This window comes from Mastigoproctus giganteus, chromosome 5 (genome assembly GCF_048544385.1).
Source record: "Mastigoproctus giganteus isolate SK-2022 chromosome 5, ASM4854438v1, whole genome shotgun sequence".
In the NCBI taxonomy this organism is placed as follows: domain Eukaryota; kingdom Metazoa; phylum Arthropoda; class Arachnida; order Uropygi; family Thelyphonidae; genus Mastigoproctus; species Mastigoproctus giganteus.
In genome coordinates, this window is record NC_143579.1 from 236422977 (window position 1) to 236711334 (window position 288358).

Sequence of the window (288358 nt, forward strand, 5' to 3'; positions counted from 1 at the left end):
TAACCCGTCTCATCTAAACCTATATCCAAATTCGGCTGTAAATTCACCGCAATGCTCTCCCCCTTTTTTTCTATAGGTCTTTGCCACTGAAATCTTTGGAAACTAAGGTAGGGCCTGCCAGACTACTTAAAAATATACTGGGTGTCTGACCTGCCTTCTCCTGGTAAAGTGTAGACAACGTTGTGTCTCACTAGGGCCCAACGGCTAAATGGTCAGAAGAACAACAGAATATAACCCAACACGACATTCCACTCTCCACACACACTCTTAAATCTCTGACCTCCACAGAGTAGTGTGATCTATAAACAGAGTATGCAACGCGGAGATGGGGGAAACCCCTGGTGCCGTCAGACAGCTAACATACTATACACTTTACTATCAAACAGCTCTGGCCAGTCTTAGTTCCATCCGAACATAATTTCTGCAAATTTCATCCTTTTGTTTCTGTTATCAGGAAACAATTGCTGAATGTAATGTGGCTTTCATGGTTTGAAGGGCAGTTCTTTCCTGAAGATGATCGCAATTGCATAACGGAAGCGTCTACTCGCATGTGCTCCTTCACGATACGTTTTCTGTGAGCTACTGGTGTACACCTCAGTCCTTGTCGGAATGTTGTCTGGGGTCTGCGAGGTTGATGGTATTTCTGTTCACTTCCTACTGGTAACACAGCTTGTTTTCATTAACTTCTGATAGCAATTTTTTATTTATTTTTGCTTCAAGTTCTGCAGGGATTCCATGCTCGGCCCTCCACTGGCTTTGAACTTTTATAACGGTTCTCCATATCACGTAGGGTATTTCACGTAGGGCTACAGTTTTTCCCCATGCAAACTCAAACTGGAAGCATTATTCACCTGTAAGAGAAGCTAACATTAACTTTGTAAATCTCAAGGAACAATGAATTATTTAACGTAGCGTAATAAAAATTGGTTAAAAGAATAAGGAAGGAGGTACATTAATTTAAAAATAGGAAGTCACTGATCTGACACCTAACAGCTTCTACAAGGTTTTCAACAAAATTCTTAATGTTTCTTTCACCTTACAATGCAGCGTTTCCCAAACTTGTCTACGGACTGGTCTACGAATAATGGGACTGGTCTACGAATAATGGGACTGGTCAAATTATTCGTTCTACGTATAGCAAATTGATGATAAATAAAGTTATTAACTTATTATTATATACAGTACTGTATTTATGTAAAAATAACAATAAAGTTGATTTGATTTCAACATATGTATGAACACTTTCCAGTGTTCATACATATATATACACACACACAGAAACATATACAGAATATATATATACTGTATATATATACAGGGTGTTTCAGTTAAACGTTTCAGAACTTCTAAGAGGGGTAGAGTACATCCTGACAACTCGAAATCATATAGCAATGTGGGGTCGGAAATGCTTTCCTGAAGCGGTGTTGTACACAGAAGCACCATAAAGAAAAGAGACCGTAAGTGAGAAATCGTTTTAATAATACATGAAAAGAAGCAAAAGGTACATGGATTAAAGTAAGTGTTCGAAGTTTCTTCCACGGGCTACAATGCACGCCTCACATCTCCGACGCATGGACATCCGAACATTCTGGAATACTCCAGGCGAATTTCGAATTTCTTCGGCAGCTACTGCGATTCTTGCAACCAGCTCCTCAGCATTGTCAATAAACTAGCGATTTCATATGACCGTGAAAATTCCTTCACAAGGGAAGGAATTTTCAACACGCATAACGACCATATCTGGGCGGTCGAGAACCCGCATGCAATACGACGTCGTGCAGCACAGATTCGATTTTCGGTCAATGTATGGGCCGGTATTATGGGAGATCACCTCATCGGCCCTTACCTGTTACCGTGTCGTCTAACCGGACCTATCTACTTGATCTTTCTGCAGCAAGTATTGCCACAACTTTTGAGAGATGAACAGATTTCTGCATCGACGCAACAGACAATGTGGTTCCAACACGATGGAGCCCCTGCCCATTATAGCGGAGATGTTCGTAACTACCTGGATGTCACATTTGGTCAACAGTGGATCGGACGTGGTGGTCCCGTGCGTTGGCCTGCTCGGTCACCCGACCTATCATGTCTTGATTTTTATTTCTGGGGTCATATGAAATCGCTAGTTTATGACACCCCTGTTGACAATGCTGAGGAGCTGGTTGCAAGAATCGCAGTAGCTGCCGAAGAAATTCGAAATTCGCCTGGAGTATTCCAGAATGTTCGGATGTCCATGCGTCGGAGATGTGAGGCGTGCATTGTAGCCCGTGGAAGAAACTTCGAACACTTACTTTAATCCATGTACCTTTTGCTTCTTTTCATGTATTATTAAAACGATTTCTCACTTACGGTCTCTTTTCTTTATGGTGCTTCTGTGTACAACACCGCTTCAGGAAAGCATTTCCGACCCCACATTGCTATATGATTTCGAGTTGTCAGGATGTACCCTACCCCTCTTAGAAGTTCTGAAACGTTTAACTGAAACACCCTGTATATATTTTGAACGAACAGAGGGGTGAAGTGGTTTTTTTTTTTTTTTGGCTGATGCTGCGTAAGCTTGCTTTCTTGCATCAAATGCCTCTACTAATGCTAATATTCAAGAGGGCGCTGCTTAACTTAGCAACATTGTTCCTTCGTGTTTTGGTAATTTGATTGCTGTTTGGAAATTATATTTTGCGGAATTTAATAACATCTGGTTACGAAAATGAAAATAGAAGAAGTTAAAAGCGTAACGAAGACCCAAAGGATTGCAGCACATAGTCACATTAAAGGACTAGGACTTGATGAAAGTGGAACTGCGTTGTCTGTTGCGGCCGGTCTTGTCGGTCAAGAAATGGCACGTGAGGTGAGAATATAAAAGTGTGAAACTTGAAACTTTACTAGAATAAAATTTAAGATTTTTATTTTCAGGAGGATTCTGATTTATTTTTGACACATAAACTGTCAGGCGTCTCTTAGAAAGTTGAGTTCTTCCGTTGAATTGTTCTATCTTAAGGCGGAGTTTACCTTAGACGCAATCGATACTTGCCGAGTACGGTTCCATGCCGGGAGTTTCAACTTTTCTGGCATCTTAATTCCATTATGGAAATTTTGACAGTCTTTTCGCTCGATTTTCTGTTAGATATCTCAAGGTGAGAAGTAGTAGTAGTGGCATGTGATGCAAGAAAGCAAATGTATGAGCTTATGCAGCATCAGCCAAAAAAAAAAAAAAAAATCACACCATTCCCTCCAGATGCCTATCCAGTTCCTCCTTAAATTTGTTCAACCTATCAACTTCCACAACGTCAGATGGAAGTTTGTTCCAGCAATTAACCACCCGCTGGCTAAAGGCAAATTTCCGCACATCTATTCTACATTCTATTCTATTGCAATGCAGGGCAGGTCATGGGGTTTTGTCAATGATATATAGGAATTTTGCTAGTAGGGAAAAGGAGGTGATTATCCCTCTGTATAAGGCAATGGTCAGGCCACGCCTTGAGTACTGCGTACAGGTCTGGAGGCCTCATTTTAGGAAGGATGTAGATTTACTTGAGCATGTACAGAGAAGGGCAACAAGATTGGTGAGGGGAATGACGGGATCCTCTTACCAGGAGAGGCTTAAGTTCTGCAAATTGCAGTGGCTGGAGACTAGGCACCTGCACGGTGATCTAATTGAGGTATTATAAGGCCTTGAATGGGTCCAGCACGCTGAATTCTGATGGGATCCTTCCACTTGTTCAGATTACGAACCTAAGGGGGCATAAATTCAAATTAAGAAAGGACAGATGTAGAATAGATGTGCGGAAATTTGCCTTTAGCCAGCGGGTGGTTAATTGCTGGAACAAACTTCCATCTGTCGTTGTGGAAGTTGATAGGTTGAATAAATTTAAGGAGGAACTGGACAGGCATTTGGAGGGAATGGTATGATTTTTTTTTTTTTTTTTTTTTGGCTGATGCTGCATAAGCTCATACATTTGCTTTCTTGCATCACATGCTACTACTACTACTACATCTGTCCTTTCTTAATTTGAATGTATGCCCCCTTAGGTTCGTAATCTGAACAAGTGGAAGGATCCCATCAGAATTCATCGTGCTCAACCCATTCAAGTGGGCGTGTTATTTCAGGGGTTACTTCCACAAACACAATTACTCCCAGGTCTTTTTCATTTTCTACCACCTTAAGTGTGGTAGAAAATGAAAAAGACCTGGGAGTAATTGTGCAGTCAGATATGAAGTTTTCTGAGCAATGCAGACAGGCTGCCAGGGCAGGTCATGGGGTTTTGTCGATGATATATAGGAATTTTGCTAGCAGGGAGAAGGTGATTGTCCCTCTGTATAAGGCAATGGTCAGGCCACCCCTTGAGTACTGCGTACAGGTCTGGAGGTCTCATTTTAGGAAGGATGTAGATTTACTTGAGCGTGTACAGAGAAGGGCAACAAGATTGGTGAGGGGAATGAAGGGATCCTCTTACCAAGAGAGGCTTAAGTTCTGCAAATTGCAGTGGCTGGAGACTAGGCACCTGTGTGGTGTATAAGGCCTTGAATGGGTTGAGCACGCCGAATTCTGATGGGATCCTTCCACTTTTTCAGATTACGAACCTAAGGGGGCATAAATTCAAATTAAGAAAGGACAGATGTAGAATAGATGTGCGGGAATTTGCCTTTAGCCAGCAGGTGGTTAACAGCTGGAAAAAACTTCCATCTGTCGTTGTGGAAGTTGATAGGTTGAATAAATTTAAGGAGGAACTGGACAGGCATTTAGAGGGAATGGTGTGATTTTTTTTTTTTTTTTGGCTGATGCTGCATAAGCTCATACACTTGCTATCTTCCATCACATGCCACTACTACTACTACCACAGTACACATCGTTACAGACGTACAAACCCAGGCGCCGAAGGCATTTGGATTATATTTTCCCTTGATTCCTCGGTAGTTTGGAATGGAGTACAGCACACATGCCATCCTTTCTTCTCATGCTCTTGGGTAATATCGTTTCGAGTCTTCAAAATTTTAAACTTTTCCAGTTTGTTCATCATTACATTAATAAAATTATTGCCTTCAATTCCCACAGAGGTAGAATTTGGAATATTGAAGTCTTGATGATAAACAAAGTTATTATTATACATTTATGTAAAAATAAGAATATGCCACTGTACAAATCCCTTCATAATAGAGGTTAATAATAAAAGGTTATATTACCCATGTGGTGCAAGGAAGTCTGAGCCTTTTGCTGCACCAGGCCAAAAAAAAATTTTTTTTCTTCTTAGTAGTAGTAGTAGTAGTGACACATGATGCAAGAAAAAAAAAATATATCACACAACCATTCCCTCAAGGTGAAACAACTACAAGGAGAAATTCTTGCCTCAATTAAGGCTCCTCTTTGTTGATATTTGGGGCATCCTTTCCAGCAAGTGAGAAACTAAATTTTTGAGCTGCCCTGTGAGAGTTTTGCAAGACCCTCGCTGCTCTGATCTTTAATTGTTGCTATGGATAAAGGGATGGTTGAGTGGCAGAAGACATAGAGTGGTAATTAATGGACACTGCTCATCGTGGACTAATGTTATTAGCGGAGTCCCTCAGGGTTCAGTGTTGGGTCCATTGTTGTTTTCTGTATTTATAAATAATAATGATGATGGTATATCAAGCTTAATGTCCAAGTTTCCAGACGATACAAAGGTTGGCGGGGTTGTTAAGGATGCTACTGATGCTATGCTGCTGCAACAGGATCTGGAAAGGTTGAGCAGATGGGCTGAGAGGTGGCAAATGAAGTTTAACATTGACAAATGTAAATACTACATATGGGAAACAGCAACCCCAGAGCAAGAGTATCAACTCTGTGGTACCACACTGACATTGGTAGAGAATGAAAAGGACCTGGAGGTAATTGTGCAGGCAGATATGAAGTTCTCTGAGCAGTGGAGACGGGCTGCAAGGGTGTCTTATCAATGATATACAGGAATTTTTCTAGCAGGGATAGGGAGGTGATTATTCCCTTGTATAAGGCAATGGTCAGGCCGAACCTTGAGTACTGTATACAGGTCTGGAGGCCTCATTTCAAGAAGGATGTAGAGCTGCTGGAACGAGTACAGAGAAGGGCAACTTTAGTGAATGGAACGAAGGGTTGCTCTTACGAAGAAAGGCTTAAGTTTTGCAAATTACAGTGTCTGGAGACTAGGCACCAGCAAGGTGATCTGATAGAGGTGTACAAAGCCTTGAATGGTTTGAGCATGCTCAATGCTAATGGGATACTGCTTCTTGCTCAGAATAATCACCTGAGAGGGCATAAATTCAAATTGAGGAAAGACAGATGTAGGATATATGTGCGGAAATTTGCTTTTAGCTAGCGGGTAGTTGGTTGGTGGAACAGACTTCCATCCCTTGTTGTGGAAGTTGATAGCCTAAATAAATTTAAGGCTGAACTGGACATGTATTTCGAACGAACGGAGGGGTGAAGTGGAAGGGGTTTTTTTTTTTTTTTTTTTTGGCTGATGCTGCATAAGCTTGCTTTCTTGCATCATATGCCTCTACTAATGCTAAAAATCATTCTAAACTAGCTGTTGGACCCCTTAGGTTCTCCTCTGTAATAGCTGGCCCGGTGTGGTAGTTTTGCACCCACTTTACAGGTTCGTGGTCTAGATGATGCGTTGCACCTATGCAATCCCCCTCTTCCCCCAAAGGCTGGCCCTAGCTTCAAGTTCCCACTCTGGACTGGGATGTGGGGGGGAGCATTTTTTGTGCGTTCCATAACATGGTTGCAAATTTATATTGACATGTTCAAGAATAGGAAGAAATATATATAAATAGTCACTTAAAAAGATTGTGGAACTCCAGATCACGGGAACCCCCTCTGTACTTTGAAAAAAAGAAAGGAAGAAGGCAGTGATTGGCAGGTGACACTCACTGCTTTCCCTTCCCCCTGTCCTCCTCACCTGCATGTGACACTGCAAAGTCACTTGACATCAGAATATGTCACAGCCTAAATAAAGAAAAAGAGAAACGGCAATATGGAACCAAAATCAATACAAGTTTCTAAAAACAACTCCATTTTTTCTTGAATCCTTCCCGAAGTCGCATAAAAACCTAACCTTTTGTCACTAAACAACAATGGCAACTTCAATACAAGGGAAACTCACCTCGCGAGTCCTGACTGTGACCAACAACCATTTTTTCTTGACTCCCTCCCGAAATCGCAGCAAAGAAAAACATCCAACAGCAACACAATGGTGATAGTAAACACCACACTAAGCAAAAGAATAATGCCACACGGCAGCACACAAATATCCAACACCACCAGCACAATGGTGATGCCTAACAAGAAGGACACGTGCTAATAATAATTTCGCGTTTTCCCTCCAAATCAGAAGGGAATCTACAAACAATCAGAAAGACAAATTACACATTCATACTAATCACCCAATCACAGACCTCAACAATGCAATCACTCCAGTCTCTTGATAAACACAAGAAAGGCACCTGGGGTGGATAGGATCTATCCAGTTATATTAAAGGAGGCAGCAAAGGAAGTAAGCAAACCCTTAGCCATAATTATGAGAGCTTCCTTGGACTCAGGGGAGGTACCCATGGACTGGAGATGTGCAAATGTGATCCCAATTCACAAAGGAGGATCAAAGGCTGACACAAGTAATTATAGACCTGTGAGTTTAACTTCTGTTCCCGGGAAATCAATGGAGGCACTGGTTAAAGAAGCACTGCAGGATCATCTAGACAAGACTTCAGTTATAGCTCAGACACAGCATGGTTTTGTTAAGGGGAAGTCTTGCCTGACCAATTTGATTTGATACTATGATGCAGTCACAAAAGAACTGGATGCAGGGAATAACTTTGATATTATATACTTGGATCTTAGAAAGGCTTTTGATACTGTTGCACATGGAAGACTGCTGCACAAATCGGAGCAGTTTGGCATTGGAGGCAAATTGCTGCTATGGATAAAGGGATGGTTGAGGGGCGAGACGACAGAGAGTGGTAATCAGTGGACACTGCTCATCGTGGACTAATGTTATTAGTGGAGTCCCTCAGGGTTCAGTATTGGGTCCTTTATTGTTTTCTGTATTTATAAATGATATTGAAGATGGTATATCAAGCTTAATGTCCAATTTTGCAGATGATACGAAGGTTGGCAGGGTTGTCAAGGACACTACTGACACTATGCTGCTGCAACAGGATCTGGAAAGGTTGAGCAGATGGGCTGAGAGGTGGCAAATGAAGTTTAACATTGACAAATGTAAAGTACTACATATGGGAAACAGCAACCCCAGAGCAACGTATCAACTCTGTGGTACTACGCTGACAGTGGTAGAGAATGAAAGGGACCTGTGGTTGTGCAGGCAGATATGAAGTTCTCTGAGCAGTGCAGACGGGCTGCAAGAGTAGCTCATGGTGTATTGTCAATGATATATAGGAATTTTTCTAGCAGGGATAAGGAGGTGATTATTCCCTTGTATAAGGCAATGGTCAGGCCACACCTAGAGTACTGTATACAGGCCTGGAAGCCTCATTTCAAGAAGGATGTAGAGCTGCTGGAACGAGTACAGAGAAGGGCAACAAGATTAGTGAATGGAACAAAGGGGTGCTCTTACGAAGAAAGGCTTAAGTTTTGCGAATTACAGTGTCTGGAGACCAGGCACCAGCGAGGTGATCTGATAGAGGTGTACAAAGCCTTGAATGGTTTGAGCATGCTCAATGCTGATTGGATTCTTCCTCTTGCTCAGAATAATCACCTGAGAGGGCATAAATTCAAATTGAGGAAAGACAGATGTAGCATAGATGTGCGGAAATTTGCCTTTAGCCAGCAGGTGGTTGGTAGGTGGAACAGACTTCCATCCCTTGTCGTGGAAGTTGATAGCCTAAATAAGTTTAAGGCTCAGCTGGACAGGTATTTCGAACGAACAGAGGGGTGAAGTGGAAGTGGTTATTTTTTATTTATTTATTTTACTTTTTTTTTTTTTTTTTTGGCTGATGCTGCATAAGCTTGCTTTCTTGCATCAAATGCCTCTACTAATGCTAATGCAGTCTACTACCACGCCCACAATGCGAAGACAAGGGGTACTCAAATACTGGAGTTCAGTGAAAGATTCTGTTGTGTGAGAAATCTAATAATATTTTAGATGAAAGTTTATCAGATATGTCTGTGTTTGTTATGAGGTGTAGAATGTTTACAGATATAATAAAATGGTATCCTAATATTGTGAGCTTAACATACAGTTTTTGAACTTGCCATATATTCAGCCCTTAGTTATATTATGTCAGGCAATTACTTAAAAAAAAATTATAAATCTAAACTGACATTGAGAGAGTCTGTGGCAGAATCCTCTTTAAATAATGAGCTGCTCACATCCCATTACTTACAAACAAAAAAGTATTTCTCTGCATTAGATGATGCTACATCTGTTAGATCAGTGGAAGATTGTTTCTTTTGCACTAACCAAACATTAGTTAAAATTTTCATAGCTTGCAGCTTTGCTTCAGAGCTACGCTGAATTATAATTTCTTACCTCTTTTAGCATCTTTCAGCTCTTACACTCAGGGTGCCTAAGTTGATAGGTACTCTTACACTCGGGGTGCCTATTCACTTCCTGAGTAGACAATAGTATCCAACACTATCTGGTGGCATTCAACTGAGGATAAATAACAGCATACATAGCTTCTGGAGAGGTTCATGAGTAGGGCAACTCATTGTGAAGGGATTTACAATGTAAGATGTCATATAATGATTCCTTTCTTATTCATACTGTTTGAATACATTTTACTTACATTTTATAGCTGTGTACAGAGTGATACTTTCACACTAATTATATGTTAATTTACTGAGTATTAATTTAAATTTCAAGTTGATTAATAAAGATAAATTCGGATCAGTTTTGAAGACTCTATCAAATCTCTTTTCTAATACCATACCTTCAGTAAACTGTGGAGGCAAGGGCTGCTCACCTTCACCTGACTGAACTGTTTGTATATAAAGTATGTAGTGCCTGGGACCAAAAAAAACTTCCTTGCAGTATTCATTTATTTAACTACTTCCTTCAATTTAATGTGAATTGCCTTGCTTCTATGCTTACCCCCATGACTCCTTTACCATTGATGGAGATTCTTTGTGCTTCATGGATGGCATCTTTAAGAAATGGTTTCTTCGGGGATATACAAGTCAGATTACTCCAGGATCGTGCAACCTCCCTGTTTGCCCAGGAGTTCATCACCTTTATTATTCATTCAAGTTTCATCTCCAGAGTTCTTTCTTTATTACTCATTCAGGTTTTATATTTTACACTGTTTTATTGATGTCAGCTTCCAGCGACTCTAAACCTTTGGCCTCCAACTTATGTCTTGGAAGATGAAGTACATAGTCTTTTCATTAGCCAGGAACAACCTAAAATTGAATATCCTCCTAAATGGAATCCTTCTCACTGTGGTTGATTAAGTTAAGTTTGTAGGAGCAACTCGATTAACATCAGTTTCCAATCCCATATTCTGTCTTCAAGATGGAAGATGCTCCATTGCATTCAGGCTGCTGAAACTGGATCTAACTTGTCTCTGTGATAAAACCATATACCTAAATACTATGAGCTGTACAGTCTGCCCGTTCTCATGTTAACATTTGGTTGGCTACTTCTTAGACTTCTCCGCATCCTGCTGTTTGGTATGGAATACTACTAGATATTGTGGTGGCCCGATGTAAAGTCTTGGTTTTCATTTTCTGCACAGTATCATCATAATCTTTAAATGATTCAGCTGGAGCATCATTGGAGGTATATTCTTCAAACTGAGAATGTCTGACCATATCGTTGTGTGAACACTTGTCTGATGCTACCTAATTTCATTAGGTTGACTCCTCAGCTGGTTTTTTCAACTAAATGGACTCAAGATGACAGGCTTATTATGTTGCAGTGGAAGTTAAATATGCCAATCGGAAGAGTCATAATGAGGATACTTGGACCAGAAATGGAGCATATAGAAAAGCACACAAATTGTACCAGTGACAGAAATCCTGACTCATGCCAGGTATTTGTATACTTATTTCAATTTTGATTTAAACCATCATGCAGAATTCAGTGTTTCCAAAATTGAAGGACAAGTTACTTTAGCAATTACATTTAATTAAACTATATACAAGTGTAAAGGATTTTTCTTGGCTAAATGTCTAAGAGTATGAAGAAGTTTGTTTATGCATAGGTAATGCACAAGCATAAACAAACTTCTTGTATACAAGAGCTTTCAAACAAGAATTCAAAGAAATTATTGCATTTCAAGATGACAATTCTCTGAATTGTTTTGTGGATAGAACTAATATTATTTTTATACAAAAGTACATATGTATTTAAAATGGGTACTTCTGGGTCATTACTAACAGATTAGAAAGAATACTTGATGAGAATCAACCGAAAGAGCAAGCTGGCTTTAGGACAGGATTCTCAACTATGGATCACCTTCACGTAATATCATAGCTAATGGAGAAAGCAAATGAATATAAAACACCATTATGCCTGGCATTTGTGGATTATGAAAAAGCATTTGACTCCATACAGCATAAGGCAATGTTTCGGGCACTGGAAAGACAAGGCATAGGCAGGGTCGTTAAGGACAATACTGACGCTATGCTGCTGCAACAGGATCTGGAAAGGTTGAACAGATGGGCTGAGAGGTGGCAAATGAGGTTTAACATCGACAAATGTAAAGTGCTGCATATGGGAAACAGTAACCCCAGAGCAACGTATCAACTCTGCTGTACTACACTGACAGTGGTGGAGAATGAAAAGGACCTGGGGGTAATTGTGCAGGCAGATATGAAGTTCTCTGAGCAGTGCAGACGAGCTGCAAGAGTAGCTCATGGTGTCTTGTCAATGATATACAGGAATTTTTCTAGCAGGGATAAGGAGGTGATTATTCCCTTGTATAAGGCAATGGTAAGGCCACATCTTGAGTACTGTATACAGGTCTGGAGGCCTCATTTCAAGAAGGATGTAGAGCTGCTGGAACGGGTACAGAGAAGGGCAACAAGATTAGTAAATGGAACAAAGGGTTGCTCTTACGAAGAAAGGCTTAAGTTTTGCAAATTACAGAGTTTGGAGACTAGGCACCGGCGAGGTGATCTGATAGAGGTGTATAAGGCTTTGAATGGTTTGAGCATGCTCAATGCCAATGGGATTCTTCATCTTTCTCAGAATAATCACCTCAGAGGGCATAAATTCAAATTGAGGAAGGACGGATGTCGGATAGATGTGCGGAAATTTGCCTTTGGCCAGCGGGTGGTTGGTTGGTGGAACCGACTTCCATCACTTGTTGAAGTTGATAGCCTAAACAAATTTAAAGCTCAACTGGACAGGTATTTCGAACGAACGGAGGGGTGAAATGGGAGTGGGTTTTTTTTTTTTTTTTTTGGCTGATGCTGAATAAGCTTGCTTTCTTGCATCATATGCCTCTGCTAATGCTAATGCTAATTATGATTTTGAAAAAAATATATGAGAACACTATCTCCTTTATTAGACTAGACGAAGACAGCAGGAAATTTAAAATCAAGAAAGGAGTTCGACAAGGAGACACAATATCTCCGAAGCTGTTTACTGCTGCCCTTGAGGAAGCTTTCAGAAGATTAGACTGGTCGCAGAAAGGAGTCAATGTGAATGGAGAGTACTTAAACCATTTATGATTTGCAGATGACATTGTGGTCATAAGCCACAATCCCAAAGAATTAGAGGAAAATCTTAATAGTTATGCAGAGTTAGTAAGAATTTTGGACTAAAGATGAATATGGCTAAAACAAAAGTAATGATGAACAAGTATGCGACAGAAAGGGACATAATGATTTGAAGGAGCAGTAATTGAAAAGGTGGAGTCATATACGTATCTGGGACAAGTTATTAGCTGTAATAATGATAAATGGCTGGAAGTCAAGAGAAGGATAAATTTTGGATGGATAGCATTCAGGAAATATAGTCACATACTGAAGAGCAATATCCCAGTTTGTCTGAAATGTAAAATAATGAACCAATGTATACTCCCCACCATGACTTATGGAAGTGAAACTTTGGCACTCACCAAAAGAATGGAAGAGAAGCTGAGAACTACACAGCGAAGAATGGAATGAATTATATTGGGAATCAGACTGTTAGATAAGAAGAGAAACACATGGATTAGGCAGCAAACTCAAGTAAAGGACATTCTTATCAAACTGAAGAACTAAAATGGTCTTGGGCAGGACACATAGCTCGAAGACATGATGACAGATGGACTAAGAAAATAACAGAATGGTACCCAAGAGGAACTCGAAGAAAACCTGGAAGACAATGGCAGAGATGGATAGATGAAATTCATGGGTTTGTGGGTAGTAAATGGATGGCCATTGCACAAAACAGAAGGAACTGGATAGTTGCTGGAGAGGCCTTCATCCTGCAGTGGATTGAAAATGGCTGATGATGATGACTTCTGGATTATTAAAGAGATACAGCAATTTTCCATTGAGAGAAATAATAAAGATTAGTATTTAAATGAAACAAAAACAAAGTGATCATTCCTTCCACAGGAGTTTTAACAGATGTTTCTTAAATAATGATGTATAGGCAAATATATTAAAGTGTGCTCTTTCAAGGTATTTAAGGGTCCTTCAGGTTGTCACAGATATTCTCTCAGATATGCCAGACAAGCTGTACCTGCTAATTGGGAGTGTCACCCGATTATCAATTGCTAATTGATATTCGGGTGACACTCAAGTCAAGTGGACCCAATTTTGGCGAAGTCCGGATGGTCAGTGACAGCCAAATCCTCTGCTTGCACCTTCAAGATGGTGGGACTGTTAGTAATCCTGGGTATAACTTCCATGCACAAGCACACGGTGGGTGACCACCCAGGTGTGAACCAACGTAAGCAGGGGTCGAGGTGTGGCACCCACACCACATGGAGCAGTGCCGCCCCTCTATGTTACCGGGCAGTACTAGGGGGTAGATGTCTCTCATCAACCAGTGCAATTTCACCACTTTGCTTATTGGAGGCTTGAAGTGGTGGAACCAAGTTTAGTCTCCAGAGCTAAGTTCCGGTCAACCCTTCCCCCATCTTTTCATCATGCAGTATGATTGATGACTTTTGAGATTGTGATGAACATCGTGGCAGGATCCAATCTTCCTTACATTTCGAGGGTACAGCTCTAAAACGGTGTTCGCAGGCTGGACGCTAGTTAGAACACCGGACCGAACCTATTGGTAACTATGTAGGAGGCTTCCGGATCAGCTAGTGTATAATCTTGCTATCTCTACTCTGCCAGATAGTGACTGGAGGGAGTCCGAGTAGTGTGTATATGGGGGGGGGGGCATTGTCGAGGCCACTTTATGTCAAGGATCTGGGTATATTCTTACCATGTGTACGCCATATCCAAAAATTTCATTATTTCATACAGCATGTCCCACACACTTTTTCTTACTATTGAGTACACCATGAATTGTCAAACTAATAGAGTAAGTTTATCTGCGAAAAGAGTTAAACCTCCCAAACACTTCCTAATTCATTTCACAAATATACGTGGTCTCAATTCTAATCTCAACAATGTCCATTTCCACTTCCAGTCTGCCAAACCACATGCACTTTTTCTGACAGAATCTCAGTTATTGGTTGATTCAACTACTGCTCATCTCAGTTGCCCAAATTATTTGCTGTATGATTCCTTTCTCCTCAAAGGTGGTACTTGTGCATACGTCTGTTGCAATATTCCCTGTCAGAGACTTGGTAATTTGGAATCTCCTCTTTTCGATCTTCTTTGGCTTAAAATCTCTCTACCTCATTGTGTTAAATTCATCTGTTGTCTCTACCTTTCTCCCAACTCCACTAATCACTTGGAGCTCTTTGACTTCCTCTCTTTGCAACTTGATTTTCTCCAGTCCAACTTTCTTAACAGTGAGGTAATTTTCCTTGGTGATTTTAAATGTTTACAACTCCAGCTGGCTTCAATTTTCTAGTCACACCGACCCAGCTGGTTGAGATGCTGAGGCTTTTGCAATTACTAATGATTATTCATTTACCTACAAGAATACCGGACAATCCTAACCATACAGCCAACACACTTTTCTCACAAACAACCCATCTAAGTACACGGTCGAAGTGAAAGGTCCTTTAGGCACCTCAGATCACAACTTGGTGATTGTCTCTTCTCCAGTGGAGCCTTTATCTCATGGCTATTCCCAACCTCGTATTGTTTGGCATTACAAGAATGCAAAATGGGATGACCTGTGAGATTTCTTTTCCGTGGTCTGATTACTGTTTCAAACCTTCTTATGTCGCCGTTTGCTCAGATCATGTCAGTGAAATTATTCCTGCCAGGAATGGAATCCTTTATCCCACACTCCACTTTAAAATCTCGTCCTTCATCAAAACCTTGGTTTTCCAATAAATGTGCTAAGGCTGTTCAAGAGAAGAACGTTGCATATCGTAATTGGCTTGTTTCTAATTCTTCAGTTTCATTTTCTGCCTACACCAAAGCTCGCAACAATTGTAAAGCAGTTATTAACCAGTCCAAACTAGAGTTTGAACTGGCTAAGAGTAGAAAACTTGCTTCTTGCCCTAATGGTAGCCAAGCATTCTGGTCTCTTGCCAAAGCTATTGGCCGCAACTTTTGCCCATCTCTGCTCCCACCTCTGTCCAAACCAGATGGTTCTTTTGTCACTTCAGCCAAGGATAAAGTTGACCTGCTAGCATCCCATTTTTCTTCCAATTCATGTATTAATGATCTTGGTAAAACACCTCCCACCATTCCCAACATGCTCCATTCAATGCCTCCTATGGTCTTCCGGCAAAGGACGTCAGAAAGATTTTGACGAATCTTGATGCTAAGAAAGCTCCAGGTCCCGATGGTATTTCTCCAATTGTTCTCAAAACCTGTGCTCCCCTGTTCTTTGCCGCCTTTTTTCACTTTCTTATTCCAAAGATGTTTTTCCTTCTCTTTGGAAATTTGCTCATATCCAGCCAGTTCCTAAAAAGGGAGACAAATCTTTCCCACCCAATTATCGTCCAATTGCAATTACTTCTCTTCTTTCTAAAGTAATGGAGAGATCAATTAACTGCCAACTCTTAAACTACCTAGAAATCTTCCACCTGATCAACAACCGCCAGTATGGATTCTGTCAGTGTTGATTCACTGGTGATATTCTGGCTTATTCTACCCATTTATGGACTAATTCAATGGAAAAGTTCAGTGAAACACAAGCAGTTGCTCTTGACATCTCAAAGGCTTTCGATCATGTTTAGCATAATGGTCTTCTAAACAAGCTTCCATCTTGTGGTTTGCCAACTGATTTTTGTAATTGGTTGTCCAGTTTTCTCCCTGATCGCTCACTGAGGGTGATGGTAGATGGCTCTCTGTCTTCTAACTTCTCCACTAATGCCGGTGTCCCCCAAGGTTCAGTTCTTTTCCTCTTGTGTATTAATGACCTTCTTCCATTGACTGGAATCCTATCCATAGTTTTGCCGATGATAGCACATTGTATTCCACTTTCCATTTTGAGAAACCTTGTCCTGCTCAATCATTTTCAAATTCTCGAAAATCTGCTACCAATTCTTTAAATGCCGATCTCCAGGTAATTCTCCAGTGGGGCAATGACAACTTAGTTGATTTCAATCCTTCTAAAGCTTAGTCTTGTCTTATAACTCGCAAAAAGGATTGTTCTGCTCCTATGCTTATCTTTGGTGGCACTCCGATTTCTAGGCAAAATGATATATCTCTTTTGGAGATTACCCTGACTTCTAATCTTTCTTTGCACGAGCACATTACAAATATTGCTTCCTCTGCATCTAAAAAACTTTGTTTTCTCTTTCGTTCTCAGTGTTACTTTTCTTCCAAACAGCTGTTCACTCTTTACAAATTGCAAAGCGTCCTACCATGGAATATTTTTCCCACAACTGGTGTAGTGCCCCCAAAACCTCTCTCAGGCTTCATTTAGAAGAGGGCAGTTAGGGTAATTAATGATTCATCTTCGACAGGGTATCTCCACTCGCTGTCTCATAGATGTATTGTTTCTGCTGCATGCCTCTTCTACAGATATTTCCATGGGCACTGTTCTTCTGAATTGGCTTTCATAATTCCCGCTCTCTCTTTCAAAACAGCCCAAACACATGCCGCCACTGGCCAACATCCATTTACTGTCCAACTTCAAACACACAGAACCAACTTTTCATCTTCCTCGTTTATTCATTCAACTGCCGTTTTCTGGAACAACCTTCCTTCATACGTATTTCCTGAAAATTGCAGTCTACAGAAGTTCAAGTCCAATGTCAACAAATATCTTCTTTCGTCTTCTTAACCTCCAACCCAAACACGGTACTAAGTACTACAGGTTCTAATACCTCTCGTATTTGGGGTTTACAAAAAAAAAAAAAAAAAGAGACAGTGCAATTTCAGGAACTTATGTACTTGAATCTTTTAGTTAATCAGCTAAAGTTAATTTTTCCAGTGAAGTGGGTGAGCTCATACTGTTGTTTATATGTTTTTGCCATATTCTTAGACATTTGACTCACATAAAGAATGTCGCTTCCATGTTACGAACTGCTATGGATAAGTCATTAAGGAATGTATATAAAAGATGGCTCAATGGAAAAAAATTGAGATATACTCTTCTCAGGAGAAAAGGGACTGGGGTGACAATCCCTAATAGGAGTGAAACTACAAATTTTACATCATCCTCCCGCATACACCACAACAGCAGACCAAGCAGTAATGGTAGTTTTGCCACTGGTGCCTGAACGAACTATTAACCCAATCAGGAGCATATGGGCTGTCATCTGCTTGTGTTCATTTATAGAAAACCGTTCAGAAATGTTGATTAAGACGTTGGAAGCTATAAATATTTGCTTTCAGCCTCCTCAATTGTCAGCCACCTTTTTATTTTTTACTTTTTTAACATCAGCTGGGTGTGTCCCTGAACCTTGTTAAGGGCACATCTTAGGACTTCATATTGTTTGTGTTTGGTTAATGGTAAACCAGTGGCACAGGGTCAAAAGCTGTTGATAATAAAATAAACAGTGTTAGTGTTGGCTGCTATCATGCAGGTTTTTCCTAACATAGTTGAAGATTACATGGCTGATGGGCCACATAGAAAAACCACAGTATTCATCCACTATTTACTAATTCAAAGGAAACCATTAGTTGATTAAAAACAGTTTAGCAGTTTTAGCCCAGATGTTTATAAGACTGATTAGTCAGTAGGATAACACATTGGATTCTTCCTTGAATATGAGCTCAGCATATGATTTTTTTGAGTTTCTTAAGAGACCAGCATTGTAAGTTGAATGATGTTTGGAGTAAGTACAAGACTTGTATATGTAATGATATGAAGCATTTCTTCAAAAAAAAAAAAAAAAGTGTATTTAACCTAGTGGGGTGCTAGTTGGTCTAAAATAACAATCCAAGCCCATAATAACTATTAATTAATGATTAAAAATCTGAAATTTTTTATACCTTCCTCATATGTGTTTAATGTAAGGCAGCACCAAGAATCAGTTCAGTTCTGTTCCTTCCTCAGTATAGACAAATTTTTACTGCAATAGTTTCCAGAATGATTTTGTGTGGTTTTCACAGAGTAATTGCACATGAAAACCTATCAGCTTCTCTGCCATCTATGCTTTAGCTTTTCAAAACAAAAGTTGGAAGAGTGGTAGAGCACCAGAAAGGTGCCAACACTATGAAGTTTCAAAATTTTTTTGAAAGATTTGTTATTTGAGAATGCAAAATATGCTCCAAAAAGCCTGAGCACAAACTTTAAACATCTTTATTCATTTAAAGTTTACATCATCAAGCTGTTTGCATCCAGCCAATGGTGATCCAACCACAGGATCACCATTAGGTGGATGTTAGTTGATTGTTGGACCAATCTCGACCCACCCAAGACACAGTTTTAGTTGAAACTCCATTTCCAAGATACTGGAGATGACTACCACACCAGGTCAAGTAAATCTTGTGTCTTGACCATTCTTGCAGCGAATTGCACATGTGCATCATCCTGCACGTATGTTCACCCACCTTGGTTCACATGGTATGAACATGATGCTGTTATTGAGGGAACGCTCCATTACGTAAAAACTTTATTAGGTAGATATACCCAATAAAGCGACCACTCTGTGTATATACATGGGGTCCCTGGTATCCGAGTGTTCATTATCCAAGTCCCCACAGTTACGAGAATTTGAAAATTAAAGAATTAAAGGAAGCCTTTGAGAAAATTGACCAAGCACTTGAATATTTTTGTGAGAAAGACCCTCTTCATGATCATGTAGCAAAAGTTAAGCGTGAAGTTAAAGACATAACTAAATGCTACGACACAATTTTATCTGAAAAAAATGGCAAAAAAACACAAACTGTGGATTCATTCTTTATTCGTAAACCTGAAAAATAGTGTAACTTTGATAAATTTTACTTAACCTTACATTGTGCAACATATAATAAAAAATGTCTAATAAAATAGTCTCATTTTTCAGTTCTATGTACATGTAAAAGTATATAATACACATTATGAAAATTTGGTCCACGTTTTAAGTGGAATTTTCTGGAACCAATTATCCTTGGATAACAAGGAATCCCTGTATATTATATATAGAACAAACTGGGTGTGGTTACATATATATTTCTTTGATCTTTCGTCTTTATACCTGCTTAATTATTTACAGTATATCTACTTCAGTTTTACATATATATCTCCCATAAAAGGTTGTAGAAATTATATCACATACAGGCTCTGTATTTTTATATCTCAATTTCAGTGACAGTATTTTGGTTTAATATACATGTTAAGTGATATAGTCCATTCAATTTCATGGTCATACATAATTTTCATTTGTGATAATTGTAATTTCTAGTTTTCATAGGCAACAGTGAAGGTGAAAAATTAAAATATTATGATCATTATTTAAAAAAGAATAATCTATCCTGTTCTTTTTTTATTTTGATGTCAGTTTTTTATATATATATATTTATTTTTTTATTATTTTTTTTTTTCAGATATATTTTTAAATATATATATATATATATATATATTTTATATGTATGAAAGCATGTAGAGCATAAAATGCAGTAGTAATCAGTGCCCACCTATCTGATTTTTCAGTGATCTTCATTCTGTCCTAATACAAATTATAATGCAGATTGAAAACTATACTGAAGAAATAATAAAATTCAATATACTGTTACAGTAATAAAGTTTACTATAATTAAAGTAATAAAGTTTACTGTTGCAATAATAGATTTTTTGTATAAAAGTCATATGGGGAAATGTGGAAGAGAGCAGATGTGTTTTAAACTGGCATTTTTATATATTTTTTTTCAGAAGTAGGCACATCCATATATATGAAAGCAAGTGGAGCAAAAAATGCAGTAATAATCAACGCCTACTTATCTTATTTTTCAGTGGCCTTCATTCTATCGTAATACAAATGATGATGCAGATTGAAAACTAAAACTATACTGGAGAAATAATAAAATTCAACTTACTGTTACAGTAAAAATGCATTTACCCTAATTGAAGTAATAAAGTTTACTGTTGCAGTAATAGATTTTTTGTACGAAAGGCATATGGGAAAATGTGGAAGAGAGCAGACGTTTTCAGTTGGCTCTGGCAACTTAACTGAAGGGAATTAAAATCAGATGTCTGGTAGACAAAATTTTTGTTTAAATTTAATTTTTGCAATTCTGTAAATTTTTCTCATTAATTTTGTGAAATTAATTTTGACAATATTTTGTAAATTTGATTCTTAACTTTTCTAAAAGTATTTCTTCTAAGAATTTATTTTTTGTTACTTTGGTAGCTGAATTTTTACTTCACTAATGGATAAAGTTTTGATAACAGCTTAAATTCTGTAATACATAGTAAATTTAAACTTTGTAATATTTCTAATCTTTCTTAAGTTCAGATTTTAGCAGTGGCAAATGATGATGTGAGAAAGCAAGCTTATACAGCAACAACCAAAAAAAAAATCCCATTTCACTTATCATTGCCTCCAATAGTTTGTCTAGTTCTTCCTTAAATTTATTTAAGCCATCTGCTTCCACAATAACAGATGGAAGTTTGTTTCAGCAATCAAGCACCCACTGGCTAAAGGCAAACTTCAGTATATCTATTCTGCAACCATCCTTTCTCAGTTTGAATTTGTGCCCCCTCATGTCTGAGGTCTGAGCAAGAGGAAGAATCCCATCAGCATTCAGCATGCTCAATCCATTTAAAACCACATCTGGAGACTAGGCACCAGTAAGGTGATCTGATTGAGGTGCCTAGTCTCCAGATGTTGCAGTTTGCAGAACTGAAGCCTTTCTTGGTAAGGGCACCTCTGTTCCCCTCACCAATCTTGTTGCCCTTCTCTGTACTCATTCCAGAAGCTCCACATTTTTTCTAAAATGAGGCCTCCAGACTTGTATGCAGTACTCAAGATGTGTGTGGCGTGACCATTTTACCTAAATAATGGTTGTTACAAGACTGAAAGACTGCTGGAACAAGTTACCTCTGCAGGTGTTTGAGGTTGACAGTTTTAAGATATTGAAAGGTCAACTGAATAGGTACCTATGTGAGGAGTGAGGTGCCTAATTTGTGTTTTATTCCTGTCTCTTTTTTTTTTTTTTCTTTCTGGTGCAATAAAAGCTTCATTGCACTATATGGCAAATACTTAATTTATTATAAAATTCAAGTTAAAATTTAACATGTTAATAGATATTTTAATTTTTAATGCAGTTAGCAATATTACTTAGTTTATAAGAATCATTGACTTCTATAAACACGTATGCGATTTTCATCAGTTTTGGTTTTGAAACACTATGTACAATTACTTATTAAACTTTTACAAATTTAGATGAATTAAATAATATACATTTTGTGTATCAGGTCATTGATATTATCACAATCAATATTAAACTCATAGTATTGTGTATCAAATGCACTGCATAATGAAAGCAGAGGATCTCTTCTGATAGCTGTTTTGTTTTCTTTGTCATCATAATGAATGTTGAGTCTCCTGTTCATTGTAGAGCTGTTATTCTTCATCATAATATTGTGACAGTACCTTCACCTGCATAAGAAATGCTGTAACAGAGTGCTACCAATAGTTTATTTTCTGTAATATTCAACAGTATAATCAACTGACATCAGATAAGGCAATTTGAATTTCAGATGTTTCATGTATGAAGGCAGAAAAACTTGGAGCAATACTGCTGAAAATACTAGGCAGCATTATAAAAATTGAGGCACCATATCAGCCTGATGGTATTTGTTGTTCACTGTTGTTACAATACTTAAATATTTTATAGTGTCTGAGACAAAAAAATAATCCAAAGTAGTTTTTATTATGGAAGAGGGAAAGAGTTTTAGTTTATTAAAATATTTTATATATTTATATGCACATTACATGTTATATATTTTATATGTGCAGTATTATAAAACTAGTGTACCCATGATGAATATTTTGCCAGAACTGTAACAAAACTGATGCTGAACAATTTTGTAATGGAACTGTAAAAAATAATGGAAATTTTGAAAATCGGTCAGAAAATGTTTTGAAAAATTTTACTGCAAATTGGTTGGTTTTTTTTATTAGTTTAATGCTAAATAAAACCTATTGGAATCAGATCAAAAGCTTGGTAAGTCTTTTAGTTATTTATAAAACTAGTGTACCCATGATGAATATTTTGCCAGAACTGTAAGAAAACTGATGCTGAACAGTTTTGTAATGGAACTGTAAAAAATAATGGAAATTTTGAAAATCGGTCAGAAAATGTTTCGAAAAATTTTACTGCAAATTGGTTGGTTTTTTTATTAGTTTAATGCTAAATAAAACCTATTGGAATCAGATCAAAAGCTTGGTAAGTCTTTTAGTTATTTAAGTACCAATGCAAATATTTTGCCAAAACTGTTGCTCAACAGTTCAATTATGGAACTGTTAAAAAATAAAGGAAGTTTTGAAAATTGGTTGGAAAATTTTACTACAAATTTTTTTTTTTTTTTTTTTTTTTTTTTCCTTCCTTCTCAGTCTTCTAAGTAAAACCCATTGCAAAAGGAATCAGATAAAAAGCTTGTTTAGTCTTTGAGCTATTCAAGTTCAAAGAATGTTTCAGACAGAGGAACATAAGCAAATTATCATATAGATGGATATGTTTACATTGGATTATATTTCAAAACAAACATCAGGTTCATCTTACCATTAGTTTCTGGAGAAAACTGGATTATGCAAATTTCAATAGCTTTTAACAGAAAGAAAAATATCAAAACTTTTGTTCTGTTTTGACAATATATTAGTACAGCAGTCAGCAACTTGCAACACTTGCATTGAAGGCCATGTGTGAGACTATTCTGAATGATACCTTAAGACAATTTCATTTAATCATCATAAGGCATTACCATGAAAATTGCTACAATGACAGGCAGGCATGCTTATGTTCCAATAGAAGTTAAAAGTTCAGCATATAAGTGCATTTCAAACACCTCTTATCATGTATTTATTCATTTTTGCAAGATTATTAATATCAGGTGATTTTCCACACACATAGCCCTGTTTATGTGCATTTCCATACACATACGAAAGTCTACATGTATGGAAATCACCCGATGTTAGCAATTTGCTTGAAATTAACAGAGTAAACTCAGCAAACCATCCCTAAATGGTTTCCAACTGTTGTCTATTATGTCATCATCAGTGTTCTACCAAGGGCAGGTCCAGGCATATACGTCAACAACTACTCTGTATCTCCCATGTCCACCATTCCCTGTCATAGTTTTCCCAAGTCTTCCTTTTGGCATCTTGCCATCAACTTTTCCCTTCATCACATCCTTCATTAATCTGTCAATTCACAATGCATATCCAATCCAATTTCTCCTCCCCCACACTATTTCAGTAAAATATATTTTAAAAAAATGTCAACATTCTCTAAAAAATTTCATTTACACTTAAAAGGTGCATACATTTTAAGGCTGTATATCATGTGCTAGTTCCAATAACAAATCAGCAAAAGTAGAATTTCAGAATATTATAAATATTATGAACTTATTCTAAAATTTTCTGAACAAAATGATTTCTTAAGAGTATGGTGACCCCACTCATAAAAGTCATCATAACCTAAAGTATTCTATTACTGTGTTTAAAGTTGAAGCATTTTCATTGTTATCTTTTTAATTCAAAATCAATAATTATCTATTATTAAGTTACAGATCAAAACTATTTTAAAATATTTCTATGGAGACTGTATGTTGTTATAATTCTACCTTGTATATTAAATGCTCTTTAAAGGCTGCTGGCATTATTGTGGAGCTGATTAAAACTAAAAAGATGGCAGGAAGAGCAGTTTTACTTGCTGGACCTCCAGGAACAGGCAAGGTAATATTTCTGTATGCATTAATTACTGTATAACTATCTGCACTAGGTAATATAGAAAGTACACTGGTGTGCAAAAATATGAAGCATTCAGGAACTTTCAGCTTTATCTTAGAAAAATATATTAAAAATTAATTAATCAAATGATTCTTTTATATTTAATTACATGTCTATTTTTTAGATTAATATTACTTCTCTTACTTATAAAAAAATTAACATAAGTTTCAAACCAAAGCATTTTATTGTTAGTGAAGGTTATTCGACTATTTACAGGAATCTTAATAATGACTGTAGTTTTTACCTTTAACACTGATAACACCACAAATTATCTTTTGGCAGAGAATTTAAGTTTTTCAGAAAGATTTATGAATGTTTTCCCATAAAAACTTGATCTTTTCTTATAATCTTTGAACTGAATATACTCTTGATTTCAGCAGCTTATGATCACTGGTTTACCAAAATATTTTTACATATTTTTATGATTTTTAAATGCTAAATAGTGTTTTTTGTTTTGTCATTGTGCCTTTTTCATTACCTTGTTAAAAAAAATAAAAGAAAGGACTATTGCTAAGCATCTTTGTTTTGCAGAAATGAAGGGTGTCAGAATTTTCTTAATCAAATAGTTTTCAATATTTAGGCAGCCTTAGAACATAATTGGTTAATGATTAATAAAAGAGAGACCATTTCAAATTCATGTTATTGCAATTTTGAAAAAGCTTCTAAATAACTCTTCTCTCTGTTAACTTTCTCCAGTGATGGTGACAGTGCTTGGGCACACGTGCTCTTTAGGAACAACTACAACTGTCAACCTAAAGTAGCTAATGTTGTTTTTAATCATCATCATCATCATCAGCCATTTTCAATACACTGCAGGATGAAGGCCTCTCCAGCAACTTTCCAGTTCCTTCTGTTTTGTGCCATGGCCATCCATTTACTACCCAAAAACTCATGAATTTCATCTATTCATCTCCGCCGTTGTCTTCCAGGTTTTCTTCTAGCTCCTCTTGGGTACCATTCTGTTATTTTCTTAGTCCATCTGTCATCATGTCTTCGAGCTATGTGTCCTGCCCAAGGCCATTTTAGTTCTTTAGTTTTGATAAGAATGTCCTTTACTTGAGTTTGCTGCCTAATCCATGTGTTTCTCTTCTTATCTAACAGTCTGATTCCCAATATAATTCGTTCCATTCTTCGCTGTGTAGTTCTCAGCTTCTCTTCCATTCTTTTGATGAGTGCCCAAGTTTAACTTCCATAAGTCATGGTGGGGAGTATACACTGGTTCATTATTTTACATTTCAGACAAACTGGGATATTGCTCTTCAGTATGTGACTATATTTCCTGAATGCTATCCATCCAAAATTTATTCTTCTCTTGACTTCCAGCCATTTGTCATTATTACAGCTAATAACTTGTCCCAGATAAGTATATGACTCACCTTTTCAATTACTGCTCCTTCAATCATTATGTCCCTTTCTGTCGCATACTTGTTCATCATTACTTTTGTTTTAGCCATATTCATCTTTAGTCCAAAATCCTTACTAACTCTGCATAACTGATTAAGATTTTCCTCTAATTCTTTGGGATCATGGCTTATGACCACAATGTCATCTGCAAATCGTAAATGGTTTAGGTACTCTCCATTCACATTGACTCCTTTCTGCGACCAATCTAATCTTCTGAAAGCTTCCTCAAGGGCAGCAGTAAACAGCTTCAGAGATATTGTGTCTCCTTGTCGAACTCCTTTCTCGATTTTAAATTTCCTGCTGTCTTTGTCTAGTCTAATAAAGGAGATAGCGTTCTCATATATTTTCTTAAAAATCATAATATATGGGGTATTTATGCCTTGTCTTTCCAGTGTCCGAAACATTGCCTTATGCTGTATGGAGTCAAATGCCTTTTCATAATCCACAAATGGGTTTTCTGCTCATCTAGGAGACTCTCAATTTCGGTGTACATTTCTTCAACCTCTTCATCATCATTGTGCGATGTTGGTGCATAAATCATTATAACCTTTAGCTTGTACCTCTTAGAAATCTTGAGTATTAGTCTTGACACCCTTGATGTACTTTTGAATTCCAAAATGTTGTTTTTTATATCTTTATGTACCAGAAACCCAACTCCACCTTCGCTCCTTTCACTGTTTCCATTGGTGTACAGCAGATTTCTACTTGATAAACATATAAGTGATTCATTTCTTCTTGTTTCAGCCAAACCGATGATATTCCAATTCACATTTTTCTAATTCCTTTTCCAGCTCTAATATCCTGTCTTCACCGATGAGTGATCTTACGTTGTAACAGACAAAGTTCAGTTTCCATGCCTGACAGCCTGGTTGTACCCAGAGATTTTTAGCACCCTCTGCTTCCACTCTGATCCTCTTGCTGCCTTAAGAGGGGGAGTGAAAGCCGCTGGGGACTGAGGGCCATTTATTTCACCGTGCTGTCATATGCTGGAGGGTTTGGTCTTTTCCTCTTCCCGCTGACCAGGCGTCTTGAAGAGAACCACTCTACACGTTCATTGCCACCTAAGTGACATAACAGGGCTTACCATCGAGAAGGTGTGCATGAGTGGATTTTAGGGAGGCAGGCCAACTGGACTTCTCCTAAATCTTCTGTAATAGAAAGATATTGGATCCATCAGTGTTTTAGACTGAGTGTCTGATAACACAGAATACCTGTTCCCCTCTAAGCCCCATTTTTTAATCAGATAACATTAAAAACTTGAGGAGCTAATATTGGCCTCACACAACTTTTCTATGAGGATTTAACCTCATATAACATAAGTTAAGTTTCCAGTTGGAAGTTTTCTTCCATTCACCACTTGACACAAGGTTGCAAAGAGGTCTATCTGCTGTCTGATGATGAACCATTATGTTATGGAATCAGCCACAGCATTGCCTCCAGTTTTTAATGGATAATGGATTTGTTTAGTGGGTGATGTTATCCAATTAAAAACAATATTAGTTACTTTATGATGGCTACATGGATAGTTGTATTCATTTCTACAGAGCATTTGCCTTTATGCTGTCATCATCAGAGAGACACGGTGTCCCTCGACAGTTGACTGTATAGAGGAATTCTATTTAGCTGTTTTTGGCATAATTGGTTCCTCTGTAAAGCACTCCCATACACAGATTTGAACTATACCACCCTTGAGACAATTTTTGAACTTTATTAATGGTTTCTTGTGCAATTTGCATTGTGCGAACATTCTGCTTTTTTTTTTTTTTTTTTTTTTAATTCAAGGTATGATATATAAACTAAAATTCCAATCGTAATGTTTAATAAAAGTGTTCTGTAGCAGTAATTGGAACTTTATTCCCAATTATTGCTATTCAGCACTGTTTGTTCTTGATTCACTGGCAGTATGTTACAGGGTATATGATTTTTCAGAAAACTGGAAATTGAAAAGCCTTTACCCTCACATTTCCTATGTGGAGTATTGTCTTCAGCTGTTGACGATACTCCACATAAAAATTTTCCCATGCTGTGTTGCACTTCTATCCATTTTTTCTTATTATTTTATATTACTTTATTTTATTTTTAAATTAAATGTATTGAAGTGATTATGTAGAATATACTTTTGGTAACTTCATTGTACCTGAGTTTCTGATTACCAAATTTTGACCAAGAGCCAAAAAAGATGAAAGAATAAATAAGATTTATGGAAAAAAAAGGAAGACACTAAACTGCGTAACAAATACAGCAAATTCTTGCTGCAGTTAAAGTTAAACTTGTCAAGGTGCAATTCTGCTCCTGTGTACCAAGCCACCTGATATTCAGAATAAAATAAAATACCTTCAGTTGTACATTTGCACTGCTGAAAGCAAATGTTGCCTAGTATTTCCTTATTTATATTTTATATTATTTTTATTTAGAATATTAGGCAACTTGGTGCATAAGAGCAGAGCAAAATAATACCTTGCCAAGTTTGACATTAACTGCAGCAGCAGGGATTTATTGTATTTGTTACATGGTTTAGTGTGTTTTAAAGATTTAAAATAAGACACTTATTTTAAATCATTAAAAATCTTTAAAATCTGTATCATACTGATTTCAACATGATAGTTTGGTCTCCCCCTCCCAGTGGTAGAATTTGATCTCTCATGGTCAAGTTTTTAACTCCTCCCAAACTTAAAAATGTAGGAATGAAGATGGATTCCAATATTGAAATCTGAAACTTTGCCAATTTATTTAGTTGTTGGGATTGTTTGGAGTATAGTTGTACCGATTGTCCTTTGCATACCAATAAATTTATTAAAATACTTCATGCGGAGAAGTGTCTTATTTTAAATATTTCTTACTTAATGCCATTACTTATTATTCTTAACTTATCATTACATACATATACAGTGGCGGACAAAAAAACTGCATTACCTTAAGAAAAGTAACATTTGTGAAACGTATAAGATATTGTTTGTTGCAAAGCAAAGGTATTGTGTCAGACAATGCTTCTATTGCATCAGACAGTAATTGCAAGATATTGCATCCGCCGTTTCTATAAATACGGCATTGGAAGGATATACACGCTCATCAGTATCCTGTTTTGCAAAGTGTAAGCATGGCTCCATATGTTCAGTTGACATCAAGAAAAAAAATTATTATGTAGAAAGTATGCACGCATAGAAAGCAAATACACGCTCATCAGTATCCTGTTTTGCAAGGTGTAAGCATGGCTCCATATGTTCAGTTGACACCAAGAAAAAAAAAGTGATTATGTAGAAAGTATGCACGCATAGAAAGCCCCATGCGTGCTAATGCTGATAAAATAGGCTGCTTAACTAAACCCTTTATGGATTATCCCGAGATATCTCGTTTTTAGTTTTAACTACACGGAACTACACGAAATATCTCGGGATACAATAATACCCAAAGCAAACAATAATACCTCCAAATTTACGATTGAAACGTATTTTCTTGGGAATATATTTGGCTAATTTTGCATTAGCCAGATAAATCCCCGAAAACTGGAAATTGAAAAGATAATTTCTCTGGATTTTCTTACAACTGGCAGCAGATGACTGGCTTTCATTTTACTTATATTTACTAATTGTACAGCAATGTCAGAAGAGTAGCACGCATTCCTATGTGCTGCCAGTAAGCAAAATAAAATTTGCCGTCTTAAATGCTGAATACCGAAAAGCAATAACCAATTAGAAAACAATATCGAAAAATATTTCGGCGCCCTCTTGAACTGCCACCAGTTAGCGATGCTTACCTCAACTATCCATTTGCAGCAGCCGTGTGTCAGAATGTAGTTAGTTCACAATTATCGCTTGTGTGTTCCACTTGATTTTTTAAATTTATTTATATAACGAGTAGGGAAGAGTGTTTTTCTGTTCCTTTCTTTTAGTTCAAGCGCTAATTTATTTTAAAAAATCTGTATAATTTGCTTACTTTTTTGGCATACATGAGATTACTTGGGATAGCCAAAATGGGTTAATTACTCCCATATATTTTCTACTAAAAAATTTATAAAAAACCACAAAAAACTATACAATGAGTATTAGCATGACGCATACTTTTAATCTGTAAAATAAAAAAAGTCAATTCGTTATTAGCATTAGCATTAGTAGAGGCATATGATGCAAGAAAGCAAGCTTATTTTACAGATTAAAATATGGGGTTACTGTTTCCCATATGTAGTACTTATATATCAACCAAAAAAAAAAAAAAACCACTCCCATTTCACCCCTCCATTCGTTCGAAATACCTGTCCAGCTGAGCCTTAAATTTATTTAGGCTATCAACTTCCACAACAAGGGATGGAAGCCTGTTCCACCAACCAACTACCCGCTGGCTAAAGCCAAATTTCCGTACACCTATCCTATATCTGTCTTTCCTCAATTTGAATTTATGCCCTCTCAGGTGATTATTCTGAGCAAGAGGAAGAATCCCATCAGCATTGAGCATGCTCAAACCATTCAAGGCTTTATACACCTCTATCAGATCACCTCACCGGTTCCTAGTCTCCAGACACTGTAATTTGCAAAACTTAAGCCTTTCTTCGTAAGAACAACCCTTTGTTCCATTCACTAATCTTGTTGCCCTTCTCTGTACTCGTTCCAGCAGCTCTACATCCTTCTTGAAATGAGGCCTCCAGACCTGTATACAGTACTCAAGGTGTGGCCTGACCATTGCCTTATACAAGGGAATAATCACCTCCTTATTCCTGCTAGAAAAATTCCTGTATATCATTGACAAGACACCATGAGCTACTCTTGCAGCCTGTCTGCACTGCTCAGAGAATTTCATATCTGCCTGCACAATTACCCCCAGGTCCTTTTTATTCTCTACCACTGTCAATGTAGTACCACAGAGTTGATATGTTGCTCTGGGGTTACTGTTTCCCATATGTAGTACTTTACATTTGTCGATGTTAAACTTCATTTGCCACCTCTCAGCCCATCTGCTCAACCTTTCCAGATCCAGTTGCAGCAGCATAGCATCAGTAGTGTCCTTAACAACCCTGCCAACCTTTGTATCGTCTGAAAACTTGGACATTAAGCTTGATATACCATCATCAATATCATTTATAAATACAGAAAACAATAATGGACACTCCACTAATAACGTTAGTCCACAATGAGCAGTGTCCATTGATTACCACTCTGTCTTCTCCCCCTCAACCATCCCTTTATCCATAGCAGCAATTTGCCTCCAATGCCACACTGCTCCAATTTGTGCAGCAGTCTTCCACGTGCAACAGTATCAAAAGCCTTTCTAAGATCCAAATATATAATATCAAAGAAGTTATTCCCTGCATCCAGTTCTTTTGTGATTGCATCATAGTAGCCAATCAAATTGGTCAGGCAAGACTTTCCCTTAACAAAACCATGCTGTGTCCGAGCTGTAACTGAAGTCTTGTCTAGATGATCCTGCAGTGCTTCTTTAACCAGCGCCTCCATTAATTTTCCTGGAACAGAAGTTAAACTAACAGGTCTATAATTACTTGTGTCAGCCTTTGATCCTCCTTTGTGAATTGGGGTCACATTTCCACATCTCCAGTCTATGGGTACCTCCCCTGAGTCCAAAGAAGCTCTCGTAATTATGGCTAAGGGTTTGCTTACTTCCTTTGCTCCCTCCTTTAATATAACTGGATAGATCCCATCCACCCTGAGTGCCTTTTTTATGTTTATCCTCAACAATTTCTCCTCCACTTTCCTCTCAGTTATTACAAAATCATCTAGCTCTCTGCCAGAGTTTACTTCACCTCTGGCATTCCCCTTCCTGAATAACTCTTCATGTGTGAATGTAGATGCAAAATACTCGTTTAGTTTGTTAGCCACCTGAGCAGGATCCTCAACTGTTGAACCATCAATATCCAGTGGACCAATCTGATTTATCCCTTTCCTTCTTGAGTTTAAATAGGTAAAGAACTCTTTCCTGTTTTTCTTTGCATCCTTTGCCAAGGATTTCTCATAATCTGCCTTTGCCTGCCTAATCTCCTTTGTGACTTGGTTACAGACCAGCTTATATCTATCATAGGCTTCCATGTCACCCATTAATTTATATGTATCCCATGCATTTTTCTTCTCTGCCATATGTCTCATTAGTTCATCTGGCATCCATTTAGGCCTAAACCTTGAACAATATTCTTTAGTTAGTATGTAAAGTCTAGTAGCTTCCAAGATAAGTTCTTTGAAAGCTTCCCATTTTGAATTTGCTGTTGGTAACATCATCAGTTGGTCCCACTGTATAGAATTTAAATACTGTCTCAGACCATCGTAGTCGCCTTTACAAAAGTAAAAACCCTTCCCTTTACCCCTGATGGTAGTTACCTCTTTGAGTAAATCCCACTTCAGCACACTGTGATCACTGCCACCTAGTGGTTCCTTTATCTGCAGATTCTTAATGCATGAAGAATCACTACTGATAATCAGATCAAGAGTATTACTCCCTCTAGTTGCCTCCCGAACATCCTGATGTAGAAAACAATCATCCAGTAAATCCACAAAAGCTTTGCTAGTGTGTGAGTGACCAACCCACAAATTCCAGTCAATATCTGGGAAATTAAAATCCCCCATTATAAGACTTTCTGATTTACTGGCCCACTCTATTTCCCTGTACAGTTTCTTATTATATTCATCAGAGTCATTAGGCCTATAGCACACTCGTACTCTCAATTTTGATCTCCCATGCTTATGTCACACCAAAGTGACTTGACACTGCACTGTCCAGCGATGTCAACTGGCTTCACTTCCTTGGATTTTATGTGTTTCTTAACTAATAATGTAACCCCTTCTCCCTTCCTATCCTTTCTGTACACATTGTACTCCCCAAATTCCAGTTCTGCATTTCTTATATCTGTGTGACACCACGTCTCTGATATCCCAACAATATCTGCCTTTGATGTTTTGAGCAATACCTCAAATTCATCAAATTTATTTACCAAACTCCTAGCATTGGTGTACATGCAAGTATACATGCACCTGTTCCTATTCTTAGCTACCCTAGCCGACCGGGCTAGCCGAGTGGGTAAAGTACCTGCCCGGCAACCCAAAGGTCGCGGGTTCGATTCCCGCCTCGGGCTTGGATCAAAGTACTGCAAAAACCTTGGGAGGTGCAATATGGCCACAGAAGCCGATGCGCCAACAACTACCAAATCAAAAAAAAAAAAAAAAAAAATCTTAGCTACCCTAACATTATCCATGTGTTTAGTTGTACCGCAATGACTCCCAGCAGTCTCTGAAATATCCTGCATCTTGTTTTCCAGGCTGCGGCTCATTCCAATAGAAGCAGTGCAAGAGTCACTTTCACCTGGCACATTTTCAGGGAAAAAATGTTCCGGGAAGGGATTAAACCAGTCACCAGTATCCTGGTGCTGAAATTAAAGCATGAAACCGGTGATGTGAAGAGAAGACCTGGATCAGGCCGTAAGAGAGTGACCACGCCTTCCCAAGATCGATATTTGAAACTTCATAATCGCCATGCTAAGGCTCCTGATCTAAAACTGGACTTTGAGATGGCCTCTGGTGTTGAAACAAGTGCACGAACTATCCAAAGATGGCTTTCAGAATGTGGTCTGCATGCCTATCAGCCCAAGAAGAAGAAGCCTTTGTTGACCCAACAAATGAGGAAGAAGCAACTTGCTTGGGCTAAAACATATGTTTCATGGACAAAAGAGCAATGGGACACCGCCATCTTTTCTGACGAATCGAAATTCAACCTGCATGGTTTGGATGGGAAGCAATATGTCAGAAGATAAAAATCAGAGGCATACCATCCTGCCTGCATAACACCAACTGTAAAGTTCCCCGCCGGTCAGATCGTCCGGGGATGCATAACAAGGAAAGAGATCTGGTGAATTAATGTATTAACAGAATGGTGAATGCAGAAATGTACATATACTGCTATCTTGGAGGAGTGCCTGAAACCCATTATTAGGGATCACCACGCAGATGTCCAAAACTGCATTTTTCAACAGGACTCAGCACCTTGCCACACAGTAAAATTGGTAAGTTTTATGATATTTAGATTTAATGATGGGTTTGTCTTCTTGTCTCACAAGGCTTAAAACATACTTACATCAATGTTTTCCCTCGTTTTTCTCCCTTAGTGCAGTCATACCTCAAAAATGCTGGCATTAGTGTTGGACTGGCTCTTCAACAGTCCAGATTTGAACCCTATTGAAAATTGCTGGTACATAATGTCATCTAAAATTGCTCAGAAGAAGCGAACAAGTAAGATTCAGCTGCAGGAAAGCATTGTAAGGGTGTGGTACCACGAAATTGGGCAACCGTATATCCAGAAGTTGATTAACTCTATGCCAGATCGTTGCAAGGCTGTAATTGCAGCTCGAGGAGGAACAACAAAATATTGAGGATTTATTTTGCTGATTTACAGTACGTAATACTATTATGTTAACTCAGAGGTTCCCGAACTTTCTCGGTTCACGGCACTCCTAGGCCAAAAGAAACACCTAACACAGTGGTTTTCGACCTTTTAATATAATACCTATATAATAATTTTATTCTTTATATAGAGGTACTAAATAAAGATCAATTACAGATCACCACAAAATTAAAAAGATACGGTACAATGGATACTGTACACCTTTTTATAATGAACTAAATGTATACATTTCAAAAAATAAATAATAATAATAATAATAACTTTAAGTAACTTAAACCGAAATTACACGGCACCCCAAGAATGTTGTTGCGGCACCCTAGTTGAAAACCACTACGTGAACTTGTAAATGCAATAAAATGTATGTTTGGTTGTTATGATTGCCATTTGCAGATTTCTCATATTTCCATTAATTATGCATTTTACCCTTAGGGAAAATGCATTAATTATGCATTTTACCCTTAGGGAAAATGCATTAATTATGCATTTTCCCTAAGGCAATTAGATATATCAGGTGCAGTCTTTTTATTGGATTTCATATATATATATATATATATATATATATATATCATATCTAACAAATGCATTTCGAACATTTCTGCAACCCACAATGCAGCGCAAAACACATTATTTGCCAAATTCACATGTGATGCAGTTTTTTGTCTGCCGCTGTATATACGGACATTCTAGTGGCCCCATGGTCTGTGAAGCATTATTCATAGTCCGTCTGTGACTCTCTTTTTGCAATGCATTATTTGAGGTACTTGTTGCATTATGTACTATTTATTGTTTTTGTTCTTTGTGATATGACAGAAGTCTTTAAACCTTTGGGCCAGTGTGTGTGTGCATTTTTTTTTTTTGTGTGAGTTCATTATTTAATGGTTGAAGTCAGTAACAGCTTTTACACTCCTGTTAATACCTGGCCTCTTCCATCTAGAGAATAAATAGATATTTATTTTATTATTTATTATTATTGACTGAATTTAAGACATGGATTTTAGCTGTGATTTGTTTTTAGAAAGTTTTATTGTTGAACAGTGATTAACTTTATGGGTGCTGATATTGTATATTCAACTTTATACTTTCAGACAGCTGTTGCATTGGCCATTGCCCAAGAACTTGGTACAAAAGTACCGTTTTGTCCAATGATTGGTAGTGAAGTATATTCTTCTGAGGTGAAAAAGACTGAAGTGTTGATGGAAAATTTTAGACGAGCAATAGGACTTAGAATTAAAGAAAATAAAGAAGTTTATGAAGGAGAAGTTACAGAACTAACACCTTGTGAAACAGAAAATCCAGTGGGAGGTATGATGTTTCTTTTATATTGTTGTTTGGCTTTACAAATGGAGTTTGAAAAATTCATGGCCAGAGTATGAAAGGGAAGAGGCACAGTGTTAATACCTAATGTATAACATTTCAAATAGTAACCCACCAAATTTCATGCAGTTTCAATAATGTACAGTGGATTCTGGTTATTTGGGCCATCGGTTAATCAGAGCAGCTGTTTATTTAGGGAAAATCTTAAAAAACAGAACCCAATAAAGAAAATAGCCAGGGTTTACTTCGCTTAATTGGGACAACATGCCGTTTAATTGGAGCAGGAGACCGCAGCACTGGAGATTACCCTACAATTGTCTCCGACCGTACCACGTGGTTCGGTTGGATTTCTGGAGGTCACAACTATAAAACAATAAAAACAATTAGCAGTCACCTGTTTATTGGGCTTTTCTGTTAGTGTAATCTATCATAAACGGATAGTAAACTCGATCTTATTGAATTTACGATAATACCGGAAACTGCAGTTCTGTAGGTTATTATGGGGAAATGTGTTTACACTTCTACTCCATTCTCACTTGCACGTATAGTGTTACTTGAAATCTTGTGTGTGCTGTGTTCTTTGTTATTGATTGTTTATTTTTTTACTGTTTTAAATTTTAACCCTCACCCACAAATGTCAGTGAACAGAAATGTCAACTAGTTAATATGTACATATTAATTATTCCGATTATCATGTATATTCTTCCGATTTTCACATATCATTTAATTTTTTAATTGGTAAGGTAGTAAAGGGTAAATTTGTGCTTAATATTTCTTTACTTATATAGCCTGTGGGTAATATTCCTCCTATTTTCGCTAATTAGAATTGCTGTTTAATAGAATTAAAATTCAATTCACAAACGTGATTACAATGACCGGCGCTTACTACACATTGTATAGTGAATGGTATTTTACTATGGTGACTCCATCGTAACGTGATTTGATTGTATAGTGAACCAATTGTAAAGTGGGGGTTGTCCGTTGTATTTTTAACTTTTTTATGTGAAACTTCGGATAATTGGAGTAGCCGCTTAATTGGGCCAAAATGCACTAGTCCCGATGTGTTCCAAGTAACCGGAATCAACTGTATTTTTTAATTACAAGTCTTGAAGTCAACAAAGTTGTGTGAATGAGGAAAGATGGACAAAATCAGTTACTGTGCAATCATCCAATATTTGAAGTCAACAAAGTTGTGTGAATGAGGAAAGATGGGCAAAACCAGTTACTGTGCAATCATCCAATATTTGAAGATGAAAGCGACTAATGGCAGAAGCAATTCATGAGGATGTGATTGCAGGAGTAGGAGAGGATGTCCCCTTCCTATTTCATGGTTAGGAGGTGGGCGGCAAAATTTAAACAAGGGAGGGAGATGCTATGAGACCTGCAGCATCCATCACTCCAGAAGTTGTTGACCCTGTTCATGCTCTGGTGGTGAGATTGACAAGTGACAGTTTGGTACATTACCAGTAGCTTGGACATCTCATCTGAATGTGTGTAACATAATAACAGAGGTTCTCGCTATGAAAAAGTCAGCATGATGGGTCCAAAAGTTGTTGACACGAATGTTGTCGGGTCAAGCGAACATTTGCAAGTAGATCTAGCAAATTCCCTTACAATGTTTGTGACCCTGGATGGACGTGGCCCCATCATTTTCAGAAAAACAAAGTAGCAGTCAAATAGTGGAGACACAGCCCTCTCCCCCCTCCCTCCAAAGAAAGCCAAGTTGATTCCTTCTGCTGGCAAGGTGATGGCATCAGTTTTTTGGGATGCTGATGGAGTGTTACTAATGGATTACCTTCAAAAGGGCCAGACAGTCACAGGTGCATATTACATGGACCTTGTGAGGTGTTTTCATAAAAAAATCAAAGACAAATAATGAGGAAAACTGAGCAGAGAAGCTTTGTTCCACCAGAACAATCAGCCTGCTCACAACTCTGTCATTGCCATGGCTGCACTGCATGAGCCAGTCTTGAAATCTTGGACTATTCCCTGTATTCATTAGCTCTAGCATCATCGGACTTTTACCTCTTTCCTAATTGAAAAAAATATCTGGGTGACATTCATTTTCCCACTGGCAATGATGTCATTGCTGCAGTGGTGCACTCCTAGAAGCCCAAAAGAAAATGTCTTCATAACTGGAATCAGTGCATTGTTGGCAGAAGTGTATTGACTTCAAAGGAGACTTTGTTGAAAAGTAACATGTTACCAGACTCCTGAAATAAATCCTTCATACTCAGGCCATGAACTTTTCAAAGTATATGTATCCCTCCTTTTATATATATATATATATATCGAAATGCAGCGATTCTCTGACCATTATTGGCCTTGTGGTCCTCTGTTAAATGGGGAATTAATGGTCAGTCTATTTTGGTTTATTTTTGTTTTATTTTATTGTAATTGGTTTACATTTCTGTTGGTGATATTTCATATAAATTTGGACCTGGTGCCCGTCAGAGGGGGTGCCATTAAATTTCTATTTAATTGGCATTCAAAATTTAATTATTATTTTAATATCTTTGTATTTTAGCATTAGTAGAGACATATGATGCAAGAAAGCAAGCTTATGCAGCATCAGCCAAAAAAAAAAAAAAAAAACCACTCCCATTTCACCCCTCCATTCGTTCAAAATACCTGTCCAGCTGGGCCTTAAATTTATTTAGGCTATCAACTTCCACAACAAGGGATGGAAGTCTGTTCCACCAACCAACTACTTGCTGGCTAAAGGCAAATTTCCGCAAATCTATCCTACGTCTGTCTTTCCTCAATTTGAATTTATGCCCTCTCAGGTGATTATTCTGAGCAAGAGGAAGAATCCCATCGGCATTGAGCATGCTCAAACCATTCAAGGCTTTATACACCTCTATCAGATCACCTCGCCGGTGCCTAGTCTCCAGACACTGTAATTTGCAAAACTTAAGCCTTTCTTTGTAAGAGCAACCCTTCGTTCCATTCATTAATCTTGTTGCCCTTCTCTGAACTTGTTCCAACAGCTCTACATCCTTCTTAAAGTGATTTTGGAGATTTTCTGCTGCAATATTTTTACTCTTGTTTCCCTTCTCTGCCCTCCCTGTTGGTTCGATTGTTATGTTTAATTTTGACTATTTTGACTCTTCTGTCTTGCCATGCTACCGACATTATTTTTTAATCCTCATTCTAATTTATTTTTATATTTCAAGCATCATGTAGAGCAGGGGTGACCAACAAGTCGATCGCGGCTTTAATTTCGGTCGATCACGACGAATTTTAAATATATATATAAAATAGATTAGTCAAATCTAAATGCAAAAAAATAGCAAGGGCTTAATTTTTCAGTACTCACCTTGATCGATCTGCAATTGTTATGGTTTGAATGGCAAGAGGTGACTAGCTTTAAGGTGATTGGTTCTTAAATTAAGGGGTTGGTAAATAGTAATTATGATGGAAACGGGATTAAGATATGCGCAATGAAGTAGAAGTGCACTAACTCCATCCTTGGTTGTCATTAAATTGGGTTAAATTGGGAATCTATAAATTATCCACCATTTAGAGATTCCCAGTTTAACGACAACCAAGGACGGAGTTAGTGCACTTCTACTTCATTGCGCATATCTTAATCCCGTTTCCATCATAATTACTATTTACCCACCCCTTAATTTAAGAACCAATCACCTTAAAGCTAGTCACCTCTTGCCATTCAAACCATAACAATTGCAGATCGATCAAGGTGAGTACAGTCAGTCCTCATATAGCACGATAGTTGTGTTCCTAGAAACCCTTGTGCAATGCAAAATCGTGCAATATAAACAACAGGCCCTATGGGAAAAATGGTGTTAGGTGCTGACCACCCAAGATTGAACACACATTTGTAACCAAAACATTACCAAACACAATAAATAATCGTAATAAAATACTTACGCATTTTATTACGACTATTACGCAATAAAATATTGCTAATGCTTTTGCTTCTATCGTAAGCAAACTTGTTTTTTGTTTGATTTTCTATCAAACAAAAATCAAACAGATGACAGCCGTTCCATCTCTTCCAATTCTTTGTGTCTTAATCTAATGGATTTTAATTACACTGAGTTGTTCCTGCTATGAAAGTTGTTTTTATTTTCTCTGCATTCTTTGTAATTCTCGGCGTTGCCTCATTTAGGCCTGTAGCACGTGCAATATCACATGGTCTTTCATTTCGCTCAAAGCGTTTCACAATTTCATATTTTTTCTCTATCGACAGAGGCGAACTGGCCATAAGCCTTACCGGGGAAACGCCGGTGGGCCAGAGGCCGGAGTGATTTTGGCCATAAACCATAGTATGAGGTCACTATAAATTTTCCCGGGTAAGAATTTTTGACCCAGTCCGCCTCTGTTTATTGATATTGCTTTTCTTTTTCTCTCTGAATCTGCAGTGTCTTCACCAGGATGCTTCCTTTTCACACCTTTTAATTAAGTATTTTACTCATTTTTAGGGAATAAAGCACAATTACAAAACAAGGCGGTAAGCTTGATACACATAAACAAAGCTGCGCATGTGTAGCAACTGAATAAACAACACTGTAAAGGCAGAGATACACTATTAACACCTCACATTTTACTAAAGCACATTTCTAGGGGTTACTACCATAAAACAATAAAAACTATTTCCAGTTGCGTTTCTGCTAGTGGAATCTGTTATAAACTGGTAGTAAACTCGATCTAATTGCATTTGCGATTATACCTATAGCTGGAATTGTGTTGGTTTTTACGTTATTATGGTGAAATGTGTTTCCCCTTCACTGATATAAAAAACAAATACATTTTCAGAATCTTCTCTTCATTCCTATCGTGTTGTATTCGGTTGGGGTGATTCTGCATTCGACTGCCATTTCTTGTAAACACAAAGGCGAATTGTGCATAAGCGAATTCGGTTCGTGTTATATAAGATATCGTTCCCCTATTTATAAATCGCATATGATTGAATTCATGTAAACACGTGTTATACGAGGACTGACTGTACTGAAAAATTAAGCCCTTGCTATTTTTTGAATTTAGTCCAATAAAACAGTACTTTAAGACATACTATAACTTCTAAGTGTCAAATCTAAACGTTATTATTATGTGCCCCACTGCATACACTTATTAAAATCTGTTGAATCATATGGCTATGTTTGTCGTTGCACAGCCGCTAGGCTTGTCTAGTGAAAATTCGCACAGTTACATTGTGGACAGCATAGTGTATGCATCGAATTCTCATTTAGCTTACTTAATATTAATAACTGGACAGTATTTATACGTTAATTTAATACCCTTTGATTTAAAATGAATACTACGAAAAAGAGTAAAAAGCATCATTTTCATCAAAGAGTAAAACGTATCATTTAATGATAAAAGAAACATGTTGTTTGATTTGCAGTGTTTCCGTGGCTATACCCAAAAAAGGAAATTTGGAAAGGCACTTCAACACACTCCATGGTAAACTCCAATCGGATTTTCCGCCTAATAGTGACCTTAGAAATAATAAATTAAAATAACTTAAATCCAGATTATTTGCACAACACAATTTATTAGTGACACCTAATTTACAATCTAAAGCAGTAACTGTAGCATCATTTCAAGTGAGTCATCTTCTTGCAAAAAAAATGCAAACCATTTTCTGATGGTCAGTTCATCAAAGACGCATTTTTAGAAATAACAGATTCCCTTTTCGAAAATTTTAAGAACAAAAATGAAATTAAAAGTGCTCTTCAAGAAATGCAATTATCTAGAAATACTGTGATGCGACACATCGAAAAAATGAGTAAAAATGAGGGCGAACATTTGCTTGCTGATATTGCTAATTGTGTGTCCTTTTATACGTTACAACTGGATGAATGTACAGATGTCAATGATACAGCTCAATTGCTCGTTTTCATTTGTATGGCTTTCGATGATTCTGCCACTAGAGAAGAACTGCTGGGTATGGTTTCGTTAAAAGAAAGAACTAGAGGTCTTGATATATTTAACGAATTCAAAAATTTTATTGAAAAAAATTAAATTACCGCTATTTAAGCTCATATCAATAATAACAGATGGAACTAAAGCAGTGACAGCAGTGACTTAACGGATTCATCACATTGTGCCAAAAGGATGATGAATTCCTAGATTTTTAGAGTTCCCACTGTATCATCTGCCAACAAGTGTTAGCCAGAAAAAGAATGAATATTAAAAGTGTTATAGACATAGCTTTCAAAATCATGAATTCCATCAGAAGACAATCTCTTCAAAGGAGACTTTTCAAAATGCAACTCGATGAAAATGAACCAGATATGATATTACACACAGATGTGAGGTGGCTGAGTTGGAGTAAGTTTCTACAGAGAATTTGAAATTTGCAGAATGAAATTAAAAAATTTGTTGATCAAAGGGGAGATGATTATCAGCAGCTACAAGATACAGAGTGGTTGTGTGATCTGGCTTTTTTGTCAGATTTTACCAGTAAATTAAGTGATCCAAATTTGGAATTACAAGGAAAAAATAAAAATGTGGGTGACATGATTAGTAGTATTTCTAAATATAAATATAAATTTTTGGCAATGGCTAAGGATCTCAAAGAAAAATAATCATATCATTTTGCAAATATGGAAGGTCATTTGCAAAAATATCCTGTTTTTGAATTTAATAGTGAAAAATGTTTCTGAAATTGAGAAAGTTGTGGATGATTTTAAAACCAGATTCAGAAATTTTAAAACAACTGAAGTTCAATATATTTCTTATCCAGAAATTGCAGAAAAAATTGCCGAGATTTTTCACATGGAGAAAATATTGCTTGAAAATGAAATTATTACATTGCGAAACAATATCTTCCTAAAAGCCAGATGCAACTCGATGCATCACACAACCACTCTGTATCTTGTAGCTGCTGATAATCATCTCCCCTTTGATCAACAAATTTTTTAATTTCATTCTGCAAATTTCAAATTCTCTGTAGAAACTTACTCCGACTCGGCCACCTCACATCTGTGTGTAATATCATACCTGGTTCATTTTCATCGAGTTGCATTTTGAACCGATAATCAGAAAAAGACTTTTGGGAATATGTTTGCCGAGAAAAGTACCCAAATGTAAAAAAATGCAGTGAACTTTTAAATTCCTGTTTTGGTTCCACCTATCTATGTGAATCGGCCTTTTCGTATTTGAAACAAACAAAGACGAAGAATCGCTCTACTCTTACAGACTTGCATACGGAAGATTCTTTACAGTTGGCCTTATCACAGTATATCCCCGATTTTGAAAGCTTGACAGATGACATTAAGACACAAACTTCACATAAATTAAAAATTTAAATAGGTATGAATTTAAAACAAGAATTCTGAATTGTATTTAATTTTAAAATTTATAAACAACATTTTTCAATATGTGTTGTTAACTTTTTTAACTATTTGCAATGAAATTCTTGAGATAGTAGATTGCGGCACATTTTGAAGAAAAAAAGTAAATCGCATCACAAATTAAGTTGGCCACCCCTGATGTAGAGGAATATTCTTTTTGCTGCCTCTGATGTTTGCTTTACCCTTTTATTATTTTTTATTATGAAAGATTCAGTTTTCAACTATTTCAAACATTATTCAAATATATGTATAATTATATATATGTATATATTTCATGTTGCATACATTTTAAGACTGTATATTGTGTGCCAGTTCTAATAACAAATCAATGAAAGTAGAATTTCAGAATATTATAATTATAATGAACTTATTCTAAAATTTTCTGAACAGATTTCTTAGAGTAGGAAATCTGTTCTAAATATAAATATTTAGAACAGATTTCTAAATATAAATATAGAGTAAGATTTTTTCGTTGTTTTTTTATGGTGACCCAACTCACAAAAGTCATCACAAACTATTACTGTGTTTAAGTTAAAGCTTTTTCATTGTCATCTTTTATATAACTGAAACAGGAAGTGTGAAACGGAAATGATGCTAGGTGCCTTCTTGCACCTCTTTTATTACTATGAAAAGTGAATTCTGGTAGATATTAACATAGCTCATATTCTTTCATGAGAAATGCAGAATATATTCTAAATTGAATTATGTTGTTTAGCTTGACACTTTAACATTGCTTTTTTATTATCATTGTAACTATATATGTTTAAATTAATATTCTTAATAAAATTAATTCCTAGAGTAAGCAAAACTTTGGGAAAGTTAGGGATAAGTTTATTTCATCTTACATGGGTAATAGACTTTTTATGCAATAGAATATTGAATAGATAGTTGGTCCATTTAAAACTTCATGTTATAACACTGGAGAGCATGAAAAGCTTATCTAGTTTTTCTGTACTAACTAAATAGACATCTGTTCTGTGTTCCTCCTCTCTAACATCAAGCCTTCTGGTAGAATTTTTCTATGTAGATTCCATTACAACCACATCTAATATGAAAGACTCGACCTCTGGGTTTGTTAGAAAATAATATAGGATGCTTTATTATCTGCTTGAAATCGTGAAACTGCTAAAATTGTGGTTATGGTCCCTGACTGACTGTGCTAGATATAACATTTGTCGGGTACCCATTTTTCTTAGCTATTTCTCTGATTTGTAATTCTTTTTGAAGGTTTTCCATGTATGCTCCAAGAATTCTGAGAATAAGTGCTCTTGGCTATTTTTGTAGAAAAAGAATGATGTGATTTAAAGTGGTGAATAACCCAGCACCTGTATGGTTATCTGTAGAATAACAAGTCAATCGAATGAGGTTTCTGGACAAAAAAATATCCAGAAATAGTAGTAATTTGATCAACAACTTTAAGATTGTTGATAGATCAGGAAAATGTTTGGAAGTATCCATTCCATGACTATACTAAGGACATCATCCACATAGTGTCACCAAAATTTAAATAGATCCTCTGTAAATGTGCTTTTCAAATAGGTCAAGAAGATTTCTGCTAGCATGGGGAGGGTTCACTATACTGAACCGAGTTTTGAGCATAGAATTTATCCTTAAATTTAAAATAGAGCTCACCAACGGAAAGTACAATGAAATCCAAGTTGTCTTGGAGGAGAATGGGTCTGGTGTATCCAGTGGGAAGTTGAGAGTCTAACATTTCTCTCAAACTATTTTTGGGCCCATCTTCCACTTATGATAGTTGAGCTGGGAAACCAGGTTTATGAACCTTGACACTGGCAAATATATACAGTAGCTCAGTTGTTGGAGTTCAAAGATTTTAAAAAATCACCTTTATTCTTCTTTTGCTCTAATAAATCCATCAGTTTTAATTTTACCTTTCTGTTTTGGTTGCAGAACAGATTATTTTTCTGGTAATCTTGTGTGTTTAAAATCGCTGTAGGATTCTCCCAATCTACTTTTAAGATATAAATTGTTTTTATCCTTTTCAAGATTCTGAATGGCTGTTCATTCTTCTTTGCTAAGGTTATTACACTTGAATAGATTTTCTTGTAATTACAGTTTCTCAGAGTGGGTTCATGCTTTCTTTAGCTTGCTGGTCTTCATTATTATTCAGGTTGGGATTGAGCACAGATATTGTACTAGGTGTGGGTTAGGAATTTAAACTTTTGCCAACCATGTTAATTTTCTAGTTAGTTTGCTGTTTTTTACTGAGATTGATTACTACTGATGCCAGGTGCTTGTTGTTGTTGTTGTTGGAGTTAATATTGTTCTTAGGTTCTGTATCATTGTATTGGTTGTTATCAGGATTTTCATCATTAATATCTGTAGGGAAAAAGAACTAAATTAGGGTTACAATTATAATTGCAAAAGTTATTGAGGTATGCCCCATTTTATTGGAATAATTCATCTGATGTTGTCTAAAAAAATAGGTAACTAAATTTGCTGTCAGGTGAGCCTTTTTTTTTTTTTACCTTACCGTTGAATAATTTTTGTTGTAAGAAGTTTGTGGCATTTTTTAAAGTCTATTTTTAAAGCCTCTTGCTATATTATTTGCTATATGTCACTCCCATTTAATATACTGTCATATCTGTTATTTGCAATGCTGATGCTAGCCCAGGTCTTCTATAGATGAGTGAAGTAATTTACTTTGTGCTGTGTTTAAGATTTTGCAGGATATTTGAGTGCAAGACTGTTAGGGAAAATATTGTGGTTCCTACACATAATTAAAAATCTTAATCTCAATCTGTGATGATAATTAATATCGTTTCCACTAAGGGAGGCTGTCTTGCCTGTATCTAGGTCTAATATATTGATTAAAGGGCATAAAAATAGAGGACACTGTTTCCCATCAAAAGAAAGTTGTGTTTTTGTGTACAGTTGTCAAGTATACATTCGCTTAATCCTGTCAATCTAATTTCATAACCAGATGAAGCTTTTCACTCTTCTCTTTTACATATTTCATTTTTGACTTGGTGGTGCAAGGAAGTGCATAGCTTTATCTTTAAGTAACTTGTCTTGACATTCTTTTGTGGATATTATGTAATTTTTTATATATGGCACTTTAAAATAAGTTTTGATAGAATATTTTTTCCGAGTATTTCTGCAAATTCTATATCAAAGTTTCATTATTTTAAATTTTTATTTAGAATTGAAGTTATTAATTGTTTATGGATCACTGCATGATCCTGTCATCAGGCCAACTTTGGCCTGCTGATTGGATCATGCAAATGATCCATAAACATAGTCTGTAACATTGGTTTAGTAATTTATTGTGCCAGATATGGGGTATTATATGCTGTGCATTTGAAGAGGTGAGTATTGGATATGTGGTATTGTGTATATACTATGTATTGTAGATGTGGGATATTGTGTACGGTTATCACGGCTGTATACAAATATAAACTGAACTTTATTTTCCACATATAAAAAAAAAGTTCTCATTTTATTTTTGACTTAGTATTGTGAGAAAGTTTTATATTTAAGTTATTAATATTCAATGTAATGCTCTTTATTCAATAAATTAATTATTAATTTGGAGGAAAATTTCCAGAATGCCATTCTGCAGAAAGATAGATCATGTTGTATTTGATATTGCTACATTTTATATTTATAGTATATGAACAAAGGTTCTTCAGATTACTAAATACTGTAATAAATGCAGAATTCGTTTTTATAGACATGTAGTCACACCTGTATTATATTATATAAAATGTATCAATCAAATCAGTTATATCAAATGTTATAATGTGAAATCTTGACTTATTAAAAACTTTTATTTTATGCAGGATATGGGAAGACTGTCAGTCATGTCATTATTGGACTTAAGACTGCAAAAGGTACCAAGCAATTGAAGTTGGACCCTATAATTTATGAGAGTCTACAGAGAGAAAAGGTTGAAGTTGGAGATGTTATATATATTGAAGCAAACAGTGGAGCTGTTAAGGTTATCAAAAAGTTCACATTTGCTCAAATGCTTTTTGTGTAGTTTCTTAAGTAGGGTGATTCAGAAGCAACTCCTGACAAGCTTCAGGAGCATATTGAGGGATCAGCAATAAATAAAAAATTACTTATAATTGTGGGTCCTCTTGCTAAGTTAACCACACTTGATTCCTTCGAGTACTATGTTCACAGCATTTGCACCATTTCAGGAATTACTTATTAATTTATGTAAAGCATGAATTTTGATTGAGCGTGGGCCATATCAAGCACTTGTAAAGGTTTTGATATAAAAAAGAATATTACATTAATGAAAAATTATTTGAGTGCTTTTCATTCAGAAAGCACTCAAATAATTCATCAAAGGACCTTTCTGGATTTATCTTTATAAAAACTTTTTTCTTTATTTTTTTCCCTCCCCAGTATGTTTCTGAAGTTTGGTAGAAGAATTTTAAATCACTCTGTGTTTTGGCTAGAGTATAAAGAAAATTTAACTTGTGAATTATGAGTAGTGATTTTTTAATTTAAATGCATACACAATTTTTGTGACCAACTCCTACATTTGGATGAATAGTTAGGGAGGGGCACATATAATCATTCAAATGCCAGTTAAGACAAAAAGAAGTAATTGCAGACAACAGATTCTAGCACACTTTTCTGCCCCAAATACTTGCAGCAAAAATAAAGATTCAAAATAAACAAAAACTTGTACTCCGACACACTTTTGGTGTCAACCAGAATTAGGTACACTTGCAGCACTGTATTTAAGGGAAGGGGGTATTTAATTGTTTTGTATGAAATTTAGTGGCAGATAGTAAGTAATAATACCAATACTTTAAATTGTGCACTTCAACTTTAATACTCCACATAATATCAAGGGACAAATATAACTCAGAACTTAATGATATGAAATGGGAAAATCACTTCTGATAATGAACTACTTCTCAACAGTGTATGATATTTATAAGTTGGGAAAAATTACTATATGGTTTTTGCTTATTTTAAGTAGTGTTTTGTTATCGAAGTGTCTTATTAAAGAACAACTCGACTGTGAAATTGTATCTGATAATTTTGTTTTTTTTTTACTTTTAGAGACAAGGAAGGTCAGATGTTTATTCAACAGAATTTGATTTAGAGGTAAGCCTCCTTCCTAAATGAATCATTATTAACAACTTATGAAGCCATTATTTTATCATTTTCTCTCACTGTGCAATGCAGAAGTTAGCAAGGCATACATACTTTTCTTTAATTAATAGAGTACCTTTCAGATAAAATTTTGATTTTAGGACATAACGAAGTTATTACACTAAGAACATAATCATTAAGCAAAAGATGGGTCTCGCATGTTTAAATAGTATTTTTAATAGGATAAAGTTTATAATCTCTTACATTACATAATACAAAATGTATATATTTAACTTGATGACAAAGAGTTTTGTACAAATCTTTAAAAGTGATAATTTACTTAATCTGAAGTATATTTTAACAAACTATGCAAAGTATTTAATTCTTGCAGGATCATTAAGAAAGGGTTCAAACAGTTTTGAATACCCATAATTTTTGTTGCATTGTATTGGTACTGATGAGGTTTAGTGTCATTAAAAACATAAGACATGGGAGTTTATTATTCAACAAAAACATGTTCATTGTGTGATCACTGCACATCCAGAACCATTCACAGATGTCGATTTAAGTTTATAACTGCAGCCAGTGTTTCTTTAGAGATGCAATCCACAGCAGCTATGATTTCACCTTTCAGTTCTTCAGTGATATATGGATTATTCCTATAGAGTGTCCTTCAGGAATCCCCACAAGAAATAATCACAGAGATTCAGATCTTGTGAGTATGGTGGCCAGTACCATATCATTCAGAATATCAGAGACAATCCTATTGTTAAAACCTTGCTTCAGGAAATGAAGAACCGTATTTTCCATAGGTGGTCATGCACCATCTTGTTGGAGAAATTTTTCTTCCATGTTCACTCCTAAGCTTCAAAGAGTTGGAACAAAGTAATTTTGAAGGAGTTCCAGGTGACGTTCTTCTTCTTGTTGTACATGTGCATTATTAACCATCATTTGGGAAGAGTGGCTTGAAGATTCTGGCTTATGAACTGTGCTTACCTGAAATTGCATTTTTCAGGATGCAAAAGTGTTCCCATGACTGCTTGCATTTCCACTGCTCACATGCATATTCCGTTTATTGACATACTGACTTAGATGTTCATTATACTTATTGCAATCATTAAGCCTTCAGTTTTGTTTTCCCAGTTCTTATATCACACCAAACTGACTCACCATTGTTGCACTAGACACCCATGTCCACTGGATGCACTGTCTTAGATTTTATGTGCTTCTTAACTACAAGCATAACCCCCTTCCTCCTCCTGCTGTCCTTTCTGTATATATCTAACACACCATATTCGAATTCTGAAATTTATAATATGGTTGGAAATTTTCCTTTTATACTGAAATTATTTCGTTAGGGAGGAGGATCTGCAGTTGTTGGACAACCAAACAGTCAAGACCTGTATAGTAATAAAAAAAAAAAAATCAACTAGTTGAAGCTTGAACTGTGTGAGTTTCCTTCTGAATGATATTCCTTTCAGAGGGAAATTAGATGTGATATGTAGTGAAAACAATATAACATTAAGTGATATCACTTAATGTTATATTGTTTTAATGCTGTGTTACATTAGGTATTTGTCTTGTTTTTTTTTTTTTTTTTTTTTTATGAAAACCCCAAACACGTATTAGAATCTATAGTACTTAGTACCGTACATGGGATGAAGGTTGAGAAGATGAAAGAAGATATTTCTTGACATTAGACTTTTGTCAAGATTGTAATTTTCAAGAAATATGTATGAAGGAAGGTTGTTTCAGAAAACGGCAGTTGAATGAATAAATGAGGAAGAAGAAAAGTTGGTTTTGTGAGATTGAAGTCGGAAAGTAAAAGGATGTTGACTGATTGCGGCACATGTTCGGACTGCTTTGTAAGAGAGAGTGGGAATTATAGAAGGCAATTCAGAAGAACAGTGCCCATGGAAGTATCTATAGAAAATGCATGCAGATCATCTATCAGACAGAGTGGAGAGACTGTTAGAGATCAGTCATTAATTAATCTAACTGCCCTCTTTTAAATGGAATCTGGAAGCCTGAGAGAGGTTTTGGGGGCACTGCCCCAGATGTGGGAACAGTATTCCATGGCAGGATGAATTTGAGATTTGTACAGAGTGAACAGCTGTTTGCAAGAAAAGTAACAGCGATAGTGAAAGAGAAAACCTAGTTTTTTTGATGCAGAGGAAGCAATATTTGTAATGTGCTTATGCCAAGAGAGATTAGAAGGCAGGGTAAACCCCAATAGAGATATATATAAACTTGTCTAGAAATCAGTGTTATTGAAGATAAGCATAGGGGCAGAAGAATTCTTTTTGTGAGGTATAAGACAGGACTGAGTTTTAGAAGGATTGAAATCAACTAAGTTATCTTTGCCCCACTGGCAAAATTACATGGAGATCAGCATTTAAGGAATAAGTAGTGGATATTCAAGAAGTTTAAGCTGTTTTTGCAAGACAAGGTTTCTCAAATTGGATGGTGGAATGCAATGTGCTATCGTCAGCAAAACTATGAATAGGATTTCTGGTCAATGGAAGAAGATCATTAATATACAAGAGGAAAAGAGTGGGAGAAAGTTTCAACTGAACTTTGAGGAACATCAGCATTAGTGGAGAAGTCAGGAGAGAGAGAGAGAGAGAGAGAGAGAGACCGCCCATCTACCATCGCCCACATTGAGTGGGCAGAGAGAAAACTTGATACACAAATACAAAAAAGTTTGCAAACCATAAGATAAGAAGCTTATTTAGAAGACCTATATGCCAAACACAATCAAATGCCTTTGAAACATCAAGAGCAATTGCTCGAGTTTCACTAAACTTTTCCATTGAATTTGTTCATAGACAGGTAACATAAGTCAGAATATCACCAGTGGATCGACACTTATGGAATCCATATTGGCAATCTTTGATCAGATGGAAGGTTCTTAGTAGATAGTTTAACAGTTAGCGGTTAATTGATTTCTCTATTACTTTAGAAAGAGTAGAAGTAAGTGTAATGGGGTGATAATTGGATGGGAGGTATTTGTAACCCTTTTTAGGAACTGGCTGGATATGAGCAATTTCCAAGGGGAAGGAAAAACATCTTTAGAATAAGAAAGTGAAAAAAGGTGACACACAATAGGAGTAAGTTCAGGAGCACAGGTTTGAGAACAAGTGGAGAAATACCATCAGGACCCGGCACTTTCTTAGCATTAAGGTTAATCAAAATCCTTTTGACCGAAGACCACAGGAGGCATCAAATGGAGTGTACTGGGAATAGTGGGAGGCAGTTTACCAAGATCATCAATACACGAGTTGGAATTAAAATGGGATGCTAGCAGATTAGGTTGTGTCAAAAGCATATAAGCTTAAGCAATGAGTTTTCATTGACAGCTGACTCTGTGAAGTAACTTTCTTCCTAGATTTTTTAAAAATTTTGAAAAGTACGAAAACTTCAAAAATATATGCCTTTAAATATTATTTGTTCTTATTTTGACTTGGTTTCACAACATTAGAGTGAAATTATTGTTAAAAATCAAATCAGAATTTTAAAAAATCTCATGTTGCTGTAAACCTCGTGTAAAAAAAAATAAAATTTTAAAAAAATCTCTTTTTTTTTTTTTTTTTTTTTTTGATACAGTTATATCTGTTTTTGTAACACCTGATTCAGTTCGTCAATTTCTGAATCTGAATTACAAACTTTTAATATCACCTTTTTTTAATCCCAGGTTGGCCATCTTAGCCTGACTGTGGTAGCCTACTCATCCTCCTCCAGCTTCCAGTTATTTTGAGTCAGTTATTAAAGACATCTATTATAAACTTTCTATGGTTATTTGGAAATGGATGAGAGATGACAGCACTTATTTCAATACTTCAAAACTATTCATACATTAATGGGCACACTTTCAAGTTTGAAAAATGTGTATACTTAGGTACTTCACAGAACCCACCGGAGAAGCATCTCGGGTGGTCTCTGCTGTATATCCTCGCAGATATGCAAATTGTTAAATATCTTCTTACTTGGCATGCTTTTCTGCTCCATCTTATAAGAGGTATTATTAAGATAGTTTTAGTTAGAGACAAAGAACACAGAGGTATATAGCATGAAAAAGAATCACCACCAGTAGATTTTCTCATCATGGCAAGACTTGCTGATGTGGATATCAACAGTTTTGATCTGTGGTTTCTGTTTCCCCTAAAAAATATTAGTTTTCTTAATATTAATCATGAATAATTGGTGTTATTCATGATTAATATCTACATTTTAAGAAAAAATCTGTGATGATTTTCTGCTGATAAGAAATCTAAACTATATTTTTAATGGAAATTTCAAAAGTTACTTGAAATTTGCTTTGTCATGTCAGATTTTTTACAAATTAATAAAAAAAATAAATATATTGGTGGGGGTGCATTTTGTTTATTTTGTAGTTTTACAGATTTTAAAAATAGGTATATTTTTATATAAAAACACGTAAAAACAAATATCAAAGGCAGCATCCTTCATATCAAACATAATGGCCACAAGCTGGATTTCTTATACACTAGACTGGTTAAACTTGTGTCATTTTGACTTCCTCAGGCAACTACTTTTTTTGTGGCAGTTCCTCTTTTTAGCATCAAGAAGTCATACATCATACTGACATATATTTCCCCCTTGGTGCCCCCTCTTTCCCTACATTTCTTTTTTATCTTGATGGAATCTTTCCCCTCCCTGTTCTTTACTTAAAGTAAAATTTTCTGGGAAATGGTTGAGATGAGAGTGAAAGAAATAGAAGAGTACCTTAACACTCCTGTTTCAACATAGTTTTCTGAACCTGTCCAGTATGCCCCCCATGATTGCCTCATAATTGTTTCCAAAAAAATTGTGAACTACATTTTTAAAGCCAGTCCAAGAGTCCCTTGCAGTTTAGTTCATGGATTCTTCAAATGTAGACTAGCAGTAACTTGTTGATTTGAAGTCCAACAAAAATTCCTGCTTGGATTTTTTTGCATGTGAGCAATGAGAATTTAGTGCAAACTTACTCAGAACAATTTCCTTCTTTATTCAGAGCTTGCACAGACTGTTCCATTAAACGTAGCATTGTATGCATAGGAAGTAACAGTACTTTGTTTCATGCTACTAGTGGCTCATCCTTAATGATCTTTGAACCTGGTGCCAGAGACTGCACTTTCCTTTCCTGATGTTCGCTTCTTGCTCAACTATCCCACTCACCCAGAAAGCAAGACATTTTTCTAACAAAGTTTGTTGGTTGAGTAGCAGTCCAATAACTTTAAAATCTCCACACACTAGCTAACCATGATCCTTGTACTGGAATTTTCCAAAAGAAGCTTAACATTTTTGTAGTTTTCTTTTAAGCATGCTGAATGGGCTACAGGAATGAATGTGTATATGTTTCTTTTATGAAGCAGAGCTCCTTTGAAGCTTCCTTTGATGAGCCAATAAATAGCCCAGAAGAATGGGGATCCAATTCCTTTTCGTGGTGTCTATACTATAAAAAGGACAGCTGATTCTTGAATTTCAGCCTTGACCCTAAAAGCTCTGCAAACCTTTTGGGTAGATTTAAATCTCTCATGAGATTGTTGAGTTCACTGTGTAAGCAGCCTTGAATTTGTTCTCAGTAGTTTATATCATCCTCTAGATCAAAAATGTCAGATTCAGGATCTGATGACATTTGTTCGAGAATGACTGGTAGAGGTGTACTGATAGTTCAGGTCCTTGAAGTATGACCTTAAAGCTGGAGTAATATTTTTGGGGTACACAATGCTCTTCTTATTCTTTACATTATAATATGTTACATTTATGGAACAAAAAATAGCAGTCATCAATATGATCCCAAGGTTTCTTTCACACCATGGGAATGTCAAATGTTATAAATTTTACCCTATTTGCACAATCACAAGCCCTCTACACATGTACAGTGCACTTTATGGAAGCTCAACTTTTATCTTAGTTACCTAATTTAATTCCATAATATGCAGCATATACATTTTTCACAAATGATTTTTATCATGCCTTTATTTCACCACAACATAGTTACTGCAAATGTAACAAAATATATTTGGTTTGTTCACACAATCACAAGTTGCCATTGTCACAGACACAATATGAAAATCTTGTTAGAAGCTAGCAAAAATGTGGAAAAAACACTTCACAGGTTTATATAAGTACTTGACTTGCAGATGTCGATACTGTCAGTTACAAAGGAAGTAGTACACATATACATGGAATGTGTATCTAGGATAATAATTCTTATTGCTTGTAAAAAGCTCTGTGTGATAGGTAAAAACACCCAGAAAGCAAGACATTATCAGTTTGGATTTTTAGAATCAGCACTAAAAGTACACCTCAATACACCGTGAATTTTGGAAACATCAAAATCTATGTAGACCAGTGTGATGATCTATAAGTTTACTTTCTTAATTTTAATAGTCAATGCAAACTTCAGATACCTTTTCTTTTTTCTCTGAAAACTAATAACTAAAATAACATGTAACTGATAATTACTGACTATTACTAATTTTAAAAATGTTTAATATCTGTGCAAAGTGTAAGTTTGATCTAATGACAAATGAATATAATTTTTTCTTGATATAGGAGATAAATGATGCATTTAAATGTACAGCTTCTTCGTTGATGAAAGTTGCACAGATTCTTGTTTAAATTAACAAGGAGTTAGTGGTAGAGAGAATATAGTTTTGCTGTTAGATAATAGATCAGTGATTTATTTAAATGTATAACTTTCTCGGAGTAGTGATAAAAAGCAGATAGTACACATGTGGAACATGTCTCACTATTCTATGCATTGTTAAGTCCAGGATCTGCACGCCCATTAAGGAACACATCCTCCACAAATGTGGGAGGGGATGTGAGAGGAGGGTATTGCATATACTTTTCATATCATTATTATAGCTTGTGATGCTTAAATATGGTATTCAGTTTATTCCCAGGTTTTCTGTGTTAAAAATGAGTTATAAAAAGCTTCTGCTTAATAAATTAACAAATATTCATGGTTCTTTTCCCCCATAATGGATATGTGGATTGAAACTGTTTTCACCCAATTAAACAGTATTTAATTTTTTTTCAATATTTTTAGGCTGAGGAATATGTACCTCTTCAAAAGGTGATGTTCACAAAAAAAAAGAAGTGATCCAAGATGTAACTTTGCATGACCTTGATGTTGCCAATGCTAGGCCCCAAGGAGGTCAGGATATTCTCTCTATGATGGGACAGTTAATGAAACCAAGGAAAACTGAAATTACAGGTAAAAGAATTTTTTTAATAAAAAAAAAAAAAATTGTATAAATTGCATTGTGCAATTTATACAAGTTTTTGATAAATTATCTCATGTTCATAAGGAAGTGGGGATTTTTCACTCCCGTTGACGACAAAATTCATTTCTTTACTGGAAGTCGGTGCAGTTGTTACAGTTCTGCCTTGCTGGAACAGCAAGGCAGAACTATAATGAAATGTTGGGAGAATTCTTTGATAAGTGTTATTCCTAAGGATTTTTGGCCATTGTGTACTAAGACAGTCTTCCCAATCTGTAAAAACTGCAGCAAAATACCTGCCAACTTTTCCAGTTAAGCTGAAAGTTTTCCAATAATTTGGTGTGTCTTCAGGTTTTTCAATAAGTTTTTAATTTTCTTCCAATATTCAGTCAAATTAATTATTTTTTTAAATTATGGATCTACCGAATTTAACTATGCATTTAAAAGCCAAATTAGGTGGCACTGCTCACATTTAGCCTAAATATAGCAGTAATGTGCCAGTATATGTTTACTTATGTTTTGGTTAGTAGTAGTAGTACATAGTGTTTGGGGTAAGATGCCACCAGTGGTTTCCCACATCTGTATAAGTACTCTTGTGAAGAAATACTGTGACACTGTAAAAGCCAGAAAAGATGTTGTATGTGTATAATGTGCTAGATTCTGGCTTTTGGCTGCAGGGGCCCTGGTAGGATCACATTACCTCTACATACTGCTAGGAGATAAGCCAGGCTGCCCGTTATTCCCTGGCTAGTCTCTGCTAGGTTTGCCTGAGCTTCCTGAATGGAGACCAAATTAAAAAAGAGTACACAAGAAGTGGGGGGTGACAGTAAGAATGAAGAGTGTAGATGAAGGCATCCCCACTCCAGTTAACAGTGAAACATAACTGCAGGCAAAAGGGGGGATGACCCCAGGATTGGGAACGAAAAGCCACACAGCAGGGGGTACTGGGTATGGCTGCCTTTAGCGTTGGTGTGGATTTAAACCACAGATCCCAATCCGGGAATTGGGTTAGCAACATCCCACCCTGGGATACAGGATCAGCAGAGTTTGTAGTTATGAATTCCTGGAGTAACACACAAGTCTGGAGATAGGATCGATCCAGTAAGTGTCACATCCAAGTGCGTGGTCAGTCCAGAAGGTGTCTAAGTCCAAAGATAAGTCGATGCAGTGTGCGTCAGGTCCAGGAATAAGGAGAATCCAGTAAGGGTAGATTCAGGTGAGGCAGATCTAGGAACTTGTCGGTAAACCTATGCATCACTGTTGTTTTGGTTTGCTGGGTGAGTGAGTAGGGATTTTCTCTGTTCAAATGGACTTAGTGTAAAATGGGAGAAGTTTTTTTAGCAATGTGCATCATTGACATAAATTTACTTGTGTCTTCGAGGGACATCTTGTATTTCTGTAAAAAGAGGGCATCGGAGATCCTCATAGCTGGGGCAGTCGTAAACGATGTGGTACCAATCTTCAGGCTGGCCATAGTGACACAATTAATCCTGAATGATTCCCATTGATGCTAATTTATCCTTGAGGGAAGCAAGACCAGTTATCAAGAATGTAGGGTGGAGACTGGGAGAGAACCAAGACATAGATTTCGGGAAAACTTGGCTGATGTTTGGAATAAACTTCTTTGTTATTTGGCCTTTCGTTGTTTCTAGCCATCAGATCTGCCGCACACGCTTCTTGATTAGACCAGGGTTCGAGCCCGTGCCCACCAAATGCGGAGGATGCGGAAAGGTCAGGGAATGACCACCGCATATCCCTGGAGCAATATGGCCTTAGTTGCTAATGCTCCTAAAAACCAAACAACAAACATCAGGTCTGTTGGAGGTAGTACAGAGCAAGGTGCTTTTTCTCCACTTTGATGTTGTTGGCATGGTTGAAGGTGAATCCCAGGAAGGCCGTTCAATAGATGACAGTTGAAATTTGTGAGTATTCAGTCTTTTAACAGTATTAGTATTAGCCACATGGCGTAAGGAAGCCTATGGCTTATGCTGCACCAGCCAAAAAATAAAAATAAATAAATAAATAACATTTAATAATAAAATAACAAAAAAAATAAATAAAATAAAATAATAAGAAGAAGAAGAAGGGGGAAAAAAATAATAATAAATAAGAGAAAAGGAAATGGACACAACCTAAGCATTTCCCTCCTCCTGTAGGTAATTATCCAGCTGACCTTTGAATTTCCCCAAACTGTCAGCCTCAACCACCCATGTAGGCAACTTATTCCAATAATTTATAACTCGCTGGCTAAAATAAAACTCCCTGCAATCCAGTCTAAACATCTCCCCCCCGTAACTTGAAATTATGGCCCCTAGTTCTAGATTCATTTATAACCGTGAAAATTTTGTCGTTATTCATTTTGCTTATGCCTCTCAGAGCCTTAAACACATCAGTCAAGTCTCCTCTAAGGTGCCTAGTTTCCAAGCTCTGCAACCCACATGTTCGAAGTCCTTCCTCATATGGATGCCCTTTTGCCAATCTCGCCAGGCGAGTTACCCATCTGTGGACCCTTTCAACAAGCACAATGTCTTTCTTTAGGTGCGGTCTCCTTACCTGAATACAGTATTCCAAGTGTGGTCTAACAATATCCTTATACAATGAGATGTTGTTATGTTGTTGTTATTTGGTTTTTAGGAGCATTAGCAACTAAGGCCATATTGCTCCGGGATATGCGGTGGTCATTCCCTGAATGACCTTTCCGCATCCTCCGTATTTGGTGGTGACAATGAGATTATGGCGTCCTTATCTCTACTAACAATTGTTCGATACATCATCGATAGGACGCCATGGGCCTTCCTTGAAACCTGTATAATATGTGGAAAAAGTATTATTTTTCATTTAAACTGTATAATGCCCTGCCACTCATTCATTGTCTTTAATGTTCATTATTGATACTTTGCTCAGTTATAAAAGAAGTTTGGGGGCTGGCTTTTAATATGAAAAAGTTGTGGTTATTTCAAATACAAACACGAATTTCAGGTGAGAAAAGGAAGTAATATTGTCAAGAATTTATGAACATATATACATGTATTTTCATCTGCATTCTGAAGTCAGAAAAAGGAAATATGTTTTCATTTTGTGCTGATGTGACATTAATATAGTCATGGTAGGAAATGTGAAATCACTTGACATATTAAATGAGTAAAACACATTTGTAACATCATGTCAGTAAGAAAGACACTGTACAGGCAGAGTATCTTTTTCCTTCATTTTAGTAGCACGTAATCTCTAATGAAATGGCGCCTCCGTAGCCAGGTGGGAAGGAGCAGCAGTGCGTAGCACACGCTTCTTGATTAGACCAGGGTTCGAGCCCGTCACCACCAAATACGGAGGATGCGGAAAGGTTAAGGAATGACCACCGCATATCCTGGAGCAATATGGCCTTAGTTGCTAATGCTCCTGAAAACCAAAACAACAACAACATCTCTAATGAAAATGTTTCCCAAATTGTAAATTGCTGAAAAGTATAGTTCAATCAGAATAAAAACAACAGCTGTTTTGGTAATAGATACTACTTATAGTGTAAAATAATTCTCTTTTCCCTTATATGTAACCAATATCCAGACTTGGGTAAGTTATTTATTTTATTATACTGTTTGGATGTTATTTTTACAAGAGTCAAAAACTTTTGTATAACTAAAAAGGCAAAAGTATTGGACATTAATTAATTTATTTAAAGATGAAATTTGTACAGAATGAAGGAAAATGCTGATTTTACAAGAAACTAATCTTGTTGCTAATTCTCTTTTTCTGTCCTTGGTCATTAGCACACAACAACAGTGAGGATGATATCATGATCTGATAGATATGACATGCTGTGTGCCTAGATAATGAAAAGGTTGTTAGATGGGTTTTTTTTTTTTTTTTGGTATTGTTAGAATATTTAAATGTATTAAGCTAAAAATGTAAAAGCATATTACATTAAGAAATCCACTGATATAATTTCAATTATATATATAATTGCAATAACAATAAAATGAGTATCATATACTCATTTTATTGTTAAATCATAATTTAGTGCCAACATTTTTAAGAAGTGAAATAAATGAAGTTTTTCTGAAAGGACATAGTAGTGAGATAAGCAGTAGCTAATTTAGTATTAAGGAACTTTTGCATGTGTTAGACGTAAGTCTAAACTCTGAACATATGTGCTTTAAGGATAAAAGGAATATTGCAAACAAATCTCAAGAATTTCCTTTAGCTAAATGCCTGAAATAGAAATTTGTTAAAAAGAAAGAAAGAAAAAAAAAAGAGTTGAGGTGCAAGGATTAAAAGGACTGTACAAATGACTCAAGGATGCCTCACTTTTTCCTGAGTCATTAGTGTACAATTCCTGATTTGTAACTGGTTAGTTGGAAAAATGGAATTTTGAAACTGAACTTGTCTAAAGGCAGAAACTGTAACTTTAATCATTTGATAATTACAAATTTCCACAATAGAGTAGTGTTCAAAATGGGCCATTTTCATAAAAATTTAGATGCCATTAAATAACAGTATGGCATACTGCAAATAACAAATAGCCCATTAAATAACAGTATAGATGCCAAGGTTTATCCCGTTTTATGATGATGATAAAATGCAGAGAACTGCAGTTACTCCGTTTTCCATACCTACCTCAGAAGGTGATCCTACTGGACAAAATTCATTAATTTGCATGGGAGAGGAAGGAGTCTGGGAAGTCTCTTTGGACAGTGCCAGAACACATTTCCAAAATGTTCTGGCTAAAGTCAGATCTCTTAAAAACTTCTTCCAATCTTTTATTTCTAAATGTTGGCAGGGTAGATTAGTATATTTGTGTGCCTGGCTTCAGATTCTGAAGCAGCTTGCATACTAGGTGCTTTTGGGGACATCACAAGGTCAACATGATGTTCTCAGGAAGAAATTCAACTCAAAATTTCTCTAAATTAGCACTGGTTTTATGGTGAGGTGCTTCATAGACAGGAAACAACAGAATTTTTCTGAATCTTTGCTCCCATTTTTATATATAGGACCTAGACTACCTTCAAAAAATGCTGTATTGTTGTTCATGCCCACTTGTTTCTCATGTACTTGCATGATAAGGTTTGGATATTCTTGAAGAAATAAGGATGCCAACAAGAGAGTATTTTGCAAACTCAGTGATGTCATCTAGTAACACAGTTAACCTTACTTTAATTTATTTGTGTAGTAGGATTCTTCTTAAAAGCAAAAGTTTAGTTAAGGAGTAATAGTAAAATGGCCCACATTTATTATCATTAATTGTCTTTCAATTGATGTTGTGCCATTACGCTTATAAGAATGATTTCCCACTAACAGTGTGTTAGACTTAGTTAAACTCAATGTGTTACATTTTCTGAGCAGCATGCTATGCTGCTGAGAAAATTTTTTATATTGGATTGTATAATTTAAGTCTTTTTTATTGACTGTCATGTGTCGATACTACACAAATGGTACATTACTCTAGGATTACTGCTACTCAGAAGTCTTGTTGGGGTAGCAATTATTATCATTAACTACCCTGCCTTCCTTTGTATCGTCAATAAACATAGATATTAAACTTGAAATACGTACATCAATATTAAATCTAAGTAATGATGTCAAAGTCATCAAGATTACTTTGAGAGGAATGAAATTATGATCTTGTCCTTAACTTAAAAGACTTATTTTCACTAGCACAGAACTCAGACTGACAGGTTTTCCCCATTTTGATATACAACACCTATAGTTGCTTATTTCAACCACATTTGTTAAAGCAGAGAAATGATAATTGGATAGAGCCAAAGTAATATTTACCAAGAGAGATAAATATTACTGCTGCCTTGTTCACTTTTAATTGTAATGACTTTGCTTCCAATCCCTTCTCATTTATTGGAAAATTCAACTCCCAATTAGTATTAGTTCATTTATATCCTCGGCTTTAAAAAGTTCCTCATATATGGATGGTGATGCAAAATATTTATTCAGCTTATTAGAAATCAGCTCGTGATCATTGGTCTGCTTGATTACCACAAGTTTAAGCCTTGGATTTGGAAAGCTCAAGAACCTGTATTTATTTTAATAATATTTTTAGATAATATTATTTTAAATATAGTTATATTAAATACCACTTTAATTTTATGTTTTATGATTATTTTAGTGACATAGTTACGGTGGTATCAACGTATTTGAGAAATTGGTACGATTGATATTCCCATGAAAAAATACCTTTTTTCTGAAAACTGCATGTTTAATAACCATGCTGCATAAGTGGAAACATTTTCTGAAATATACTGTGCATGCAATAACTGCAAATGGCCACAACATTGACAAATGTTGCTATTAGCAACAGAAGAGGTAGCCATCTAGAAAACCATCAAATGATTAATTTTTATGATTAAAAAAATTTCATCTATAAAAATGTGCAATGTGTTTTTCCCTAAATGCTGCTTTTTTTGCATACTGAAAACTGCATGTCAATCAGTGGCATGGTTCACTTACTAAGACAACAGTAATAGCATCAATAATGCTATTACTGTTATACTATTACTGTTAATTTCCTTTTATCTTAAAATTTGCCATGAACCTCCTGAAGCTTAACATAATTGTTTGACTGCTCAATTTTTAAATATGAGAAATTTCAGATGTTATTCATGGACTCCTTGTAGCATCTCTGCAGATCCCCAAGAGTTTGTTGACTGCAGTTTAAGAAGTGCTGATATACATAATACATTGTATCTTCATTAATCGGATATCAGATTATTTGAAATGTGATATACATATTTTGAAGTTGCAACTATTCCCCAATAACATTCTAGAGCTTTACATGCATTAGTTAGTGCCGACCGGGCTAGCCGAGTGGGTAAAGTACCTGCCCGGCAACCCAAAGGTCGCGGGTTCGATTCCCGCCTCGGGCTTGGATCAAAGTACTGCAAAAACCTTGGGAGGTGCAATATGGCCACAGAAGCCGATGCGCCAACAACTATCAAAAAAAAAAAAAAAAAAAAAAACATGCATTAGTACAGATAATTAAAAATATGCATACGATGAAATTCAAAGTCTGAATTTGATCCTGCAACTTGTAAATAACTTGTCTAATTCAGAAAGACTGCTTAAACCAACTACAGAAAGGTTTCACTATAATGAAATTGAGCATAGCTATAATGAAAATTTGCTATTGTACAGTATGTGTCAGCTTTAAATTTTATAATTTGCTCAGTTCCTCCAGAATTGTGTGCAGAGTCACAAAAACTTACCTCTAACTTGCACTAAAGCAAATATGTAATTCATTTTGTTGACATTACTAAAACCAAAATTTACTGCAGTTGCTAACAATACAAAATGCATGATTCCCCAACACAAGTGTTGTTCATCTTTATTTAAGATGCTGCATGCATGCATTTAATATGAGAAGGAATGACAGTGAATGTGTTTTAGAGAAAAAATACTTTTGCAATGAAAGAAAATTAAATTAACTATTAACTAAGCTGTTTTAACAATTTTCCTCTCATTTTCAATGCTTACTGAAGTTAAAAGAGATTAAAATGTATGTTATCACAAACCACTGTGGTCAATTTGGACAATTCCAACATCCTTCAAATCAGTGTATATTATGTTTGTTTGTTTTTTTGTTTTTTTTTAGCTAATTGAAGAAGTTAAAGGACAATTTGGCATATATTTGTGTTTATTGTGTTGTGGCTACTGTTCTTGGTAGGTTACCGAGTATATGTCAATAGATAGCACAGCACAAAATACACTAAGAAGTAAATAATAATTTTTTTAGTGTATGTATACAGGAAAAAGATACAGTTGTATGTTCTGTAGCTTTATTTATACCTCTCTTCTGCCTCACTGCCCTGGCAAATATTGAACAGTTTGTAAAATGTACTTGTTCAGTAATGTCCCAATACTTTTAGTAACAGTGTATGTAGATAGTATGGGTGATGCAATTGAAAGATAATACACCTAAACCTCTTTTTACGCAATAGGTACATTCCTAAAACTTACGTGTAAAAAGAACTACTGACTCCATAGCAAAAGTGAAGATTGGTTCCAAACATGAAATATAAGCAAAATAATGAAAAAATACAAACATTAAATTCGTTTGGATCATGAGATTTTTATTTGCATTTCATGGAGAACACACATACATATAATGTGGCGCCTCCGTAGCCAGGTGAGCAGGAGCAGCAGTGCGTAGCACACGCTTCTTTATTATTAGACCGGGGTTCGAGCCCGTGACCACCAAATACAGAGGATGCGGAAAGGTCAGGAAATGACCACCGCATATCCCCGGAGCAATATGGCCTTAGTTGCTAATGCTCCTAAAAACCAAATAACAACAACATACATATAATGAATTTTAATAACTTTAAAAAAAACATATTCATTTCAGTTGTTTGCTAAGGATTCTATAAAAAATTTATGTTATTCGCTATCAGTTTCTGACAATAAACACGAAAGCTTTCGTTTTCGTGAGACTGTAATATCACTAGAACTACTAGATATGGTATTATCATCATCGACTTCTGCCTCTTCTTGTCATGTCTTGAACAAAAGTACCACTAGTTTCAGTAGTTTTAGGCATGAACTCAGTTATTAATCGCTGTGTTGATGCTTTAGATAAGTCGCGATATAATGCTCTGTATGAAGACATTAACAACTGGAGCTCACATGAAAACTTCCCAGCACATTCTTCATTTGGATCATGTCAGGCAAAATAATTGCCTAAATTATTGGCCAGTTTAAGACCTTTAATTATATCAGCAGTAAAAGTAGGATTATCTTGATCATTATCATTAACTTCTTCGCTTTCAGGAGTCTCAGAAACAATCTCCACTATTTCGTCTTCGCTAAGAGGTTTATCAATTAACAATTCTTCGATATCTGCCGACGTAAGATCATTGAATCCTTCTCTGCCAATTTCGCATGCCAAAATTATTATATTGGCGAATTCTGCAGTATGACTGAAGGGAACAGGAGTATTCTCTTTAACACATACAGGCCAAATAGCATTCCAGCATGCATTCATAGTTTCTGGTCTCAATTCAGATAACGAAAATCGAACCTGATCAATACAATCCATAATTGAAAATTTTTTCCACACATCCATAACTGATGGTGTTTCATCATCATTTAGCTTGTTCAAAACGAACTGAAATGTTCGTCTGACATAATGTTTTAAAAGTTGCAATTATACCCTGATCTAGAGGTTGTAGCAATGATGTGGTATTGGGCGGCAGAAAACAAAATTGCACATTTGGGTGTTCTGTGGCAGGATGACCGGGTGTATTATCAAGAATCAAAAGCACTTTAAATTCGAGACACTTGTCATTCAAATAGCGTCTAACTTCTGGCACAAAATGTTTGTGGAACCACTCAGTGAAAATATCAATGGTTACCCAAGCTTTTTTGTTGGCCATCCAGTGAACTGGTAATTTTTGAAAATCTGTGCCTTTCATTGGCCGTGGTCTTAATGATCGATTTATGAGCAGTGGTTTTAACATCCAATCTCCTAAAGTGTTTGAACAAAATAGGAGTGTTATGCAATCCTTTGCTGCTTTCAACCCACCAACAGTTTTTTGCATTTTTGATATGTAAGTTCTGTTTGGCATTTTTTTCCAGAAAAGGCCAGTTTCATCCATATTCCAAACTTGTTCACGAGTATAACCTCCATCTTCAATTATTTTAGCAAGTTTTTGTGAAAATGCTTTAGCAGCTGTTTCATCAGCAGAAGCCGTTTCACCTTTAATTTTTATATTATGAAGAGCATGTCTTTTAATAAACTTAGCCAGCCAACCATTGCTTGCATGAAATTCATATTTTTTCCTCAACTGAGATGAAGTATCTGGCTGCAGTTTTTTAATCTGTCCGTAAAATCTCAATGCTGATTGCTTGATGGAATTTCCATCAACTGGCATTCTTTTTTGTACATTATCTTCTATCCACATCACTAAAGCTTTTTCGGCCTTTTCTAGAGCAACATCTCTTGTGTATGATGATAATTTTGCACTCGATTTTGTACCAGAACATACCACTTTTCTAATAGCCTCTTCATTTTTCTTTATAGATCTGATAAAGAGTTGATTCACGGACTCGAAAATGCTTACCCACAGCTGTCGCATCTTCCCCAGTTTGAAGACAATCTAAAATTTGAATTTTTATATCCAAGGAAACGGCTTTCCTTATTTTTTTGGTTATCGGCAACATCATGTGAGGGCTGGATTAAAATCTTCAGTTAATGAAATGAAAGTTTGAAAATTACATACAATGTAGCTTACCATTTATTATTTCTTGGCAAAATTATTAATTTTATAATGCAATTTTTATTTTGATTTCACTTAAAAAAATGCGGTAACTGTGTTGTTTACCTAAACACCAAATTCAAACTGCTAAGAAATGCTTTTTTTATGTGCAGTCAGTTATGTAATTCAGGGAATTCCCAATAAATGAAATTCGTAAGAATTTTCTAAGTTGATACGAGAAACCTTCAAACCTGCAAACAACTGCTGTTTTTTTTTTTTTTTTTGTTTATGCGCAGTCAGTTATGTAATTCGGGGAATTTATTTAGAATTTAGAATTTTCTTAATTGAAACGAGAATGCAATTCTACAAAATTCTCAGAATTTTCTTGAATTATGGATTTTTTCCTAACTTAGACTTTAGGTAGGTCGCGTAAAAGTGAATAAAAATCGCATAAAAAAATTATTTTTGATATCCCAATTCGCGTAACTCTGAATTCGTGTAAATAAAATTTGCATAAAAAGAGGTTTAGGTGTATACATTATATAGAACCTTAAATATTCAAAATTGTTGAATATGCCTGTTACCCTAAGCCCTTCTAAAACTCTCTTTGAATGTCATAATTTCATGCAATTTGTTCTCCTTTCCAGACAAACTGAGGAAAGAGATTAACAAGGTAGTCAACAAATATATTGATCAAGGAATTGCAGAATTAGTACCTGGAGTATTATTCATTGATGAAGTTCACATGCTGGACATCGAGTGTTTCACATACCTCCATCGAGCTCTTGAATCATCAATTGCTCCAATTGTAATTTTTGCAACTAACAGAGGAAAATGCACTGTTAGGTATGTTGACCAAGGTTGTAAGCAATATGTATTTAGAAATTATTATGTTAGTTATTGCTTGAAAATCATAATTTTTAGCTACTGGGAAATTTTATTTGTTTACATTGAATATATATTTTTATAAAGAACAATTATGACTCCATAATGCTATGGAGTCACTAAGCTTTTGAACAGTGTTCCACAGAACACTAGTGTTCTGCGTGCTGTGAACAGATGTTCCGTGAAAAATCGTAATTAATAATTTAAAAAATAAAATACAATAAATAAATTTTTCATACAGTAAACTCTCGCTAATCCAGATTTAAATATGAAAAATTCTGTTTACATTTGAGTACTTTAAAAGACATGGGATTTAGGAAGGCAGATAAGTCACTCTGACTGTGCAGAGAGAGACAGAACATACATTACATTGTCTTGCATGTTATTCAGTATCATTATTGACTCTGAGTCGGATGGATGTTATTGCTTATATAGCTTCATTTGCGTACTTCTTTATACCTATACAGGCACTCCCCGACTTGTGTAATACTCGACTTATGGAAATTCGACTTCCAAACGGCTGTTCACTGTGTACAAATTGCAAATTCGCCCTACCATGGAATATTGTTCCCACATCTGGGGTGGTGCCCCCAAAACCTCTCTCAGGCTTCTTGATTCCGTTCAGAAGAGGACAGTTAGGTTAATTAATGATTCATCTCTAACAATCTCTCTCTCTCTTCACTTGCTGTCTCATAGACGTACTGTTTCTGCTGCATGCCTCTTCTACAGATATTTCCATGGGCACTGTTCTTCTGAATTGGCTTCTATAATTCCCGCTCTCTCTCTCTCTTTCAAAACAGTCCAAACACGTGCTGCCACCAGCCCACGTCCATTTACTGTCCAACTTCAAACTCACAAAACCAACTTTTCATCTTCCTCATTTATTCATTCAACTGTCGTTTTCTGGAACAACCTTCCTTTGTACGTATTTTCTGAAAATTACAGTCTACAGACTTCAAGTCCAATGTCAACAAATATCTTCTTTCGTCTTCTCAACCTCCAACCCAAGCACGGTACTAAGTACTGTAGGTTCTAATACTTCTTGTGTTTGGGATTTACATAAAAAAAAAAAAAAAAGAAAGTTTGCCGATAAGTTCAAACATAAAAAAAACGTATTTTGCATCCCATAGGAATAAATGGAAGTATCGTGAAAATATCATAATGTGAACACATTAACAGTTTTTTTTTTTTTTTGGTAATTCGTTCCAAGACCTTGGAAGTTGAAATTTTTGCTATATAACTAAGCTATTTATCTCTAAAAGGTAATTTTTATAATGGAAATTGCACTACACTTTCATCGTTATCATATATTCCTTTATAAGCACCAATTTTGAACGCCTTTGCGATATTTTTCTAAAGCACATTTCTGGAGGTCACTATCATAAAACAATAAAAATAATTTGCACTTTCCAGTTTATTGGGCTTGCTTTTCTGTTAGCGCAATCTATTATAAAGGGTAGTAAACTCGATCTTACTGCATTTGCTGTAATACCGATAACTGGAATTCTGTGGGTTTTTATGTTATGGTATTATGGTGAAATGAGTTCCCCTTCACTGAAATCTTCAATCATATAAAAAACAAATACATTTTCAGAATCTTCTCTTCATTCCTATTTACTTATTATTACAATAGTGAAGGGAAAGGGATCGATGGAAAAGTGCAAGTAGTGGCAGTGCTAGGAAACAAAACAAAATTGATAGAAATGAAGATGATTAATTAAGAAGTACGAAGCAGGACAAAGTTTGTCATCTATTGCACGGAATTAGGTCTCGCTACTTCAACAGTGAATGCTGTTTTAAGAGACAGCGTGATTATAAAAGAATACATTAAAGGATCAACACATTTAAGATCAACAGTGATCACAGCATTCAAGTGCCATGTCGAAGATGGAAAAGCTATTAATAATATGGATGGAAAATCAGATTCAGAAGCAAGTGCCCCTGAGTCCAATGGCCATTCAAGCAAAAGCAAGAAGTATTTATGAAGATATTAAGGATAAGTATGACGAACCCCAAGCCAAGTTCGTGGCAAGAAATGGGTGGTTTAATAGGTTCAAGCATTACGCTGGTTTCCAAAACCTTATAAAGTATGTGGTGAAGTCGCCAGTGCCGATTCTGCAGCTGCAGAGGAATTTTGTTGTGTGTTGGGAAAAACCCCTTGTAAATCTCCACAGCCCTCAACTTCCTCAATGGCATGCTTATCAGCTGGAGAGTTAATTCTGGCAACGATGGTTGAAAGGTAAAACTTGACATTATGCCTATCTCCTCTCTCTTTTTGTAATTTTATAATTTTGAAATTTTTGTAATATTTCCTGTGCATCAGATAAAAAAATTGCTAACAATTACTTTTCGACAATCATGTTTGTCGAACATTTCTTTTTTTGCTTCAATTAAATTCAGTGCGCATAGTTGCGAGTGCTGCATAAGCATTTAGGGAAATTCCGACTTACGTAGAATTCCACGGAACGCAACCCTTAACGCAAGTCGGGAGTTGCTGTATATGTACATAAGTACATAAGTTAACATATTTTATATAATTATTGGTCCTAAAGAATTGAAAGTGGAATAAAAAAAAAAATTTTTACTTTTTAACTATCATTAACAAGCTCAAAGTGATAGAACAACTTGAAAATTGTGTTCCTGAAAAATAATTCCCGAAGAATTTTTGGTATTGGCCAACAGACTACTATGTCAGATACTAAAAAACAAAAAGAATCTATAAAGACATTTGCTTTAAAATTTGATGTGGGATATGATAAAAGGAGTGTATCAAATAGACAGACATTAAAATAGCCAAAAGAAGTGTCCCTGGAAGAATCTGCATTTAAGTGGTATTCAGAGCAACGATCAAGTGCATTGGAGTGAGACGCCAGTGCCATCTGGAAATGTATAAAAAGACAATACATTTATCCATTGATAGATGGATAAATGTATTGTGTTTTTATAGTTTTTAAGTAAAGGCCTTTACAGTGATATTTTTTTTTATTTATTTTCATCAGCACTACCTATATTTTATTTATTAAATTTTCAATTTATTTGTGTTCTTTTAAGGCTATCTTTTGCTTCACTAATCCGGATTTTTGCTTAATCCAGATTAGCGAGGGTTTACTGTATTTGTAGCATACACCACTTTTGTATCATTATAACTTTTAACATAATTTTTTTTTTTGGTTATTAATGTACTGACATAGACTAATAATCAAATAGAGAAGTTTGATTTGCATAGAGAAGTATGCGTAGAGGTAATGACATCTACAAAAAAGTAGCAATGTATTTATCTAGTATGCCATTCATATGCGGGGTTGAAGAAGAGGGGGAAGCAAACCGATATCATAACTAAACTCACTTCCTTGTATAAATTTTTTTGATAATTATCAGTATTTCGAAATATTATTATTAAAATAAATGACCATGGATTTGTGGTTGAAAAATGAAACTTTAAAACGAGAAGCAAGTGCTTCTAGTATTGCAACTGTGGTTGATGAAAACGAACACAATATTGTGACACTTAAAAGTGATGGTGAACAATCGCAGTCTTTTGTTCCCCAAAAATCTGAAGTGAAAAAACAGGAACTGATAAAAGACCAAAACAAAAATATGATGACAGTTGTTTGAATTTCTGCCTTACATGTGTTGGAAATAAAGATGCTCTTGATACACAGTGCATCATATGTAATAAAATGTTAGCTTTTTTTTTTTTTTTTTTTTTTTCATTCTGTCCTGTGAACACGTATGATCAAAAAGTTTCCGTCCAACTTGAGGAAGAAATATGCTGTCACGTATTTGTTAATTGTTTTTAAACCATTTTAAATTTTGACATGATGTTTTCCGATGCCAATGGTTGCATCGCGATTGATAGTTTGGGATCAGGTTGGGGCCTTAGCGTTGATCCTGAGCTATTGATGTGCATTCGTACTGATGGTATTGGAACATATTAAGATGAAGTTTACCAATTTTTTATAATTATTTTATGTGTTGGACCTGGAGAGTTGAATAAGAAGCCTTTCCTATAAAAGAAATCAAGGTAACCCCTGTATAATTATTTAATAATTAAAAAGAATATAGGAGATACTGAGCATATAATAGCTCTTATTACACTAAAATTAAAATATTAGCAAACAGTTCTTTGGCTCCCACTAAACTTGTGTTTCGTAAGCGTTCGGTAAATATATCGTGAGATGAAAAGTGTTCCGTGACTAAAAAAGTTTGGGAAACATTGCTTAGAAAATGTTGGTACCTATCATTCCATTGTTCACAGATATTTTATAGAAGTTATAAATTTACATAGAATAGTAAAAAGAAACAATTACATTATGCTGACTGTGAAAAAGATGAGGCTTTCAACATGATTTTAGTTTTTTCATAAGTAGCCAAGTTTTGATTATCATAGAATTCATCTTTGATCTCTGTGTAATTTACTTTGTATTTTGAGTGCCGTATGATCTCTCTCTCATAACACACACACAAAAACTACTCTTTTTTTTTTTTTTTTCCTCTTTAAAAACTAAGTACTCCAATATTCATTTTCTGACTTAAAGGGCAGATCTTCAGCTGTCATAGCTTGGGTTTAGTATTAGTAAAGGCCACAAGATGCAAGGAAAGATAGACATCAACCAAAAAAAAAAAAAAAAAAATCTTTACGGCAAATCTCTCATCATACTATATTCCTACTGCCAACACACATCATTCCAGTTGTTCCTTAAATATCACCAGACTGTCAACCTCAACCACCCAGGATGACAGGTTATTCCATTGGTTTACAACATACTGACCAATTGTGAACTTCCTGAGGTCCAGTCATATTAGTTTTTCCCAATAGTTTACAGGTGACCCCCGCTTAACGCTGATAATTCGTTCTGGAAAAACAGAGCGCTAAGTGAATCCGCACTAAGCATGCGCCACATTCCCATAAGGTAACATATGTATTTGTAAGTTGCGGTCGGTGCCATAGGATATTTCCTAATCAATAATAAATGATAGTGAAAAGATGCACAAATGTCGGTCAAAATATTTAATATTCAAATATTTGTACATATAAAATATTCTGCATTACATACGTATATAATTATGTTGTAATTACTTACGTATCAAAATTAAACTTAAAATTCCAATTAAAATCATGAATTTAATTGATGAATTTAATCATGAAAAATGCCGATTTTGGGTTGGCCCTCTTCTAAATAAACTAAAAGGGTATTAATTTTAAATCCCCCGCAGCGTTACCACCCAACAATAAAGTCACCCGATCCTTTGCCGCTTTGAAACCTAGCATGTTTTTTTCTTCTTTCAATATGAAACTTCTTTTAGACATTCGTTTCCACAAAAGTCCTGCTTCATCTATGTTATAAACTTGTTGAGAAGTATAACACACAATACCCCTCTTCAATAATTTTAACAAGTTCTTTTTTGAAAGTTTCGGTTCCTTGATCTGCACTTGCGGCTTCTCCCTAGATTTTAAATCTATTCAACCAGCCCTTACCCAGTTTTAAATGGTTCCACTTTTTTTTTTTTTTTTTTTTTAGGTGAGTTTTCTTCAGATCATTATGTTGGCTAATCTCTCTCTCTTTTATAATATTTAACTTAACTGAATTCTGCATTGGATATTATCTTCAATAAAATTAGTTGTCTTTCCATTTCAATCCTAATAGTCGGTCTAGCCCTAGTTGCTTGCAGTGGAACAGCTATCTTTCCCGCTGCTAAAATTAATTCTTTATTTTTTTTATAATTGTTCTTACAGTTAAACTTGCAAGTCCTAAATTATGACACACATCCGCTTGTCGTTGACCGGAATCGACTCGCTTCAAAACGTCTAATTTAATTTTCAAATTCAGTATTTTTCTTACATTTATAGTCTTCGTACTGTGTCCAGACTGTTGTTTTTTCATTCTTATCGGCCATTATTAACTCTTCAAAAATGTAACTGCTTGGTTGCATTAATTATGATACAATGTTTGAGTAAACTGTCCGTTACATACGATGTTTAATACTGTACTGAGTGATGATTAGTCTTTGGATAAATGCATATAACGCAAATATTACAAGCAATATACTTTATAATTTTTTAAAATGTTGATCTCGGAACTACGTAACAAGTCACTGTACTGCATTAAATTAGCGTGTGGGAAAATTTCTCAAGTCAGCATGGGAAACGTTTTAATGCTGTTTTGCTATTCATTTTCAAGCTATCGACTCCATCAAATGAGACGATTTCATTAAATATGCCAAAAATGCAATCTGTAAAAGAGCGTTATAGTGATCTGTGACAGCGTTATAGTCAGATACGGGTTATAATATAAGAACAGCGTTATAGCGAATCAGCGTAAAGCGAACCACGTTATACCGTGGGGCCTGCTGTATATTTATTCTTCCTGATTTTTGTGTCCTGTTTCAGTGTGAAAATTCCACTGTAATTCAGTTTACTTCTCTATCCCTCCCGAGTACCTTATATACTTCAATCAGAAACCCACCAAGATGCCTTGTTTCCAAGTTCTGTAACTCACACCTTTTCAGTCTTCCTCATAGGTCACCTCATTGATATTCTTACCAGGCATTTGTCATATTCTGGTCCTCTCATCAGCATGAAAAAGCAGGAACCAGGATTTGTCAGACCAGGCAATGTTTTTCTGGTTTTCAGTGTTAGTGTTCCCAAGCATACTTTAACTGTGCCTTGTTGTTTTTTGCTGACAGGAATAGAACATGGTTTGGTTTCTCAGCTGCAATATCCTGTCCTTACTAGATATGACAAGTTATGCATTCTGAAATGCTTCTTTGGTTATCACCGTTGTATTGGGTTATTCCAATGATAGTAGCTTCTCTGTTATTCTGCACAAGTCTTGTTGGCTTCTTGTATCAACAGGCCGTTTCTGACCACAGGATCACCATTAATTGGATGTTATTTGTTTATTGGACTAACCTTTATATGCTTGGAACACAATCATACATGATTGCAATATGAATATAACCTGCTTTATATTGCATGCTACAAACATGACATTGTTGTTGTTCTTGCTGAAGGAGCACTCCATTTCATAAAGAGGGTAGGTATACTTAATAAGGTAACCACTTGGTGTAGTGATAATGAAAATTTTCATAACTCTACAACTATTTTGTCATTTTGTGACCGAGCCTACAACAGAGGGAAGTGTGACCATAGACAAAGCAGTTATCTGCTTCCTATTTCTCCCAGGGGTGAGGGGAGAATAATTCATGTGGCAATGAGCATAGTATATGAGACACTAGTTTAGGATGTAGAAATTCAGAGCATCAAACAGTTGCTGTTGTGGAGGAGAATGTGAAGAAATTGGAGGAATTAATCTTGGAAGATGACCATGTAACAACTCACAAATTGCCTCATGAGGTTCATCTGCATACTGGCTGAGGAAAACATCATGCAAAACCACTTGCACTTGCTTAAAGTTTCTGTTTAATGGCACCCTTGACTGTTGTTGCCTTTTAAGAAGATGCAAAGGCAGAATTGAGAATTGTGCAGAGTAACTTTTGACTGTTTGCAATAATAGCTGAAGTTATCTCTTTTCCCAGTTATTATGGATGAGACCTGGATTGATCATGTTCATAGTTTCAGGGTCAATTTAGTTCCAAAAAAGTGGAAACATTTTCAGTCACTTATCTGAAAAAAAAAAGCAAGGGTGTAATCATTTGCTAATAAGGTAATGCTGTCAGTTTTCTGAGATCAGTATTATGTAACTTCATCAGTCACCTTGAAAAGGTTACCACAATGACTAAGACACATCAATCCATCCTTTTGCCTCTGACAGCTTTGTGTATTTCAAATTGAAATGCCATGATATCCTGACTAAAGGTCTCATGTCCTGCCACTGCACAAAGTTCACAAACTCCTACATCCCACTTTCATCCCTTAAAATTTTTTTTTTTTTTTTGCATAAAAAGCATTTTTGTAATTATTAATTAATTGAGGCTGAGTACTGGTTTCATATGCAAACAGGAGTATTGGTAGCAGAAATGTCTCTCCCTGACTGATGGCAGAAGAGAACTAATAAATGCTCTCTTTTTTTTTTTTTTTTTTTTTTTTTTTTTGTAACTACAAGCTCTAGGCAAATGTGGATCTTTAATGAACAAATCTCATGCTGATTTTCAATTTCTTTTCATTTTTTTTTTTTTCCAGGGGCACCGAGGACATTCTCTCTCCACATGGTATTCCACTTGATCTTTTGGATCGTCTTTTAATTATTCGAACCTTGCCCTATTCTAAAGAGGAAATGATGCAGGTGAGAAACTACTTTTTTGAATTGGGTTTGAGTTAACTTCAACTATTTTTGCAAACAGGGTAATGTTTACTTTTTATGCTTTTCTGAATTAACTGTGTGAACTTGAGGTGGGGGGGTTATTATAAAGAAATATTTGTAGAAGAATAAGAGAAATTTTCTTCGATATAATACGTAGAACACTTCCGCATGATACTCTCCAGAAATTAAAATGAATCAAAGATTAACACAAAATGAGTACAGTAAAAAATCAGTTGAAAACAATTCAAAAACAATTTTTAAAAAATTAATTTAAGAAGTTTAATGTAAATTTTGAAAATTGATTTTCCTTCCTGAAGCTGACAGTGCTTTTCAACTGTATGTCCTGATCACAGGAATGGAAATTACAGAGTATGTGAGCTTGAATCTTAAATAGAGAGATTATTTGTCCTTGCGCATGCACATAAAAGGCCGCAGTTATTTGTCTTTGTGCCTGCACGTAAAAGACCAGGTTTGAGCCTGTGGCCACCAAATATGGAGGATGCGGAAAGGTCAGGGAATGACCACCGCATATCCCCGGAGAAATATGGCCTTAGTTGCTAATGCTCCTAAAAACCAAATAACAAACACAACAAACAAACGTAAAAGACCACAAATCGGAAATTAGATATGGACGGCGAATGTTAATAGAAATTACATGAGAATTCTATTAACATTCGCTGTCCATATCTAATCTCCAATTCATGGTCTTTTACATGTATATGCAAAGACAAATAATTGCAGCCTTTTACGTGCACATGCAAGGACAAATAATATAAGATTCAAGCTCACATACTCTAATTTCCATTCCTGTGATCACGACATACAGTCAAAAAGCACTGTCAGCTTCAGGAAGGAAAATCGTTTTTCAGAATTTGTTAAACTTTTTTAATTAATTTTTTTTAATTGTTTTTGAATTTTTAATTAATTTTTGAATTGTTTTCAATTGATTTTGATTTTGATTTTTTTAATGTAATCATTTTGTGTTAATCTTTGATTTGTTTTAATTTCTGGAGAGTATCATACGGAAGTGTTCTATTTCATATTGAGGTAAATTTCTTTTATTCTTCTACAAATATTAATATCAACGTAGAATGTATTGAGCATCATAGCTCTGTTATATACTATAAAAAGAAATGTATGAGTAAATACGTACAAGTGAATAGCTGTGATGATATTTATTCTGGCATATTCAACTGTAAGAGGGTTATTACACAAGTATCTTCATCTTATCTTGACAGAATGAATGATGAATACTTTGAAAGTGGTTTATATTATAAATTACTTAATATTTCCTTGTGTTTAAAAATAATTTTCATAATATGCATATGAAAATTATTTTTAAATTTGTTTAAAGAATTTCTATACAGAAAGTATAAATATGTATACACATTATACATATTTACACTTACTGTATATAAACTCAATTGCCAGTTTATTAGATACACTGCCATAATCCCCTCCATGAATAAAAATCATAGGAATCACCCACTACCAGGCTATATAGAGTAGTAAGTGAAATATCAATGGATGTATTTGTGGGTGCAGTTCATTGAGGAAAATGGCCAGCAGCATCACCTAAATGATTTTGTGCTATTTGTGCCAGTATCACATACATTGCTGCCATGATAGGTGTTCATGCACAATAGCATCTAGAGCAGTGTTTTCTAGTTGGTGTTACTATAGCATTACCCATGCATTCTGTTACATGTTCCACTAAAAATTAGCATGTATCTACATTTCAATATTTTTTGTGCATCTTGAAATAAAAAATATATATGTACTTGATATCTATGCTAAAAACTTCTTTTTTTATATATATACTGAAAGTGAACAAATGAAATAGTATATAGGCTGGCTTCGATTAATGCAATTAATTCATTCCACAAGCGCAAAACGGAAATGCATTAATCGAATATAATAATCAATAGGAAAAATTTTAATTGGTCCATGACCTTCAGGAATGTCCATAAAGAATTTTAAAAATGCCTTTTAAGTAACTTTTTAACTGTACACCATATAAAAGATAATATATTTGAACAGAGTTGTTTGAATAGTGTTGGCTTTCTTTTTTGCATCAATCAATTTCCGATAACTGACAACAATTTTCTCTAGGCCCTGGCAAAATAAATATCTCAGAGAACCTCAAACCTTTTGTTTGAGATACTCTGCAATACGGAAGATCTCATCTAGTTCTTTTACCGTTATCTCCTTTGTAGTAATATTTTCATCTTCATCATTTAATAATTTAAAAATATTAATTTTTAAATGCAAGTCATGCAGACTTGCATAGTAGGAGACAAACAAGTAACACTTCTGCTTCCAATGGTTGATGGAGCACACTGAGGTGGGCAGTGGGCAAACGCTTTATTGCCCGTCCGATGCACGGTAAGCTTAACGCAAGATTCAAATCTTTTTCAACTATCACATAAAAAAGATCACGTTAATTGGAAATTTGTATCATGTAAAGTGAAAAGTGGTATAATTTTTCAAATAGCATTAACTGAAAAACGCGTTAATCAAACTTGCATTATGCAAGGCCTGGCTGTATATAGATTTTGGGTTTCTACCAATTTCTTATCCATTCCAAGCTGTTCTATTTTAGACCGGGGTTCAAGCCCATCACCACCAAATACGGAGGATGCGGAAAGGTCAGGGAATGACCATCGCATATCCCGGAGCAATATGGCCTTAGTTGCTAATGCTTCTAAAAACCAAATAACAACAACAACAAGCTGTTCTATTACTCAAAAAAATTGAAAAACTCTGTTACAGAGCGTGGGAAAATGTAACATACTTAATGTTGCATTTTCTGGGAATACTGCTACCCGTATTCAGTATCTTGCATTTATCAATGCTGATAATGGTCCAACACCCAGAGGCAGCTTGTTGGTTTGAAAGGCAAATGAAGAATAAAAAAATAAATAAATCGTTTGGTCTAATATACAGGCCATTGTTTTATTAAATAATGGTGCAGTACAATGCTGTGTATACAATGTGCTGGACGAGATGTATACAATGTGCTGATGGATGAGATGGAACAACAAACAACCTCATTGAGTTTTACTCATGCAAGCTGAAAATAAGCAGCTATGGTGACAATGGACACAGGAACACTGGACGCTTGAGATGTAGAAAAAGGTTGCCTGGTCTGACAGTTCCCAATTTCAGATTGTTCCTGAAGAAATAGGACCAGGATATGCTGACAGCAACATAAATCAGTGGAACTGCCATAATACTGCAAGCTGGTGGTGAAAGAGTAATGATTTGGGAAGTGTATCAGTGCTTTTATAAGTACCCTGATACTGGTGGATCATCACCATACTTGAACAGTGTTCAAGTATGGTGATAATCAGCATACTTGAACAGTGTTCCTGACCAGCTACGTTCCTTCTGATCACATTTATTCATCAAATAGTAATTACTTACAGCAGGATAATGTGTTTTGCCACACGTGTGTGTCATTCAGAAGTGGTTCCAGGAGCATGAGGGGAGTTTACCATACTTTATTGGCCTGCTGATTCAGCGGATCTCAACCCGATTGAGCATCAGTGGAATGTGAGTGAGCTTCCTGCAAGAGGGTTCTGCATGGGCCAGAATCCCTATGGAACGTTTCTGGTGTTGTAGGGTTCATATTCCAATGACTTTAGGCTGTTGTTAAAGCTAAAAGAGGCACTACTCACTATTAGGTTGGTGCACTTAATAAACTGCACACTCATATATACAAGGGGTACTTAAAGTTTCTGACTGGATTTTATTTGAAATAAAATAAAATGATAATATTAAATTTGAATAATTTATTATGCTTCTGAAACAGTTTTGTACTAATTGTCTTATTTTTCCTAGCAAAAAAATAGCACAATTAGGAGACCATACATGAGAAGCCATTGAATTAATAGTTTCATAAAAGAGAGCCATGCATAAGAGAAGTTACATTGTGCTGAACTGAATGTGTGTACATATATGATGAATAAGTTAGACTGAATTAGTATTAGCAGTTACAAATGATGAAAGGAAGCAAGTTTTTATATAGCCTGGAAAAAAAAAAAGTACTCATCTGTTTCAAAGTACCTTCTAATAATTTGTCTAAGTCTTCCTTAAATTAAATTACCCACTTCCACAACACCAGATGGAAGTTTGCTTCAACCATCAATTACTAACTGGCTGAGAGCAAAGTAAGAAAATCACCATCATTAAGTTTACTCAGTCCATTTAAAGCCTTTGCAAAGTACTGCATATGGGTAGAAGTAACATCAGAGGTACACACCAAATGTGTAGTACTACACTTAGAGTGGTAGAAAATGAAAAAGACCTGGGAGTAATTGTGCAGTCAGATATGAAGTTTTCTGAGCAATGCAGACAGGCTGCCAGAGCAGGTCATGGGGTATTGTCAATGATATACAAGAATTTTGCTAGCAGGGAAAAGGAGGTGATTATTCCTTTGTATAAGGCAATGGTCAGGCCACGCCTTGAGTACTGTGTTCAAGTCTAGAGGCTTATTTTAGGAAGGATGTCGATTTGCTTGAGCATGTACAGAGAAGGGCAACAAGATTGGTGAGGGGAATGAAGGGGTCCTCTTACCAAGAGAGGCTTAAGTTCTGCAAATTGCAGCAGCTAGAGACTAGGCACCTGCGAGGTGATCTGATTGAGGCCTTGAATGGGTTGAGCATGCTGAATTCTGATGGGATTCTTCTGCTTGCTCAGATTATGAACCTAAGGGGCATAAATTCAAATTGAGGAAAGACAGTTGTAGAATAGATGTGCGGAAATTTGCCCAAAATCAAATTTCCGCACATCTGTCGTGGAAATTGATAGCTTAAATAAATTCGAGGAACTGGACAAACTTTTAGAGGGAATGGTTGTGTGATTTTTTTTTTTTTTTTTTTGGCTGATGCTACATAAGCTCATATGCTTGCTTTCTTGCATCACATGCCTTTATTACTACTTTTTTTCTACTTAGATGTGCGGAAGTTTGCATTTAGCCAGTGGGTAGTTGATTGGTTGACGAGGAATATTACAACTTTCTGAAAGTGATATAGCCCAAAAAACCTATAGGGAAAAAGAAATCCAAAGAAGAAAAAATTAGTCAAGAAACACTTGTTATGATGAACCGAAGGCGAAAAATGAAGAGCAATATAAACACTGACAAGGAAAAAATTGAGTATACTGAGTTATGCAAAGCCATTAGAAAGAGACTCAAAGAGGACATAAGAAGATTTAACACAAGAAAAGTAGAACAAGCATTAAGGAAAACAAAGGACTTAAATCAACAGCCATGAGCAGTAATACAGAAAGACAAATGATACTGAAACTGAAGAATAGCAGTGGTGTACTTATAAATAGCAGAGAAGGCATAATTCAAATAGCAGAAGACTACTATCATACGACATACCCAATATTCTTCCTGATGAGGTAGAACATGCATTGAAGAAAATGAAGAATCAGAAAGTCCCGGGGGAAGATGAAGTTACTGTAGAGTTGTTAAAATTGGAAGGAAGAGAGATAACACAAAAACTGACAAGGCTCTTCACAAAGTGCATTAGAAAAGGTGTGATGCCTAAGCAGTGGAATAATGCAATTAGTTTTGCTGCATAAGAAAGGAGATAAATCGGAAATTGGAAATTATAGACCAATTAGCTTGTTATCCCACATCTACAAGTTGTTCACAAGGGTCATTACTAACAGATTAGAAAGAATACTTGATGAGAATCAACCGAAAGAGAGCTGGCTTTAGGACAGGATTCCCAACTATGCATCATCTTCAGGTAATATCTCAGCTAATGGAGAAAGCAAATGAATATAAAACACCATTATGCCTGGCATTTGTGAATTATGAAAAGGCATTTGACTCCATACAGCATAAGGCAATGTTTCGGGCACTGGAAAGACAAGGCATAGATACCCCACATATTATGATTTTGAAGAAAATATATGAGAATGCTACCTCCTTTATTAGACTAGACAAAGACAGTAGGAAATTTAAAATCGAGAAAGGAGTTCGACAAGGAGACACTATATCTCCGAAGCTGTTTACTGCTGCCCTTGAGGAACCTTTCAGAAGATTAGACCGGTCGCAGAAAGGAGTCAATGTGAACGGAGAGTGCCTAAACCATTTACGATTTGCAGATGACATTGTGGTCATAAGCCACGATCCCAAAGAATTAGAGGAAAATCTTAATCAGTTATGCAGAGTTAGTATGGATTTTTGGACTAAAGATGAATATGGCTAAAACAAAAGTAATGATGAACAAGTATGTGACAGAAAGGGACATAATGATTGAAGGAGCAGTAATTGAAAAGATGGAGTCATATACTTATCTGGGGCAAGTTATTAGCTGTAATAATGATAAATGGCTGGAAGTCAAGAGAAGAATAAATTTTGGATGGATAGCATTCAGGAAATATAGTCACATACTGAAGAGCAATATCCCAGTTTGTCTGAAATGTAAAATAATGAACCAGTGTGTACTCCCCACCATGACTTATGGAAGTGAAACTTGGGCACTCACCAAAAGAATGGAAGAGAAGCTGAGAACTACACAGAGAAAAATGGAATGAATTATACTGGGAATCAGACTGTTAGATAAGAAGAGAAACACATGGATTAGGCAGCAAACTCAAGTAAAGGGCATTCTTATCAAAACTAAAGAACTAAAATGGTCTTGGGCAGGACACTGCTCGAAGACATGATGACAGATGGACTAAGAAAATAACAGAATGGTACCCAAGAGGAACTAGAAGAAAACCTGGAAGACAAAGGTGGAGATGGATAGATGAAATTCATGAGTTTGTGGGTAGTAAATGGATGGCCAGTGCTCAAAACAGAAGGAACTGGAAAGTTGCTGGAGAGGCCTTCATCTTGCAGTGGATTGAAAATGGCTGATGATGATGAGTTGATTGGTGGAACAGACTTCCATCTTTTGTTGTGGAAGTTGATAGCCTAAATAAATTATTAAAGGCTGAGCTGGACAGGTATTTGGAATGAACGGAGGGGTGAAATGGGAGCAGGGTTTTTTTTTTTGGCTGATGCTGCATAAGCTTGCTTTCTTGCATCATATGCTAATGCTAATACTAAAACTCCATCCGCTGTCATAGCAGCCTGTTTGTACTGCTCAGAAAACTTCATATCAAATGGTACAATTACCCCTAGATATTTAATCTTCCACTACTTTGAGTGTGGTTTCCCAGAATAACATACCTAATTGGTATGTTATTCTGGGATTACTGCTACCCGCATTTAGTATCTTGCATTTATGTATAAATATAGTGCAAGCGCATCAGAAAAAAATACTTAGAGTCTAAATATCTTGCATTTATTATTGCTAAACCAACTCAATTGCCACTTCTTGGTCTGTATGCCTATTTTTATAGATCTGCTGCAATAGTATGTCTTTATTCTTGTTATTAACTACAGGCGGGCCTCGATTAACGCGATTAATTCGTCCCGCGAGCGCATCGCGCAAAACGGAAACGCGTTAACCGAATATCATAACCAATAGGAAAAATTATAATTGGTACTTGACCTTCTGGAATGTCCATAAAGAATTTTAAATAACTTTTAAATAATACCTTTTAAATAACTTTTTAACTGCATGCCATGTAAAAGATAATAAAAATTATAGAATTAAATGTTTATTTTCAAAATATATAATGGAGAAACTAACTATTTGCTACAGAAATATTTGAACACAGTCGTTTGAACAGTTTTGGCTTTCGTTTTTTCATCATACAATTTCCGATAGCCGACTACAAACTTCTCTAGGCCCTGGCGAAATAACATGCTTCTTTCGATGTTAGGATCAACATCCATTACCTTTTGTTTAAGGTTCTCTGCGATACGAAAGATTTCGCCTAGTTCTTTTACCGTTATCTCCTTTGAGGTAACATTTTCATCTGGCTCACACTCTTTTTCTTCAGCTTCTTCGTGCGCACGCTGTTGCTCTATTTGAAGGAGATCATTGTCACTTAGCTGTTCTAAATGCGAATTCAGTGATTCTCGAACGTTAGCCGCATCCAAGCCTTTGAAACCAAGTTCATTACCAATATTAGTTATGTCTTCAATAATTTTTTGAACTGCATCTTTGAAGCAAGTAAAATCGTTTGCGCGGGGTAAAAGATGCTTCCAAACTGCTCTCATATTGCTGGCTGTCACTTCTTCCCATGCTGCATGAATGTTTTCAATGGCCAATCGTATGTTATATTTTTTCCAAAATTCTGGTACAGAAATTGCATTATCTCCTGTTATAGCTTCAAGTGCCTGTGCAAAGGTTCTGCGGAGATAGTAAGCCTTGAAAGTTGCAATCGTCCCCTGGTCCATGGGTTGCAATAACGAAGTCGTATTCGCCGGTAAAAAAACAACTTTCACATTTTCATTTAAGTCACCAAGTGCAGAAGGATGTCCAGGTGCATTATCTAAAAGCAACAGAGCTTTAAAAGTAAGATTATTTTTCTTGCAATAGGCTTCAACTGTTGGACAGAAATAAGACGTAAACCAGTCTTCAAATAGGGCTTTGGTCATCCATGCTTTTTTATTTGAACGAAAAATGACTGGAAGAGTGCGATGGCTGTATCCTTTTAAAGCCCTAGGATTTTGTGCACGGTACACAAGCATGGGTTTCAATTTAAAATCACCTTCAGCGTTACCTCCTAATAAAAGTGTTAGTCGATCTTTTGAGACTTTATACCCAGGTTGTGATGCTTCATTTGCAGCCAAATAAGTTTTAGTTGGCATCCGTTTCCAAAATACGCCCGTTTCGTTTACATTAAATATTTGTCGATCGTCGTATTCAGCATCCTGAATGATTTTTTGCAATTCTGCAGGAAATTTGGCTGCAGCATCTTCATCAGCACTAGCAGCTTCCCCTGTTACTTTAACATTATGCAGTCATGCTCGATTTTTGAAACGTCCAAACCACCCTGAACTAGCAACAAACATTTCAGTCTCCCCTTGATATTTTGTTTCTTTGAGCTTAGTAAAAAGGTTAATAGCTTTGCTTTGAATATTGTCCTTAGATAATGGAATTCTTTTTTGATTGCAATCTTCTATCCAAATTGATAAAAGACTTTCCATTTCAATCATTATTAGAGTTCTGTTTCTGGTATTTTGTAAGACAAAAGAAGATGATGAAACTTTACCTTTCTCTTTATATTCGTTCTTACGGCTCAAGATAGTTCGTACGGTAGACTCACTGTATCCTAGATCGCTTACGATTTTCGCATGGTTTGCACCCCGTTCATGTTTTTTAATAACTTCAAGTTTATCAGCTAAAGTAATAACTTTTCGTTTTTTTTTATTACAATCACGTTGTTTTTCACTCTTTCTTTTATCCATAATTAACAGAAAATTAGAAAATTAGAATTTTTAAATACGTCTGCACGTGACTTTATTAGGTGGAGACAAACAAGTAACACGTCTACTTAGTTGATGGAACACAACTGAGGCGGGAAGCGGACAAACGCTTGTTTATTGGCAGTCAGACATTTAGTGCGCGATTCGAATCTTTTTCAACTATCAGAAATAAAAGATCGCGTTAACTGGAAATTTGAATCGCGTAAAGTAAAAAGTGGTATCATTTTTTCCAATCGCGGTAACTGAAAACCGTGTTAATCGAACTCGCATTAAGCGAGGCCTGCCTGTACTTACAAACCTTTGTATTATCTACAAACTTGGACAATAAGCGTGATATGCCTTCATCAATATCGTTGATGATACTGTAAACAGTACTAATCCCTGAGGGACTCTACTAATAACATTAGTCCAAGATGAACAGTGCCTGTTTATAACCATCCTCTGTCTTCTGCCACTCACTCATCCATTTATCCTTAGCAATAACTTGTCCCTAATGCCACAGTACTCCAATTTCTACAGCAGTCATTCACATGGAACAGGATGAAAAATTTTTCCGAAATCTAAGTATAATGATGGCAAAATTATTTTTTGATATCCAATTTCTGAAATCCAATCCTATCAAAATGGTCAGACAAGATCATCCCTTAACAAATCCATTCTGTGACTTGCAGTATAACTGGACTCCTGCTAAATGGTTCTTGCATTACTTCTTTAACCAGTGACTCTTTATTTTTTCCTGGAACAGAAGGTAAACTTACAGGTCCATAATTACTCACTTCAGCCTCTGGATCCCCCTTTGGGAACAGAGGAATTGGGGAGAGATTAGCACATCTCCAGTCCATATAGATCTCCTCTGAATCTAATGATTCAGGGGAGGTCTATATGGTCTTTGCTACGTTTCTTTACATTCTTACCAAGGACTTCTGATATTTTGCCTTAGGTTTCTTTGTCCCTTGCTAATGTATAATGATGAAACTATTTCCTCATATGTCAAAAAATTTTAACCTGAATTATTAAAATAGTTAAGGATAGTTATTGCTAAGGGTTTGCTTACCTCTTTTGCTGCTGCTTTTAATATAGTTGGATAGATCACATGAGGTGGTTGCTTTATTAATTTCAGCTTCAACGGTTTCTCTTCCACTTTCTTTTCATTTATCACAAAATCATTAACTTCCAATTATAACTTGATTTACTTCTGGTATGCTCATACCTAAAAACTTCTTAGCAGGTGAATATCAATGCAAAATATTATTTACTTTTTCAGTAACCTGAGCAGGATCATCAATAGTTATGCCATTCTTTGTCTAGTGGGCCAAATGTGGATCATTCCTTTTCTTCTATTGTTAATTAAGCAAAGAATGTTTTGCTACTTTTATTTACATTCTTACCAAGGACTTCTGATATTTTGCCTTAGGTTTCTTTGTCCCTTGCTAATATATAATGATGAAACTATTTCCTCATATGTCAAAAAAAAATTTTACCTGAATTATTAAAATAACTAGTGCACAATTCATCCTTTGTCTCTGGTTCATTTGTTGCTGTTAAAATTTTTGGAATATTTATTATAGAGTTCTATCTAACTGAATAGACAGAATCTCACTTCATGGAAAGTTAAATCAAGGGACCATAGTAAATAAAAATTTAAAATGCACTTCATATAAAAAAACTGACATTTGACATGTCTGTGAAAAATGCCTAGTAGGCTGTATAGTGTAATCATGAATCTGTAGCCTTTTTTCACAGTGAAGTTTTTAACCCTTATAGCGTGACTAGTATTATACAGATATGATGTGGGTGAAATTTACTCTTATTTTTTCTTCTTCTTCGTTCATACTGCTGTGTATAAGATATCCATGTTACAGTTTAATTTCTTACAGTTAAATATTAAATGTTAAAATTTCTTTGAGTAAAATTAGGAGAGAAAAAAATTCTTGTAACTAAATTATACTGTATAGTGATAACATTTTATACACAAATGCGTAGTGTTGTCAAATCTAATATAGCAGAATTGATATTATTTAGCAGCTCTGTCACAGTTTTTTTCTAGAATATTTAAAGAGATTAAACCCTTTGTTATTTTTAAAGATCCTTCGAATCCGTGCACAAACAGAAGGAATTGATATAGATGAAGAATCACTCCAAGCCCTTGGTGACATTGGAACATATACCACTCTGAGGTTAGTTCTCTTGATTCTTTTTCCATTTGCTAATCTCGTTAAAATATTAAAACAACAATTTGACACCCATTTCCTAAATTAATAATAAACATTAAAAAAAGTAAAAAAATTACCTCTTAAATATTAAACTTATTCTTTTCATTTATATCGTTGATAATAATTTCTGCATTGCCTCTGTGTTTTTGCAGATTTTTTTTTTTTGTTCTTTAATCTTTATTGTATACAAACATGGTATATACAATAGACCCTTCACAGCAGCAATGCCAGGGGTTTTACATTGGTTGGTGGACAATAGCTTTGGGAGAAGGGGGCCCACATCGAAGTTCGGGCTGATCCCCCATAGCCAACAATAAAATAGAATCAATGTCAGATTATTTACAGAATATATGCTTTTGACAGTATTTACAATTCAATAATAAAGGTATTCATATTTACATTATGTTATATTAATATTTATATTCATAAAGATATTGTTGACTTTATTTACAACATATATAATAAAGACATCGTGCTTTGAACAATATTTACAATATATTGGGCATTATTATTATGCTGCCCTTATCAATGTGCACTTTGCCTGGCCAAGGTCAGGCTCTTAAGGATCTGTCTTCGGTACCTCCGATCCTTCACAAACCTACAGAGGTTGCCGTCAATTGAAAGGATTGTGGGGAGCATCTCCCTGGGGAGAAAGCGGTCACTGAGAGATAGTCTGTTATAGTGAGCTGTGAGCGTGGGAGCTGACCTTAGTCCGGGTAGAGGGATCCTCCAGCCACACAGTTCCCAGATGTTTGGCTCCGAGACCATTCCGGTTGTCATCTTGACAGTGAGAACAAGGCGTTTTTCAAATACAATATCTGGAAGTCGGGTAAAATTAAGTGCGATCGCCATCGCAGTAGTTCTGACACTTTTTGAAGTGCAGTGCAATCTCTTTATAATAATAAACTTTGTATAAACTGGAATCATTATGAATGATCATTATGAATTTCATGAAAAATTTTAATCCTTAAAATCTGTTAAAAAAGAAAAAAATACATTGCCTGACTACTTTATTCAAAACATGAAAGTTTAGCTAGCAGTGGCAAATGATGCAAGAAAGCAAAGTTAAACAGTATCAGACAAAAAGAAAAAAGAAAAAAAGACACTTCCAATTTCACCTATTCATTCCCTCCAATAGTTTGTCTAGTTCTTCCTTGAATTTATTTAAGCTATCACCTTCCAGAACAACAGATTAAAGTTTTTTCCAGCAATAAACCACCTGCTGGCTAAAGGCAAACTTCGACATATCTGTTCTGCAACCGCCCTTCCTCCATTTGAATTTTTGCCCCCTCGTGTGTAGTCCGAGCAAGAAGAATCCCATTGGCATTGAGCTTGCTCAATCCATTCAGACCTTTAAAACATCTCAGTCAGATCTCCTCATGGGTGCCTAGTCCCCAGATGCTGCAATTTGCAGAACTGAAGCCTTTCTTGGTAAGTGTGCCCCTTTGTTACCCTGACCAATTTTGTTGCCCTTCTCTGCACTTGTTCCAACAGCTCTACATCCTTCCTAAAATATGGCCTCCAGACCTGTATGCAGTACTCAAGATGTGTCCTAACCATTGCTTTCTACAATGGAATAATCACGTCCTTATCCCTGCTAGCAAAATTCCTTTATATCATTGACAAAACCCCGTGAACTGTCCTGGCAGCCTGTCTGCATTGCTCGGAGAACTTCATATCCAACTGCATAATTACTCCCAGGTCTTTTTCATTTTCCGCTACCCTGAGTAGTGCCACACAGAGGGTACATTACTCTGGGGTTACTGCTACCCATATGCAGTACTTTGCTTTTGTCAGTGTTAAGCTTCATTTGCCATTTCTCGGCCCATCTGCCTAATTTTTCTAGATCCTGCTGCAGTAGCATACCATCATTCTTGTCACTAACATTTATTCTCACCTTGTCCACTTAGCTGGAAAGGTAAGAAAATATACCTACTTAATTGCTAGGATTTCCAAATGCAGTTCTGCCCTTGCCACCATCTATAAGGTTATCTTCATTCCGGCAGTATGCTACAGTGCTGGTATTTGGTTTCACAGGGACATTATCAACAGAAACAAAAGGAAGCTTGATTCCATTCAGTGGCACAATCTACTTGCCATCATCCAAGCTTGTTGCACCGTCAGCACACCTGCCCTTCAATTACTGGCAGTGGTCATGCCAATACACCTCAAAGCTATTTCCTGGAGGCTTTGTTACTGCTTCAGGAAATCTCTTCCTGCAACAATACTCAACTTCACACTGAACCTAACCAATAATTGGAAACAAGAGAAAATATACCTACTTCATTCAAATTTTGCAAGACAACTGGAATACCACTCGTAAAGGGTTGGTTACAAAGAGATTCATTCCCAAAATCACCATCACCTTCTTGCGACCACTCCCTTAGTTTTCACCAGGTCGTTATGCCGCTTAACTTCTCACAGCACATGACTCATTAAACCAGAAGCTGCCAATGTGGGCCTCATCAACAGTCCATCCTGTGTTTGTGGTGCCCCCAAGGACTGGGAGCATATGCTCTATCACTGTGAAAATTACCACCCTTTCAGAAGCTTCATGCTGGAACCACATGGAAGTGAACTTTTATTTATTGTCATAGACAAACAGTACTACAAGAATAAGTATTCTATTAGAGGGTTTTTTTTGCTTTTTTTTTTTTTTTTTTTTTTTTCATATATAGGTGTAGCCAGCTACAAGTACAGGATTTGGAACAAAGACATTTGTTGTGTTCTCTCACTCTTGCATATGTTTAACAAAGCCGGCTATCTACACCTGAAAGAATAAGTATTCTATTAGAGGGTTTTTTGCTTTTTTTTTTTTTTTTTTTTTTTTTTTTTTTTTTCATATATAGGTGTAGCCAGCTACAAGTACAGGATTTGGAACAAAGACATTTGTTGTGTTCTCTCACTCTTGCATATGTTTAACAAAGATGTTTGGTTTTCTGATGAGTGCCATGTTACATTGGACAGTTATGTCAACAGGCAAATGACATGGTTTCTTGAATTTGAAAGACCAGTTGAGTATGTTACAATGTTCTCTGCATAGCAGCAAAGTAACTGTCTGGTGTGCCATTTCAGACCATGATTCCATCAGACCTTATTTTGTAGATGAACAGGGAAGGTGTGTTACTATGAACCAAGAAAGATGCTACCAGCTGATTCTTTCTCTTTGTTCAGAATTTGCAAAGGTTTTGTCGTACTAGAAATCTGCCTTTCTGAGCATGGCAGTTCCAACAGCATGGTACTACCCCACACAGCACTAAGGAAATGCTGTAGCTTTTTAACAGTACTTTCTGTGGCACATAATCTTCAGAGAGAGAGAATATGTTCTCTTTCCTTGAATATCCATTGCCTCCAAATTCACCTGAACTTACACTCCCGATACCTTTTTTTTTTTTTTTTTTCTGTGAGCATTCTGAAGGAATGTGTCTGCAGAGACTGTGCGTTGCAGTTGAATGCAACATTAAACATGTGATCCAGTCAATTTATAAGCGCTGTTAAGAAAATGCTTGATTACCTATAACATCAATATGAAATAAGTTTGGAGCACAGTGGTGCATATTTACAACATGCATTTGTTAGAAATTTTAACGGTGCCTCCGTAACCAGGTGGGCAGGAGCAGTAGTGCGTAGCACACACTTCTTGATTAGACCGGGGTTCGAGCCCGTAACCACCAAATATGGAGGATGCAGAAGGTCAGGGAATGACCATCGCATATCCCCAACCCGGATAAAGGGTGAGGGTTGGCGTCAGGAAGGCATCCGGCTGTAAAAATTGCATGCCAAAACAATAAAAATGCTGATCCCATATATAATGGGAAAAAGCGAGGACAAAAAAAAAAAAAATGTTAGAAATCTTAACGTGATGTTCTGCTTCATGTAATTCAAAAATAAGTAATTCTTCTGCATTCATTTTGGTATAATTTATTGTGAGCCATATTGTATGTGCAGTATAACCAAAAGTATTTGGACACACTTCCATGTGCTTAGACAGGTTGCTGGCATATTACATTTTGTCTCTGGTACATTTAATAGAATTTTGGTTAGTTCCATTATTGTTGCACCAGACAGGAGTATTCTGGTTCTTTTTCACCTGTCTCTATTGTAAAAGTTATCCTGCTTCTCCCATACTTGCAGTCCCTAATAAAACTATCTCCTGTTGAACCAAATAAATCTGTTCATGACTATTTTTATCTGGGACCTCTCCCCAAGACACTTGAGTCACTGATGACTTCCCAGTTTTATTCTACTCCAGGACATCAGTCCACTTTATCAGTGGCCTAATCTCATCTCTTAATACACCAAGTTTTATTTTATATTACCACACTCTGCATCTAGCACCTAGGAACAAGTCATCAGTCACACAAATTACTTGGAAGCACGACTTTTAAATACATTAGCAAGGCTCAAAATGGAAAATTTCACAAAGTGGAACCTTTGTTAGGATAATGCCACAACAGCCAATGTTGATGGGATGTTCCATTCTGAGCATAGCAACGTTTCAAATGAGAGGGAAGATATAGCTTGGGATACAAACCTAAATAATTTCAGGGGGATGTGTCAGAGTAGTAAACTATAGATTACTTAGTCTCAATTGTCTACAGTAATGTCAGGACTGTTGTCAATAAAATGGCTGAATTTGAACTTCTGGTTAGGATAACTGATGCAATGCTGATAAAATAAGGCCAGCAGAAATGTGGTACCACCAGGAAATTGGTGATGACGAGTTCCACTATGGTATGTATAATGTATTTAAGTGGAAGGGTCATTTTTCTTATCAAAAGCAGCTGGATCATAAAAAGAACTTTTGCTGAGTCTGAAGTTACGTCTGCCAGAATAGAATCTGTGTGGCTTGAGATAGTCGGAAAGAAAGGAAGAATGAGAGTGGGATTAATCTACAGACCAGAAGATTGTGAAGAATATGACGAGTCTACATTCAGATGGAATGGGCAAGCAAGTGTGAATGTCTTATTAGGAGTGACTTTAATCTGCCCAGGTCGATTGGAATAAGTGGGAGGGAAACTCGTGATGGGGAAAACTTTTTTAAATAAACTAGATAATTATTATTTGTACCATCATTTTAGAGAAAATACTAGGGGTGAGAATATTCTTGACTTCATCATTACTAATGATCCAGATGACATCACAGAGCTTAAAGTACATGAACCATTGTCAGGAAGTGATAGTGCAATTGGCAGCTGGAAGATGTTGCAGTAGCTGAAGGTAAAGGCATGGATTTTAACTTCAGAAGAAGGAACTTTGATGGCCACTTTTAAAGCAAAAATCACAGAAGCCATGAATGCATACATACCTTTAGGAAAATATTGCAGGAGGAGGATGCTGATATGGATGACTGCAGAGCTGGCTCAAATAGAGCAGAAAAAGATAGCATGGGACAGTTACAGAGTGATGAATATTGGAGTCTACAACAGGTACAAGTTGATCTGTAATAGTACCACAAATAAGGTCAGGGATGCCAAAGCTGTGTATGAGAAAGCACTGGTTAACAGAGCAAAGAATGGGGACAAGGAATTTTTCATATATGTGAATACAAGGAAGAAAGAAGCGAATCAAAGTGGACCCTTGTACAGTGGGTGTGAGAAAGTCTTAGACAACCCAGCTGATGTGGATGAACTGAACTGGTACTTTGCATCTGTCTTTACTGATGAAAGATCCTTTATGCTGGGAAGAGGCTGTGTGTATATGTGATACAGCCATATGAAATCAGTGATGTTGTAATTATAGATGATTATTTATTAGAAAAACTTTTGAGCATAAAGGCAAGTAAGGCTCACGGAGTTGATGGCATATACCCCTGAAGAAGAGTGCAAGGGAATGTATTGAACCATTGAGGTTAATAATGAGGGCATCTTTGGACTCGGGGGAATTCCTCTGGATTGGAGAAGTGCCAATGTATCACCAATACATTAAAGCGGTTCTAAGAGTGAAGACGGTAACTACAGACAGTTTAGTCTAACTTCAGTGGCAGGAAAAATCTTAGAGGTGGTGATTAAGAGTGCAATTCAGGGACATTAAGATAGATATGGCATTCTGAAGAACACACAACATGGCTTTGTTAAGGGTAAATCATGCTAAACTAATTAAATAGGTTAATTTGATACAGCTGCTCGTGAGCTGGACATAGGGAGCATTATCCACATAGTTTATTTGGACTTTAGCAAGACATTTGACTCAGCCCCTCATGAGAGGTTGCTGTATAAGCTTGAACAGTTAGGATTACTGGTAAGATTCTAAGATAGTTTGCTGGATGGTTGCAGGGCAGAAGGCAGAGGGTTGTTATTAATGGATATTCTTCAGATTGGCGCAACATTGGGAGTGGGGTCCCTGAAGGATCAGTTCTTGTACCACTGTTGTTTCTCATTTTCATAAATGACATCGATGAAGGGATAGAAGGCATGATGTCAAAATTTGCAGATGACGTAAAGATTGGCAGAGTCGTTAATGATCAGTGCCAAGCAGCACTCCTTCAGGATGACTTGAACGGACTTCAAAGATGATCAGAGAAATGGCAGTTATGTTTTAATTCTGCTAAATGCAAGGTCTTACACTTGGAGAATAGCAGCCCACAAGTAAATTATATGCTTGGTGGGGTTGAATTAAAAACAGTGGTGAAGGAAAGGGATCTGGGAGTTACAGTATGGGCAGATATGAAGTTTTCTGAACAGTGCAAACAGGCAGCCAGGAAAGTCCATGGTGTACTATGAATGATTTATCAACTGCTATTCTGTAGAGATAGGTCATAATCCCACTGTATAAGGCAATTGCACAACCAAATTCAAAATATGGAGACCTCATCTGAAAAAAGACATTGAGCATCTTGAAAGGGTCCAAAGATGGACATCTGGAATGGTGATTGGCAGAAGGATGACTGTATGTGGAAAGACCTTATTAAGGTTATTTTTATTTCAAACAATCTAAAATATTATTTACATTAAAATTGTCACACAGAAGTATTGATAGACATAAGTTTGATCCTTATTTAAACATATGACTGACAATTTATTAGTAAATGCAGGCACATGTTCTGCTGGTACTACATACTAAGGCCGCCATAGTTGAGTGGTCAGGCTGGAGGGTGTGTAGTACATGGGCTTTGAGTGACTGAGGTTCAAGCCCATGTTCTGCTAAATATGGAGCTGCTTTTTGTATTCTATCTTGTGAACTCCTCCCTGTCATCCAGAGTATAAACAGAAGATTTATTTATATTTATTTATTTATATGTGACCATCTATAGGAAACTTATTTATTGTTACTTTTTCCATTCTAGGTATGCTGTACAACTTCTCAGTCCATCAAATCTATTAGCAAGGGTTAATGGGCGTACTGTAATTAAAAAAGAAGATATTAAAGAAATAAGTGAACTTTTTCATGATGCTAAATCCTCAGCTAAATTGGTCGCAGAACAGTGTGATAAATATATGAAATAAAATAATTTTTTCTAGTTCAGGATTTTATTTTTATTAGTTTAAATAAAAAGAGATGAAACTAGAAAAATGTTTAAAGAATACTGGGAAACTTACAGCAGTAACTAATATCATTAATTTGCAAATTGTGCAAATGCATAAAATACAGATGTATACTGTTGTTCTTCTGAAACTTTTGTACATATTTTTCCTGTAGTTTTTTTTTTTTTTGTGTACTGGTACTGTATATGTTCTGTTCTGTTCACTGTCTTTAATGAGTTAAAGATCTTTTATTGCACTGCTCATTTTTCAGAATACTACATAACTTAATAAAAATATAAATATATATAAATTATATGTATATATGCTTTGTATATGACACAAAAAAATCATGCCTAGAATATTTTACCTTTTATATAGCAATTTCTGCATATTCATTCCGAAAATGGTGTCAACATTAGTGGTATGTAATACAACATTAATGTTGCTATTGAACAAAATAAAATTTTTGCCCCAAAATCATACGTTATACTTTTGCCTCAAAAATTCTAAAATAATATTTACTAAAATAAAGATAAAGATAAAGATATTATCCCTGATCTTGCTAACATGGTGTAATCTGCAAAATAGTGAAAAATAACTTTGCTATCATAGTCTCCTGTTGGCTATTTTTGAAATTTTATCCCCCTTAAAAACTTTTATAGTAATAACTAGACGTCAGATAATATGCTTTAAAAAATAGGACAAAATATGCATCAAAATGCTGTTATACACAATGACTTTTATATTTATTACCTTTATAAGAATGCAGTTATTACATTTATTTATTAATTGAATTACATTTATTTATTGATGATTAAATATAACAAAATTATTTTTTTTTTGCTGATTTTTCAAATTTTTGCACAGGGGAATTTCAAAATTTCGCATGCCTGCTACTAAAAATGCAAGCCTTCATAGCCTCTATTTGAAATGGAAGTTCCCGCTCATTTCATTAACAATGTGTTATATATTTTCCTTAAAATATTAATATCCAGAGTTTTTTTAAAAACTATAAACTTTGTTTATTTTCTCTCCATCTTCTCCAAGGGTGTTTGAAATTTTTGACTGAACTTTATCCCCCTCTTCAATTGCACTATTCAAAGAAAGTCCCCATGCTCAAAGTTTGGGTATACACTTGCTGGCCAAAAAATTAGAAACCTTTATTCAATATCTGGTAAGGTCACCTTTTGCCTAGATAACAGTCTGTACACATTCTGGTATGGATTCCACTAGGTGTCTGTGAAGTGTAGCTACAGATTGACCGTTCTTTCAGGATATTTGTCATCTGCTATATTGTGGTTAGTAGAAAACTGTGAAGTCAAATTGCCCTTTCCAACACATCACAGACATGCTTAATGGGATTCAAATCTGGAGAATTAGTCGGCTGGGATAGATGTTAAATTTTCATGGCAGATAATTGCATTGTTTTGAAAGAATTCATCACAATCCGGGCAAAAATTAAGCATTGTAGGAAGCAGTTGGTCCAATACGACAGAAAGACAGAAAAACATTACCTTCTGACAGTATGAGCTAAAGCAGATACAGTCTGTTCCAACGGAACATATCCCATACTATAATACCATCTCCAAATGCTTGAGTACCAAACATGTCTACCAGGTGGAAAAGACCTGAGTTCAAGTCCCGTTGATGATGTGAGGAATTTTTGAGACTTTTTCACAACATGATTGAGTTAGTTGGTCTCAGGTGAGGGTAGCATGGTTTTTACTCCTAGAAGATTGGGTTTTTCGTCCAGAAAAACAGAAAATGAACCATAGAACAAACGGAATTTACAGACAATATATACATGGAACAATATGGCTTTAGTTGCTGATGCTCCCTATTCAAAAAAAAAAAAAAAAAAAAATTAGACAGTCTGGATGCATATTTTCATGAGGATCATGCTACACACTTTCAACCAATCGTGGTGCAAAAAAATAAATTTAGACTCATCAGACTGCACTATCTTTCTCCACTCTTCCACAGTACAGTCTTGTTAGTGCCACGACTTCAAGTCTTTAGATTTTTTACAGAAGTGGCTTTTCTGTAGGCACAAAAACACAAATGAGGAGACAGGTAATTACAGACCTGTTAGTTTAACTTCTTTCCAGGGAAATTAATGGAGGCACTGATTAAAGAAGCATTGCAGGATCATCTAGACAAGACTTTGTTATAGCTCACACACAGCATGGGTTCTTTAAGGGGAAGTCTTGTCTGACCAGTTTGATTGGATACTATGATGTGGTCACAAAGCAACTGGATGCAGGGAATAACTTTGATATCATATATTTGGATTTTAGAAAGGCTTTTGATACTGTTGCACATGGAAGACTGCTGCACAAATTGAAGCAGTGCGGCATTGGAGGCAAATTGCTGCTGGTTGAGTGCGAGAAGACTGGTAATCAATGGACATTGCCCTTCATGGACTAATGTTATTTGTGGATTCAGTTTTGGGTCCATTGTTGTTTTCTGTGTTTATTAATGATATTGATGATGGTATATCAGGCTTAATGTCCAAGTTTGCAGATTATATGAAGGTCAGCAGGGTTGTTAATGACTACGCTGCTGGAACAGGATCTAGAAAAGTTTAGCAGGTGGGCTGAGAGGTGGCAAATGAAGTTTAATATTGAAAAATGTAAAGCATTGCATATGGGAAGCACTAACCCTAGAGCAACGTATCAACTGTGTGGTCCTACACTGACAGTGGTAGAGGATGAAAAGCATCTTGGGGGTAATTGTACAGCAGGCAGATATGAATTTTTCTGGCAGGGATAAGAAGGTGATTATCCCCTTGTATAAGGCAATGGTCAAGCTATACCTTGAGTACTGTATACAGGTCTGGAGGCCTCATTTTAAGAAGGATGTAGAGCTCTTGGAACGAGTACAGAGAAGGGCAACAAGATTAGTGAATGGAACAAGGGGTTGCTCTTACGAAGAAAGGCTTAAGTTTTGCAAATTACAGTGTCTGGAGATTAGGCACCTGCAAGGTGATCTGATTGAGGTGTATAAAACTTTGAATGGTTTGACCATGCTCAATGCTCATGGGATTCTTCCTCTTGCTCAGAATAATCGCCTGAGAGGGCATAAATTCGAAATGAGGAACGACAGTTGTAGGATAGATGTGCAAAAAATTAGCCTTTAGCCAGTGGGTGGTTGATTGCTGGAACAAACTTCTATCTGTCATTGTAGAAGTTAATAGCTTAACTAGATTCAAGGTAGAACTAGACAAACATTTGGAGCTAGTGGATGGGTGAAATGAGAAGGGTGTGTGTGTGTTTTTTTTTTTTTTTTTTTTGGCTGATGCTGTATAAGCTTGATTTCGTGCATCATGTGCCTATGCTAATACAATGCATTCAAAAAATACATTCTTATTAGTCATTGATGGCATAAGAAAATAAAACCCGACTGTGACATGCTTTCCCGCACTAATTCAAATCTTTTATGATTTAATGGTATTGCAATGTGGTGTTTTCAATGATTGGAATCTCTCAGGTTAATGCCTGAAAACTCATCAAATTAACAAAATACAGTGTTGCTAGTAATATTCATATGATACAAATTTATATGCACTAATGCTAAATTATGTATATTCACATTTTCAAATGAATATAACCCGATATCTACTGATAATGCAAAAGACCATTTCTTGTGGATTTTTTTTCATGGTTTTCAAGTTATAGATTTTTAAAATAGGAAAAAAACTGAATACTCTTTCTAAAGATACATATACATACTCTCAATTATTACTGAATTGTGACCACCTACTTTATACGATGTTGGGCAATCATTCGCACAGATAACAGCCACTATTCGCCGAGACATTTACTACACTAAATGTCAAAGGTGTCCATTGGGATCTGCAACCATGCTGCCTGCAAAGCTTTCCACACCGTTGCAACATAATGGTTGCATGTCCATATGCTTAACTTCACGTTTTAAAACAGGTATTCAATTGGATTGAGGTCAGGCAAACTTAGAAGCCAATCAAGATGGGTAATATCCCTGTTTTCCTCGAACCACCCATGCACAGTGTGAGCCTGCACTGCGTGAGTTATCATCTTGGAAGATCCCATTTCTCTCTGGGAATTATACATATGATCTCTCCTAAGGGTTGCTGGTAGCCCTCAGGTGAAAGATATTTGGACTTGCTGACTAGCAACACTTGTTTCCAGTGCCCAACAAACATGTTTAGAGCACAGCATTTGCCCTTGGATATGTTGTTTCTTGCATTGTCTTCTGTCTAACCCCATACATATCATCATTTGGGATATTATTCGTACGTTCCCCATAGTGTTGCAATATCAACTGTCACAAAGTGACCTGCCATTGAGCTCTTAAAACATGCTGCACCCTTGTACAGTCCTTTCCAGTTGACGGAAGAAGGTGGTTTGACTTTTTTTTTAATGAAAACTCCAAACACGAGAAGTATTAGAACCTATAGTACTTAGAAAGGTTTAGAAAAAGGAAGGTATTTGTTGACATTAGACTTGAACTTCTGCAGATTGTAATTTTCAGGAAATATGTATGAAAGAACGTTGTCCAACAAAACGGAAATTGAATGAATAAATGAGGAAGAAAATATGGTTCTGTGAGTTTTAAGTTGGACAGTAAAAGGATGCTAGCTGGTTGTGGCACATGTTGGACTTCATTGAAAGAAAGTGGGAATTATAGAATCCAATTCAGAACAACAGTGCCCATGGAACAATAGAAAATGCATACAGCAGAAACAGTGTCTATGAGACAGAGTGGAGAGACTGTTAAAGATGAGTCATTAATTAATCTGACTTCCCTCCTTTGAATGGAATCTAGAACCATGAGAGTTTTGGGGGCCCCACCCTTGTTCCATCTAGGGTGGGGGCCCCACCCTAGATGGAATAATATTACTCCTATGTAGGGTGGATTTCCGATTTGAACAGCTGTTTGGAAGAAAACACAGAGCAAAAGAAAACCAAATTTTTCATATACAAAGGAAGCAATATTTGTAATGTGCTGATGCCAAAAGATTAGAAATCCCCAACAGAGATATAATCTTGACTAGAAGTTGGAGTGTCATCGAAGATAAGCATAGGATCAGAAGAATCCTTTTTGCGAGATATAAGACAGGAGTGTTAGAAGAAGTGAAATCAACTTAATTTTGCCCCATTGGTAAATTATCTGGAGATCAGCATTTAAGGAGTTAGTAGTGGATACTTGAGAAGTTGAAGCTATTTGACAGGGCAAGTTTCTCAGACTGGAAGGCAGAATGCAGTGTGGTATCATCAGCAAGACAATAGGATTTCTAGTGAATGGAAGGATATTAATACACAAGAAAAGAGTGGGAGAAAGGACAACCTTGGGGAACAGTATTAGAGGAGAAGTTAGAAGACAGCCATCAACCAGCTCCTGCAGTGAGTGGTAAGAGGGAAATTTGGCTATCCAATTACAAAACACAGTTGGCAAACCATAAGATGAAAGTTTATTTAGAAGACCTTTATGCCAAACACGATCAAAAGACTGATATGCCAAGAGCAACTGCTTGAGTTTCACCAAACTTTTCCATTGAATTTGTCCATAAATGGGTAACATAAGCTAGAATATCACCGGTGGATAAACACTGACAGACTCCCTACTGGTAGTTGTTGATCAGATAGGTTTCTAGATAGTTTAACAGTTGGCAGCTAATTGATTTCTCTATTACTTTCGAAAGAGTAGAAGTAATTGAAATGGGACGATAATTTGAAGGGAAGGATTATGTCACCCTTTTTAGAAACTGGCTGGATAAGGGAAAATTTCCAAGCAGAAGGAAAAACACCTTTGGAATAAGAAAGTAGAAATGTTACACAAAACAGGAGTAAGTTCAGGAGCATAGGTTTTGAGAATAAGTGATGAAATACCATCAGAATCGGGAGCTTCCTTAGCATCAAGATTCATCACAATCCTAACATTCTTTTGATGGAGCACCACAGGAGGGATTGAATGGAGAATATTGGGAATGGATGGAGGTAGATTACCAAGGTCATTAATACATGTGTTGAATGAAAAATAGGATCCTAGCAGGTCAGCTTTATCCTTTGCTGAAGTTGCAATACAGCCATCTAGTTTTGACAAGTAGGCAAAAGTTGCAGCCAATCACTTTGGCAAGAGACCAGAACGCTCAGGTACCATTAGGACAAGAATCAAGTTTTCTACTCTTAATCTGTTCTCAATCTACTTTGGACTGATTAATAAGTGCTTTGCAATTGCTGTGAAGTTTGGTGTAGGCAGAAAATGAACCTGGAGATTTGGATATGAGCCAATTACGATATGTGAAATTTTTCTCTTGGACAACCTTAGCACATTTATTGGAAAACCAAGGTTCAGATTAAAAAAAACGAGATTATAAGGCAGCGTGGGAAACAAACGATTCCACTCCTACAAGAATTATTTCGCTGATACGATCTGAGCAATCGTTGACATCAGAAGTTTTATAACAGTAATTCAACCAGGGGAAAGAAGAAAAATCTTGCCGATCATCCCATTTTTCATTATTGTAATGCCAAACAACACGAAGTTGGGAATGGCCACGAGACAAAGGCTCCATTGGAGAAGACCATCACCCAAGTTTTGATCTGAGGTGCCGCAGACCAATCACCTTGACTGTGTACATAGAACGCTTGTTTGTGAGGAAAAAAAACACGCATACCAGCTACATTGTTAGGACTGTCTGGTGTTCCGGTAGGTCTGCATGGGTAGTAAAGTGGTATCATCGTCCTCCCCAGACCAGATGGAAAAGGCTCGAAGAAGGCTTGTTTGTGAGGAAAAAAACACGCATACCAGCTACATTGTTAGGACTGTCTGGTGTTCCGGTAGGTCTGCATGGGTAATAAAGTGGTATCATCGTCCTCCCCAGACCAGATGGAAAAGGCTCAAAGAAGGCTTGTTTGTGAGGAAAAAAACATGCATACCAGTTACATTGTTAGGACTGTCTGGTGTTCCGGTAGGTCTGCGTGGGTAGTAAAGTGGTATCATCGTCCTCCCCACACCAGATGGAAAAGGCTCGAGTTCAAAAATTTTTTCGTCCAACAAAACAGGCAAATCGACCACAGAACACACGCAATTTACAGACAAAATACATATATGGGCATATATTAGAAATAATGGGTGTACCTAATATAATAGTTTGAGTTTTGAGTTTTTTGGTGTTTGGGTAGGTAAATGAGCAATCTGTGCGATCTCATTAGTAAATGTAATAGCCTCAGAATCTCGACCAGCTCGGTAATCAGAAAACGGCAGTCAGGAAGTTGTTAATTTTAAAATCACCAAGGAAAATTACTTCTCCGTTCGGAAAGTTGGACTGGAGAAAGTCTACTTTCAAAGAGAGGAAGTCAAAAAATTCCAAGTGTTAATGGATTTGGGAGAACGATAAAGCCAACAGATGAATTTGGCAGAATGAGTAGATTTTAAGCCAGAGAAGATCAAAAAAAGGAGCTTACAAATTATTAATTCTCTGACAGGGAATATCAAAACTGACATATGTAAAATTACCACCTTTGAAGCGAAAGGAATCCTACAGCAAATAATTTGGACAGTTGAGATGAGGACTGGTGGAATCAAGAGATAACTGAGATTCTGTCACAAAAAAGTACATGGAGTTTAGCAGACTAAGTAGAAACACATCATTGAGATTAGGTCTGAGACCACGGATATTTGTAAAATGAATGAGGTGTTTGGGAGGTTTAGATCTCTTTGCAGATTACTCTATTAGTTTGACAATTATTATTGTCAGTTACTATTCTATTAGTTTGACAATTATTATAGTCAATTATTACTCTATTACTTTCACAATTATTTGCTAGTGCTATCAAGTCAGTGTTAGATGGGTCGGAAAACTACTAGATTGGTGGGGTTCAAAGACTAAAAGGTTAACAGTAGCCGCAGGCAGAGGCGAAAGCAATTCTTGCACTGCTTCTATTGTAATGAGCAGCAGTGCAGAAAGAAAGTTTCTGGGGACTTAAAGAGCTGCTGGGAATCAACATGGAACAAGTAAATACATGGGCTGTGTTAGGGTAACTAAGAATAAGAACAGGTGCCTGTTTTTTGTTTTTGTTTTTTTTTTTTGTTAGTTGTTGGCGCATCGGCTTCTGTGGACATATTGCACCTCCCAATGTTTTTGAATTTTCTACTCTGATCCAAGCCTGAGGCGGGATTCGAACCCGCGACCTTTGGGTTGCCGGGCAGGCATTTTACCCACCCGGCTACTCCGGTCGGCCAAGTGTATGTATGCTTTCATGTACACCATTGCTAGAAGTATAGTAAATAAATTTGATGAATTTGAAGTGCTGATCAAAGCATCAAAAGCAGATATTGTTGCGATATCAGAGATATGGTGTCACCAGTGGTGTATCCGGACTGGAACGACGTTTCGGTACTTTTTTCTAAAGGTCATAATAGAAAATCATTAAATTTATACACTAATATTATGAAACAATGGCATAATCAAAGGAGAGGGAGAAATAATATCGATTTTACCCATTCCTACTAAAAATATATATTAATAATAATCTTTAAAATTAATAGATTTCTTTAAAAATAAAAATATAAATTTCGCAATGAAACTTGAACGTTTCTTACTAAAGTACAATGTGTTAGATAAAGACATCCAACTAATGAGATATACTGTTATGCATGTGAACGCTGTATTTTGATTCGCCATGAGCTGAACACTAGAACTGATTGTTCTATGAACAGTGAGTCTGAAGACTGATTCAGTTACCGTACAGTTGATGTGGCATGATCATATAGTCTTCTGGAGAACGAGCGTTTCGGTATTATTTTTTTTTACAACGAGCGTTCAGGTGCTATTTTTTACGACGAGCGTTCCGGTACTATATTTTTTTAGCAATAAACCTCTGGTTGTCACACAGACATAAGCAGTGCAGAATTGGAATTTGGAGAGTATAATGTGTGCAGAAAGGATAGAGAGAGTAGGAAGGGAGCAGGGGTCATGCTTTTAGTTAAGACGCACATAAAATCTAAGGAAGTGCGTACAGTTAACATGGAGGGAGTTTTCTTTTCCCAGAAACTGGGGTTTTTCGTCCAGCAAACAGAAAATCGACCATAGAACACACACAATTAACAGGCATAAGACACAGCACTGCAGATGAATTTAATTATTCGCATGGTCTAAATATAATGGTTTAGTTTTTTTTTTAGTGGCACACTAGCAAGACTTTTGTGGATTTATTGGAGGATTTCTTTCTAGAGCCACGTGATCAAGGGGCCACTAGAGGGAGTAATATTCTTGATCTGATTATCAACAGTGATGACATGCATTTGCAGGAATTTGCAGATAAAATAACCACTAGGTGACAATGATCACAGTCTAATGATGTGGGATTTAATTAAAGATGTAACTACCATCAAGGGAAAAGGGAACGGTATTTGTTTTCGTAAAAGTGACTACAGTGGTCTCAGCCAGTTTTTGAATTCTGGGATCGACTGATGACTTTAAAAACAGTGAATTTTAAATGGGAGTACTTCGGGGAACTAATCTTGGAAGCTACTAGGATTTTCATACCAACTAAGAAATGCTGTTCAAGAGTTAGGCCTAAATGGATGTCAGATGAACTAATGAGTCTCGTGGCAGAGAAGAAAAATGCGTGGGATGCATACAAATTAGCAGGTGACACAGAAGCATATGGCTGATATAAGATAATCTCTAATCAAGTGACAAAGCAGGTTAGGCAAACGAAGGCTGATTATGAGAAATCGTTGGCAAATGATACAAAGAAAAACAACAAATTTTTTTACTTATGTAAACTGTAGAAGGAACGGGATGAACCAGATTGGTCCAGTTAACATAGATGGTTCGGCTGTTGATGTTCCAGCTGATAAACTGAATAAGTATTTTGCATCTACATTCACACATGAGGTATTATTCAAAGAGGGGAATGCCAGAAGTTTATCAAAGTCAAATAGAGAGTTAAATGTTGTAATAACGGAGAGCAAAGTGGAGATGAAATTGTTGAAGGTAAACATAAAAAGGCACCGAGGCAGATGGAATCTAACCAGTTAAATTGAAGCAAGTAAGCAAACCCTTAGCCCTAATTGTGAGAGCATCCTTAGATTCAGGGGGAGGTCTCCATGGACTGCAGTGTACAAATGTGTCCCCAATTCACAAAGTGGGTTCAAAGAGTGATGCACATAATTATAGACCTGTTAGTATAACTACTGTTCCGTTGAAAATAATTGCGTCACTTGTTAAAGAAGTGATTCAGGATCACCTAGACAAGACTGCAGTAATAGGTCAGACGCAGCATGGGTTTGTTAAGGGGAAGTCTTCTCTGACCAATTTGATTGGATACTACGATGTGGTCACAAAGGAACTGGATGCAAAAAATAATTTTGATATCATATACTTACTTGGATTTCAGGAAAGCTTTTGATACTGTTGCACATGGAACACTGCTATACAAATTGGAGCGGTATGGCATTAAGAGCAAGTCGCTGCAATGGATAAAGGAATGGTTGAGTGAGTGAGGGCAGAGAATGGTAATAAATGGACACTGCTCTATGTGGACTAATATTATTAGCGGAGTTCCCCAGGTTTCGGCGCTGGGCCCATTGTTGATTTATGTATTTATTAATGATATCGATGAAGGTATCAGTCTTACCTTCATCGATATCATATTAATGATATCGATGTATATCAGTTTTAATGTCCAAGTTTCCAGATGTTACAAAGGTTGGCTGTGTTGTTAATGATAGTAAGGACAGTATGCTACTTCAACAGGATCTAGAAAGATAGGCAGGTGGGCTGAGAAGTATAATATTGACAAATGCAAAGTACTGCATATGGGAAGCAGTAAACCAAGAGAAACGTACAAACTCTGTGGTACTACCCTCAGAGAGGTGGAGAATGAAAATACCTGTGCGTAATTGTGCATTGGGATATGAAGTTCTCTGAGCAATGCAGATGGGCTGCCAGAGCAAGTGATGGAGTTTTTGATATATAAGAATTTTGCTAACAGAGACAAGGAGGTGATTATACCTTTGAATAAGGCAACGGTGAAGCCACATCTTGAGTACTGCGTTCAGGTCTGGAGGCCTTATTTTAGGAAGTATGTAGAGTTGCTATAACGAGTACGAAGGAGACAACAAGATGGGTGAGAGGAACAAAGAGATTCTCTTACCAGAAGAGGCTTTAAATTCTTCAGATTGCAGCAAATGGAGACTAGGTACCTGCGGGGTGAACTCATTGAAGTGCACAATGCCTTGAATGGTTTGAGCAGGCTCAATGCTGATGGGATACCTCCTCCTGATGAGATTAAGCACCTGAGGGAGCACAGCTTCAAATTGAGCAAAGTCAGTTGTAGAACAGATGTGCGAAAGTTTGCCTTTAACCAGCCAGTAGTTGATTGCTGGAACAGACTTACATCTGTTGTTGTGGAAGTTGATAACTTAAATTAATTTAAGTCTGACCTAGTCAAACATTTATAGTGATTGGATGGGTAAAATTGGAAGATTTTTTTATTTTTGGCTGATGCTCTATAATCTTGCTTTCTTGCATCACATGCCTCAACTAATGCTAATGCTAATTCATGGTGAATTCCGTAGTAAGAAATGGTGGTGGTGGTGGGGGGGGTAACTGCTATATAAATTGATGAAATTTTTGGATTTGGCATTCACATTATAAGAATGTACGCAGCTCCTTGACATAACGTGCCTCGACAATTCCCCCTGCATATATACTACGCGGGCTTCCTCCAGTCACTATCTTGCAAAGTATAGGCATCGAGATTATACCCTAGCTGATTCGGAAGGCTCCTAGAGAAATACCAATAGATTCGGTACAGCGGACTAATTCGCGGCCGGACTGCGAACACAGTTTAAAGTTGTACCATAGAAATGTATGGAAGATTGGATCTTGCCGTGGTATCCATCATAATATCAATCATTCTGCATGATGGAAGAGATTGTGGAGGGTTTACCAGACCTATGCTCTGGAGACTAAACCTGGGTTCCACCACTTCAAGCCTCCAATAAGCAAAGTGGTGGTATTACACTGGTTGATGAGAGTCGTCTACCCCCCTTCCTATTATTGCCTGGTAAAACAGAGGGTCGACATTCCTCTGTGTGGTTTGTATGCCATATCTCAACCCCTGCTTATGTTGTTTAGCACTTGGGTGGTTACCCACAGTGTGTTCTGTGCAGTATTTCAGGACTTGCACAAAGGGGTTATACCCAGAGTTACTAACAGACCGACGATCTCAAGGAAAGGATTTGACAGTCTCAGATCTACCGGAATTCACCGAAATTAAATCCACTTGATTTGAATATCAAGTTGATCTAATTTTGGTGGTGCGATTTTCGAAAATCGAAAGTGCGATTAGTAGAATCTGAATCGGGATAGGCTGGAGAGAAAAAACAATACAGTACAGTATAATCAACCTGTCTAATTTAACAGACAAGGAACAGGGAACCTGTGCTACAAGTTCATTGAGCGATTTCCTTGAGAATAGTGTCATCCAATAAATTCAGGGTATTCCAAAAGTCATGAAGATGTGTACTGAATTTATAGCAAAATTCAATATGGTCCATTGTTTATTTAAAGAGAACTACGAAAGAGATTCCATAATACTAATTTCCGATCAATACTGTTTACTTAGTTCCATCATTTGAGTTATCCACCTGCGGTAGTTCTGAGAGAAAACAATTTCTGTGCAAGATATGTGTCGATAACATCTCACCGATAAGAGGAATAATATTGGCAATTTCGTTTCACAATTTCGCAATGGTTTTGAACCGTTGTGATTTTAAGGTGTTAAAACTCGTGAAGTTAAGGTCAACTTCATGAAGAGCATCTGCTTTTGTAACACTACTCAATGGCAGGCTTGAAAACATGCATCAACCCGAAATTGCAACTGCTCTACCTGTATTACCAAAAAGCCACGCAATAACTTGGTTACCTGGGAATAGTTCAAACCATACAGTTTTGCTGCACCGGCTGAAGAAAAAAAAAGCAGATAATATAGAAATTATTGCTTCCCTCTCACTTAGTTAACTGTCCAGTTGACCTTTCAGTTTATTCAAACTGTGAACTTCAACTACCTGCAAAGGCAACCTGTTCTAGAAAACGAGGACTTGCTGGCTTAAAAAGAAAAGTTCCTACAATCTAGTCTAAAACGCTTCCCCTATAATTTGAATTTATTCTCTCTAGTTCTGGAATTCTCTATAACAGTGAAAATTCTGCCCTCATTAATTTTACTAATCCCTCTCAGATCCTTACAAACCTCAATCAGATCACCTCTGAGATGCCTAGTTGGCAAGCGCTGTAGCCATAGATAAAAAAAAAAAAAGGCCCTGATAGATTCGCTGCTGAATGTATATGCGAGTTAAGATACAATATGAATTAGGTACCTTGATAAGGTATTGCTCCAAGTGCTACAAACGCTAGCGTCTTTTCTGCCTGGAGCCCACATATTCAGCCTTTCCTCATTTTGTCACCCTTTGCCAATCTCACCGTACGAATTCTCATTTTTGAACCCTTTCAAGAAGCTCAATGTCTTATTAGATGAGGTGTACATGCTTGAAAACAGTATTTCAAATGCAGTCTTGCACAGAGGTGTATTGCTAAAAAAATAGTACCGGAATGCTCGTTTTCCAGAAGACTATATGATAACTTGATTGGATACTATGATGCAGTCACAAAAGAACTGGATGCAGGGAATAACTTTGATATTATATACTTGGATCTTAGAAAGGCTTTTGATACTGTTGCACATGGAAGACTGCTGCACAAATTGGAGCAGTGTGACATTGGAGGCAAATTGCTGCTATGGATAAAGGGGTGGTTGAGGGGGAGAAGACAGAGAGTGGTAATCAATGGACACTGCTCATCGTGGACTAATGTTATTAGTGGAGTTCCTCAGGGCTCAGTGTTGGGTCCACTATTGTTTTCTGTATTTATAAATGATATTGATGATGGTATATCGGGCTTAATGTCCAAGTTTGCAGACGATATAAAGATTGGCAGGGTTGTCAAGGACACTACTGACACTATGCTGCTGCAACAGGATCTGGAAAGGTTGAGCAGATGGGCTGAGAGGTGGCAAATGAAGTTTAACATTGACAAATGTAAAGTACTACACATGGGAAACAGCAACCCCAGAGCAACGTATCAACTCTGTGGTACTACACTGACAGTGGTAGAGAATGACAGGGATTTGGGGGTGGTTGTGCAGGCAGATATGAAGTTCTCTGAGCAGTGCAGACGGGCTGCAAGAGTAGCTCATGGAGTATTGTCAATGATATACAGGAATTTTTCCAGCAGGGATAAGGAGGTGATTATTCCATTGTATAAGGCGATGGTCAGGCCACACCTAGAGTGCTGTATACAGGTCTGGAGGCCTCATTTCAAGAAGGATGTAGAGCTGCTGGAACGAGTACAGAGAAGGGCAACAAGATTAGTGAATGGAACAAAGGGGTGCTCTTACGAAGAAAGGCTTAAGTTTTGCAAATTACAGTGTCTGGAGACTAGGCACCAGCGAGGTGATCTGATAGAGGTGTATAAAGCCTTGAATGGTTTAAGCATGCTCAATGCTGATGGGATTCTTCCTCTAGCTCAGAAAAATCATCTGAGAGGGCATAAATTCAAATTGAGGAAAGACAGATGTAGGATAGACGTGCGGAAATTTGCCTTTAGCCAGCGGGTGGTTGGTTGGTGGAACAGACTTCCATCCCTTGTAGTGGAGGTTGATAGCCTAAATAAGTTTAAGGCTCAGCTGGACAGGTATTTTGAACGAACAGAGGGGTGAAGTGGAAGTGGGTTTTTTTTTTTTTTTTGGCTGATGCTGCATAAGCTTGCTTTCTTGCATCAAATGCCTCTACTAATGATAATGCTAATGCTAATAACGCCACGTCAACTGTACAGTAACTGAATCAGACTTCAGACTCACGGTTCATAGAACAACCAGTTCTAGCGTTCAGCTCATGGCGAATAAAAATACAGCGTTCGCCCGCATCACAGTATATCTCATTTGTTTGATGTCTTTATCTAACGTTTTGTACTTTAGTAAGAAACGTTCAAGTTTTATTGTGAAATTTATATTTTTGTTTTTAAACAAATTTCAAAAGAAATCTATTAATTTTAAAGATTACTATAATAGCAATGGGTAAAATAGATATTTCTCCCTCCCCTTTGATTATGCTATTGTTTCATAATATTAGGTGTATAAATTTAATGATTTTTCTATTATGACATTTAGAAAAAAGTACCGAAACGTCGTTCCGGCCCGAATATACCACTGGTCTTACAGTTGCCTTATACTGTACAATGGGACTACAACCTTCCCTATCTCTAAAGGATATTGTTCGATAAATCATTGATAGGACATCATGGACTTTCTTGGCTACCTGTGTGCTCTGTTCAGAAAACTTCATATTTTTCTGTATTGTATCTACCATTCCCTTCCTTCCTCGACTGTTTTCAGTTCAATCCCACCAAGTCTATATTTTATTTTGGGGTTGCTGTTCACCTTGAATTTAGCTGCATTAAAACATAGCTGCAACTTTTCTGACCATTCCTGCATTATGTTCAAGTCATCGTGAAGTAGCGCTGCATGGTACTGATCGGTAACAACTTTCCCAATCTTTACATCATCTGCAAATTTTTACATCACGCGTTCTCTCCATCGTCGATGTCTTTTATGAAAATTAGAAAGAACAGGAGTCCAAGAAACAATCCTTGGGGCATCACTTCCTACTTTACACCATTCTGAATAATATCCATTAATCACAATCTTCTACCCTGAAGCCACCTAGTAATCCATCTTACAATTTTTAATCCCAATGTGTTCCAACTTGTACATAACCTCTCATGAGGGGACTGAGTCATATGCCTTGCCAAACGGTATTTGACTCAGTGGATATTGTTCCCTATGTCAAGATCATGAATAACTATGTCAAAATATCCTCCTAATTTAATTAACCATTATTTTCCCTACTATGTGTGGTATTCAGAATGCTATATCTATTTACACGACCCCGGAATGCACCATTAATCTTTGTCTCTAGATTTTATCTATCAGTGAAATGAGACTAACCGGTCTGTAGTCACCAACTTCGCTCTCAGCCTTTATACAGGGTGTCTCAAAAATATTGGTACAAACGTTTAGGGGAGATAGGTAACATCTAAAGGAATGTGAATCGCATAGGAACCCATAACCGGAAACGTCATAGGAAAGTAGTAGCAGAGGCACAAGCAGAAATGATCCGATATTTAGCGGAGTTCATGCGGGATGGTAACAGGTATGGGTCGACTAAGTAGTCACCGACAATACCTGCCCACACATTTATTGCAAAGCGATGTTGTGCCGCATGGGGACGCACACCGTGTGGGTTGTCGTCAGCCCACACATGAGCATTGTGCTGATTGAATAAGCCTTCCCGCCGAGTGAAATAAGCCTCATCCGTGACCAAAACAGAAGCTGGAAAATTCAAGTCTTGGCACTTTCTTGGAGAAACCACTGCGCAAAAGCCACACGTGCAGGATGATCTTGGGGAGCAGTAACTGAACCCTTTGGAGATGAAAGGGGTGTAAGGAATCGTCGTGCCAGACATGCTGTACACTGCAACGAGACACTCCTAAGGCAGAGGCAACGGCACGTGTGCTGTTAGTAGGATTATTCTGGACGGCATTCAACACATTTTCTTCCATGGCGGGAGTTCGCGTCGAACATGGTCTGCCCGCACTACTCCTGTTACCTCTATATGACCCATAATCGCACAAATTTTGATGCACACGCGCAAACAATCGGTGGTCCGGTACATGTCTGTCTGGGAAGCTTTCTCCATAAATTCGTTGAGCGGCTCGTCCATTGCCCTCTGCTAATCCATACACTAGGTGCATGTCTGCCAGCGCACAGTTCGTATATAGATGCATGCTCTTTGTGCGGCGACTACTGCTTGAATGAGTAAACCAGAAATTGGCCCTCTCGCGAACTGATGAACAGCGCCGTCTATCGACTTACGGTGACGTTTCCGGTTATGGGTTCCTATGCGATTCACATTCCTTTAGATGTTACGTACCTCCCCTAAACGTTTGTACAAATATTTTTGAGACACCCTGTCAATACTCTTCTGGTTTCCTCTCAAAACATTAATTGCTATATTATTATTATTATTATTATTAGCTATGTGGTGCACAGAAGCCTGAGGCTTATTCCCCACTAGCCAAAAAAAAAAAAAATTTCTGAATTACCCTGAGAGAGAGAGAGAGAAGGGAATCACAAAATAACAGAAAAATCATGATATCCAGCTCAGGACCCTGGGTGTGTGCCAGCCCCATACTCACCAGATGTGATCAACTCCAGGAGCCTTACTTGCTTTATGCTCAAATTTTTTTTTAATAAACATTCACCTTTCATTTCAAAAACTAATTCCATATTACTCAGCCCCTTCTCATTATTAAGGGTCTTTCTTCATTACAGATGGACGCAAAGTAACTGTTCTATTCATCAGCTGAGTTATTATTATTATTATTATTATTATTATTAGCTATATAGTGCAAGGAAGCCTGAGGCTTATACTGCACCAGCAAAAAAAAAATTCCGAGTTACCGTGCGGGGTGGAGAGAGAGAGAGAGAAAAGAATGATGATATCCACTCAGGACCCTGGGTATGCCAACCTCATACTCACCAGATGTGAGCCCCTGGGGTTGCCTAAGAATTTCCTACACCCACTGCACAAGGGACCACTCTGATTCGCTTTTTTCTTCCTTGTATTCAGATACATGAAAAATCCTTGAAATACATGAAAAAATTCTTCGTTCTCTTTTACTAAGTGCTCTCTCACTGATTTCTGCTTCATTCCTTCTATAATTTCTTGACCCGAGAACGGAGCGAGAGAAAAAAAAAAAAAAAAAAAGTTTCTGATTGAGTACCTGGCAGATTCTCATGTTTCATTATCTGTGGCGTCTTGGTATGTTTATACATAGCGAGACTATTTAGGAAAGATAGTGAAATGAATTTAAGAAAGATAGTGAAGATTTCGGGGTGGGGGGGTGTCATGCTTCTTATAAAAACCAGCCTGAACACAGAAAGCGCTTTTGCTGCGTCAGACATTACATCTGCCAGCATAGAATCTGTGAGGTGTGAGTTAGTTGGAAGCAAAGTTATAATGACAGTGGGAGTAATCGCCGGAACATTTGTCTTTAGCCAGCTAGTAGTTGATTGATGGAACAGACTCCCATCTTTTATTGTGGAAGTTGATAGCCTAAATAAATTTAAGGCTGAGCTGGACAGGCATTCGGAGCGAATGGAGGGGTGAAATGGGAGGGGTTTTTTTTTTGGCTGATGCTGCATAAGCTTGCTTTCTTTTTTTATGTGAACCCTAAACACAAGAGGTATTAGAACCTATAGTACTTAGTACCGTGCTTGGGTTGGAGGTTGAGAAGACGAAAGAAGATATTTGTTGACATTGGACTTGAACTTCTATAGATTGTAAATTTCAGGAAATACGTATGAAGGAAGGTTGTTCCAGAAAACGGCAGTTGAATGAATAAATGAGGAAGATGAAAAATTGGTTCTGTGGGTTTGAAGTTGGACAGTAAATGGATGTTGGCTGGTGGCGGCACGTGTTCGGACTGTTTTGAAAGAGAGAGCAGGAATTATAGAAGCCAATTCAGAAGAACAGTGTCAATGGAAGTAAGGTGGTAGATGACTTTCATCAACCGGTGAAATATCACCACTTTACTTATTGGAGGCTTGAAGTGGTGAAACCCATGTTTAGTCTCTAGAGCGAAGTTTCCGGCATCCCCCCCCCCCCCATACTTCTCCTTCAACCCATGCATGGTACTAAGTACTATAAGGTTTTGATACCTTTCGTATTTGGGGTTTTCATAAAACAAAAAATCTGTAGCAGAGGCATGCAGCAGAAACAGTACGTCTATGAGAAAGCGAGTGGAGAGCACTCTGTTAGAGATGAATCATTAATTAACCTAACTGCCCTCTTCTGAATGGAATCAAGAAGCCTGAGAGAGGGACCACCCCAGACGTGGGAACAATATTCCATGGCAGGGCGGATTTGCGATTTATACAGAGTGAGCAGCTGTTTGGAAGAAAAGTAACGCCGAGAGCGAAAGAGAAAACCAAGTTTTTAGATACAGAGAAGCAATATTTGTAATGTGCTTGTGCCAAGAGAGATTAGAAGTCAGGGTAATCCCAAAAGAGATATATCATTTTGCCTAGAAATCGGAGTGTCACTAAAGATAAGCATAGGAGCAGAAGAATCCTTTTTGCGAGATATAAGACAAGACTGAGTTTTTGAAAGGTTGAAATCAACTAAGGTGTCTTTGCCCCACTGGAGAATTACCTGAAGATCGGCATCTTGCATCGTATACCTCTACTAATGCTAACAGAAGATTGCGAAGAATATGATGAGAAGCGTTACATAAAAATTGAATGGCAAGCAAGCGCGAATGTCTTATTATTGTAACTGTATGGCGCTATATGGCATATAAGAATTTTAATTTGGATGCAAGCGTATACAGCATTAGCCAGGAAAAAAAAAAAAATTCAAACATCCGTCACTCTAAAACTTTGTTCAATTCTTCCCAGAATTTATTTAAGCTATCAATTTCCACAACGATAGATTGAAGTTAGTTCCAGCAATCAATTACCGCTGGCTAAATGCAAATTTCCACACATCTATTCTACAACAATCTTTCCTCCATTTGAATTTATGTCCCTTCAGGTGAATAATCTGCAAGAGGAAGAATCCCATCAGCATTGAGCTTGCTCAAAACCATTCAAGGTCTTATACCCCTTAATCAGATCACCTCGCAGGTGTCTAGTCCCCCATGTGCTGCAGTTTGTAGAATTTAAGCCTTTCTTGGTAAGAGGACCCCTTTGTTTCCCTCATCAATTTTGTTGCCCTTCTCTGTACTTTTTCTAGCAACTATACATCCTTCCAAAAACGAGGCCTTCAGACCTGTATACAGTACTCAAGGTGTGGCCTGACCATTGCCTTTTACAAAGGGACAATCACCGCCTTATCCCTGCTAGCAAAATTCTTGTATATCATTGACAAGATCACATGACCTGCTCTGGCAGTCTGTAACCACTGATCAGAAAACTTCATATGTGATTGTACAATTACTCACAGGTCTTTTTCATTCTCTACCACCCTCAGTGTAGTACCACACAGTTGGTACGTTTCTCTGGATTTACCCATATGCAGTACTTTGCATTTGTCAATATTAAACTGCAGTTGCCACTTCCCCACCCATCTGCCAAACTTTTCTAGATTCTGTTGCAGTAAAATACTGTCATTAACAACTCTGCTAATCTTTGTATCATCATATTCAAACAGCATAAGCCTGGTATGCTCCATAACAGAAATGTAATCCCAGAAATATTCGTTTAAAAAATCCAGTTCGAAAAATTTCCGCCATCGTGGGTAGCACAGTTGGTAGGATCACTGTTCTCCCCACACCGGGTGGAAAAGACCTGAGACCGAGTAATGTCGATGACGAAAGGAATTTTTCACAATATGGCCGAATTAGTCGGTCTCAGGCGAGGCTAGCATTGTTTTTTTTTTCTCGGGAAACCTTGGTTTTTTTTCCAGCAAACAGAAAATTGACCACAGAATACATGCAATTTACAGACGATATACACGGAGCAATACGGCTTTAGTCGCTGATGCTCCTAAAATCCAGTTACAACAAGAACAACGAAAAATTTGGAATTTAGTAAAGGTGCAGTATATATGCAGAGACATGCAACAATATTCATTATTTACAGTGTATTTGAAGATACCGCTCATTATTACAGTGGTATCACGTGAAACATGACATGCACGTGGCATGACTTACCTGTCGACGTAGTGTCGAGTGTACGTACCACACTGCTTGTTTGCAAGCAAGCCGTTGCTTTAGTTCTTTCTCGTTTGGTTTATGTGTGTGTATATGTGGTAGTTAAGTTGTACCGGCTGCTAAGACTAACAAAATGGGAAGTAAGTATTAATCGGATAACGAATTGCTCGATTATCAGATAGGGCTCTTTAATGCAAGAATTTTCAGGGAAACATGTAAACAATTAAAATGTATATGAATATTTGTTAGAGACATCTTCATGTCTCTGAACCCTAACCCAGTTTTGTATGTGTTGCAATATTGTTCTGAACTTAACCTTCTCGTTTATTTGTGAACTTGAATTGTATAATGCCTTACTCTTTCGTGTTTAAAGATATAATGAAGGGTTTTCGACGTTTGAATTAAAATTTGGTGTTCAACTTATTAGATCTGTTTATACCCCCCCTTAATATGTGGCATCTTGGGTCAGATATCGTGATTTAACAACTCAACGCGTTCATTGATATGGAATTTTAATCGTGCTTGGATGGTTTTAGGTCACGGGATATTTCTTTAAGCATCGTTTTTCCTCTACTTTTTTGCCACGTGTACAGTTTAAAAAGAAAACTTGTATTTTGTCTTTGAAATTAGTTTCTGAATGAACTGTTATTGGATAGAGATTTCTTGGAAGTACAAAACTTTCCTTCCGATTACCTAATTGCGGCTAGAGAAAATGATTTCTGTTTGTGGTATCATTTTGAAATAGCATCTAGTGTTTCTTACCTTACACTGGATAATTTTATTTAGGTGAATCTGCCGTAAGCGAACGATTTAAACATTTTAAAAACATGCATGTCCAATAATTATCATTTTGAATATGTATCAATAGAAGCATACTAGTAACATTTTTATCTGGAAAATGTACCTAATGAAAATGTTCCAATCCTTGTGGGAGTAAAATCTTAAAAATAATTTTTAGGATTATAAGCTTTCTCCCTCGGTTAGAGTGAGATAATATATAAAAAAACATCAGAACCAATAGTAGCGGTATATGTAGTTATTGAAGTTAGTCTTCCCCGACAGTATAGTGGTTTCTCCACTTGTCATCACTCGATTAGCGAAGTCTAGGGTAGAGTACAGTCAGAGACTGTAGGAATTTCTAAAGAACTTCAATCGAGGGAGTAGTTAGCCAGTCTCGGGGGGGGGGGGGGGGGAAGTAGAGTTTCCCCCTGGAGTTATCTCGAATTTTTTTGGCTCCCACAATGTGCATATTGGCCCATACAGCTGACTATAAAATCTAATAATGCACTGGGGTCGAAATTAATTTTAAAATAAGAATGTGACATGATTTTGCAGTCATTTATAGATAGCTTTTTATCAGCATAAATTGTCTGTAATTTAATTATCACATAAGTTATCTGTATTCCACATCTGGCTTCCCAGATTGAGACTAGTTCCTAATTTCATTGTAATTGCTAGCCTGGTGGGTAAAGTGCTTGTCTGGCAACCCAAAGGTCGCAGATTTGAATCCCGCTTTGGGCTTGGATCACAGTAAAAATGCAAAATCTTTGGGAGGTGCGTTATGGCCACAGAGCTGATGCTCCAACAACTAACAAAAAAAACACAACAGTCATGGGCGATAAATGTCTTGTGGCTACATATAAACTGTTGCAGTGGACATATCAACATCCACATATGGCATACCTAGACCACCAACCCAGTTTCATTGAAACAATGTGCCCAGAACTGCAGGAAATTATAGCTGTTCACATGTGGAGAGTTATAAGCCATTTATATTTAATTAATCTTATGAGATTAATTTTTAAGTATAATTTAATTAAATGTATTTTAAAAATTTATTTAGTATTTGTTTTACCTAATTTTTAGTATAAATTTAATTTTATGGTATTTTGACAATTATTATTAGATCTATTTTCATATCCAATTTTCTCATTAGAATAACTCCTCATGTATGAATATAGATGCCAAATACTCATTTGGTTTGTTAGCTACCTGAGCAGATCATCAAAAGTTGAACCATCGCTATCAAGTGGGCCAATCTGATTTATTCCCTTCCTTATAGATTTTAGCATTAGCATTAGTAGAGGCATTTGATGCAGGAGAGCAAGCTTATGCAGTATCAGCCAAAAAAAAAACAAAAAAAAACACACCACTTCACCCCTCTGTTCATTTGAAATACCTGGCCAGCTGAGCCTTAAACTTATTTAGGCTATCAACTTCCATGACAAGGAATGGAAGTCTGTTCCACCAACCAACCACCTGCTGGCTAAAGGCAAATTTCCTCATGTCTATCCTACATCTGTCTTTCCTCAATTTGAATTTATGCCCTCTCAGGTGATTGTTCTGAGGAAGAGGAAGAATCCCATCAGCATTGAGCATGCTCAAACCATTCAAGGCTTTATACACCTCTATCAGATCACCTCACTGGTGCCTAGTCTCCAGTATTGACTGTAATTTGCAAAACTTAGGCCTTTCTTCGTAAGAGTACCCCTTTGTTCCATTCACTAATCTTGTTGCCCTTCTCTGTACTCGTTCCAGCAGCTCTACATCCTTCTTGAAATGAGGCCTCCAGACCTGTATACAGTACTCTAGGTGTGGCCTAACCATTGCCTTATACAAGGGAATAATCACCTCCTTATCCATGCTAGAAAAATTCCTATATATCATTGACAATACACCATGAGCTACTCTTGCAGCCCATCTGCACTGCTCAGAGAACTTCATATCTGCCTGCACAACCACCCCCAGGTCCCTTTCATTCTCTACCACTGTCAGTGTAGTACCACAGAGTTGATATGTTGCTCTGGGGTTGCTGTTTCCCATATGTAGTATTTTACATTTGTCAATGTTAAACTTCATTTGCCACCTCTCAGCCCATCTGCTCAACCTTTCCAGATCCTGTTGCAGCAGCATTGTGTCAGTAGTGTCCTTGACAACCCTGCCAACCTTCGTATTGTCTGCAAACTTGGACATTAAGCTTGATATACCATCATCAATATCATTTATAAATACAGAAAACAATAATGGACCCAACACTGAACCCCGAGGGACTCCACTAATAACATTAGTCCACGATGAGCAGTGTCCATTGATTTCCACTCTGTCTTCTCCCCCCTCAACCACCCCTTTATCCATAGCAGCAATTTGCCTCCAGTGATACACTGCTCCAATTTGTGCAGCAGTCTTCCATGTACAACAGTATCAAAAGCCTTTCTAAGATCTAAATATATAATATCAAAGTTATTCCCTGCATCCAGTTCTTTTGCGACTGCATCATAGTATCCAATCAAATTGGTCAGGCAAGACTTCCCCTTAACAAAACCATGCTGTGTCCGAGCTATAATTGAAGTCTTGTCTAGATGATCCTGCAGTGCTTCTTTAACCAGTGCCTCCATTAATTTTCCAGGAACAGAAGTTAAACAAGTCTATAATTATTTGTGTTGCCCTTTGAGATAGAATGATCTCAAAGTATTTCTGGAAGAGATACAATGGAAGAGATGCAATAAAAAATTCTTCAGTAAATCATTCACATGCTTCATCTGTATCTGATTTCAAGTTTGCTACTCTCACTGATGAAGCACTGAGTACTCAAAGTGAAGGTTTTGGCTTATTTTCAGCTTAGGACAAATACCTGAATCTACAGTAATGCTTATTAGCCACTAATATCTTTTCAAATTGTATAGTATCACCAGAATAGGTGAGTCTGCTATATATTTAAAAAACTGAGACATTGCCAGCAGAACTGTCAATTTAAAAAGATTTTAGTAAATTGGAAAGACTTTGGTGAATATGAGCTTGGCACACCCAGGGTCCTGAACTTGATATCATCATTCTTTTCTTTCTTGGTGATTCCTTTCTACTTCTCTCTCTCTCTCTCTCTCTCTCTCTCTCTCTCTCTCTCTCTCTCTCTCTCTCTCTCTCTCTCTCTCTCTCTGAGAGTAACTTTGGAATTTTTTTTTTTGGTTGGTGCAGCATAAGCCTCAGGCATCCTTGCACCCTATGGCTAATAATAATAATAGACTACAGATAATATTTGTCTAAGTTGAATATAAACTCAAGCCTTAGCATTGAGTGTTCGATCCTCTGTCTTCAGTGAGAGCAGGAAGTTTCGCAATGATTGAAATCAAAATACAGGTAAAATACATGAATTTTGATTTTATTTCAACTACTGCATTGAAATACCCCCTGCAAACTCAGCAGCAGCCGGAGATGAGATCAATCTAATGAATGTGAAAGGTGTGTGAAAGACCCTATGTTCTTGGTTTCTAGCAGCTTTCAAGATTTAGAAGGTATAGTCAGGGAAGAGTCCACTGAAGTCATTGATATGGTTCTTCAGTTGGTGGAGCCAGATTAATGACATATAGTGATCCAAAGGGGCTTAGAGGGGAACAGGTATCCTGTGTGTTATCAGACACTCAGCCTAAAACACTGATGGATCCAATATCTCTCTATTACAGAAGATTTAGGAGAAGTCCGGTTGGCCTGCCTCCCTAAAATCCACTCATGCACACCTTCTCGATGGTAAGCCCTGTTACGTCACTTAGGTGGCAACGAACGTGTAGAGTGGTTCTCTTCAAGACGCCTGGTCAGCGTGAAGAGGAAAAGACCAACCCCTCCAGCAATGAGAGCACAACAATACAAATGGCCCTCAGTCCCCAGCAGCTTTCACTCTCCCTCTTACGGCAGCGAGAGGATCAGAGTGGAAGCAGAGGGTGCTAAGAATCTCTGGGTACGACCAGGCTGCCATGCACAGAAATTGAACTTGGCCTGTTATAACGTACGATCACTCATCGGTGAAGACAGGATATTAGAGCTGGAAAAGGAATTAGAAAATGTGAATTGGAATATCATCGGTTTGGCTGAAACAAGAAGAAGAAATGAATCACTTATAGTTTATCAAGTGGAAATCTGCTGTACACCAATGGAAACAGTGAAAGGAGTGAAGGTGGAGTTGGGTTTCTGATCCATAAAGATTTGAAAAACAACATTTTGGAATTCAAAAGTACATCACCAAGGGTGTCAAGACTAATACTCAAGATTTCTAAGAGGTACAAGCTAAAGATTATAATGATTTATGCACCAACATCGAGCCATGATGATGAAGAGGTTGAAGAAATGTACACCGAAATTGAGAGTCTTCTAGATGAGCAGAAAACCCACTATACTATTATTATGGGGGACTTCAATGCTAAGGTTGGAAAAAGGCAAAACAGCACAGAAAGAGGAACTAGAGGAAATTTTGGAATTGGTGAAAGAAATAAAAGAGGTGAAAGACTTGTGGAATTTGCAGAATCTCAAGGAATGTCAATAATGAACACTTTTTTCAAGAAAAGGGTGAACAGAAAGTGGACATGGAAGAGTCCAAATGGATTAACAACTAATGAAATCGACTTCATCCTCACTAACAGAAGGTATATTGTGAATGATGTTACCGTCCTGAATAAGGTAAATGTTGGAAGTGATCACAGAATGGTAAGATGTACACTTGATATAGATGTAGGAAAGGAAAGGAAAAAACTGACTCGAGTAAATAATACAAAGGTCTTTGAAATAACAGAGGAGGAGAAAAAGCAGTATGTACTGGAACTTAAGAACAAGTTTGAGCTTCTGCAGACTGCTCAGGACCAAGATATTGATGAGGAATATTACAACTTTCTGAAAGTGATAAAGCCCAAGAAACCTATAGGGAAACAGAAATCCAAAGAAGAAAAAATTAGTCAAGAAACACTTGTCATGATGAACCAAAGACGACAAATGAAGAGCAATAAAAACACTGACAGGGAGAAAATTGAGTATACTGAGTTATCCAAAGCCATTAGAAAGAGACTCAGAGAGGACATAAGAAGATTTAACATAAGAAAAGTAGAACAAGCCTTAAGGGAAAACAAAGGATTTAAATCAGCAGCCATGAGCAGTAATACAGAAAGACAAATGATACTGAAACTGAAGAATAGCGATGGTGTACTTATAAACAGCAGAGAAGGCATAATTCAAATAGCAGAAGACTACTATAGAGAATTATACAAGGAGCGAGGGAATGATGCCAGCAGTGTGGAAGATGGATTGCAAAGTAGCAACACATATGACATACTCGATATTCTTCCTGATGAGGTAGAACATGCATTGAAGAAAATGAAGAATCGGAAAGCCCCGGGGGAAGATGAAGTTACTGTAGAGTTGTTAAAATTGGGAGGAAGAGACATAACACAAAAACTGGCAAGGCTCTTCACAAAGTGCATTAGAAAAGGTGTGATGCCTAAGCAGTGGAATAATGCAATCATAGTTTTGCTGCATAAGAAAGGAGATAAATCAGAAATTGGAAATTATAGACCAATTAGCTTGTTATCCCATATCTACAAGTTGTTCACAAGGGTCATTACTAACAGATTAGAAAGAGTACTTGATGAGAATCAACCGAAAGAGCAAGCTGGCTTTAGGACAGGATTCTTAACTATGGATCACCTTCACGTAATATCACAGCTAATGGAGAAAGCAAATGAATATAAAACACCATTATGCCTGGCATTTGTGGATTATGAAAAGGCATTTGACTCCATACAGCATAAGGCAATGTTTCGGGCACTGGAAAGACAAGGCATAGATACTCCATATATTATGATTTTGAAGAAAATATATGAGAGTGCTACATCCTTTATTAGACTAGACAAAGACAGTAGCAAATTTAAAATCGAGAAAGGAGTTCGACAAGGAGACACAATATCTCCGAAGCTGTTTACTGCTGCCCTTGAGGAAGCTTTCAGAAGATTAGACTGGTCGCAGAAAGGAGTCAATGTGAACGGAGAGTACCTAAACCATTTACGATTTGCAGATGACATTGTGGTCATAAGCCACGATCCCAAAGAATTAGAGGAAAATCTTAATCAGTTATGCACAGTTAGTAAGGATTTTGGACTAAAGATGAATATGGCTAAAACAAAAGTAATGATGAACAAGTATGCCACGGAAAGGGAAATAATGATTGAAGGAGCAGTAATTGAAAAGGTGGAGTCATATACTTATCTGGGACAAGTTATTAGCTGTAATAATGATAAATGGCTGGAAGTCAAGAGAAGAATAAATTTTGGATGGATAGAATTCAGGAAATATAGTCACATACTGAAGAGCAATATCCCAGTTTGTCTGAAATGTAAAATAATGAATCAATGTATACTCCCCACCATGACTTATGGAAATGAAACTTGGGCACTCACGAAAAGAATGGAAGAGAAGCTAAGAACTACACAGCGAAGAATGGAACGAATTATATTGGGAATCAGACTGTTAGATAAGAAGAGAAACACATGGATTAGGCAGCAAACTCAAGTAAAGGACATTCTTATCAAAACTAAAGAACTAAAATGGTCTTGGGCAGGACACATAGCTCGAAGACATGTGACAGATGGACTAAGAAAATAACAGAATGGTACCCAAGAGGAGCTAGAAGAAAACCTGGAAGACAAAGGCGGAGATGGATAGATGAAATTCATGAGTTTTTGAGTAGTAAATGGATGGCCAGTGCTCAAAACAGAAGGAACTGGAAAGTTGCTGGAGAGGCCTTCATCCTGCAGTGGATTGAAAATGGCTGATGATGATGATGATGATGAGTGATCCAAAAATGTTGAATCTCCTTGATTCATGTAATTAAGAAATCACAAACAAGGTGTTATAGCAGTAGGTAAGGAATTAGAGTTGTGGAGAAGCACAAGGATGAAGTGAAACTGTGAATGCATTTTCCACCTTAGGATAAGGATCGTGCTGAATCATTCAAGAACATTACTAAAGGAATTTCAGCCTGTGAAAGGATGGACCACAGTGGCTGCCAGGTTTTCAAAGGTTAGCAGAACTATCCAGGATGGTCTTTGTTACAGGGCTGTCTATGCTGAAAAGAAAGGCTGTGCAGTCAGTTATAATCAGGTTATATATATATATATATATATATATATATATATATATATATACAGGGTGTCTCAAAAATATTGGTACAAACATTTAGGGGAGATAGGTAACATCTAAAGGAATGTGAATCGCATAGGAATGCATAACCAGAAACGTCACCATAAGATGGTAGATGGCACTGTTCATCAGTTTGCAAGGGGGAAAATTTTTGGTTTACTCATTCAAACAATAGTCTCCGCACGAGGAGCATGCATCAATATATGAACTGTGAGCTGGCAGACATGCACCTAGTGTATGGATTAGCAGAGGGCAATGGATGAGCCGCTCAACGAATTTATGGAGAACGCTTCCCAGACAGACATGTACCGGATCACCGTTTGTTTGCTTGTGTGCATCAAAATTTGTGCGATTATGGGTCATTTAGAGGTAACAGTAGTAGTGTGAGCAGACCACGTTTGACGCGAACTCTCGCCATGGAAGAAAATGTGTTGAATGCCATCCAGAATAATCCTACTACCAGCACACGTGCCATTGCCTCTGCCTTAGGAGTGTCTCGTTGCAGTGTACAGTGTGTCTGGCACGACGATTCCTTACACCCCTTTCATCTCCAAAGGGTTCAGTTACTGCTCCCCCAAGATCATCCTGTACTTGTGGCTTTTGTGCAGTGGTTGCTCCAAAAAAGTTTTCAAGACTTGAATTTTCCAGCCTATGTTTTGTTCATGGATGAGGCTTATTTTACTCGGGAAGGCTTATTCAATCAGCACAGTGCTCATGTGTGCACCCTCGTGCGGCACAATGTTGCTTCGCAATAAATGTGTGGGCAGGTATGGTTGGTGACTGCTTAGTCGGCCCATACCTTTTACCATCCCACATGAACTCCGCTAAATATCGGATCTTTCTTTGAACAAGTTCTACCAGGGTTACTTGACGATGTTCCAGCAAATGTGAGATGCAACATTTGGTTTCAACATGACGGGGTGCCTGCCCATTATGGAAGGTGTGTTCGTGACCATTTGAACAAGCATTTTGGGCGTTGATGGATTGGCCGTGGTGAACGCTCACCTGATTTATTGAGCCTTGATTTCTTTCTGTGGGGGGGGGCTCAAATCCATCGTGTATGAATCGCCTGTGGAGACGGAAATGGATCTCATGGCGAGACTCATCTGTGCTGCTGCTACTGTCAAAGAAACTCCAGGTGTGTTCGACCATGTCTGCCAATCCATGCTGCGGCGGTGTCACGCATGTATCGCATCTCATGGTGGAACCTCCGAGCATCTGTTGTAACATCATGAAATGCATCCATCTTGTACTCCATTGTTAATATTATGTCAAATAAATGTTTGTCACTAATTACTGTCTTGTGTCATTTCTGCTTCTTGGGCCTCTGCTACTACGTTCCCGTGATGTTTCCGGTTATGGGTTCCTATGCGATTCACATTCCTTTAGATGTTACCTACCTCCCCTAAACGTTTGTACCAATATTTTTGAGACACACTGTATATATAAATAAATAAATAGAAGAAAAAGGTTGAAGGTCCACCAGAGTCCTCTATATGTCTGTATTTATAAATACTTATCATATGGCTAATACTATCCCAGTGCTGGGAATTAGCATTAGCATTAGAGGCATATGATGCAAGAAAGCAAGCTTATGCAGCATCAGCCAAAAAAAAAAAAAAAAAAAAAAAAACCACTTTCACTTCACCACTTTGTTTGTTCAAAATACCTGTCCACCTGAACGTTAAATTTATTTAGGCTATCAACTTCCACGACAAGGGATGGAAGTCTGTTCCACCAACCAACCACCCGCTGGCTAAAAGCAAATTTCCGCACGTCTATCCTACATCCGTCTTTCCTCAATTTGAATTTATGCCCTCTCAGGTGATTATTCTGAGTGAGAGGAAGAATCCCATCAGCATTGAGCATGCTCAGACCATTCAAGGCTTTATACACCTCTATCAGATCACCTCGCTGGTGCCTAGTCTCCAGACACTGTAATTTGCAAAACTTAAGCCTTTCTTCGTAAGAGCACCCCTTTGTTCCATTCACTAATCTTGTTGCCCTTCTCTGTACTCGTTCCAGCAGCTCTACATCCTTCTTGAAATGAGGCCTCCAGACCTGTATACAGTATTCTAGGTCTGGCCTGACTATTGCCTTGTATAATGGGATAATCACCTCCCTGGCCCTGCTAGCAAAATTCCTATATTATTATTAGCCATATGGTACAAGGAAACCTGAGGCTTGTGTTGCACCAGCCAAAAAAAGAAATCCCAAGTTACCCCCTGAGAGAGAGAGAGAGAGAGAGAGAGAGAGAGAGAGAGAGAGAGAGAGAGAGGGGGGGTAGAAAAGAATCACCAAGAAAGAGAAGAATGATGATATCCAGCTCAGGACCCTGGGATTACCAAGCCCATACTCACCAGATGTGAGCCCCCAGGGTTAAATATCATTGACAAGACTCCATGATGTGCCCTGGTAGCCCCTTTGCACTGCTCAACGAATTTCATATTTGACTGCAGAATTACCCCAGGTCTTTTTCACTTTCCATTTCCCTGAGTAGTACCACACTTGGTATGTTTCTCTTGGGTTATTGCTACCCATATGCAGTACTTGGCATTTGTAAATGTTAAACTTCAGTTGCCACTTTTCAGACCATTTGCCCAACTTATCTAGATCCCGTTGGAGTAGCATACTGTCGTTAACAACCCTGTTAACTTTTGTATCATCTGCAAACTTGGACATTAAACCTGATATACCTTCATCAATATCATTGATAAGTATACAAAACAACAATGGGCCCAACACCAAACCCTGGGGAACTCTACTAATAACATTGAATCATTGAGGCTAATTATTCGAGCATCACTAGACTCTGGGGAGATTTCTTTGGATTGGAAAAGTGCCAATGTATCTCCCATACATAAGGGTGGTTCTAAGAGTGAAGTGGGAAATTATTGACCTGTTAGTCTGACTTCAGTGGTAGGGAAAATCATGGAGGCAATGATCAAGGGTGGAATTCAGGATCATTTGGATAGAATTGAAATTCTCAAGGATACTCAGTATGGTTTTATAAAGGGAAAATCATGTTTAACTAATCTGGTTAGCTATGTTGACAGGGTCACTCAAGAGCTGGACTTAGGGAATAATTATGACATTGTTTATTTGGATTTAATATATAATATCGGTGTTTAGATACACCATAGATAACTCTTAATAAACTACAAAGTAGTTGTTGTAGGCATCATTTGCTGTTTCTCATATTGTGCTCTGCCTTCACGACGAGTTGCCATGATATTGCACTACTTCGAATAAGTAACTCTTCACTAATAGAGAAGACTATTGTTACTTATTCTCAGTTGAGTACCACCACCCAGACAGCACTGTTTCACGGCTATTGGCTGATCATCAGTGGGTGGGCAGGTACCCTGGTAATGCAGACATGACGACCCAGTTGTGAAGTTAATCACACAATATGAGAGATGCCAAGAGGTGTAGATGTCAATATTTAAAATAAATAAATGCACAAGGCATAATACTTTAAGAGTTTGGTATCTATATAATATCGGTGTTTAAATACACCATAGATAACTCTTAATAAACTACAAAGTAGTTGTTGTAGGCATCATTTGCTGTTTCTCATATTGTGCTCTGCCTTCACGACGAGTTGCCATGATATTGCACTACTTCGAATAAGTAACTCTTCACTAATAGAGAAGACTATTGTTACTTATTCTCAGTTGAGTACCACCACCCAGACAGCACTGTTTCACGGCTATTGGCCGATCATCAGTGGGTGGGCAGGTACCCTGGTAATGCAGTTATCTATGGTGTATCTAAACACCGATATTATATAGATACCAAACTCTTAAAGTATTATGCCTTGTGCATTTATTTATTTTAAATATTGACATCTACACCTCTTGGCATCTCTCATATTGTGTGATTAACTTCACAACTGGGTCGTCATGTCTGCATTACCAGGGTACCTACCCACCCACTGATGATCGGCCAATAGCCGTGAAACAGTGCTGTCTGGGTGGTGGTACTCAACTGAGAATAAGTAACAATAGTCTTCTCTATTAGTGAAGAGTTACTTATTCGAAGTAGTGCAATATCATGGCAACTCGTCGTGAAGGCAGAGCACAATATGAGAAACAGCAAATGATGCCTACAACAACTACTTTGTAGTTTATTAAGAGTTATCTATGGTGTATCTAAACACCGATATTATATAGATACCAAACTCTTAAAGTATTATGCCTTGTGCATTTATTTATTTTAAATATTGACATCTACACCTCTTGGCATCTCTCATATTGTGTGATTAACTTCACAACTGGGTCGTCATGTCTGCATTACCAGGGTACCTGCCCACCCACTGATGATCGGCCAATAGCCGTGAAACAGTGCTGTCTGGGTGGTGGTACTCAACTGAGAATAAGTAACAATAGTCTTCTCTATTAGTGAAGAGTTACTTATTCGAAGTAGTGCAATATCATGGCAACTCGTCGTGAAGGCAGAGCACAATATGAGAAACAGCAAATGATGCCTACAACAACTACTTTGTAGTTTATTAAGAGTTATCTATGGTGTATCTAAACACCGATATTATATAGATACCAAACTCTTAAAGTATTATGCCTTGTGCATTTATTTATTTTAAAAATTTGGATTTAAGTAAAGCATTTGACTCAGTCCCACATGAGTGGTTACTTTATAAGCTGGAACAGGTTGGAATCTCTGGAAAAATCCTTAGATAGATGGCAGAGGGTTATGATAAATGTCTATTCCTCAGATTGGGTTTGATGTAAGAAGTGGGGTTCCTCAAGGATCTAATTTTCATAAACAACATTGATGAAGGCATAGAGGGCGTGATGTCTAAATTTGCAGATGTAAAAATTGGTAGTAGTTAATGGTCACTGTCAAGCTGAGCTTCTTCATAGAGACCTAGATAGACTTCAGGAATGGTTAGAAAAATGGCAGCTATGCTTTAATCCAACAAAGTGTAAGGTATTACCCCTGGAAAACAGTAATCCCAAAATAACTTATTCAGTTGGTGGAGTTAAACTAAACCTAGCACTGGAGGAAAGGGACTTGGGTGTTATGATATGGCCAGACATGAAATTCTCTGAGCATTGTAAACAGGTTGCAAGGAAGGCCCATGGTGTCCTATCGATGATCTATCGAACTTTTGCAAGTAGAGATAGGGACGTGATAATCCCATTATATAAGGCTTTTGTTAGACCACACTTGGAATACTGTTTTCAAGTATGGAGACCGCACCTAAAGAAAGACCGAGCTTCTTGAAAGGGTGCAAAGGTGGGTAACTCGCCTGGTGAGATCGACAAAAGGTCGTACTTTTGAAGAAAGACTTTGAATATGTGGGTTGCAGAGTTTTGAAACTAGACACCTTAGAGGAGATTTGATTGAGGTGTTTAAGGCTCTGAGAGGCATCAGTAAAATTAATGAAGACGAAATTTTCAAGATTATAAATGATGCTAGAACTAGGAGACAAATTCAAGTTGCAGGGGGAAATGTTTAGATTGGAGTACAGGAAGTTTTATTTTAGCCAGCGAGTTATAAATTACTGGAATAAGTTGCCTACATGGGTGGTAGAGGTTGACAGTTTGGGGAAATTCAAAGGTCATCTGGATAGTACCTTTGGGTGAGGGAAACGTGTTGAATGATAGGTTTAATTTCCTATTCTTTTATTAATTATTAGTTTTTTTATTGTTTTATTCGGTTTTTTTTTTTTTTTTTTTTTTTGGCTGGTGCAGCATAAGCCATAGGCTTTCTTGCACCATGCGGCCATTACTACTACTAATAATAATACTAATACTAGTCCACAAAGAGCAGTGTCCATTGATTACCACTCATGTCATCCATCACTCAACCATCTCTTTATCCATTGTAGCAACTTACCCTTAATGCCATACCTTTCCAATTTGTACAGCAGTCTTCCATGTGCAACAGTATCAAAAGCTTTCCTGAAATCCAAGTATATGATGTCAAAATTATTTTTGGCATTCAGTTCCTTTGTGACCACATCATAGTATCCAATCAAATTGGTCAGACAAGACCTACCTTTAACAAACCCATGCTGTCTTAACTATTACTGCAGTCTTATCTAGATGATCCTGCAATGCTTCTTTATTATTATTAGCTATATGGTGCAAGGAAGCTTGAGGCTTATACTGCACCAGCCAAAAAAATTCCCTAGTTACTCTGAGACAGTGAGAGAGAGTCGAAATAGAAGGGAATCACCAAGAAAGAGAAGAATGATGATATCCAGCTCAGGACCCTGGGTGTGCCAAGCCCATACTCACCAGATGTGAGCCCCTGGGGTAACCAGTGATTCCATTATTTTCCCTGGACACAAGTTAAACTAACAGGTCTATAGTTATGTGTAACCTTTTGAACCCCCCTTTTGAATTGGTGATACATTTGCATTGTATAACTCCTCATGTGTGAATGTAGATGCAAAATACTCATTCAGTTTATCTGAGCATGATCATCATTAAGTGGTCCAATCTGATTCATCCCTTTCCTTCTAGAGTTTAAATGAGTAAATAACTCTGCCGTTTTTCTTTGCATCCTTTGCCATGGATTTCTCATAAAATGCCTAACCTCCTTTCTGACTTACAGACTAGTTTATATCTGCCATAGGCTTCTGTGTCACCTGATACTTTATATGCATCCAATACATTTTTCTTAAATGCCACAAGCCTCATTAGTTCATCTGACATCCATTTAGGCCTAAACCTTGAGCAGTATTTCTTAGTTGGAATGAAAAGCCTAGTAGCCTCCAAAATTAAGTACCTGAAGGCTTTCCAATTAGAATTCAACATTGGTAACATCAGTTGATCCCACTGTATAGAATTAAAAAAAAAAAAAAAAAAAGGGGGTTGTGTAGTCAGTTCTAAACAGGTTATAAATAAATTTTTATTTATATGTATATATATATAAATAAATAGAAGAAAAAGGTTGAAGGTCCACCAAAGTCCTTATGCTCATCTCAAGACTATGGCATATAACCCCAAGGGCTCACACCTGGTGAGTATGGGCTTGGCATACCCAGGGTCCTGAGCTGGATATTATTATTCTTCTCTTTCTTGGGGCGATTCCCTTCTCTCTCTCTCTCTCTCTCTCTCTCTCTCTCGCTCAGAGTAACTCAGGAATTTTATTTTGGCTGGTGCAGCATAAACCTCAGGCTTCCTTGCACCATATAGCTATTAATAACAATAATAATATCACCCCAAACTTCATTCTGTATTTATAAATACTAAGCATATAGGTAATACTAATTTCCAGTACTTTGAATTAGTACTAGCCATATATATAGTGCAAGGAAGTCACAACAACCAAATAAATAACAATAATAAAATGAAAAACTATCCCCTTCCCATTTTTGTTACTATTCAGCTAACATTTGAATTAATCCAGGCTGTCAGCCTCAAATACTCATGAAAGTAAATTATTCTATAATTAACAACTTGGCTAAAATAAACCTTCCTATGATCCGATCTAAGCCTCTTTCTCCGTAATTTGATATAATAGACCCTAGTTCTTCAGCCATAACAGTGAAATTTTTGCTTTCATTCCCCTTGTAGGACCTAAATAGATTTTAGCAAGGTCCCTTCTCGGTGCATGATTGTGAAACTGCGTAGCCTATATATTCAGTCTTTCCTCATGAGGGCATCCGTTTACAGATTTTGACAATTGGATTGTCTATTTTTGGACCTTTTCAAGAAGCTTCATGTTTGTTTGTTTGTTTTTTTTCTTTCTTAGGAACAGTCTTCATACACGAACAGTGCAATCTTGCACTTGCCTTATACAAGGTTATTTTGACCTAGCTCTACAAGCAAATATTCAATAAATAAAAAAAAAAAATACCATGGACCTTCCTTACTGCCTGTGTATACTGCTTGCAGAACAGTGTAGTCAGGCAGCACTGTTTTCATGTCCACCTGTATTAGCATTAGTAGAGGCATTTGATGCAAGAAAGCAAGCTTATGCAGCATCAGCCAAAAAAAATAAATAAATAAAAAAAATAAATAACCACTTCCACTTCACCCCCTCTGTTCATTTGAAATACCTGGCCAGCTGAGCCTTAAACTTATTTAGGCTATCAACTTCCATGACAAGGGATGGAAGTCTGTTCCACCAACCAACCACCCGCTGGCTAAAGGCAAATTTCCGCACGTCTATCCTACATCTATCTTTCCTCAATTTGAATTTATGCCCTCTCAGGTGATTATTCTGAGCAAGAGGGAGAATCCCATCAGCATTGAGCATGCTCAAACCATTCAAGGCTTTATACACCTATCAGATCACCTCGCTGGTGCCTAGTCTCCAGACACTGTAATTTGCAAAACTTAAGCCTTTCTTCGTAAGAGCACCCCTTTGTTCCATTCACTACTCTTCTTGCCCTTCTCTGTACTCGTTCCAGCAGCTCTACATCCTTCTTGAAATGAGGCCTCCAGGCCTGTATACAGTACTCTAGGTGTGGTCTGATCATTGCCTTATACAAGGGAATAATCACCTCCTTATCCCTGCTAGAAAAATTCCTATATATCATCGATAATACGCCATGAGCTACTCTTGCGGCCCGTCTGCACCTCAGAGAACTTCATATCTGACTGCACAACCACCCCCAGGTCCTTTTCATTCACTACCACTGTCAGTGTAGTACTACAGAGTTGATACGTTGGTCTGGGGTTGCTGTTTCCCATATGTAGTACTTTACATTTGTCAATGTTAAACTTCATTTGCCAGCTCTCAGCCGATCTGCTCAACCTTTCCAGATCCTGTTGCAGCAGCATAGTGTCAGTAGTGTCCTTGACAACCCTGCCAACCTTCGTATCGTCTGCAAACTTGGACATTAAGCTTGATATACCATCATCAATATCATTTATAAATACAGAAAACAATAATGGACTCAATACTGAACCTTGAGGGACTCCACTAATAACATTAGTCCACGTTGAGCAGTGTCAGTTGATTACCACTCTCTGTCTTCTCCCCCTCAACCACCCCTTTATCCATAGCAGCAATTTGCCTCCAGTGCCACACTGCTCCAATTTGTGCAGCAGTCTTCCATGTGCAACAGTATCAAAAGCCTTTCTAAGATCCAAGTATATAATCAAAGTTATTCCCTGCATCCAGTTCTTTTGTGACTGCATCATAGTATCCAATCAAATTGGTCAGGCAAGACTTTCCCCTTAACAAAACCATGCTGTGTCCGAGCTATAACTGAAGTCTTGTCTAGATGATCCTGCAGTGCTTCTTTAACCAGTGCCTCCATTAATTTTCCTGGAACAGAAGTTAAATTCACAGGTCTATAATTACTTTTGTCAGCATTTGATCCTCCTTTGTGAATTGGGGTCACATTTGAACATCTCCAGTCCATGGGTAACTCCCCTGAGTCCAAGGAAGCTCTCATAATTTTGGCTAAGGGTTTGCTTACTTCCTTTGCTGCCTCCTTTAATATAACTGGATAGATCCCATCCAACCCAGGTGCCTGCCTTGTATTTATCTTCAACAATTTCTCCTCCACTTTACTCTCAGAGATTACAAGATTCTCTAGCTTACTGCCAGAGTTGAATACACATCTGGCATTCCCCTTGCTGAATAACTCCTCATGTGTGAATGTCGATGCAAAATATTCATTTACTTTGTTAGTTACCTGAGCGGGATCATCAACAGTTGACCCATCGATATCCAGTGGACCCAATCTGATTCATCCCCTTCCTTCTAGAGTTTACATAAGTAAAGAACTCTTTGCTGTTTTTCTTTGCATCCCTTGCCAAAGATATCTCGTAATCTGCCTTCGCCTGTCTAACCTCCTTTGTAACTTGGTTACAGATCAACTTGTATCTATCATAGGCTTCTGTGTCACGTGTTAATTTGTATGTATCCCATGCATTTTTCTTCTCTGCCATATGTCTCATTAGTTCATCTGACATCCAATTAAGCCTAAACCTTGAACAATATTTCTTAGTTGGTATGTTAAGCCTAGTAGCTTCCAAGATAAGTTCTTTGAATGCTTCCCATTTTGAATTTGCTGTTGGTAACATCATCAGTTGGTCCCACTGTATAGAATTTAAATACTGTCTCACTCCATCGTAGTCGCTTTTACGAAAGCAATAACCCTTCCCTTTACTCCTAATGGTAGTTACCTCTTTGAGTAAATCCCACTTCTGCACGCTGTGATCACTGCCACCTAGTGGTTCATTTATCTGCAGATTCTTAATGCATGAAGAATCACTACTGATAATCAGATCAAGAGTATAACTCCCTCTAGTTGCCTCCCGAACATGCTGATGTAGAAAACAATCATCCAATAAATCCACAAAAGCCTTGCTAGTGTGTGAGTGACTAGCCCTCAAATTCCAGTGAATATCTGGGAAATTAAAATCCCCCATTATAAGACTGGTCCACTCTATTTCCCTGTACAGTTTCTTATTATACTCATCAGAGTCATTAGGCCTATAGCACACTCCTACTCAATTTTGATCTCCCAATGCTTATGTCACACCAAACTGACTCGACACTGCACTGTCCAGCGATGTCAACTGGCTTCACTTCCTTGGATTTTATGTATTTCTTAACTAATAGCATAACCCTTCCTATCCTGTCTATCCTTTCTGTAAACATTGTACAAAGGGTACTAGGAAAGTTTTGCAATATGACGCAACAATGAATCACAGGAAGCTGCTTGTTGCTGCATGTTGAGACATGTTCATACGTGCATAGTAGCCGCCGCGCCAAGTCGATGGGCTCAGTTATTCATTAGTAGTGAGAGTGTAAAGTGCTTGCGATGGCATCGTGGTCATGAAATGAGATAAGGACAGTTTTGCGGTATAATTTCGTGCGTGGTTTAACCATAGACCAGTGCTTAGAAGAAATGACTCTTGCACTAGATGATGATTGTCCACATCGTACAACGATATTCAGGTGGTATAGAGAATTCCAAAGGGGAAATTTCACTCTGGAGGATTCTGAGAGGCCGGGAAGGCCACGAACGTCAGTTACGGAGGAAAACGTTACTGCTGTGAGGAAAATGCTTGACGAAAACAGGCGAGTGACCTACCAACAGATAGAGGATACTTTGGGCCTAAATGCACCAGCAATTCGTTCGATTCTGCAAGATCATTTGCATGTGAAGAAACTTTGTTCTCTCTGGGTGCCGCATCAACTGACTGAAGAGCAGATGACACGACGTGTGACTTGGTGCCGGGAGATGTTAAAAAAGTTTGATAAGGGACAATCTCGGTATGTGAACAACATCGTGACAGGTGACGAGACTTGGCTGTACTATTACGATCTGCCGACCAAGGCTCAAAATAAAGTTTGGGTCTTTGATGATGACGACACACCAGTAATTGTCAGAAAATCCCGATCTGTAAAGAAGAAAATGATAGCTGTATTTTTCAAATCGAGTGGAATTGTGGAACGTGTCGTTTTGGACACGCAGAAGACAGTCACAGCTAAGTGGTATACTGAACAATGCCTGCCTAAAGTCATGGGATCTATGAAGAACCTGCGGCCAAAGTCAAGAATGGACACCTGGTACCTCCATCACGATAATGCTGCAGCTCACCGCGCCAAAGCCTGCACCGAATATTTGACCACGACAGGACTGAAACTTCTGGAGCACCCTCCCTACAGTCCAGACCTTGCTCCCTGCGACTTTGCACTGTTCCCGCATGTGAAAATGAAGCTAAAAGGGAGGCGGTTTTCCAGTGATGAAGACCTTCTACAGGCTTGGGACGAGTGTGCTTTACTCCGTAGTGAAACTTGGCAGAACTGGTTTAAAGATTGGTTTCGGAGGATGGAGAGGTGTATTGAATGTAGAGGAAATTACTTTGAAAAAATTAAATAAACAAAGATGTATTGCAAAACTTTCCTAGTACCCTTTGTACTCCCCAAATTCCAGTTCTGCATTCCTTATATCTCTGTGACACCACGTCTCTGAAATCCCAACAATATCTGCCTTTGATGTTTTGAGCAATACCTCAAATTCATCAAATTTATTTACTAAACTCCTAGCATTGGTGTACACGCAAGTATACATGCACCTGTTCTTTTTCTTAGGTACCCTAACACAACCCATGTGTTTATTTGTACCCCAATGATTCCCAGCAGTCTCTGAAATATCCTGCATCTTATTTTCCAGGCTGCTGCTCATTCCAATAGAAGCAGTGCAAGAATCACTTTCACCTCTACCAGTGGCTACTGTTAATCTATTAGTCCTTGTATTCCCCCAATCTAGCAGTTTTCCGACCCACCTAACACTGCCTCGATAGCATCAGCAAACATTCTTGCGCCGTTTCTATTTAAGTGTATCCCATCCCTATAGAAGCAGTCTCTCCTATTAACAAGTACAGACCAGGCTGAAAAAAATTCTACACCTTGAGCCTTGCACAATCTTTCCAGTGCCGAATTGATCAACAGGGCTCTCATCATATACTCCCTCCTCTCGTGTCTGGGCAGAATTGCAGACACTTTCAAATTTAACCCTAATTCACGGCTTTTTTTCAACAGTGACCTGTACTTGTTAAGTAATTCCGCTGGTCTCCTACTCTTAATATCATTAGTGCCAACGTATACAAATATATCACCTTTTGTGCCCTTAAAAGTTGATATCCGCTCTACAACGTCATCAACCTTTGCCCCTGGCAGACATACCCTGGTCCTGTTCCACCTATCCTTTTTACTAAGCATGTTTCCCATTTCCCTGACAATAGAGTCACCAACAACTACTAGTTCCTTTGGGATCACCGCATTCTGCCTTGGGGGCTGCCGCTGTGTTGTGCGTAAACTTTTAAATCCCTTTTTCCTTTACTATTTTTAATTCACCTCCACCAAGTGTGTAAATTATTTTGGGTTTGCTATTCCCTGTAGGTAGCTGGATCTCTGGCTAAAGTTGTGCTCATTTATGTTTGAGGATTGCTCCTTCAAAAATTTTTGGCCTATTTTATCCTATAGAGATTTTTGGCCTATTTTATCCTATAGGGATCAATTTTGAATGGACTGAAGATTTTTGCCACGAATAAAGGAAATCCATTGGTTCTGAGGTTCTGACAGTACATTTTCTTGAAAGGTTATTTATTGTGCAGACAAGATCTTCTTTGATCAGGCTAATGGAAGATAGTGGAGTTTTATTAGTTACCAAGATAAATTCACCATCATGGCAGTGGAGGGGGTGGATCTGAGGTAAACCCTATGAAGGTGTGATCTGCCCAATCGAGGAACATATTCTGTTCTAGAGAACAGTCCTTACCTAACTTAAGAAAAATTCTCTTTGGGCAGGCAAGTTTCCCAATAAGAGTGTATCGATGAGCACATGTGGAGACTGCTCTTGTTCTTTGGTATTTGATGGGATCAAGGATAGGAAACTTCTGAAAGATCCTGCATGTTGATTGGCTATGAAAAAAGGTTTATAGTTTTCTGTGAACTAGTTTGGCCCACTGAGGTTCTGAGTGGACTGGAATCTCCCAAGGCTTTCATTCCACCGATTGTAGCATTCCTCCGATCATATTGAGTTTAAGAATTTTGTGGAGAAGGCAATCTTCGAGAAAATTTGGTTATTTTGTTTCTCCCCATGTCTACTGGAGTTTCCAAGAATATATAGAAAGATGGGGGAGGGATCTGAAGCAAACTGACAAAAATTGTTTTGAAGAAAGATTTTATCTATATTCATGGAAAACTAAATCAAGGGTTTTGAGTTGCTCTTGTGGAATATGGTCAGTCTGAGAGATGACAGAAATTTCTGCTGGCTTCCTTATAGTAAAGAATTGGCGTGCTGAAATTCCTTGCTACTATGGTTGAATGAATGCTTCATATGCAGTGTGAAATCCAATAGGAAAGCTCTATTCATGTAGTAGAAATAGTAGTAGTAGAGACGTGATGATGCATATGAGCTTATGTAGCATCAGTCCAAAAAAAAATAAAAATTTCGCACATCTATTCCCTCTAAAAGTTTGTCCAGTTCCATCTTGAATTTATTTAGGCTATCAACTTCCACAACAACAAATGGAAGTTTGTTCCAGCGATTAACCACCCCCCTGGCTAAAGGCAAATTTCCACACATCTATTGTACAACTGTCTTTCTTCAATTTGAATTTGTCCCCTCAGGTTCGTTATCTGAGCAAGCAGAAGAATCCCATCAGAATGCATGCTCAACCCATTCAAGGCCTTGTACACCACAATCAGATCATCTGACAGGTGCCTAGTCTCCAGCTGCTGCAATTTGCAGAACTTAAGCCTTTTTTGGTGAGGGGACCCCTTTGTTCCCCTCACCAATCTTGTTGCCCTTCTCTGTAATGCTCAAGCAACTCTACATCCATCCTAAAATGAAGCCTCCAAACTTATATGCCCAAGGCTTGGCCTGACCATTGCCTTATACAAAGGAATAATCACCTCCCTTTCCCTGCTAGCAAAATTCCTGTATGTCATTGACAATACCCCATGACCTGCTCTGGCAGCCTGTCTGCATTGTTCAGAAAACTTCATATCTGACTCACAATCACTCCAAGTCTTTCATTTTCTACCACCCTAAGTGTAGTACCACACAGTTTGTACGTTTCTCTTCAGTTATTCTACCCATATGCAGTACTTTGCATTTGTCAATGTCTTAGCCCATCTCCCCAAATTTTCTAGATCCTGTTGCAGTAGCACACTGCCATTACTGTCATTAACAGCCCTACTGACCTTTATCATCTGCAAACTTCAGCACTAAGCCTGATATACCTTCATCAGTATCATTGATAAATATACAAAGCAACAGTGGGCCCAACACCAAATCATGGGAGACTCCACTAATAACATTAGTCCAAGAAGAGCAGTATCCAATATTCTCCCACTCAACCACCCTTTTTATCCATTGTAGCAAAAAAAAATCCAAAAAAAACTGCAGCCATTATCAATCCCCTGCAGGATGAAAGCCTCCTCAAAGATTCATATTGAAGAAAATGGACCGTAATCTGCCACACTGGTCCAATGCGGATTGGCAGATCAACCGTATTTAGCAGTCAGGCTTGAACTCCGGTTTATTCAAAGAGCACGTGCTGCTGCATGACCGCTCCTCACCACTTGGCTACAGTGGCCTCCAGCAACTTAGTTAATACAATGCTGCTCCAATTTGTATAGTAATCTTCCATGTGCAACAGTGTCAAAAGCTTTCCAGAAATTCAAGTATATATCAAAATTATTTTTTGCATATAGTTCCTTAGTAACCACATCATAGTATTCAATCAAAGTTGTCAGACAAGACTTTCCCCTAACAAACCCATGCTGTGTCTGAATTATTGCTGTAGTCTTGTCTAGGTGATCCTGCAATGCTTCTTTAACCAGTGACCCCATTATTTTACCCGGAACAGAAGTTAAACTAACTGGACTGTAATTACTCGTGTCACCCTTCGAACCTCCTTTGTGAATTGGGGATACATTTGCACATCTCCAGTCCGTGGTAACTCAGTCCAAGGATGCTTTCATAATTATGGTTAATGGTTTGCTTACTTCTTTTGCCTCCTCCTTTAATATAACTGGATAGATCCCATCCACCGGAGGTGCCTTTCTTATGTTTAACTTCAACAATTTCTCCACTTTGCTCTCAGTTATTACAAAATCATTAAGCACCTTGTTACAGTTTAATAACCTTGTGGAATTTTCCTTGCTTAATAACTCCTCATGTGAATGTTGATGCAAAATACTCATTCAGATTATCAGCTATCTGAGAAGGATCATCAACAGTTGAACCATCAGTTAAGTGGACCAGTCTGATTCATTCAATTCCTTTTAGAGTTTATATAAATAAAGTCCTTGTTGTTTTTCTTAGCATCCTTTGCCAAAATTTTTTTGTAATCTGCCTTCGCTTGCCTAATCTTCTTTGTGCCATACCTGCCATAGGCTTCTGTGTTGGCTGATAATTTATATGCATCCCATGCATTTTTCTTCTCTGCCATGAGTCTCATTAGTTCATCTGACATCCATTTAGGCCTAAACCTTGAACAACTCCAGGGACTCATCCGGTGAGTATGGGGTTGGCACACCAGGGTCCTGAGCTGGATATCGTCATTCTTGTCTTTCTTGGTGATTCAGTTTTACTTCTGACTCTCTTCTCTGGTACAGCCTAAGCTTCAGGCTTCCTTGTACCATATGGCTAATAATAATATTTCTTAATCAGTATGAAAAGCCTAATAGCTTCCAAGATTAATTCCTTGAATGCTTCACACTTAAAATTTGCAGTAGGTAACATCATCAGTTGGTCCCATTGTACAGAATTTAAAAACTGTCTGAGACCACTATAATCACCTTTACAGAAGCAAAAACCTTTCCCTTTACCCCTGATGGTAATTATATCTTCCTCAGGGGCTCACAGCTGGTGAATATGGCTTGGCACACTCGGGATCCCCAGCTGGATATCATTCTTCTCTTTCTTGGCGATTCCCTTCACTCTCTCTCTCTTGGGGTAATTCAGAAATCTTTTTTTTTTGGCTGGTGCAGCATAAGTCTCAGGATTCCTTGCACCATACGGCTAATAATAATAATCTCTAAGTAAATTCCACATCAGTACACTGTGATCACTGCCACCTAGTGGTTCCTTTATCTGCAAATTCTTAATGCATGAATAATCACTGCTGATATCCAGATCAAGAGTATTACCCTCTCTGGTTGCCTGTTGTGCTGTGTTGTGTGTGTGCGTGCTCTTGTGGGAGGTATGGGAACACAATTTGGATTTTTGATGTTTATTTGGACCCACAATGTTTAAAGCTTCGAAGTTCAGATTCACTTTTAATGGTGATGTGATCTTTCACTCTTGTGAAAGCAAATAAAGATGATGCCTCCTTGCTTAAGAGTTCTCTCATTTGAGGTGATATTGTAGGCTGCATATCCACTATGGTTTAGTATCTGCTTTTCAGAGGCAAGCCATGTTTCACCAAAACATAAAAAGATAGTCTTTCAACTCAAGGAAATTCTGAAGTGAATGAAGCTAATTTCCAATACTTCAAACATTCTGGAAGAAAACCATTATGGGCTCTGCTGAATTTGTGCAAGAATTCGTTGATATCATATACTTGGATTTCATGAAGGCTTTTGATACTGTTGCACATAAGACTGTTGTATAAACTTGAGCAATGTGGCATTAAGGGAAGTTACTGCTATGCATAAAGGGATGGTTAATTGGAAGACAGAGTTATCGATGAGCACTGCTCTTCATGGACTGTTATTAGTGGAGGTCCCCAGGGTTCAGTGTTAGGTCTGTTGTTGTTTTCAGTATTTATCAATGATATTGATGAAGGTATATCAGGCTTAATATCTAAGTTTGCAGATGATTCAAAGGTTGTCAGGGTGGTTAAGGACAGTCTTCAGGGTGAGCTACTGCAACAAGATCTAGGAAAATTGGGTTGACAGTCTGAGAAATGGAAATTGAAGTTTAATATTGACAGATGTAAGGTACTGCATTTGGGTAGCATGTAATCCCAGAGTAACTTATCAACTGTGTAGTACTGCACTTAGGGTAGTGCAGTATCACACAGTTCTTGTGGGAAATGAAATATACCTGGGGATAATTGGTAATTAGATATCAAATTCTCTGAGCAGTGCAGAAATGCTGCCAGGTCACTTCATGGGGTTTTGTCAATGATATACAAACTTTAATAGCAGGGATAAAGAAGCGATTATCCCTTTGTATAAGGCCATGGTTAGGCTGCATCTTGAGTACTGTATTCAGATCTGGAGACCCCATTTGGGATGTAGATCTGCTGAAATGGGTGTAGAGAAGGGCAACTAGTGGTTAAAGGAATAAAAGGGTGCTCTTACCTGGAAAGGCTTAAGTTCTGAAAATTGCAGTCTCTCAAGACTTGGCACCTGTGGGGAGATCTGAATGAATCGAGTAAGCTTAACGTTAATGGCATTCTTCCACTTGCTGAGCTATGCACATGAGGGAGCATAAATTCAAGTTGAGGATTGTTGCAGGATAGATGTACAGAAATTTGTTTGCCTTCAGCTAATGGGTAGTTCATTGTTGGAACAGGCTTACATACTTGTGGAAATGGATGGGTTGAGTAAATTCAAGGAAGAAATGGACATATTCTTGGAGGGTTCGGATTGATGAACTATGTAGGGTGTTTTTTGCCGTTGCTACGAGAATATAACTTTTTTCTTGTACCATTTACCATTACTACTACTACAGGTCTGGAGGCTTCACTTTAGGAAGGATTTAGTGTTACCATTAATTACAATCCTCTGCTGCAAACTGGCTTACAGTCATCCTATGAGCCATCTCAGAATATTGCCCATGATCCCAACATGTTCCAGCTCATAGAGTAATTTCTCATGAGGGACTGATTCAAATCTGATTCAAAACAAGATTAGTGAATGGAACAAAGGGGTGCTCTTACGAAGAAAGGCTTAAGTTTTGCAAATTACAGTGTCTGGAGACTAGGCACCAGCAAGGTGATCTGATAGAGGTGTATAAAGCCTTGAATGGTTTAAGCATGCTCAATGCTGATGGGATTCTTCCTCTAGCTCAGAAAAATCACCTGAGAGGGCATAAATTCAAATTGAGGAAAGACAGATGTAGGATAGACGTGCGGAAATTTGCCTTTAGCCAGCGGGTGGTTGGTTGGTGGAACAGACTTCCATCCCTTGTGGTGGAGGTTGATAGCCTAAATAAGTTTAAGGCTCAGCTGGACAGGTATTTTGAACGAACAGAGGGGTGAAGTGGAAGTGGTTTTTTTTTTTTTGGCTGATGCTGCATAAGCTTGCTTTCTTGCATCAAATGCCTCTGCTAATGCTAATGCTAAATGCCTTGCTAAATTCCAAGTAAACAGTGTTGAAACTATTTCCTACATCTGTCAAGAGTGTATCAAAAGAACTAATCAGGTTGTTAAACATGAATTTCCCGTAACAAACATGTGTATTGTGTATTTTCAAAAACCATTAAAAGATAAAAAAAAAAAAGGAAGATTTTGAAGTATGTGTGTACATCCTGTACATGAGGGCTCTCTTTGATTAAATGTAATTGGACTGGTGATAACTAGTGGCAATCTCTTTACCAAGTCTTTTTGAAAAAGAGTTTAGAAGTGGTGGGGGAAAAAATCAGTATGAGTACTTTTCAGAGTTATCAAATTGAAAAGTATAATGTGAAATCACTATTGAGTGGTGCTGACTCATATTCCAATCCCATTCATGATCTAAAAATTATGAAAGAATACAAACTGATGAAGTCAAGAAAAAAACTTCTGAATTGCAATGTAAAGGTAATCCTAAATAGGCTAAGCCAATTGATAAATTTAGGCATATTATCTGCACTCATGCAGTCTCTCTCTCTCTCTCTCTCTCTCTCTCTCTCTCTCTCTCTCTCTCTCTTTCTCTTTCTCTCTCTCTCTCTCTCTCTCCTGACTTGGACAAAGAACTTTGCTTGTTTTAAATGTTATGTCAGTGTTTGAAAATCAGAACATCCACCTGTACACTTCTTATCAGAACTTTCATCCATACACTGAAATTATAATCTCAAGATAAGGTGAAGAGAGTGATGTGCAAATTTATTTTACCAGGCAGTTTTCAAATCTTCCAATTTCATTTTGGAACTTGATTATCATAGCAGACCAAGCCAGAAGGTTGATTCTAATTTAATCCTAGGCATTTCTGTTAAGTTCATGGAGAGTTAAAACCAAGAGAAGGTTCTGTTCTTTTGTTCAGTTAAGAAGTACTAATTGATTACCATAGCAGCAGACTAAACTAGAATGTTGATTCTAAGTTAGTCATAGGCATTTCTACTGTCAATGTCACTGGGAGCTGTAAAACAAGCAAAGGCTCTGTTCTTTTGCTCAGTGAGGAAGTACTTCATGGCTGCATGAGACTACATAGTGCATAGATTCCCATTGAAAAATTCTTATAAATGCTGTAATAGTATAAATTTCATCAATTTTCAAATATTTGGAATTTTTTTTTGGAAAAGTTCCAGTGCTTCTTGGTGTCATTAAAGATAAATTAGATGAAGCAATAGATGTTTTGCAGTATCAGTTCTGTAAGTTTCAAAGAACTTAATAGCTACTATATGAAAGAAGCAAGAATTGATCCTCGTTGAAGAACTGATGAGATCAAACATTGAAAATGAGGCTGGAGATAACTTACAACTACAGTTGTAAGTCTAATGTCAGCAAGTTATCTTCTTTTTCATCTTTTCAACCTTCAAACCATGCATGGTACCTAAGTACTATAGTTTCTAATACTTCTCGTTTCAGGTTTTCATAAAGAAAAAAAAAATGATACCTAATGCACCACAGCATTAAAACAATATCACCTTAAGTGATATCATTTAATGTTATTTTGTTTTCACTGCATTTCACATCCAATTTCCATCATTCCAATACCTTTCATATTTGGGGTTATCATAAAAAAATATATATATAGAAAATTGCAAAAAAATAAAATTAAATAAATTGTATATGAATACTACAGGCTCTTATATATCACAGTATTGGTATGCACTTATGTAAGATATATGTATATATATATATAAATGCCAAAAAAACTATAAAACTTTCACTTGTCACCAAAAGTTTGACATGACAAATAACTAGTGGTACTGTTGAATTCAATGCAAAAATAGCTGTAAGACACAGTTAAATAGAAACATTTACAAAACTGCACAGTATTTGTCGTGGCAAATGATGCCAATAATAATAATAATGAAGTAAAAAAAATGTCAAGACACCATGTCAATTATTAAACCTTTTCACGTAGGTGTTAGCATTTCATATCCTAGGAGATTGCTAAGTGTTATCACTTACATGTTAGTGTTAAAAGCTTATTGTGCTGTGTGTGAATATTTTCAATTAAAATTTAGTTAGTTAATATTATACTACACATGAAGTGAAATACTGCTTTGCCTACCAAAGTAGTCAATACAAAAAAGCTTGCCAATTTTGAATTGGGAGAAAAATTAATGTGCTCTTTCTCTCTCTCTCTCTTCCCAGGTGCTGAAAGTGTGCTTGTTTAGATCAGAATAGTTTCATTAGATTACTTTAGTCTAATTGGCCACAAGCTGTTTTTCAGAAATTTATAACATGGCTGTGCATTCAATATTTCAATTTTTTTTTTCCCTTTCATTATTACATCCTCTAGTTGTAAATTACGGTAATTGTAAATGTAATAGTTGAGTTCCCAACAAAAAAAAAAAAAAAGCCTTTTGTAATGCTCACTCTTTGGTGTTCCATTTCTGATAGTTTATATATAGCCCAGCAATGTTTGGAAGTTTCTCATTAAATTTTTTCCTACACAGTATACACTGTAAAATTAAATAGGAACTTTAATGACAGTTTTTTAAATTACATATTTTTGTTTTTTAATTCTTTGTGGTTTTGAAAAATGAAGCCTGCAATTATGCAGAACTTCATTTCTCAAAAATTTTTAACACTGCAGAAAATACTTTTAACTAAGATTTTTATCCCATCACATTCTATGTACCGTGAAAGCAAACTGTTATTATCTGAGAAAGGAGTAGAGAAAAAAATGGAGCCTAATTGATTCTTTTTGCAAATTACTGTACTTCATTTTTATTAAATTGTAATGCCACATCATGCAGTTTTTTTTTTTTTTAATTTTATTTTAGTGAAATCTATAAAAATAAAATCTTATTTATAGAATTTGTTGATTATTTTTATTTTTTTCAGATACATGGTCATTATCAGTAATCTTGCACCCAATTTTTAGAAAATTACAATATAGCAGTAAATAGTTAATTTTTTTTCAAGTTAGCAATTTCTAAGTACAACAAAAAATATGAAAATAGCCATTTTTGTTTTAATTTTTTAATTAGTTTTTTATTAAAATTTTTTTCAACTTAAAATTTTAACTTATAGATTTTCAGAATTTTCACTTTTAGAAAATATCAACGTTGTAGCAGACAGAGGTCTCGCACGTTTCTAGATATATATACTCAGTGATCACTGAATTGACTACCCCATCCGTAATGGACTATGCTGCATAGCTTGTAGTATAAAAAGCCAAACAGTTTGTACACTAGAGAAGTGGTAATTTGCATCTGGTTATGAAATGTAATAGTTATCACACAGTTTCAAAAGGACATGATTGTGGGAGCTCATGCATCTGGTGCTTCCATATTGGAAACGATATATCTTGTCAGTTGCTCACAGCCTACTGTGGTTAAGGTACAAAGAATGGTGTTGAATGGATCAAACGGCCTCCCACTGACAGAACTTAAAGGATTATGCAAGGTGAATGTTTTTGGTGAGAAGGGTGCAGCACTTTTTATGGATTCAATTTCAGGTCACTGTGTGACAGTCGACATTGCAATACAATGTGGGAATGCAAGAACAGTATTTCAAATGACAATGTACTGCACACTCAGATGTATGTTTCAGGGCAGTGACCTTAGGGACACCCTCTCCTTATCCCTGATCATTATCAACACTGTGGTGTCAACAACATGCTGGTTGGACCCTGGAGGACTGGAAATGAGTGTGCTGATCGGAGAGTCCAAATGCTCCACCAGATGTGTTTGGCAAGCAGCAAGGGCGCCTCCGTAGCCAGGTGGGAAGGAGCAGCAGTGCGTAGCACACACTTCTTGATTAGACCGGGGTTCGAGCCCGTCACCACCAAATACGGAGGATGCGGAAAGGTTAAGGAATGACCACCGCATATCCTGGAGCAATATGGCCTTAGTTGCTAATGCTCCTAAAAACCAAACAACAACTGCAAGCAGCAAGAGTCCATGGACCCATTGTGCTTGGTGCCCACTATCCAGGCAAGTGGCAGTGGTTGTTTAATATGGGGTATTTTTGTTTTTCTTGCAAGAACTAGGACTGCTGGTGCATATGGATCAAGGAATCAGTATTGGGACCACTGTTGTTTTTCTTAAATGATATTGATGAAGGGATAGGCTTGATGTCTAAATTTCCATCTTATGTAAAGATTGGCAGAGTAGTTAATGATCACTGCCAAGTAGAGCATCTTCATAGTGACCTAGATAGCATCAGGGATGGTCAGAAAAGTGGCAGCTATGCTTTAATTGAGCAAAGTGCAAGTTCTTACACCTGGGTAACAGTAACCACAAAATAACACACTTGGTGGAGTTGAACTAAAGTCAGTAGTGGAAGAAGGGACTTGGGAGTTATGATACAGTCAGACATGAAGTTCTCCGAACATTGTAGCAGGTTGCAAGGAAGGCCCATGGTGTCCTATCAATGATTTATAGAACATTTGCTAGTACAGATAAGGACATCATAATCCCATTATACAAGGCTATTGTTAGACCACACTTGGAATACTGTGTTCAAGCATGGAGACACACCTAAGAAAAGACAGCTTCTTGAAAGGGTCCAAAGACGGGTAACTCGCCTGGTGAGATTGGCAAAAGGGCATCCATATGTGGAAAGATTTCGTATATGTGGATTGCACTGTTTGAAAACTAATCACCTTAGAGGAGACTTGATTGAGGTGTTTAAGGCTCTGAGAGGCAAAACTAAAATGAATGAGAACAAATTTTCTTGGTTATAAATGATTCTAGAATTTTTTTAATTGTATAATGTGAGCAATACACGAAGGAACCAGTTTTTTCCTGCTTACTTCGTGTATTGTGGCCGTGAGGTCCAACCAGAGAGTACGGTACCAACATAATATCCAAGTCCGAGGTGGGATTCGAACCTGCAACCTTTGGGTTGCCAGGCATGCACTTTACCCACCCGGCTAGCCCGGTTGATATTCTAGAACTAGGGGCAATAAATTAAAGTTACGGGGGGGGGGAGATGTTTAGACTGGATTGTAGGAAGTTTTATTTTAGCCAGCAAATTATAAATTATTCGAATAAGTTACCTACTTGAGTGGTAGAGGCTGACAGTTTGGGGAAATTCAGAGGTCAGCTGGATAGTTGCCTACAGGAGGAGGGAAATGGATAGATTATTTCCTTTTCTTTTATCTCTCTATACATTAAAAAAAGTTTTCTTCCTAGTCATATTTATTCGAGCCAATGGGAGAAGAGGGTGGGGCAGTTACGTCACTACAGTTGCTCAGGTAAATAATTACATTGTTGTCTTCCATTCAAAAACAGCTGCATCCATAACATTCACCAACCTCACGCACTTGCTTCAATGTCTAATTAGACAGTTCTGCCATAAAGCAGTACATGTGTTCCTAAAAAATCTCTGCATTATGATATTTCGCATGTTAAAAACAACACGGCGTTTTTGGAAAAATAGAGATAGGGGCAGAGTACTCAAAAACAATGTTCAGTCTGGTGGTAAGTAAAACGCTAAAAAAAAAAGTTAAAACCCAATAAAATTGCTAACACGGGTTTAAACATCTTAAATTTCTAATAAATAAATATTACAGTACATATACATTGAGTGATCACTAAATTATGACCACCTACCTAATACTTCGTAGGTCCTCCTTTTGCCCTCAGTACAGCAGCTGTCCAATGTGGCATTGATTCAACAAGATGTTGGAAGCATTCAGGAGGTATGGCCAACCAAACTGCGTGTAATGCAGTCAGCAATGGAGGTGATTGGTGTATCCAGACGCCTGATATGCCCTTCCATAGTGTCCCACAAGTGCTCTATGGGATTGATATTGGAGGAAGTTCGGAGGCCAGTCGATATGCTGGAAATTAGAACTGTGTTCCTCAGACCATTCCTGCACAACAAGTGCCCGATGGCTCAGTGCATTATCATCTTGGATGACACCATAATTCGGGAAAAAGTGTAACATAGTGGGGTGTACACAGTCAGCAAGCAGTTGACAATAGCGGAGACTACTGATACACATGCACCAGGGGTCCAAGTTTGTGCCAGTGAAACATGCCCCACACCATACATCGGCATGCACTTTTGATACCATGCATGATGGATCAAGAGTCTCATGTTGTTGATGCCAAATCTGTACATGGCCATTCATGGTGTGGAGTAAATAATGTGACTCATCCGACCAGCACACCTTCTTCCAGTCTTCTAACGTCCAACTTGCATGCTCTTTGCACCAGGCGAGTCTTTTACACTGATGAACCTTGGTTAGAAGAAGATACTGTAGGGGTCATCTGCTGGTATAGCCCATATGCGCGAGCGTGCGACGCATGGTCATGCCAGATATTGTTCCGTGTTCTCTTCAACAGTGCTGCACCTGTTTGCCTGTATGAGTCGTCGGACCTGGTGCTCACCTCTAACATAAACCTTTTGCTGACTTTTGCAGTTTTGCCATCGGGTTGTTGTTTGACCATTTTGACGTCAGTCCTGGTACACTTTAACTGTGGTGGCTCTTGAACACACCACCAGTTCAGCCATTTGGGAAATCGAGGCAGCAGCTCATCGAGCACCCACAATCTGTCCTTTATCAAAGTCCTATAAATCCTTCATTTTATCAGTCATGCTCGGAATTTTACTACCTACTGAACCACTGACATGCTGCGTAGGCCAACTGACTCCGTACTCTCATACCTTACGTGGTCAACTATTTGTATTCAGTTTTCATAGAGGTGGTCATAATTCAGTGATCACTCAGTGTAGCACTTGACAAGATATGACAAGCACTTTACCTCGACAAGATATGAAGTTTGATTGATATTTCTGTTCACTGACATTTATTTATTTTTTTGTTGTAAAATTTAAAACTAAAAAAAGATGATCAATCAGTAAAGCCGAACACTGGACCCAAAAGTGAGACAAGTTTACGAAGCTTAAAAAATAGGAATGAAGAGAAGATTCTGAAAATTTATTTGTTTTTTATATGATTGAAGATTTCGGTGAAGGGGAAGCACATTTCAACATAATACTGTAACGTAAGAACCCCCACAATTTCAGTTATCATGATTATTGCAAATGGAATAAGATCAAGTTTACTACCCATTTATAATTAGATTACATTAACAGAAAAGCCCAATAAACCAGAAACTGCAAATTGTTTTTTTTTGTTTTATGGTACTGTCTTGTCTTATCTAGACAAGACTGCAGCAATAATTCAGACACAGCATTGCTAACGGAAAGTCTTGTCTGACAAATTTGATTGGATACTATGATATGGTTACAAAGAAACTGGATGCAAAAAATAATTTTGATATCATATACTTGGAAAGCTTTTGACACTGTTGCACATTGAAGACTACCATACAAATTGGAGCAGAATGGTATTAAGCGTAAGTTGCTACAATGGATAAAAGGGTGGTTGAGTGGGAGAAGACAGTGGTAATTAATGGAGGCTGCTCTTTGTGGACTAATGTTATTAGTGGAGTTCCACAGGGTCTGGTGATGGGCCCACTGTTGTTTTGTATATTTATCAATGATATTGATGAAGGTATATCAGGCTTAGTGTCGAAGTTATGATACAAAGGTTGGCAGGGTTATTAATCACAGTAATTGGCAGTGTGCTACTGCAACAGGATCTAAAAAATTTGGGCAAATGGGCTGAGAGGTGGCAACTGAAGTTTAACATTGACAAATGTAAAGTACTGCATATGGGTAGAAGTAATCCCATAGGAACGTACAAACTGTGTGGTACTACACTTAGGATGGTTGAAAATGAAAAAGACCTGGGAGTAATTGTGCAGTTAGATATGATGTTTTCTGAGCAATGCAGACAGGCTGCAAGAGCAGGTCATCGGGTTTTTCAATGATATACAGGAATTTTGCTAGCAGGGAAAAGGAGGCGATTATCCCTTTGTATAAGGCAACGGTCAGGCCACGCCTTGAGTACTGCATACAGGTTTGGAGGCCTCATTTTAGAAAGGATGGGTATTTGCTTGTGCGTGTACAGAGAAGGCTAGAAGATTGATGAGTGGAACGGAGGGGGTCCTCTTACCAGGAGAAGCGTCAAAGTTCTGCAAATTGCAGCGGCTGGAGACTAGGCACCTGCAAGTTGATCTGATTGAGGTGTATAAGGCCTTGAATGGTTTGAGCATGCTGAATTCTGATGGAATTCTTCTGCTTGCTCAGATTACGAACCTAAGGGGGCATAAATTCAAATTGAGGAAAGACAGTTGTAGAATATGTGCGTAAATTTGCCTTTATCCAGGAGGGGTTAATTGCTGGAACAACTTCCATCTGTCGTGGAAGTTGATAGCTTAAATAAATTCAAGGAGGAACTGACAAATGTTTAGAGGGAACGGTTGTGCGATTTTTTTTTTTTTTTTTTTTTTTGTTGATGCTACATAAGCTCATATTTTTGCTTTCTTGCATCACATGCCTCTATTACCTCCAGGAATGTGCTTTTCTGCTCATGCCTCATGAAATTTCTGAATTTCAGAAAAATGTGAGCTGAAAACATGAGTCGGCCTACAATATCAAGTGTTATCTTGTGAATACAGCGAATGACAACAGTGCATTTCTGACCAATACAACTATAGTAAATGAGAAATATAGCTGTCACACATTTGATGTTTGACCTTTAAGCTTGGTAAATTTGTATGTATTTCTGAGCAGGTCGCTATGTTCAGCTTGGTGCCAGGTGTTGCATTCACCTGGTGTTACTCGCAGACAAAATCGTGCATGAGCCAACGCGAAACTCGTGCTGTTCTTGCATTGTTGCCTAATATATCAGTTGCATTGGAGCAAATTTGTGTTGCGAAAATGGGCGTTATAGAGAACTGACTGTACCTGACCACTCCCGGCATCATTTGATGTTCCAGTGTAATGTCAGCTGGTGAATGGACCCGATGTAGTTTGTATATTTGGAAATAGTTTAGTATTTTGTAAATATTTTTAATATTTGTATAGTTCATAAATATGTTAGTCCTGCACTTTTGGATGCAACAATATGGAACCCAAAGCAAAAGGCATTTCCTAAGTGACCTATGTAAATGCAGGTAAATAATTACATAGTGATATTTATTCCACGTTGAGAATGCCACGTGGTGGGGTAGCCAATGGGAGAAGAGGGATGCGGGTCACTTGGTACAAGTGGGCGGGGCAATTACTTCATGACAAATGCACAGGTAAATAATTATGTAGGTCATTTCCTGATTAGATATCGATCTGTGCATTTCAACAGGTGTCTTTTACGTACAAAAGATTTGACTTACTCCATCATACCTCTACATTTTATGTAGCAAAGCATGCATGGGGTTTGGCAAGCAAAGTGAGCAGGGACGAAGCCCCCTAGTTTTTATTTATTTTATTTAACTTTTTTATTATTTTTTTCTTTTCTTTTTTTTTTTTTTGGCTGGTTCAGTATAAGATGAACTAGAGGGAGTAATACTCTTGATCTGATTATCAGTAGTGATTCTTCATACATTAAGAATCTACAGATTAAGGAACCACTAGATGTCAGTGATCACAGTGTGCTGAAGTGGGATTTACTCAAAGAGGTAACTACCATCAGAAGTAAGGGAAAGGGTTTTTGCTTTCGCAAAGGCGACTACGGTGGTCTGAGACAGTATTTAAATTTTATACAGTGGGACGAGCTGATGATATTACCAACAGCAAATTCAAAATGGGAGGCGTTCAAAAAATTAATCTTGGAAGCCTTAGGATTACTAGGCTTTACATACCAACTAAGAAATATTGTTCAAGGTTTAGGCCTAAATGGATGTCAGATAAACTAATGAGACGTGGCAGAGAAGAAAAATACATGGATACATATAAATTAATGGGTGACATGTAAGCCCATGTTAGATAAAGTTGATCTGTAACCAAGTCACAAAGGAGATTAGGCAGGTAAAGGCAGATTATGAGAAATCTTTGGCAAAGGATGCAAAGAAAAACAGCAAAGAGTTCTTTACCTATGTAAACTCTAGAAGGAAAGGGATGAATCAGATTGGTCCACTGGATATTGATGGTTCAACTGTTGATGATCCTGCTCAGGTGGCTTACAAACTAAATCAGTATTTTGCATCTACATTCACACATGAGTTATTTAGCGAGGGGAAAGCCAGAGGTGTATTCAACTCTAGCAGTAAGCTACAGAATCTTGTAATAACTGAGAGTAAAGTGGAGGAGAAATTGTTGAAGATAAACACAAGAAAGGCACCCAGGGTGGATGGGATCTATCCAGTTATATTAAAGGAGGCAGCAGAGGAAGTAAGCAAACCCTTAGCCATAATTATGAGAGCTTCCTTCGACTCAGGGGAGGTACCCACAGACTGGAGATGTGCAAATGTGACCCCAATTCACAAAGGAAGATCAAAGGCTGACACAAGTAATTATAGACCTGTGAGTTTAACTTCTGTTCCAGGAAAATTAATGGAGGCACTGGTTAAAGAAGCACTGCAGGATCATCTACACAAGACTTGTTATAGTTTGGACACAGCATGGTTTTGTTAAGGGGAAGTCTTGTCTGACCAATTTGATTGGATACTATGATGTGGTCACAAAGGAACTGGATGCAGGGAATTAATTTGATATCATGTATTTGGATCTTAGAAAGGCTTTTGATTCTGTTGCACATGGAAGACTGCTGCACAGATTGGAGCAGTGTGGCATTGGAGGCAAATTGCTGCTGTGGATAAAGGGATGGTTGAGTGGGAGAAGACAGAGTGGTAATCAGTGGACACTACTCATGGACTAATGTTATTAGTTGAGTCCCTCAGGGTTCATTGTTGTTTTCTGTATTTATAAGTGATATTGATGGTATATCAAGCTTAATGTCCAAGTTTGCAGACGATATGAAGGTTGGCAGGGTTGTTAAGGACACTAATGACAGTACGCTGCTGCAACAGGATCTAGAAAAGTTTAGCAGATTGGCTGAGAGGTGGCAAATGAAAAGGTTTCATTTTAAGAAGGATGTAGAGCTGCTGGAAGGAATACAGAGAAAGGCAACAAGATTAGTGAATGGAATGAAGGGTTGCTCTTACGAAGGAAGTCTTTAAGTTCTGCAAATTGCAGCACCTGGAGAGTGGGCACCTGCAAGGTGATCTGATTGAGGTGTATAAGGCCTTGAATGGGTTGAGTAAGTTGAATGCTGATGGGATTCTTCCTCTTGTTCAGACTAAGAACCTGAAGGCAGTTTCAAATTGAGGAAAGATAGTTGTAGAATAGAGGTGCTGAAATTTGCCTTTAACCAGTGGGTAGTTGATTGGTGGAACAGACTTCCATCTTTTGTTGTGGAAGTTGATTGCCTAAATAAATTTAAGAATGAGCTGGACAGGTATTTAGAACGAATGTAGGAGTGAAATGGGAGTGGGTTTTTTTTTGACTGATGCTGCATAAGCTTGCTTTCTTGCATCATATGCCTTTGCTAATACTAAGTCTTAGGCTTCCTTGCACCATATGGCCATTACTAAAACTGATATTAATGTTGCACTGGTGAGGTCTACTGACAGCTCTTAGGTCACCATGAGCACCCTGTCATATTGCATTGTTTTCTTGGACAGAAATGGGATCTTCCAAGACAATGTGCAGAGTAATCGGATTCGCACTGTGCACGAGTGGTTCGAGGAACCACTCATGCCCACTGTCATGGTGGAAAGCCTTTCAGGCAACATGGCTGTATATTCCTACGGATGTCTTCACACATCTAGTATGGTCAATGCCTAGGCAAATATGTACAAACTGTTATCTGTACAAACATTAGCCCAACATGGTATTAGGTAGGAGTATCATGCAGATCTATAATCAGTGATCACTGAGTATAGATGATCACTGAATATAGATCTGCACGAGAGAAACACGTGACTTGAATTCTTCCCATTGTTACTTTAGGGAAGGACTTGTTTTTTTTTTTTTTTTTTTTGTTTTTTGTTTCTGGGATTTGTGGGTACAGGAGTAATTACATTTTTACTGTAACAATGATTTCAACTTACTATAAGGATATAATTTCACTTAATTTAATAACTTTATTTAAATTTATATATCGACTTAATTCAAAGAAATTAAGTAAATATCTTAAAAACCAAAGTTAAAAATTCTAATCAAAAGCTTTATGCTACAAAATTTTAACAAAATGTTTGTGATTATTTTGGACAATGCCTCTTTTTTTAGACCGGGGTTCGAGCCCGTCACCACCAAATACGGAGGATGCGGAAAGGTCAGGAAATGACCACCGCATACCCCGGAGCAATATGGCCTTAGTTGCTAATGCTCCTAAAAACCAAATAACAACAACAACAGCCTCTTTTTTTGTATAGTAGAGCAAAACAAAGTTTGCTTATCTAGTTTATTTATGCAGATTTTAATAATGTCAACTGCAAAATTTATTAAAAATGAGATAAGTGAAGAAAGCATAGTTTTAGAAATAAAAAATTTACATTCTAAAATAGGTATTTTCATGAAATAATTACCCGAAGTGTAACATAAGTTACACATTCAGCTGACTATGGACATGTCCATGATTCTGGACTGTCTATACAGTGGGGACCCAACATCCGATGTAATTCATTCCACAAAACCCATTGTATGTTGCAAATATTGTAAGTTGAAACCAATAGTATATTGATTTCCTGTAATTTGTTTCCCAACAACACATAAACTAGGTATTTCTTGCATGTTCATCATCATCATCGGCCATTTTCAATCCACTGCAGGATGAAGGCCTCTCCAGCAACTTTCCAGTTCCTTCTGTTTTGAGCACTGGCCATCCATTTACTACTCAAAAACTCATGAATTTCATCTATCCATCTCCGCCTTTGTCTTCCAGGTTTTCTTCTAGCTCCTCTTGGGTACCATTCTGTTATTTTCTTAGTCCATCTGTCATCATGCCTTCGAGCTATGTGTCCTGCCCAAGACCATTTTAGTTCTTTAGTTTTGATAAGAATGTCCTTTACTTGAGTTTGCTGCCTAATCCATGTGTTTCTCTTCTTATCTAACAGTCTGATTCCCAATATAATTCGTTCCATTCTTCGCTGTGTAGTTCTCAGCTTCTCTTCCATTCTTTTGGTGAGTGCCCAAGTTTCACTTCCATAAGTCATGGTGGGGAGTATACATTGATTCATTATTTTACGTTTCAGACAAACTGGGATATTGCTCTTCAGTATGTGACTATATTTCCTGAATGCTATCCATCCAAAATTTATTCTTCTCTTGACTTCCAGCCATTTATCATTATTACAGCTAATAACTTGTCCCAGATAAGTATGACTCCACCTTTTCAATTACTGCTCCTTCAATCATTATTTCCCTTTCCGTGGCATACTTGTTCATCATTACTTTTGTTTTAGCCATATTCATCTTTAGTCCAAAATCCTTACTAACTGTGCATAACTGATTAAGATTTTCCTCTAATTCTTTGGGATCGTGGCTTATGACCACAATGTCATCTGCAAATCGTAAATGGTTTAGGTACTCTCCATTCACATTGACTCCTTTCTGCGACCAGTCTAATCTTCTGAAAGCTTCCTCAAGGGCAGCAGTAAACAGCTTCGGAGATATTGTGTCTCCTTGTCGAACTCCTTTCTCGATTTTAAATTTGCTACTGTCTTTGTCTAGTCTAATAAAGGATGTAGCACTCTCATATATTTTCTTCAAAATCATAATATACGGAGTATCTATGCCTTGTCTTTCCAGTGCCCGAAACATTGCCTTATGCTGTATGGAGTCAAATGCCTTTTCATAATCCACAAATGCCAGGCATAATGGTGTTTTATATTCATTTGCTTTCTCCATTAGCTGTGATATTATGTGAAGGTGATCCATAGTTGAGAATCCTGTCCTAAAGCCAGCTTGCTCTTTCGGTTGATTCTCATCAAGTATTCTTTCTAATCTGTTAGTAATGACCCTTGTGAACAACTTGTAGATATGGGATAACAAGCTAATTGGTCTATAATTTCCAATTTCTGATTTATCTCCTTTCTTATGCAGCAAAACTATGATTGCATTATTCCACTGCTTAGGCATCACACCTTTTCTAATGCACTTTGTGAAGAGCCTTGCCAGTTTTTGTGTTATGTCTCTTCCTCCCAATTTTAACAACTCTACAGTAACTTCATCTTCCCCCGGGGCTTTCCGATTCTTCATTTTCTTCAATGCATGTTCTACCTCATCAGTAAGAATATCGGGTATGTCGTATGTGTTGCTACTTTGCAATCTATCTTCCCCACTGCTGGTATCATTCCCTCGCTCCTTGTATAATTCTCTATAGTAGTCTTCTGCTATTTGAATTATGCCTTCTCTGCTGTTTATAAGTACACCATCGCTATTCTTCAGTTTCAGTATCATTTGTCTTTCTGTATTACTGCTCATGGCTGCTGATTTAAATCGTTTGTTTTCCCTTAATGCTTGTTCTACTTTTCTTGTGTTAAATCTTCTTATGTCCTCTCTGAGTCTCTTTCTAATGGCTTTGCATAACTCAGTATACTCAATTTTCTCCCTGTCAGTGTTTTTCTTGCTCTTCATTTGTCGTCTTTGGTTCATCGTGACAAGTGTTTCTTGACTAATTTTTTCTTCTTTGGATTTCTGTTTCCCTATAGGTTTCTTGGGCTTTATCACTTTCAGAAAGTTGTAATATTCCTCGTCGATATCTTGGTCCTGAGCAGTCTGCAGAAGCTCAAACTTGTTCTTAAGTTCCAGTACATACTGCTTTTTCTCCTCCTCTGTTATTTCAAAGACCTTTGTATTATTTACTCGAGTCAGTTTTTTCCTTTCCTTTCCTACATTTATATCAAGTGTACATCTTACCATTCTGTGATCACTTCCAACGTTTACCTTATTCAGGACGGTAACATCATTCACAATATATCTTCTGTTAGTGAGGATGAAGTCGATTTCATTAGTTGTTAATCCATTTGGACTCTTCCATGTCCACTTTCTGTTCACCCTTTTCTTGAAAAAAGTGTTCATTACTGACATTCCTTGAGATTCTGCAAATTCCACAAGTCTTTCACCTCTTTTATTTCTTTCACCAATTCCAAAATTTCCTATAGTTCCTCTTTCTGCGCTGTTTTGCCTTTTTCCAACCTTAGCATTGAAGTCCCCCATAATAATAGTGTAGTGGGTTTTCTGCTCATCTAGAAGACTCAATTTCGGTGTACATTTCTTCAACCTCTTCATCATCATGGCTCGATGTTGGTGCATAAATCATTATAATCTTTAGCTTGTACCTCTTAGAAATCTTGAGTATTAGTCTTGACACCCTTGGTGATGTACTTTTGAATTCCAAAATGTTGTTTTTAAAATCTTTATGGACCAGAAACCCAACTCCACCTTCACTCCTTTCCCTGTTTCCATTAGTGTACAGCAGATTTCCACTTGATAAACTTATAAGTGATTCATTTCTTCTTGTTGTTTCAGCCAAACCGATGATATTCCAATTCACATTTTCTAATTCCTTTTCCAGCTCTAATATCCTGTCTTCACCGATGAGTGATTGTACGTTATAACAGGCCAAGTTCAATTTCTGTGCATGGCAGCCTGGTCGTACCCAGAGATTCTTAGCACCCTCTGCTTCCACTCTGATCCTCTCGCTGCCGTAAGAGGGAGAGTGAAAGCTGCTGGGGACTGAGGGCCATTTGTATTGTTGTGCTCTCATTGCTGGAGAGTTTGGTCTTTTCCTCTTCACGCTGACCAGGCGTCTTGAAGAGAACCACTCTACACGTTCGTTGCCACCTAAGTGACGTAACAGGGCTTACCATCGAGAAGGTGTGCATGAGTGGATTTTAGGGAGGCAGGCCAACCGGACTTCTCCTAAATCTTCTGTAATAGAGAGATATTGGATCCATCAGTGTTTTAGGCTGAGTGTCTGATAACACACAGGATACCTGTTCCCCTCTAAGCCCCTCTTGCATGTTATAATTCATTTTTACATTCAAAATGAGGTTTTTTTTTTTTATAAAGATTACTTAACAAATAGTCATAAAACACCTTAAAAAGAAAACAGACAAGGCTGATGAAATCAATGATGGCATAGTGATGATAGTGGGACTATGTCAAGCATCACACATATTTTCATTCTTTTGTTGCTACTGGCAAAGAAACTGTCCAAATGTACTGATTTTGACGACTTTTTTGTAGCTTCCTGAAGTCCAGTGTCACTCTGTAATTTTCTCCAACTCTTGTAGCTCCTCTGTTATTAGCTCACACCCATGAGCATCGATAAGGTTCTCCACATCCTCTTCGCCAACCTCCAGACCCATTGATTTACCAAGAGTGACAATATCATTTGTCAAAGCACCATCATCTTCAAATCCGTCATTGTTATGAATAATTAAAGGCCAGATATTTTTCCAAGCTGAATTTAAGTACCTGGTCGAAATATCGTTCCACCAGGTACAGCATGTTCACACAGTCCAGCATGTTGAACTTCAATCTCCAAAAATCTTTGAGGATGAGAGTGTTTTCACCAGAGGCCACTGCAAAGCAACTTTTGAACAATTTTGTGGTGTAGATTTTCTTGAAGTTTGCAAACACTTGCTGGTTTGGTTGAAGAGTGGTGGTGTTGAGTGGCAAAAATTTGACTTGAACAAAGTCAAATTGTACCTGAAGAGATTGAACAAGTTTGGGATCATGGCCTGGTGCATTATCCAGCAGGAGCAGTGCCTTTGCGGGATGTTTATTTTTCTCAAGATAACTTCACTGAAGAACAGAAAACTTCAAGCTCCCATTCATTGAAGATATATCCTGTAACCCAGGCATTCTTGTTACTGTGCCAAAACACTCCCAGCATGCATTTGTTGACCTTTTGTTGTTTAAATACTATGGGGGTATTAGAGTGATACACAAACAAAGGCTTCAGCTTTAAATCTCAAGAGGCATTGACACCTAACAGAAGAGTGAGCCTATCTTTCATAGGCTTATGCACAGGTAAACTAGCCTCATTCTTAGTGATGTATGTGTTCCTGGGCATTCGCTTCCAGAAGAGGCTGGTTTTATCAATGTTAAAAATCTGCTAGGGAAGATCTCCTGATCAACTAACTTTTGGAATTCAATTTTAAAGGTCTCAGCTGCTTTATCAGTGCTGGATGCCTCCCCATGCCTTTCAACACATTTGATATTCACCTTTTTTTTTTTGTACGAGTGATGTTCCGTGTGCCACGCATCTGAAAATTTCCACCCGTGTATCGTTCCAGCTATATTGGAAAGCCATCAATACGTGCATATATCCTTGGTCCTTAAAATAAAAGATCATATGGTTGGTATATCGGGTCCTGAGGATGTCGATGTCATCATCAGTCGAGGCCCTACTGTATTATGCATGACTCATTTCAGGATTAATGGACCGGATCATGTTTTTTTTTTTTTTTTTTTTTTTTTTTTCCCCCATGTGTTAGTTTTTTTCTCTCTTAAGAATTTCTGGGCAGACAAGTTTTATGTTAAAAACTTGTTGTCTGCCTGTATCATAACTCCCTTCCCAAATTCCTTTCTTACCCCACTATTTTGAGTTTGATTCCTCTAGATATCAGGCGTGGGCAAATTTTTTTTTTTTTTTTTTTAAATCTGGCTGCATTGAGACATTTGGGCCTTGCAGGCTGCAGTTGTTGTGGATGTAGTTAGGATCCATCTCACAGTGATGAGAAAGTCACCTTGTAGTTGGCCTCAACAAGATTTATCAAGATTTTTAGAAGTAACACAATTAATCAATACAAGAAACATAAATAAATTAACAACTTTATTTTAATGGGATTTATGAAGCTGTTTGCGATCATTAATCATCTTATTCCATTGGGTATTAATTTTGAAGTAGCAACTCACAGAACATAATGAAGGGTTGCTCGGTGTTTGTTTGTTTTTATTAATGTTCATTACAGAGAATGTTTGTTCACACTTATAGGTGAAACTGAAAATTTGACATTTTTCTGGCCAAATTTTTCAGGTTACAAAAACTTTGAGTTGAGAAGTTATAAAATTTTCTAATATCATTCTGGTTATGGAGTTCCCATATGCTGGAGTTATATTATAAATAAATGAGGTCAAGCTGAACTTCAGCTGGTGCATTATCAATGCTTGAAGAGAATGGATCCTGCACAATCAATAAATATGATTCAATTTTTCGAAAGTCAAGGAATCTGGTCTCATTCTTCAGTTCAGTTTTTGATTGATGTTGCATAACCAACAAATTTTATTTCTGAAATATTTCTTAGAGATGCCATTGTAGGAAAATGGACCAGGTTTTTAGAACTCAGTTGGCAAGATGGCAAGGATTTTAGAACTCAATTGGCATTCTTCCATCATGCAGTATGATTGATGACTTTTGAGGTTATGATGAACATCGTGGCGAGACCCATTATTCCTTACATTTCGAGGATACAGCTCTAAAATGGTGTTCGCAGGACGGCCGCTAGTTAGTACACCGGACCGAACCTATTGGTAACTCTCTAGGAGGCTCCCGGATCAGCTAGTGTATAATCTTGCTACCTTTACTCTACCAGATAGTGACTGGAGGGAGTCCGAGTAGTGTGTGCGCGCGCTATAGAGGCCACATTATGTCAAGGAACTGGGTACATTCTTACCATGTGTACGCCATATCCAAAAATTTCATTACTTCATACAGCATGTCCCACCCACTTTTTCTTACTATTAACTGTCATAGTAAGAAATTAATGGTGTTTGACAATACACCATTAATTGTCAAACTAATAGAGCAAGCTTATCTGCGAGAAGATCTAAACCTCCCAAACACTTCCTAATTCATTTCACAAATATACGTAGTCTCAATTCTAATCTCAACGATGTCCATTTCCACTTGCAGTCTGCCAAACCCCATGTACTTTTTCTGACAGAATCTCAGTTATCGGTTGATTCAACTACTGCTCATCTCAGATGCCCAAATTATTCGCTGTATGATTCCTTTCGCTTAAAAGGTGGTACTTGTGCATATGTCCGTTCTGATATTCCCTGTCAGAGACTTGGTAATTTGGAATCTCCTCTCTTTGATCTTCTCTGACTTCAGATCTCTCTACCTCATTGTGTCAAATTCATCTGTTGTCTCTACCATTCTCCCAACTCCACTAATCACTTGGAGCTCTTTGACTTCCTCTCTTTGCAACTTGACTTTCTCCAGTCCAACTTTCCTAACAGTGAGATAATTTTCCTTGGTGGTTTTAATGTTCAAAACTCCAGTTGGCTTCCATTTTCTAGTCATACCGACCCAGCTGGTCGAGGCTTTTGCAATTACTAATGACCTTGCACAGATTGTTCATTTACCTACAAGAATACCGGACAATCCTAATCATACAGCCAACACGCTTGATCTTTTTCTCACAAACAACCCTTCTAAGTACACTGTCGAAGTGAGAGGTCCTTTAGGCACTTCAGATCACAACTTGGTGATTGTCTCTTCTCCAATGAAACCTTTATCTCATGGCTATTCCCAACCTCGTGTTGTTTGGCATTACAAGAATGCAAAATGGGATGACCTGCGAGATTTCTTTTCCTTGGTCGGATTACTGTTTCAAAACTTCTGATGTCAACGTTTGCTCAGATTGTGTCAGTGAAATTATTCTTGCGGGAATGGAATCCCACACTCCTCTGTAAAATCTCATCCTTTATCTAAACCTTGGTTTTCCAATAAATGTGCTAAGGCTGTTCAAGAGAAAATGTTGCATAACGTAATTGGGTTGTTTTTAATTCTTCAATTTCATTTTCTGCCTACACCAAAGCTCGCAACACTTGTAAAGCAGTTATTAATCAGTCCAAACTAGAGTTTGAACAGGCTAAGAGTAGAAAACTTGCTTCTTGCCCTAATGGTAGCCGAGCATTCTGGTCTCTTGCCAAAGCTGTTGGCCGCAACTTTTGCCCATCTCTGCTCCCACCTCTGTCCAAACTAGATGGTTCTGTTGTCACTTCAGCGAAGGATAAAGCTGACCTGCTAGCATCCCATTTTTCTTCCAACTCATGTATTAATGATCTTGATGAAACACCTCCCATCATTCCCAACACGCTCCATTCAATGCCTCCTGTGGTCTTCCGTCAAAAGTATGTCAGAAGGATTTTGATGAATCTTGATGCTAAGAAAGCTCCAGGTCCCGATGGTATTTCTCCACTTGTTCTCAAAATCTGTGCTCCTGAACTTACTCCTGTTCTTTGCTGCCTTTTTTTGCTTTCTTATTCCAAAGGTGTTTTTCCTTCTGCTTGGAAATTTGCTCATATCCAGCCAGTTCCTAAAAAGGGTGACAAATCCCTCCCATCCAATTATTGTCCCATTGCAATTACTTCTATTCTTTCTAAAGTAATGGAGAAATCGATTAACTGCCAACTCTTAAACTACCTAGAAACCTTCCATCTGATCAATGATTGCCAGTATGGATTCTGTCTGTCGATCCACTGATGGTATTCTGGCATATATTACCCATTTATAGACTAATTCAATGGAAAGGTTCAGTGAAACACAAATAGTTCCTCTTGATATCTCAAAGGCTTTCGATCGTGTTTGGCATAATGGTCTTCTAAACAAGCTTCCATCTTATTGTTTGCCAACTGTTTTTAGTAATTGGTTATCCAGTTTTCTCTCTGATCACTCACTGAGGGTGATGGTAGATGGCTCTCTGTCTTCTAACTTCTCCACTAATGCCGGTGTCCCCCAAGGTTCAGTTCTTTCCCCCACTCTTTTCCTCATGTATATTAATGACCTTCTTCCATTGACTGGAAATCCTCCCCATAGTTTTGCCGATGATAGCACATTGCATTCCACTTTCCATTTTGAGAAATTTAACCTAAACTTAACCACCTTACGTGACTGTTAAGGTACATCGATATGCTCACACTGAAGGTCTTCTAGAAAGTTTATGAACTGTCAGTGATTTAATCCCGTGGATTGAATGAAGTTTACAGTCTTTATAATAGACGTGGTTATGTGCTCCACATTGAGTACAGTTTTGCATAAGACTTGCTGGTGAATAATACAATGAATTGTTTTGGATCAGTCTCATTAATTTTGTCTTGAATCTATTTTAATAATCTTGTTTTTACCAGTCAAATACAACGTACCGGCCATTGTTACACTAATAATTTTATTCCAGAGTAAATTAAACCTATTTAGACAATTTTCTACTTTTTCAGAAATATTTGGTCCAGTCTTGCAGTCTTGCATTGATTCCATGGATAACAACTCCTCGACAATTTCAAAATCACTGTTACAAGTGCAAATGAAAATTAGTAACTGGGCAGTGCCTTTTATGTCTGTGCTTTCATCGAGAGCCAGGGAATACTACTCCACGGATTTCAGTTCTGCTGATAGTTGCTCTACCGAGTTATCAGAGATATTTTTGACACGTCGAGCTATGGTACGCCAAGACAAACTTATGTTTTGGAATTTAGACTTCATAGAAAATTAGTAACTGGGCAGTGCCTTTTATGTCTGTGCTTTCATCGAGAGCCAGGGAATACTACTCCACGGATTTCAGTTCTGCTGATAGTTGCTCTACCGAGTTATCAGAGATATTTTTGACACGTCGAGCTATGGTACGCCAAGACAAACTTATGTTTTGGAATTTAGACTTCATAGTTGGACATAACATCGTACTAGCTTCTAACGTGCATTCCTTAATGAACTCTCCATCTTAAAATGGTTTACATGCTTTTGCAATTTTGCTGGCAATGATATAGCTTACTTTTGTTGCAGCTTCCTTTTCATCATTTTTGTCTAGTAAAAATGCTTTGCTGTAGAGAATTTCCAAATGAGTTTATCACACAAAATAAATTTCTGTGGCTAGGACTCGTATTGGGCACACACATCTAACCCATATTTATCTGCTCATGGGGGAAGATCTGCCTATTTGTACATATTGTTAGACTGCAATTACGGTGAAGCATATCCTACTAAATTGTAGCCAGTACATTGATGCTTGAAACACAATTTGTACATTGCTTTCACATCTGCAAGAACCTTTAACATTATCTCATCTGATTGGAGAGAATGCACTAGCTGAGTTTTTTGCATTCTTGAAGCAGACACGATTATTAAACAGATTTTAAACATTTCAACTGCAGTATTAAATAGAATCGGGCACAATAAACATAAAAGTGCTACTAATGTAGTAGCAGCCCTTGTGCCATTAAACAACAAAACAATAACATAAATTTCTGATATATAGTTTCCTATTATATTTGAGAAGAAAAAGGTTTAATGACAGGATAATTCAGTTATTTTATCATTTATTTTATCAATAAATACTAAGGTATTTATTGTCAATGTTTTTTTTATGACAGATTATTTAATTATTTTTTCTTATGGTAACTAAAAATAAATATTTATTGGGACCTCTAGTGTTCTAGCACCATGAATGAAAAATGAAGCTCATTTTATATCTGACAGGAAATCTGTATAGCTAATTTTAAGAAAGCATGCTTTTATGGGCAGATAGTAGAATCCTTTAAAAATTATTACATCAGTGAAATTTATCTACTTTGTAATTGTGAAAAGGGTTTAGTTAATAGCCTATATAGTGGAATTTATAATGGCAAAAACTGGTAAGGTCAAGATGAAGTAGTATCCTGATTGATTGATTAATCTGATTGTGTTCTCTCTCTCTCTCTCTCTCTCTCTCTCACACACACACACACACACACACACACACACACACACACACACACACACACACACACACACACAGAGTAGTGATTTTCATTCTGAAAACTGTAGGTTTCAGTCAGGAGATGCATTTTCATTGTTTGTAGAGTTGCAATTTTTATCAGTTTTCTAAATTACTTATCTTAGAAAATTTGCTGTAATGTGATTTAGCCAATAGTCCTGTTTAAACAGCTGTGGTTGATGAATTGATTGTTTTTTTGTGGCTTTCACACATTTTTAAATTGTAAAGCACTTGGTCCTTTCATCTTAGAATTGGAAATTTTGTTTCATGATTAGACAATTCTCTTTCTATACTATTAGTTTTGATGTTTACTCACTATTTATAGCAATTTTTGTTATTTTACTCTTACTTTCACTCAAACTTCAGTTTCATGCTATTAAAGAGAAGTCTATTGAATAGGGTGAAAGAGATGTGAAATCATGTACAAGATATTGCCACACAATGCATATCTCAAAGTTGGCATTATCTCTTATATCTGATTTTGTGTCGCCACCAATGGTGTCAACATAAATCCTTGTACATCTGATCATTCTAAGCAAGAATGATCAAGCAATGATCAAAAGCAGTAACTTGAGCTAGAGAAAAAGACAGTAAAATCTTGAAAGATCTATAGGTGAAAATTGTTCAGAACTAAAGTATTTATTGTCAGTGTTTTGTATGACAGATTATTTAATTATTTTTTCTTATGGTAACTAAAAATAAATATTTATTGGGACCTATAGTGTTCTAGCACAATGAATGGGTTGAAGCCAGAAAAAACTTGCTGATGTTAGACTTCAGTTTCTATAGGTTATAATGTCCAGGGAATGTAAAAAAAAGGACTGCTTTGAAACAAAGGAGAAATATTAGTTCAGAGAATTTGTAGTTGAACTGCAGATAATGACTAAGTGCTATATCTCTATCATGCATTTTGGAAATTTAAATTTAACCAGGAATGAAAAGTTTGTTTACTCTGGGGATAATATGATAATACTTCCTCCTTGATGAAACAAGCGTAAACATTCTAAACTGTACAAGCTGGTTCTCCAAAATGAACAGGCTGCTGAATTAATTTAGTGGAACAGATATTATTGAAAGACACTGATGCTACTTTATTCTCCCTCCCAGAATTGGCATGGTTGGCAAGGTAACAGGAGTTTGTCATCCAAAATAAATCATGTGTAATATACTGCTTTAAGATATTAATCCTTAAAAAATTTATACTAATAAGAAATTGTCCCTTTCACAAGCAGAACACTTAATAAAATTCAACTTTTATATCCTTTCATTGAGAAATAAACAATTCTGAATACATTTTCTACTTCATTTCCAAATGAAACCTTCAATTTAAAAATAACTTGGAACACTATTTTCATATTGGCACAGCTGAGCTTATGTAAATGCATCCATCTTGGACCTCATAAATAGTATTAGTAGTGGCAATTGATGCAAGAAAGCAAGTTTATAAAGCATCAGCCAAAAAAAAAAGAAATCCCACATCACCTGTCTATCCCCTCCAATAGTTTGTAGTCTACCTTGAATTTATTCAAAATGCACACTTTAACAACTGAATTTTTTTCCAACAATCAGCCACCTGCTGGCTGAAGGCAAACATCCACACATCTATTCTGCAACCATTGTTCCTCAATTTGAATTTATGCCCCCTCGTGTGTACTCTGAGCAAGAGGAAGAATGTCATCTGTATTGAGCTTGCTCAATCCATTTAAAGCCTTAAACACCTCAATCATATCACCTTGTGCCTAGTCGTCAAATGGTGCAATTTGCAGAACCGAAGCCATTCTTGTAAGAGTGCCCTTTAGTTCCCATTAATAATCTTATTGCCCTTCTCTGCACCCATTCCAGCAGATCTGCGTCCTTCCTAAAATGAGGCCTCCAGATATACAGTACTCAAATTGTGGCCTAACCATTGCCTTTTATAATGGGATAATTGCCACTTTATCCCTACTAGAAAAGTTCTTGTATATCATTAACAAAACTCTGTTAGTTGTCTTAGCAGTTTAGCATTACATTAGTAGAGGCAGACAGAGAGTGGTAATCAATGGACACTGCTCATCGTGGACTAATGTTATTAGTGGAGTCCCTCAGGGTTCAGTATTGGGGCCTTTATTGTTTTCTGTATTTATAAATGATATTGATGATGGTATATCAGGCTTAATGTCCAAGTTTGCAGACGATACGAAGGTTGGCAGGGTTGTCAAGGACACTACTGACACTATGCTGCTGCAACAGGATTTGGAAAGGTTGAGCAGATGGGCTTCGAGGTGGCAAATGAAGTTTAACATTGACAAATGTAAAGTACTACATATGGGAAACAGCAACCCCAGAGCAACGTATCAACTCTGTGGTACTACACTGACAGTGGTAGAGAATGAAAGGGACCTGGGGGTGGTGGTGCAGGCAGATATGAAGTTCTCTGAGCAGTGCAGACGAGCTGCAAGAGTAGCTCATGGTGTATTGTCAATGATATATAGGAATTTTTCTAGCAGGGATAAGGAGGTGATTATTCCCTTGTATAAGGCAATGGTCAGGCCACACCTAGAGTACTGTATACAGGCCTGGAGGCCTCATTTCAGGAAGGATGTAGAGCTGCTGGAACGAGTACAGAGAAGGGCAACTAGATTGGTGAATGGGACAAAGGGGTTCTCTTACGAAGAAAGGCTTAAGTTTTGCAAATTACAGTGTCTGGAAACTAGGCACCAGCGGGGTGATCTGATAGAGGTGTACAAAGCCTTGAATGGTTTGAGCATGCTCAATGCTGATGGGATTCTTCCTCTAGCTCAGAAAAATCACCTGAGAGGGCATAAATTCAAATTGAGGAAAGACAGATGTAGGATAGATGTGCGGAAATTTGCCTTTAGCCAGCGGGTGGTTGGTGGGTGGAACAGACTTCCATCCCTTGTCGTGGAAGTTGATAGCCTAAATAAGTTTAAGGCTCAGCTGGACAGGTATTTCGAACGAACAGAGGGGTGAAGTGGAAGTGGTTATTTTTATTTATTTATGTTACTTTTTTTTTTTTTTTTTTTTTTTTTTGGCTGATGCTGCATAAGCTTGCTTTCTTGCATCAAAGGCCTCTACTAATGCTAATGCTAATGCTAATATGATGTAAGCAAGCTTATACAGCATCAGCCAAAAAAAAAACAAAAAAAAAAAAAAAACAATTTCACACAACCATTTCCTCTAAACGTTTGTCCAGTCCCTCCTTGAATTTATTTAAGCTATCAACATCCACAACGACAGATGGAAGTTTGTTCCAGCAATTAACCACCCGCTGGATAAAGGCAAATTTCTGCACATCTATTCTACAATTGTCTTTCCTCAATTTGAATTTATATCCCCTCAGGTTTGTAATCTGAGGAAGTGGAAGAATCTCATCAGAATTCAACATGCTCAACCCATTCAAGGTCTTATTTTAATTTATATAAATTTATATGCATTTTTCTTCTCTGCCATGAGTTCCATTCAGTTCCATTTAGTCCTAAATCTTGACCAATATTTCTTAATAGGTATGAAAAGCCTAGTAGCTTCCATGATTAATTCCTTGAATGCACTTAGAATTTGTTGTTGGTAACATTATCAGTTGGTCCCACTGTGCAGAATTTAAAAAATGTCTGAGACCACTGTAGTCAACTTTACAGTGGTAAAGGGAAGCAAAAGCCCTTCCCTTTACCCATAATGGTAATTATATCTTTAAGTGAATCCCACATCAGTATGCTGTGATCACTGCAATCTAGTGGTTCCTTTATCTGCAAATTCTTAATGCTGAATAATCACTGCTGATAACCAGATCAAGAGTAATACATCATCCAATAAATCTACAAAAGTCTTGCTAGTGTGCAAGTTCCAGTCAGTATCCTGGAAGTTTAAAATCTCCCATTATAACACAATCTGATTTACTGACCCATTCTATTTCTTTGTACAATTGTTTGTTGTACTCATTAGAGTCATTAGGCCTATAACACATTTCCTATTCATTTTTGTTTTCCCAGTGCTTATGTCACACCAAACTGACTCAACATAGTGCTATCCATCTGTATATCTAACTGAATGCCCTTCCTTCAGATTTTATGCTTTTCTTAACAACATAACCCCTTTTCCATTCCTATCCTTTCTGTACACATTGTACTCCCCAAATTGCAATTCTGCATTCCTAAGATTTGTGTGACACTGTCTCTGATATCCCAACAATATCTGCCTTTGATGTCTTGACCAGCACTTCAAATTCATCAAATGTATTTACTGTACTTCTAGCATTGGTGTACATGGAAGTATACATGCACCTGTTCTTATTCTTAGTTACCCTAACACAGCCCATATATTTGTTTCATGTCGACTGCCATCAGTCCTCGAAACCCCCAGCATCCTGCCCTCCAGGCCACTGCTCATTATAATAGAAGTAGCACAAGAATCACCTTCACCTCTGCCTGCGGCTATTTTTAACCTTTTAGTCTATGAATCACCCCAAGCTAGCAGTTTTCCGACCCTTCTGACGCCGCCTTGATACCATCAGCAAACACTCTTGCATCCCTTCTATTTAAGTGTATCCCATCCCTGTAGAAGTAGTCTCTCCTGTTAACAAGCACAGACCACACTGAGAAAAATTCTGCACCATGAGCCTTGCACAATCCTTCCAGGGCCGAATTGATCGACAAGGCTCTCATCGTATACTCACTCCTATCGTATCTGGGCAGAATTGCAGACACTTTCAAAATTAACCCTAACTCAACTTTTTTTCAACATTGATCTGTACTTGTTAAGTAAACTTGTAGATCTCTTACTCTTAAGGTCATTTGTGCCATAACATAATGATGCTATCTCTCAAGTATTGGCTAGATGGCGTTATCTGGAAAGATGGTCAGATACTGTGAATGTGGGTTAAATGGGAAGGTGGTCTGTGTCAAAGAAAACCAGTAGATTTTCAGTGAAGACAGCAACTTGCATATTAGAAAAGATTCTGTCTAACTTAGTGGCACTTCTGGTAGGTGGGAAGCAGCTTCCATACAGTTGAAAATTAAAAGCTGGTAAGTATGTGGCGATGTAAGTGGAAAGTGAATCACAAAAAAAAAAAAAAGTTAGTCACCTACTAGTTGTCTACAAAGTGGATACACCAATCACTCCAAAGTTCAGAGAATTTTTTTTTTTTTTCTTTTTTTCATGAAAACCCCCCCAAGTATGAGAGATATTAGAATTTATAGTAGTTAGTACCTTGCATTTGTTGAGAAAATGAAAGAAGATACTTGTTGACATTAGATTCGAACTTCTGTAGATTATAATTTTCAGGAAATTCCTATGAAGGAAGGTTGTTCCAGAAAACAGAAGTTGAATGAATAAATGAGGAAGAAGAAAGTTGGTTCTGTGAGTTTGAAGTTGGGCAGTAATAGGACGTTGACTTGATGTGGCACATCTTTGGACTGCCTTCAAAGCAAAGAGAGTGGGAATTATAGAAACAAACTCAGAAGAACAGTGTCCATGGAAATATCTATAGAAAAGGCATGCAGTGAAAACAGTATGTCTGAGACAAAGTGGAGAGATGCTGTTAGAGATGTGTAGTTAATTAACCTAACTGTCCTCTTTTGAATGGAATCTAAAAGCCTGAGAGAAGTTTTGTTGGCACCACTCCAGATGTGGGAACAATATTTCATGGTAGGACGGATTTGCAATTTGTACAGAATGAACATAGATGCAGTGGAAGCAATATTTGTAATGGACTTATGCCAGTAGAGATTAGCAGTCAGGGTAATTCCCAATAGAGATATATGATCTTGCCTAGAAATCGTTTTAAGCCAGAGAAGATATTGAAAAGAGGAGATTCCAAATTACTAAGTCTCTGACAGGGAGTATCAGAGAGGACATATGGACAAGTGCTACCTCTTTGAAACGAAAGGAATCATACAGCAAGTAATTCAGACAACTTCGATGAACACTTGGTGAATCAACTGATAACTGGGATTATCAGAAAAAATACATGGAATTTGACAGACTGCAAGTGGAAAAGGATATCATTGAGATTAGAACTGAGGCTACGTATATTTGTGAAATGAACGAGGAAGTGTTTGGGAGGTTTAGATCTTTTTGCAGACAAGTTTGTTCCATTAGGACAACAATTCATGATGTATTCAGTATTAAGAAAAGGTGGGGAGGACATGCTGTATGAAGTATTGAAATTTTTGGATATGGCGTACACATAGCAAGAGTATACCCCACTCCTTGAAATAACATGCTCTCAACAATGCCACCCACATACCACTTGGACTCCCTCCAGTCACTATTTGGCAGAGTAGAGGCTGCAAAATTATACACTAGCTGATCCTGAAGCTGCCTAGAATGTTACCAGTAGGTTCAGTCTGGTGGATCATCTAGCAGCCAGCTTGTTAACAGTTCTAGAGCTGTACCTTTGAAATATAAGAAAGATTGGATCTTGCCATCATGTCCAAAAGACATCAATCATACTGCATGATGGGTTGCTGGAGCTTTGCTCTGACCAAATATGGGTTCCAATAAGCAAAGTGATGGCATTAGCATTAGTAGAGACATATGATGCAAGAAAGCAAGCTTATTCAGCATCAGCCAAAAAAAAAAAAAAAAAAAGCACAACCACTACTCCCATTTCACCCCTCCATTCGTTCGAAATACCTGTCCAGCTGAGCCTTAAATTTGTTTAGGCTATCAACTTCAACAACAAGTGATGGAAGTCTATTCCACAAACCAACTGCCCGCTGGCTAAAGGCAAATTTCCGCACATCTATCCGACATCCGTCCTTCCTCAATTTGAATTTATGCCCTCTCAGGTGATTATTCTGAGCAAGAGGAAGAATCCCATCGGCATTGAGCATGCTCAAGCCATTCAAAGCCTTATACACCTCTATCAGATCACCTCGCCGATGCCTAGTCTCCAGACTCTGTAATTTGTAAAACTTAAGCCTTTCTTCGTAAGAGCAACCCTTTGTTCCATTCACTAATCTTGTTGCCCTTCTCTGTACCCGTTCCAGCAGCTCTACATCCTTCTGGAAATGAGGTCTCCAGACCTGTATACAGTACTCAAGGTGTGGCCTGACCAATGCCTTATACAAGGGAATAATCACATCCCTATCCCTACTAGAAAAATTCCTGTATATCATTGACAAGGCACCATGAGCTACTCTTGCAGCTCGTCTGCACTGCTCAGAGAACTTCATATCTGCCTGCACAATTACCCCCAGGTCCTTTTCATTCTCTACCACTGTCAGCGTAGTACCACAGAGTTGATACGTTGATCTGGGGTTACTGTTTCCCATATGTAGTACTTTACATTTGTCAATGTTAAACTTCATTTGTCACCTCTCAGCCCATCTGCTCAACCTTTCCAGATCCTGTTGCAGCAGCATAGCATCAGTAGTGTCCTTAACAACCCTGCAAACCTTTGTATCGTCTGCAAACTTGGACGTTAAGCTTGATATACCATCATCTATATCATTAATAAATACAGAAAACAACAATGGACCCAACACTGAACCCTGAGGAACTCCACTAATAACATTAGTCCACGTTGAGCAGTGTCCATTGATTACCACTCTCTGTCTTCTGCCACTCAACCATCCCTTTATCCATAGCAGCAATTTGCCTCCAATGCCACACTGCTCCAATTTGTGCAGCAGTCTTCCATGCGCAACAGTATCAAAAGCCTTTCTAAGATCCAAATAGATAATATCAAAGTTATTCCCTGCATCCAGTTCTTTTGTGACTACATCATAGTATCCAATCAAATTGGTCAGACAAGACCTGCCCTTAACAAAACCATGCTGTGTCTGAGCTATAACTGAATTCTTGTCCAGATGATCCTGCAGTGCTTCTTTAACTAGTGCCTCCATTAATTTTCCGAACCGATGTTAAACTAACAGGTCTATTATTACTTGTACCAGTTGATGAGAGTAGTCTGCCACCTAGTATTGCCTGGTTACACTGGGGGGCAGAGCATTCCTTCTTGTGATGTGGGTGTCATATTTCAGGACTTGCACATAGCAGTTATATCCAGGGTTACTGACACTTCCACTATTGTGAAAGTGTAGACAGATAGATTGTCTGTAACAGCCTCAAGGACCAAATAATTAGTATAATGGTGATTAAGAACATTAAATTGTTTCCATATAGAAATTAAAACTTCTACACCAGTCCTGATTACGTGGGTTCTTTGGAATACCTCATAAAATTTCTTAAAAGAACAGTGATATCATTATTTACAGAAAGCCATTTAAATTAAAACAATAAAATTACAGGCTGTGAAGAGATCTGTTGTAACTTATTGTTCTCCTGACTTCTTGCAAATAAAGCAAAACATTAAAAAAAGACAACTTATTAGAAATAAAACTAGACTACTGCTTCACAAAACTGACATTCCTGCTAATCCTATGTTCCATTTTATCTTATTTACAGTAGTGTAACAAAGATAATTGTACCAGTAAAGAAAAAAAAATCCCCCAAGATAATTGCCTTCAAAAATAACTCCAGGGGCTCACATCTGGTGAGTATGGGCTTGGCACACCCAGGGTCCTGAGCTTGGATATCATCATTCTTCTCTTTCTTGGTGATTCCCTTCTACTTTCTCTCTCTCTCTCTCTCTCTCTCTCTCTCTCTCTCTCTCTCTCTCTCTCTCTCTCTCTCTCTCAGGGTAACTCATTTTTTTTTGGCTGGTGCAGCATAAGCCTCAGGCTTCCTTGCACCATATGGCTAATACAAAATATTTTATTAAAGCAGAACCACCAGTACAATTACAAGGTAAATGTCAGTGCACACTGTGAACTAGTGTGGTCTTCCTGTGTACACACCACCTGTACTTATTCAACACATTCTTTTGTGGATAAAATAAATAATAAAAGAAAAGGAAATAGACAACCTATATATTTCTTGCCTTGGTTAGGTAACTATCCAGCTGACCTTTGAATTTCCCCAAACTGTCAGCCTCAAGGACCAAATTACTTGAATAAGTTACCATGTATGTAACTTGTCTGTCACAGACATCATGTAGGTAACTTATTCCAGTAATTTATAACTCTCTGGTTAAAATAAAATGTCCTGCAATCCAGTCTAAACATCCCCCCCTTAACTTGAATTTATGGACCCTAGTTCTAGAATCATAACTAAAAATTTCTCCCTCATTCATTTTAATTTTGCCTCTCAGAGCCTTAAACACCTCAATCAAGTCTTCTCTAAGATGCCTAGTTTCCAAGCTCTGCAACCCACACATTCGAAGTCTTTTCTCATATGGATGCCCCTTTTTCTGAACCACCAGGTGTGTTACCTGTCTTTGGACCCTTTCAAGAAACATGGTGTTTTTTTTTTTTGTGTGTGGTCTCCACACTTGAACATAGTATTCCAAGTGTGGTCTAACAATAGCCTTATATAATGGGATTATGATGCCCTTATCTCTACTAGAAAATGTTTGATAAATCATCAGTAGGACACCATGGGTCTTCCTTTCAACCTGTCTACAATGCTTGGAATACTCCATGTTTGATGTATCATAACACTTAAGGCCCTATCTTCCACTACTAGCTTTAGTCAACTCCAAGTGTATAAGTTATTTTCGGGTTACTGTTCCCCAGATGTAAGAACTTGCACTTTGCTGAATTAAATCATAGCTGCCGTTTTTCTGACCATCACTGAAGTCTAGGTCACTCTGAAGAAGCTCTGCTTGGTAGTGATCATTAAAGTAAAGCATTTAAAGCAAAGGATCATGGGAGGTGATCTTGTATGTACTCAGAGCTTGCACGAACCAGCTGGTTGCGGAAAAACCGTAACAGCACAAAAAGAATGAAGTTGGGGGGGAGCATGCAAAGAATCATGGGAGGTGATCTTGGATGTGCTCAGAGCTGGCGTAAACCAGATGTGATCCTTGAATATTATATTAAATGCATTTCAGCCTTACCAGTTGAAGCCATGTAATGTAGGCATTACAGTACCTGTCTGTATTAGTGAAGCAGTTGCCTATTTCCATCAATAGGCTAATCATAAATGTCTTTCAGCAACCAGCTGGGCCGGCCAAGAATATTTGAATCAGTTTGCGATTGGGAGATAACAGACTCCAAATTATATGTATGAATAGAATCTTTTGCTTGTCATTGGTCTTTCTCATTAAGTTGCAGAAGTTCTCGTTGGTCATCAAGTTTTTGCATTTCTTTGCAATTGCGCTGAGTCAGTTGAGCATAGCGATTGTTAGATCCTTGTTCATCTTGCTGTTTGGATGATTGTAAATGTTTCGAAAGAGGTCGTCACAAGGCTATGCAGATCATTACCGCATGCTTCTTCAGAGTCAATGTCTTCGTTGTCTTGACACATCGTCTTACGTATTTCAATCGTTTTGCAAATGTCCATTCGCAAAATGATTGAAATGTATAAGATAATTCATACAATTTACGATCTATTATGAGCTCTTCATTGTCGTCATAGACCTTGACATATTTCATCTTTGGCAGTATCTCTGTTTTCTCATTTCGAAATGGAATTTGCAGCGTTACCATCTCATGCTTGTACTCGCTGAAATCCTGAGCCAAGTTATAGTTTCAATAGTGTGTTATGTGTGGATACTGTCGTTTCTTGCAGATCTCGTAGCACTGCATGTGTAATTTGCAACAAAGCATGACAGAGTAACATGATAGTATGATTGTAACAATACAAATACTTGTATTGTTGCAATCATACTATTCAACAAATGGCTACAATCAAATGGGTAATTAGGCTATTGGCCTAACCTCTTCCAAACGTTGATTGAGTAGAGTAAGCAGTGGGTGTGTGTGTATCCTATTTATCACTAACATTGATTCGGCAGAGTAAGTAGCAGGCCTAAGCATAAGTTATGAATTGTCATAGACCTTGACATAGTTCATCTTTGGCAGTATCTCTGTTTCCTCATTGCGAAATGGGATGTGCAGTGTTACCATCTCATGCTTGTACTCGATTCATGATTTTGGTTCTAGCTGTTAGAAATTTAGTAGGTGTTGTCAAAGATGTTTACACGTAAAACATTTTTTGTGTGTACAGGGTACACGCATGATTTTTTTAATGGTGTATACACATTCAAGGCTTCTGTGCTTAATGTTTTAAAGGTATACCACAATTCAATTGTATTTGCTTTGTGCAATACTACCCAGTTAATAGAGGTTTTGTTAGCACCTTAAGCAGGAGTGGAAATTATAACCTTAAGCCCTCGTAATTTCTGTTTAAACTACTGCTACCTCTTCATCATCTACCATAGAACTCAGTGATGACTTCCTGCTATTGGTTCCAATACTTCAGCCCTATCATGTCATTTGGTTCACAAGTGATAATCGTGACTAGAATATATATTTTTTTTTTTCTCTAGTACTTTCTCTGACATGTTGATACAAATAACAATCATTTAGTTGATTTGAAAATTGTCCTTCATGTAGAGTTTCCTTCCCATTTGCTCCAATCAATTAGAGGCAAATTAAAATCGCCCATAATAAGACATTCATTACTTGCCCATTCCATTTGCACGTAGAGGCTCTCATTATAATCTTTGCAATCACCTGGCCTGTAGATTACTCCCACTCATTATACCTTTGCTTCCAACTACCTCACACCATACAGATTCTATAGTAGCATATGAAACGTCTGAATCCGAGAAAACTGCTCAGGCTGCTTTGATAAGAAGCATGACCTCGTCACCCCTTCTATCTGCCCCATCCTTCCTAAATACATTGTACATACCATACTGAAATTCATTGACCCCTGTTTCCAGGTGGCGCCACATTTCTGTAAGCAAGCCCTATTGTGTCAGTGTTACTTGTCCTAACCAGCAATTTGAATTCACTTGTTTTATTGACAGCACTTCTGACATTACTGTATAAACAATTAAGACAGCGTTCTTGTATAGTTAAATCCCCTGGCCTTGAAGTTATTTATGCTTGCTTCCCTTACATTAGCTGCCTGCTCACTTTAAATGTTTCTCCCCATCTTGTTAATATGATCTGTTGTAAAAAATGAGACCTCTTGAGGTATATGCAAGCATTACTTTGACACAATATCATGAGATGAATGTGTATCTATATTACCCTTGTCACCCCCCCTCCCGAAACAAGCAGTTTCCCTGAATCCTTAAGGTATTATCAATAATATTAGCAAAAACCCTTGCACCACCTTTGTTTAAATGTATCCTGTCTCTATAAAACAGATTCCTTCTACCTGCAAGTGCAGGCAAAGCTGCTAAAAATTTTCCCCACAAAAGCCTTACAGAGTCCTTCAAGTCTTGAGTTAATCCACAAGGCTTTCAGCATATAATCCCTCCTGTCATGCCTGGGCAGAATTGCAGACAGACATTCCAATCCAACTCACTGCATTTCTTCAGCATGGTCCTATATTTGTCTGATGAATTGTCAGATTGTGTGTGCTTAATATCATTAGTCCCTACATGAATAATAATATTTTCTTTACCCCCCCCCCCTTTAAAATCTGACAATCTTATTGGTGACATCATTAATTGTTGCTCCCAGCAGACATACCCTGGTTCTAGTCCACCGATCCTTATTACAAAAAATACAGTAGACTGTTGAAATAATGGTACATTGAGATTGGATGTATACATACAGCACAGATGTCTTGCAGTGCTGAAAAAAGAACGGTAAGTCACATGATTACTGTATTTGTTTACATTCTCCATTTTCAAAGTGAATTCCGTACTGATATCATGGATTTTTTTTTGCATTTAAATTAAATTAAAAACCCTTCGCTATGGTTCCCAAAGTTAATAAACCTCATACAGAGAAGAAAAGAACATTAAAGCTTAGTGACAAACTTGATATAATCCAACCTATTGCATTAGGATTGCCCGGAATGTTAATTCACATACCCATGTGTATTGTGTCTGTAAATTGCATGTGCTGTCTAGTCGATTTCCTCTTTTACTGGATGAAAAACCCTAGTTTCTACAGGAAAAAACCTTATCTATGCCTGAGACTCACTAACTCAGCCATGGGGTGAAAAAGCCTATAAAAGTTCCTCGCGTCATCAAGGAACTTTTATAGGTCTTATCACTGTCCTCTCCAGTGGGGAGAGGACAGTGATGATACCACTATGCTATGCTTGCAGACTAAACAATATAATAAAGAAATAGAACGGGGCTTAAACAGAAGTATATTAATGGCAGAATATAACCTTGGATCATCAACATGTTTGTTTTTTTGTATGCAGTTAACAAAATTACATTCTTAATCTCTCTATTTCTTATTTGGCCTCATTATTCGTTCATTAAATACATTAAAAAATAAAACTTTCTAGATAGCGGAAAAATCAAAATAATGGCACCTTGAATCCACGAAGGTGCTGTTATTTCGAAGGTCTACTACTGTATTTCCTGTTTACCTGACAATGGAGTCTCCTAATAGAACAAAGTCCTTTTGAACCAGAGCAATTTGCACTTTGGTTATTTTTTTCTGGAGCCCGAATTGGGAGTGCATCACTTAGTAGGTTAGTCTTGAGTCCCTGATGAGCTCCCATTTAAATTTTTCTCGAGGGCAAGCTCCTGTTTTTTCAATGACTCAAATTCATCTAGCAATGAACCAGATTTTAAATTTACATCGGTACACTCAATACAGTGGTGACAAAGAAAACAATTGCTAGGTGATCTATGATTATCCATTAGGTTGACCTTTGAGAACATGCCACAGGTTCTGCAAAAAATGAAATTGTGATTTAACCGGAAATTGCCTTCAGCTATTTCTATTAGCATTATTAGCATTAGTTGAGGAATACGATGCAAGAAAGCAAGCTTATGCAGCATCAGCCAAAAAAAAAAAAAAAAACCCTCCATTTGTTCCAAAATGCCTGTCCAGCTCAGCCTTAAATTTATTTAGGCTATCAACTTCCACAACAAAAGATGGAAGTCTGTTCCACCAATCAACCACCCGCTGGCTAAAGGCAAATTTCCGTACAACTGTCTTTCCTCAATTTGAATCTGTGCCCTCTCAGGTTCTTAATCTGAGCAAGAATCTCATCAGCTTCAAGGCCTTATACATCTCAATCAGATCACCTCACAGGTGCCTACTCTCCAGGCACTGCAATTTGCAGAACATAAGCCTTTCTTGGTAAGAGCACCCCTTTGTTCCCCTCACCAATCTTGTTGCCCTTTGTACTCGTTCTAGTAACTGTACATCCTTCCTAAAATGAGGCATCCTTATCTATGTAATTGCCAAAGTAAATAATATCAATACACTTACATAATATTGTTCCTTTTAATATCATTTGCCATTTTCCACGACGAACTTAAGATGCTAATTTCAGGTAAACATATTGTAGAAGTATATGAAATAGGAACATTGTTTCAGAATTCCCAAATTTATTTTTTCTACTCTTTCTTTCAGTAAAATTTCTAGAAGTGATTAAACCATTTTGTGGTATTTTACCAGAAGTTGCAAAACCAGAAAGAAAGGTAATTTTTTTTTCAGTAATTTATAAGTAGTGATTGTAATGTTAGTATAAAAATTGATTTGTAAATTATTTCTGTTTAGTATCTCTTAAATATTTATTGAGGAAGGTGTAATAGCATTAATCATGAAAAGAATTAATACTGTTAACCCTTACAGTACTACATTTCTGTGATATATGTTGGTATAATATTTCTACTATTACAGATCAACTTATAACTATTATATGCTTCAGTACTTTTTATTGCTCTAAAGCTTTCCATGCTTTCTTCCTCCATCTTCCCATTAAATTAGACATTTCCTTATTCACCCACCTTTTTATATCCTTCTTGTACTATATTTTCTTAATGATATAAAATTAATATATAAATTGTGTTACAGCAACTTACAAGTTATTCAATAATTTTCATGTATTTTCTTTACCCAGTTTATAGACTACATATAAGGAAAAAATGAGATCACCACTAAATTATCAGCATATGGGTTTTTGGTTTCTGAGAATATTTTACTCCCAGTTCTGATTTGATAATTGCATTATTCTCCATACAGAAAATATTTCTGTAAATTTGGAATGGTTACCCTGATCCATTTTAGACTCATGACTTATTTAGAAACTTTTGTAGGCATAATTATCAACATAATTTCGTAAAATTTTTTTTGTCAACAGGTAGTCTTCCCCCCCCCCATCCTTAATAATTACTGCTACATAAATCTGACCTCTTAGGTACTGCTGATAGGGTAATGTTTTGGTAAATACTACTTGCTTTCATTGTTTCTAACTCTTGAGGTATTTTATTTGAAAATCATATGCATATCCCCAATAGGTTTTTTGCACTAATTTTGAAAGTTGGAGTTCACAGAAAAAAATTCTGTTTGTACACATATACAGAATATGCATTTAACTTTTGTATTTCATATCTCTGTGCTTTTTCCTAAGATTAGCATTAGCCATTCTTTCTTTTACAGGTCCTCTCTAAATTAAATGGGTATTTTTTCTGTGCATCTCCAAAATTTAGCACTTCATTATATTGAAAATATTTCACCTGAAGAATATGCTTCATTTTCAGATGTTCAAGACTTAGCCAACTACCAAACAACTTCAAAAACAAACTTAAACATCTACCAAAGAGGGGATGCAATATGTGGAGTCTTCTACATTTCAGGGTTACCAGTGTATTAATTTTTCAGTGGAAAAATGAGACAAAATTCAGATTCCAACAAATTAACATCAAGCTAGACACTTTATTCTGTGCTCTACTCCAACTCCAGCAACAAATTCTATTAGTGCACAGGAAGATAGTTGTTCAACCACATCATCCATGAGCACAGGTCTTTCATACATAGCAAATGGTAAAGAACTTTTTGAATATTTGTATCTCGTGGTGTCTTTCCTCCTTTGGGTACCAATTCTTCTGGGTTCTTCTATATCTGTCATGATGCACCACATGAAACATGGAGATATTGTTTTGTCTTTATAATATTCATGTATATTATTATTGCTTTAATATTAAATTCTCAATTAATAATAGGAAGCAGGTGTAGCTTTTTCAATATAGATAACTTAGAATGTTATGCTACTGATTACATGGAGAGGGAGGTGTATCATGGCTTCAATCATCCTTGTACCATAAAAACTGAAATCAAAATCAAATGTGGAGATGTACCTAAAGTGTTTGCCCCTTTTAACGCTTGACTTGTTAACTAATTATGTTAATGGCAAACTACTCATAATATACTGTAATACTATCAAAGATAGCGTAGGGCTGCAAACTTTTAGTGTGTAACAAAACAATATGAAGATGAAGAACTGAATCAAATAAATGCAAATCAAATGTAAAGTTTTTAAGGGAAGGTACATCTTTGTGTTATGAGGTGACCATTATTATATATAGTTAAAGAGATACTATATAATAATGGTATACTATATATAATATATATAATAATGGTCAGACACGTGTGCTGATATTTAAGGTTGTCGCTTGAACTTCATTATTGTTGAGAAAGGAGGCGGATGCCCCCGAAAGCTTCAATGGTGTTTTATCACTTTTAAATTTATAATTTTTAATGTATTTTAAATTCATCAATTCATTTTTATTTGTTTTAAAGTAAATCAGTTTTTGGTAAATTATTATTTTACAGTTTTTATTGTATCATTTCAGTATATTATTCAATATTATTTTATCATTAAATCAGTTTATTTAAACAGTTGGTGTATTTGTCTAAACTTGTGGTATGTATAACCCAACCTTAGAGGCCTTTTTGCAGATAAAGATACTCATTTTACAGTATAGGGATAACTGTTTATTCTATGATTCACCAAATGTTTCAGAGCCATTTATCATTGGCCCATTCATTGTATAGGCATGGAACATTCTTTCCCCCCCTCCTTCATGTGATCAAAAAAGTGATAAAGGCTTTGAAATGTTATATAGCAATACCCCACATAGCACTGATAATTGGTACCGAAACTGTTCCGTGTTATGTGAAACCGTGCTGGTGGAGATATAATTATAATGGATTTTAATTAAATGTGTACCAGAGAAACAGTCTATAAACAATTATAACAAATCTATAATTGTTTAATCTATAATCTATAATTGAGGATTTGAAATAAAAATATTGCAAAAAAATTTTTAATGAAAAGGTAACATCATGAGAGACAAGAAAAAAGCTTTAAAAAAGGCGGTTGTTTATTTAGGTATTTCAGTAATGAAGTCTGGTGAAGTCGTCTTTTCTTTTTCTTGGCGTTCATATCTTTGTAGCATCGAATCTCATCTTATAAAATTTTCTGTATCTTGATGCTATGTTCAACATTCGGATCTCCATTCATGATCGCCTCGCAGGCCATGTCAACCCCCCCCCCCCGACAAACTTTCTCCAATCTTCTGTTGAAAATACTTTTGGTGCCACTTCAGAATTGTTTTCCTCTTCTTCATATGCAGTTTGCTCATCAATTTCAAGGAGAGTTGCACCATCTAAGTCGCATGTGAGTCAATGCAGTCACATACATTGACAATGTTCAAAGTTTCGAATCCCAAATCTTTTCCGATCTTCACAATTTCTTCGGCAGTTGTCTGAACTTGCGATTCAAAACCAGAAAGTCATTTACCAAATGGGGCAAAACATGCTGCCAAAAGAATGCGTGTTGTTGGCAGTGATTTCTAGCCAAAATGCAGATATATATTCGATCGTATTTAAAGAGGTAAAAAAAGGTGAAATGGAAAGTTGTCATGTCACCTCAAAAACAAGATGAAATTAAGAATACTGAACACTGTTGCACGTTGCAGCTGACTGCATGAGGGGAGCTATTGTCACATGTGCATGTTAGACAATGGAGTTGGCACCACAGCATATTGTATTGTACCTAGGCTACGACAACGCGGCATATATATAGAGTACGTGTCTAGGCTATTGAATGAGTTAATATGTACAGTAAATTTGACTTAAACTTAATTGAAAACCGTGTTATAGTGAAACCCATGCTAAGTGAGGTATTGCTGTACTAGTTTTTATAAGTCAAATTTTTGAAATATTTCTTTTTTGTACTTTTAGATTCAGTTTCGTGAGAAAGTATTATGGACTGCCATTACACTTTTTATCTTTTTAGTATGCTGTCAGGTAAGTTAAGTATTTTGATATTCAGATAATTAATAAGTACGTGATAGAATTTATATTAAAGATAAATGGGTGTGGACATTTATTATTTTTTTTCTTATTTAGGCAAAATAGAAAAAAAAATAATCAGGTTGAAAACCTAGAGTTTCTAGATGGTGTTTCTTAATTAAATACTTGATTGTTGTGTTTCTGCTTTTTGTCATCCGAGCACAAAAGTAATCACTATCAGTGCCAATTGTAATTGCTTGTCACAACTGTAGTTGATTTTTAGGCATGTTAGCATATACCAGGGAGTGTTCAAAAAGTTCATATTCTAACCTACTTCTAGTGAATATGATTATGCTCTTTCCCAGGGTAGTAGCCTTTCAGTTCCTTTTAGCACAACTGGTCAGCATTTCTAACATTTGATGACCTCCACCCTCCATTCACTTCTGAGCTGATTAGAGAAGTTATACTATATTTTTTTTTTGGCCGACCGGGTTAGCTGGGTGGGTAAACTACCTGCCTAGCAACCCAAAGGTCGTGGGTTCAAATCTCACCTCTGGCTTGGATCAAAGTACTGCAAAAACCTTGGGAGGTGCATTATGTCCACAGAAGCTGATGCGCCAACAACTACCCAAAAAAAAAAAAAAAAAAAAAAACCTATGTTTTTTTTAAACAATCAGTGCAAATAAATCCTGATCAGGAATAGAAGTGTTATTTTTTCCAAAAATGACTTGATGTGTTATCCACTTAGCATTAGTAGAGGCATATGATGCAAGAAAGCAAGCTTATATAGCATCAGCCAAAAAAAAAGCCCTTCTCATTTCCCCAATCCATTCACTCCAGATGAGTGTCTAGTTCTGCCTTGAGCTTATTTAAGTTGTTGACTTCCACTACAACAGATGGAACTTTGTTCCATCCACACAATTCCACTACAACAGATGGAACTTTGTTCCATCTGTTGTAGTGGAGTTGTGCCCTTTAATGATATCTGCTGTACAACATCATCTACTTTTGCCACTGGCAGGCACACCCTGGTCCTGTTCCACCTATCCTCTTTGCACAATATATTTCCTGCCTCCCTGACAATAGTCGCCAACAATAACTAGCTCCTGTGGGACCAGTGCATTCTGCCCTGAAGATTGCAGCTGTATTGCTTGATGCATAAGAGTGAGCTATGGCATTGAGTTGGGCAACTGAGAGTGTGATGGTTCCCCCATTTTAATCCCCCCGAGGGCATCTACCCTACCCTCAACTCTCATAGATGCCCCTCAACTCTCAAACTCTCATAGATGCCCATCAGAATGCTGAGTTGGCATCTAATTTCTTGACACTCTCTCTCTCTCTCTCTGCACCTAGCACACACAAAGACCTTGACTAGATCATGTCATGTTCCAGAAAGTTTCGCAAACATTTCACAAGTTGCAGATTTTTTTTTAAGCTGTGACATGTTGGAGAATTGCCCCCTTCAGTTCTCTCCTGAGCCACAGCACTCCTGCTACTTTGTGCATGTTGCTTTGCTGCTCTAGTCTGGGGTATGATTTTTGTTTAAATAAGATTTAATTCATTAACAATGAAAATTAATAAGTTAATTAATTGACTATACAATGCTATGCTAATGCAGCAATACGTATTATGCTATCTTTTTATGTTATATCTTATGCTGTCAAGTTCAAGATATACGCTATTAAGTTACGCTATACTGTAACAATCACAATGTTAAATTAGTTATATCCTTAGCTAAGTACAAAAGATATAGACTCAAAAAGTGATTAAATCCTTCAAACTACTTTTTTATTATAATTAAAACTGTACTGTTTTTCTGTGCTACTGGTTTACGTGGTATGATATTTGCAACCAAAACTCTGATACAATAGTGGTATGAGTAGAGTTGCAACTTACAAAATCACTAGCTAAATTTAAAAAATAAGCTAACGAATGCTACTAAGCCTATTTAATCTATTTGTAAAACACAAATTAATATGTTAATTAATCAAAAATTTGATAAAATGTGTAAGAAAAATTTATCGTTTGCAAGTGCTCAAGAAGTCTACCTCTTCACACTTATAATCCCCTTTTTAGACACTTCTCAAAACTTGGTTACTAAGTGGAAGTGTTAATAGCATTGTGTTTTTTAAGTATTCAACCCTTACAAAATATTTCTTGCAATTGTAATTTTTAGCAAAGGCTTTAATTTCAGTAGGAAGATAATGGAATTGTGAAATAGCAAGAAGCTCCAATTTTTGACAAAACCTTTCTTATTATACTGCAAATGAATGTTAGCAAAGCAATATTGGTAGAGTTGATTAGAATGTGATGTAGATGAAGGGGTAATTAAAATTTATCCGAAAAACAACTAAAATAATTCATTTGTTTAAAAAACAGGCAGGTTTATATGCAGGTGGTTGATCTGCTAGTCTGACTGCATCCCCAGAAAATGGCTGAGTGCACCCTTAGAAAGTTGCCATTAGTGGTGGCCCACTGACTTTGTGCTGCAGGTCCCTTACAGCCTAAATCCACCACTGTTAAATGGTATACTTTTTTTCATCACTAAATTAATAAAAAAAAAAAAAAAAAAAAAAATTGCGAACTTACACTGTCAAAAGTTGGATTTGAACAGATTTTGTTTTTGTTTTTTCATTTCTCTTCTTGCATTTACGATTGTGCACTATCTCTTTGAAGGCTTATGAGCATATTTATACATATCTGGTTTATGATGCTTTACTACGTGACTCATTATCAATGGAGTTGTCTGGATATTTATAGTAGATCAATGTGTGTGTATATATATATAGATATATGTATGCATTCAGTGTATAGGGAAGGCATGCTGACCTGTCAATTGTAATTACCATGGAAAAATTGAGAAGGCCTGTAAGGTGAAGGAGATAAACTGAATTAAATTGATTAACATAAAAATAATAATGAAGATAACTATGTGTACCTAAAGTAGTGGGTCCTAGGGCTTTAACTACTTCTTCAAAGGGTTGGCAGCCAAAACTGTAGGAGGCACCACAATAAGCAGGGTCTCTGTTTCGGTTATGATTTATACATGCAAAATGTATAAATCATAGCCAACCTGACAGAGACCAAAAAGGAAAAGAATAAAATTTCAACCAAAAAAAAAAAAAAATTTTTTTTTTTGCTAAAATAATGCCAATAAAACTTTATTAAAGAAAAAAGAAGAAAAATTTGAAATCAAAAAGACCAATACATTACAAAAATTAAACAAAGTAACTGTAGATTACGGGATAAAGTCAGATTAAAGCCAACTTATTGAGTGTTTGGACTGGAATCGGTGAAATAGTTGCGTGTGCTGTTTACAGTGCAACATTTGAGACCCAAGGATGAAAGCTGATAGATCTCTGTCCAGAATGTTTATATCAGTTGAAGTAACCACGTGTGAGAGGGGAAGAAGTGGAGTCGTCAAAGTGAACCATCCTATGTTACGGGGAAGTAGGTAAATAAATGAGGCAAGTGCCAGCAAAGGGAGACTATGACTGACAAAGTAGTGTAGAAAAGACAAACTTTGTATCAGAAGAAAAAAGAAGCGATAGCAGAGGAATAACATCTTGATATTGCTTTTGGCCAGCATATCCCCGGAGCAATATGCCCTTAGTTGCTAATGCTCCTAAAAACAAAAAAAAAAAAAAAAAATTGTTTTCTGAAAAATTTAAAGTTGATTTTAAAGGATGGCCTATATTTGAAGCCATAGGACAGGATGCTTCTGAGTTCCTTGTTAGGTATAATCCCTAGGTTGCCTGTTAAGATATGGCCAAAGTGTGTATCAATAAACAGTTGGAGATTGGCCTCATGGCAAATACATACATTAGAAGTAGGTTCAAGGTTAAATTTTATCCACGTTAGTTGCTAGGTGGTGCCTCCGTAGCCAGGTGGCCAGGAGCAGCAGTATGTGGCACACGCTTCTTGATTAGACTGGGGTTTGAGCCCATGACCACCAAATACGGAGGATGCGGAAAGGTCAGGGAATGACCACCGCATATCCCCGGAGCAATATGGCTCAGTTGCTAATGCTCCTGAAAACCAAATAACAAACAAACAACAACAGTTGCTAGGTGTTGGTAATTGCAAACCCTGAGCCCAAAAGGTTGCATATCTGAATCTGGAAATAATGTTCAAGCTTTGGCAGCCATCTGGAAGTAGGTCAGTAGATTTATTGATGCAATCATTAATGTTGAAATTGTCTAGGCAAGTATTATAATTAAAAATGATGGTGGTATTATTTCAGCTTTCAGCTTGCTGTAAGATTTTAATTTAAATTTACAGATATCTGTAATATGGTCAAGTAAATGTTTAGATGTGAAATTGAAGGTGAGTATGAATCTGTAAAGGACCTTTAAGATGCAGTGTTTAGTACAAAAGAGTAGATCATGAATCTTCTGTACACTGAACTGACTGTTGTCCCAGTCAGAGATAGTCTGTTTAAAGTCACCTAACTTGTATTTATGTATAATGTTGATACTATTTGGTTTGTGTTTCCTATAAGGTCTGGATGTATTTAGGCCTTTAGTAACTTGGAATTTGTCATATATGCAAATATCTGTAATATTATTCATGATCATCTTACAATTCAACTTATTGTTGAGTCCATATGGATAGTTTTTAATTTTAACATGAATAATTCTTCCTGTTGATTTCAGGCATTAGATTCCATTACTTGTGCTAGGATGAAAATATAGATGTTGGTAAAGCAATGTGTCTGGAAGTGATTGTACTCTATTTCTTGTTCCAAGTTATGGATGTTGCAGTTATTATAAGTCTTTATATCCGACTGATGCAAGTTAAACCTGAGGTGGAGTTTATTACCAGTTTGTCCCACATATTTCTTATTACAGGTTTGGCATGTTAACTAAGTTGCTGCTTTTGCAGAATATTGGATCTTCAATTTTGTTCGAAATATGTTGTGGATGTAAGGCAGAGTTTGGAGCATTTGTTAAATTTTAGATTGTAGTGAGGGTGATAATATTTGGAGGTGACAACTTCATTACCATTCAGGCTAGAAACATTAGATGCTAGTTTGCTCTGTGTGGTGTGTGTTAAAGGTGAATGTTGAAAGTTTGGAGAATGTGTCGAGGAGTTGCACAGAGCATAAGCCCCCGGGATCAGTTTAACATTCTCTGCCCGTGTAGTATGTCCTTACTAAGTTAGTAGTTCATAAAAAGCATCAAAAAGGTAAAATGACAGTCATAAAAAAAAACAATGCCAATGACAAGGAGGAGGAATAACTGATTATGGAATATTGCAAAATGGCCATAGTTAAATTGATCCATCGTGACCAAAAATTGAAAATCAGACTGGTGAAAAAACAGTAAGATGTATATACCAAGCTATTCAAGGCAGCGTAAGCAACTCCAAGACAAAGCTTGTGAAATGTTATCTTCATTATTATTTTTATGTTAATCAATTTATTTCAGGTTATCTCCTTCACCTTCTCCATTTTTCCATGGTAATTACAATTGACAGGTCAGCATCCCTTCCCTATACACTGAATTAAACATTTGACTATATTTCATTGTGGTTGCCAGGGTTTCTCTACTGTAACTAGTAGTACCCTGCATCCATAACAGTTTAATAATTTTGATTTAATACTTTGCTTGCTTACTTTGTCATTCAGTAACTTGATTATTTTTATCAATATTATATATATGTATGCATCATCATCATCAGCCATTCTCAATCCACTGTAGGATGAAGGCCTCTCCAGCAACTTTCCAGTTCCTTCTGTTTTGAGCACTGGCCATCCATTTACTACTCAAAAACTCATGAATTTCATCTATCCATCTCCACCTTTGTCTTCCAGGTTTTCTTCTAGCTCCTCTTGGGTACCATTCTGTTATTTTCTTAGTCCATCTGTCATCATGTCTTCGAGCTATGTGTCCTGCCCAGGACCATTTTAGTTCTTTAGTTTTGATAAGAATGTCCTTTACTTGAGTTTGCTGCCTAATCCATGTGTTTCTCTTCTTATCTAACAGTCTGATTCCCAATATAATTCGTTCCATTTTTCGCTGTGTAGTTCTTAGCTTCTCTTCCATTCTTTTGGTGAGTGCCCAAGTTTCACTTCCATAAGTCATGGTGGGGAGTATACATTGGTTCATTATTTTACGTTTCAGACAAACTGGGATATTGCTCTTCAGTATGTGACTATATTTCCTGAATGCTATCCATCCAAAATTTATTCTTCTCTTGACTTCCAGCCATTTATCATTATTACAGCTAATAACTTGTCCCAGATAAGTATATGACTCCACCTTTTCAATTACTGCTCCTTCAATCATTATTTCCCTTTCCGTGGCATACTTGTTCATCATTACTTTTGTTTTAGCCATATTCATCTTTAGTCCAAAATCCTTACTAACTGTGCATAACTGATTAAGATTTTCCTCTAATTCTTTGGGATCGTGGCTTATAACCACAATGTCATCTGCAAATCGTAAATGGTTTAGGTACTCTCCGTTCACATTGACTCCTTTCTGCGACCAGTCTAATCTTCTGAAAGCTTCCTCAAGGGCAGCAGTAAACAGCTTCGGAGATATTGTGTCTCCTTGTCGAACTCCTTTCTCGATTTTAAATTTGCTACTGTCTTTGTCTAGTCTAATAAAGGATGTAGCACTCTCATATATTTTCTTCAAAATCATAATATACGGAGTATCTATGCCTTGTCTTTCCAGTGCCCGAAACATTGCCTTATGCTGTATGGAGTCAAATGCCTTTTCATAATCCACAAATGCCAGGCATAATGGTGTTTTATATTCATTTGCTTTCTCCATTAGCTGTGATATTATGTGAAGGTGATCCATAGTTGAGAATCCTGTCCTAAAGCCAGCTTGCTCTTTCGGTTGATTCTCATCAAGTATTCTTTCTAATCTGTTAGTAATGACCCTTGTGAACAACTTGTAGATATGGGATAACAAGCTAATTGGTCTATAATTTCCAATTTCTGATTTATCTCCTTTCTTATGCAGCAAAACTATGATTGCATTATTCCACTGCTTAGGCATCACACCTTTTCTAATGCACTTTGTGAAGAGCCTTGCCAGTTTTTGTGTTATGTCTCTTCCTCCCAATTTTAACAACTCTACAGTAACTTTATCTTCCCCCGGGGCTTTCCGATTCTTCATTTTCTTCAATGCATGTTCTACCTCATCAGGAAGAATATCGGGTATGTCGTATGTGTTGCTACTTTGCAATCCATGTTCCCCACTGCTGGTATCATTCCCTCGCTCCTTGTATAATTCTCTATAGTAGTCTTCTGCTATTTGAATTATGCCTTCTCTGCTGTTTATAAGTACACCATCGCTATTCTTCAGTTTCAGTATCATTTGTCTTTCTGTATTACTGCTCATGGCTGCTGATTTAAATCGTTTGTTTTCCCTTAATGCTTGTTCTACTTTTCTTGTGTTAAATCTTCTTATGTCCTCTCTGAGTCTCTTTCTAATGGCTTTGCATAACTCAGTATACTCAATTTTCTCCCTGTCAGTGTTTTTCTTGATCTTCATTTGTCGTCTTTGGTTCATCATGACAAGTGACTAATTTTTTCTTCTTTGGATTTCTGTTTCCCTATAGGTTTCTTGGGCTTTATCACTTTCAGAAAGTTGTAATATTTCTCGTCGATATCTTAGTCCTGAGCAGTCTGCAGAAGCTCAAACTTGTTCTTAAGTTCCAGTACATACTGCTTTTTCTCCTCCTCTGTTATTTCAAAGACCTTTGTATTATTTACTCGAGTCAGTTTTTTCCTTTCCTTTCCTACATCTATATCAAGTGTACATCTTACCATTCTGTGATCACTTCCAACATTTACCTTATTCAGGACGGTAACATCATTCACAATATATCTTCTGTTAGTGAGGGTGAAGTCGATTTCATTAGTTGTTAATCCATTTGGACTCTTCCATGTCCACTTTCTGTTCACCCTTTTCTTGAAAAAAGTGTTCATTACTGACAGTCCTTGAGATTCTGCAAATTCCACAAGTCTTTCACCTCTTATTTCTTTCACCAATTCCAAAATTTCCTATAGTTCCTCTTTCTGCGCTGTTTTGCCTTTTTCCAACCTTAGCATTGAAGTCCCCCATAATAATAGTGTAGTGGGTTTTCTGCTCATCTAGAAGACTCTCAATTTCAGTGTACATTTCTTCAACCTCTTCATCATCATGGCTCGATGTTGGTGCATAAATCATTATAATCTTTAGCTTGTACCTCTTAGAAACCTTGAATATTAGTCTTGACACCCTTGGCGATGTACTTTTGAATTCCAAAATGTTGTTTTTAAAATCTTTATGGACCAGAAACCCAACTCCACCTTCACTCCTTTCCCTGTTTCCATTAGTGTACAGCAGATTTCCACTTGATAAACTTATAAGTGATTCATTTCTTCTTCTTGTTTCAGCCAAAGAAGAAATGAATCACTTATATGTTTATGTATGCATATACAGATTCTGTATATGTATATGTTTATGTTTTAATCTGTATATGTATGCATATACAGATTAAAAAATCATTAATAAAAATATTTATTATACATTTTTCACAATCTGTTATTTGCTTTGTTACTCATCATGCACAGTGTTATTTATTTTTATTTATTATTTTAGTAATTGTTGATTTTTAATTATTTTTAGTAAAATTTTTGATTTATTAAATTGAATTTGTAAGATTTCACAAAATCATACAAATATTAAATTTTCAACGAATATACAAAGAACTAATACTCTAAACATTTAGTATCAGATCAGAATGTTATTCACAATTTTTTTTTTTTTTTCCCTTCTCTCTATTGTTTTAATGACTAGATTCCACTTTTTGGCATCATGTCATCAGATTCTGCCGATCCATTTTATTGGATGAGGGTTATATTAGCATCAAATAGAGGTACATTGATGGAGCTAGGCATTTCTCCCATTGTTACTTCAGGTTTGATCATGCAACTTTTAGCTGGTGCTAAAATAATCGAAGTAGGAGATACACCCAAAGATAGAGCTTTGTTCAATGGTGCACAGAAATGTAAGTTCATCTTCATATCTTATATGATCAGTCACATGTTTAAGATATTGATTGTTAATTAATCTTTTCAGCAGTTTTATTTTTATATTTACCCATGTATTTTATTTATAGTATTTTTGTAACCTTTATAACAAACAAATTTTGTAATAACAAAAAAAAATTGTTATTACAGAAATGTGTACTTGCACTACATTGCAAAATTGCATAATGTGATCTTACAGAATAATTTTTGTAATGCTGCATAAGTGTTTCTGATTTTCTGAAATAGGTTCAGTAATTAGCCTATTGACAAGCACATTCTGCTTTTCATGCAAGAGATTATGTAGGAGTGCTGATAACATAAAGTTCAAGTTGTTAAACGGATTTCTTTCTTTTCTTTTTTTTCTCCTATCTTTCACCTCATCTTTAAGACCAGCTACCTACAAACCCACTATAAGGAACTTCTCTATCCTCTGAAATAATTGCAAATGATGTTTTGTAGGCAAGTCTCAAAAAGTGTCAACTAGTTAAAGGATCATTACTTTATACACTGTGGTTCCTGAGCTTTATTTTTGACATTGTTCTGTTAATGGTAGCTGAGGCTGCCAGTTAGTTGTCTCAAACACTGAACATATATTTGGATCCCATTTATGAATTGCGTGTATTGAATATTTAAAGATGTAGTGCAGGGCTGTCAAACTCAGAAGTGCTCTGGGGTCACACTATTCTTGGGGTGCTAAGGGCCACACAAATGGTTCTTGGACAGCTCAGGCTATACTAGTGTGCAAATAGTATATCAGTTGCATTATTCAGCAAAATATATTAAATATTTGCTAAATAATATGCAAACATTTAATATAATTGCTTATAAAATTTGCACAATATTACACAGTATGAAGTTTGTATAACTTGCAGATTTTGTTTAAATTTTATATCAGTGTATCTTCTTTAAGTGTCACCATTTACCATTGGGTTACTCATATCTGGTGAGTGTGGGCTTGGCACACCCAGAGTCCTGAGCTGGATATCATTATTTTTCTCTCTCTTGGGGTAACTTGGGAATTTTTTTTTTTTTCTTGGTGCAGCATAAGCTTCAGGCTTCCTTGCACCGTATGGCTATTAATAATAATAATATGCAGTAAAATGTGTTGTGAAAGTTGACAGTACTTGGGGTGATTGCACAGCAAATGCTTGAGAACCACATACAGCTCCTGAGCCACAGTAAGACATGCCTAGTGTAGTGTTTCTGTAACAGCCAGATCCTTTGTTTACATCTTCATACTAATAGGACTATTAATAACTCTTTTACATCCTCCATGTTCAGAACCTAAAAATACTGTAATGTCTAGTATACTGGCAGTGGTCACTAATATGTGAACTAATGTAAGCAGGGGGCTGGGTAACTTATATTCATTGAAAATGACATGTAAAAAACATTTTTAAATTTTCAACTTTTTCATTAAAAAAAAAATTACATTTAATAAGTATCAATCCATTAGTAAAAGGCCAGGTATTGGTATATTCACCCTTCTTAGAATGAATGGTAACAAAATATGAATCCTGGGTACACACCAGTGAGCAAACATGCATGTTCAGAGTGGTAACACATAGGCTCAATTATACAGAAAATCAGATATAGAAGATGAAGTTTGAGGTATTGTCCCACTCTTCATATTTATCAAACTTAGCTCCATGTGGTTATCACCTTTTTTTTGGCCACTAAGAGTTTCACTTCTCATCAAATGAAGAGATCAAGGCAGCAACACATGAATGATTTTAATGCCAACCACAAAGCTTCTTCCCTCTAGGAATCCAGGCATTAGTGCAACATTCAAGGAAATAGTACACAATGGGAGCTATGTTGAAGATTAGTATACATGGTTTCCTTGTTTGTTTATTTAACTTTTTTGGTTTTCATTTGAATGACATTTGTACTTTTGCAGTGAATGCTATAATGACAAAGGTGGAAGGCTGAATGGAAGATGTACATCTCTGTCTGTCCGTGTGCGTGCGTGCGTGTGTGTGTAAAAATAAAATCATGTAAGGGCGATATCCTAGTACAGCCAAGCTAGGATATCGCTTGGCTGTACTAAGGGGTTGACATAAATTAAGTGATAATAATACATAAAATAGGTCAATGTTTTTAAAAAGGAATGAAATAAAAATGTAACAAGCTCAATGAACTGGAGAAAACAAGTCTGCAAAATTTAAAAGATAAATATGAGAGAATCCAAAAATCTGGGTCAAGATCAAAGCAGTTTGACAGTCATTGATGAGCGTAGATTCGAATCTATATATTTTTGAGAGTTCAGATTGAAGAGACTCTGGTCTTGGGTAGAATTTGCCACTGAAGAAAGTTCCAGATGTTAAGGTCACTTTGGTCAGTGATCAGAGTTATAAAACACTGAATGGTTTTATATTGCCTGCAAACAGTAGCAGGTACTATTCTATTTCATTTTGTTGATTCAATTGATGTTGATGGCACAATAGCTTGGCATTTAACCATCTGATGAGAAAATATTCAGACAACATGATAAGATGAAGGACAGTTTTCAAGATTAAAGGGCAGATTAGTGATGCATAGAAGTGATCTAAGATATTGATGACAGAATATTTCCATATAGTGTTTGGATTATGAATGAGAGCACACTAAATAAACTAAAATGCTGTTAGAATGCTAGACTGCTGTTAGAATGCAGTGGACTGAGAAGAGGAGTTTAGAATCCAGATGTACTCCTAAATATTTAATCTTCTTTACAGGGGGGGTTAATTTATTTTAACTTTTAGGAAAGAGGAAATCGTCAAAGGGGAAAACTGGATACTTGGTCTTCAGGGGATTGATGTGCAAACCAAAAATTTCAGTATAATCCAGGAAATTGTCAATCAGTTGTTGGAACCCTACCCAATGAATTAAAAAGGCCGATATTGCTGGAAGTTCATGTGACTTAAAAGAAAAGGAAAGAATATGGCTGAGAAGAGCAAGGCTAAGGACATGATAATGCCCATCCCATCCTCAACTGCCAGTTATACATTAAATCAGAAACAGAAGTCTGAGGTATTATCCCACTTTTCATATTTACTAGACTTAGTTCCAAGTGGCTTTCAACTTTTTTGTCTAAAAGTTGTAGTGGGGGGGGTTTGTCACTTCTCATCAATTTGAAGAGATTAAGACTTGAACTATATACCTGAAGTTAACTCTTTAATAATGAACTTATGTAATTAAATGTATGAAATAATGCTTTCCTTGTATTATAAACTTGTTTACACTTAAAGTTAGTTATAACCTAATTTTGTAAGAAAGACATGTTTGAATGATCTGGTTGTCATTATTTACTGCTAAGGTGAATTGGATATTATTAATGTTAGAGGGTGTTAAAAATAATAATAAAAATGCATTATTTTTATTTAATTTGTAGTGTTTGGAATGGTGATTACTATTGGCCAAGCCATTGTGTATGTTATGACAGGCATGTATGGGGATCCTGCAGATATTGGGGCTGGAGTATGCTTATTAATTATCATTCAGGTAAATAATAAAAATAATCCTATTAATTTTTAATAATGTTTATATTATTATTGTGTTTTGAAAATTAGGATAACATTAATAGTAACTGATATCTTTATTTTACAGCTGTTTGTAGCTGGCCTAATAGTTCTTTTGTTGGATGAACTACTGCAGAAAGGTTATGGTTTAGGGTCAGGAATTTCTTTGTTTATTGCCACTAACATTTGTGAAACCATTGTTTGGAAGGCTTTCAGTCCTGCCACTGTTAACACTGGTAGAGGTAAGTATTTCAAATTAAGAAACCCTTTGTTTTGTTGCAAGACATTTTCACGAAGCATTTTTATGCAAGTTATGTAATCTTTGTTTGGCTTAATACTTGTTTTTCTCTTAAGCTCATGTTTTAACTATTATTATTATTATTTATTTTTTTTTTTTGAATTGCACTTATTTAAAATGCATTTACAAAATATGTTAATTTTCCAGGCACAGAATTTGAAGGTGCCATTATTGCCCTTTTTCATCTTCTTGCTACAAGACAAGATAAAGTGCGTGCTCTACGAGAAGCTTTCTATCGTCAGAACTTGCCCAACCTTATGAACCTATTAGCAACTGTTCTTGTATTTGCCATCGTCATATATTTTCAGGTATTAGATTCATGAAGTATTTGCTTGCTATTAGAATTCCCATTTGCATTGTACTTAAATAACAAAGGCAGAACCTTGCATGCATTATGGCCCAAGTACCAAGCTTTTTTTGCCACCACATTTTTCATTTCTTTTGTAGAGTTCCTCAAAGGAGATATGCATCCCAATTTCTGAAGACCTTTAATTTTACTTTGTGATTGTAAGTAGCTCTATTAAAAGTCTTAAGGTAAGAGCTCAGAAGGAAAGCCACCTTTCTCATTCATTATTTGCATAATATTAACTCCATTTGTTTGGTCATTCGGTGGTAAAAAAACTCAGTTTGAGTACATTATTAAACCTCCAGAACCAGAAGGAGTTAAATGGATTTTACTACTTTTTCAGCAGTAACATCAGCTCACTCTGATTTGGACACTGCTAATGAAAAAAGCAAGTGAGACTTCTTACTTTTATACTTTTTCATTTATTTTCATAGTCTGTTCCACCTTTCCCATGGTCAAAAAAATCTTTTGCTCTTTGTTCAAAAAAAGTTATTTTGAAGCAGTGAAAGGTTTTCCATAATAGTAGAGAAGCTTTAGTCAGGGTCTTCCAATGCAGACACCTCAATCAGGACTTTAACAGCAAATGTTAAAGCAAACAAATTTTGGTGTACTTCAAGGCTTCTTCATGCTTCCATGAATACCCACAGGGAAGTTATAACAGAATGGGATTTGTTAGCAGTTTCAAGGAGGAAATAGTTGTTGACCTTAAGATTGAGTTATGCAGGCTGTGGTCCTGAGGTAATGTTCACAGCCCATTGTTAACTGCTGTGCTGTTATGTCAGCTGTAATAAAAAAAACAGTTATGGCAAAGTGGTATACACTTCTAACTGTGACTATCCAAACTATAAATAGACTATTTCTTTTTTTAAAAAAAAAGATAGTAACCTTGTTCTCATATAGAGCAGCATATGTTCTGTTCTCCTATTTCAAGCAGTCAAATCAGGTTATATTGAATTTACCCTTTCATGCTAAACCCCATCAGATGATACAGATGCAGAAATATGGTAATTTTCAGACATGAATGTATCTTCTTGTCATGTATGAACACATGAAATAATGCAGTCTGTCCTCTGTGGGTTCAAAGCACATAGAGTATATTACTTCTGCTCCCTGTTCAAACTGCAAAGGAAATCTGGCCTGTCTCTAAGATGGGTAAATTATGAAAACTTTGGTTAAAAATTTAAAAAATTCAAAGTTGAGAACAAAGTAACCTATTCTGAAGCAAGAAAACAAGTCTTAGAAGTATGCCTGCTCTTTCATACATTTCTGCTATTATCAAAAGTTTCAAGCTATGTAATGTAAATAATTGTCTTGGTATCTATGAATGCCTTGCTGGCCTGATCAGTTTCCATTTGTCAAATATCCACATTCTTGAACACAGATTATGAAATCACAGACTTAAATCATTATTGAACCTGGCAAACAACTAACTCAACAGGAATAAAAGCAAAACACCAGTGTGTTTTGTTTTGCTCACTTACTAATTACTGAAAGAAAACTGCCATACTACACCAGTATGGCCCAGATGCCAAGCGATCTTGTATAGTTGTTGGTTTTGTGTGTTTATCATTGCGACTTTTGTAGGTGATAAATTTTTTGTTTTTGTCTGGTTCCCAACTAGGCAAGCTGCTTGAAGAGCTCCACCTCCATGTGGTCTGGGCCGGGCAGCTGGGGTGGGGGGGGGAATCCCCAGCTGGCAGAGAGAGCTTTTGGGCAATTTGTTCTAAATTCCGTGGTGGGCTTTCTGTTTAATTGGTTTGTTGTCCTCTGCTGTGATTCTTTAATTATATATCATAGTAACATTTTTCTATGCCTAGAACTAGTAAGAAGATTCCTCAATCTCTGGTCAAAGTACCAGAGACCTTGGAAGAGGTGGAATCATCTGAAGAGGAAGATTTTGAACCTCTAAAAGAAGAAAGATGGGGGAACCAGGAAGAGTCCTGGGCCCTCTGCCACCAGCCCTGGTTTGCAAAAGAGTACTGATGATCTCAACCTAGAAGATTTTAGAGAACTCAATTAAATACAGAGAAAAAAGTGTGGCAACACTGCACGATGTGTCCTCAAGTGATATAGATCGATATGACATTGGGATAGGATGTCGGAGGTGGTTCAGAAACAAATGGTTGAAAATATTTCACTAAAGGCAAAGCTTGAAGTGATAATGGATGAGCGAGTCAACAGCAAGAACCTATGCTGAATCTGTGCGACTTCCAGACCAAGATAAACTTAAGACAAAGACAATCCTGAAGACTAGTATGGAGAGATTCCAGGCTAGAGACCAGGTCAAGATGGATGGTATTGCCCCAGTTTTTCCAACTGTGAGGGTAATCGCTGTATGTCCTATTAGGAATAGGCATGTGGCTGTTGAGGCAGCATCTGAAGGTGATATAAGGAAGATCAAGGACTGGGTTGCAAGTACAAGAAATGGGGCCAGGAGATTGAGAGGACTCTCCAGTGGAATCCTTGGCTTGTAGTCTTTGATGTAAGCTCTGAAGTCACCACAGATAATTTTATGGAGGAGCTTTGGAGAAGAAATTTGGCAGATGGTGGACTTACTAGAGACCAGGTTTCTTCTCAAGTGAAAGTTCTAAGAATAAAGCAAGAAGTTTTTCTGGTGTAAAATATGTGCTGGAAGTATCTGGACGAGTCAGAAGAATGCTTTTGAATTGCTCAAGAATTTTTGTTGATTGGAGCTCGAATTGGGTTCGGGACTTGCTGACCCTGGCCCAATGTGTTACAAATGTATGGTGTTTGGCCATGTGGCAAAGCAGAGATTCTGTGGGCATTGTGCTGGACAGGACCATGTGTACAAGAACTGTACAACAAAAACTGGGATGCCAAAGTGTGTTAACTGTTGGCAGAGGAAGTCTCTGTCGGCCTATGTGGCTGTTGATAAGATTTTCCCAGACTGTGTGCACGGTTGACATCCTCAAGAGGAGGACGGACTTTGGTGATTAGTTGGGTGGCCTTGGTGGGTCAGCGAGGATGACATCTGCTGTTGGTTGATGACCATATTCAGTTTGGCCCCTTCTGCTGATGCTCTGCAGAAACTGCTGATTTGTATGTTCAAGCTATGATTGTGGGTTGGTGGCTCTGGGTCTGGTGTGGCTCTGATCTTGTATTGTTATGAGTAAGTTTAAGTTATCTGACTGCATGTCAGACTTGGGTTTGTTAGATTGGTGGGAATGGAGATGCTGTCCCCGCAACGAGGCTAAAGATTGTTCTAATTAATCTTTTGTTATCAGTCAAAGATTTACTGGTTGTTGTGATAATTACTAACCAACACAAGGGTCTGTAAAATCACAGCAGAGCATGGAGTAGCATATGAGCGGAAGCCCAGGGGGCTACATAAGTTTATACTTTGACAAATGACATAATGACTCCACCAGTATGGAAGTAGATGATCGGATTGATATGAGTGATGTTGATGTCAATGTTCCACACAAAAAGTGATATGGATGATGGCCATCCTGCCTTCTTAAAGAAAGACAAACAAAAACAAGATGATTGCAAGTTCATTTTCTTGAAGAAACAATTGGATCAAGCAACAAATTCCAAACCCAAGTAATGTAGAACTTGATACAGTGAAATTTCAGAGGCTTGTTTAGAAATAGATGCGAGATAAAAGATTTAATTCAGTATATTCCAGCAGCAGCATTAAAACAGCATCCACTCCAAACTAACTTTTTGGAAAGTTACAGAGCAATAAAAAGTACTAAAGCCGATAACAGCTATGGAGTGATCTGTAATAGTGCCACAAAAAAAAGATTAGGTTGACAAAAGCAGTTTATGAGAAATCGTTGGCAAAGAACAAAGAGTGGGGATAAGGAATTATTCACATATATAAATGCAAAGAAGAGAAGGACAAACCAGATCGGACCCTTATGAAATGAACTTGTGATAGTATTAAATGCCCCAGCTGATGTTGCAGATGAACTCAACGGTTACTTCGCATCTATATTTAAAGAAGAAAAACCTTTTATGTCAAAGAAATTATGGGAGTGAAGTTGAAAAATATGTAATTAATGATATTGAAATTTCACATGATTATCTAATAAAAAAGCTTTCATGCCTACAGGCCAGTTAGGCTCCTGGGGTTGATGGCATATACCCTATAACCTTAAGGGAGGCAGCAAGGGATTGCATTGAACCATTGAGACTAATTACACTGTTCAACAAAAAAATTCTTTGAATTTGTTTCCTTTCTTAAAATAGGCAAACTCTACTAATTTTGAGTCGAGGAAAATGAATATGACTTCAGAAATTTTTTATTAGCTCTAGTTTTTGAGATACAGTACTTTTGCTATTGTCTAAGAATATAGTAATTTCAGCAGTAGTCAGAGTGAAAAGTAATATTAAAACAATCTCATATTTATATTTCCTTTTGATACAGTTGTTTTTAATTAAAACATGAAAAAAACAAGAACACTAGAAAACTGCACAGGAACCGAAAGTACTTTCTCAAAATGTGACCTATTCACGACAGCGCCTTCTTTTCGCTTTTATTCCACTGCCAGAGCATCTCTTGTTACTGTCCAACAGTAGTCAGCAAGCATAGAAGCATTCCACCTACCCTGATATCTTCTTTCCATTGCTGAAATGTCTTGGTGGAATTGCTCGCCGTGCTCATCACTCACTGCACCACAGTTGTCAGGGAAGAGGTCCAGATGAGAGTCGAGAAAGTGGATTTTCAGTGACATGTTGCAGCCTAATTGATGATACCTTTCTAGAAGGGTTGTTCAGTCTCAACATAGTTTCCAGCTCTTTGGTTTCCCAGGAAGTCATGCACAACACTTTTAAAGGATTCCCAAGCTGCATTCTCATTACCCTGGAGAACTCGCTCAAAGTTTTTATCCTTTCAAGTTCACGAATTTGCGGACCAAGAAAGATTGCTTCTGTAACCTTAGCATCACTCAACAGTGGAAATTGTCCTCTCGGGTACTTGAAAGCTTCTCCGTCCTGGTTCATCCCCTTAAGTTCTTCATGAGTACCAGTTTGATGTGTAAAGGGGGCAGAAGAATTTTGCTTCTATCAACCAGAGGATTGTGCTGGACTTTTTTTTTTTTTTTTTTTTTTGACCCAGAGGCACAGATTTTCCCTTAGAGGCCAGACTTTTCTCTTGTAGTGTGAGGACCTAGCCCGACTGTCCCACTCACACAGGAAACAGCAGTACTTTATGTATCCCAACTACATGCCCAGCAGTATTGCAATCACCTTTGGGTCTACACAGATCTGCCATTGGTGGTCTTTGTACTTCATTGCTTCCAGAATTAATTTCATATTCTCATATGTCTCCTTCATGTGGACAGCATGGCCTAGAGGAATTGAAGGAATAGCATTGCATTGTGGAGCAAAACAGCTTTTAAACTTTGCTTTGATGAGTCTATGAATAGACTCCAGTCCTGTGGATTGTGCTCCACATTCAAAGCTGTCATCAAACCATTGACATCACAGCAGGAAAACAAGTTTGAAAACAAGGAAAACAAAAAAGTGAAAACAAGGTTGTTTTCACTTTTAAAATATGGAGTCAAAGCATTCTGCCTGCTCCTGTACATGGACACCTTGACATTTTGCTGCAGAAGATTCCACTGTTGGAGCCTTGATCCCAGAAGCTCTGCTTTATCTTTCAATAGATCTAGGTCTCGAATTAGATCACTTAGTTCACCTTGAGTGATTCTGTGTGACTCACTCGGCGACTCTGGTTCTAGCACAAAATCAGGATCCTGTGATGTTGAAGGCCCAGGTTGTGACCATCATTCCTCACACTGTCCCCATCTTCATCAGACTCCGAAGTGTACTCTTCTGGAGGGTACAGGCAGACCATCCCCGTGTGCCACTGGTTGGATAGCTGATGGGATGTTGGGGTATTCCACAGTCCACTTCCTTTTTTTTTTTTTTGACATGCCATGCAGAAATAAGTTGATTACATGATTTGAAGGCTCCCTCCAAATCATTGGGATGGCAAAAGGCATTGAACGTCCTTTGTTATTCAACCATCCACACAGAGATTTACAGCATGTGTTGCAGCAAATATGAGATTCCCAGGGTTTGTCTTTATCCCCTACCTTACAGTCAATCTTTACAAGTGGAGTCAATTGGTGTTTCTGAGTGGAAAATGTCACATCACCACACACATGACAAAAATTGTCAACACTGTTAACACATTTACATGGCATCCTGGCTTTTTATGTGATTTCACTCCATAAACCTGGAAAAAAAAAAAAAAAAAAAAATGAAAGAAATGAACATTACTTTGCAAGGTAAGTGATGCACAGAAATAAAAAAAAAAAAAAAAAAAAAAAATGGTGTATTGGTTCCTGTTTCAGTGTTCCCAACCTATCTATTCTCTAGACTCCAAAATTCCCTAGTATTCACCAATATTCCCCTAAATCATAAGAGGGGCTATATCGTGGAACCAAGAGCTAGTTAAGAGTTTTAAATGTTATATTTGTGCTATATTTTATATTTTTTACTTGTGCTGAAATTAAGAATTGACTGTTTTCAAGCCAGAAACATTTTTGGTGTTGACCAGTGTTATGAGAGCAAATTACCAACCAGTCGGTCTAAATTGATCAAGGAGGCAATGATCAAGGATGGAATTCAGGATCATTTAAATAGAAATGGAATTCTGAAGGAAAAACAATGTTTAACAAATTTGGTTAGCTATTTTGACAGGGTCACTCACGAGCTGGATTTAGAGAATGATTTCGACATTGTTTATTTGGATTTCTGCAAAGCATTTAACTCAATCCCACATGAGCGGTTACTTTATAAGCTGGAACAGATTGGAATCAGGGAAAATCCTTAGATGAATAGCAGGATGGCTTCAGGGCAGGAGGCAGAGGGTTGTGATAAAGGTTATTCCTCAGATTGGTTTGATGTAAGAAGTGTGGTTCCCCAAGGATCAGTATTGGAACCACTTGTTTTTGATTTTCATAAATGACATCAATGAAGGGATCGAAGGCATGATGTCTAAATTTGCAGGTGATGTAAAGATTGGTAGATTAGTTAATGATCACTGCCAAGTAGCGCTTCTTCAGAGTGACCTAGATAAGACTTCAGGGATGGTCAGAAAAATGGCGGCTATGCTTTAATCCAGCAAAGTGTAAGGATTTAGACCTGGCGAATAGTAATCCCAAAATAACTTCTACACTTGATGTGTTTGAACTAATACCAGTAGTGGAGGAAAGGGAGTTGGGTGTTATGATACAGTCAGACATGAAGTTCTCCAAGCATTGTAGACAGGTTGAAAGGAAGGCACATGGTGTCCTATCGATGAATTTTTGAACATTTGCTAGTAGAGATAAGCATGCCATAATCTCATTATATAAGATTATTGTTAGACCAGACTTTCAATATTGTGTTCAAGTATGGAGACCATACCTAAAGAAAGATATTGTGTTTCTTGAAAGGATCCAAAGACAAGTAACTCACCTGGTGAAATTGGCAAAAGGTTGTCCGTACGAGGAAATACTTCGAATATGTGGGTTGCAGAGCTTGGAAACTAGGTGCCTTAGAGGAGAATTTATTGAGATGTTTAAGGCTCTGAGAGGCATAAGTAAAATGAATAAGGACAAAATTTTCAAAGTTATAAAAGATTCTATAACTAGGGGCCATAAATTCAAGTTACACAGGGGGGGGGAGATAGACTGGATTATTGCAGGAAGTTTTATTTTAGCCAGTGAGTTACTGGAATAAGTTACCGGCTAAGAAAACAGCAAGGACTTTAGTTATATAAACTCTAGAAGGAAAGGGGATGAATCAGATTGGTCCACTTCAATCAGTGGTTTGACTGTTGATGGTCCTGCTCAGGTAGCTGACAATCTGAATGAGTATTTTGCATCTATGTGAAGAGTTGTTAAGTTGTTATAAAATGCCAGAAGTTTATCAAACTGTAACAGGGTGCTTAATGATTTTGTAATAACTGAGAGCAAAGTGGAGGAGAAATTGTTGAAGTTAAACATAAAGAAATTGTTGAAGTTAAACATAATACAGTAATAATTCAGACACAGCATGGTTTGTTTAGGAAAAGTCTTGGCTGACAAATTTTATTGGATACTATGATGTGGTTAGCAAGGAATTGGATGTAAAAAACAATTTTGATATCATGTACTTGGATTTCAGGAAAGCTTTTGAAACTGTTGCACATATGGGGAAGGCTACTGTACAAATTTGAGCAGTATAGTATTATGGGTAAGTTGGTACAATGGATAAAAGAGTGATTGATTGGGATAAGGCAGTCTTCTCCCATCAGTGGAAATGCTCTTCGTGGACTAATGTTATTAAGGGAGTCCCCAGGGTTCACTGTTGGGCCCACTGTTGTTTTGTATATTTATCAGTGATATTGATGAAGGTATATCAGGGTTAATATCGAAGTTTTCAGATGATACAAAGGTTGTCAGGGTTGTTAATGACAGTAATGACAGTGTGCTACTGCAACAGGATCTAGAAATGTTGTGCAGATGGGCTGAGAAGTGGCAACTGAAGTGTAACACTGACAAATGCAAAATACTGCATATGAATAAAAGTAACCCCAGAGAAATGTACCAACTATGTGGTACTACATTTAGGATGGTAGGAAATGAAAAAGATCTGGGAGTTTGTACAGTCAGATATGAAATTTTCTGAGCAATGCAGACAGGCTGCCAGAGCAGACCATGGGGTATTGTCAATGATATACAGGGATTTTGATAGTAGGGAAAAGGAGGTGATTATCCCTTTGTATAAGGCCATTGCGTTATAGGGCCATGCCTTGAGTACTGCGTACAGGTCTGGAGGCCTCATTTTAGAAAGGATGTATAGTTGCTTGAGCATGTAAAGAGAAGAGCAACAAGATTGGTGAGGGGTACAAAGGGGTCCTCTTATCAAGAAAGGCTTAAGTTCTGCAAATCGCAGTGGCTAGAGACTAGACACATGCGAGGTGATCTGATTTTTGAGGCCTTTAATGGGTTCAGCACACTGAATTCTGATGGGATTCTTCCGCTTGCTCAGATTACAAACCTGAGGGGTCATAGATTCATTTTTTTTTGCTGATGCTACATAATCTCATACGCTTGCTTTCTTGCATCGCATGCCTCTATTACAATTGCAAATGACCACAACTGCATGCAGGTGGAAGGATACTGCATCAAGACAATGAGACCTCATATTGCTCATACTATTATCGAGTGCTTAGCCAGCATTAGTGTCAAATGAATGCTGGCTAAGTACTCATTTTTCCTCATCTGCCCTATAGTCCTGACCTTGCACCCTGTAATTTTTTTTTATTATTATTTTTATTATTTCCAGAGTTAAAGTAGGAGCTGCATGGAGAACGTTGAATTGTCAAAAGAAGTTGTAAAGACGTCGGAGGTGATTCTCAAATGAAAGTTCAAAAAAAAAAAAAAAAAAAAAAAAGCTTCTACCATATTTTTAAAGAATGGCTGAAATTTTGAATTAAGTGCATTTCATAAAATGGGGGAGTACTTTGAAAAGGACCATCAAAATATGGATGATTAATAAAGGTATGTATGAAAAAGTGATCATTCTTTTTTTGAACAGCCCTCATACAAATGTTCTCATGGATATGGTTTTTATGATAACTGTAATTGTATAATGGCATAGCATTTTTTGTAGATACTTGTTAATCTTCATTAATGCTTTATAGGGTTTCAGAGTTGATCTGCCTATTAAATCTGCTCGTTACCGTGGACAGTACAGTTCTTATCCTATCAAACTGTTTTATACATCAAATATTCCTATCATTCTTCAGTCTGCGCTGGTGTCAAATTTGTACGTTATTTCCCAGGTAAGTTTTTTTGTTATTATGGTGTTTGGGGTGAAAAATAAAGTTGTTTTAATTATTATTATTATATTTTAATTTGGTGAGCTCTCCAGTAAATGAGAATGGATACCTAATTAGCATAAAATCAACAACTTTCAATTACATGGACTGAGTGAAGATTAATTGGTCACTTTGCAGCTGAGATAGTTCAAATATACTGCAACTCCAGCCTGCCTCTTTTTAGTTTAAAGTGCTAGTGGAGTTTGTTCATTTAATGTCATTCTTTCAGTTGTGTATGCAAAATCACAGCAAATTCAGGCAATCAACATCTTAAATCCTTTGTTTTCAATTTTATGCAAGTGGACATGTTAATAACTAGTATAAAAGGTGTTAAGCTCTCTGTATCTAGAAGGCTGGACAAGACACATTTTATATGAATCACACACACAGGTTGAGTTGTGGCACTCTTATTCAATGATAGGAATAGTTAGCTGAGTGACACCTAGCAATTACTAGGTAGTAGATTGTTAATGAACTCCAGAGACATGGTATTATGCATTCTAAGATTATTATAAGTATAGTCTGCTGCATAGTTAAGATTTAATTAATGGAAAACTGGGTTAATTATCATGAGCAAACACAATGCATTACAATTTTACAGAAATATTTCACTTTTCTGTATGCACCAATTTCAGTTCTGCCATGGAGGACTTTTACATTAGAGATCAGAAGTAAGTATTTAATTTTAAATCTTTCATTGTAGTAGTCCCACTAACAAAGGCTGTCACAGACAAACTGCAACAAATAGTGTAGTAATTTGATGTTTATTTATGCAGTGAACTGTGTATTGCTAGAAGATTAGCAGCAAAACAACCCTTTTGATTGTGCTACTATGTCTAGAGTTCATTCTCTGAAATAGCTCTGATTAACTCAGTAGTAATTTTGGACAAAAATATCAACTCTCTGTTGATACTTTCCAATGGGAGTTACAAACCTCCATGTAGTACGAAGCTTAGTTTTTGCCAGCCAAGCTTTGTCAGAGTGGATTTCTGACATTTCTAATGTGAAACCAACTGTGATGATTGCAATTTTTTTTATTTATTATTATTTTTTTAATATACTGCACATTGCATTTTGTAATCACAGATAATGTTACCACTTTTATGAGCCCCAATAAGATGAATTCAAATAATTTGAAAAAAAATGCTGTTTATTGTAATCATCACTCCAGTTTGTTATTGCAGTTAACATATCCAGTGGAATGATTGTGTAACATCCTGATTTGTTCTTGAACTCAGACACATTGTATGGCTAGTTACTGATTTTGCTTGATACAGTTCTTATTGGTTGTTGGTGTTGTTACTCCATGAAAGAAAGTATTGTATCTGTCTCCTACCATTCTGAATGTTTTTTTCTTGATTTTAATGTTGTTTTTTTTTTTATTTCTTTTTGGTGGTTGGTTATGGACTTACTGAGACATTGAGAGTTCCATTTTATTTATGACTTTCCCAAAGAAATATCAACGAACAAAGTAAAGTATTTTATATTACTTAATTATCATGTTTTCTTTTTGTCCACTTTCACATTTTTATGTACATATTTCTGCTCTGCATCAATAAACAACACTGAACAGCTGCATTTTTGTTCCATTAGTTATTGTTATTAGCTGAATCCTGTAGTGATCATAAGCATTGTATTTTCTTTTCTTTTGGCTATAGTTTTTACTTTCTTCTATCTGTACAGTCAGTCCTCGTATAGCACGATAGTTGCATTCCTAGAAACCCTTGTGCAATGCAAAATCGTGCAATATAAACAACAAGCCCTATGGGAAAAATGGGGTTAAGTGCCGACCACTCAAGATTGAACACATATTTGTAACCAAAACATTACCAAACACAATAAATAATCGTAATAAAATACTTACGCATTTTATTACGACTATTACGTAATAAAATATTGCTAATGCCTTTACTTCTATTGTAAGCAAACTTGTTTTTTGTTTGATTTTCTATCCAAACAGATGACAGCCGTTCCATCTCTAATTCTTTGTGTCTTAATCTAATGGATTTTAATTACACTTTGAGTTGTTCCTGCTATGAAACTTGTTTTTATTTTCTTCGCATTCTTTGTAATTCTCGGCATTGCCTCATTTAGGTCTGTAGCATGTGCAATATCACATGGTCTTTCATTTTGCTCAAAGTGTTTCACAATTTCATATTTTTTCTCTATCGACAGAGGCGGACTGGCCATAAGCCTTACCGGGGAAACCCCAGAGGCCGGTGTGATTTTGGCCATAAACAAAATACAAACCATTTGTATGAGGCCACTACAAATTTTCCCAGGTAAGAATTTTTGACCCAGTCCACCTCTGTTTTTCAATTTCTTTTTCTCTCTGAATCTGCAGTATCTTCACCAGGACGCTTCCTTTTCACACCTTTTAAGTATTTTACTCATTTTTAGGGAACAAAGCACAATTACAAAACGAGGAGGCAAGCTTGATACACATAAACAAAGCTGTTTGTGTTTAGCAACTGAATAAACAACACCGTAAAGGCAGAGATACACTATTAACACCACATTTTACTAAAGCACATTTCTGGGGGTTACTACCATAAAACAATAAAAACAATTTCCAGTTTTGTTTCTGCTAGTGGAATCTGTTATAAACTGGTAATAAACTCGATCTAATTGCATTTGCGATTATACCGATAGCTGGAATTATGTTGGTTTTTATGTTATTATGGTGAAATGTGTTTCCCTTTCACTGATATAAAAAACATAAATACATTTTCAGAAGCTTCTCTTCATTCCTATCGTGTTGCCTTTGGTTGGGGTGATTCTGCGTTCGACTGCCATTTCTTGTAAACACAAAGGCGGATCGTGCATAAGCGAATTCAGTTCGTGTTATATAAGATATCGTTCCCCTATTTATAAATCGTGTATGATCGAATTCGTGTAGCGTAAACGTGTTAATCGAGGACTGACTGTATTTCACAATTGTGTTCATTTCTTACTCCCCCATTTTCTCTCTCTCTCTCTCTCTCTCTCTCAGGGTGTTTCATGTGAGCTATACTTTCAGGACTTAAACAATGAAAAAATTCATATACACACTAATCCAATTCTAAATGATTACAGAACAGTGACTGTGGTCAAATATTAATAAAAATAAGCATCCATGTATCTAATACAAATAAATATTTTACTAGGTATGTGTCTGCTTATTCTTTATTTTTTATCATTAAATTTCTTAGTCATTTTTTTCTTTAAACATCAAATATCTTTATCTCCATAACCATTCAGAATCAGACATGTTTTTTATTGTTTTCAGGTCTTGAATCAATCCTGAAAGTACAGTCTACATGTTGTCGTCTTTGAAAAAAATGTGTATACACACTTTCATTAGCAGTAATTCTGATATTTATTTTGGAACTTCATTTTTTTTTAAATGGGCACATCATTAGGTAAAATACTCACCTAGTAGCCTGTTCCCTTCATATAAGCTGTATTTCTCTCCGTAGAGAAGCCCATTGCCCTGTAGTGTAGTATTGTAGTCTAGTACTTGACTACTGTAATAGTTGAGCAGCAGATTCACCTCTCCATTTGTTGGGTTTTCATATATGTAGTTGATGAAAAATATGTTTGTGGTGCTAGGCTTAATTCCTGTAATTATGCATTCTCTTGAAGTGACTGTTTGGAGTGCTAGTCTTAATTTCTGATGTCGCATGGATTATGTATGGGATAAGTGTACATCATTTAGAATTAGCAGTCTATGCAGTAATGCTAGGAATGCAGTTACAGTAGTCCTTGTTAAATTTTTAATTTACGACTAAGTAATTTTTCATTTATTTCTAGTGTAATTCGGATACATTACCTAATCCTAATAACCATTAGCCACTTTTTTTTTTTTTTATGAAAAGCCCAAACACGACGAGAGGTATAGTACTAGACCTATAGTACTTAGTACCGTTGACATTAGACTTGAACTTCTATAGACTAATTTTCAGGAAATACATATGAAGGAAGGTTGTTCCAGAAAACAGCAGTTGAATGAATAAACGAGGAATATGAAAAGTTGGTTCTGTGAGTTTGAAGTTGGACAGTAAATAGATATTGGCTGATGGCAGCACATGTTTGGACTGTTTTGAAAGGGAGAGCGGGAATTATAGAAGCCAACTCAGAAGAACAGTGCCCATGGAAGTATCTGTAGTAAAAGGTATGCAGCAGAAACAGAACATCTATGAGACAGAGTGGAGAGATTCTCTTAGAGATGAGTCATTAATTAACCTAATTGCCCTCTTCTGAATGGAATCTAGAAGCCTGAGAGAGGTTTTGGAGGCACTGTCCCAGATGTGGGAACAATATTCCATGGTAGGGCAGATTTGCGATTTGTACAGAGTGAACAGCTGTTTGGAAGAAAAGTAAGAACGAAAGAGTTTTTTTTTTTTTTCAGATGCAGAGGAAGCAATATTTGCAATGTGCTTGTGCCAAGAGAGATTAGAAGTCAGGGTAATCCCCAAAAGAGATATATCATCTTGCCTAGAAATCAGTGTCACCAAAGATAGGCATAGGAGCAGAAGAATCCTTTTTGCGAGATATAAGACAAGACTGAGTTTTAGAAAGATTGAAATCAACTAAGTTGTCTTTGCATTTAAGGAATTGGTAGTGAATATTCGAGAAGTTGAAGCTGATTGAGCAGGGCGAGGTTTCTCAAACTGGAAAGTGGAATGCAATGTGCTATCATCAGCAAAACTATGGATAGGATTTCCAATCAGTCGAAGGTCATTAATATACAAATGGAAAAGATAAGGGGAAAGAACTGACCCTTGTGTGGGGGGGAACACCAGCATTAGTGAAGAAGTTAGAAGATAGAGAGCCATCTACCATCACCCTCAGTGAGTGGGCAGAGAGAAAACTGGATAACCAATTACAAAAAACAGTTGGCAAACCTGGAAGCTTGTTTAGGAGACCTTTATGTCAAACATGATCGAAAGCCCTTTGAGATGTCAAGAGCAACTGCTCATGTTTCACCAAATGTTTCCATTGAATTTGTCCATAAATGGGTAACATAAGCAGAATATCACCAGTGCCCATCAAAATAAATATCTTTTCCTTTACACAACTGAGTTAACAGAAGAGTTCATGGATTTAATCACAGGAAACATTGAGCAACTTCAGAAATAATAAACAAACTCTTTTAAAGATCATACTTATCAGTTAGAACATGAGGTAATCATCACTATCCTGATATTTGGGTTTCAGAATCAGATTGGAACCTGAGGAGCATATGCATTAATTCATTTTGGTAATCATCTCCTAATGGTGGGACTTAACTATTTTTCATACATACTTCTAGAGATTGTTCCAGGCCATATCAAGATGCATGTATAAAAATTTAAATTGACATGGAACATTTTCTATAAATTCATATGCCAATGTTTTGGCATTTTGAATGAGACAATTACAGATTAATAATTCTTGTTGAATTCTTAACAGATTAAATAATTTGATAAGCATTTATTTTATATTAGTATTAATTTATACTTGTTTTATTTATTTCTTATTTAAATTTGCATATATATTTAACAGATGCTTGCTGTGAAATTTAGTGGGAACTTCTTTGTTAATCTACTTGGTGTTTGGGCAGTAAGTATTTTTGAAAAATATATAGTTATTAAGCTCTTTATTGTTACTTAAGTTTACAAAGCTAGTGAGATCAAAACATTGATTTTTGAACAGTTGGATAAGAAAAATCTAAGAAAATGCTGTTAAAATTGCAATATTTAAAATACAGTAGAATGCCGGTTATTCAGAATGTCAGTTATCCAGAATAATTTGAAAGCCTAATTTTGTTATTTTTTTTTATTAATGGTAGTATTTGAGACATATTTATTATGTTAAGAGTATTTTTGTCTGTTTTTTATGTCATATATCAGGGAAATGTTGGATTAGAACTAATGTGTTTTCTCAGAAACCGTGAGTGATGTTTAGTCATATGCTTCCATGAACCCAATTTTCCATGACATATTTTGTTCTCTTCATTTCATATTATGTTTATTTTAGCTCCAGATTCAGTAAGAATATCGGCCCAAATCTGTATGATTTATTATTTTTCTCAGTTTTTTCCAGTAAAATGTCAACAAAAAGAAAATGCATAGTCTTAAGATTTCAACAAAAAATGGAAATTAATAGAATTAGAAAAGATGAAAATTTAGGAAATCTTGCCAAAGAGTTTAATGTGGTAACTTCAACAGCTTACGGCATCAAGAAAAATTCCAATGCTATATCAGAATTTGTTGTCAAATATGGATAGTGAAGGAGGATCTAGCAGAAAAAAAGGTTACGTTGAAACCTGAATATGCCGCTTTAGAGAGTATGCCATCAGCCTTTGGTTTCTTCAGAAGCGAAGTTTGGGTGAGCCAGTGTCTAGACCAACTTTGTGTGAAAAAGCATTAAATTTTTAATCAAATTAAGAGGTAATGTAGATTTTAAGACAAGCACGTGTAGGCTAAAAAAACTTTAGATTGAGACACTATATGTGAACTAGATAATCAAGGTGAGAAACTTTCCGCAGGCTAATTGGCAGCGAATTCCTTTAAAAGTAAGTTTGCTTCAGTTATAGCAAATTATGAGAAACGTTTATAATGTTGATGAGACTGGCTTCTTATTGAAAACATTACTGAGGAAAAACCCTAGCCACTAAAAGAGAAATTTGCACCAGGTTTTAAGATGAGAAAAGAGTGTTACAGTTGCTATGTGTGCAAATGCTACTGGGACGCACAGATTGCTCATTATTGGTCAGTCAAAAAAACAGAGCATTTATAAATCTAATTTTCCTGTTTTGTATTAAAATCAGAAAAATGCCTGGATGGATGTTTCTGTTTTCTGAGACTGGTTTATAATTTTTTTTTTATTCCTGAAGTCAAAAAAAGATAAACAACAACAAAAAAAAAAATACTGGCAAAGTTTTACTTCTATTAGATAATGCACATTTCCCATCCATGTGAGAATGACATTAGCAGCATTGATCCAAATTTTCAGGTTTTATTTTTCTCACCAAACGTGACTTCTTTCATTCAGCCTTTAGACCAAGGCATTATAAACCTTTTAAAAGATTTTACAGAAAAAGGTTATTATGACGTTTGCTTCTTTCTGACAAAGATTCTGAACATATCATTTTGTTTTATGAAAATTAACATTTTGTAATCGGTTTTTATGATTGCTGAGGCATGGAACGATGTTTCTAAACTAACACTTGCCCGTGGATGGCAAAAATGCTGACCAGAGGCTGATTCAGGAACATGTAGCGAAAATATTCAACCGAACTCACTCCCAAAATAAGAATTTGTTAAAATTTTCTCTATTCCTGGATTCAAGGATTGTGACGAAAAAGACATTGACAAATGACTTATCAGATGCCCCCTGATCAAGAGGTTTCAAATGTTATCAGATGACAGCATTGTCTCTGCTCATTTGAAAGAAGAAACTTCTGGAGATTATAGTGAAGAAGAGGAAATCACTGTCATGTGCCACTTATTTGGAGAGGTCTGGGTTTTAATTCCATCAATGATTGAAGGATTTCTAAAATCTAAAATTTAAAAGGATTTTAGAAATCCTTTTAAATTGAAGCTGTCAGGGCCCAAAGTCAAGCTTAACTTGACTTTGGGCTTACTCACATACACTTCTATACACTATATAAATGATGAGCTTGGATGCCATTCAAATAATATTGAAAACTACACTTAAGTAGGTTTGAATAATTAATAAACTTTTTGTGTTTAGGATGTTGGAGGTGCTGGTCCTGCTCGTGCATACCCAGTGGGAGGACTCTGTTACTACTTATCACCACCAGAGAACCTGGCTCACATAGTAGAAGATCCTGTTCATGCTGTTCTGTATATTATATTCATGTTGGGATCGTGTGCATTTTTTTCAAAGACATGGATTGAAGTGTCAGGTTCCAGTGCTAAAGATGTAAGATTTTGTTATTATGAATGTTGCTACGGTGTTTTATTCAACTTTATGTACATTATAATTGTGGTGCATACTTATGTCCTTATGTTATATTGTTTTTATTAGTTTTATCAGTTTATAATTGAATTAATTTTTCTTTATATACTGCCAACTCAAGATTGTAGATAATGATAAGGATTTGAGAGTAATTATACAATCCAATATGAAATTTCTGAATAGTGTGGACAGGCTGTTAAGAGAACTGAGGGCAAGTTTTGTCAGATTTCTACAAGATATGTAGAAATTTGCCACTAGAGATAGGTAATTATTCCATTATTATTAAGCAAGGTACATAGAGTGACAAAATTGGTTAGAGGCACAAACCAATGATTAGAGGCACAAAAATATGGGTTATTCATATAAACTTTTGTAAACTGCAGTGTTTTGATCAAGGTGTTTAAGACCTTTAAAAGTTTGAGTAAACTGAATGCTGAGGCAATTTTTATGCTTAGTCATGTGAAATACAAGGGGACTGAATTTAAATTGAGAGGGGGATAATTGCACAATAGATTCAAAAAAATTTTCCTTTAGTCAGAGTGATTGAGTGGGAAAAACCTCTACCTCTTGTAGAGGTTGGAAGTTCCGTAAATATAAAAAGGGGATTAGATAAGTACTTACAAAGAAATGAAGTGAGGGAAGCCAAAAAATAAAGTGACAGATCCAAAAAATAAAGTAACATCTGTCACTTTATTTTTTGGCTGGTACTAAAAAAAAAATAGTGACCAATGGTGCTATGTGAGCTTGCTTCCTTTTGCCAATATTTATAATAATACTGTATTTATTTTAGATTTACTAATGTTACTATATTTATTTTCTTTTAAACTGAACTGGATTTTTACTCATTCAGTGACAGATTTCTAGGTACTTCTACATATAAATTTCTATAGAGCAAAACAGTATAAAAATGCCATACAATTTTGTTAATTTCACTATTCATTATAAAAAATAATAAAATAACCCAAACCTACTTAATTCAAAGATCTATTTTTTTATAGACCAGTGAGTTGTCTAAACAGATTTTATACTTATTATTCACTGTATTATATGAACTGAAGGTTAGGGAGCTGGTTAAAATAGTAGGCACCCACCATTTTGGATTTGACATTTAAATTAAAGGTGTGTTTAGCATAATTATAGAGGAAATCTACTTTTTTTTTATTTGGGTTATGAAATAAATTTCCTGGCTAACAAATTTATAAATAACTATGTATTGAGAAGTAAAATATTCATAATCATGCTTATCTTAAATGTAATTATATAAATTTTTACATGAAATTTGGCATCCAGCTGTAATTCTATGTGATAAATGCAAATATGATTTTAGGATCGAGAACTAAAAATCGGGCAAGCTATAAAAATAAATCCTTTAATGGTACCAATCATTTTTAATCTAATGTGGTACGGAATGCATTGATTAGGTTTCCTCATTCTGTCTCCCCTTCCCTATTGACTACTTGCCCATTTTGTGTTCCTTCATGTGGTTTATCATGTAGTATGTCTGTAAAAGTGTATAGTTGACAGACTAGTTTAGATGCACTGACTAAAAAAAAAAAATCTGAAATAACTCATCTTCTCTTTCTATAGAATGCAGTGATGATTTTTGACATCACATTAGGTCAAGGAGAAGGTATATTCTTACTGTGTGTACCATAATTTCATTACTTCATACATGTCTCCCCTCTCCTCTACTTTTACTTTACTACTGAATATATCATAAATAGTCAAACTAATAGAACAAATTGAACTGCAGAAAGATTAAACCTCCCAAAAACTTCCTCAGTCATTTCACAAGTATACATGGTCTCACTTCCAATCTCAGTGACCATTTTCACCTGCAGTCTGCAGAGTCCTACTTATTTTTTTCTGAACGAATCACAATTATCATTTACCTGAACAATTGACCATCTCAGTGGTGCTTGTGCATACATCCGGTCTGATATCCCCTATCAGAGACTTAATAATTTTGAATTTCCTTGTTTCAATCTTCTCTGGCTTACAATCTCTACCGCATTCTTTCAAATTCATCTTCTGCCTCTATTCTCCCAACTCCGCTAATCACATAACTCCTTTTCTCCATTCCAATTTTCCTAACAGTGAGGTAATTTTTCATGGCTGATTTTAATGGTCACAACTCCATCCAGTTTCCATTTTCTAATCACATGGATCCAGCTGGTTGAGTTGCTGAGGCTTTTGCAAAAAATCCTAACCACACATCCAACACTCTTGATCTATTTCTTATGAACTACCCTTCAAAAGTACACCATCAGGATGAATCTCAGATCACAATTTGGCGATGGTCTCTTCTATTTTTGCTGATGCTGAGACTGCTGTAGTTACCCTTATGTAAGCAGAAGCCTTTTCCTTTGTCCTAGATGTTAGTGACATCAATACATTGGGATCACTACCCAGTGGCATTTTTTTTTTTTATCTGCAAATTCTTAATACATGAAGAGTTGCTGCTGATAATCAGATCAGGCATATTGCTTTCTCTTGTTGCATTGTGACATGCTGGTGTAGGAAACAAATCATGCAATAAGTTCATAAACTTCATGCTGCTATGTGAGTGGTCAATCCCAAAGTTCTAGTCAATATCTGGAAAAATAAAATCTAATATTATAAGACATTCTGATTTACTGGCCCACACTGTCTCTACTGTTGCTTGTTATACTCATCACAGTCATTAGGCTTATAGCACTCAGTTTCACTTTTGTTTTCCTGGTGCTTATGTCACACCAAACTGACTCCACATTGCACTAGCCACCATGTCAACTGGCCTTGCACAGATGTGGAGAGCACATTGTGCTCCCCATATTCAAATTCTGCCTCCCTTATGTCTCAGACACCATGTCTCTAATATCCCACACTGCCTACATATGATAACTTAACAGTACTTCATATTCATCAGATTTATTCACTATGCTTCTAACATTAACACCTTTTCCATGAGGACCCCCTAACTAGCCTGTTAGTCTGTATATCCCCTCCCCGAGACTAGCAACTTTCCATCCCACCTTACATTTCCTCAGTAGCATCAGCAAATATCCTTGCACCCCTTCTATTTAAGTGTATCCCATCCCTGCAAAAACGATCTGTGCTGTTAACAAGCACAGACCATGCAGTGGAAAATCCTACACGAATATTGCACATTCTCTTCAATGCTAAATTGATTCACAGGGTTCTTATTGTACTCCCTCCTAACATGTCTGGGTAGAATTACAGACATTTTCAATTTCAATCTTGACTCATGATTTTTTTTCAATTATGCCCTGCACTTTTTAGTAAATCCTCAGATCGCTTACCTTTAATATCATTAGTATCAACATGTACAACTGTATCACTTTGTGTACCTTTAAAAGATGATAGCTGCTCTACATCAACTTTTGTCCCAGCATCCCTATAATCTCCACAGAACAACAGTAACCAACATTAAGCCAAAATGCTAACCTGTACTTCCAGATTGGTCTAGTGAATAAAGTACTTGCCTAAGAAATAAAGGTCAAAGGTCAAATGCTACCTGTGTTTTTTTAATAAGGTATAAATAATATAATATGATTTCAGTTTTGAATTCGATTGAATCACCTTAAAAACTAAATACATCGTTATTAAGTACTATACTGTGAACTGGTATTGAATGTCTTGCAAAATGAATGATTTTATACTGTTTGTTATTTGGTTTTTAGGAGCATTAGCAACTAAGGCCATATTGCTCCGTGGATATGCGGTGGTTATTCCCTGACCTTTCTGCATCCTCCGTATTTGGTGGGCACAGGCTTGAACCCCAGTCTAATCAAGAAGTGTGTGCTACGCACTGCTGCTCCTGCCCACCTGGCTAAGGAGGCACCTGATTTTATACATTGCAATACATAGTAACAATGACATATAGTAGTCCAGGAAATATGCAAAACAGGAAGAAATTTGTGCTTAAATTATTAATGGAAATCATGCATAAATCCAGAATATCTATCTCTGGTGTGTGTGTGTGTGTGTGTGTGTGTGTGTGTGTGTGTGTGTGTGTGTGTGTGTGTGTGTGTGTGTGCGTGCGTGCGTGCGCGCCCTTGTACAATCAACTACACTCTTGGATAAATATGCAAACATGCAGATTTTTTGAAGTTCTGTATTTGTTTTCAGCTTAATGACAACAATGAGTTGGAAAAATACCTACCAATAGTTTGTTGGTGAGAATTGTGTTATTATGGTGCATTTTTTCACCATAACTCAATTCTTACCAGCCTTTTCAGCCACTACGCTGTGTTATCATAAATACAACAATTGTTCCATATAAAATCTGAAGGTATTAACAGACTAATAAAAAGCTATTTTGTGTGTTGTTGGAGTGTATCCAGTTAAATCCAGCACAGAAAATGGTCTTGGTGTCAATTTATTTTACCGGATCACAAATATAGAGGCGTGCATAATTAGATGCTGCATCTTTGTGTGTATGTATAGCTATATTACAAAATTTAAGACTTACTGATCTGTAGTAGTTCCTGTAACAGAACCAAAATTCCTAGTGATTTTTGGCAGCAGATGTTCAGTGTTGATGTTGAAATGTGAATTTATCAAAAACATCGTAAATCTTTGATTTTTTTTTTTTTTTTTTATGTAAACCCCAAACACGAGAGGTATTAGAACCTATAGTACTTAGTACCGTGCTTGGATTGCAGATTAGAAGACGAAAGAAGATATTTGCTGACATTGAACTTGAACTTCTGTAGACTAATTTTCAGGAAATACGTATGAAGGAAGGTTGTTCCAGAAAACGGCAGTTGAATGAATAAACGATGAAGATGAAAAGTTGGTTCTGTGAGTTTGAAGTTGGACAGTAAATGGATGTTGGCTGGTGGCGGCACGTGTTCGGACTGTTTAGAAAGAGAGAGAGTGGGAATTATAGAAGCCAATTCAGAAGAACAGTGCCCATGGAAATATCTATAGAAGAGGCATGCAGCAGAAACAGTGTTTATGAGAGAGCGAGTGGAGAGACTTTATTAGAGATAAATCTTTAATTAACCTAACTGCCCTCTTCTGAATGGAATCAAGAGGCCTGAGAGAGGTTTGGGGGTACCACCCCAGATGAGGGAACAATATTCCATGGTATGGCAGATTTGCGATTTCTAGAGTGAGCAGCTGTTTGGAAGAAAAGTAATGCCGAGAGCGAAAGAGGAAAACCAGTTTTTTAGATGCAGAGCAAGCAATATTTGTAATATGCTTGTGCCAAGAGAGATTAGAAGTCAGGGTAATCCCCCAAAAGAGATATATCATTTTGCCTAGAAATCGGAATGTCACCAAAGATGTGACACTCTGATTTCACTGACATCATCTGAGCAAACGTTGACATCAGAAGTTTTGAAACAGTAATCCGACCAAGGAAAAGAAGAAAAGAAATCTTGCAGGTCATCCCATTTTGCATTCTTGTAATGCCAAACTACCCGAGGTTGGAAATAGCCACGAGATAAAGGCTCCATTGGAAAAGAGACAATCACCAAGTTGTCATCTGAAGTTCCTAAAGGACCTCTCACTTCGACCGTGTACTTAGAAGGGTTGTTTGTGAGAAAAAGATCAAGCGTGTTGACTGTATGATTAGGATTGTCCGGTATTCTTGTAGGCAGTGCTTTTTTTTGTAAAAAAAATAGGTGCCGGTACTCATTCTTTGCTGTCAGGAAAAATTCCGTGCTGACACGGCTGGCACGCAGTGGGTGTCAGACATGCCAGCTGCTTCCGTCTGTTAAGGAGATCACGTGACACTGGGCGTAGTCAGCACCCGTCAATCACAGCCGTATCGCTAGCAGTCAAAACGCTGTACTGAACCGGATACTGAATTTAGACTATTAATTTTATTAACACACAGTTTATTAAGCATAAATTTATTATACATGTATATAAAAAATAAGTAAGTAAAAAAAAGTAAAAAAATAAGTAAAAATAATTTCATAATGAAGTTTTGGTCGAGATTCAGAAACGGGTACCCCTTCCAGACTGCTAGCGATACGGCCGTGATTGACGTGTGCTGACTCCGCCAATTCTCACATGATCTCATGTTTGTTTGTTATTTTGGTTTTTGGGAGCATTAGCAACTAAGGCCATATTGCCATAAGGCCTTTCTGCATCCTCCGTATTTGGTGGTGACAGGCTCGAACCCCAGTCAAATCAAGAAGCGTGTGCTACGCACTGCTGCTCCTTCCCACATGGCTACGGAGGCACCTCGTGATCTCCTTAATAGATGGAAACAGCTACCATGGTTGAAATGCACTGCGTGCAGCCATGTCACACGCTGTTAAAAAAGGTGCCGGTACTCTGTACCGTTGCGTACCGTCACAAAAAAAGCCCTGCTTGTAGGTAAATGAACACTCTGTGCAAGGTCATTAGTAATTGCAAAAGCCTCAGCATCTCGACCAGCTGGGTCGGTGTGACTAGAAAATGGAAGCCAGCTGGAGTTGTGAACATTAAAATCGTCAAGGAAAATTACCTCACTGTTAGAAAAGTTGGACTGGAGAAAGTCAAGTTGCAAAGAGAGGAAGTCAAAGAGCTCCAAGTGATTAGTGGAGTTTGGAGAACAGTAGAGACAACAGATGAATTTTACACAATGAGGTAGAGATATTTTAAGCAGAGAATATCAAAGAGAGGAGACTCCAAATTGCCAAGTCTCTGACAGGGAATATCAGAATGGACATATGCACAAGTACCACCTTTCAGGCGAAAGGAAACATACAGCGAATAATTTGGGCATTTGAGATAAGCAGTAGTTGAATCAACTGATAACTGAGATTCTGTCAGAAAAAGTACATGGGGTTTGGCAGACTGCAAGTGGAAATGGACATCGTTGAGATTAGAATTGAGACCACGTATATTTGTGAAATGAATTAGGAAGTGTTTGGAGTTTTTTTATATCTTTTCTCAGATAAGCTTGCTCTATTAGTTTGACAATTCATGGTGTATTCAATAGTAAGAAAAAGTGGGTGGGACATGCTGTATGAAGTAATGAAATTTTTGGATATGGCATACACATGGTAAGAATATACCCAGATCCTTGACATAACGTGGCTTCGACAAATGCTCCCCGCATATACACTACTCGGACTCCCTCCAGTCACTATCTGGCGAGTAGAGGTAGCAAGATTATTCACTAGCTGATCCCGAAGCCTCTGAGAGAGTTACCAATAGGTTCAGTCCGGTGTACTAACTAGCGTCTGGCCTGGGAACACTGTTTTAGAGCTGTACCCTCAATGTAAGGAATATTAGATTTCGCCACGATGTTCATCATAACCTCAGTCATCAGTCATATTGCATGATGGAAGAGATGGAGAAAAGTTAACTGGAACTTAGCTCTAGAGACTAAACATGGGTTCCACCACTTCAACCTCCAATTATCGCTTCAAGCCTCCAGTGATTAGTGACAAGTAGAATGGCATGACCAATTAATTGAAACAGAAGAGAAAAAGTGGTTTTTATTTTATATGTGATACCCAGGTGAGCTGAATTTTCAAGATTATTCTTCATTTCTCAGAGCCTTGCAGATAGTGTGCAAGGTTATTGAGATCAGGATTTAGTGCTCTTGTTTTATCCTAGCCTACTGAGTGTTAGAAGTAGCTGACATAATGCTTTGTCATCGGTATAAACAGAAAAGTTAGAGTGGTTTGTAAAAAAAGATTTAAGTATAGCAGTGAATAATACATTGCTTCCTTAATATATTCCTGTGTAAACCTGCTGGATGAGTGCTATAGAGTTATTTTATAGTACAGTGTCTTGGCTTCTGAATAAGTATGACAAGAAGAAAAGTTTATCCCTGTCAATTGTGAAAAACTGGTGAAGAATTTATAGAAAAAATTAAGATTTACAGCATCAAATGCAGAGGTAACAAAATAGTGTATCAGTGTGATTTTCATTTAAAGTGTTTGAATTTCCATGTTGTTGGAGAGCAGATTGATTGCTGTCAAGCATATAAGTAACTTACAATCAGTCTGTCTGGAAATATTTTCTGAACAATAATTCTGTGAAATAATTTTAAAAGTGACATGGATTATAGCTATTGGGGGAAAAACTGCTTAAATCTGGATAGATTGCTATATTTTGGATCTGGATGAATCATATTTTGGGACCAGTCTGGATAAAAGTAATGCATAGAAAAACATTTCTTGAAAAGTGCAGTGAGCATATTGATAGTATAAATATTGTGCACTTTTAAAATACAGATACATTTAAATCCCACAGTGTCAAGGTGAACTTTAAGGGGTAGGGGGTCTGTTTGATTTTTTTGTAGGCGATAGGTTAGTGAGGGAAGATTAAGATTACAGAGAGGCATGTTTAATTTAGTTGATGGATAAAATGTTGCAGAATGTTAATTGGAAGACTTGTATATCTTTCTGTTTTTGTGTATATAAGAATTTTAGAAGAGCTGTATACTAATCATGATTTCCTACTAATTCAGAGCACATTCCATGTTTGGAATGTTTTTTGCTTTAATTTAAAAAGATCTTTTAGATGATCTGACTACTGAACTTTGATATTCAGAATGCAGAGGTGTGTCAACAACTTTTGAGGGTGCATTTTCAGCAAGAGATTTCAGCCAGATAGTTAGAATAAGAATAGCAAAATCAATGGAACATTACTATAGGCAGGAGGTTTCAACCTTTTCAGTCTTCATGGTGCATTTTCAAGTTTAGAAATGTATTGTGGGCATCAACTGGGGCTACACAGAAAATAGAATAGAACTAAAAGAAATGGGTTAGGTTTTTTTGTTAATTTTCAAACATAAATATATTGGTATAAATATATTTTTTAATGGGAAAATTGAATTTATACTTCTTCAGCTACCATTTTTTTAAAATAAAAAATGAAATGAAATTCTAAAAATTAAACTACAAAAAAATGAAATGGAATTCATAGTTAAAATTCAAAAGGATATTTCATAACTGTATTTACCAATTATTTCTAGATGAGAGTAGGTTAAATTATCACCTTTGTAGTATAAGATTTGTGAGCAAGATTCTCCTTTTTCTATATTTCACTAACTTTGCAACTGCAAACTACCAACGGAAAGTGTCATCCTGATGGACAAGACGGGAGTAGGAGACTCAGCATTGTTTCTTTCCTCTCCTAACAAGGTTAAGTATTGAGCTTTCCTTTGGCACATAATTCGCTACTTTTTAACGAATTAAAACAAAATCCATATAAAATGTTATCCAATTTTATCTTACTGCAACCCACCCCCAGCAAATAGGCGCCTCCATAGCCAGGTGGGAAGGAGCAGTAGTGCGTAGCACACGCTTCTTGATTAGACCGGGGTTCGAGCCCGTCGCCACCAAATACGGAGGATGCGGAAAGGTCAGGAAATGACCACCGCATATTCCCGGAGCAATATGGCCTTAGTTGCTAATGCTCCTAAAAACCAAATAACAAACAACAAACAAACCCCAGCAAATGACTTGCCATCATAGCCATTGTAGTCGGTGCCAAGAAATTCTATGAAGGGACCCAGTTTGGTGGGCCTTGCTGTAAGTTTCCCAGTGAGTTGGGAGGAGGGGGTGCTAGCATCAGTCGAAAGGCACAGATTGCTGGATTTAAGAAATATAATTATTCTTTTTAAATATCTATCCTTTAATGTTCAAAACGTTTCTGGGTACAATTTTACAAAATTAGTACTGCATGTTAAAAAAAAATTTAATTTAATCATTTTTAATCATTGCACTTGTAATTAAAAAAAATTTGATTACAAATTTGGTGTTTTTGGTGTACTTTCAGGAGCTTCAGGTTATAATAATTAACTGTTTTTGGTTCCTTTATGTTACCTAGGTTGCTAAGCAACTCAAAGAACAACAGATGGTAATGCGAGGACACAGGGAAAAGTCCATGATTCACGAGCTGAATCGATACATTCCAACTGCTGCAGCATTTGGGGGCTTGTGCATTGGTGCCCTTTCAGTACTTGCGGACTTCCTTGGTAAGTAGAGAAAAAAAACATTTTTGTAATGGTACACACAATCACAATTGCTTTTCTCCTGCCATATTTATTTTTTTATGACAATCCCAGATAGATGGTGCTTCATAATTCTACTACAGATAGTCCATTATATATGACAAGGATTTGTTCCTAGAAAGTAAGTTTTATATCAAAAGACATCTTTTCATTGAAATAATTGATATGATTTAGCAGTTGCCACTTATCCATAACTTGATGCACTGTTGATTTATTTTTACCATCCATGCTGGTAATGATCACTTATAGTGCAAGCCTTGAATGTGGCAGTCACTTCCTGTTCCATCGGCTGTCACAATTACAATCCAAACATTATCATTTGCATCATCCAACTCACGGCCTTAAGTTAGCTGGATACTCAAGACTTTATTGTCTGCATTTTCCTTCACTCAGTAATCCTTAGCGAATATGGAAAAATGTGAAATTATCTGTCTAGGGTTTGGCCTTAAGCATGTGGACTAAGTCACTCCATATTGTTCATAGCCTGATCTCTTTTTTTAGTAATTGAGGAAGTGCTTGATGTTGTGACAGTGATATGATGTAATTGATTCACAGCTGTGAGTAAGGAAGCAATTCCACTTCCTTTTATAGTAATCCTCCCTCCATCACCCATCCATATTGGATGACTGATCTTAATATGGGCTGTCTTTTGAAAATATTGTTACACGTGAAATGTTTTAAGCCAGCAACCTTCGGAGAGTGTTGGTTTTTGATTTTTTCCAGTTTTTAGACAGTAAATCTAACCAAGCAGGAATTGTCAAAATCCAAGCATAGATAAACAGACTGCATATACAGCCCAGCCTTCAACTGTTTGCTAGTTTCTTTACATTATTAAGTATATGATTTTCTTTTTTTTTTTTTTTCTTTGGGCTCTCAGCCAAAATTCAAAACAAGAAACTCAGTCATGATGAAGTTACCAAAGTGATTACCTACAAAATTGTTTCACTAAAGTTCCATTTTAAAAAATAGACAAATACAAATTGTACATAGGCTATTTTCACCAACCACCCAAGAGAACATTCCTGCATATAGGCATAATTGTTTAATATTGAATAATTGCTAAACCCATGTTTAGTCTCCAGAGCAAGGTTCTGGCAACCCTTCTCTTCCATCATGCAGTGTGATTGATGTATTTTGAGGTTATGATGAACATCATAGTGAGATCAATCTTCCTTATATTTCGAGGGTACTGCTCTAAAATGGCATTTGCAGGCCAGCCGCTGGATAGTCCACTGGACCGAACCTGTTGGTAACTGTGTAGGAGGCTTCCGGATCAGCTGATGTATAATCTCGCTGCCTCTACTCTTCCATGTAGCGACTGGAGAGAGTCCAAGTAGTGTGTATGTGAGGGGCATTGTCAAGGCCATGTTATGTCTAGGAGCTGGGTATATCCTTGCCATGTATACACCATAATAAAAAATTTCATTACTTCATGTATATCCTCCCTTGAATACATCATGAATTGTCAAACTAATAGAGCTAACTTATCTGCAAAAAAGATCTAAACCTTCCATACATTTCCCCTTAGTCTGCTAAATCCTCACATATTTTATTTGACAAATCCCAATTGTCAGTTGATTCAACCACTGCTCACTCCTAATTATTTGCTGTATGATTCCTTTCTCTTCAAAGATGGTACTTGTGTATGTCAACTCTGATATTCCTTCTCAGAGACTTAGTATATTGGAATCTCCTCTTTTCAATCTTCTGTGACTTAAAATCTTTCTACCACATTCAGTCATTCATCTGTTGCCTCTATTGTTCTCCCATCTTCACTAATCACTTGGAACTCTTTGACTTCCTCTCTTTGAAACTTGACTTTCTTCAGTCCAATTTTCCTAACAATGAGGTAATTTTCCTTGGTGATTTTAATATTCTAGACTCCAGCTGGATTTCATTTTCTAGTGACATGGACCCAACTGGTTGAGATGCTGAAGCTTTTGCAATTACTAATGACCTCGCACAGATTGTTCATTTACATACCAGAATACCAGACAATCCTAACTATGCAGCCAATATGTTTGATCTTGTTCTCACAAGCAAACCTGAATACACACTCGAAGTGAGTGGTCCTCTAGGCACCTCAGATCACAACTTGGTGATGGTCTCTTCTCCAATGGAGCCTTTCTCTAATGGCTATTCTGAACTTCATGTTGTTTGGCATTACCAGAATGCAAAAATGGGATGACCCACCAGATTTATTTTCTTCTTTTCCTTAGTTGGCTTACTGTTTAAAATCTTCTGAAGTGAATGTTTGCTCAGCTTGTGTCAGTGAAATTATTCCTGTAGGGATGAAATCCTTCATTCTCCACTCCACCTTAAAATATTGTCCTTTATCTACATCTTAGTTTTCCAATAAATGTACTAAAGCTCTTCAAAATAAGAATGTTGCTTATTCCAAATCTTCAATTTCATTTTCTGCCTGCACCAAATCTCAACAATTATAAAGCTGTTATTAATCAGTCCAAACTACATTTCAAACAGCCTAAGAGTGGAAAACTTGCTTCTTGTCCAAATGGTATCCGAGCATTCTGGTCTCTTGTCAAAGCTATTGGCTGAAACTTTTGCCTATCTCTGTTCCCACTGCTGTCAAAACCATATGATTTTATTGCCACTTCAGTCAAGGATAAAGCTGACTTGCTAGCATCCTATTTTTCTTCCAACTCTTGTATTAATGATCTTGGTAAAGCACCTTCCACCATTCCCAGTATGCTCTATTCAATGCCTCCTGTGGTGTTCCGTCAAAAGGATGTCAGAAGGATTTTGATGAATCTTAATGCTAAGAAAGCTCCAGGTCCTGATGGTATTTCTCTACTTGTTCTCAAAACCGGTACTCCTGAACTTACTACTCTTCTGTGTCACCTTTTTTAACTTCCTTATTCTAAAGGTGTTTTTTCTTCTTGGAAATTTGCTAATATCCAGCCAGTTCCTAAAGAGAGTAACAAATCGCTCCCATCCAATTATTGTCCCATTGCACTTCTACTCTTTCTAAAATAATGGAAAGATTAACTGTCAATTTTGTGACTATCTAGAAATCTTCCATCTAATCAATGATCACAAGTATGGATTCCATCAGTGTCAATCCACTGGTGATATATTGTTCATAGCTATGGAGAAATTCAGTTGAAAAGTTTGTTGGAACTCGAGCAGTTTCACTTAAAATTTCAAAGACTTGATCATATTTAGTATAAAGATCTTCTAAATAAGCTTCCTTCTTATGGTTTGCCAACTGTTTTTAGTAATTAGATATCCAGTTTTGACTATTCACTGCAGGTGATGGTAGATGGCTTTCAGACTTCTAACTTTTCTACTAATGCTGGTTTTCCCCAAGGTTCAGTTCTTTCTCACTCTTTTCCTCTTGTATATTAATGATCTTCCACTGATCAGAAATCCTCTCCATAGTTTTGCTGTTGATAGCACATTCCATTCTACCTTCCTGTTTGAGAAACCTTGCCATGCACAAACAGCTTTAACTTCTCAAATATTTGCTACCAATTGCTTAAATGCTGATTTCCAGACAATTTTCCAATGGGACAAAGATAACTTAGTTGATTTAAATGCTTCTAAAACTCAATCATCTTATCTCATAAAAAAGGATTCTTCTGCTCCTGTGTTTATCTTTGATGATGCTCAGATCTCTATTGGGGAATACCCTGACTTCTAATCTCTTTTGGCATAAGCACCATTACAAATATTGCTTCCTCTGCATCTAAAAAATTGTAGTTTCTCTTTTTCTCTCTGTGTTACTTTTCTTCCAAACAGCTGTTGATTCTGTACAAATTGCAATTTTTCCCTACCATGGAAAATTGTTCTCACATCAGGTGCGTTCCCCCCCCTCAAAAAACTCTCCTGTACTTCTACATTCCATTCAAAACAGAGCAATTAGGTTAATTAATTACTCTTCTCTAACAAAGTCCCTCCATGCTGTCTCATAGATGTCCTGTTTCTACTGGATGCCTTTTCAATTGATACTTCTGTGGGCACTGTTTTCTTCTGAATTGGCTTCTGTAACTCTCACTTGCCAAACCTGTCAGCAACCTTTTACTGTCCAGCGTCAAGATTGCAGAACCAAATTTTCTTTCTCCTCATTTCTTCATTCAACTTCCCTTCATGCATATTTCCTGAAAATTGCAATCTACAGAAATTCAAGTCTAGTGTCAACAAGTATCTTCTTTTATCTTTTCAACCTTCAATCCATACATGGGACTAAATATAGGTTCTAATACCTCTCATGCTTGGGATTTTCCTCAAAAAAAATAATAAAAATGCAGTAAAGGCATTTAGATTTTATTTTTACCCTGTGAAATACAGAAAATATTTTCTTGTTATTTTGAACACTGCAGGTATTAGAACAATTTTCTAGTTGCTCAGTCAAAGGGAAAAAACCACCATTCAGGAGAATAATACAACACATGATTTCAACATTAATACATTTTATTGAGAATGTGAAATCCAAGTCATCTCTTGGCATTACAAGTTGGCAACAGTTGATTTGGGAACTGCAGCAAGCCAGTTTTCTGAAGTTCTGAACAATATGCAGACCTTGTATGTACCAACTTTGCTCTCAAATATCAGCAGGAAATAGTATTTGGGAATTTAATTCCCTCAGTTACATTTAATATAGTGTACGTTGGCCTGTTTGACTAAAATGTTAAACAATTATATAGGTGTAATTGAAAAATAAAGTAATAAATATGGCCATAATAAACACCTGAGAAAAGTTTGTCATAATTACTCAGTTAGCCATTAAAAAAAAAAACACTTTATTCTTTTGGTTTCTTGTTTGCATTGTTGTGCATGTTGCTATGGCTGAGGGATGATACCCTCTCAATTTTTGAGACCAGTAAAGATTAATAATAAAATGTTAAAAATTAATATCAATAAAGACATTTTTCCTTCAAAACAAAATGGTATGGCGGCAGCTCTAATTCTAAAAACACTCTCCTCCAATGTCAATAAATTAGTAAAGGCCATCTTCCTTGTACTAATGAGAAATGAGTATAGAGACTGGGATGAACTGATCAGTAGCAGTAATTTGTTTGATACTATCCATTGAAGTGGTATATTTTCTGAGTTGTGGTCTTAGAGTGCTGGTTCCAAACAATTCATAGATAGCAAATTGCCAACTGAGTTTTCAGAAGTGTTAAGTTTAACATTGGGCAACCAGTTTTTAATCCAATAGTACTATTCAGAATATAATTTTTTTTTTTTTTTTTTTTGATGCACTAAATTGAAATTAACTATTTAAAAACACACACACAAAAAATATCCATGGTTTTCGGACAAATTTTGTTATTGGTGGCCAGGTTTGGAATATTGCACCTCTATTGAGAAAACAAATGTTGACTAGTTTTAAATTTCGATAATACAGTTAATCACATGTTTACTGCTTATTTACTTTGAGTTTTTATGACTGTCATTATTCTCTTCAGTATGTTTAAGTGAATTAGTTTCATTTAAAACTATGTAATATATTTACTATATTCAATTATTTACTTTTCTTAGGTGCAATTGGCAGTGGTACTGGTATCCTGCTTGCTGTGACCATTATTTATCAGTACTTTGAAATTTTTGTGAAAGAACAGAGTGAAATGGGTGGAATGAGCACATTACTTTTTTAAAGAAAGTGTAGTTATTCACATGTCCATAAATGTATTTCAGAGCGAAGTGGTGCTTATTTTGCACTTATTTAAATGAAACAGCCATAATAAAGGACTTTTTATTCTGTGAAGTTTAGGCTGTTTATGGGACAATTGTTTAGGTCACAAATGTCTTCACAATGTTATGTTGAGATTTTTACTTGTGGCTTTTTTATAAAATAAGCAATAAGTCTTGGATACCCAGAGTACATTCTAATGTATTGCTTAAGAATTCAGTTATTTTGCATTCAACATCATTTCATATGTCGCTGATTCTTTATAACATAAATATAAACATAATACATCTAACTGTATAGAGTCTCATTAAATTCACTGCCCATTTGTTTGACATTAAAATTCGGCCTTATAATTTTAGGTTATTTTATTTGGTAAAATTGTGTAAAACTTTGGGTAGCTAAATAAAATTGACTTCACATAATGAAGTAGGCAGAGTATGTACACATTTTTCAGCTCTGATACTTTTTTGGCAATGGTTGTATTATTTAAACAATAAAGATGTTTTTAAAATATTTTAACTATTTAATTTGCAAATTTTAATAGTGCAATGTTAGTAGTTTAAGATTTCTTTTCTTTTTTTTTTGTCATTTATAATCGTAAATCATGGGAAAAAATTCTGATGTAGCTAACTGAACACATTTATAATAGCCAATAATTAAAATATTTTTAGTTTATAAATATGGTAGGATATATCTGCGCAAAATATTTTTCATTTAAGGATGGTTTTTTCTCTCTCTCTCTCTCTCTCTCTCTCTCTCTCTCTCTCTCTCTCTCTCTCTCTCTCTCATTGGCGGGGCAGGCAGGCACTATGAAGAATGAAGATTTGAACACCCTAGTGATGAAATATGAGATGCAACAGGGCATAGAAGATTAATTGAAGTAAATTTAGGGTGAAAACCTCATGCTAGTAAACCCTGTTGTACAATATATCATCATCGAGTTGTTCAGGTCTTCAGGTGATTAAGCTGTAACCGTACAAATGCATCAGGATTTACAATGTGCCATCATGTAGGAATCAGTTTTTAACAATTAGTAATACTGAAAATTCAGTTTTATGCTTCACTTTTCTAATAAATGGTATGCCATATTGTAAGAGAAATTAAAATATTACAAAGAAACACTAATCTGTTTTAAAATACAAAGGGTACTAGGAAAGTTTTGCAATACAGCTTTGTTTATTTAATTTTTTCAAAGTAATTTCCTCTACATTCAATACACCTCTCCATCCTCCGAAACCAATCTTTAAACCAGTTCTGCCAAGTTTCATTAGGGAGTAAAGCACACTCGTTGTCCCAAGCCCGTAGAAGGTCCTCATCACTGGAAAACCGCCTCCCTTTTAGCTTCATTTTCACATGCGGGAACAGTGCAAAGTCGCAGGGAGCAAGGTCTGGACTGTAGGGAGGGTGCTCGAGAAGTTTCAGTCCTGTCGTGGTCAAATATTCGGTGCAGGCTTTGGTGCGGTGAGCTGGAGCATTATCGTGATGGAGGTACCAGGTGTCCATTCTTGACTTTGGCTGCAGGTTCTTCATAGATCCAATGACTTTCGGCAGGCATTGTTCAGTATACCACTTAGCTGTGACTGTCTTCTGCGTGTCCAAAACGACACGTTCCACAATTCCACTCGATTTGAAAAATACAGCTATCATTTTCTTCTTTACAGATCGGGATTTTCTGACAATTACGGGTGTGTCGTCATCATCAAAGACCCAAACTTTGTTTTGAGCCTTGGTCGGCAGATCGTAATAGTACAGCCAAGTCTCGTCACCTGTCACGATGTTGTTCACATACCGAGATTGTCCCTTATCAAACTTTTTTAACATCTCCCGGCACCAAGTCACACGTCGTGTCATCTGCTCTTCAGTCAGTTGATGCGGCACCCAGAGAGAACAAAGTTTCTTCACGTGCAAATGATCTTGCAGAATCGAACGAATTGCTGGTGCATATAGGCCCAAAGTATCCTCTATCTGTTGGTAGGTCACTCGCCTGTTTTCGTCATGCATTTTCCTCACAGCAGTAACGTTTTCCTCCGTAACTGACGTTCGTGGCCTTCCCGGCCTCTCAGAATCCTCCAGAGTGAAATTTCCCCTTTGGAATTCGCTATACCACCTGAATATCGTTGTACGATGTGGACAATCATCATCTAGTGCAAGAGTCATTTCTTCTAAGCACTGGTCTATGGTTAAACCACGCACGAAATTATACCGCAAAACTGTCCTTATCTCATTTCGTGACCACAATGCCATCGCAAGCACTTTACACTCTCACTACTAATGAATAACTGAGCCCATCGACTTGGCGCGGCGGCTACTATGCACGTATGAACATGTCTCAACATGCAGCAACAAGCAGCTTCCTGTGATTCATTGTTGCGTCATATTGCAAAACTTTCCTAGTACCCTTTGTATTGTTTTCAACATATGATTTATGTTGAATACACACACACACAGTGACAGACAAAAAAAACTAACATTTGTAGTGAAACATAAGATATTAGCATTAGTAGAGTCATACGATGCAAGAAAGCAAGCTTATGCAGCATCAGACAAAAAAAAAAAAAAACCCGCTCCCATTTCACCCCTCTGTTCGTTCCAAATACCTGCCCAGCTCTCAGCCTTAAATTTATTTAGGCTATCAACTTCCACAAAAAAAATGGAAGTCTGTTCCACCAATCAACTACCCGCTGGATAAAAACAAACTTTTGCACATCTATCCTACAACTGTCTTTCCTCAATTTAAATTTATGCCCTCTCAGGCAATTATTCTGAGCAAGAGGAAGAATCCCATCAGCATTGAGCATGCTCAAACCATTCAAGGCCTTATACAACTCAGATTACCTCGCAGGTGCCTAGTCTCTAGACACTTGCAAAACTTAAGCCTTTTTTCGTAAGAGCAAACCTTTGTTCCATTCACTAATCTTGTTGCCCTTCTCTGTACTCATTCCAGCAGCTCTACATCCTTCCTAAAATCAGGCCTCCAGACCTGTATACAGTACTCAAGGTATGGCCTGACCATTGCCTTATACAAGGGGATAATCGCCTTATCCCTGCTAGAAAAATTCCTCTATATTATTGACAAGACACCATGAGCTACTCTTGCAGACTGTCTGCACTGTCAGAAAACTTCATATCTGACAGCACAGTTACCCCCAGGTCCTTTTCATTCTCTACCACTGTCAGTGTAGTATCACATAGTTGATACATTACTCTGGGTTTACTGCATCCCATGTGCAGTACTTTATATTTGTCAATGTTAAACTTCAGTTGCCACCTCTCAGCCCATCTGTTCAACTTTTCTAGATACCGTTGCAGTAGAGTACTCTCATTAACAAACCTGCTGACCTTTGTATCGTCTGCAAACTTGGACATTAAGCCTGATATACCATCATCAATATCATTAATAAATACAGAAAACAGCAATGGACCCAACACTGAACCTTGGAACTCCACTAATAACATTAGTCCACAAAGAGCAGTGTCCATTGATCACCACTCTGTCTTCTTTCACTCAACATCCCTTATAGCTGCAATTTGACTCCAATGCTACACTGCTCCAATTTGTTCAGCAGTCTTCCACGTGCAACAGTATCAAAAGCCTTTCTAAGATCCAAATATATGAAATCAAAATTATACTTTGCATCCAGTTGCTTTGTGACCACATCATAGTATCCAATCAAATTGGTCAGACAAGACTTAACAAACGCATGCTGTGTCCGAGCTATAATTGAAGTCTTGTCTAGATGATCCTGCAGTACTTCTTTAACCAGTGCCTCCATTAATTTCCATGGAACATAAGTTAAATTAACAGGTCTGTAACTACTTGTGTTGCCCTTTGAACCCCTTTTGTGAATTGTCACATTAGCACATCTCCAGTTCATGGGTACCTCCCTTGAGTCCAAGAAATTTCTCATAATTATGGCTTACATCCTTTGTTGCCTCGTTTAATATAACTGGATAGATCTCATCCGGACCAAGTGCCTTATGTTTATCTTCAACTATTTCTCCTCCACTTTGCTCTGTTATTACAAAATCACTTAGCTCCCTGTTAATTTGATAAACTTCTGGCATTCCCCTCATTGAATAACTCCTCATGTGTGAATGTAGATGCAAAATGCTCATTCAGTTTATCAGCTACCTGAGCATGAACAATAGTCAACCCATCTATGTTAAGTGGTCCAATCCGATTCATCCCCTCCCTTTTCCATAAGTAAATTCTTTGCTGTTTTTCTTTGCATCCTTTGGCAAAGGATGCAAAGCAAAACAGGTGACTTGTTTACAGACCAGCTTATGACTATCATAGGCTTCCATGTCACCTGTTAATTTATCTATCCTATGCATTTTTCTTCTCTGCCACTTAGTTGATATGAAAAGTCTAGTAACTTCCCAGATTAATTCTTTGAATGCTTCCCATTTTGAATTTGCTGTTAGTATCATCATCAGTTGGTCCCACTGTATAGAATTTAAATACAGACTACCGTAGACACCTTTACAAAAGCAAAAACCCTTCCCTTTACCCCCTGTTAGTAGTTACCTCTTTGAGTAAATCCCACTTACACACACTGTGATCACTGCCACCTAGTAGTTCCAGTCTATATCTGGGAAATTGAAATCCTCCATTATAAGAAACTCTGATTTACTAGCCCTATATTACTATATTCATCAGGGTCATTTAAGCCTATAACACACTTCAACTCTCAATTTTGCTTTTCCAGTAGTTACATCACACCATATTGGCTTGACACTGCTCTGTCCACCCCCATGTCAACTGGCTGTACTTCCTAAGATTTTGTGTTTCTTATCTAATAGCATAACCCCTCCTCCCTTCCTATCCTGTCCACTCGTCCTGTACACATTGTACTCCCCAAATTCTATTTCTGCATTCCTTATATCTGTGTGACACCACACAGATATAAGGAAGTCTCTGATATTCCAACAATATCTGCCTTTGATGTTTTGACCAACACCTCAAATTCATCAAATTTATTTACTAAGCTACTAGCATTGGTGTACTTGCAAGAATACATGCACCTGTTCCTATTCTTAGCTACCCTAACACAGCCCGTGTATTTACTTGTTCTGCAATGACTCCCCTGCACCTTGTTTTCCAGGCTGCTGTTCATTCCAATAGAAGTAGTGCAAGAGTCACTTTCCCCTCTGCCAGTGACTACTGTTAATGTATTAGTCCATGAATTTTTGCAGTCCCCTCCCACCATTCATTTATACAGTAAACGCTCACTAATCCAGAGTAATTGGGGGAGAGGTCATACGGATTAAGCGATAATCTGGATTAGTGAAGCAAAAGATATCCCTAAAAGACAAAAAAAACACAAATGGAAAATTTAATGATATAGGTAGTGTTGATGAAAATAAAGATATCACTGTAGTGCCTTTAATAAAAAAAAAAAACTCTAAAAAGGCAATACATTTATCGATGGATAAATGTATTGTCTTTTTATACATTTATCAGGTGGCACTGGTGTCACACGCCAATGCCACTTGATCGTTGCTGTGAATACCACTTAAATACAGCTTCCAGCAACACTTTTTTGCTTTTTAAGTGTGTCTATTTGATAGATTGTTTTTATCACTCCCCAAATTGCATTTTAAAGGAAATGTCTTTGTAGATTCTTTGTTTTTTAATATCTGACACAGCCTGTTGGCCAAAACCAAATTCTTTAGCAATTTATTTCCAGAAACACCATTTTCAAGTTTTATTTCTTTGAGCTTGTTAACGATAGTTTTATTTTTTATCTCACTTTTTAATTCTTTAGCAACCGTTGGCACACTATGGCCGTAGTTGCCGATGCACCTAATAAATCCCCAAACAAACAATTAGAACCCATAATTATATAAAATATGTTATGTACGTATGCACATACATATATAAAGAAGTACGCAAATGAAGCGATATAAGCAATAACATCCGTCAGACTCAGAGTTGATTCTGAATAACAGACAATGTAATATATGTTCTCTCTCTCTCTCTCTGCGCAGTCAATCAGTATGCAGTGAGAGTTAATCATCTGCCTTCCTAAATCCCGTGTGTTTTTCAAACTGTGAACAGAATTTTTCATATTTCGATCCGGATTAGTGAGGGTTTACTGTGTCTTTTCCTTTGATTCTCTCTTCCTTAACATAATTTGAATGACAGTATAGATTTTAACTCGGTTTGAAATTGTAGTTACATTATAGCAGTTATTTTTTGCTAATTCATCATTTGTGGAGCAAGAATGTGATGCAGTATGTTGACATTTTGAACAATTCTCCTTCGACACTGGCAAAAGTATTGGGAGGTCCTTTTTATTTCGACATGACACCGTATTATAGTGCACAGTCTGTTATGATTTTGTGAAGATTTGTGTTATAAAAGTAAAAAAAAGTAAATTGCAGCCATTATCAACCCACTGCAGGATGGAAGCCTCCTCAACAATTCATGCTGAGGGAAATGGACCATACTCTGCCACGCTGGTCCAGTGCGAGTTGGCAGATCGACCGTATTCAGCAGTCAGGGGCTTGAACCCCGGTCTACTCAGAGAGCATGTGCTACTGCACTCCCGCTCCTGCCCACTCTGCTACGGAGGCCTACCTAATTGTGTTATACACTAAAGCAATTAAGAATAAGAGGCATCAGCATGTATCTAATTGTATGTTGGGTCAGTTTGCCGCACAAAAAACCAGAATTTCTGCAATAAACCATGCAGCCCTTGCCTGAGACTGACTAATTCAACAGTGTTGTGTAAAAAGCTCATAAAAATTCCTTTGGTCATTGATAGGATTCTTACTTCGTGCCTTTTCCACCCAGTATAAGAGGACTGATAATATCTACTGTACTACATGTGAATGACTGAGGGTGTGCAAAACTTTGGCCTGCCAAGAGTGCCTTCGTGGGTAACACAATTGGTAGAATTGCCATCCTCCCCGCACCAGGTGGAGAGACCTGAGTTCAAGTCCCGTCGATGATATGAGGAATTATGGACTGTCGATTACTTGGGGAATTTTTATGTGCTAAATTAGTCTCAGGTGAGGATAGCTTGATTTTTTTTCTCCCAGAGACTTTTGACCAGCAAAACAAATTCAACCACAACCCATGTAATTTACAGACAATATATACCGGGCAATATGGCCTTAGTTGCTGATGCTCCTAAAACCTTACTATTACTGCCAAGTGCACCATCCTTAACCCCAATGTATACTTTTTTGGACTGGAATGCCATCTTTGTCCTGTGCCAACACATCTGCAATCGAATTTACCACTGCGGCGAAGAAGGGATAGACCCATATACTACTTCAAAATTGGTTTGGAGCAGAGCCTTTTTGCAAGGAAACTAAGGCTAATGTAGTTAGACAATTTTAAATATTGAATCAATGAAAACTTCTTTGAAAACATGTAGAAAGCTGGTTACTTTGACCAAAGCATTGTTATGAAGGAGTAGTTGTGAATGTTAATGCTTGTGCAGCTATTAATTGTTTTAATTGGAAATCATACTTTAAAATGAAATTAATCATTATAGAATAGTTGGTACTGTGTTTGACTTCCATCCAATGAGGAATTGGACATTAGGTATTTTGCTAGATTTAGATGGCTTAATTACATTAGGCTCTAAGAGATCGCATCGCAACTTTGTTTATATGCAAACATTTGCTTTGATTAGGCTTGTCCAGCTTTATTCAACCACTAGATCATTCACTTTAAATGCTGATTAATAGTTTTTATGCTAAGCAATTAACTGGACAATTATCGATATGTCTCATTTTAACTTAATGTTAAGGTTCTATGTTTTGTGCTTCCAAGAAGGTGCCAGGGATAAAGCTGGTATTTTCTGTTAACGCTTTTGCTACATTTGGCATAAGATGGATAGGGCACAGAAGGAATATCCAGACCCACTTGAACTGGAGGCATACTAGTTTAATGACTCACTTTTCTCAAAAAAGTAGAACGAGAGTAGCTCCATGTGGGCAAAGCTTTTACAGCTCCAGCTAATAGAGAAGTTTTTCTTAAATTTTTGCTCTTTTATTGACTTAAATTGGCATATTAATTTATTTCATAGAAGTAGCTTTATATTCCTAGTTAAAATACTTCATTTATTTTGAACTTAGAAATTTTGTACTTTATTACTTAGTATCAGTGTAAGGGTATCCAATCCATGTGTTGGATGAGGTTTTGCAGCTCTGGTGAACAATGTTTTTAATTATATTTAGCTGTTTTATTGACTTAATTTGTTATATTAAATTATTTTCTATAAGTAGCCTATAGTCTCCTAGTCAAGCTCCTTGGTTTCTTTTGAATTTAGATAGCGATTTTGAAAGATAATACTTATGTCCTAGACCAAGAAAGAGGAGAATGGTGATATTCCCAGGTTCCTGAGCTCGATATCATCATTCTTCTCTTTCTGGGTGATTCCTTTCTACTTCTGACTCTTGTTCTCTCTCAGTGACTCCGGGATTTTTTTGGCTGGTGCAGCATAAGCCTCGGGGGCTTCCTTGTGCCATATGGCAAATAATAATAATTTACCATTTGTAACTTGCCGCCATTGTTATACAATACAATGTATATCCCAAACTAGATAGCGTAAGGTTTAACATAAAACCTTATGTTTAACATAGAAAGTGAAACACGCAGCACTGTGGTAGAAATCTGTTAGCTTAGTATAGTATTTTAAATTAATCAGTAAAATTTATTAATCTTATTAAATTGTACTTAAACGAAATCATGACTCAGACTAAAGCAGCAAGCACAAAGTAGCAGTAGTACTGTGGATTGCAGGAGAACAGAGGAGGTGATTCTCCAACGCATCAGTCTAAAAAAATATGTGAAATGTTTATATGTATAAATGTGTAACGAATGGGCCTGGTGTACTGGGCTCCATGGTTATGAAAATATATAGAATGATATCATTGTATCTATTTTCATGTATAAATGTGGTTGGGTGGCTCCTAGACTAACACCCATCTCCACCTGTGATACTGTCTTATTTACAAACTATGTAAAATGGCCTGAATATATGTTAGCATTAGCATTAGTAGAGGCATATGATGCAAGAAAGCAAGCTTATTCAGCATCAGCCAAAAAAAAAAAAAAAACCCTCTCCCATTTCACCCCTCCGTTCGTTCGAAATACCTGTCCAGTTGAGCTTTAAATTTGTTTAGGCTATCAACTTCAACAACAAGTGATGGAAGTCGGTTCCACCAACCAACCACCCGCTGGCCAAAGGCAAATTTCTGCACATCTATCCGACATCCGTCCTTCCTCAATTTGAATTTATGCCCTCTGAGGTGATTATTCTGAGAAAGATGAAGAATCCCATTGGCATTGAGCATGCTCAAACCATTCAAAGCCTTATACACCTCTATCAGATCACCTCGCCGGTGCTTAGTCTCCAGACTCTGTAATTTGCAAAACTTAAGCCTTTCTTCGTAAGAGCAACCCTTTGTTCCATTTACTAATCTTGTTGCCCTTCTCTGTACCCGTTCCAGCAGTTCTACATCCTTCTTGAAATGAGGCCTCCAGACCTGTATACAGTACTCAAGATGTGGCCTAACCATTGCCTTATACAATGGAATGATCACCTCCTTATCCCTGCTAGAAAAATTCCTGTATATCATTGACAAGACACCATGAGCTACTCTTGCAGCTCGTCTGCACTGCTCAGAGAACTTCATATCTGCCTGCACAATTACCCCCAGGTCCTTTTCATTCTCCACCACTGTCAGTGTAGTACCGCAGAGTTGATACATTGCTCTGGGGTTACTGTTACCCATATGTAGTACTTTACATTTGTCAATGTTAAACTTCATTTGCCACCTCTCAGCCCATCTGTTCAACCTTTCCAGATCCACAACCCCCATCAACTTCTGATAAGAAGATGCAGCATGTGCTACTACTCCGTGCTAGTGAAGACTCGAACCTCAAGACCAGTACTGAGGTGCAGATGGTTGCTAACATCCTAAAGAGTGATTATCAAAATGTCAGTCAAATCGCTTAGACCCATCAGGAACAGGGGAGTCATCCTCGAAATTACCACTGAAGAGGACCTAAAAAGCATCTCCTCCAGCAGCTTCCTCATTTGTTAGTGTCCAGGCAGCACCACCAAAGAAAGCTAATCCATCATTACTCATTTACGATCCTAAGGATTTGTCTAATGAAGAAATTTTAGACCTCTAGTACAAAAATCTGGCCAACTATGGGTACACTAAAGAAGTCAAAAGCGAAATTACATTCAGATTTCAAACAAAAACAAATTCCAATTCAACGTGCACAGGGTCATTAGCCAAGAAAGTTCTCTCACCTGATAGAATTTTCTTGGGTTGCAGTGCATACAGATTTCGACTTCACAATCTAAAAAAATGCTTCTTGTGCCTTGGATATGGCCACACCTTGCAACACTACCCATAACTTGCCCATGTGTGGCCACTGCACCTAGCGGGCATGTACATGTGGGGTGCCCCCATCAAGATGAGCAGCCTTGCTGTGCCAACTGCAAACGACGGAAGCGAGAGCATTCCCACTCAGTCTGTGATGTTACTTGCCCTGAGTTCCAACGTGCATTACAAATCGTATGACTGAGAACCTCTAATGAATAGTTCAAATACAGTCAAGCCGAGCCATTGAAAAAAACTGATTCTACTCCACAGGCTTCCACCAACTCAGTCTGGGCTGGGGCAAAGCTAAGAATTATGCAAATAAATGGACAGAGATCACGATCCATCTCCGACGAAATTCGTGTCTCCGCTGAGGACCATGAGATCGATGTTATCACCATCCAGGAACCCTACACTGCTAGAATACAATCTGGACCATCAACGAAGATTATGGAGTCATTCAGCCTGTCCCAGAGGACCCAAAATCCTGCATTGTGGTCTTCAACCATAAACTGGCATCTTGGTCGTACATGGGCTTTTAACAAATTTGCTTCCTGTGTTCAAATCATTAGCCCAGCACTGACCTTTTATCTTATTTCACTCTACTGCCCACCATCTGCAGACTTCAATGACTCACTGAATTACCTAGAATTTGCACTCAATTTCCTTGATGACAAGTCAGTCCTTGTCTTGGACATCAATGCCAAATCCCACTTCTGGCATAGCAATACCACGGACCTTCAAGCAATAATGCTAGAGGATTTCATTGCCTCCCACAAACTCAGTCCATAATCAGCCAAACCAGCACACCACCTACAGCAGCTCCACAGGGGAATCTAATATTGATGTCACTGTAACCACCAGCAATTTAGGCCCATGTATCCATGACTGGCAGACTATACCAGATTTGACACTTAGCAATCATAGAGTTATCACATTCGATCTAACCCCAAATGCAACTAACACATCCAGGATGCCCAGACCAACTGCATTAGTGCTGTTCTCCATCAAGAGCATCGACTGATCCTCGTTTGATGACTGTAGTCAAAGACTTTACCCCACATGAACTGAACTACCTGAACTCCTGCACAGCCACTGAAATAGCAGACGCGATGCAGCAAGTGCTGTTGAAGGCCTCCTACAGGTAGGCCAGTAAAAATCTATCCATCCTACTGCCTGCTCTTGGTGGTGTCAAGAGCTTACTGCACTCCGCAGAGAGGTCCGTCGTGCCCGTCGACTTTATCAGTGCCATTGCGACTGGCCTCCCTGTGAAGTAGCTAGATTCCACAGAAATTATATTGCTAAAAAGAACGAAAACACAAAAGCCATTGCTGCCCAGAAGAAAACCACCTGGTCGGAGTTTGTCCGAGACTCAGGGAACTCCAACCCCTGGGGACTTCTATACAAAATAGCGAGGGAAAAGACTTTCAGGCCTGAAATCTTTGACACTGTAACTACTGGGAACACCGAGACTTCTATCTGGACCGACTCCATCAACTCCACACTTGACAGACTGTTTCTTGAAGATAATCCAGCAGACTATCTACCTGAGCACATAGCAATACGATTAGCTAATCAAACCTATGCTGCTGAGGAAGAAACCAATCCCTTCACAATAGAAGAGCTCACAGCCATCTTCAACAGGATCAGTCCTCAAAAATGTCCAGGAATGGACCTCATTGAGTACGTCTTTGTCCTTCGCTTGTTCAGACTTAGACCCCTATATCTCCAATTACTCTACAACAAATGCCTACTTGGGGGAGTTTTTCCCAAGGCATGGAAAGTGGCCCTGCTGCAACTCATAAGAAAGCCTGGCAAACCCACAGGAGATCCGCGTTCCCTTAGACCAATTGCACTCTTGGCAAATCTAGGCAAAGTTCTAGAAAGGTTCGTGGCCCTCCGAATCACACAACTTCCAGGAAGAGAACCTATTCTCCCCAGCGCAGTATGGCTTCACACCAGGGCGATCTACAGAAGAGGCGCTGTTTGACTTCGTCCTCCGTATTGAAAACTCCACATCTAAATATGAACTGGCCATCTTGGTGGATTTTGAAGGTGCCTTCGACACTGTCTGGTGGGATAGTCCGCCTAGCTAACTACCTCCCATCTCTACAAGCTCTTCCAGAACTATTTCACAGAGTGCACTATCGTGGTTAAATCCAATCTTCTGCAGATAACTAGACCAACCTCTCGGGGGGTGTCCACATGGTTCTGCACAGCTGGCTTTCTAAATCTTTTGAAGGATGCAAAATTGTTGCATTTTCAGATGACCTGACTATGGTTTTTTCTGGGAAATCACACTCCCACCTTGAAAACAGCAAATCTTGTCCTAGCAAATCTCTACTCCTGGACAGTTCTCAACAAGCTTCAAATCAGTACAAGCAAAACAAAAATGATGCTTTTTTAAATCAAAGCTTGACCTACGCCATCCACCACAAATCAAGATCTCCGGAAAACAGCTTCCTATTGTGATACAGGCTAAAGTCCTAGGGGTGGTCATTGATCATAAGCTGAGCTTCCTTCCATACCTAGGGAAGGTATGGAAGGAAGCTCAAGGAAGGAATACCTAGGGGTCAAAACGAAAAGATTTTCAGCTGCAATCATGAGGATCTCTAAGAGCAACTGGGGAATCTCCAACAAAACACTCTCTGTATTATAAAGCCGTTTTCATCCCCATTGTGACCTATGCAGCAGGAGTGTGGTTTCACCGGGTTCAACGAGTACACATGAAAATCAAGGTCAACTCCATTCAACGTGCTATCCTCCTGGCCACTCACAGATTATTCCGAACAGTGTCTACAGTTGCCATCCAGATGATAGCTGGAACTCTGCTGCTTGATCTATTTGTAATCTTCAGAGGGCTTAACTTCAGAATTAAAAAGAAAATACCAACGAAGATACAGGGCCTAGAACTAAATCTCAATGCTGACCCCAAAGCAGAGAGCTCGCTGTTATAATGAACTCGTCAACATTTGGCAGTCTAGATGGAACACCTCACACACAGGCTCCGTTACCAGAAAATTCCTCCCTGATGTCACTTTCACAACCTTGAAAACGGTAAAGACCTGGCTTTCCCTCACCTTGGAATCCTCCTACTTGGTTTCCAGACACGGTTCGCTCAATGAAAAGTTACATCTACTGGGTTTGCTACCAACAGATCGCTGTTTCTGTGGCAGGTCAGAGAATTGGAAACATCTTTTCGAATGCAGGTTATACGATGACTTAAGAATGACCCTGCTGCAGGCTGTGCCGGGTATCTCGGAACAGCAACTAGAGCTGCTACTACAAACACCTGACAATCTAAAGGCATTCCAATCCTATGCATCCCAAGTCTTTGAGTGCAGGAAGCAGAGCTACATAGTTGTAACTGCACCTAACAATACCTCTTCAGTGACTTAAGGGTTCTATATTTGCATTCCACCATTTTCTTTTTTTTTTTTTCCACATACTGTCTGGAGTTCCCACTCTAGTGCAGCTAGTTTATTTATTCATTTATTTTCATTTCATTCATTTATTTATTTTATTTTATTATATTTTTTTTCCTTTCTTTTCTTTATCTTTATTAAATTATTATTTTTCTTATTTATTTAATATGTTCTTCACGTGCTCTGCCCTGAGTTCCCACTCTAGCACAGCCAATTTATTTACTTATTTTATACCTTATTTTTTTCCCACGCACTCTGCCTTGAGTTCCCACTTCTAGTGCAGCCAATTTATTTATTTATTTTATTATTTTCATGTTTATTTTATTTATTTTTTTTTCCACGCACTCTGCCTTGAGTTCCCACTCTAGTGCAGCCAATTTATTTCATTGTTTTTTCTTATTATTTCTTTATTTTTATCATTATTATTTAATATATTTTTTTGATTATTATTTAATATATATATATATTTTTTTATTAATTTATTTATTACTTTTTATGTATTTTTATTTTTTTTTCTCCCCCCTAACTGCACCACAGGTGGTTTTTTTTAATTTTATTTTATTTTTATTTATTTATTATTATTTTTTAGCTCTTTCTTTATCTCCTCACTCTGTAATGGGCCCCCAGAGGAATCTGTCCCACCTTCTGGCAACACTAGGTGGGTCAGAGTCTCTCTTGAGACAGTACGTGTTTTGCTGGGACTGACTCACCTTCCTGTGGTGTGGACGAGTACCCAGAATCATCTGTCCAGGTGACTGATCCTTCTGGGTAGCCAAGCGGCCAGAACATAACAGAACACACACAGAATACACACAAACTTACGTCACACACATATCTGGCCCATTTGTAGTGATACTGTTCTTCACAGAGACACAAGGCGGAGTTGAACAAACGTTCTAGGTGCCGCCCTTACCTATACACATGTCCACATGACAACTTGGCTACATAGTACCCGCAGAATATTCTCACTGATTTCCAGAATGCTAGGATCATCATGGGTGCTGACGTCAACTGTCGATCCCCGGCGTGGTCTAGCGAAACCACAGAGGCAATGCCTGGAGCACTTCCTGGCAAACAGTTCTTTTACCATTCTCAACCAGCCAAACAACCCTACCACCTTTTCCAGTACAATGTATGAATCCACGATCGACATTACATTGGCCTCAAGATCTCTGGCCGGCCACCTCTCTGCAGGGAATGCTGGACCACGTTGGACCATAGGGTCATAACCTTCGAACTCCACCGTACCATAGCCAGACAAAAACCTGTTCGTCAAACCCAACACACATGCCATACAGAAAGCGGACTGGCCATTATTCGAGACGATGCTAAGCGAAACAGCTCAAACTCTTCAAATGGACGAACTAAACCCTGACCAACATCAAGCGGCTGTAGTGAGCCTGATCACCACAGCTGCAAACCGCTGCATTAAAAGGAAAAATCCTACTTGCGGGGTTGTCCCCTGGGGGGCATGCATCTACAGCTGCTTAAACATGAAGCTAACAGAAGGAGAAAGCTGTTCCAGCGAGCACAACTCGCTACTCGGCTTCAGGTCTGCAGTCACAAAATCAGTTTGGTTTCAGGTGGGGCTGCTCCACCCAGGATGCCCTGGAAAAGATTGCTAGAACTGCAGAGACAACTAACAAAAAATACCTTGTAATAGCAATAGATTTTGCCCAGTCATTTAACACCTTGTGGTAGCCAAGCGTCCTCGGCCTACATCCCAGCAAACCCGTTCCAATGCATAAGGATGTACCTCACTAACAAATCGGTCGCCGTTGAGGCCCCATAGTGCTCCATTACTAGACAGATTTTCAGAGGCTGTCCTCAGGCCTGCTCCTCTGGAATATGGTCCTCGACAGCTTTCTGAACCTGGATCTTGGCCGAGTCACATCTCAGGTGTATGTGGATGACCTGGTCCTGGTACTGAGGGAGGATTCCACAGCCATGCTGGAAGCTTCAGGCACCCATGCCATTAGTGTCCTACAGGAGTGGGCCTACAATAATAACCTCCGCATATCCTCTACCAAAACCAGTTCAATACTACTGAAAGGAACTTTAGATATAAGGAGACCTCCAATCTGCATTCATGAAACCACCATAAAGCTTCCAAAGGAACAAAAACACCTTCGTGTCATATTAGACAAGAACCTTTCATTTACGCCCCACTTGATCTACATACAAAGAAAGATTAGAGGATACTCTGCCCTATTTGTGAGGGTCGTCCGCAGGAACTGGGGCCTGCAAAGGAGAACCCTCAAATTATTCTACAAAACTGTCTTCCTGCCTGCCATTACGTATGCTACCGGCATGTGGTACCGAAAGGCCAACACCGCCAGTAACAGAAAATTGGAAACCACGCAGCAGTACATTCTACTCACAATCTCAAGAGCTTGCAACACCGTAAGCACGCATGTATTCCAGGCCCGAACAGGGGCTCTTCCCCTTGACTCGGAGATTGCCTACCGTGGTCTAGTATACCAACTCCAAAGGACAAGGAGCTACCCACTTGGACTTCACTGTGTACCCTGCAAACGACTCCAAATCAGAACATAAACATCTCTTCATATGCCTCCAGCAGTTTTGGCAAGCATCAAGCAAGGGTGAAATTACTAGAAAATTTATACCCAATATACAACTAGTATTCCCAAATTATCCACCTTGGCTCTCTCCTGGACTCCTTGTTACTTATCTGCTAACAGTACACAGCGCTATAAGAGACAAACTCCAAGGATTCGGACTTAGTGACACCGCCTTATGCCATTGTGGCCAACAGGAAACATGGATACACCTAATGTACGGCTGTCAACTGTACGAAGCCCTCCGCTGCCAACTCATAACCAATACCCAACTAATATTACAAGACCAGGAGCACCTACTCACTGAAGACACCTGCAATGCTTTCACCCAGTTTGCACAAGATCTCTACAAGAAGAAGGATGTTCCCACAACCACAACTGCAGCCGTAATGAGTCTATACAGCATAAACTATGGCAAAACACGGCATGGACCTGATACCAAAATAACTCTGAACGGCATAAACTGCCCACAAACAGACTACACCACTGACAGCTTCAACTGTAGTGAGTACAAGAAGCAAGAAATGAAGACGATATGGATGGGACTAGTCCCATGAACTAAATAAATTGGACCTTTGGATACCTTGGTTGAGATATTGTCCCGTGAGTGACCTTCCACTGACTGATGACAAGCCATGTTGGCAGTCTGATCCAGTGCCCTTGCCCGGCCCACCTTTCCTTCCCTTTCCCCTGCAGGGGAGGAGTAGACGGTTCTCCTGTTTCCTGGCCACCTCCACTTTCCCTTCTGCTGGGACATGAGCATGCCCCACCAAAATCTGCAGTCATCTTGCCTGTTGCTCCAATATTTCTGTCTATCTCCTCCCCAGCCTTCAGTCTCCCTCCCCCACTCTATCTGATGCAAACGAATGTGCCACACTTTCCAAACCTAATTACATTCGCCCATTAATATTTCCGGCCTTTCAAATCCTAATACCATCCCCACTACGCGATTATTCCCTTTTTTTTTTTTTAAGGTCCTAGCTGCCGAAATCTCAGGAAATTAAGCAGCTGGACCTGCCAGAGTAAATCTTATTAGTGTACTGGTATTTCCTGATCTACCTCCACAGGCGCGAAAGTGGGGCAACGTTGAGCCTCAGCAGGAATTCAGCGGCTAAACGACCAGAAGAACAACGGTCATGACACTACACAAATACAATATCTGCACACTTTTAAATCTCTGGCATTTCCAGTGAACTGGTACACCCACACCAAAAACAATGTGGAGATGGAGGAAACTGCTGGTGCCGTTTGACAATAAACACACTTTACACTTTTACCTCTGCAGTTCCGCTCCTAGTTGCTTCATGTTTTTTTTTTTTTTTGCTGACTCTTGGGTGTGGACAGCCCAGGAGTGGGACTACTGGCACCCACCAGTCTTGCATGTCTACTGGTGGGTGTGGAATCTAGGTGCAATATGCACCGCCAGAATTAGTAGACTCAGGCTCAACTCCTCGTGCCAGGGATGGGCATCAGGGGGTATTTACCCAATGGATTATCACCTGATGGCAGAGTAGCCTGTTTCACTTAAAATACATTACACACACATGTTCACACACTTACGCTAACAGGCCATTTATGAGAACATGGTATCATGCCTACTTGCTAAATTGGTGGAAATGGATGTCTGGATGCCACCCTTCGACAGTTAAATACATACTTACATACACAGTTCAAGGTTCAGTGTTTTGGGAATTCCTGTGTGCTGAGAATCATAAAATGGTTTGCCTTTTCATAGGGTTGTTTTTAGATGTTTTTTAATTGCAGACGATTTTTGGCAGTGCCCTTCCTCTTGAGAATGCAATCCGATCTTGTACAGGGCCTGACTCTTTCCATCTCTTATGCAGATTTTGTTTTTCTTGAAAGGTTTTAGTCTGTGCAAGTAGCACAGTGGTATCGTCACCGTTCTGCCCACACTGGGTGGAAAAGGCCCGGGTTCGAATCACGTCAATGACGCGAGGAACTTTAATGGGCTTTTTTCACTCCGTGGCTGAGTTAGTCGGTCTCAGGCATAGATAGCAAGGTTTTCCTCCCCAGAAACGAGTTTTTCGTTCAGCAAAACAGACAAATCGATCATAGAACACATGCAATTAACAGACATAAGACACACAGCACGGCAGATGAATTTAATTATTCAGGTGACCTAAATATAACAGTTTGTTTTGTTTGTTTTTTTTCTTGAAAGGTTTTGTTCAATGCAAGTGTCCACCAAGCTCTTGAACAGGGAGTGATGCAGGCAGTCTGTCGCTCTGTAACTGCCAATGGTTCAGATCCACCTGGTCATGAGGTCCACAGCCAGCTGGAGATTGCAATTATTGAGAGCTTCTCAAGGGATGGAGAATGCAGCTTTGAAACATCGTGGTGGATCAATGGATTTGGGGGCTGTTATCTCTTTTTTTTTCTTTTTAGGGCCTTGGATATCAAAGTTAGGTACAGCTGTGCAGGAGTATGGCAATGGGTTCGTGATCTGATTGAAAGAGATCTTGAGGACTGTCTTCGAGGTCGCACGGTGCTGAGGAGAATACCAGACCTAAGCGATTGGATCCTCTCGTGGGGTAGCAGTTGAGAAGGCTGATACTCAGTGAATCCATACTGCTAATGAGTGTCCTACTATGATGTGCGAGAGTAGGTGGAAGATTGAAATCTCCACAAACCATGTGCTTAGCAAAGGCGTGGAAGTGATTTTCTAGCCAATGGATTATATCTTCAATGATATCACTGTTTGTGCCTGGGGGAATATATACTGTTGCTATGACTATCATAGGGTTTGAGCTTGAGGGACACCATGCCAGCTTCAAATGCAAGGGATTGGGTTACCACACAATGTACCAATGAAAAGAGGGCGGCATTGTAGAGTATTGCGACACCCCCTCCTCTACGATCCACTCTAGAGGAACAGAGCATCTGGTAACCAGTCTGAGGAGCACAGGCAAGGGAGTTCCGCCCATTCCCAAGACACATTTCAGCGATACAGAATATTTAGGGTTTTCGAGAGCAGAAGCTGTTCGACAGTGTCTAGCTTTTTACAAATATTTCTTGCATTTTGAAAGACAATTGGAATGGTGGTAGCCATGGTAATCAGAGTTTGTACGGGTGTCAAAACTCTTTTTTGGGTTTACATTGGCCTACTGTTCGTTGCAATGTGTACAGGGATATTCGAGACAGTTTTGCAAATCTGCAAATATGTCCTCGGCCTCTTCGTGGACTTCAAACGGGCCTTTGGCACCTTATGGTGGCGAAGCGTCCTGGCGAGTTTCAGGAAAGATGGGGTGTCAGCTCCACTATATCTTTTAATGACGGATTATTTTCAAAATAGAAGTCTCGTTGTATCTTGCGGATCTTCTGAGATCATTAGACAGGTCACTAGTGGCTGTCCTCAAGGATCCGTCCTCGGTCCTTTCTGTTGGAACGTGGTCCTTGATGGCTGGCTTACCACAGTACATCATAGGCTGCAGAAAATTGCGTCTGTCGACGACCTAGCCATATTAATTTTTGGAGACTCTAGACCAGAACTGGAAGAAAGATCTAATGACGTCTTACAGGACCTGTATCCTTGGTGTCAAATACACAAATTGGAAATTTCAATTCCCAAAACAAAACAAATGTTATTAAAGGGTCACTTAAATGTTAACGGGCCTCCCACTATTAAAGTGAATGGTCAGTCTATCAAATTAGAACGCACTTACAGGTATTTGAGCATTATGTTCGATGAAAGACTGAATTTTGTCTCTCATGTCAAATATATTCTACATAACATAAAAGCCATAACAGGTAAAATTATTAGAATAAGCAAGAGTACTTGGGGAAGTAAATTGTCGACATTAAAATTATACAATAACTTTATATTTCTTCCCGTCATTTGTTACGCTGCTGCGGCTTGGGGTCATAAAGTAAATCATCCCACAGTTAGAAAATATCTCTCAAGCACAGCACTTTTTCTTATTAGCAATATCACGAACCGTTATAACTGTATCTACTGTTGCTTTGCAAGTGTTAAATGGCAAAATTCCAGTTCAGTATGAAATTATAGCTCAATTTTTATTATACTATAGGCGTAAAAATTTGCCTACAAGAGTTGGTATTTACGTAATTGACCCGAATGTCTGAAAAGTTAGATATGGTTCGTATCAGGAATGAGTTTATGCAGGATTGGCAGGCAGAATGGTCTGCTGACTAGTTAAGGCAGATTGAGTTATTTTTTGCAAATTTATTTCGAACATTTTTGAGTTTAACAAACAAACTAAGTGGTTTTATCCTGGATTGAATACTTCATTCCTGGTGACCGGACATTGTAGTATTAATTATAAGTTGCATGTTTTTGGTCTTTCAGTTACTCCTTTATGTTCTTGTTATAATATTGAACCAGTTGAGCATTTACTATTGACTGTAATTTATATTTAGATTTAAGAATTCAAATGCAGGTTATAACTAGTGTTTATAATCATGAGGACCTAGCACAATTGGTAATCAATGAAGAAAACTTCCTTGCTTTAGCGAATTTTGCAGATAGATGTTCCACAGGCTTTCCCGTTATAGTGTGCTTACCGGATAACCTTTATCACCTAACGATTAAGACAGTCAACTCAAACAATTACTCAACATTCAATGCTTAAAATAAAGCTACCGGGCAGGACTATCACTAATATTAGTATTCCAGGAAACCTGGGTTTTATATGATCGACTAGTGGTTTATTTAGAGCTGAATCCTGTGTTCTTAAATTTACTCTGAGAAGTAAAGAGTAAACTGCAACATCAAGATGCTCTGTGATTTCCACTCTGGTCCCTTTTCAGATGATTAGACTACAGAGCAGCCGCTAATGGTGGTTCTTTTACAATAACTTGTTCAGTGACTTGTGTAACTAGAGAATGGTTAAGAGGAAGGAGTAAACAAACAAAACATTATTTATTAAACATAAACACATTACACTAAATGAATATAAGGGATGACTTATTGCATCTTCATGTTAAAAGAGTATAATTCTATACCTTCGTCACTATATACTGAAAGTTGCACAATGTGCTAAGGGTTAAAATATACATGGTACATGTATATCAGTTGGTTTGCGGTCTTCGTGTGACATTTGTAAACAGCTACTGCTCGTACTCTCAGGAACTGACAAACGTCTTGCTGTTCAAGTGTTGGGGTGCTAGTGTCTAACACATGAGTTCACAATCACTAACAATATTACATTTAATAATGGGTCGCATTAATACATTTTAAGGTTCAAGTGCTATATAAAACTTAACATTTATCACAGTGTATACCTAGGAGGAGAAATGTCTGTTAGGGACTTAACATTTAAGTAAAGTGTAGGACTTGATGTTGGTCAATTTAGTTTGGTATATGCAATCAAGCAGCGAGGGACAACTTACCGAAAATCTTCTGCCTCATATCAGAGATTTTAGATTCCTCACAACATTTCATTCGATATTCCTCTTCTTCCTTCAAACAATATGCCTTTCTCTGCCAAAACTTAGCCAGCACTTTCCACAACCGCTCTAAGACATCTCAAATACACAAACAACCACAATCACCCCTTTCTTTGTCTTCCATCACTATATATATAGGCCCCCTCTTTCGAGCCTAGCCCCCATGCATTGGCTTGGGTTAATTTCGTTGGGGGGAAGAAAACACAGGGACTCATCTAGGACAATCAAAATGGAATTCATGAGGGGCATAGGGGAACTTCATATTTCTATCAGATTGCTTCTCTAGACTATCCAGTGGTAATCACTAGATCTAAAGTCTTATCAGTTCTACTTATTTCCAGACAACAGTCACGAATGACGACCTCTCGCTACTAACTAGCGGACATGTAACAGTGGTGTAATGTTTCACGACTCGTGCGGTCTCAATTGTACGTGAAAACGAAAGTAAAACACAGCCTTCTTCCGATCGTTTTACACATACAGACAGTGACACAAGTATGGAGCATCTGCTCTCACTCTAAAGATGAACCAAACTAGGTAAAAATGAAGACATTTTCACACTCCTCACCGCCCCGAATAGGTTTTCGGGCCATTGAAAGGAAAGTTTCACAGGCCCAAAATTTAAAGCCTAACACCACCTTGAAGATCGAGCATGGAGCCTTAGGTTGGGGAAAGAAAAAAGAACACACATCTCCTCTTACACAACTGGGTTAATTTCAATTACTACAAATATTAGCAAGGAAAACAATGTATTCTTTACAGCAATCTTCAATATGTTATTAGGGTGTGTGTGTAGACAATCGACATCAACTGGGTAAAATTCTGTATATAACAACCTTACCTGGTCAAAGCAACTGCTACAACAGAGATCTTTAAAGCTAAGCAAAAAAATCATTAACATAATTTATGAGATGTAATGTTCTGATTACACAGCGGCAAATGTTCAAGATTGTTGTGAAAATGTCCTGGATTCACACAGTTTTCTTTATTAAGTCTGTTGTAGAATGTTCTCCTCTTCGTGAATGTTAATTGAAAAACCATAGTTCTGACGTACTGAAGAAACTGTCTATTATAGGTCCGAGGGATCACTGAGAGTTTACTTCTTCTTCTTCTGGAACATGTAGGATCTGGCTTCCATGTCACACAATTCACTCAATGTTGCTCAAGTCAGAAACATGACATGGAACAAATAAAAATACAAAGAGTAAATATCTGCTTTTATCTCTAACCTTCAATTACAAAATACAATGTATACTAAATTGTAGACATGATTCATTTCTATGAAAATCGACATCAAAAGACAATACACTACATATAATGCTATCTAACAACTTGTATAGTCATATAATTTGGCTGAATACATTGTAGGCTAGCCATCTCTGAAAACACAGGATTAGGGTTTTTAAAAAAATGTTTGAAGAAATGTACAATTGTAACGGTAAAATTAAATACATAGAGTAATATACTTGATTAACTGATAAATTGATTGCTCGTATAACAAAGAATATATAATAACCTGATCAGTGGAAAATTAATTCTGACAGATGATACATTTCTGTCTGTACTAAACATAAATAATAACAGTTATAATAGTGACTACATATATGATATTTACTTAATATTTATTAGTTATACATGCCTCAAACATAGGTAATAAAATGGAATATATATATAGTTAGATATCAGCATAACATGTAAATGCATTAATGACCAATATGGATCATTGTAACATACATATAAAATCAATTGACAAGAATATTTGGAGGTTAAATCAGGTCTACCTTTACAACTACTGGAATACTGTAGACCTTAATAATATCTGACATTCAAATGGAAATTACACATTTTCCATTTTCATACTTTACCTCCTTACTCTTCCATATGTCATGGTCCTCTCTGGTTGTCATTTGATGGTTAGGTGGTACATCATTCCCATCAGTCAGTTTGAGGAAGAGTTCTCACCTTCACCATCTCTTGAGAAGTTGAGACACTGCACTGCACTTCTGTTCTCTAAGGAAAACAACTAACTGGGATACATAACACTGCACGTCACATAAATAACATCAACCCTATTGGTGTTGATGGTAGCTTTTGCTAGGGGTTAAAGCAAACCCCTGCTTCTTCCTAAGTGGATGTCCTCATGGCGTAGGCACATCTTATGATTCCAATTTCACACTGATTAAACTTTCCATTCCAACACTGATTTCGTTCAGATTTTTATTGGTGTATGAGATTAATCAGGTTCTCCCCCCCCTTTTTTTACCAAATTATTATTGACAGCTTCAAAGACTGGTCTTGGAAAATAAAGAAACTTTTCCTCTTTATCTTCTTTCATTCTCTTACTTTGAAAAATAGGCATAGATTACCATAATTAACACGTTTTCAAAACAGCAGTCTAGATTTTTGAAGGCACGAACATGAGTACAATACCTCAGCAGTCTTGTTTCTGTTTTTTTTTTTACATTATAGTCGATATTAACTATGTGTTTATATTGACCTTGTGTTCATACGATATCAATCACTCCCTTAATTTCATACGTGATGGAATTCTCATTAGTCGGTAAACTTTATTCAAAAAAATATATATTTATAGAACTAGAAATCTGATTCATATTGTTTCAAATCCTTATCTGAGAGTAAAACTGAGTTTTTTTTTTTTTTCAATATAGCACAGGAAAAGATCCCCTTATCCTTGAAATTCAGATGTTACCTCTTTTTTCACTTAACTCTTTTCTTCAGAGAAATGATAAGAACAAGTAGTGCCCGGGAGGAACCAGCTGTCCCCAAGCTAATTGCTTTATCTTATCTCAAAAAAGAAACTAAATATTTTTCTTTTCTCACTCTGGATCCTTTTTCCTAAACTTAAATTTCGACATGCAATGAGAGAGAGAGAAAACAAAAAGTAACTAGGGAATCCTGGGTATGTCCTAGACCAATTGCATTCTTCCTCTCGACATTTGACCTTACATAATTAAGACAAAGTTTGTATACCCAAGATATATTTGTGTGAGAAAAGTATCTTTTCTGAAAAATAACTTCTGCACCACCCTGAAATCTATAGTTATGTTAAATTAAATTCTCTTTTCTGTGTTTTTGCCTTCTCATTTAATACTCTGTGTTCGTTGAGTCATCCGATAGCACAATTGCTGATAAAACATGATGATAGAGCCTAATGAAATCTATCCTTTCCTTACCCCTTAAAGGTCTAATTCTCCATAGCCTTGATCCATGAGCCGAAGGGTCAGGAAGTGACAGCCCCTAGCTTCAAAACTGAAGTGTTGCACCTTAGCAACCCTCAAATCTTCTTGGTTTTGAATTGGCGGTAGGGGAGTTCGTTCTGTAATATTGAAAATGCTTGAAGAGACTATAAACAGTCAATATGGTAGAGGCAGAAATGGAAGCATTTTGTCTTTCAGGCAGAAATGGCCCAGCTGATGAGCTTGGTCATTTCCACTATTCATAATGGAACAACCATTCTGAGGAATTCAGTTGACACAGAGACACGGAGGGTCTGGTCGTTTCACAGACGTACATTCCATGTTTCACTTGACACAGTTGAACATAGGTTTGACAAAACTGCAAAATATTTCTAGGGTCACCATTTTCAGAACACATTATTCAACCTATAAACATAAAAAAAACTATCACGTTTGTGCCTTTGAGTAAACCCGCTAAATCAAAATTTTGATCACTGTTGTGGGTCCATCCTCGAGCGGAGGGGGCCTAGCATCCACTGTATTGTTCTCTCTACCCCACTCGGCTGTTCTACTTGATCTGAGCTTCCCCATTCTTCACTATTTTGTTCTGGAGGTTTGTCTCTGCATCTTCGTTTCGCGATAAGGTATACTCTGTTCTGTTTCCGCTCTTCTATCGATAAGAAGCTGATTTGGGAATTATCACTTCATTTTGTGATGGGGGAATAAGGGTTACTACATGTGGGGTATGAGTCACCCAACTGCAACTGGGCAAATTATAACCATGTGACTGGGTTGGCATACGGGCGGTTTCGTCTGACTCCTCAGACTGCTCTATCTCTGATTGTCTATTCTGATTCCTATTTGGGAGATACATCAAAGGGATGGACACTGGGACAGTTCCAGTTGGCTGTGTTATCACAGGTGTGGGGTCTATTGGCAGGATCAAATCACTCTTCCACTATGGGATCATCAAAGATCCATGTTTCTTCAGGCACTGTCTCTGCACATGTTTGGTCTGGTGGTTCACTATCTTCTGATTCTTCTATTCTGAGTTCATTCTTTCCTATCAATTACTTTCGTCAATCTGTCTACATACACAAATTGTCTGTCCTTTGGGATATACAAATTCTGTATTTCATAATTGACTGGTGAGGTCTGACTGATCACTCGGTATGGGTCTGTACTTAAGCGAGCCAGTTTCTTGGTAGTTCCCACTTTCACTTTAGGAGTAAAAAGATAGACAAGACTTCCTACACGAATATTCTTATCTATGGCTACTGTTGCTCTGGGTTGGTCTTGCCTCTGCACTGCTTCCTCTAAATGTTCAGAAACAATTTCATAAGTTCTCCTAAGTCATGCACACATCTGTTCTGAATAATTCTCCAAAGATGCGAATGAATGTCTCTCTTTGGAATGACATAAGTCAGAAGGTAACATCAAATCTCTACCATAAATTAAAAAGTTGGGCGATTCCTGAGTAGCACTGTGAGTTGCAGCATGATACACAGTGACTGCTAGTGGAACCATCGCATCCCAATCCGATTGGGCATCGTTAACCACATGGGACAAAATATTTGCTAAAGTGCGATTTAAACGTTCAACTTTAGCGTTGCACTGGGGGTGAAAAGAAGATGTGTGAAGCTGATGGATATTTAGTCTCTCACACACTTGTCATAACAATGAAGACATGAAGTTAGTACCTTGATCAGTGAGAATGTATTTAGGTATTCCATGTCTCGTAATTACATTATTAATAAAAGCTGTAGCAACTTCCTCTGCCTTTTGAGTCTGGAGCGGGATCACCTCAGCATAACGAGTAAAATTATCCACTGCTAACTATTTATTTCCTCTCAAAGTCAACGGAAGAGGTCTGAGAATGTCCATGGACACTTACCCAAGGCGAGTTCTCCACTGGAACTCTCATCAGGGCTGCTTTGGCCTTCGGGTCGTAACCTTTGCATTCCATACAAGACTGGCATGACTCAATATAGTTCTTAACATCACTATACATGCCTATCCAAAAAAAATCTTTTCTTATTTTCTCCAATGTCTTCTATAGCACAAAATGTCCTCCACTGAGAACTTTATCATGGCATGACTTCTACCTTCAAACCGTCTGGGACGACCAATTGTTCATTTGGCTCATTACGTGTGACTCCAGGGTCAGATAAAGTGTAATGATATAGTATTCCTTCTTTAGTTAGAAGAAATCTGGGATTTTCACTGATGCCTGGGGTATTCCTTCCAACTGTTCAGTTAACTCTTGCAAAATTGGATCTTCTCCTTGCAGGGTTTTAATCAAAGTTCTGGTTTGTTTCTGGGGCATCACCAGTGATTCCATGGTTATATCGGCCGATATGGGAGCGACTAACTCAGTTGTTTTTGTTCCCTTTGGCCTTTTCGGTTTTTCCTCTGCCTCTAACACAGGCCTCAAGAGAAAATCTGCATTTGAATGTACTTTACCCAGACGGTAAATGATTTTGTAGTCATACTCTTGTATTAACATGCTCCAGTGTGCTAGACATGATGAGGGATTTTTCAGATGAAGCAGAAAACTCAACGGTTGATCTGTTATCAGTGTGAAATGGTTGGATACCAGAAAAGGTCTGAACTGTGTTACTGCAAAAACAATAGCCAAAGCTTCCTTTTCCGTCATACTATAGTTCAATTCTGATTTCTTCAACAGTCTAGAAACATAGCCAACTGGCTGCCTTGAATTTTCATCCATTTATAATTCTAAACACGCAGCAATTGCATAGGATGAGGCATCCGCCGAAACAACAAAAGGTTTAGTGAAATCTGTGTAAACCAACAGAGGAGGGGTGGTCAAAACAGTTTTCAGCCGGTCAGAGGCCTGCTGAGTGGAACAGTCCCACACAAAAGGGGTTTCTTTCTTGGGTAAGCTTTCTTGGTAAAACGAAAGTAAAACACAACCTTCTCCCGATCGTTTTACACATACAGCCAGTGACACAAGTATGGAGCGTCTGCTCTCACTCTAAAGATGAATCAAACTAGGTAAAGATGAAGACATTTTCACATAGGCTTTTTAAGAGGAGGAAAAGTATTGTAAATACTCACTTGGATGTGTAATATTAATACTTGATGGCTGTCTGCAGAGGCGTAGCTAGGTTTTCGGCGCCCTTGGCAAATTCGTGGCTATGTGCCTTTTTTCAATAATTGGTAAAATCATAATAAGTACGGTCCGGAACTCTGTTTAACAAACTTCTTTATTGCGAATTTTTCTATTTAAAGATAAATGTTTTCTTTTGAAAATGATTTAATTCTAAAAAAATGATTTTTTTTTTTTTTAGAATTAGCTAAATAGAATTTTATTCTTTACCGAATTTTTTAAAAGTTTTTTTCTTCATTTTATGGAAATGAAAATTTTCCATAACTAGGTTCACATCGTTCCCACCCATGGCTTTCAAGCAAGCAATAGTGCTGTTGTTACGCCAAAATTAAAAGATAAAGAGATTACCATCTGCAACTCAGTGGAACCCATAAAACCTATCTGACTACCTGTCCCACATACTGAGAAGTCGAGCTGGTCAACTACTTTCTGTGTATCCATAGCCAGTGGGTAGACCAAGGTATATTAAACATTCGGACAATGGATCTCTTTGCAGGGTTTCTTACAACCTTCTGTTGTAAGCACTCTGTTAGAGATTTAGAAGAGAGTGGTTTTCCTTTGTCGCGACAAGCGGTCATCTGTTGTTTCGTGGAAGGGAAACAGCACCGTTTCAAAGCTATTGGTCTACCATCGAGCACAATATGAGATACAGAGGAAATTATGCCTTCCACGCTACTATCGTTTTTTCTTAAAGGTTATCTGTGGTGTATCCACACCGATAATACATAGATATAAAACTTTCTCTTAACATATTATGCCTTGTTGCATTTAGCATGTCCATGAAATTCCAAATTATTTTCAGCACAGAACAATAGAAATTTCAATATTATTTTCAATATATGAAGCCATTTCAAAATTTCACTTCTTAGTGCTGCTTGTGCATCGTCATCAATTAGCCCACCTTTTTGAAGACCCTTTTCTAATAATTTCCATTTTGTGAAATTGTGTTGTAATGAAATCTCATGAAAAAAAAAACATTTCGGTTTAGATGTTTCCAATCGTTAAATCCATCTGAGCTGCAAAATGGAACATTATTTGTGGCCGATACAAATAAGAGGCACGGAAAAACAATATATTGCATCTTTGTTTTTGCAATCAAATAACCATTTCCTTTTTTTTTTTTCAATACCTTCATTTTTGTATTTCCACGAATTATTGAAACATTGGCCATTAGTGACAGGATATGTATTTAAGACTATCTTCAGGACCGTGTTGCACCATAAGAGATCTCTTTGTGGGCATTAAAGTTCCATATGGTAGGATCTTTAAATTCAGACTTACATGTTTCATGTTAATATTATTGCTGCCATCATTTTCTTCTGCCAACCATTGTTGGTTATTGTCCACACTTTATAATTCTTTTAAAAGAAGTTCAACTGTTTGAGCTTTTTCTTGGACTTCGATTTCAGTGGCATCATTATTTGTTTCATCTTCATTCGAATCATGTTCATTTTCTTTGTCACCTTCAGGTTTGGAATTGCCTATTGTAAGTGAGTTTTGTAAACTAGTGGAATGTTTTTTCTAATTTCCTCTTTATGCAGTCTTTCTACACAGTACTGATGCCCACTTTTTTTCTTTGGTGGCATGTCTAAAATTAATTTGGCCTTTATTGATTTATTCAAATTATAAATCATAATATTCACAATTATTTCTTTATATAGTGGTCACAAAAACACTAAAAAATTCCAATACAGTCGAATTGTAATCAGTTCTTATTTGCAAAATCGTTTTCAGTGTAAATTTTCATTAATTTCGCTCTTTTGTCCAGTGCATGTTCAACGAAAATATATCCACATCGTGTTGTTATGGAGTTGGGGAGAAAAAGATATTGGCACAGATGAGGCAATGTGCAAAAAATTTTTATGAGCTGGAAATTGATGAAATAAGCACTTCAACCTGCATGGGATGTAATCTGCCTTTAATTTCATTCCTTAAAGAATCAGAGATTATTCTCAGACCTTTCATGGTACTTTTCATACAACTTCCTCACTGAAATTCCTGCAACGCTTCATTGAATTTCGCTGAAGTATGTGCTCCTTAAAGCCTTTGGTTTTTAGGAGGCTTTTTTCACAATGTGGCTGAGTTAGACGTCTCAGCTCAGGACAGCAGGGTTTCCTCCCAAAATCCCAATTTTTTTATCCAATAAAAGAAGCAAACCCACAAGAGAACACATGCATGCATGCATGTACTTTAATACATATATAATACACATCAATAGTGAAGTTTGTCATAAAAAAAAAAAAAACTATTATTTTTAGGTCACCCGAATAATGAAATTCATCTTCCGTGCTGTGTATCTTATGTTTGTTAATTGCATGTGTTTTATGGTTGATTTGTCTGTTTTGCTGGACGAAAAACTCCAGTTTCTGGGTGCAAAACCTTGTTATCTATGCCTGAGACCGACTAACTCAGCCACGGAGTGAAAAAAGCCCATCAATGTTCCTCGCGTCAACGACAGGAATCGAACCCAGGCCTTTCCACCCGGTGTGGGGAGGACGGTGACGATACCACTGTGCTACTGCGCAGACAGTGGAGTTTGTTTTGTCACATAAATATGAAATTTCTTTGAAATATTATTTCAATTCTTCACTGGAAGCCCTCATGTCTAGCACAACTGGGAGGATCGCTGTCCTCCCTACACTGCTTGGAAAAGACCTCAGTTGGATTCCCGTCGATGACGTGAGGAATTTTTATGTGTTTTTTTATTGATGTGGCTAGGTAGTCAATCTCAGGTGAGGGCAGCATGTTTTTTTTCTACCTGAAACTCGGATTTTTCATCTCGCAGACAGAAAAATCGACCTCAGAACCCACATAATTTAGTGAACTTCTGTCTCCATGTACAACAGACAATATAGATGGAGCAATATGGCCTCAGTCGCTGATGTCCCTATAACCGTGCTGCTACAATCTACACTGAAACATAGTTCAGGGAAAAAAATAATAACCGAGTGCTTTTGTTAATTTAAAGTGACGGCTGTGTAACCACCATCCATATAAGCGTGGAAGACACTACATTAAGGCATCAACTCTTATTGGCGACAAAATAATAACTTAGTTGTATCCTTTTCATATAAAAATCGGCCGCATTTGCTCTTTGTATCCAAGCGTTGACTCTACATGATTCTGCCTTCAGTGTCTGTGCGATTAACACAGTAGCATTGCCACCGTCCTCTCCACAAAACTGTGAAAAACGCCTGGGTTCTTATCCCATCGATGATGCCAGGAACGTTTATGGGCTTTTATCACTCAGATATTGATAGCAAAGTTTTTCCCCAATTTTTCATCCAGAAAAACAGCCAAATCGACCAGAGAACACAAGCAATTTACAGACAATACATAAATGGGTATATGTAATCATTTACGGGTGAGCCTAATATAATAATTTGATTTGATTCCTGGGTGGAGGATCCAAAGCTCGAACAGACCTTTCCACAGTATCCCAAAGATGCTCCAGAGGATTCATGTCCGCTAAATGGTGTGGACATTCCATGGTTCTCAAATCTGCGGAATGCTATTCCAACCATGTTGTGGTCGCCATGGCCCTATTGGGTGGTGCATTGTCCTGCTGGAAGAGTCCATTGCCTCTGGGTGCACAATGACTATGAAGGGATGCACAGATGCAGATGGTCCGCAAAGATGGATATGTAACATGTAGCGTTAAGAGATGCATCTAGACGTACCAGAGGTTCTAACGTGTGCCTGCTGAACACTTCCTAGATCATTACCCACTGTCCACCTGACTGAACAGTTCCTTGTTGACATGATGGGTGCATAGCTTCGTGTGGTTTCTGCCAGATATGCACCCTCTGGTCTGCTCGAAATAACTGGAAATTGGACTCATTATAACTGGACTCATTGGAGCAGGAGACCTGACTCCAATCATCCAAGGTCCAGTACTGATATTCTTTCACTCAGTTGAGGCGAAGAGCTCTGTGTCGTGCTAGCAATGGGACTATGGTGAGTCGGCGGCTCCCATAACCGATTGTGGCTAATGATCGCCTGATGTTCATGGTGTAGACGTTTCTGGCACCTGCCCTGTTGAAGTCGGCTGTGATTTGTGCCACTGTCGCTCTCCGGTTGGCTGAAACAATGCGAGGGCCACTTTCATGCAGCACCTTTCTCCGCTCTCATCGCTGTCCACAATGAGATATTATTCCAGAAATGGAGTATTCCCGATGCACTTTTGATTCTGTTGAAAGGGGATAGTGCAATTTCTGTACCACCTCCGCGATAGAGTGACCCATGCGTCGGGCACCCACTATCATCCCTCTTTCAAAATATGTTAACTCACGACATTTATCCATACTGACATCGATTTACCGTATACATGAATGCAGTGTGCCTATATGCCTGCCAAACGGTGGGTTCGTCCACTAATGAGAGGACTAACGGCGTCGCATTGCTCAGGAACCAGATATCCCTGAACTCTGTACTTTCAGTGTAAATAAATAAATAAAAAGTTCGTGGTGGGGGATCCAAACGCTATATCTGTCGATCCATCACCATTCAGCTTAGTCAATCTAATCAAGGCCTTAAACACCTCAATTAGTTCTTCTCACAGGTGTGTAGTCTTCAGATGCTGCAATTTACAGCCTTTACTGGCAGGAACACCCATTTTCTCCCCTCACGAATCTTGCTGCTCTTCTTCATGCCTGTTATAACCGTTCTATATACTCCCTAAAATGAAGCTTCCAGACCTACATGCAGTACTCAAGATGTTGTCTAATCATTGCTTTATACAGTCGAATAATCGCCTTATCTAGGCTGGCAAAATTCCTGTATATCATTGACAAAACTCCAGGAGCTGTCCTGGCAGCCTCTCTGCATTGCTCAGAGAAATTCATAACCGACTGCACAATTATCCCCAAATCTGTTTCATTATCCACTACCCTGAATGGTATCACAGTGTTAGTATGTGAATCTGAGATTACTGCTACCCATATGCATTAACTTGCATTTGTCAAAGTTAAACTTCAATTGCCATTTCTCAGCTCATTTGCCTGATTTTTCTAGATCTTGTTTGATTGCTCTCAATAACCACCTGTCAACCTTTGTATTACTTGTAAACTTAGACATTAAGCCTGATATACTTTCACCAATATTATTAATAAACACAAGAAACAACAACGGATCTAGTACTGAACCTTGTGGAACTACATTAATAACATTATTCCACAAAGATCAGTGTCTATTGTTAACTACACTGGTATGCAAAACTTAAGGACCAACGCTATTTCTAAAGGTCCCAACCACAAAATCTTTACTTAAGGTACTCTTTACTGATGAGAGCAGATTCAGTCTGAGCAGCGATTCTGGACGTCAGCTAATCTGGCGAGAGTTTGGCACACAGTATCACCCCTCAAATATCACTGAAAGGGACCGATATGGCAGTCGAGGTGTTCTCGTCTGAGCAGGCATTATCTTGGATGGACGTGAGCAACTCCAGATACTGGAAGGCAGTACTGCAACCGGTGCACTCTACTGTACTGAGGTAATCCTTCCCCACGTTCATCTGTTCCGAGGTGCCATTGGCCGCAAGTTCGTGTTTATAGATGATAACGCCACATCCCATCGCACTGCAGCTGTTGATATGCTTTTCGAAAGTGAGGGCATTGTTCATATGGATTGGCCTGCCCGTTCCACCGATATAAATCCCATCGAACACATATGGGATCCTCTGGAGAGATGTCTAGTGGCACGTCCAGACCCACCAGAAAATGTTCATCAGCTGAAGATGGCGCTGACTGAGGAATGGACAATGTTACCACAAGAACTTATAAACAACATTGTTCTAAGTATGGACAGGCAGCGCAAAGCCTGATCGACATTAGGGGTGGCCATATCCCCTACTGAGGACCATCTCTTTCCTTTGTTCCATCTTTGGCAGTGATGCATCTGTATCATGGCAGCCAGTGCTATGTTGCCATTTTTGAATAAAGTCCGTCTGTACCGTTTTGTTTCCGTTGTTCTTTCCTTCATCATTTCTGTACCTCACAAGGTTTCTTTGGTATGCTTTTGCCATATCCAAGCCACTCCTATGAGAAGCTACAGGTGAAAACCTGACTGGTCCTTAAGTTTTGCACACCAGTATAATCTCGGTCTTCTCCCACTGAGCCGTTTGTTTATCCCTAGCAGTACCTTTCCCTTAATGCCTTACTCATCTAATTTGTACAGTACTCATTTATGGGCAACAGTATCAAAAGTGTTTCTGAAATCAAAATAACAATGGCAAAATTATATTTGCATTAAATTCTTTTCATACTGAATCATTGTATCCAATCAAACTGATGAGACAATTTTGCCCTTTAACAAATCCATTTTGTGATTGCATTACAACTGCATCCTGTCCAGATGGTTCTTCATTACTTCTTTAACCAGTGACCTCAATTTTTTACCTGGAATATAATTCACGCTAACTGGTCTGTAATTACTATTTCATCCTTTGATTCTCCTTGCAAATCTGCATCCCATCGGAACCTCCTTGAGTCCAAGGATGCTCTTAAATTTATAATTAAAAATTGCTGTACTCCCTCAATGTACATTATAGTTCTCGCAAACTTCAGATGCCTTTTTAATGTTTTGCTTCTACAATTTCTCTTCCACTTTCCTCTCATCATTAACAAAATTATTTAGCTCCCTGTTAAATTCGATACTTTTGTGGCCTCCCCATTCCTAAAAGATTCGTCATTTGTGAATGTCGATGCAAAATATGTTTTGAATATGACCCGAGCAGGGTAATCAACTGTTAAACTATTTATAATAGTGGACCAATGTGATTCATTCCCTTACTTCTAGCCTTTATAAAAGTAAAGATGTGTTTTCTTTCCATTCTTTGCCAGAGACTTCTCATAATCTGCCTTAGCCTGCTTAACCACCTTTGTGACTTGATTGCTGACTAGTTTATATCTACTGTGGGCTCCTGATAATTTATAGCACCCCAGGCATATTTATTCTTTACCACAAGTCTGATCACTACATCTGACATCCAGGTGACATTTTTCACCCGGTTGGTTAATTACTGTAGGGCTTCATCAGCACCGTAAGCAATATTGCTCCGTATGTAATATGTCTATAAATTGCGTGTGTTCTCTGGTCGATTTGCTGCTCGCTGAACGTAAAACCCGAGTTTCCGCGAGAAAAAAAACTATGCTACCCTCGTCTGAGACTAACTCAACAACGTTATTGAAAAGCCCCATAAAAAATTCCTTGATTCATTCATTCACTGCATTCGAACCCAGATATTTTCCGCTCGGTTTGAGAAAAACGGCGATTAAACCAAATTTGCTACCCACTAGGATATTATATGCAATTATAACATAATTTAATTCTCAGCTAGCACATCGATGGCGTTGAAGGGGCACTGTCCTTCCACTCCATGAGCTTTTATATATATATAAAAGATATATTCCGCTGCAGGGTTTTTTCGCTCATGGAAAATGATGTTTTAATCTAGCCAAAGGACGAAAACCCACCATAGAATGCACAAAATTTACCGAGAAGAAATACTAACGCCTAGTGGCCAGTATTTTCAACCTCCGATAATGCTTCTGCGGGCATGATAAAAAAAAAAAAAAAAAAAAAAAAATTACAGATAAACTTTTTTGAAGCCATAGTTTTGTGCAATGTCAAGACCTCTAAAATGGCAATTCCGTAAAATTTAATGCCTTGGCCTTTGATGATATAAAATCTCCAATGTGCCAGAGTGTCTACAGTTAAACTATTATTTCTCATTTTCTTTTGTTCACGATTTGCATTCATTAAAAGGGCTTCAATCATTTCAAAAATTAGTCAAAGTGAGAATACTTAACATAAACATATATTACCTTTAAACTTCCTTAAATTTTTGTAGCACTCAATTTTTTTTATGGACATATCCAATTTTAGTCCTTTTGTTAGAAACAGTAAATTTATGGCGAATTTTAAACTCACTTCATTTCCTTAGCCGCCTTGGCATACACAAACATCATTAAAAGTCACTGTTATACAGAGAAGCGTTTTTAACTTTTGCCGCTAGGGGTGTTACGCTCACTAGCAAGTGTTGAAGGCCATCTTGTTTTTTATGGGATCACTGTGCCGATTGGAATATATCTTAACGTGTGCGTGTGCATATTTAGCAGTTTTTAAGAGTTGCACGTATATTATTTAAATAAAATGTGTTGATTACAGTTATATGTTCTTGTAAGTGCATATGGAAGAGGGCACGATTGTACGTATAGAAAAGTTGCCCTCTTTACCAGGAAAGAACGTACCCAAGTGTCTTGATTACAAGGATAAGTGTATCCCAGTTCAACTCTTGGATGTAGTGTAGCTCGCGATGCAATTATCTTATATTAGTCTATAAAAAAACCAGTGGCCTTCTTTTGCTCTGATAGCGCTAAAAATAGTATTTTTTCTCATTTGCAGCAAGATTGGAATAGAAAGTTTGTGTACTAGATGTTAACATATTTGCTCAGTATTATCGTAATTGTGCCATTTCTTAAATGGAAGAACCGACGTGATAAGCTGTTCTTAAATGCAACTTGTGTTGCTCCATTAAATGTTTTTCTCTGGCGATTTAATTTATGCGTGGTCGCTGGATTGGCGTATATTTGTCTACAGAAATGATGGCATACGCTTGTCGCTTACACATACATCTCTCAATTATGTTACTTATTTAGTTGATATCGGAGGATGAAGAAAGAGTTTTCTTCATACGTACACCGTATTATTTTTGAAATTGTTAATTCCAGATTTAAATTATCAGATATTTATTATTATGAGTAACATATGCCCATTTTCTTGATGGAAAGCACAATATCGTTTTTATAGTATTTGCTACCACCTTCTTTTTCTCCAAAAGGTAGCGGTTGGAGTGGGTTGCTTTTCGGAGAAAGATTTAAGTTAATGGTTGTTTACCGGAAAGACCCCACTGATTTAGATACAAAGTCTAAAACCACGGCTGCACAGACAATAGATCAGACTTCTAATGAAGGGGAAAAGGCTACAGGATCTCAGAATTCCATGGCTCCTCGAGCCATCCTAACTTCTCGACCGAATTCTCACCCATTTCAGGAACGGCATTTAATTTTGGATCAGTCAGTAAAAGTGGGACGTTCTGTGGCCAGGTGTCGTCCAGCACCAAATAATGCAATATTTGACTGTAAAGTGTTGTCTAGAAACCATGCTTTGTTATGGTATGAAAATGGAAAGGTAGGATATATTTATTATTATTCCCCCCCCCCTTTTCTAATAATATACTCGTGTCATTCGTTTGGAAAAGAAAAAGGTTTTGCTATTATGATTTCCCAAATTTATATTGATTTGTTGTAATTAATGTATATTATATTATGATTAAGTTTTTATTTTGTATGAATATATTGACAAAATGGTGCAAAGAAACGAACTTGTTCAGCATCTGCCCCCCCCCCCCCTCATATAAACACTATAATCTGTATTACCTTCACTCCATTTACTTGTTTCTACTAAGTATTGCCAAATTCTTTAAATTTAGATAAACTTCTCATCTACACAAGATTAGGTAAGGGTTTATTATTTCAAAAAGTAAAATAATGATTTAGAATGTAATAGAATGATTTACTTAACAGGCAATTAGCACCTTAAAGTGTATTAATTTGCAAGAATATATGTGCTTGCAAACCACGTTTCTGTTAGGCACCTACACCTTTATAATGTAGTGATATGTCTTAGCATTTGTACTCTCTTCTGTTTTTTTTTTTCATAAATAAAATTTGAAAAAAAATAAATATTCAAAACCTTTCATTAGTATGAAATCTTGTAAATTTTTCTCCCTTTAGCAGAAGGATTGTTGACAGTTTACTGTTTGTGTTTTATAAAATTCTAATTGCAGTTAAACTGGTTGCTTTCTTCTCCTCCATATCCAAGTCTTGAAAAGAGCTGTACTCTGAACACCATGCTACACTGAGAATGTCAGATGAGATAATCTTCACTTTGTGTGGGGGTAGCTTACCAAGTTAGTTATATCCCACGTGCACTACACCAGAGTTGGTTTCTATACTCTAGAAATGTCATTATATAGAATCCTATGATGCACATCGCAGACATTAGGGTTTACAAATATAAAAGAATTATTCCATCAATCAATTAATTAGTAACTCTTTGACTGAATGCAAATTTCTGTATGTGTGTTCTGTAGTTATCATATATCTCCCCTTGTGCACTTCATCCCAGAAAGAGTAAAGATGCTATTCAGTTTGCTTAATCCTTTCAAAGCCTTCTGTCTAGTTTCTAGAGACTGCAATTTAGAGAACCCCAGAATTTCTTGGGAAGAAATGCTGGAGTTCTCTAAATTGCAATTCTTTTGTATCCCCCAACTAATGTTGTTGCTCTTCTCTGCACCCTTTCCAACAGATCTGTGTCCTTACTAAAATGAGGTTTACAAACCTGTATGAAATAATCTAGATGTGGTCTTACCATTGTCCTATATAATGGGATAATTGCCTCTTTGTCCTTATTAGCAAAGCTCCTATATATCATTGACAGAACCTGACAGATTGTTCTAGTAGTCTGTTTGAACTGCTCAGAAAATTGTCAGACTATAGTAATCCAGAATTACATACAAATGGTATGTTATTCTGGATTACTTCTACACAAATAGACCTTGTTAGGCATGTTAGCATATATATATATATATATATGCATGTGTGTCAATTGTCTGTCCAGCTGCATGTAATAGAGGGACTCCTAGTGGATGAATATATTTGGGCCTTTTAAAAATATTACAGAAGAGGCCTTGAGTGCCAGGAATAGTCATAATGAAATAAATATTTCTTCTACTGATGAAACAGTCAAAATAAGTAAAGTTTATTAAAAATAAATTAAGTATACGGATGGATGGTGATAGATAAAATGAAATATAAACAAATGCGATTTAATGTCGGTGTAGATATGCCATGGATAGTTCTTAAAGAGAAAACTACGAAAGTAGTGTAAAAGGTATCTTTTCATCTGTATCTCTATTGTGATCATCCTTTATGAGTTACCATGTATTTGCACTACCTCGAATAAGAACTCTGAGGTATTGCAAATACATGGTAACTTATTGTGAAGGACGATCACAATATGAGATACAGATGAAATGATGCCTTTTACACTATTTTAAGAGCTATCTATGGTGTATCTACACCGATATTAAATAGATAATTTCAAGCTCTTATTTTTATGCCTAGTTGCATTTAGTTTTTTTGATAAATACACTATGTACAAATTGAAACTGAAATTATATATAGCTAATAAATATACAAAATATAATAAAAGATAAACTATTAATATAAAGAAAATAAAAGTGATAAAACATGCATGAAAATAAAAGCAATAAGCAGGAGGAAGCTTTCAAGGCAATGAGCCTCTTTATCAACTTAAACAAGATACATGATAACAAGTCCTTATAATATATCATGCAGTAAAAAGAAAGGGAAGGGGAACAATGAAATACTCGACTAACAGACTTTGCAGAAATGGTGTGGCATATGCTAGTCCTGTTGTTAACCCACCATCTCTCGTCATGATGTAAAATAACAGCCTCCGTAATAGAATGTATGAGTCCCAGCATTGCGATTAATAGTTGGACTCACCACAGCTATATGGAGGGCCTCTAACCATGAGAAAGCAAGAATCATGGGCACGGTCTGATATTTCAACATTGGGTTGCGGATTGTAATTAAAATGCTGCTCACAACAGTAATGCTCCCTGATGATCTAGTTGGGGAATCAGCCCAGCTTTTAAAAATATTTTTGAGCCATTCCAAATTTCATTAAAAATCAGACCAATGGAAATCTGGAAATTAATATATATATTTTTTTTTTCCATACAAATTGTAGAGAATAAAAGAAATTCATACATTAAATGTAGTTTTAATGCAGTGTTGTTAGCTTTAGAGAGTCCATGCATGCTTTGTGTAAGACTCATGAATGTGGTGTCATTTGTAAAGAGAGAGAGAGAAGAGCAATAAATATTATATATTTGAAATTAAACTATATGGCTAAGTTTAGAGAACGTAAAACTATAGTTTTATTAAGTTTTCTGTAAAATTATAATTTTAGTAATTAATAAGGAGATTAACATTAGTCAAAGCATGTTATGCAAGAAATCAAGCTTATAGTGCATCTAGTTCTAAAGGCAAACTTCTGCACATCTATTCTACACCTATCTTTCCTCAATTTGAACCTATGCCCCCTGAGGTTCTTAATTTCAACAAGTAGAAGTATCCCATCAGAATTGAGCCTGCTCAAACCATTCAGGGCGTTGTACGCGTCAGTCAGATCACCTCGCAGGTGCCCAGTCTAGATGCTGCAACTAACAGAATTTAAGCCTCTTCTGATAATTGTTAATTGTTAATTGTTTTTTTTTTTTTAGGAGCATTAGCAACTAAGGCCATATTGCTCCGGGATATGCGGTGGTCATTCCCTGACCTTTCCGCATCTTCCGTATTTGGTGGTGACGGGCTCGAACCCCGGTCTAATCAAGAAGCATGTGATATGCACTGCTGCTCCTTCCCACCTGGCTACGGAGGCGCTTACCTCTTCTGATAAGAGAACCCCTTTGTTCCTCTCACCAATCTTGTTGCCCTTCTCTGTACTCGTTCTAGCAACTCTACATCCTTCCTAAAATGAGGCCTCCAGACCTGTGCACAGTACTCGAGGTGTGGCCTGACCATTGCCTTATACAAAGGTATAATCACCTCCTTGTGTCTATTAGCAAAATTCCTATATATCATTGACAAAACTCCATGACTGCTCTGGCAGCCCATCTGCACTGCTCAGAAAACTTCATATCTGACTGCACAGTTACCCCCAGATCTTTCATTCTCCACCTCCCTGAGTGTAATACCATACATCTGGTATGTTTCTCTTGGATTACTACAACTCATATGCAATACTTTGCATTTGTCAATATTAAAGTTCAGTTGCCACTTCTCAACCTGTCTAACTTTTCTAGACCTTGTTGCAGTAGCATAACGTCTTTGCCATCATTAGCAACCCTGCCAACATTTGTATCATCTGCAAACTTAGACATTAAGCCTGATATACCTTCGTCGATATCATTAATAAATACACAAAACAACAGTGGGCCCAGCAGCAAACCCTGAGGAACTCCACTAATAATATTAGTCCATGTAGAGCAGTGTCCATTTATTACCACTCTCTGCTGTCTCCCACTCAACCATCCCTTTATCCATTGCAGCAACTTGCCCTTAATGCCATACTGCTCCAATTAGTACAGCAGTCTTCCACGTGCAACAGTATCAAAAGCTTTCCTGAAATTCAAGTACTGTATATGATATCAAAATTATTTTTTGCATCCAATTCCTTTGTGACCACATTGTAGTATCCAATCAAATTGGTCAGGCAAGACTTCCCCTTAACAAAACCATGCTGTGTCCGAGCTATTACTGAAGTCTTGTCCAGATTTTCCTGCAGTGCTTTAACCAGAGCCTCCATTAATTTCCCTGGAACAGAAGTTAAACTCACAGGTCTATAATTACTTTGTCAGCCTTTGATCCTCCCTTGTGAATTGGGGTCACATTTGCACTTCTCCAGTCCATGGGTACCTCCCCTGAGTCCAAGGAAGCTCTCATAATTATGGCTAAGGGTTTGCTTACTTCCTTTGCTGCCTCCTTTAATATAACTGGATAGATCCCATCCACGCCTTGAATGGGTTCAGCACGCTGAATTCTGATGGGATCCTTCCACTTGTTCAGATTACGAACCTAAGGAGGCATAAATTCAAATTAAGAAAGGACAGATGTAGAATAGATGTGCGGAAATTTGCCTTTAGCCAGCGGGTGGTTAATTGCTGGAACAAACTTCCATCTGTCGTTGTGGAAGTTGATAGGTTGAATAAATTTAAGGAGGAACTGGACAGGCATTTGGAGGGAATGGTGTGATTTTTTTGGCTGATGCTGCATAAGCTCATACATTTGCTTTCTTGCATCACATGCCACTACTACTACTACACCAGGTGCCTTTCTTGTGTTTATCTTCAACAGTTTCTCCTCCACTTTACTCTCAATTATTACAAGATTATCTAGCTTACTGCCAGAGTTGAATACACCTCTGACATTCCCCGCACTGAATAACACCTCGTGTGAATGTCGATGCAAAATATTCATTTAGTTTGTTAGTTACCTGAGCAGGATCATCAACAGTTGAACCATTGATATCAAGTGGACCAATCTGATTCATCCCCTTCCTTCTAGAGTTTACATAATTAAAGAACTCTTTGCATCCCATGCCAAAGATTTCTCATAATTTGCCTTCGCCTGCCTAACTTCCTTTGTAACTTGGTTACAGATCAACTTGTATCTATCATAGGCTTCTGTGTCAAGTGTTAATTTATATGTATCCCATGCATTTTTCTTCTCTGCCATATGTCTCTTTAGTTTATCTGACATCCATTTAGGCCTAAACCTAGATCAACGTCTCATGATCTGTTTAGCTTGCTCAATTCCCTGGATAATTTTATTGCAGACTAGTTTACACTTACTGGAGAACTCTGTATCCTTTGATAACTTATAATCATCCTATGTATTTTTCTTCTCTGCTACTAATATCCACATTTATTTTGGTCTTACTCTGGAACAATATCTCTTAGCTGGTATGAAATGCTTCATGACCTCTATGATTACCTTCCAAGCCCATTATTAATCACCTTTTCAGAAACAAATTCCTTTCCCTTTACCCTTGACAGTCGTTATCTCTTAGAGTAAATCCATCATCAATACAATATGATGATTACCACTTGAAGGTTCCTTTATTTGAAGATTCTTTAATACATGATGTAATTATTACCATTAACCAGATCAGGAATATTGCTGTCTCTTGTTGTCCCTCTAACATGTAGAAAAGTCATCCAACAAATTGAGAAATGTTCTGTTACCAAGCAAGCTGTCAATCCAGAGTTTATTTGATATCTGGAAAGCTAAGACAAGACAATCTGAATTGCTGGTCCACTCTATTTGTTTACATAATTGTTCTTTATACATTTTGGCTTATAATAGGTTCTTGCTGTCACAATTTTTCCAGTGCTTATTTACACAAAATGATTGGACATTACGCTTGCCTGTGTGTAGTGGTTATACTGTTTTAGAATCTTTGTGCTGCTTACCAGAAGCAGAATTCCCCTCTCCTTCCTCATGTCATGTTTGTCCTTTCTGTACATATGATATTCGCCATATAAAAATATCCAAGATAAGTGGACAATGTATGCAGTTGTACACATTCTTGCTTGTTTTGTTGCTATGGTAACTGGCCTGTTACTGTAGTAATAGCTATCATGCCAAAGACATGATTAAGAAATTAAATGTACAGTTTGTGTAAGACTTGTTCAAAATATAATTCCACATTAAAAAAATATATATATAATAATAAAAACTTATATTAATTTCCCTGTTTATGGTTGCAGAATTTAAAAATTTTTTTTGCATTTTTATTTTAATCCAAGAGCAGTTAGTTTTCAGCACTTTGAATTGTTTTTCTATACCTGGCAAATTTATTTATTTATTTATTTTTTTTTTTTTTTGACCTGGCAAAGTAAAAAAAAAACAGAAAAAAACCCAAATTCTTTTTTTACTGAAGGATTCAGTTTTGTGGACATTATTCCAAAACAGACAAATTAAAAATTACATTTACTGAGTGGTCAGTTTTCAAGTACAGAATTATTATAAAAAGTTAGTTTGAATCTGCATGGCACAACAAAATACAGTGATATTTTTGTCTGTTTTGTAAGCTCTCCTGATTCTACAAAGTTTAATTAAAAAGTTCAGTGAATAGTGCAAAAAATTAAATTGATTCGATGATTAATTGTTAATATTATTCTGTATAATCTTCTGCAAATACATTTGTTCCATCATGCCTATCATGATCAGAACAGTTTTGGAAGTCTTCTTTTTGTGAATGCTTTTAGGCAGTCTGTCATATTTGTTTGGATCCCTTGGATTGACTCAAATCGTTTTTATGTCCTGTATCAGTTTTAGAAATAACCAAAATTGGTATACTGAAAAATAAGGTAAATAATGTAGGTGCTGCTCAGTCAAAATTACCAAAGACAGCAGGTGATGTGAAGGAGCCAACCATTTTGCCATTTTTTTGGGTTGCTTATGGCAAATTGGTCCTTGAGGTTGTCACAGACATTCTCTCAGATGTGCCAGACAAGCTGTACTTGCTACCTGGGAGTTTAAAACACTGGTGGAACTGATATTCAGGTGACATTCAAGTCAAGTAGACACAATTTTGGCGAATTCTGGACGGTCTGTGACAGCCAAATCCTCTGCTTGCACCTTCACAATGGTGGGACTGTTAGTAATCCTGGGTGTAGCTTCCATGCACAAGCACACTGTGGGTGACCACCCAGATATGAACCAACATAAGTAGGGGTTGAGGTGTGGCACCCACACCACATGGAGGAATGCAGCCCCTCTGTGTTACCAGGCAATACTAGGTGGTAGATGACTCTCATCAACCAGTGCAATTCCACCACCAATGTTTAGTCTCCAGACCTAAGTTCCGGCCACCCCTTCCCCATTTCTTCCATCATGCAGTATGACTGATGACTTGTGAGTTTATGATGAACATCATGGCGAGATCCAATCTTCTTTACATTTCAAGGGTACAGCTCTAAAACAGCGTTCATAGGCCGGCCGTCAGTTAGTACACTGCACCTAACTTATTCGTAACTCTTTAGGAGACTTCTGGATCAGCTAGTGTATAATCTTGCTACCTCTACTCTGCCAGATAGTGACTGGAGGGAGTCTGAGTAGTGTGTATGCGGGAGGCATTGTCGAGGCCATGTTATGTCAAGGATCTGGGTATATTCTTACCACGTGTATGCCACATCCAAAAATTTCATTACTTCATACAGCATGTCCCCCTCCCCACATTTTCTTACTATTGAATACACCATGAATTGTCAAACTAATAGAGTAAGCTTATCTGCGAAAAGATCTAAACCTCCAAAACACTTCCTAGTTCATTTCACAAATACACGTGATCTCAATTCTAATATCAACGATGTCCATTTCCACTTGCAGTCTGCCAAACCCCATGTACTTTTTCTGAGCGAATCTCAGTTATCGGTTGATTCAACTACTGCTCATCTCAGTTGCCCAAATTATTCACTGTATGATTCCTTTCGCCCCAAAGGTGGTACTTGTGCATATGTTTGGCGCATTATAGCCTTAGTTGCTAATGCACCAATAAAATCAAAATCAAATCAAATGTGCATGTCTGTTTCGATATTCCCTATCAGAGACTTGTAATTTGGAATCTCCTCTCTTCGATCTTCTCTGGCTTAAAATCTCTCTACCTGATTGTGTCAAATTCATCTGTTGTCTCTACCATTCTCCCAACTCCACTAATCACTTGGAGCTCTTTGACTTCCTCTCTTTGCAACTTGACTTTCTCCAGTCCAGCTTTCTTAACAGTGAGGTAATTTTCCTTGGTGATTTTAATGTACACAACTCCAGCTGGCTTCCATTTTCTAATCACACCGATCCAGCTGGTCGAGATGCTGAGGCTTTTGTAATTACTAATGACTTTCCACAAATTGCTCATTTACCTACAAGGATACCGGGCAATCCTAACCATACAGCCAACACACTTGATCTCTTTCTCACAAACAACCTTACTAAGTACACCATGGAAGTGAGTGATCCTTTAGGCACCTCAGATGACAACTTGGTAATTCTCTCTTTTCCAATGAAGCCTTTATCTCATGGCTATTCCCAACCTCGGAATGTTTTGCATTACAAGAATGCAAAATGGGATGACCTGCGAGATTTCTTTTCTTATTTTCCTTGGTCGGATTACTGTTTCAAAACTTCTGATGTCAATGTTTGCTCAGATTGTGTCAGTGAAATTATTCTTGTAGGAATGGAATCCATTATCCCACACTCCACTTTAAAATCTCTTCCTTTATCTAAACATTGCTTTTCCAATAAATGCGCTAAGAGAAGAACATTGCATATCATAATTGGTTTGTTTCCAATTCTTCAGTTTCATTTTCTGCCTACACCAAAGCTCGCAACAATTGTAAAGCAGTCATTAATCAGTCCAAACTAGATTTTGAACAGGCTAAGAGTAGAAAACTTGCTTTTTGCCCTAATGGTAGCTGAGCATTCTGGTCTCTTGCCAAAGCTATAGGCCACAACTTTTGCCCATCTCTGCTTCCACCTCTGTCAAAACCAGATGGTTCTGTTGTCACTTCAGCCAAGGATAAAGCTGACCTGCTAACATTCCATTTTTCTTCCAAATCATGTATTAATTATCTTGGTAAAACACCTCCCACCATTCCTAACGCACTCTATTCAATACCTCCTGTGGTCTTCCGTCAAAAGGATATCAGAAGGATTTTGACAAATCTTGAATCTAAGAAAACTCCAGGTCCTGATGGTATTTCTCCACTTGTTCTCAAAACGTGTGCTCCTGAACTTACTCTTGTTCTTTGCCACCTTTTTTCACTTTCTTATTCCAAAAGGTGTTTTTCCTTCTGCTTGGAAATTTACTTATATCCAGCCAGTTCCTAAAAAGGGTGACAAGTCCCTCCCATCCAATTATCGTCCCATTGCAATTACTTATACTCTTTCTGAAGTAATGGAGAAATCAATTAACCGGCAATTCTTAAACTACCTAGAAACCTTCCGTCTGATCAACGATTGACAGTATGGATTCCGTCACTGTCAATATCCACTGGTGATATTCTAGCTTATATTACCCATTTATGGACAAATTGAATGGAAAAGTTTGGTGAAACACAAGCAGTTTCTCCTTGACATCTCAAAGGCTTTCGATCATATTTGGCATAAAGGTCTTCTAAACAAGCTTCCATCTTATGGTTTGCCAACTGTTTTTTTAATTGGTTATCCAGTTTTCTCTCTGATAGCTCACTGAGGGTGATGGTAGATGGCTCTCTGTCTTCTAACTTCACTAATGCTGGTGTCCCCCCAAGGTTCAGTTCTTTCCCCCACTCTTTTCCGCTTGTATATTAATGACCCTCCATTGACTGGAAATCCTATCCATAGTTTTGCCGATGATAGCACATTGCATTCCACTTTCCATTTCGAGAAACCTTTCCCTGCTCAATCAGCTTCAACTTCTTGAATATCCGCTACCAATTCCTTAAATGCCGATCTCCGGGTAATTCTCCAGTGGGGCAAACTTAGTTGATTTCAATCCTTCTAAATCTCAGTCTTGTCTTATATCTTGCAAAAAGGATTCTTCTGCTCCTATGCTTATCTTTAGTGACACTTGATTTCAGGCACCTCCTTAGCCAGGTGGGAAGGGGCAGCAGTGCATAGCACACACTTCTTGATTAGACCATGGTTCAAGCCCATCACCACCAAATACGGAGGATGCTGAAAGGTCAGGGAATGACCACCGCATATCCCTGAGCAATATAGCCTTAGTTGCTAATGCTCTTAAAAACCAAATAACAAACAAACAACTCCAATTTCGAGGCAAAATGATATATCTCTTTTGGGGATTACCCTGACTTCTAATCTCTCTTGGCACAAGCACATTACAAATATTGCTTGCTCTGCATCTAAAAAACTTGGTTTTCTCTTTCCCTCTCAGCGTTACTTTTCTTCCAAACAGCTGTTCACTCTGTACAAATCGCAAATCTGCCCTACCATGGAATATTGTTTCCACCTCTGGGGCGGTGCCCCCAAAACTTCTCTCAGGCTTCTAGATTCCATTCAGAATAGGCCAGTTTAGTTAATTAATGACTCCTCTCTAACAGAGTCTCTCCACTCTCTGTCTCATAGACGTACTGTTTCTGCTGCATGTCTTTTCTACAGATACTTCCATGGGCACTGTTCTTCTGAATTGGCTTCTATAATTCCCGCTCTCTCTCTCTCTCTCTCTCTCTCTCTCTCTCTCTCTCTCTCTCTCTCTCTCTCTCTCTCTCTCTCTCTCTCTCTCTCCCTTTCTAAACAGTCCGAACACGTGCTGCCACCAGCCAACATCCATTTACTGTCCAACTTCAAACTCACAGAACCAACTTTTCATTTTCCTCGTTTATTCATTCAACTGCCGTTTTCTGGAACAACCTTCCTTCATATGTATTTCCTGAAAATTACAGTCTACAGAAATTCAAGTCCAGTGTCAACAAATATCTTCTTTTGTCTTCTCAACCTCCAATCCAAGCATGGTACTAAGTACTATAGGTTCTAATACCTCTCATGTTTGGGGTTTCCATAAAAAAAAAAAAATTGCATCTCTGAATTGTTTTAAAACTTCTTAATAGTAGGCTGCATTAACAGTGTCACCTTGCAGAACAAATTCTGATAACACTATCTCCTTGTTTCCAAAAAATACAACCAGGATGAACTTCACATGTGACTTTCATTACCATACCTATTTAGGCCTTGGTGACACTGTTGTTTTCCATTCTGAGTTTGGAACTGTAGCCTCTGGGTCAAAGCTATACACCCAACATTTTGTCTTGGTGCATAATAGCCTTTGTTGCTAATGCATCAATAAAATCAGAAACATAAACCTAACCCAACACTCGCCACTTGTTATAATATTTGTTAAAAGTGAAGGAACTAACACAGCTTTGCTTGAACAACCTAGATCAAATGAGGACGCAAAATTGTTTTTGATCTCGAGTGAGAATACATATTACATTTTTTACATGTTACATATTTCTTGCTCACATGTTTCATGCACAAATTCTCGGTCAAAGTTACCCAGTTGTGGTTGGAAAAGATCTGAGTTTGAGTCCCGTTGATAACGTGAGGAATTTTTATGGGCTTTTTCACAATGTGGCTGAATTAGTTGGTCTGAGGCGAGGGTAGCATGACTTTTTCTCCTGGAAACTAGAGGTTTTGTCCAGCAAACAGAAAATCAACCACAGAACACATGCAATTTACAGACAGCATATACAGAGCAATGTGGCCTTAGCCACTGTTGCTCCTAGAACTCTACAACAACAGTCAAAGATATCCTCTTTGTTTGTTCTGGCCTGAACCAGAACAAATGAAGTGGATATCTTCTTAACAATTTCTCTAATAGTGAGTCGTCAATACAGCTGAATGATGCTGTGGCTTCATTAATGTTTTAATCATTTCAGGATGTTGACAGGCAACTGCTCTTTCTTCATCTTCAAGTGAAAAATTTCATTCACAGAATCTTTAAAACTGTTTAAATACTGTTTTTTTTTTTTTTTTATCCAGTGGTCTCATCTCTTTAAACTGTAACAAGCATTTCATGTGGTTCTATGGAGGTCTTTTCCAGGTTTACAGCAAAATATAATCTGCATTGGCCAGCATCTCTCTGGAATGCTTTCAGCACTTCACATAGAATGTTTTGAGGGCTGTACGAGGTGCTACTTATTCTTGTGTACTGGACATTTCTAGTGTTTAGCAAAACAGTCACAGCCTTCAATATTGTCTGATATTATTTTAGAATAAATCTCTGGAACAGTTTTTCTCTCAAACCTTTCTCTCAAAGGTTTGTAGGAAATTTAATGTCCAGTTTAACCTGCCAAGGACATTCAATATAGAAGGGTACGGAAGGCTGAAGCAATCTTAGGATTACAGAGAGGCATGCACGGAATGGGAAGGACTTCTGTTTTGTTTTCTGGTTCATCACATTATTGGAAGATATTCAAGGAAATGTTTTTTAATTGGTTCACAGTGTTTAAAAAACAGTGAGAAGTAAACTTCAATCCAGCCTACTATCTATTTCAAGAAGAAATTCTCTCTAAGTTAAAAATAAACTGCACATCTCACTCCAGATTTGATTACCACGATAGCATCTACTGCAATCAAGCCATAGTATTGGTACAGTAGAATTTCTTCACACTTGGTGAAACACCTTGATCAAGAGTTGATGAAAACAGAATCTGTGCTTATAACTTACTTTGCTGGACAATGCCAAAGTCTAATCTCATCCCATTTAAAAAAAAAATTGCAACGAAGAGAAAGATCAAAAGCCAGTTAAAGCCCCTGTCTTATCCACCCATCTGTCCATCCCAAAATAGAGATGAAGCCGTCTTGCCTACCATCTTCATCCTTCAGACAACACAACAAAGTATAAATTAAGATCTCTCTGTTTATAAGATGATGTTTTCTAATAAACACATTACCTTTTACTCCAATTTATCCTATTAGATTCGTATTATATTTAATTTTGCCAGTAAAGTTTAAATTTTAATCATAAAAAGGTGTAGATGGCATCAGAAATTCACAGGACATGCTCAACAAACCATAATGAGGGCAATACATTGTTTGCATATGTTATCTGTGGAAATCATCAAGGTTAGGTCGAAGCCACGAGACTTAATCATCAACCATCCATAGGGATTTGCATAGCGTTGGATTCTGTGGTGGGGCAACTGCACATTATCACAGTAACTAATATGAATTTGGGTGGTGTTTTCTGATATTCATGAAATCTATATCAGTGGCAGATTTTGAATGACAAAATGTTGCTACACAGTGTTCCATTCTGATAGGTATATTTGGACATTGAGATTACCCTGAGAGCATACTCCTAGCAGAGTGCATAATTTCAACCACAAAGCCTTTCAGAAGCAGTTTTATTGGTATGGAGCTGTTTTGGACTTGGTCTGTTGGTGGTAGTGCTTGAAACCATGACGGCTATAACCTACTTGGACATTTTGGTAGGTGTTGGCCAGCATTCTATTAATGTGTTATATTCATATATTTAATTTAATCACTGTTTCAGTTTTCCCCCCACAAAAAGGCTGAATGACCTCAAAAACTCAGAACATATTCAGTGAACCATAATGAGGGTAGTTCATATGTTTCACTTGTGTACAAAACATGAACCACAAACATCATGGAGCAGGTCCAAGAGGCCACAGGATCATCCATATGTACATCAACCATTGACAATGAGTTGCATAGCCTTGCATTTAATGGTTGGGCAGCTGCACATAAGTCCAATATATCATAGTCACCAGTGCAAAATGATTTTTGGAGTGGTATCTTTCTCTATGTTCATGGACTCGAACAGTGATAGAAGGTCATGTGTAATGATGTGATAAATCTTGCTACACGAATCTGTACACCCAAACATAATCAGGCATGGAGCTAACCTTCTTGTTGCAACCATTAAGAAGCATTCACCGGTATTGGGCTGTTTCAGCTGGTTCAGACTTGACATGTTGCTTGTTTTGCTTGAGACCATGAATTCCATGACCTGCCTACCTGTTGGATAGTTACCTATAGGAGGGAAGCAAATAATTTGTATTTTATTATCTAATTTTTTTTTTTTTTTTGGCCAGTGCAGCAAAAGCCTGTAGCTTCTTTGCACTATATGGCTGTTACTTGGATGTTTTGGACAATTATGAACTACATACATTGTGGCAGTATCATGGAAGCAGTTTCTGTCAATGTCAGTACAGTAAAGGTCATACAGGTCTGGTTTGTGAATAATGGCATTGAAAAGTTAGACAGGCCAGCTCAGGGCTTAAACCTCAGCCTTACTGAATACCTGTGAAATACTTTTGAGTGCCAGATTAAGCTGTGGCCAAAATGGCCTTTTACCAAGCCAGCTCTGGCAGCTACTTTTCAGGAGGAATGGAGGCAAATACTGGAAGTTGGAGAAAGTATGCCCAGGAAGGTTGAGGCTGTCATATCATACTGGCCGAAATTGTACCTGCTGTGTATTAGGTTTTTGAATTAAAAGACTCCTTTTGCAACTGCCTGTGTGTATTACACAAATATTTTGGCTAAATAATTTGTGGGTTAATTTTGTATTTAACCTTTTTAGTTAGATATGATTGTGCCTTGTCTTGTAATATGTTCTCATTACTTCGAAAAGTTTAATTACACAAGATAACATGGCATTGGTTTTATAAGGTAGGTTCTTTTATTGAACTTTTTATTTTTGTTCTACTTAGGAATTGCATATCTTTATTGAGTAGGGTTTATATATCTAGTATTTTAATATTGATTGGTCTAAAATTTCATTCACATCTCCATTAATTCTCTTACACATTTACAGAAGGTTTTTATTTATTCTTTGAGTGATCTCCGTTAATTAGCAATTTAATAATTAAGTTTTAAATATTGTTTTAATTTAATTACTTTAATTGACAATATTTGCTTGAAAACGTCAGAAAATCTAAACCAAACCAGCTGGTTTAAGGATTACTGAAATGCAATGTGGCATCTTACTTCCCTACGAAAGTGCAGCTACAGGAGATGAAATTATGTTTGTATTGTGAAAATTTATGTTTGGTTCTTATTTAGTTTTTTTTTTTTAATTTTTTTATTCTGAAGTTCTGTTTTTCATATTTTTCAAAAAATTTCTATTTTCTTAGTGCACATGGCTGGCAGAAGAGACAAAGCAATCTCAAGCAAATTTATTAATTCTTCTAATTAGGAACTTTGTTCTCATTGAGAACATAATTCCTAAATTGAAGAATCCAGTTCACTGTTTAAGTGATTTGTGTAATCCCTGGGTTGATCTCTATCTTCAACTCTCTATATTTTCCCATTTAATAATTTATTTTGTATGCTGGCTAGTATGAAGAATATATGTATATATTTTTTTCATGGAGATGGAGCAAAGAGTTTCCTGGATTGATTTCCAGTGATTTTTATTAGAGTGAATATATATTTTTATCAGACAGGCACCACTTGATAGGACTTTTAAACATAGAATTTTAGAGTATTTAAGACCTGTTTAACATGCTGTGACAATGCCTCTTTTTTAGTTCTGTTACATGTAGGCAAAGGTTAAAATTTCTTTAAACTGTCCAAACTAATAAAGGAACTGATTAGCACAGTAAAATCCTATTACAACAAATTCTTCAGCTTCCATGGATAATTTCGTATTGAAATTTCATTCTCACGAATATCGCTTAAAGGTTTTTCAAAAGAATCATTATTTGTTCAAATAAATTATGATGCACTTTTATAAAATATAGAAATAGTAATTTCTGCTTTGTTTTACTTAAATATTGACATTGAAATCAATAACAAAATAGGATTATCCAGAGTGGATGGTGGTTAATAATCATTGTCGAGCTGTACTCCTACAGGATGATTTGGATAGGTTTCAGGATGGTAAGCCAGGTTTTATTGGCAAAATGTAAGGTTTACACTGAGGAATGACAAACCCAAAAGAATTTATACACGTGGTGGGGTTGGATTAAAAACAGTAGGGGGAAGGGGAAAAAATTAGAAGTTAAAGAAAAGGTGGATGTGAAGTTCTTAGTGCAGTGTAGACAAATGCCTAAATGGACCTGTGGTGTCCTTTTGTTAATTTATTGTAAAGATTGGGAGGTCACAACCCCTCTGTATAAGGCAATTATAAGATCACACTAGGAATACTGTGTACAAGTTTGAAAACTGCACCTAAAAGAGATATCAAGCTTCTTGAAAGAGTCCAAAGACATGCAAAACTTTCAAACCTAAAGGAAAGTAAAGATCTTAGGGTTGATGGCATATACTCAGTAATTGCGAGGGAGGTAGTTTGTTTGTTATTTGGTTTTTAGGAGCATTAGCAACTAAGGCCATATTGCTCCGGGAATATGCAGTGGTCATTCCTTGACCTTTCCGTATTTGGTAGTGACAGGCTCGAACCCCGGTCTAATCAAGAAGCGTGTGCTACGCACTGCTGCTCCTTCCCACCTGGCTACAGAGGCGTGCTGTGAGGGAAGTAGTAAGAGAATGCCATGAACCATTAAGATTAATTATGAGAGCATATTGGACTCAGGAGAGTTGCCTTTGGATTCGAGGAGCTCGGCATATTGCCAATACATAAAGGCAGGTTGATAGTGAAGTTAGATTGACACAAGTGTCAATCTAACTTCACTGGTAAGGAAAATTGTGGAAGTGATGATTAAAAATGCAATATTTGATAGAATGGTTTATTGGTAAAATGACATAGCATGGTTTTGTAAAGAGAAAATCTGAACTAATCTAGTTAGCTATTTTGACACACAGTCACTCATAAGTTGGATGTAGGAAATAATTTTGATATGGTTTATTTGGACTTTAGCAAAGCCAAAGCATCCAAATAAACAATATCAACTTGACTCTGTCCCACATGAGAAGTTACTGTATAAGCTGAAACATGTTGGAAGATCCTCACTGATAAGATCCTTAGATGGATCACAGGATGGCTGCATAAGGTTGTGATCATTGGTTACCTTGAAGGGTAACCATTGGGTTGGTGCTAGAAATGGGGATCTCAAGGATCGGTTCTGGGACTACTGTTTTTCATATTACTTAATTAATGTTGCCAAAGGGATACAGTGGGTGATGTCAAAATCTGCAGACGATAAAAAGATTGGGATTGGTTAATGAATAATGCCAAGCCGTGCTCTTTCAGAATGACTTGGATGTTTTAATTATGGTCAGGAAAGTGGTAGCTATGTTTAATGCTGCAAAATGCAAAGTTTAATGTTTGAGAAATAATAATCCCAGAACAATTTGTACATTAGAAAGAGTTTAGTTAAAGACAGTAGGGGGGGGAGAGAGAGAGAGGGGGAGATCTAGAGATTACTGTCCAGGCAGGCAGGCACAAAGTAGTAGTAGTAGTAATAGAGGCATGTGAAGCAAGCGTATGAGCTTATGTAGCATCAGCCAAAAAAAAAAAAAAAAAAACCATTTCATACAACCATTCCCTCTAAAGTTTGTCCAATTCTTTCTTGAATTTATTTTAGTTATCAACTTCCACAACGACAGATGGAAGTTTGTTCCAGCAATCAACCACCCCCTGGCTAAAGCACATCTGTTCTACAACTGCCTTTCTTCAATTTGAATTTATGTCCCCTCAGGTTCATAATCTGAGCAAGGGGAAGAATCCCATCAGAATTCAGCGTGCTCAACCCATTCAAGGCCTTGTACACCTCAATTAGATCACCTAGCAGGTGCCTAGTCTCCAGCCGCTACAATTTTCAGAACTTACCTTTCTTAGTAAGAGGACCCCTTCGTTCCCCTCACCAATCTTGTTGTCCTTTTCTGTACATGCCCAAGCAACTCTACATCCTTCCTAAAATGAGGCCTCCAGACCTGTACTCAAGGCATGGCCTCACCATTGCATTATACAAAGGGATAATCACCTCCTTTTCCCTGCTAGCAAAATTCCTGTATATCATTGACAATACTCCATGACCTGCTCTGGCAGCCTGTCTACATTGTTCAGAAAACTTCATATCTGGCTGCACAATTGCTCCCAGGTATTCATCACTTTCTATAACGCTAAGTGTAGTACCACACAGGTGGTATGTTCCTCTGAGGTTACTTCTACCCATATGCAGTACTTTGCATTTGCCAATGTTAAACTTCAGTTGCCACTTCTCCACCCATCTACCCAAATTACCTAGATCCTGTTGCATAGCACAGTGCCATTACTGTCATTAACAACCCTACCAACCTTTGTATCATCTGCAGACTTCGACACTAAGCCTGATACCCTAATATCATTGATAAATATACAAAACAAACCCAACACGGAACCCTGTGGGACTCCACTAATAACATTATTCCGTGAAGAGTAGTGTTCGTTGATTGCCACTCTGTCTTCTCCCACTCAACCACCCTTTTATCCATTGTAGCAACGTATCCTTAATACCATACTGCTCCAATTTGTACAGTAATCTTCGATGCCCAACAGTGTCAAAAACTTTCCTGAAATCCAAGTATATGATATCAAAATTATTTTTTGCATCTAGTTCCTTTGTAACCACATCATAGTATTCAATCAAAGTTGTCAGACAAGACTTTCCCCTAACAAACCCATGCTGTGTCTGAATTATTGCTGCAGTCTTGTCTAGGTGATCCTGCAATGCTTTAACCAGTGACTCCATTATTTTACCTGGAACAGAAGTTAAACTAACTGGTCTGTAATCCATGCAATGTAGATGGCAAGGAGGGCATGTGGTGTCCAATCAATGATTTATCATACACTTACTTGTAGAGGTAGGAAGATCATAAGTACACTTTGTAAAGCAATGGTTAAACCACATTTGGAGTACTGTGTCCAAGTATGGAGACTTTACCTAGAAAAAGACATCAAGCTTCTTGATGAGGCCTAAGACAGGTGACAATGTGAAATTGGTAAAAGGTCACCCGTATGGAGATAGATTTTGAATGTGCAGGCTACAGAGCTTGTAACTAGACACCTTAAAGGGACCCGGCAACCCAAAGGTCGCGGGTTCGATTCCCGCCTCGGGCTTGGATCAAAGTACTGCAAAAACCTTGGGAGGTGCAATATGGCCACAGAAGCCGATGCGCCAACAACTACCAAATCAAAAAAAAAAAAAAAAAAAAAAATCACCTTAAAGGGAATCTCATTAAGGTCTATGAGACTCTTGGATGGTTTAATAAAATGAATGAAATTTGTAGGTTTACAGCACTAGAACTAAGGAACCTAAATTAAAATTACAGGAAAGTGGTATAGACTTTATTGTGAGGAAAACTGTCTTTTAGTCTTATCCATGGATAGTTGAAGCTGATGAATTTAAAAGTCAGCTGGATCAGTACCTTTTATTTTATTTTGCTGGTGTGTAGCAAAATAGAGCTTCTCTACACTACTAGGAAACTCTTCCTGGTGCTTCCTAGTAGTAGTAGTAGTGGCAAATAATGCAAGCTTATATAGCATCAACCAAAAAACAACACAACCCACCCAAAGAATTTGTCTAGTTCTGTGAATTTATTCAAACGATCCACTTCCACAGCAACACATGGAAATCTATTGCAACAAGCAACCACTCGCTGGCTGACATCTACCATACTTATGGCACACTATGGCCATAGATGCTGATGCACCTAACAAATCCCCAAACAAACAAGCTGTCTGATGGAAAACTTCTACACGTCTATCCTTCAGCTTAAATTTATGACCCCTCACGTGTATAGTTTCAGCAAGAGGAAGAAAGCCATTCACATTCAGCTTACTCAATCCACTCAAAGCCTTAAATACCTCAATCAGATCACCCTGCAGGTGCCTAGTCTCCGGATGCTGCAATTTGCAGAGCTGAAACTTATCTAGGTAAGAGCACCCTTTTGTTTACTTCACCAATTTGGTTGTCCTTCTCTGCACCTGTTCTAGCAGACCTATATCCTTCCTGAAGTGAGACCTCCACACCTCTATATAATACTCTAGATGTGCCCCAATTATGGTCTTGTACAAAGGGATAATCACCTTCTTATCCCTACTAGCAAAGTTTCTGTATGTCATTAACAAAACCCCATGAGTTGCCATGGCAGAGTATCCACACTGCTCAGAGAATTTCATATCTTACTGCACAATTATCCCAGGTCTTTTTCATTTTCTACTACCCAGAGTACTATTGAGTGTAGTTGATAAGTTACTCTGAGATTACTGCTGCCCACATGCAGTACATTACATTTGACAATGTTAAACTTTAATTGCCATAGCTGAGCCCATTGACCTAATTTTTCTAAATCTTGTTTCAGTCGCATACCATCATTACTATCATTAACTGCCCTGCAAACCTTTGTATCAGCTGCACACTTTGACATTCAGCCTAATATACCTTCATCAATATCATTAATAAATATTGAAAATAACAATGGGTCCAGCACTGAACCCTGGAGAACTCCACTGATAACATTAATCCATGAAGAGCAGTGCCCATTGATAACCAATCTGTCTTCTTCCACTTAACCATCCTGTTAGCCATAGCAGTAACTTGCCATTAATGCCACTTTGCTCCAGTTTATACAGCAGTATTTTATGTGCAACAGTAACAAAAGCTTCCTGAAATCCAAGTATATATGATATCCGAATTATTTTTTGCATCTAGTTTCTCAGTCACTGCATCATGGTAACTTATCAGATTGGTTAGACAAGACTGTCTCTTAACAAATCCATATTGCGACTGCAGTATAATTGCATTCCTGGCCAGATGGTCCTGCATTATTTCTTTAACCAGTGATTCCATTATTTTCCCTGGAAGAGATGTTAAGCTGACAGGTCTGTAATTGCTTATGTCACCTTTTGATCCCCCTTTATGAATCGGAGATACATTTGCACATCTCCAGTCCATAGGGATCTCCCCAGAATGGATCTTCTCATAATTATGGCTAAATTCCTTATACTATATGGGGTAAATACTGTTACTAATAGAAATGCATCTGGTGAGGTCAACCAAAGAGCACCCATATGAGAAAGACTCAGAATATGTGGGCTACAGAGTTTGATAAGTAGGCACTGTAGAGGGGACCTGATTGGGTTTATGAGGTTCTGAAAGGGTAAAATTTGTAAAATGAGTATAGGTGAAATTTTTAGAGTTATAAATGATTCCAGAACTAGGGTCCATAAATTAAAATTATGGGAGATGTGGTTTAGATTGGTTTGTAGGAAGTTTTCTTTTGAAGCTGACAGCTTGGAGAAATTAAAAGGTCAGCTGGATAGGTTCCTACATGAAGAGGGAAACATGTAGGTAGTTTATTTTATTTATTAATTTAATTTAACTTAATTTTATTATTTTTTTTTATTTTTGCTTGAAGCTGCAAAAGCCAGTGGCTACTTTGCACCATATGGCTAATAGTAATATTAATAATAGAGTGCAGTAGTAGTCCCATGTAGGGGCTATAGCCCTGCCAATGGTCAAAATAATGTGGAATTTTTTACTGCTGCATGAAGCTTAGTGATTCCCTGAACGTTGATTTACTCTTCCCTTTAACAGCATTAGCCCCCCTTCCTTTGGGACTGCTACTGTAGAGGGTACAGAGTTTGTAAAATATGATTCATTAATTAAACTTCTGTATTTCGAAGAGTGGCTTGGAACTTTGATGTCATACAGATAGATGTTGAAGCTGTGCTGTGGCAGGAATGTTTTGAATATTGGCTGAAGGATGCAGTTATTGTAAGTTAGTGAGTATATTGTGTACAAGCTGGTGAAGATATCAGAAGTTAACTTGAACGCTGGTTTTGGGATTTATAAAAGATTAGGTGAAGCTGCAGATGAAAAATTAATTTTTCAAATGTCCCTCTACAGAATTAACTATCATTTGATAAAACCGTAGTGGCTTGGAGTTGTCAGTTGTGTTTGAATCCCTACAGTGATCTGTTTTCTCTTATTTGCTTATCCATGTATACCTGACATTCTTTGTAGTGCTCTTAGATGCAGAATTCAAGGAATCCAAACAAGTAACAAGTGGTGACTTGTCACTAATTTGGAGAGGTCTAGGTTGCAAACCCATTGGAGACTGGAAAAATCCTTGAAGATCCCTTCATTTGGAATTATAATTGGCTGACCTTAATATAGTATATTAATGATTATGTAATATTGTGATTAACTGAAGTAATTCTAGTTTGTCTCATTTATCAAGTGAACCTGATCTTCAATTTCCCGTATTTAAAATAGAAAAATCAGTTTTTAAAAACATTATGTACGGAGGCTTCATTTATGCTTTTGTTATTTTTTCCCATCTAGTTTTATCTTCAAGATACAAAAAGTAGTAATGGAACTTTTGTTAACAACCAGCGGCTTAGTAAAGGATCAGAAGAATCTCCTGCACGAGAAGTTTGTTCTGGAGACATTGTACAGTTTGGTGTTGATGTGGTGGAAAATTCAAGGAAGGGTAAATATATGTGTACAAATTATACAAATTTGTAAAAAGGTATACAAATTATATATGAAGTTTGTGTACGTAAATGTTATAAATAATAGCATAATATATTAATTTTTAAATTTAATGTTTTGAAAATGTAATTTAGATTTATTCTTATTTATAAATTAATAAAATTTTGCATCAAACAGCTGTTAGTTATGGTATTTTGTTGGAAACCATTATAACTATTAATTTGTTTTCATTTCTTTCTTGGAATCAGTTTGATAAATAAGTGATTACTACACCAAAAGGACAAAAGTTAAGGTACAGTTGAGTTTATGCACATATATGAAATATATGTTGCAAATGAAAATGAGCCCAGCATTCTGATATTCAGATGTGAGCAATTTTAAAATTAGTGATCTGACTGCATAACTCAGTTCAGAGTCTCATTGATAGCAAGCATGTCTGAATAATGTTTTATGGTCCTGTGTCACAGTGATTATA

General features: G+C 37.3%; 3 protein-coding genes across 5 annotated transcripts in view; all 3 read left to right on the top strand.

Annotated features, from left to right (window-relative positions):
- The first annotated feature begins 2615 nt into the window (after positions 1-2615).
- Positions 2616-93550, top strand: pont (RuvB-like helicase pontin). Its single transcript, XM_090373824.1, is given in 11 exon segments — positions 2616-2845; positions 24232-24318; positions 35253-35469; positions 46610-46767; positions 47853-47897; positions 54946-54964; positions 54967-55113; positions 65967-66165; positions 74348-74450; positions 85900-85991; positions 93313-93550. Coding segments are annotated over 11 exon segments (1368 nt in total). The 5' UTR covers positions 2616-2704; the 3' UTR covers positions 93473-93550.
- A 20793-nt stretch (positions 93551-114343) lies between these two features.
- Sec61alpha (SEC61 translocon subunit alpha) lies at positions 114344-228289 on the top strand. The gene is made up of 12 exons (XM_090374461.1): positions 114344-114457; positions 177972-178039; positions 181587-181652; positions 190439-190649; positions 194045-194154; positions 194260-194413; positions 194617-194777; positions 204462-204602; positions 210165-210221; positions 212358-212549; positions 222375-222522; positions 228064-228289. Exons 1-12 carry the CDS (start codon positions 114451-114453, stop codon positions 228177-228179), a joined length of 1431 nt encoding a protein of 476 aa, XP_090230587.1. The 5' UTR covers positions 114344-114450; the 3' UTR covers positions 228180-228289.
- A 36089-nt stretch (positions 228290-264378) lies between these two features.
- LOC150086307 (uncharacterized) overlaps positions 264379-288358 on the top strand; it is a 230060-nt gene continuing 206080 nt past the window's right edge. For 2 of the 3 annotated variants that reach the window (XM_090374462.1, XM_090374464.1), the window contains exons 1-2: positions 264379-265517; positions 287734-287881. In XM_090374462.1, the coding sequence (XP_090230588.1) occupies positions 265212-265517; positions 287734-287881 (454 nt within the window). In that variant the 5' untranslated portion in view covers positions 264379-265211. The remainder of the gene's footprint in view (positions 265518-287733; positions 287882-288358) is intronic. The other variant, XM_090374463.1, reaches the window with a different exon arrangement.

Excerpts from the sequence above, each read along its gene's own strand:
- Sec61alpha (XM_090374461.1), top strand. Across the intron at positions 194,414-194,616 it reads CACTGTTAACACTGGTAGAG|GCACAGAATTTGAAGGTGCC; the intron begins GTAAGTATTTCA and ends TTAATTTTCCAG. Across the intron at positions 210,222-212,357 it reads ATCTACTTGGTGTTTGGGCA|GATGTTGGAGGTGCTGGTCC; the intron begins GTAAGTATTTTT and ends TTTTGTGTTTAG.